At 44.1% G+C, this 231,480-nt stretch overlaps 1 protein-coding gene, 1 non-coding gene and 1 pseudogene across 2 annotated transcripts; 2 read left to right on the forward strand and 1 right to left on the reverse strand.

Annotated features, from left to right (window-relative positions):
• Nucleotides 1-34,425: 34,425 nt before the first annotated feature.
• Nucleotides 34,426-190,878, reverse strand: ATXN10 (ataxin 10). The gene is made up of 12 exons (XM_012757348.2): nucleotides 190,523-190,878; nucleotides 173,075-173,266; nucleotides 165,598-165,680; nucleotides 158,478-158,574; nucleotides 155,952-156,110; nucleotides 141,320-141,400; nucleotides 129,068-129,233; nucleotides 119,325-119,433; nucleotides 117,687-117,856; nucleotides 68,443-68,506; nucleotides 35,255-35,442; nucleotides 34,426-34,746 (listed from the first exon to the last, which is right to left on the reverse strand). Exons 1-12 carry the CDS (start codon nucleotides 190,636-190,638, stop codon nucleotides 34,744-34,746), a joined length of 1,428 nt encoding a protein of 475 aa, XP_012612802.2. The 5' UTR covers nucleotides 190,639-190,878; the 3' UTR covers nucleotides 34,426-34,743.
• Nucleotides 119,906-120,012, forward strand: LOC142873501 (U6 spliceosomal RNA). The gene has a single exon (XR_012921523.1). It is a non-coding gene; the product is annotated as a U6 spliceosomal RNA (small nuclear RNA).
• On the forward strand, nucleotides 190,835-194,591 carry LOC142873429 (protein XNDC1N-like; annotated as a pseudogene).
• Nucleotides 194,592-231,480: the final 36,889 nt, after the last annotated feature.

Consider the following 231,480-nt stretch of genomic DNA (forward strand, 5'->3'; position numbering starts at 1 on the left):
CAGCCTTTGACGGTCTGGATCCTCCAGGGACCTGGCGTGGGGACCGCAGGGCAGCCTCAGTGCGTCACCGCAGGGCCCAGACGCGCCGCAGGGACCCAGCAGACATCTCCGGAGGGCTGGCAACAGGCCCCGGGGCCAGCTGGGGCCAGGGATCCCAAGGCGACCCGACCCTACACTTAGGGAGCTCGGGCCGGTGGGAGACATGGAAGCGTTCCCTGTGTGGCGGCTGTGGGGCCCCAGCCTTGAAGGGTGGCTAGCCACAGGCTTGCTGGACTGGGTGCAGTCAGGGAGGGCTTCATGGAGGAGGAAGTGTCGAGGGGAATGTGTAGAACATACCGGCCTGGCTGACAGAGAGGGGGAAGAGCTGCCGGAAGCAGGACCAGCATGTGCAAAGGGACATGGTGTCTGTGTGTGGGACCCAGTGAGCCGTGCTGGGAGGTGGCAGGAAGGAGGTGGAGGTCTGATGGGCAGGGCCAGGGGACACACCTGAGCCAGGGCGCAGGCCACCTGAGGCAGGTGGGCTCCGGAGTCCCTCCATGTCCTCCCTTGCCCCAGCACCCGACGGGGAGGGTCTGGGCAGCACGTGGCCACCAGGGGCCCCTCCGAGGGTGGCACGGGCAGGCGTGTGGGTCCCTGCATGTAGGGGGGTTGCCCTGGACGAGGGTCAGCAGGGCCCCGCGCCGGGCAGCGTGCTGGGGCACTCTGCCTCTGGCATACAGAGCAGGTGGCAGCGCTGGGCTCCTGGGGGTGGCACTGCGGAAGTCTCGGGCTGGGACCCGCTGCGGCGGGCCTGCGTGCCCAGCCTGCCTGCCCGAAGCCACCTAGGAATGGCGTCTGTGTCGCAGATGCTGAGTGCAGAGGGAGCAGAGAGCCCTCCCATGTGTTTGGAGAGAGCAAGCGAGCGGCCCCGGAACGCTCGGTCACTGCTGGTCACCACTGGTCCTCGGCCTTTGTTCTTCCCGGGCTGTGGGTGCTGGGGTCCGGGCGTCACGTGATGTCACGCCAGTCAGCGGAATCTGATTCTGCTGCCACGGCAGGTCCTGTTCAGACTGGGGGGGGGGGTTCCGGTTCAGATACGGCCCCTCCCTGTTTCCCAGCCATGAAGGCCCTGAGCATGGGGGAGGGGGGCGTGCAGGCAGGGCACCCCTATGGTGGTGGCAGTGGTGAGCGTGGGACAGCTGTGGCCGAGAGGCAGGCAGGGGGCAGTGGGGACGGTCTGGACAGAGGGGACACCCTGAAGACGAGGGGGAGCAGAGGGGACACACGGAGGGGAGGGCACGTCCCTGGGCTGTGTGCTCCGGGGTCCAGAAGTCCTAGTCACTGGGGAAGGGCGGGGTCCCTGTAGGCGGGGTGGGGGCGTCTTGGCCAAGTCTGCAGGCCCCATGGCGGTGGCTGGTGTGCTCGTCCCAAGCAGGACCCCACCTGCTGCTGGTCCCAGGTGACTCTCCCGTCCCGCTCTGTCGGCTCCCACGGGGCCCCCCCCCTGCAGGATGCTGTGCGGGGCAGAGGCCAGTGGCTGGGTCCGGCAAGCCTGGGGGATGGACGGATGGTGCTTGGACCAACCTCAAATGAGGCACAGGATTGGGGTGAATGGGGAAACTGAGGCACAGTCACTTAGGGGAGGGGCAGCCACATGCAGGTGGTGGGAGTAAGGCCGCAGGGGAGCCCACACCAACGCGGCCCAGGCTGGGCTCCCAGCTGGGTTCTTGGCACTAAATCACCTTTCTAGAAATTTGCTGAAATCTCTACTGTCCAAATATAGCGCCCCCTAATCAAAGAAAACATGCACCAACGAGGGAAGCCAGTGAGGGCCCGTCCTGGTCACCTGCCCCTGGCCCCAGCCCCGTCCTCCCCACTGCCCTGCCCACTGTCTGGGCCGGCTCTCCAGGCCGTCCACAGCAGGGAGCATACGGCCACCTCCTAGCTGCCTCTCGGGGACAGCCCTGCGCTGGGGGAGGCTCGGCCTTGGGCCTCCCTCTCCTCTGGGTCCCCTGCCCCGGGCCCCCCTCCTTAGGCCCCAGCAACCCCCCCCCCGTCCTCCCGCTCCAGACACCCCTCCCCCCACCTCACTGCCACTCCCTCGCTGAGTGGTCACCAGGGCTGGGGGCTGGCCGTCACACAGGGTCACACACAAGTGACACCTTCAAGGGCTGGCACTCACCCCAGGTCCTCCAGATCAGGGGTGCCCTCGACCCGCACCACGAGGCCCCGAATGATACGAGGGTGGGAGCACCCCACGAGCTGCAAGGGCTTGTGGGTAAAACTTGCCTGCTTTCCTTGGGTACCTGCAGCGCCCACTGCCCGCGGGCACAGCTGACCGAGGCACGGGGCCCTTCCCTGCTGCCCTCGAACACAGCACGCCGACCCTCCCCTGCTGCTCCTGCGGCAGGCGCCTTCCACCGTGTCCCCATGGGGACCCTGAGCTCTCTCTCAGGCTTAGCTCGGGCCAAGGTGTCCCCAAGCCCTCCCAGCCCCTGGCCGCGGCCAGCACCAGCACCTGTTCCCGCTGTCCGCGGCGTGGGCGTCCGGACGGCTCTCTCCTCCACGCTCACGAGGACACAGCCCTGCTTCGCCTGCGTCCCGATCTGGCCCCACGGCCCAGTGTTGGGCGGAGACCAGGCTGCACTCTGGGGAGCCGCTGCACCCCGGCCCGGGGCTGGAGGGGCATTGGCGCTGGGAGTTCACCTCTGGAGCGGACTCCGACGGGTTAGCCCCGGCTGTGGGGGAGCGGTGGGGAGGCCGCGCTCTGCGTGGCCTTGAGTGAGGCCTCCAAGCTTGGAATTATGGTTCTCAAACATGCACTTACTTGGGTTTGCTTTGAAAAGGTTAGGATTTAAGTATCACCCGGTAACACACACATGCCCGGCGACATCTGAAATTACAGAGCGGCCCGTGCCCACGGCTCGGCGAGGAAGTGCCCGCCGTGGCTGGGCCGCTCCGCCCGGGGAGGACAGGCCCGGGGGAGCCACGCACCCAGGCCACTGCGGGGGTGCTCTCGTGTGTCACTCACCAGGGCAAAGGAGGGTCTTCAGGGCACTCTGAGGACAGGAGGGGGTTTCTTATCCTCTCTGTGCCTCAGTTTCTCAGCTGCGAATGGGGGCAGGGCTGTTGCAAGGCGCAGAGAGAGCGAGTGTGAAGAACCTACTCTCCGGCCGGCCCGCGGCGCACAGCGGCAGGAGCTCTGGGAGCGAGGAGCGGGGACGCCCAGGCGGCGGACCCGGGCGGGGCGCTCGAGGCCGTGCCCACGTGCAGCTCACCTCCCGAGCCTCAGCACCCTCATCCATAAAATGGAAATAAACGAGAAGACGCCCGGTGGACTGCTGTGGGCCGGGCACTGCCACCACTGCGCCCAGGAAGCACGCCACCACCGCGGAGCGCTTGGCTGGGTGGGCCAGAAGCTCGCACTCTCTGCGGGCTGCCCAGAGCCACCAGGCGGTCAAGTTTAAGCAGAGGCCGCCCTCGCTTCACTGGCTTTGGCGCAAAAAACCCAAAACCCAAACAAAACACAGCAGCAGCCTCCCACAAGTGCCTTTGTGTCTGCAGAACCTCCGACTTCCCGCTTGGGGACATCTGCGGCCGCCCAGGCAGGGGACAGGCGAGAACAAGGGCGATGCTCTGAATAGACATTCATGCCCCGTCTGCATTCATCAGGGCTCCCGTCCCTGGGGGCTTCCCTCGGGCCCTGCCCCCAGCCCCCGGGCTGCCCCAGCATTCTCTCCCCAGGGTGGTCCCCAGACCTCCCTTCCCGCGCCTGCCACTGCCCCGGAGGCTGCCCAGGGGGCCTGGGGGTATTGTCCTGGGGACACCTGCCCTGTGCCGCTGGCCACAGGCACCCGGGGTCACGACTGCTCGGGCTGTTCACACGGGCCTGAAAGGGCCCCTCCATCTGCGCGGCGCCCCGCCCTCCCCGGCCGCCCGGAGCTGCAGGGGGAGGGGCCCAGCCCGGCCGAACAGTATTTTTTCTGTTCTCTCCTGCACAAATGGAATTCAATTAGCAACGAGAGACCCGAGCTCGGCCAAATCACGCTTAAAAAAGTCCTGCAGGAGAGAAACATCTTCCCACATCCTGCGCAGATCGATGGGAATCCGTGGTTCCCGAGCATCTCTTCCTTCCTCCCGGACGCCTGGGGTGCAGCCCGATTTCCCCTCCCACACCAAAGGGGGGCCGGGGCGACAGGGGCCCCTGGGGAATGCAAATGGGGTCACTCCAGCCCCCTGACCCCCTGCCTGCCCCACAAACCGTGATGGGAAAGCCAAAGTGTCCCAGAGAGGCAGGCGGCCAGCAAACCAGGCCAACTCTGCTGCCCGGCAGACCCTGGGCAGCGCGAGGCGGGGTCACCGGGCTCTGCTCCGCCCCCACAGCCCCGGTGCCCTGGGCCGGATGCCTCCTCTGCTCTTGCCCGGGGACTGACCGCTGCCCAGAGCTGCCAGTAGCAGCCCCTGGGTAGCCTGGGGCTTGGACACAGGGAGGTCACCGCAGGTGGCTGGGGGCAGGGCCGGCTGGGGGCGGTGGGGCCTGCCTCCCCCACAGCCGCTATCACCAGCCCCCTGCCGGCTGTCTCCAGAGTCCCAAGGAGCTGTCACTCCCAAGCCGTCACTGCAGGGTTGGCAGGCAGTCCACCCCTCTGTGCAGCTACACCTGTTCCCTGACTCACGGTGGCTGCCCCCACCCCGAGGAAACCACCGGGAGACTTCCAGGAGCCTGTCCTGGCCACTAAGCACCCCCCTCTCCAACTCCCGGAGTACCCTTCCTCGGACGACTGAGGATTTGTCAAACGTCCGGTCTCCAACTGTCTGCAGAGACCTCCTCTGCCCGCAGGGACCTCCTCTACCCGCAGGGACCTCCTCTGCCCGCAGGGAGAGATCTCCTCTGCCCGCAGAGCCAGGCTCTTAGGACACCACTGTGAACGCAGAGGAGAAACCTGGTAGGCTTAAAAAATGAAAGCGCACGCGGCTGACCCTGGGCCGAGGCAGATGCTGCGGCAGCTCTGTGCCGTGGGAAGGTCACAGAGCGGTGTCCAGGGCACGGGGCTCTGGTCACAGCCCCCCCAGGCTCAGCGTGATCCGTGCCAATCCCTGCCGCCGAGTTTCCCCATCTGGGAAATGGGCCAGCTGGGCCCAGGACCCGACGCGTTTGAGATCCAAGGGTCTTTGACTCTAAAGTGGTGTCTGTTTGTCACCCTCCAGATGACAGGAAGGAAGGGAGAAAGGAGGAATGTGCCAGCTGTGGGGACACACAGCCCCTGTCTGCCCTGCTGGTGGCAGTGATGGCCCAGCTGCCGTCTGCTCTGGGCCTGCCTGGGCACGCGCCCTTTCTCCTGCCGCAGGGCCCTAGCCCACCTCCCAGCCCACCTCCCAGCCCACCTCCCAGCCCCTCTGCTCTCTCTGCCTCTGGCAGTGCCGGGGCCTGAGCCCCCACCCCAAGACCCCTCCGCGCAGACAGCACTCCCCTGCCTGCACCCGTGTGGGCACGCCAGCCCCTGCCCTAGAGCAGCCCCGTGTTCTGGGCTGGATGGAGAGTGTCCCCACACAGGGACCCCTCCCTGTGCCTCTGTCGTGGCACCGACCGGCGCCTGTGTGCTGCAACGTGTCCACGGAGACGCTGGGTGCCCGCGGGCAGGCGGGCAGCATCCTCTTGGGGCGGGCAGGGGCTGGGGGCAGCCGTGAGGGCGCCTGAGCCCCGTGCTGCTGGCTCAGCCAGACCGCGCTGCCTGCGGGGGAGAACCTTCCGGACTCTGGCAGCGGCAGCCTGGGCTTCGCTCCGGATGCTCTGAGCTAACGGAGCCTTTTCAGCTCCTCAGAAGAGACTTGGCCGCAGGTGACTTTCGCAGACTGCCGAGGCGCTAATGAGTGCTAATTATAATCTGGGGGCCTTGCCAAGGCAATCTGTCCCACTGGGGGCGGGGTGCGACTTTGCGCTGGCGTGGAGGACTCGCTGTTAGGCGCGTCTCTGTTCAAACGCGTTGTTCCACACATTCCGAGGGGAGAAGAGACGGATTCGCGCCTCTGAGAGACGGGGAGGACAGCGCGGCCGGCCAGCGAGGCTGCCTTGTTTGGCTGCAAAGGCAGCGATGGGGCCCAGCAGGGTTGCCATGGAGACACTTTCTGATTGGAAGGGGACTCTGGCAGGGTGTGAAGGACAGAAGGCGGCACCTGGGTCCTCCCTACCTTGCCCCTCCCCGCTTCTGCCTGGACCCCCCCAGGGCAGGGCAGCTGAGCACCCGCCCGGCCCCGCAGGGGCTGGTCTCTGGCAGGTGGGGACAGCTGGGCAGGGCTCTGGCTGCACGGTGGCTGCCATTAGCTCCAGTCACCTTGTCCTGAGCTCCCGGTGGGTGCCGGCCCCTGCAATGGGTGGCTGGCGTGTGCGTCCCATTCAGCCTTCAGTGCGCCCTTGGAGGTCAGCACTGTCATCTCGACTGGACAGATACAGAAACTGAGGCTCAGAGACGTCACAGAAACGTGCACGGGCGGGAAGAGGCAGAGCTCATAACGATCCAGGGTAAGGGGCTCATGCACGTGGCCCCAGCCCAGAGATGTGTTGGGCACGTGGTGACCAGAGGCCAATACCCAAATCACGCTGGGGACGGTCAGCGGTGCCCTCCGTCCTCAGCCCCCTTCCCCGAGGCCGGATTTCTTGGTGCACTGCGGTCCAGTTCCTGCCTCCACTCCGCGAGTGGGACACTGAGGGTCAGCCCCGGGGAGAAGCCACCTCTGCTGCCCAGCCTGTCGGTGGGAGCCACCAGGGACCCCCCATTCCACCTCCCGCCTGGGCGCCGGGGCACCTGCTCCCGAGAAGCCTTCCCGCTCGGCACCGGGAGCCCACGATGACCGGGGACGGGCCTGTGTTCCGGGCGATGACATATCGGCCTTCCTCATTAGCCCCCAAGAAGGCCTGGAGGATTTTGTTGTTAAAAACGGATAATCTGGCACTCTGGGAGGCCGAGGCGGGCGGATTGCTTGAGGTCAGGAGTTTGAAACCAGCCTGAGCAAGAGCGAGACCCCCGTCTCTATTAAAAATAGAAAGAAATTAATTGGCCAACTAAAAACATATATAGGAAAAATTAGCCGGGCGTGGTGGCATGCCTGTAGTTCCAGCTACTCGGGAGGCTGAGGCAGGAGGATCGCTTGAGCCCAGGAGTGTGAGGTTGCTGTGAGCTAGGCTGACGCCACGGCACTCACTCTAGCCTGGGCAACAAAGCGAGACTCTGTCTCAAAACAAACAAACAAACAAACGGATAATCTGGGATTTCTGCCGGCAAAGCGCCGAAGCTGCCCGGTGCCGGGGCGCAGAGGGATGCGTGGGCGGAGTGGCAGAAGCGGGGCCTGTCTGCCTGGAGCGGCCACAGCCTGGGAAGGGGAGACCAGGCGCTGGCGTCCTCCCCACGCCTGACACCCACGGGCGTGGGTGACACGTGCTCACCCATCGTGTCGGAGTCGGGGTCCTGAGGGGGCTGGGGCCCGAGCAGGCGCACAAAGGGCACGCAGCCAAGGCCAGCCACGTCCTGGGGCCAGGCGTCACTCTGGGGCTTGCACCCCGTCACTGTGCTCTGAAGTCACCCGGCTGCCTGGTTTGTGACGCGCCTGCCGTCTGGGTCCCCACCGGGAATTCCAGGGCCTTCCCCCCCTGACATCCCGCTTCGAGGCTGCCGCATGAGGCCGGCGCACGGGAGCTCGGTGAGCACTGGGCAGGGGGCAGTCCTAGGGACTCCTGTACGCCTGGGAGTGCAGTGCAGCCGCCACCTCCTCAAGACGAACCCAGGAAGCGTCCGTCTGGGCCTGGTCCAGAGCCCTCTCTGCCGGGTCACCGAGCCCTGCTTGCGGGGCTGCTCAGAGCCTCTGCCGGGGTCTTCGCCCATCACGGCAGGCACACGCACCCTCCCGCCCGGCGCTGGGTCCCCACGGAGCAGGGCCACAGCCTGGCAGAGCACAGCCCTGAGGTCCCTCTCTGCCCCCGTGTGTGGGCTCAGCAGCCACAGGCCGACCCTCCCGGGGTCAGGGAGGAGGATTCCGCCCTACAAATCCCCAGCTGAGGCCAATTTGGAAAAGGAAGAAAAGGGCCAGAGCCTCCGGGTTCTGACTCCGACTCTGGGTCAGCCGTCGTGTGTCGGCACCTCCCAGGCGCCGCGAGCCTGGGCTGGAAGGGGCCTCGCTGCTGGGACGCTGCTCTTGCTCTCTTAAACAGCAGCTGTGCCGGGCTATAATCGCTGCGCCATTAGCTGCGCATGTTTAAAGGGGACAGTTTGACAAGTTTTGACATATGTATGCATCTGTGAAACCACCGCCACGAAATCGAGATAATGAACAAATCCATTATCCCCAAAAGTGCCTCTTGGTAAATAATCCCTCCTTCCTTCCCTCCTGCCCCCGCCCGCCCAAGGAGACCGCTGATGTGCTTTCTGCCACTGCAAATCGGTTTGTATTTCCTAGAATTTCATGTAAATGGGATCGGATTGTCCGAGTCCCTACACTCAGTGTGACTATTTCCAGACTCACCCGGGAGGCGGTGGGGGTGGGGGGGGAGGGAGGGGGACGGGAGGGGGGCACCCGTGGCGCAGTCCCTTTCAACCTCGGAGCGCGTGGCTGCCCCACAGCGGGTCTTTCCGCCCACGTGGAGGACGGAGACTCAGGATGTGTCTGTCTTCGGCTACAAATAAAGCTGCTGCGAATACTCGTGTCTCTGTGCAGACAGCCGCTCTCAGGTCTCTTGCGAAAATTCGGGGCGGAACGACTGTGATCGTATGCTGGGTGTGTGTTCAACTTTTAAAGAGATTGCCCAACTGTTTTCCAAAGTGGTTGCACTATTGCACACTCGTGCCCACCAGCAGTGGTTGAGTTTCACTTTCTCCCCACCCTTGACGGTAAGTACTTGGTAAATACTTGTTGGTCTTCCTGGTTTTAGCCGCTCAAACGGATGTTCAGAGAATCTCACTGCGGTTTAATTTGCATTTCTCCAAGGACTAATGATACTGAGCGCCCCTCCATGTGCTTATTTATTCTTCACATATCTTCTTGGGTGAAATGTTCAAATCTTAGTCCGTTTAAAAAATTGGGTTGTGTGTTTTCGTATTGTTGGATTTTGAGGATTCTTCACATATTGTGGATTTAAGTCCTTTAGCAGATATGTGCTTTAAAATCACTCTTACCCAGTCTGCGGCTTGTCTTTTTATTCTTCTTACCAATGACTTTTAGAGAGCAGAAATGTTTACTTTTGATGAAGTCCAGTTTATCCAATTTTTCTTCCTTTATGAATCATGCCTTTGGTGTCATATCTAGAAAAAATATTTGTCTAATGGAAGATCACAAAGGTCTTTTAGAGTTTTACGATTTACGCTTAGGTCTAGGGTCCATTTTTGAGTTAATTTTTGTATATGGGGCCAGGTATGTATGGAAGTTTGCTCTTCAGTTTTTTGTTTTTATTTTTACATGCAAATATTCAAATGTTCCAGCACCATTTATTAAAAGTATCATCTACTATCATTTGGATTGCCTTTGCACATCATCAGAAATAAGTTGCCCGTATAAGTGTGGGTCTATTTCTGCACTGTCTTCCTTGTTCCACCATACCAGTATAGCTGTCTTCACATCAACACCACACTCTCTTGATCGCAACTGCTTTATAATAGGTCTTAAAGTCATACAGTGTTAGTCTTCCAACTTTGTTCTTCTTTTTCAAGATTTCTTGGCTGTTCGAGGGCCCTTGCAGTTCCACATGATTTGAGGATTGGCCTTTTCATTTCTGCAAAAAAAGCTGTTGGAATCTTGGTAGGGATTGCATTGAATCTGTAGATTGCTTTGGGTAGTATTGCCATTTTAACAATATTAACTCCTTTAATCCATGAACATGAGATATCTTTCTATTTATTTAAGTCTTCTTTTCAGTTCTCTTTTAAGAAGATCTAAATAATTTAAAAACTTCACATATTTACCCATGGAGGTACCATTTTCAGCATTCTTCGTTCCTTTGTGTAGATCTATATTTCCATCTGGTATTATTTTTCCTTTGCATAAAGGATTTTCTTTAACATTTCTTAGAGAACAGATATGTTCTTGATAAACTTCCCCCTGCTTTTGTTAGTTCGAAAACGTCATTATTTTTTTATTTTTTATTTATTTTTAAGACAGAGTCTCAACTTTGTTGCCCAGGCTAGAGTGAGTGCTGTGGCGTCAGCCTAGCCCACAGCAACCTCAAACTCCTGGGCTCAAGCGATCCTCCTGCCTCAGCCTCCCTAGTAGCTGGGACTACAGGCATGCACCACCATGCCCGGCTAATTTTTTCTATATATATTAGTTGGCCAATTAATTTCTTTTTATTTTTAGTAGAGACGGGGTCTCGCTCTTGCTCAGGCTGGTTTTGAACTCCTGACCTTGAGCAATCCGCCCGCCTCAGCCTCCTGGAGTGCTAGGATTACAGGCGTGAGCCACCTCGCCCGGCCAAAAATGTCATTATTTAACTTCTGCTTTTGAAAGACATTTCACTGAGAATGTTTTTGTTAAAAACATCTTTTGAAATCCACTTTTGCTTTTAGTATGGGTGTTGGCTGATAGTTTCCCCCATATTCTAAAGTGTTACTTCATTGTCTTCCCACTTATGTTGTAAGATTTCTGATAAGAAATCTGCTGCCATTCTTACTTTCTTCCTATGTAATATGCCTTTTTGTTTTCCCCTTTGGCTGCTTTTGAGATTTTCCCTGTCACTGTTTTTGAGCAACTTTATTATGGTGTACCTTGGTATTTTCCTCATGCTTCTTGTGTTTGGAGTTTGTTGAGCTCTCAGATCTGTGGGTTTATAGCTTTCATTGTTTCGGACAAATTTTGTTCATTGTTTCTTCAAGTAGTTTTTCAGGTCCCTAACTCCTCTCCCTCAGGTACTCCAATTACAAATATATAAGGTTGCTTGAAGTTGATTGATAGCTCACTGATATTCTCTATTTTGTGGGATTCTTTTTCCTCTGTGTCCCATTGTGGGTAGTTTCTATGGCTATGTCTTCAAGTTCACTAATCTTTTTTTTTCTGCAATGTCTAATTTTCTCTTATTCCATCCAATGTATTTTTCATCTCATGCATCATAGTTTTCAATGAAGTTCGATTTGGGTATTTTTTTTTTTAAATCGTCCATGTCTCTACTTTATTATTTGAACTTGTGGGATATAATTATGATAACTATTTTAATGTTCTTCTTTGCTAGGTCTAACATCCGTTTTAATTCTGGGTCAGTTTTGATTATTTACTCATTATGGAAATGTTAATAATGTTTCCTGCTACTTTGTGGGCTTCATAATCTGATAAGACACTTGACATTTGTTAAATTTTACCTTGTTGTATACTGGATATTTCTGCTTTCTAGTGAGTGCTACTGAAGTTTGTCCTGGGGTGCAGGTAAGTTACTTGGAATCGGTTTCACTCTCCTGGGTCTCGCTTTTAAGCCACATCAGGCAGGTCTAAGTACTCAGCTTAGGGCTAATCGTTCTCTACTACCGAAGCACGATCTTTCTGCCTTAACACCCTCCCCCACCAACTCACACACCAAATGTCCCCCCAGAATGAAGAACTTTTCCAGTCTGGCTGGTGGGAGCAGACATAATTCCCGGGCCTGTGCAAACATTGTTCCCTTTAATCCTTTAGGATGAGTCTCTGCACAGGCCTCAGGTAGTTTCCTCACACACACGCTGTGGTCTGTACTCTGGGGGCACTTGTGGGGGACCCTCTGCACATATTTAGGTCTTCTGTGTAGCTTCTTTTCTGTGACACTCTGTCCAGTGAGCTCTAGTTGCTCTGGTCTTCCTGGACTCTCAGCCCTGCCTCTGCACGGGAGTCCTCTGGGCTCTGCCCGGCTCCCTGCTCCCTGCACCATGGCCGGGGACTCTCTCAAGGCAGCTGGGGCCACTGGAGGGCTCGTCTTGCTTGTTTCCTGTTTCCCAGGAATCACTGCATTTTGTTGTCTGGTGTCCAATGTCTTGAAAACCACTATTGCGTATATTCTGTCAGATCGTTTCGGTTGTTTCAGGTGGGAGTAAAAATAGCCTGTTCCTCCATCTTGGCCAGAAGCAGAAGCACTCCTTGCTTTCTTTTCTTTTATAAAATTTCTTTTTGAGACAAGATCTCACTCTGCTGCCCAGGCTGGAGTGCAGTGGCGTCATCATATGTCACTGCAGCCTCAAACTCCTGGGCTCGAGCGATCCTCCTGCCTCAGCCTCCCGAGTAGCTGGGATGACAGGCATGCGCCACCATGCCTGGGCACTCCCTCTTTATAAGTCAGGTGTTGGCCACCTGCTAGCTGCAGGGTGTGTGATCCCCTGCAAAGGGAGACAAAACGCCAGCGTCCCCCGACTCCAGGTCCCCCCACAACCTCTGCAGGATGATGGCTGGTGGTGGTGGTGTTGGTGGGAACCACAGGTGGCAGTTTTGACAGAAAGAGGGGCTGAAACTTGACTTGACCCAAAGAACTGGGTGTGGACAGGGCAGGGCACGTGGACAGAGTGAAGTGATCCAGAAACAGCTCCTGGTAGGGCCTGCAGGGCTCTGTTCACGCCGAAAGTGCCTGGTGCTCACGACTTAGTCGTGCCAAGGCTGAGACAGCCGGAAGCCCTCGGTCACAGTCAGATGGCTGTCCAGGGAGCAGTTTCCCCTGAATTGGAGAAACAGGCAAGTGCCCCAGGAAGAGCGGTCCAAGGTACAACAGCAGGAAGAGTGAGAACCCATTTGCTCAGGCAGGGGCAACATGAAATAACAGCCTGTTGAGGGCTTGTTGTAATTCAGGCGTTGTCAAGCCGAGCTGGGATTATGGTAACTACAGCCATGGTCGTTACCATCCACCCTGGTCTTTGAGAGCATTTCCCACTGGTTGCCTTGTTGGTCCACACAGTGACCAGTAGGGTCACTTTTGTCCTTCCACTTGGAGGAGGCGGTTACTGAGGCCAGTACTTGCCCGGGGAGGTGGAGTCTCGCCCACCGCATCCCAGTATGGCCCTGTGGTGCCAACGCTGCTCGTGGAACCAGTAGCAGCAGGTGGGGCAAAGCTCAGAACCTCTCCGGGCCAGGCCCTCCGGCCTGTGAAATAAGACGCCACCGCAAGTTCCCGACAGGACAGGCCCCGCAGGGCTCAGGCTGAAGCCGGGCTGCAATGAGTCGCTAGCAAAGCCAAGGCCCCCTGGTCCCCTAACCAGCGCAGGGCCTGCGTGTGAGCGTGTGTGTGCGTGCGTGGGTGCGTGCACGCGTGGGCAGGAGCGTGTGTGGCGGCAGGACTCCCAGAGGCCTGCGTCCGAGGCCGGGCCTGGGCCTGCCGGATCTCACCAGCTCCACAGCTGTCACGAGAATGTGGCAGCCGGGGCTGAGCCGGCTTTGATGCTGACCTCTGACCGTCCAGGGCGCTGGGGTCAGGACCACCCGCCGAGTGGGAGCCGAGGCTGCACGGTGCTCTGGGACTGGGGGAGCGTGCGACTGGGACAACTCCCTGATGGGACTCCTGCTGCCCAGGAAGGGGCCGAGGCCTTCCGTGTGCCGCTCGCCCAGCAGGTGTTGGCTGTGCACCTGCGGCGCCACGGCCGCCCTGGGCACGGGACGCGGTGGTGAGCAGAGGTCAACAGCCTGTCCTTGTGAGCCAGACAGCACACGAGACAGACACCGGCCGGCCAGATGGTGGCCAGTATGGGACAGCACAAAGCAGGGAAGAGGGGAACAGGGCCACGGCGGAAGGAGGTTGCGGTTGCAGTTCCACTGAGAGAGCGACATTTGGGCAGGGACTGGAAGAGGGGAGGGAGTGAGCCTGCAGGCACCTGAGGGAAGGTGTCTGGGCAGAGGGAGCATGGGGGGCAGAGGGAGCACGGGGTGCAGAGGGCCCGAGGCAGGACAGAGCCCGGCTTGAGTGCGGAGCCCCAAGGGCCGTGGCCTGTGGCGGAGGACAGTCGCTGGAGGGTTCCGGCAGGTGAATGACATGATTTGACAGGTCAATCAGGAAAGGGGATGATGGGTGGAGACTGCGGTGGCCACACTGTAGGCAGGGAGCCCAGAGAAGGCACGATTATGACAGTTCTGAAGAGGGAAGCCAGTTTGTGGTGGCCCAGCCAGGGAGGTGGCAGGAAGTGGCTAGATTTGGCCAGATTTGGGACGTACCTGGAAGGCAGAGCCACAGGATTTGCTGGCAGATGAAATGTGGGGTTTGAGAGAAAGGGGTGTCAGGGATGACCTGGAGATTTGGGGTGGGCAACTGGAAGGATGGAGCTTGCAGACTCAGCGGGTGCCAGGTGCCTGCCAGTGCCGCCCATCGCAGGGCCAAGTGGGGTTGGGAACAGGAGTCGGGGGCTCGGGCAGCACCCAGGCTGCGGATACGCAGGGTCCCCGGAGAACTGCCGGTGTTTACAGTTGGAATCGGATAGATTTCCAGCGTGCATGTGGCCGGAGAGAGAGAATCCGCCAACTCCACCCTGGAGACCTGCAGGGCTTCCCCGAGGCAGAGGGGCAGTGGCAGGAGCACCACAGGGGTGTGGGGGGGAGGGAGAGCGACGTGGAGGATGCGGGGCAGCAGTGGGGCGGGAGAAGGGGGATGACCACGGGGACCTGCTTTCCAAAGCTGCAGGGAAATGAGACGGGAGCTGTCAGGAAGGGGTCTGAGCAGGGGCAGACGCAGGGGCAGCAGCAGCCCTCAGGTGCCTGGGGCCGGGCGGGCTGGGCCGGGGTGCTGGTGCTGGCGACGGTGCGGTGGGGCCCAGGGCATCAAGGGGGGCATGGGCATGGGGGTGTGGTCCTGCCCAGGACCGTGTGGGGGGTGGAGGGACTGTGCAGAGGCAGGGCTGTGCCAGGCTGCCTGCACCAGCGTCTTGGGGTCACTCTCTGGGCCTCCTCCCCCCCCACCTCGTAAATGGAAACAAGACTCGCCCAGCCCCCTCGGCTGCCAGGGGTGGTGTGCGCAGGTGGGGCGGCGGGCAGCCCTCACTGCCGTCTGCGGGGAGGGGCGCAGGGGAGCTGAGAGCCCGGGCAGCCAGGACACCCGCGCTGGCGTGGGGAGATCTCCGAGGGCGAGTCTGTGGGAGGAGACGGCTCGGGACGGGCGGCGTCCTCCTCTCTCCGGCCAGGCCACCCCCAGAGGGCAGTGCAGGATCACCTCTGGCCACACCAGCCTCCCCACCGCGGGAGCCGGTGTCTGGACGGCACTCCACCCTGGGGCCTCGGCCTGCTCTCACGGCCCTGCACAGGCGCACGCTCCCCCCCCCCTCCTGGCAGGTCATCGCCCCCCTTTACAGAACAGGAACCGGAGCCAGAGAGGGCAGCACCTTGCCCAGGGCCACACAGCAGGACGTGAGGACGTGACCCCACTCTGCCGTAGGGAGCCCGGCTGACATGCGAACAGGGTCCCCCAATCCTACCCCACTCCCCGCTTCCTTCAGGGCCCTGTGGCAATCTGCAGTCTTGTCCCTTGTTTGTTCCTCCAGCGGAGCGGGCAGCTGGCCTGGCACAAGCTGGCACTCAGCAACCACTGTGCTGGCCCACGGGCCACGCCCCGGACTGCTGACCTGCCGCGATCACAGGTCCGCAGGGAGAGGTGAGAGTCACCCTCGGCCTCCCCTCAGCCCACCTGGGGCCCTGTCCCTCCCGGCACAGGCACACAGGGCCGGAAGGTTCCAGGGTGACTCTGTAGGAGCTCAGTCCTCCCCCACTTTCTAGCCACAGCACGTGCTCCCTGGAGCACGGCCCTGACAGAGGAGTGGGAGGGGGCTGGGGGTCCCTCGGGAATGTGTGGTCCCCTCGCTCCCCAGGACCCGCCCGCTCCTCGGTGGGAGCTGGGTGTGCTCAGAGAGAGCCAGGGACCCCTCAGCCCGAGAAGGGGGCGGGGAGGGGGAGGGCGGGGAGGGCGAGGCGGGAGGAGCCGGGCTGAGCAGGGAGGCGCAGCCCCACTGCTGCGAGCGGGTTTGTTATTTACAGCTTATTAATTGCCAGGAACAGATTGCAGCTGGAAACCCTCCGAGTGCCAGCTGAATGCCTCCGAGAAAAGCCCGTCCGCGCAGGACGCCGGGAACAAAGACTGCACAGAAACATCTCCCGAGGTGTGGGATCTCGGCGGCTCAGGGACCGCACAACCAGACGGCCGGGTTGTGAAACCTGCGTGCCTGATTAGGTCATTTCGCCGTCTCTTGTGCTGGGTGGCAGTGGAATGTCGACTCACCGAGCGTGAGTCATCCGCGGCAGCACCTCGGAAAATACCCAAGTCACCCCAATTATAGCATTATCAATTGCTGCCATCGCTCACAACCCAACCCAGTGAAACTGGAGAAAATGCCAGCCGGGCCGGGCCGGGCCGGGAGGAAGCCAGCTCTTGGCACAGGCTGCCTGCCTGGCAGCGGGCTCTGTGGCCATGCCAAGCCACAAGCCCTGTGTGGTCGATGCGTGCGGAGGTGTCGGCCCCATTTCACAGTCATGGAAACTGAGGCCCACCAGGGCTAAGATCTCTCCTGCAGCCCAAATCCACGGCACAGGAGCTGGGGAGAAAATGGCTGCCTGGAAGAAGCTGAGCTTCCGAGGGCCGGGAGGCAAGCGGGTGTTGGGGGGCGGGTCTCACTGTGCCTCCCCGACCCCTGGAACAGTGAGCACTCGAGGGGCACCTGCATGGGTTGTCTCATCCGCTCAGCGAAGCAGGTGCCATATGCCTGTTCTACAGAGGATGGAACTGAGTTTCAAGAATGTGTCACTTGCTCAGGGCTTCTCGGTTCATGAGTGGCAGTTCTGGGTTAGAACCAATCCCCGTCACATGACTCCAAATGCACGCTCCTGCCACGGGGACTCGCCACCTCCCTGTCCCTGCCTGCGGTTGAACACTCGGACCGAAGGCGCCCACGGTGCGTGTGTGCACACAGCCCGTGCCCATCAGCAGGGACCTGCGCCGGCCGCCTGTCCCCGACCGCTCGCGGGCAGCCTGGCCCCAGGGGCAGCCCAGCCTCACGGAGCGGGAGGCCTGCTCCAGCCGGCCCACCCACGAGCCAGCGGCTCTCCGTGCTCTTAATCAGTAAGATATGTTTCTGGAATAAAAACCACATCAGCATTTTTATTTTCAAGTTCAGACAAGGTTTTTTTTTTTTTTTCCCTTCCCACTTTTCCCTTCGCAGGGGTGAGGCTAATCCTCTTGCCTTGATTGACAAGCCTGTAGACCCAACTGTACATTTAAAGCAGCAAGAAATCAATGACAACAGCACAGGGACCGCCTCTCTTCTTCCTTGAGTTTTTCAGATTTCAGTAATGCCACAACCTGTAATCACCAATGCAAAAATTTAAAAGGACACCGCACTGTGGCTGGGCTCCTCTGCCGGAGTGGCGGCTCTGGCCCCGCCTTTGTCCAAGGTACCGATTCCCTCTGCACTCCCCGAGATCTGCCTCGGCCGGGGCCACAGGTAGACGCTCCGGCCTGGGAGTGGGGACCATGGGACAGTAAGATGAAGAAATAATAACAAGCAGAGATGAACGGGGCCGAGGCGGGCGTGGTGGGGGTGAGGAGAGGGTGAGCCGGAGGCTCCAGGGAAGCCACTTGGGGACAGGGCAAAGAGCCCCTCTCGAGTGGGTGGCTTCACCATGGTTACAGAGTAAACCCCGGAATCTCCTTCCCCTTCCTCGAGTTTTCGGAGTGTATTCAAATTAAAAGTCCCTGCTCCTGGAGTTAACTTGACTGCTCTGTAATGACAGGTGGGGCTGGGGTGGGGGAGGCGCAGGCGCAGGCCGGGCGCTGGTTCAGAAGAGCGCGGAGAAGAACCGTTTCAGCAGAGCCCAGGGCTGAGTCAGCTGAGCGGTGAAGGAAGACAGCGACAGGCGGAGCTGACAGCACGCCTAACTTCCCGGGGCGAAACCCAGAGAGGCCCAGGGAGGCGGGTCCCGCTGGCGCTCTGAACAGGGAGCTGTGCACGGCGGGGCCGTGCCAGGCAGTGCTGCTGCTGGACACCGGGCTGCCCTCTGGACGTCAATGACGCCCCTAGCGAGGGTGACCACTGGCCCTCCCACACGCTCCCCAGTGCCCCCTGGTGGGGGTGGGCAGTACTGCCACCAGGGCGCCTGGGGTCGCTAACGCGGAGGGACGCCTGTGCAGGTCCACGTGTGAGGGGTGCAGGGTGGGGAGGGGTGGTGTCAAGGAAGAGGGTGGCATGAGGTAGGCGGCAGCCGGATCGTAAGTGAGCGGAGTGCCACGCCGGGGATTGGCCACCAAAGCGTGTTGGGTGGGCAGGTGCGTGACTGATCCGTGCTCTAGCGGGATCAGTCCTGCTGCCGGCGAGTCACCCGTCAGAGGGAGAGATCGAAGGCAGAGGCCTGGAATTTTTTTCGTGGGAAGATTGATCAGTGTTTCAATTTCTTTAGTAGGTATAGGGCTATTTGGATTTTCTATTTCTTCTCGTATCCATTTTAATAATTCAGGTCTTTCACAGAAATGACTCAATTTCATCTAAGTTGTCGAATATTTTGGGATGAAGTTGTTCACGATGCTCCCGTATCTTCCCGTTAATGTTTGTGGGATCTGTAGTGATGTCCTGCCTTTCGCAGCTGGCACGGACCATCTGTGAGCTGTTTCCTAAGCGGTCTAGCTGGAGAGTCATAGCCTTATTGAACTTTGCAGAGAACCAGCTTTGGTTTCATTGATTTTCCCTGCTGTTTGCTTATTTGCTATTTCATTGATTTCTGCTTCTGTTTGTATCGTTTCCTTCCTTTCACTTATTTTGTGCTTCATTTGCTCTTCTTTTTCTAGCTTCTGATGGTGGAAACTTAGATCACTGGTTTTAAATCTCTTTTCTAACACTGCATTTTAAAGCTCTAAATTTCCTTTAAGCACTGTATCTCAAAAATTTTCACACATTGTCTTTTCCTTATTATTCAGATTAAGACAGTTTCAATTTGCTAGGTAATATATTCTTTGACCCACAGGTTAATTATAAGAGTGTTTTTTGTTTGGTTGTTTTTTTTGGTTTTCTGGGTTTTTTTGGAGAGAGAGTCTTGCTCTGTCACCCAGGGTAGAGAGCAGAGCTGTGATCACAGCTCACAGCAACCTCAAACTCCTGGGCTCAAGTGATCCTCCTGCCTCAGCCTCCCGAGAGCTGGGACTACAGGTGCACATCACTGCGCCCTGCTGATTTTTCTATTTTTAGTAAAGACACGGTCTCACTCTTGCTCAGGCTGGTCTCGAGCTCCTGGGTGAGCAGAGTGCCAGCCATGGGTCCCTTCCCTGGTGACCAGCTGCAGCCAACCTCTCTTCATCCTGCGCCTTCCCCCCCCCCCCCAAGGCTCACCTGTGTCAGTGCTCCACACAGAAGACCCCAGCACACCCACCACCCCACGGTCCTCACAGGCTCTATGAGGTTGTGAGGGTTCATTTCATGTGTCAACGTGAGCAGGCCATGGGGTGCCCAGCTATTTGGCCAAACGTCCTTCTGTGTCTGGGAGGGTGTTTCTGGATGAGCCCGACACTGAGATTGGTGGATTGCGCTAGCCGGGTGCCCTCCCCAGGGTGGCTTTTCCTGCCTTCAGACTTGAGCTGAAAGGTTGGCTCTCCCTGGGCCTGGTGTCGTGGGCTCTCTGGGGTCTCCAGCTCGGCGACTGCAGCACCACGTCCTTAGAATAAACCTCTCTCCACATGCGCATGTCCTGCTGGCTCTGCTTCCCTGGGGAACCCCGGATAAGGCAGATCTCGGCACCAACGGCTAGGAGCAGAGTCCTCAGGACGGGGGCTGGGGACTGGGCCCGGGGCTGCTGGCGCGGGCTCTGCTCTGACTGAAGGTGCTCCTGGCTCGTTTTCAGGAGTAAAGGGAGCACTGACGCCCCACGGGGGCCTCGCCACGGAGACACGCAGCATACCACCAGTGGACGTGCTAAGCAACCGCTGTACGTGACGCCTCCAAACACTTCTCCCACATTAACACAGTGTGATGGGCCGGCTGCTCCTCAGTCACTGGACAACGCAGGGGGGGAAGGGGTGAGCTCCGGACCCCAGTTCCCCCCGGCTCTGACACTGAGGTCGCTGAGATGTGGAAGATCAAAAGCAGACGCTCCTCCTGTGACGGCTGAATTTCAGTGCAAATCTAACTCCCGGCCTCACAGGGTTCCCACTGAGAGTGACGGCCTTGGTTGGGAGGGCCGGATCCTGAAAGCTGGGATGGGACGCCTGGGAACTGTCCCAGGGAAGCTGGGGACACGGATCCCTCAATTCCGGTGAGTCGTCTTTGCCAGTGGAAGTGGCCCCTCCACCCTGTCCGGGGGGCTCCCCTGCAGCGCCAGACCCATCCAATGCGCCCCGCCCCCGGCAGCTGCCAGGCGAGACACTGACGGTTCTTCCCTGGACCCACCCGCCACCCTCTCTGCTCTGACTCTCACTAGACTCAAGTCTCAGCAGGCCCCAAAGGTGAGGTGCAAAGTGTGACCCAGGAGGAGGTGTGCCACATTCCAGAAGAATTACTCGATTTTGCAGATCTATCTAGACAGACATCTGGGGACTGTGCGAGGGAATGGACGCTAAGGGCGTGCGGCAGTGGGAGGAACACAAAGTTGGATCAGGCAGAATTTAGGGACATGAGCCCACGAAGCAGATCCGACATTTAATTTTACCGCCCGGGGTTAGGAAGGGCTCTTGCAGTCTGGTTGGATGGTCGGATGAAACGTGGACCGAAAAAGGCCCTCGGTGAGGGCGTCGGCGATGCTGGCCCTGCCTCGGTCCCGCGGTGTCAGAGCCGGGAACTCCGAGCCGCAGCTCATGCGTCCCTCCCCACGTCGTCCAGGGTCCTGAGGAGCCGCTGGCCCACCGCACTGCCTGTTAATCTGAGGAAGAGTCAAAAAGGGTCAGGGAGATGGAGGCGAGAGTGGATTTGTCACTTAAGGTCCAGAAGACACGCCTTGCACCACGACAGTGAGACACACACTTTGCGGGGAGCCCTGGGTCCCTGCGCAGCTCTGGGACGCTCTTCCCTGTGGGCGGGCCTGACACGGGGCACTGTGGCCACTGAACTGGGAAACCCAAATGCAGTGGGAGTACCTGGGTCTCAGGGTGGCAGGGGCCACGTGGTGGCCCTCAGCAGCCAAAGGCAAGGTGGGCGTGGTTACTGCAAGGGACAGTGGTGCCACAACAGCCCTCAGAGTAGTCTGACTCATGCAGATCGGCGACACGGGCTAGTTGATCGTGCTGCTACCGGAAGTGAAGTAGACAGGGAAGGGTCCCACATTCTCACGACGTCTGGGCAAACGGAAACATTCTCGGTCAAGTGAACAAAAGTCTAATCTGAATCACAGAAACAGAGGGTCATGTCCCAAGACCCCCACACCTCAGCCAGTTTACAGGCCCAGCCCCTTTGAGCGAAGGGGACCCAGTACCCAACCAAAACGCAGACAGTCGTCACTACTCCCAGCGTTCCCCAGAGAGACCTGCCAGAGCCTTTCACCGGGACAACTGCATGGAGGAAAAGGAAATAATTTGACTTCTTGTGGCCTGTGGACACCGGCTCTGAACTAATTCCAAAGACCCCGAGAGTCACTGTGGTGACTAGTCAGAGCAGGGTGCTTAGGGAGTCAGGGGATCAGTGGACTTAAGCTCAGGTCTGCCTCACGGTGGCCCAGTGGGTCCCTGACCCCACCCCGTGGTTACTTCCCTAGTTCCACATGCGTAATTGGAGTGGACACACTGGGCAGCTGGCGGGATCCCCACGCCGGCCCGCTGACCCGTGGGGTGAGGGCGGTTACGGTGGACAGGCCCAGGGGAAGCCACTGAGCTGCCTCTACCCGGGACCACCTTCCACAGTGAGCCAGAGGGACGCTGCATCCTGGGCAGCCTCAGAGGTCGGGAACAGCACCGAGGGTCGAAGGATGCAGCGGGCGACTCCCTCCTCATCCCCATTCAACTTACCCTCTGTGCTGTGCCCAAACCAGAAGATCTTAGAAAGTGGCAGTGGATTATCACAAGCTGCTGTGCCAGGTGTGGCAGGTTAACACTGCTGGTGTGCGCCGCGGCCCCGCAGGTGTTTTCCGTCCTCCATACCTGTTAGTAAAACCCCCAGCAGGCCCGACGGTGCCCGAGGTGTCCGTGGCAGAGAGAGCTGTGTGAGCCCTCGGCAGCCCCCGCAGGGAGTCGCAGCGGAGGCCCTAGGATGTGGGCACCACCCCAGCACCTTCCACAGGCAACCGTGCTGCTTTTCAGAACTTGCTTTGGCCTGCGGCTGGTCTCGGCAGACACTGAAAGCAGAGGTCACAGGTCTCCCAGTGACTCCGCACCCTGAGCCGCCCATCACGAACCGGGTGTTCTCTGACCCACCAAGACACAAAGTCGGGTGTGACTCACCCTGGCGTCAGACAGACGTTGTGCACACATGGTCCGGGCTGAGCAGACCCGGAAGGCACGAATTACACAAAGAAGTGGCCCAAATGCTTGTGGTCCCCACTGCTGCTGCTATGCCACCTGCTCTCCCCCGCTGCACCTGTGGGACCACAACTCTGGCATCACGGGGAGCTCCCTGGGATCAGCTGGCAGAGGAGGACACGGGCCTACCTACAAATGGCTCTGCGTGGTATGCAGGCACCACCTGAGATTGGACAGCTGCTGCATGACAGCCCCTCTCTGGGACATCCCTAAAGAATGCTGGTGATGGGAAACCCTCCGCCGAGCGGGCAGAACTCCGGGGAGTGCACCTGGCTGCTCATCTGGCTCGGAAGGAGAGGCGGTGCATGCGCATTTGTACACGGGTCCAGGGGTGTGGTCTATACGGTTTGGCTGGATGGTCATGGACTTGGAAAGAACGTGACTGAAAACTGGTGGCAAGGAAATGTGGGGAAGAGGTGTGTAGACAGACTTCTCTGAATAGGGAGAAACGTGAAGGTATTTCTGTTCCGTGGGCATGCCCACCACACGGTGACCTCAGGGGAGGGGACTTTAATAAGCAGGTGGATGGGATGACCGGTTCTGTGGATACCGCTCGGCCACCTGTCATCGCCCAGTGGGCTCAGGAGCTAAGTGGCCGTGGTGGCAGGAACAGACCCAGTAACATGGACGCCCACTCTCCAAGGCCGACCAGGTCACAGCCACCACTGAGTGCCTATGTGCGAGCACCAGAAACCACCACTGAGCCCTCAATGCAGCACCATTCCCCAGGGGACTGGTCCGCTCTCTGGTGGCAGGGCGATGACACTGGACTGCTGCCACTGTGGAAGGCAGTGTTGTCTTTCCTGGCTATGAACGCGCTTTCCCTACATGCAACATGGTAGCAGAAAGTAGCTATGACCACATGACCAGTTACAAACAAGGACTGTGACTGTTGTGTTTCTTCCCTATTTTATCCTTCTGGATGTGCACATAGACTGCACAGCAAGTATCTTCATTTTCTTTCCTCTTTAGTCCCTTACCACGCAACGTGACACATATTGACTTTGTATCACGGTGCTGAAGTATTGCTGATTTTATATCATAGCACTTAAGTTACAGGATACCAAGAAGAGGAAACACTTAAGGACTTCACCTCATCTCTGGGTGAAGGGGTTAGTGTGTTTTTGGTTGTGCTCAGGATGTTTGTGTCACGGTAGGCAGAATTACGGCCCTGTTATTGTCTTCACTTGGAGACTGAGTACGGTTTACAGAGATGCGCGTGGGCGCCAAGTGGATGAAGGGTGGACTTGTGACGCTCATTTTAACCTGTTGATTTGACTGGACCACAGGATGCCCAGATATCTGGTTAAACATTATTATTATTATTTTTGAGACAGAGTCTCACTTTGTTGCCCAGGCTAGAGTGAGTGCCGTGGCGTCAGCCTAGCTCACAGCAACCTCAATCTCCTGGGCTCAAGCCATCCTCCTGCCTCAGCCTCCCGAGTATCTGGGACTACAGGCATGCGCCACCACGCCCAGCTAATTTTTTGTATATATATTTTTAGTTGGTCGATTAATTTCATTCTATTTTTAGTAGAGATGGGGGTCTCGCTCTTGCTCAGGCTGGTTTCGAACTCCTGGCCTCGAGCGATCTGCCCACCTCGGCCTCCCAGGGTGCTAGGATTACAGGCGTGAGCCACCGCGCTGATTAAACATTATTTCTGGGTGTGTCTATGAGGGTGTTTCCAGAATAGCTCAGCATTTGGGCTAAGCAAAGCTGGCCCTTCCCAAAGTGGGCGGGCATCCTCCAAATGGCTGAGGGTCTAAACAGAACCAGAAGGCAGAGGAGGTTGAATTCTCTCTGCCTGACTGCCTGAGCTGCCGGACCTCCACCGCTGGCAGCCTGGAACGTACGCTGCTGGTTTCCCTGGGTCTTCAGCTTGAAGACAGCAGACTGTGGGACCTCTCAGCCACCATCATCATGTGAGCCAATTCCCCAGTGTGTATATGTATGTTTCTCTGGCGAATTCTACTTTTTTTCACTCTCTTAATGGGGACTCTCTTAATCTTTGATGAAGTCAATTTTACGAAGTTTTGCATCACACTTAGGAAATCTTACCTCTATGTTAAGTTGTGATACTCTACTTTCTAGACGTTTTAGCTTTTTGCTTTTCATAGATCTATATTATCTATTAGGAGTTGTTATTTTTATATGGTGTAAGGTAGGTGCCAAGTTTCCTTCCCCTCGCCCCTCAGTATTCACCGTCCCAGAATGACTTGTTGAAAGACCACATTGTACCCACCCCCCACCCCAAATGCTCTGCAGTAGCACCTTTTAAAATATATTGTCCCCACATGAGGGTCTATTTCTGGATACTATTTTGTGGTCTATTTATCTATCCTGGGGCTAATATTTTTTTTTTTTTTGGAGTCAGAGTCTCACTCTGTCGCACGGGCTGGAGTGCCATGGCATCTGCATAGCTCACAGCAACCTCAAACTCCTGGGCTCAAGTGATCTTCCTGCCTCAGCCTCCCGAGTAGCTGGGACTACAGGCATGCGCCAACATGCCCGGCTAATTTTTTCTATGTATTTTTAGTTGACCAATTAATTTCTTTCTATTTTTGGTAGAGATGAAGTCTTGCTCTTGCTCAGGCTGGCTTCGAACTCCTGACCTTGAGTGATCTGCCCGTCTCGGCCCCCTGAGTGCTAGGATTATAGGCGTGAGCCACCACACCTGGCCTAGTATACCATTTTAACCAATCTTGCTTTTATTAAATAATAATTTTAGTATTTAATAGAGCAAGTTCTGCATCCAGCTCTTCTTTCAGAGTGTCTTGGCTATCTTGTGTTTTGTTTCATTTTTGGCTTTATTTTTTAGCATTTCTTTATATATTTTAGAATTTATTTGAAAATTTTATTTTTTAACTTTGTTGCTAGTATATAGAAATTCAATGAACCTTTGTATATTAACCTTGTATCTAGCAACCTTGCTGTATTCATTTATTCATGCTATCTTTTGCAGACTTTTTCACATTACCTAAACAATTCTATTTGTCTGTTTTAGCTCTTTTCCAATCATTACCCCTGCACCTATCTTTTCTTTCCTGTATTTCAATGGCTGTATCACCTTTTTAATATAATGATAAATATCAGTGGTGAACTGTGATTAACCTTTGCCTTGGTTTTAATATCAAAAAGGAAAATTTTCAACATTTCTTCATCAAGTCTGTTGTTTGCTGTGGGAGTTTTTGTAGATGCTCTTTATCAGAATAAGGAACTTGCTCTCCATTCCTAAATTTGCTAAAAGTCTCATTCTGTTGCCTGGGCTGGAGTGCAGTGGTGTGATCACAGCTCACTGTAACCCTGGACTCCTGGGCTCATGTGATCCTCCCACCTCAGCCTCCTGAGTTCTGAGTAGCTGGGATTACAGGTGTTCACCACTATGCCCAGCTAATTTTTAAAATTTTTTGTAGACATGGGGTCTAACTATATTGTTCAGGCCAGTTTTAACTCCTGGCCTTACACAATCCTCCTGCCTTGGCCTCCCAAAGTGCTGAGATTACATGAGCCATTGTGCCTGGCCTCTTTTTAAAAAATTAACACAGTTGGATGTTGAATTTTATTATGCTTTTCCCCTACATTAGATGACATGATTTTAATTTGTTAATATGGTGAAGTTTACTAACTGCTTTTTAAAAATGTTATATCAAACTTACATCCCTAATTATATATAGGTTGTTAGTACTGTGTTTAGGGTCTGTGAATTTATGTTCACATATGGGATTGGCTTTAACTTTTCCTTTTTTCTAATAAATTTTCCAGGTTTTTGACATCAAAGCTATGCTGGCCTCATAAAGTGAATTGTTTAGGTTCCCTCTTTTCCTAGAAGAGTTAGTATGTAATAAGCAACACTTCTTCCTAAAATGTTGGTAGAATTTGTTGCTGATGCTACTTGGGCCCAGAGTTTTCTCTGTGGAAGTTTTAAACATTAAATATTTAAAATAATTATTAGCTATTTGGTTTCATTTGTCTGTTTTGCTTTTGTTTTTCAAAAAGGAATTTGTCCATGTCATCTAAAAATTCAAATTTATTAGCATAAAATACAGTATTCTCTTGTGGACTTTTATTGTTCACAAGGTCTATTGAGATAATAATTTTTCTGGTGTTTTTTTCTTGACTGTCCTTACCACAGCTTTATCAATTTTAAACATTTTTCAGAGAACCAACTCTTGGCTTTACACTGTGTTGTATGTTTTTTTGAGACAGAGTCTTACTATGTTGTCTAAGCTGAACTCCTGGACTCAAACAATTTTCTCTTAACTTCAGCCTCACCAGGCACAGCTATATATCCTCTTTTTCTATCAGTTCTGTTGGATTAGGGCTCACTCTATTTTAACTTAACACATTAGCTGCCATGTGAGTTGTATTTAACTCATGCCAGTTTGGAGCTTGGGGCCTTGTGAAGCATATGTAACTCACATGTCTCTTTACCTTGGGAGCCACTTGAACTATTTTTCAAGTTGCATATAACTCAAGCACAGAAAACAATAAAAAAATAACAAATCTTTCATTAAATTAGAAAAGATTGTTTTGTTTTTAAAGTTTTTATTGTACCTTCCTAATAAAACACTGTAGCACCAAGGAAAAGTTTTTGGTCTAGTGTGGCAGGCAGTGTGTTAATTACCTCTTTAAATACCCTGTCTCCAAATACAGTCACATTCAGAGGTTCTGGGGGTTAGGACTTCAACACATGAATTTGGGGGGGAGGGAACAATTCAGCCATAACACCCACCAAAATGTTCTTTTGCTTATAAACACGCTTTTCTTGAATTGCTCTAAAGAATGTTTGTCACCAAAAGAGGTGAAAATCATATTTTTACCCCAAAGCCTGCCAAAATTGTAAACATGTTTACCCTGTTGTGATAAGCATATGTTGTTTGTGAGAGGTTGTGTGTGCTGAGATAAACATACAGTTACTTCGCCCAAAAGGGAGAGATACCTGCTGTACCCCTAAGCCGGGAGTAACTTTCCTAGCCTACAATGCAATGCAGGAGGCGGGCGTGGGTGTGGCCAACCAGAGCGGTGCATCTGTGTGCTGACAGGATGGGAAACACACTAAGGGGACACCCTGTTAGTGCCACAGCTCAGACTGTCAGACCACAGGGAGGGTCAGCTGAGCGCCAGGACCACTCGAGTGTCTTGAGGTGCGCCGAGCTTGAAGAAAGAGCGCTCTGTGTGACCACACGTTCACTCCAACCTCTTGTGCAGACTGGGGCAAGACGTTGTTAAGAGGTGGTCACTAGACACACTGGCTGGGGCAAGAATCTGCAAGCTGATGGCTAAGGCACAGAGAGAGACTGACCTGTCCCTGGAAGTGCAGCCCTCCCCTTTGCCTCTTCAGTGAGTGCTCGGCTTGCTGCAGGAAATAAAAGAATCACCTGTCTGGGCTAAGTGCTGCTCATGTGAATTTTCTTTCCATATTGCTTTCTTGGTAACATTCCAAACCCAAGGATTAGTTGTGACTTTCAGGTATTGTTACTAAAAATGAAGACCCCCATTTTTTTCTCTTCTCAGACTCTAAACAGGGACATTAGACCTTTCCTCTGTGTCCCATGTTTCTTACCCTATCTTCTATATTTTTCATCATTTGTTCTCTTAATGGCTCCTTTTGGATATTTTTGATTGGCCTACCTTCCATTTACTATTTATCTCTTTTGTGGCTAAACTTATCTATTGATTTCTTAATTTTGGTCACATTTTTTTTGGTTCAAGAATTTTCATTCGATCCCTTCTTTTGCTGACATCTGATATTTTCATACTTAACAAAGTTATTTTAAATTTCTGCCCAATAACTCCTCTAGTTTGAGTCCCTCTGTGTTTGTCTCTATTAGCTATGGTTTTTTTTGAGGCACAGTCTCACTCTGTCACCCTGGCTAGAGTGCCATGGCATCATCATAGCTCACTGTAACCTCACACTCCCGGGCTTTAGTGATCCTCCTGCCTCAGTCTCCTGAGTAGCTGGGACTACAGGCACGTGCTAATTAGCCACGCCTGGCTAATTTTTCTACTTTTTGTAGAGATGGGGTCTCGCTCTTGCTCAGGCTGATCTCGAGCTCCTGCCCTTGAGCGATCCTCCTTGCCTTGGCCTCCCAGAGTGCTAAGATTACACTAGCTGGGCATGAGCTACCATGCTTGGCCTAGTTAAGGTTTTTTTTGACTTTCATATCATCTTATCATCACCTCATATTTTTGATCAAGTGCTAGAAAACATATGAAAGATTATGCAAATAATTTAAGACTGAGGATTATGTTAGCTTTTCCAGAGAGGATCTGTGCTGTCAGGGTCAGCAGTGCTGCAGGATGCAGGTGTGCCATCAGCATCAGATGTCACAGCATACCAGGGTCGCCGCAATTCAACCAAAACCATGAGACACAGAGTGCAGTCCCTGGGAGGGGTTTGCTCGTCTTCGTTTGACTCGGCCCTTCAGGTGCCAACCCAATGAATGGGGGTTTACAGCCAACACCCCCATCACCTTGGCGCCCCGGAGCCCTGGTGAGCATCACACTGCCTCTTAGTATCTCTGCCTCACCCTCTGAAATGAAAAATACTCCCAGAGGAAGCGGCAGCCCAAACACGAGGTCTATGCTCCTGGGCCTCTGTCCGCGCCCAGCCCTGGCCTGCAACTCCTCACTGTGTCTTGCTAGCTCCCCAGCACCTTCAAACAGTAGTTTTTTTTAAACAATTTTGGCCTCTTTTTAGTTATCTTCAGGGAAGTTTGGTCAGAACTACCCAGTCAACAACCACTGGACTAGGAAGTGCCCTTTCTTTTCTCGTATAAATACTTCTCTGGGAAAATCCCTGACCTCCCACAGTGTGCAACCTGGAATGCAGATACAGCTTTATGCACCGAGGTGTTCGCCGCAGCACTCACATGAGGGGACACTTGAGCCCAGGACTTCGAGGCTGCAGTGAGCTACGACCGCGCCACGGCCCTCCAGCCTCGGCAACAGGGCAAGACTCTGTCTCTTAAAAAAAAAAGATAATGATGAGAAGCAGAAAGCAAAGTGTCTAATAAGAAGGGGATGGTTAAGTCCATTATGGCACATTTTGATGATAAAGCCATTCAAATTTTTCTGAGGAATTTTCAAATATATGGCATCATCTCATGCTATAACGTGTTAAGCGTGTGCTTAGCCTTGGGCCGTATGTTTGCGCTGGGCTCTCTTTGCGGCTTTGACTACACTCCATCCTAGGCGATTCACTTATTTCCACGGCTTCTGATCACCTAAGTGTAAAGTCAGTGACTCCAAATCCACGTCTCCAGTGCGCACTGTCTGCTGAGCACTAGTCCTATATGCACAAGGACTTACCAAACCATCTCCACATGCACACCCCCAAAGCATCTCACACTCGATTCGCCTGAAATAGAACTCTGGATCCTGCCTGCCTCAAACAAGACGCGCACAAGAACTTCACACTAGACTGTCCCACCTCCTCGAGTATCCAGCCACCACCTGGCGGTTCAACACCTCAGGAGCCACCTCACCCACTCCGTTTGCCCCACCCTGACGCCCGGTGGGAAATCCTATGGGCTCTGCCCCCAGCACACACATCGGATTCCGATCTCCCCTACATTTCCACTGCTTCCACGCCGTCTAAATCGCCATGGCAACGGCCCCACACACTATTGCTCCACTTTCACTCTTTCTTCTTTCTAGTTCATTTTCCACCCACCACTAAGACTGGTCATTTAAAACTGTAAGTTAAATCTTCTCATTCCTCTGCTAAAAATGGCTCCATGGCTTCCCCATGCACTTCATGTAAACTTCAAGTTTTGGCTTTGACGACCCCGCGTGACCCGACTCCTGCTTACCTCTCTGACCCAGCATCGCGCCATCCTCCCCCTGGCCACCAGGTTCTGGCCCCACTGGCCACCTCCTGGTAGATGACGGGTGGCCAGTTTCTAGGCCTCTGTATTTGTTGCTCCCACATCCTGAAAGCTCTTCCTCAGTGCTCTGCATGGCTGGCACCTTTCCAACCTTCTGGCCCTGCTCAGATGTGGCTATCTCAGAAAGGACATGCTGGTTACCATCAACTTGTTTTTCTTCAAGGCATTGACTTCAATGTGCAATGCTCTTGTTTTATGTATTTGTTTACTTAACTTTCTGTAATGCCCATCAGAAGGTAAGCTCAAAAGAGCAGAGCCCATGTCTGTCTTGTATACTGCTGTATTGCCAGTGCATGGTACAGTGCCTGAGGGGGAAACTTAGGCTCAGAATGGTTAAGCGACTTGCTGAAAGTCATAGAGCTTGCAAGCAGTGGAGTTGAGATTTGAACTCAGGTTTTTCTAACTCCAAGTCCATGTTCTTCCCTTATAGCTCCCCTTGCTCTATGTCTAGAGCCACAGTCCAGGCATTTCTGCTACATTTATTTTCCATGCTTCTGGAAAAAGCAGCCATATTTTTTCCCTCATTCATCCCCTTCCAGTTAACTACAGCAATTAATCACTAAGCATTCACTCTGTGTGACCTTGGCATTAATCTCGCTGTGACTCAACTTCCTCATCCATATAATGAGATTGATAGTAGAACTGGGTACTTTACACATAACCAATTGTTTTGACTCTCGTACACTCCTATGATGCAGGTGGTATTATGAGCCCCATTTTCAGGGGGCTGAAGATGAGAAAAAGGAGGCACCAAGCTGCGGAATCTGCCAAAGGTTAGGCAGGTGGAGAGCAGGGGCTGGAACCCAAGAACTCCAGCCTCCGAGTCCATGCTCTTGGCCAGCACACTTTACAAAGTGGTGGCAAAAATTATATATATCCATATTATAAAATGTTATTTAAGTTCTTGCTTAAATGTAAAATAAACACAAAATTTTGTGAGTAAATGAAGAATGTTGTTTAAATATTATATTGTTTATTCTTTCTGAAGAAGAATGGGCTATAAAAATATTGTTTAAGCAAAAAGAAATATTTAATATAATGTTTCTAATTTAAGGTTTTAATTAAGCAAGAATAAATAATTATGGAAAATTTTCAAAAAGTCATTTCCATTGACAGAAATGTCTCTAGTTGTGATGAGGAAAGTCTGATGAGTGAGTTAACACTGTAACCACTATGTTTACAGAAAAGGCTTAGCTTAAGAATTCATATATATTATAGATGGTAAATCAAATTCATATTGTGAAATATGTAATATTTTGACCTTAAATCCAAGTAAATATATAAAAATGTGTGGTGAAGAGAAAAACAAATATTATGTCATACAAACATGTGGAAAAAAATCTGAATTTTGAAAACAAGGGTTTTAACTGATTTTTTGTACACAGGCCCATGTAGCAGAAATGATCAGAACCTTGGACAGCAACAAGAGGCCTTTCCCTCAAAGGGCTGGTTTTGTTTCAGATCTTAGACGTTAATGTCCTTCCTCAATGTCTCTGCATTTTAAAATTCTGCTAAATCCTGCTGCTTCACATGTAAAATCTGTTTCCTTTATATGTATAACTTACTGATGATGGACTATATATATTTCTAAAAAGTTTTCCTCTTGCAAAGATTGGAATTTTTGTTGTAACATCTTTTTTTGTTCATTCAAAGCTAGAAATAAAGGATAAACATAATTTAAATGACATTTAAATGCCAGGTATTATTATCGGAGAAGCACATGAATGACTTCAAAGAGAATGGACATAGATACACACATATAAAACATTACTTTTTTTATACTTACTAACTGGTAGCCTGAATCACCTCAATCATTTTCTATATCTCATTTTGCAAAACAATATGTCTTAGTAGTTTTGAAAGCCCTGTGGTTAGATTTTGAAGTTACTGAACAAAAAGATGCATCTCAATATTACCTTCTAAAAACAAAACCATGAGCTATATTAACATGGACAAATCGTAACAGTGTATGTAGTACAGCTGTCCCTTGGTATCTGCAGGGGATTGGTTCTAAGATCCCCCCAAAGATACCCAAATCCACAAATGTGTAAGTGCCTTACATACAACAGTGTAGTATTTGCATATAAACTATGCATGTCTTCTTGTATGTGTAAATCATCTCTAGTTACTTACAATACTTAATACAATATAAATACCATGTAAATAGTTGTTATACTGTATTTTTTATTTGTATTACTTTTTGTTGTTGTTTTGTTACTTTTTATTGCTTTTTATTTTCCCAAATATTTTTGATCTGAGGTTGGTTCAATCTGTGGATGCGAAACCTGTGGATAAAGTGGGCTGATTCTATTGAAATTGTGAAAATAAGTATTTTTGAAATCTTCACATCAAGGTATTAAAAAAATCATCATTCTACAAATACTTGGACCCATCAAGCAGAGAAGCCATTCCCCTCTATCTGCTAAAATGGAGCAGACTAAAGGCTTTGGCAAGCTGCTCTTGAAAGTAATAATATGGTCACAAAACTTGGTGTGACCATTCTGTCTCTTTACAAATTTCGTAAGCTGGCCTGCTTTTTTTCTTCCTTCTAAATGACTGATTGAGGTGGTGATTAATCCGCTATAGCATGTAAAACAAGGTTCTCAGGAGCTCCAAGTCCACTGGTAGAGGACAGGGAAGCTGTTGTGCTCAAGAATTAATCTATGCGAGGGAATCAAAAACAGGCACAATGCAGTCATCAGCATGTTTTCACTGTGCAGGCCCCATGTTTCCTATTTAGAAAACACATAACCATTACCCATTCTGTATTCTCACAAGGCTCCCTTTTATTTATTTGTGTTTGTTATTATATGGCTCATACCGACATGTTTGTGTGATTCCACTGGTGTGCATACATCTATTGAGAAAGGAAAAAAGAAGTGTCTATTGCAAACTAGTTAAAAGGGAAAAGGGACTCCCACTGTTTCTTTCCTTTGGCCAGGCTTCTATTTAGAGAACAGAGCTTTAACTCTTTATTCACCAAAAGAGAATGACTCTTTTGTGTATTTTAAATTTTGCAATGGCTTCTTCACTGAGGGAATGTCATAAATGAGAGAAAAAATGTTATTCCTAGATTGACACAATCTTAGAAGCTGATGTGTCTTCAGAGTTATATAGAGTACATTAGATAGCATAGGAGAAAGCTTTTATTTCATTCTCAACATGCTTAAGCTGTTTTTACAAAGCAACTTAAGTATGGTACAAACAACTTAGAAGCACTTTAGTTTGCAGCAATCAATATTATTGTAAAACGTTTGGTTGGGTCTTTATTGTTTTTATTTTGGAAGGTTCAATATGAATTGTGCAAGGTCTGTAGGTAATTTAGTAACATGGTTGTTCAAGAAGATAATATGTTTTAAGCATTCACCAGATGACCTCCCACTAGAGTTTTTGTCAGTTATATAAATGATCTGGGTGTCTACAAAGAGGTTAGTGCTCGCCGAATACAGTCCTACCTCTGATACAAGTAGACAGACAGAGAGAGAGATAGGTGGATGTCAAAAATACTCTTGTTCCCCCAAACTACTCCTGAAATTCCAGTAAAGGCACAGCTAAAACTGTGTGGCGCCTTTATGAGACCAGTGCTTTTTTAAGATATGAATGTATCTTTCATGCTGCCCACAGAGCAGAACATAAAACATTCCTTCTTGCACTCTTATAATTTTGACTCAAACAGTACAAAAGCAATTTATGTAACCAAAACATTTGTACCCCCCCAAAATTCTGAAATAAAATTAAAACAAACAAACAAACATCCTTTCCTGCATTACATACACATGAAGGTGGGTAAGATGCAGAACTTGCCTTTGCATGAAATGGAGCCGAGAAGTCTGCTTCTGGGACGATCTGGAACCAGAAGAGTTAAACACCCACCCCCCACGTTCTCTTACCAGTCTCACTCCCTGCTACATTCCAAAGGGACAGGGCTCAGTGACAACACAGCCCAGTACCTAAAATGAAGAGGGAGGGTTCTCGAATTAATTAACTGGAAATGAGTCTTGTCAATGTTTTGGAAAGGCAGAAGGGATGAAAAGAGATTGCTAGAATTAATCACAGTGAGAAACTACTTCAGCGGCCTGCCAGAGTTCAGAAAACCCAGTGAGAAGAGGAAAATAAAAGGAAAGACGCTGACTTGCCATCTGAAGGGACAAACAGAATCCAAGCAAACATCCAAGTCTTTGCCAAATGAGGGATGTGCCCTCAAAGAGGAGGATTTATTATTTGCTGTCACAGTGAGTACAATCTATTTCTTAAATGCATATTCTACCCAGGGGGAACAAAGGCAAACTAGACAGTTACATTTAAAGCAAAGAAACAAGAGAAAACTGAGGTGCTTTCACTTTGAGCTTATACACACATAACTCTAGTATCTAAAAGATTCTTATGTTCCCGAGTACTTATAAATCCTTAAACACTTGCAAGTTCACATACTGCAGAAGATGAAAAATCCATGAAACAGATGCCAAGTATTCAGGTATGGGGATGGAGTTCATTCACTAAGAAGAAAAAAGAAACAAAATCACAGATATAACAAATATATTTACAAGATATAACAAGAGTATTTACAAGAATCATCAGAGGAAGGGGAAAGAAAAACCCCAGAGTTTTGGTCAATCATCCCAAATAACATGGAGAAACCAGAAAGAACTCACTCATTATTATTCAAGAAGTTTTCTATTCTTTTATTGTAGTGAACATTAGCTATCTTTTAAAGAAAATCTAATTCCTGTGAGTAGCTTACTTTTAGACCATGAATAAATTTTGTTTTTCATATTTCTCCCCCAGAATGAGTTTGAGATTTTCTCTTAAAAAAAAATGGCAGTATAAAGGCTGAAGAAAATATTGTTTGCAACTATATTTAGGGCTTTCTTTGGTAAACCATCTTAGAGGCCAAAATCCTCCCGTCCGTGTTCTTATAAACCTCATCACGCCCACGGTAAGGAGCAAGCAGCCACAGCTTTCCCCAAACTGAGAGAGAAGGACAGCTCACGGGAGGGTACTTACCGGCTGAGGTGTGCCACTAGTAGATTTCAGAATCAGCTTTTCACCCCTCTTTTCGACTTCAAAACCTATTTTTTTAAGTAGGGACGCATCTGCCAGGCCCTGGTCCTCCATCTTTGCAATAAAATCTTGGTTCTCACTGTTGTCCTCTGTGAGGTTCCGGATGGCATACACCACCCACTGGGTCAGAACTGGAGCCAGAGTGAAGGAATCTGCTGACATACTGTTTTATAATCTGTTTTATAACTTCACAGGAGCACTGAGTGAGAAGCAGTAGAGGAGCACAGAAACACTGAAAATCTTGAGAATATATCTATGAACATGCATCCAAAGTGCCAACGAATTAAAAAGATGTAATACACACATGTGCAAGTATGTCCAGCACGTGTATGTGATGTCTAACAATTGGCACCCAGAGGTACTTACTCAGAATGAATGAGTTTTAGAGTAGCTAAACTGAAGTTTATGAACACAAAAACACACGCACACACCCCTTTGCTGGATGACTGTGTTGCCGAGTCACCGCGGAAAGCGTAAGAGGAACACTAAAGCATCAGTCGCAGAGATGTCAGGCTGGAGTCTGGCAGGAAAATCATCCTGTTTAACTAGAGCCCAGTTATAAATAAGAATCGTTTCCTAGGAGTCACCACGGCATGTCCCCGCTCAGCAGGCTAAAGACGAAGCGAGAAGGCCTCTGAAGGACTTGCCGAGTTTATTCTGAATACTTGGGCACTCAAGGCACCTGGCCCTCCTGCCTGGCCATGCCCACCACTCAGTGTCCAGCACGCCAGACTGAGACAACTCACGAGGACTGGGATGGCATTGCTGCGTTATTGACTGAAGCACGTGATTTAATCGCCAGAGCGGCGTACACCTCATGCAAGCACTACATTGCTATCATACTCAGTTCTATGAAGGACTGTACAAAAACTGTGGTAGGTCACAGGTCTTTAGTGGTTGGATCTAGGGACATGTAAGAGACCGCTGAGGACTGGCCTTGTCCCTGTGGGCCTGGCACCCCGGTCCAGAAAGAACAAAGAACCTAGGGTGGAGTAAATACTTTTCTAAAGAAAGAGGTCTCCCTGCCCATGAGTAGATGGAGACCCCGAGAACAACAAGCCCTTGCACAGGATGATCGGCAGGTGTTTCCCATTCCAGTATGTTTCAAAAAGAAAGAAAGAAAGAAAGAAGAGTAAAAAAAAAAAATGAACCTGTCCATCAAAGTCAGATGATTGAAACGTAGAAGCACGGGCAGTGGCATGTTCAGGAGGTGTTTTTCAGGCTTCAAAAGGCTGCTCCATCCCAGTCCCTCCGACACACACCCAGTCGGCTGGCGATCCTGATAGTCCTCCCCGGTGAGCCAGGCGTTTTGCTTCCCTGGTCACCACATTAAGCCCCTGGCCCGCCCCTCCCAGCTCCTCCACGTCAGGGGCTATGGGTCTCGTATCTCTGGGGCCCCGGGACTACACATAGACCTGGCACACAGAAGGGCACCGACCAACGTCTGCTGAGTGGGCGGCCTGCTGGCCTCAGGAGGCTCACTGTCGAAACCGCCTATGGGGGTGACGGGCCTTTTCCGGATAGCACAGAACGAGGCCTGTAATTAGTCACCCACCTCTGGTGAGGAAAATGCTCTCATTTTGTCATTGATTCGCCATCCATTCACGCTAAAGTCAAGGTCCTCCACAAAGCTCTGTTTCTTTTCTGGAGCCAGAATCTGTGCAAATACTCAAACACATACAACCTAGATCTGAGTTTCCCCCTTTCCTACAATCACTGAACCCCCACACCACGCCAGTATAGAAAATAAAAATAGCGATCTCAGGTATCAAGCACTTCCAACGTTATTAGTGAATTTCTGAACAATGAACTATTTGCTGCAACTAATATTTCACACCCAGGATGACACTATCATTATACAAATTCATTTCCCATTTTTTATAGAAAAACAGGAGGCAGTGATTATGAGAACTGACTGAGGAGCAAGAAAAGGTATAAGACTGGAGTATTTCAGTTCATATGCATAATAACACTCTAATGGCAGAATACTTTTCTTCTTTCTGCAAACTTCCTGGTTATTCACTTAAGTATAATGGAAAGTAGGAAAACTGAAATTCCCATGAATGCATTGAGAGCTCCTGAAATTGGAGGGTTGGTTGGCTCAGTCATGGAGGAATCGATGCCAGCACCATCACTGCCAGTTGCAAACACAGACTCTCTAAAGGAAGGCACCGTCACCAAACAGCCCCTGCCAACCTCTGCCAGTGTCCTCCCCTCACAGGCTCACTGGGCCTCGCCTCCTGTCTCCACACGCCTGTGGGTCCCGGAGCTGGGAGGTGCTTCCTTTGCTGCGGCTGCCTTCCTCATAGGGCATACTCAGTCTTCAGGACTCGGCTAAGTGTCAGCTCCTCCTGAAAGACTTTCCTCACTGTCCTCGCTACTTCCTGACACAGCTTACGTTAGGTGCGCCCGCTGTGATTCCAAACCGTTTTCTCACCCGCACTTTGTCACTGTTCTCAGCACACTGTGCCACATTCCTCTGTGTGTGCGTCTGTGAGCTCGTGAAGGGCAAGAGCCGCATCTAAGTCACTTCTGTGTCCCCAGCACCCAGGCTAGTTCCTGGCACAAAGTGGATGTTTAATACGTGTGTATGGAAGCTGTGTGAGCTACGATTATGTGTTGCGTCTCTGTCTGCCTGGACGTGCTGTGAGCTCCGACCTCGCAGGGGCGAGAGTACCTCTGCTCCCCTCGGCGCGGCCGTGGCACTGCGGCGACCCTCGCAGGCTGTGTGTCCCTGACTCAGGGCTTTGCGTGATTTGAGAGACTAGACGAAAGTAAAGCAACATAAATGCAAGCCAAGCAAGGAAGCCGGACTGTGTGAATAAAAGGTCCATAACAACAGAATGCCAGAAGTTCCAAGTGGACGGAGGAGTGGATTTTAGCCATGTTTGTCTTAGAATGACAGGCAACTTTTCTATTACATTTTGTGAAAATATTGTTAGCAATTCACTCTTAAAATGTTTGGTGGCTAATTTCTGTCCACGACGCCCACTCCACACGCAAGGAACAGGCCCATAGAAAGCCGGGGCTGAAGAGGAGCCCGCAGGCGAGGGCGCGGCTCTGGCTGCGGTGTGGTCCCGCCCCAGCCCGGGCGCAGGCACACAAGCTGCTGCGGGACAAAATACAACAGTCAGACTCCACAGCAGCAGGCTCTTGGCACAGCCACTGAACTGGCGACCTGACAGAAGCGGCGCTGAAGCTCAAAGCAGAAAAGGCATTTTTGTCTTCTCCCAAAACTAGTGTTCCAAGCGCAGAAAGATGTGAAAGTCGGGTGGGGGCTGGGAGGAAGCGCGGCTACAAGACCACTTAGAAGCCAGCTCCTTTCTAGTGCCTCAAAAATCAGGAATAACAAACAAATGAACAACAGCAAAAGCCTCAAAACTCTTCACTTAAATGTATTATTTAACACTCTTATATGTCATAAGGGAAATTCACCTTTCTTTCCTAAGGAGGACTTCAGGAAGTTAGAACCCTCTTTGCTGCCACACATTCTTCTAAAACGGACGTGAGAAGTCTGCTCTACTCCCTACGTGAGCACCAACATTTTGGGGTTTGTGTTGTCTATAAATCAAATACCACAAGCCTCCTTTGAGCTGTTCCTATTTCCAACGAGAACATTTTAGCACTAGTATCTAGGGTTTTGGACTTAAGAATAGTTACAAAATCAATTTTTTGTAGTTGTTCCTTTCACAAAATTTGAGTTGAAAAGAGAAACATTGTAAAATACAGCCTGAAGAACCGTGTCTAATCCGCAGCCCTGGGTCATGAATATGTATGACGCTCCTTTTTAGTGTGCAGCTGCGCAGACCTAGACAGTCTGAAGTGTCACGAGCGAGATTAAAGCCAGTCTGAGTTAATATTCACATTGCCCTCTTGTTCCCTCTCTAAAGAGACAGAGAGAAAGAAAGAGTGGGGGAGAAAATTAAACATCTTCTAAAGTCTCTAATCCCACCAACATTTGAAGTGCTTTATTGTATGCTTAGCTTTGGAAAGAGAGCTTCTAACGTTTCCATGGCTACTACAAATAGAGGGCGTGAGCCCGTTTGTTGCAACACTGCCTTAAAAGAACCCTGCACTGAGCACTGGAGTGCAGACTCAGCAGGGCCAGCCAGCTCTTCTGCAGGGCACTGGTGTCCCGACCAGGCCACCAAGACCACCCTGGCAATAAAGCACCTTGAATTGCTGAGTTGTGGAGTCAGCAACTGGGGCTCAGCCGCTTACTACAGGGCCTTGTACCCCCATGGTGACAAGGTATTAACAGGGAAGAAAAATGTAGGCTGGTAAATGGCACGGTACAGAAAAAAATCCATGACAAGGATATTACTGACTGGCAGATTTACGTGCCAAACTCATTTGTGAAGTACAGTCAGACAGGTTGAAACGCTGAACCTGGACTCGTCTGATGAGAGAGGCCATGTCACTAAAGGCATGCTCTCCAGCCATGCAAGCCAGTGGCACGTCAAGTCCTGCAGGACACTGAAACACAGGCCATGACCACAGGGACTTTGTTCTGGTCATCGCTCTGTGTCCAGACGACTGCTGGGAACAGGGGTCAGCAAATTATGGCCTGTGCTTTTGTAGGACAGCAAACTAAAAATAGTTTTAATATATTTAAATGGTTGGGGAAAAAAAATGGAAAGAACAATCAATACTTAAAATTCGTGACACATGAAAATTGTTTTAAATTCAGATTTCAGTATCTGTAAATAAAGTCCTGCTGGCACACGGCCATACCCATCGCTCACCCCTGGGCTGCTTTGCACTCACGGCAGGGCTGGGGAGTCGCCGGAGGCAGTGTGGCTCCCAAGCCAGAAATGTCTGCCATGGGGCACTTCACAGACAAGCTTTGCCAACCTCTGGCCTAGAACAGGGAAGGCACCAATAAATATTTGTTGCATGAATGCGTAAGTAAACTTTAAAAAAGTTACCAGCATCCAAAAAAGATATATTATTTATATTAAAACAATTTAAATGCATACAAAGGTTTATACTGACTTTTCAGGAGATACATACACTTTATATATATCTACATTTAATTTTTGCTTCAAGAATATATGCTTAAAAACTTTTAGACAACAAACCCATGAAGGCAATAGGTCTGTGTACTGCCTGGCTCTCCAAAGTGCACCAGTAGGAGGGCAGGGAGCGCACTAGAAACCTTTTGCAACGCCGGCCGGCCTCTGAGAACAGGATGGTCTATATGGGGCAACCCTACACCATGAGGCTTTTATAATACTGTGTACTTCTCTGCCATGTTATAAAAAGATGTTCCTAAAGATGAGAATGCTTAATAAATACCCTGCCAGTATCTTCTCAGACCATGGTAAAACTGCAGAATTTTTTACAATGCAAAATAGAAGTTCAGTTTTAAAATTATTCTGAAAATGCTTTACATTGCCAAACACCTGAAAATCTGAAAGTGCCAATGTCTGTCAGCCAAGGAAGACAAATAGCAAGAGTGTGGCCCTGAAAGGGTGGCCCTGCTGCAGAGGGACCCTGTCGCACCCCAGCACACGCCCCACCCGGCAGCCCCAGGCCCTGCTCTCCAGGACTCTCGCACTGGGACAGGGAGAAAGGCACTTCCCCAAGTGCCACCGGGCCGAGGGCCTCTCACGGGGCTTGTGCTGAGGATGTGCCCCCAGCTCGGGGGGCTACAGGGCAGGAAGATGGGTGGGGCAGGGGGACGGGGACAGACAAGGTAGAGGTCCTGGGCAGAGAAATATATCTGAAATATACTGTTACTCTTCCCAAGTGCCACAAGGTTTCCACATAGATAAGCTCTCCTTGCTTTCACTGTCAAGTTCATGTGACTTCCATCTTCATCTATTATAATTCTCTTTTGTTCTCAATTCTCATTTACATCACTCAGTTCTACTACACACTCTTCTCATTCAGAGAATTAAAGTGGAGTCTTTATCGTGCAGATTCCACACAGGGTCTCCACGCACAGTGCTGGAACCCAGCATGTGTGTAACACCCACCACACACCACCCATGTGGCTCCCTCTTCCTTCTCCAAACTGTCGGTCTATCTGGTATCTAATTTCCCTCCGAGTTTTTGGATTTTAATATGAGGGAACATCTGTGCTTCAAGTGTTTCTGTGCAGTGCTGTGTGTACTGTTTGGTTTTGTAGCCTATTATGCCTTAATAGCATTTAAAAATGAAAACTAAAATCATGAGTATGTGTACTCTCTAATTTACCAATTAATGGCTAATTGCTAATTACTGAAAGCGAAAAAGAAAAACAGAAAAAGATAGGGAAATAAATAATTGCCAGGTTTGTAAAGGATAGGTCATAAACTGAAGAATACAGAACGACACTTGCATTTAATATATGCTACCAGAAGGAGCAAAGCGCTCCCGTCTTTACCAGGGAAAGGCCTTCTCAGGCCCGCCGCCTCGCTGACAGCTGAGACCGCTTCTCTGGCCTCCTCGCCGCCAGCGAAACACAACACTAGAGGAAGTGGCACAAAGGACCCATAAGACACTGCTGAATTTTGGCACAAACACTTCACGTACCCATTGACTACAGCAATTTTACCTCTGTGAGCAACCCAAATCAGCACTTCCTTAAAGATTTTGAAATGAAGGCCATATCCACTGCCCTTGGTATGCACAATGTACCTTCCATAAATTGACCTTTTACTGGGAGAGGTGAGACCCTCCAGCCTTCAGGAGCATCTTTTCTGCGCCCGACCCTCCACGGCACAGAACCTCCACTTCCTCTGCAGCATCACAGGGGCCCAGGCAACACCCCCTCCCCCGCCCCCGCCCCCCCGCCTGGGCTCGTTCTCTCTGGCCATCCCCAGTCTCGGATGTACAAACATTCAAGTCCACGATGGGCAGAGCAGGCCACGTGAGCCCATCCATTTGGCAGTGAAGTCATGCTAAGATGACAGTCCCTTGCTTCCCGCCAGACACAGTCATCACACACGCTGCCCACTCCAAATGCTTCTGTGGCCGAGCGAGGGCTGCGCTCGCAGGTACCTCACATGCATGGGGTCGGTGGTGAAGGATCCTGCGGTACTGAAACTAATTTTGTACATGACATGCTCTGGAATCATTTTGCTAACCACTTCAAAGCAGAGCGTGGCACGGAGCCGTCAGTCTGGCATCCCTGTCACACACAGGTTTCAGGGTCAGAAACCAATTCCACTTCTAACTTAAACCACACGAAAGGGTTTGAGGCATGAAATAATTCCATTTGTTTGGGGCAGTGCCCCAATGTCACTTCTGATTCTCTAGAGGAGCCGCTGTATGTACCATGGTTGGCAGAGTGTGTGGCGCCCAACCAACAGGGCACAAATAACTGCTCTAGAGCTTGGGGGAGGGGGAGGGGGAAGGGGACCCTACCTTTCTCATGCCACTTTTCCCGCTCTATTGTCACCGTGCACTTTCTCTGCACCATGTGCTGAGTCCCGTCTAGCTGCAGTCGTAGCTCCTGGCACAGGCAGCAGGAGTGTTTTAGATGTGCGCCCCTCGGTGCCTGGCTTCGGTCCACTTCTGAGGGGTGACTCCCCAGTTCTGCCAGATCCGTGCTGTGGGTGAGGTGCTACTTATAATAAATGCACACAGGTACACAGCTCTGTATGCTGTCAGTCTTCACACTGCAGGGGATGATTTGAGGGGAAAGCATTCTGGGGACAATAAGCTTCTGAAAACAGTGCCCAGGGCCTCCATACACATCTAGGGTCAAGGCCACTGGTGTCCTGATGACAGGAATTTGAGTGGAAGCACAGCAGAAATACGAGCAAGCGCCTACCTCACCTGCCATGTAAAGAGGAAGCTTATCCAGTGCTGGGGTACCTTTGGGATCAAGGAGTCAGCAGGTGACAAGCTGGCTCAGCTGCATTTCTGCTAATGGAGCACACTGCCTCTCCCCGTGTAAGCAGAGCTTTGCAGATCTAAGTGTCTCTCACATAAGCCAAAATTGAAAACGGGGTTGTCAGTTTACTTGCATAAAATAACACCACCAGTAAAACTAATAATAAAAATAAAAGCAGCAGTTGTCACATCCCAACACATAGTATGTGGCAGGGGCTGTTCTAAGCACCTACGGAAAAGTATTCAATCCTCACACAAACTCTAAGTGTTCAATGTCACTGTCCTCATATTATGGATGAGAAAAGTAAGACACACAGAGGCTAAGGAACTTGCCCAAAGTCACACATCTTGAAGTGGCCAGCCAGGTTTGGGTACAGGCAGCCTGGCTCCAGCCCCTGCTCTCTAACCACGACCCTGCACTGCCGTCAAGCACTCTTCACAAACCACAGCCAGTCAAGAGTGAGTTCCCCCTCCCAGTCATTCTGAGTGCGAGCTTCTGAGCTAGGCCTCCACACCAATAAATGCAACAGGATGTTTTATGATACCTGAAATATGTCCTTTTCTCTTCAAAGACATCCCAAAGGATAAAACAAATTTGCAGGAACCAGTTAGAGTGACAATCTCTGCAAAGTACCTTTGGAACTAGCTAAATGGAATCAAATGAAAACTTGGAGTCAAAAAAGTAAGTAAACCCACCAAAATTATAGGACATTAGGGTTGGTCTAGCACCAGTGATATTTCAAAATCAATAAAAAATGGCCAAGGGTCAAAAATAGTTCTAAGCTACAAAGCATTACAGGCAGAACAGAAACAGTGCGGAGGTTCTGGCAGGTTTTGGACTAGACGAGACACAGGAGGCACCCGAGAGTCAGGCAGCGTTCTTATACTGTACCTGCCAGGTGACTGAGCATCTGGTACAACTGTCCTTGACCCAAAAGTCACTCTGCTCTACAGGTCACAGTGGCCATCCTGACTTGCCTCTTCACCCCACCCCTTCCTCTCTCAGCAGCTCCCAGGAAGTCAGCAGTCAAGAGCCCGGTAAGCCTGTGGGTTTGAATGGCTCAGACGCGCAGGTAACCTGTGTTTCCCAGGACTCTCCACTATGCTACCAAGTAAACACAGGAGAGGCACTTCTCATGTGGCGCTGTCTGCTTCCACTTCTATTAGTAACATGGGACTCACAAGTTGCAGCAGTGTAACTGGTTTCCTTCAACATAGAGACATATAGGTCTAGCTTATCCTCACCAGGGGAGGAATACTACTCTGTCCATCTTAAAGTCAGCACAACCTCCAGCAGAAATTTATAATCTGCGAATAACTTCATCATTAATTGGAAATAAAAACCAGTGACACTTTATAGACTATTTAAACATCAAACTGGTCATGGTGGTGATATTAAGTTCTAAAATTCTTCCTTGACATGTGTCACTCTTTTAAAAATTTCTAAAGTAAAGGATATTTCACTTTTGGGGGAAAATTCATACAATTACAAAAACATAATACCTTAACAGTTTTCCTCTTCTCTATAAATAACATGCCTCTTGATACTTATATTGGAATTAGAGCAAGGGACTTAGACATAACTAAAAACTCAAACTGTTAATCACATATCTGAATGTCTCTCAAGAATTTAATCACATCACATTCATTTAACAACCATGAAGGCAACATGCTCAATACCGGTACAACAATGAACGGATGGTCAGGGTCCCTGCCCACATGGCATTTGCATTCTAGTGTGGAGGCTGGCCCCAAACCCCAAGCAAAACCTGTTGAGGGCAATACAATAAAGCCAAGTCCAAGAGGATAATGCCTTGGAGAAGGGTGGTTAGAGAAGACCTCTCCAAGGAACAACACTGGGGCTGAAATCTAAAGGACAGAAAGAAACCAGTCCCTGGAGAGCTGGGGGAGACAGCTGCAGACAGGGCCATGAACCATGCAAAAGCCTCAATGTGGGCAAAAGGATGAGGAAAAATCGGTATGGCTGGGGTAGATGAGTGAGGGAGAGTGGTATGAAGTGAGGCAGAGGTAGGTTGAAGATAGATCTTTCAGGGATTTTTAGGCTACAGGGATGAGTTTGTATTTTATTCTAACACTACGAGAACCCATGGAAAGAGCTTATGTAGAAAAGTAAGGAGTTCGTAATGGCAACAATAAGATTTTGGAATAAGACAGACGTGGGTTTAATTCCAGCTCTGCCATTTTACAAACTGTATGGCTTTGGGCACTTATACAACTTCACCAAGGCAGTTTTTACACTTGTGAACTTGGACAGGTCATAGGTTAGGATGACATGGCACACAGCATACCTGATGTACCCGAGAGCCAGGGTGCGATCCCGCTCCAGGACAGTCAAAATTTTGACCACTCTTAAGTAGTTCTTCTAAGGAGGCTGACATGTCTTTTTGTGACTGTCAAATTTAACTAAGCATAATGTTCACCCATGTTGTAGCATGTGTCAGAATTTTCTTCTTTTTTAGAGCTGAGTAATATTTCATTGTACAGTTAAGACCACATTTGTCTATCCATTCTTCCTTTGATGGACACTTGGGTGGCTTCCACATCTTAACTATCTTGAGTAATGCGGCCATGGACATGGGTGTACAAATATCTCGTTGAGACCCTGCTTTCAATTCTTTGGGGGTATATATGCAGAAGTAGAATTGCTAAATCATCCAGTAATTCTATTTTTCACTTGAGAATTACCAAACTGTTTCCCACAATGGCTGCACAATGTTGCCTTCCCATCAGCAGTGCACAGGAATTTCAATTTCTCCACATCCTAGCCAAGACTTGTTATTTTATTTTTATGATAGTAGCCATACTGATGGATGTGAAATGGTACCTTATTGTAGTTTGCATTTGCATTTTCCTCATGATTAATGATGTTTAGCATCTTTTCACATGATTATTGGCCATTTATACATCTTTTTTGGGGAAATGTCTGTTCAGTCCTTTGCCCATTTTAAAATTAGGTTGTTTTATTATTGATGAGTTTTAGGAGTACACAATACATTCTGAAAATTAATTCCTTATCAAATAAGTGATTTACAAATTATTTTCTCCCATTCTTTGGATTGCATTTTTGCTCAGTTTATAGTGTCTTTTGATGTACGAAAATTAAGAATTTTCATTCAGCCAATTTGCCTATTTTTTCTTTTATTCAACACTATGCCTTTGGTGTCAAAGTCAAATCTCTGACAAATCCCACGTCATGAAGTTTCTGCCCTGTTTCCTTCTCAGAGCCTTAACATTGATCTTTGATCATTTTGAGTTGATTTTTCTATATGACATTAGGTAAGGGTCCAGATCCATTTTTTGCGTGTAGATATCTAGTTTCTCTAGCACCATCTGTTGAAAAGACTGTCCTTACCCATTGAATGGTGTTGGGAGTCTTGTAAAAAATCATTTCACCACATTCGTGAAGTTTATTTCTGGGTTCTCTATTCAATTCCATTGGACTATATGTCTGTCTTTATGCCATTACCACAGTTTCGATTACTGTAGCTTTGAAGTTAGTTTTGAAATCAATAAGTATGAGTCTTCTAGCTCGTTCCCTTTATTTTGTAATGCTCAATGTTTATTTTTTAAATTTAGTTTTTACTTGTATATATTCATGGGGTACAAGTGCAATTCTACTACATTGATATACTGCACTGCAGTGCAGTCACAGCCTTCAGCGCGTCCATCACTGGAGCAACACACATCTAGCAACCTCCCATTGTCCTTGTTCTTCCAATCCTCCCACCTCTACGACTCTCCACTGTCCATCATTCCACACTCTGCTTCCATGTGTACACACCATTTACCTCCCACTTTTAAGTGAGAAAATACAGAATTTGTCTTCCTGTGTCTGTTTTTATATATTGTTTTGGCCATTTGATGTCCCTTAAGATTTGATAGGAATTTTAGAGTGAGATTCTCTATTTCTGCAAAAACCATAATTGGGATGTTGACACGGATTGCATACCATCTGTAGATCACTTTGGATAGTACTGACATCTTAATATTGTCTTATCCATGAACATGGAATGTGTTTCCATTTATTTATGTCTTCTTTAATTTCTTTCAGCAATATTCTGTAGTTTTCATTCTGAGTCTTTCACTTTCTTAAGTCAGTTAATTCCTAAGTATTTTATTCTTTCTGATGCTATCGTAATTGGAATTGTTTTTGATTTCCATTTTGGATTGTTCATTATTAGCATATGGAACATAACTGATTTTTGTGTGTTGCTGAATTCATTTATTAGAAATATTTAGTTCCAGCAGTTTTTTTGTTATTGTGGGATCTTTAAGATTTTCTACATATAAGATCATATCATCTGTGAACAGAGACAATTTTACTCATTATTTTCTAATTTGGACGCCTTTTCTTTTTTTTGCATAATTGATTTGGCTAGAACTTCTAGTACTATATTGAATAGAAGTGGTGAAACCTGGCATCCTTGCCTTGCTCCTGATCTTAGAGGAAAAGCTGTCTGTCTTTCACCATTAGTATAATTTGGATGTTGATTTCTCATATATGGCATTTATTATGTTGAGGTAGTTTCATTGTATTCTTTGTTGGCTGTTTTTATCATGAAAAGTATTGAGTATTGTCAAATGCTTTTTCTACATCACTTTATATTTTTCCTTCATTCTATTAATGTGGTGTATTACAGTAATCAATTTCAGTATGTTGAACCATCCTTGCATTCCAGGAATAAATCCTACTTGCTCATGGTGTATAATGCTGCTGCATTTTATATGCTGCTGAATTCATTTTGCTAGCACTTTGTTGAGGATTTCTGTATCAATGTTCATAACGAACACTGGCCTGTAGTTTACTTTTTTTGCTGGGTTTTTGTATGGCTTCCCTATCAGGCTAATGCTGGTCTCATAGAATGAGTTAACAAGTGTTGCTTCCTCTTCAATTTTTTAAAAAAGTTTGAGAAGGATTGGTATTAGTTCTTTTCTAAATGGCTGGTAGAATTCAGCAGTGAAGGCATCAGGCTTAGAGCTTTTCTTTGTTAGAAGATTTTGATTAGTGATTCAATCTCCTTACTTGTTATAGGTCTATTCAGATTTTATATTTCTTTGCATTTAGTCTTGGTAGTTTTTGAGTTTCTAGGAATTTGTCCACTTCACCTAGGTTATCCAGTATGTTGGTGTACAATTGTTTATAATACTCTTATAATCCTTTTTATTTCTGTAGAATCAGTACTAATGTCCCCACTTACATTTCTGACTTTAGTAATTTGAGTCTTCTTGTTTATTAGCCTATCTAGCTAATAGCTGGTCAATTTATAAGTTGATCTTTTAAAAGAACCAACTTTTGGTTGCATAATTTTCTCTATTATTTTCTATTCCCTATTTTGTTATGCCTCTGCTTTAATCTTTATTATTATCTTCAGGTTTAGTTTGTTCTTCTTTTTACAGTTTCTTGAGATTTTTCTTGCTTTAATATAAGCACCTACAGCTATAAATTTCCCCCTTATCACTACTTTTGCTGTGTTCTGTAAATTTTGATTTGTTGTGTTTTCACTTTCATTAGTCTCTAAGTGTTTTTAAATTTTCCTCATGATTTCTTCTTCAATCTATTAGTTAAGAATATGTTCTTTAATTTCCACAAATTTGTGCATTTTCCAGTTTTACTTCTGTTTCTGATTTCTAACTTCACCCCATTGTGGTTAGAGAAGACATTTAGTATGATATCTATCTTTTAGAATCTACTGAGAGTCTGTGGACTGACATACGGTCCACACTAGAAAATGTTCCATGGGTACTTGAGAACAATGTGTATACTGCTGTTGTTGGGTAGAATGTTTTATATATGCTTATTAGATCTAATATGTTTATTGTGTTGATTAAGTCCTCTGTTACCTTATATTCTGTCTGGTATTTTTATCTATTATTGCGGGTATTGAAGTCTCCAATTATTATTGTAGAACTGCTATTTCTCTTCCTTCAGTTTTTGCTTCATATATTTTGGTCTGTTATTGGTCGGTGTAAATATACTTGCTATATCTTTTTGCTGTACTGAACCTTTTATTAATATATACTGTCCTTTGTGTCTTGTAAACTTTTTTGATATAAAGTCTATTTTGTAAAATATTAGCAACCTCTGCTCTCTTTTGCTTACTATTTGCTTGTTCTATCTTTTCCATCCTTTCATTTTCAACCTATTTGTGCCTTGGGATCTAAATTGAGTTTGTTGTAGACAGGATATAAATTGGATCATGCGTTTTTATCCACTGTGCTAATCTCTCTTATTACAGAGTTTAATCTTTATTTATTTATTTGAGACAGGCTGCTGTTCTGTTGCTTGTCTAGAATGCAGTGACATCACCACAGTTCACTGCAACCTCAAACTCCTGGGCTCTAGTGATCCTCCTGCCTCAGCCTCCTGAGGAGCTGGAACTACAGGTACACACCACCACTGTTGGATAATTTTTTCCCCATTTTTTTTGTAGAGACAGGTCTCACTCTTGCTTAGGTGTCTCAAATTCATTGCCTCAAGCTAACCTTCTGTCTCAGCTTCCCATAGTGCTAGGATTACAAGTATGAGGCACCTGGTGGGAGGGTCCATTTACATTTAAAGTAATTACTGATAAGAAAGGATGTACTTATGTCATTTTGCTATTTGTTTTCTGTATGCCTCATAGCTTTCTCTGACCCTCATTTCTTGCATTATCATCTTCTTCTGTGTTTAGTTGACTTTTTCTAGTAAAATGTTTTAAATTAGTTTTGTGTATACTCTATAGTTTTTTGCATGTGTGTGGTTATAATGGGGATTACATTTAATATCCCCAAGTCATAACACTCTAATTCAAATTTATACCAGTTTAATTTCAGTAACATATAAAAACTCTGATCCTTTACAGTTCTGTCCCCACCCCTTTTGGTTGTCACAATATTCTTATACACTCAGTGCCCCTAAAACGTAAACTGGTAATTCTTTTAAATGCATTAGTCTCTTAAATTATGTATAAAGCAAAACATGGAGTTACAAACTAGCTTGTACAATTGCTTGTGTATTTACGTTATGTACTTGTATTTATTGATATCTTTATTTCTTCATACAGATTCAATTTATTATCCAGTGTCCTCTCATTTCACCTTGCAGGATTACTTTGAGGATTTCTTGCAGGGCAGGTCTAGTGGTAACAAACTCCATCAGCTTTTGTTTATATGGAATGCCTTAATTTGTCCCTCACATTTGAAGGACAATTTGGACAGAGCATTCTTAGTTGACAGTTTTTTCTTTTAGCACTTTGAACATTATCAGCCCAGTGTCTTCTGGCCTCCAAAATTTCTGATGAGAAATCTGCTGATAATCTTATTGATGGATGATCCTTTGTATGTGATAGGTTGCTTGTCTTTTGCTTTTTAAGATTCTCTGTCTTTGTCTTTCAAGCCTGATTCTAATGTATTGGGGTGGGTCTCTTTGATTTCATCTTACTTTGAGTTCATTGAGCTTCCTGGATGTTTATACTTACTTCTGTCATCAAATTTGGGAAGTTTTCAGCTGTTATTTCTTCAAACATTGACCCTGCCCCTTTCTATCTCTTTTCTTCCTGGTCTGGTCTCCACCATGCATATGTTGGTCAGCTTGATGGTATCTCACATATGCCTCAAGCTCTGTTCACTTTTCTTCAATATTTTTTCTTTCTGTTCCTCAGACTCAAGAATTCCCATTGGCCTATCTTAAAGCTCATTGATTCTTTCTTCTGTCTGCTCAAATCTGTCTTTTAATTTCTCTAGTAAATTTATTTCAGATATTATACTTTTTTACTCCAGAACTTCTCTTTGATTTCTTTTTAGATTTTCTGTCTCTTTAGTAATACTTCATTTTGTCCATATGCTGTTTTCTTGATTTTCTACACATGTTCCTTTAGTTCTCTGAGCATCTTTAGGATACTATTTAAAAAGTCTTAGTATAATAGCTACCCCATCAGGTCTTTTCCAAGAACAGTTTCTGTTTATTTTTTTTTCCTTTGAATGGGCTGTGCTTTCCTGTTTCTTTGAATGCCTTGTGATTTTTTTTTTTTGTAGAAAATTGGAAATTTCAATCTAATAATGTGGTAACTCTGGAATTCAGATGCTAAGCCCTTCCTCACTATTTATTCTTATTGTTTATTTTTTTCTGGATTATTGTGTACCATCTCTGCACCAAGGATCCATCTGAGGTGTAAATTTTGGATCTTCTCAGGTCTTTTCTGAGCCTGTGCCTTTCTTGGGCATCCATGGTCACTTTCTAATTTTCCCTGTATATGTAGTAGTTTCTGAATATCCCAATCTTTAATGTTTGGCTCCCAAAAAGGGAAAAAGAGAAAAATAACGAGGGTGGGGAGGATGCTGGCCCTTTAAATTCCCAGGAGGTCACTTCAGCCAGAGGCGGAAGGAGTGCAGTAATGGGGGTAGGTGCAACAACCACTGCCTCCACCCCTTTGTCTGCACCTGTGATCAAAAGCTGGAACCAGTGATCAGGGCACAGATCCCACCTGTCTAGAGGACAGGGTCCTTTGTGCTCACCCTACCTGGCTCCTACAAGCTATTTACGAGATGTTCTAGGAAGACGTGTACAGCTGTCTGCCACAGGGCTGGGGATGGGGGATGGATAGTTGCTACTGTACAAAGGGCTAAAATTGACCAAATTAACTGCACTTTACTGTTCAAGCTTCCCCTCAAAGTTATAATCCTTTAATAAAAAGAGTTCCAAAATGGTTATATCAAGACAGATCCAGTGCAACTGTTGTTAGTGGGAAGACAGATTCTTGGTCTTCCTCCACCACCTTCCCTGAATCCTCTCCCACACAGATGTGTTATTATTGTTATTTTATAAGGTATTTATCTTGAAGTCAACAAAGATAGGCTATAGATTTGGGGTTCCAGAAAAAGCTAGATCACATCACCTGTCCATAAATTAAAACCCTTCATCTATCAGCCCAGTTACCAACACCAATTTGTTTGGTAGCTGCACCCATACCACCCAAGGAGAGGTGACATGTTTAATGCATTATGTAAGTCACTGTTCCCAACTAACATCTGATGCTACATGCAGATCTCATTCAATATGACATGATTTCTTAGAGTTTCCTCACTTTCCTTTTACCTATTTTCAACTAAGGGACAGAAAGGAAAGGCAACTGCTACGGAGGGAACAGGATGGTGTAAATGTAAATACTCATCTGTTTACTCAGTAAGTATCGACTCAGTGGGATTCGACAGCAAACCAAGTAGATATGGTTCCAACCTTCATGGCACATTTGAAAGACAGACAAACACATAATTACAAACTGCTGTAAGTTACAGGATAAATTGGAAAGATAAAAAAGGGGGCCTTATCTGAGTTGGAATCATGGACGATTTCTCTTAAAAAACATTTAAATCAAACACAAAGGCCGAGCAGAAGCTGGCCGTGTGTAGAAAGGGGGAAACTCCAGTCAGAGAAGTATGTACAAGTTAGGGGTCAGGTTGGCAGCCTGGAGAAGAGGGAGGCCATCGTACTGGAGGGGAAAACAGGAAGGGCTAACACTCAGCAGGACAGAGCATGGGGAAGGCATAAGAAGAGAACTTAATGCATGCCCTCTCTGTGCCAAGGACTACAAACAAACAAACAAACAAATAAACAAGGCAAATTAGACGTGGTCTGCCGTCAGAGAGTTCTCAAAAAAGTACAAGTGACAGACCCTGTGATGAGCTGCTGGGGGCACAAAGACCCCCAGGTGAGCTGAGTGCTTGCCCCCAAGCCTGGCATATGGTGTGCCCACCCCCACCACACTGAAGCCTCCATGAGAGCAGAGATGGGGTCTCTTTTTTGGTCACCACTGTATCCTCAGCAGCTAGAACAGTGCACAGCACATGACATAACAGGTAATAAATACCTGAATAGATGAATGAAGGGAATGATAAAGACACAGAATCCAGCAACACAGAACCAGGGTCACAGCTGAAAGGTTGGTTAATGTTTGATATTCGTTCTACCAGATAACCAGATTACAAAGTCACAGTAATTAAGAAAGCATAGTATCAGTGCAGGGACAGAGAAAAGATCAGCACACTGAACAGGGAACAGGGAGTCAAAAAGAGAACCACGCCTGTAGGGCAATGATTTATGACAAGGTGGCCCTGCAGATTCGTGAGTGAAGGAAGGTTTCTTAAATATGGGTCAACTGCATAACCAAAAGGGAGAAGTAAAAACAAACAAAAAAAAAACCAAACACTTGAGCCCCCACTGTATACTATAAATAAGAATTAAATTCTGATAGATTATAGATCTAAGTAGGAAAGGCAAAACTGCAAAGCTTTTAAATGAAAATACAGAAGAATACTTTTTTGTGACTTCAGGGTCTTCAATAAGACACAAAACCCACTAACCATACAGGGAACGACTGATAAATCTGACATTAAAATTAAGAACTTTTATTCATTAAAACACTATAAAAGCCAGAACAGAAGTCTGGTGTGGGGATTGACATTGAGGGAGAGGAGGCACAAAGGGACCTTCTAGGGAGATGGGAATGTTCTGTATTTCCATAAGGGTGATAGTTTCATGGATGTATCCATATGCTGACATGTACACTTAAAATTTTTGCACTTTACTCTATGTAAGTTATACCTCAATGCAATAATAATAAAAAGATGCCATAAGGATCAGAGAACAAACCTGTGATAAAGCAAAAATACCATAAGGAAAGTAAAAACTAACAAGCCACAAGATGAGAGAGACTGTTTCAACACTGTTTGATTGTTCAAACAACTTAGAAAAAGTTGTTATTAGGAAAATATAGAAAAATTTATTAAGAATCAGCTTAAAAAACAGAAAACTCAAATATAGAGAAAAATCTGAACAGATTTTTCATGACACAGGAAATCCAAATGGCCCAAAACCACACAAATGTGTTTATTAATAGAGAAATTCAAATAAAATCATGACGTATACTCATCGAAATGGCAAAAGCTAAAATGTCTGAATGCATCAAGTGTTGGCAAGAACGTAGAGTGAACTTTCATATGCTGCTGATAGAAAACTGGTACAACCACTTACAAAGAGTTTGGTTTCATCTCTAATAAAGTTGAAGATATATAAACCCTAAAACCTAGAAATCCTATGCATAGAAAAACACTCGTACATGTGTGTACCAGGATACAAGCACTGTACCAAAATGTTCATAGCAGTAATAACTGTAATAGCCCTAAAGTGGAAATAAGCCAAATGTCCACCAATAGAATGAAAAAATGTAAAATTTTCTTGCAATGAACTACTATACAACACACTACACAAAACAATTTGGGTGAGTCTAACAATCATGAATTTGAATGACAGGAAGCGAAAGAATGCGAGCCACTACCCCATTTATATGAATTTCAAAGACAGCCATGCTAATGGCCACTGTGTGGGCACACGCCAAGCTGACACTGATAACAGGCAGGGAAGCCCTGGTGCGGCCAGGCCCTGAAGGACAGACTCCTCAGGGGAGGCTGGCAGTGTTTTTCCTTCTCCATCTAGGTGTTGGTACATGGATGTTTGCTTTTTAATTATTTGCCAGTGCATGTATATATATATTGGCTTCACTTTTCAGCATTTATTTCCAAATAAATACAAGTTGTAAAACCATAGGATGATGACCAAACCGAGATCTGAAATGTGAGGGGGATTTGCCAAATGCCATCACAGGTTCCACCAGGTACACAGCACTGAGAAATAAAATACTGCTCCCATCCTCCAAAACTTTCCCTAATTCTGTAGGTTCCACTGTCACAGTGATTCACAAATGTCACCCAAGATGTGCAGCATGTCCCCAGCTCAGCACCTGGCTTACCATGAGGTCTTTTTTGCTGCACCAGAAACCCAAAAGGGGGAGAGGCAGGACTTTCACCATCATTTTCTTCTTGAAGACCCATCAGGATTTCCTGGTGCTTCCTAACTATGTCCAGAGGAAACACCTGAACAAGACCTGCACTAGTTTCTAAAAGTGATTTAGGAGAGAAACACAAAGAAAGTAGTTTTCATAATGAAATATTTTGGGTTCTCTCAAAACCTAGGAAAATGTTTTGACTTTTTAATGGTTTTTCCTATCTTTAGCCAGAAAGTACAGATCTCCATGTGAATTTGACAAAGTCATCATTCTGTGAGCTTCTATGAGAATGTAATATTAGGCCACTTTCCACAGATGAAGAATCTCTCATAAAAGTAAGGTTCGTCATACCGTGAGAAAAATCTCAAGTGCAAGGGTGGATACTGGTATGAACTTGATCCATCTTCTATTTTTGCTTCCACTGGCTTCTGTCCGCCAACAAGGCTCTGTCACAGCACGGGCCCTGCTTTCAGCTGTACTCAGTTAACTAAAGAAAAGGACTGTCCACTCCCCAAACAGCCTTTCCCGGCAGCTCACAAAACCCAGCTGCCATTGTTGGGATGGGAGTGGGCCAATTTTTCAGCCACAGCTGCGGCTCACAAGCCACACTGGCAACGCTGGCAGCCAGGGAGCGGACAGTCTTCGTCTCAGAGATTTTCAGACCAAAGAATGGTAAGAGTTGAAAAGGTGAGCAATCTGAAAGTTAATGGTGATCTCTCTCTCTCCAACTAGATTGTGATCAGGGGTTGCATCTTCCTTAATTCAGTGGCTCCAGGCTTAGCACATCAACAAGGAATTAACAAGAGCCCCAGAGATCTTCCTTCATAGAATCAAACATGCCCAGTAGATTTTTTTTTTTTTAAACATATTGGTTCTAGAAAATAACTGGTATGGAGAATACAACACCTCCTGCTAAGAATGATGATCTCAAAATAAAACAGCCAAGGAGTTATTATTCAACAATGCTGAATGTTTGCGGCAGACTAATGTTTGGCCAGACTCCTTGGTCACTGCTAAATTTGACTAGGGTCATTTTAGGCAAAAATCCTGACAGTTAAGCAGGGTTACCTGAGACATGTTTCTCTATGAAAACTTTCAGCTACCCAGTCTCTTAAGTGTCTTCCAAAATATATATTGTGTATGGTAATGGTATTTAAGTAAAGTAACTTTTAAAAGTTATTAACTTCCTAAACATATCCAAATGTCACTGCTGTTTTTAATAAAGAAAGCTAATATAAAAAGAAAAACTGGCAAATAACATTGTAGGAAAATATATACATGTAAATATCACAGTGAGAATAATGCTTACTAAGCACAGACCACGTGCAGGAGCTGCTCCTGCACTCCTAGGTGCAGCAGTCACACTTCCTTCCGTCCTAATTCCCAGCTCTTCTGAAGGCAAATCTTCGCCCTCGGCCCTGCTGTGATTACTGATCTGCCCAAATGACCAAGTCACATGTGATGGATATGCCAGAGATGCAGCTTGCCAAGGCCATGTGGGGACGGAGGTGAGATATAATCATCAAGCATTGAAAGAGCTTCCCTGTGACTGATAAATGTTGTGTTCAGTACGATTTTAAAAGTTCAAAGTGCTCTGTGCTGACACAGCCCCCTGGAATCAGAGTGCGCCTCCCAAGAGGCAGCATTGGAAGGAAACCACTGTGCATTGCAATATTAGGCTGGTATTTTAGGTTTACTCCTTTATGATTTAATCTATACATCAGATATAACATTTCTGAAATACAAAGTTAAAAATTATAAAAGCTCTCTTTCTCCACACCATGCTCCTCATACTACAGAGGAAGCAGGACAGCGCTCTGAAAGTGTACTGTTTGAGTAAACAATTTTGAAAAACAAGTATTTCATGCAGTTTCTTATAGTTTCTAAACCAAAAATACTTTCTTAGGCCAGTAAAACTTCCAACTGCTCTGGAAGACTATGAAGGTGAAAATATTTAGGCATGCATTTCCCACACGTTTCCCCTACAGGTCAGACTATACTGTCTTTAGGAATGAAAGGAGGCGGGCACCTGCGCAGAGATCAGACTGCATCGGCTACGGCACTCGGGCACTGGGAGCAGACCCTCAGGAATGGGAATTAAGACAATACATGCATAAAGTTTTAGGTCTGTTTTCAAACAAATTTTACACAGTGGCCCTTACAACTTTAATAGCAACCACTGAGAAGTAAATATGTGTCATCTTAGAGCTGGGCAGCTGAAGTGACAGCTTCCCACTGCCACTTTCACACAATTTCTTGTGCAAGGACAGTCGTGCCCTGGTTCCCACCCCAGGGGAGGGAGAGACAATCAGTCTTTGAAAAATCAAATTAAATCAATGGCCCAAATTAATTAATTTAACCATATTAAATCAAGCCACACCAAAAAGATTGTCTTTTTAAAGTAAAATAGCACTAATAGGTTGTCTTGTTTTTAATTAATGTCAGTTCAACAACTGAACAATGACTGTTTATCAGCTGCTTAATACTGAGAATGTAGAAATAAGCAGAAAACAGTCCTTCCCCTCCCAGAGGAAGAAAGACTAACTTCAGCAGGAAGATTTCCTAGCCATGCACTACAGCAAATACTGGCATGGGCAGCAGTAAAGCAGAGATGCATCACTTTGTGAGCATAGAATAAGCTCTGCTCTGGTACGGAAATGCGTTGGTATCTTTTACAAACCAAACCAAACCTAGCCAGCTGCGCCACCCTGAGACGTTTAAGGTGCTTCCCTGAGCTGCCTCTCTCTGGCCGCAGTCTGGCAGGCCCAGTTACAAGCTGGATTTTCCATGAAGAAGAGTACAGGATAGAATACGTTTCTATGTTTATTCTAAAACTCTCGCATTCTCAAAGATGTGGCACTATAGTAAAGAATTTCCCAAAATGAAGTCCCAAAATGCACAGGAAACTAAAGAAAATTCCATGAAGTTCTGCAGGAAAGACACCTGCTTAACACAGGCTTGCCCACATTTTCAAAAAAGAAGGCTTCTCTCATATATTACCTATTAAGACACTATAGAAAAACGTGCTTTGGAACACATTCTGGTAAAAATCCCTTGGGTCCAGGGGTTCAACATGTGGGATGCACCTAGGGTGCGAAAGCAAAATGTCACAGATCCCAACTGTGACACACCTTCCTAGAGGGAAAGGTGATATATCTTGGTATTACTGTGTGACGTGTTCATGGAGTGATAGAGCAACATAAGTGAAACACATAAGACCAAACTGAGGCACTAAGCCCACTTCAAGGGACCGCAGAAGAATTCCAAGAGAGAAGGCATACATGACTCCAGTCTTAAAGGCAGAAGGAGTAAGAAATGGGAGAGGTACCTGTTTCCCAAGAAGGCTCCCATCTTGGTGCTCAGAGATCTACTTTGATTATTTTCTAAGGTCAAAACAGGATAGTGAATTTTATTAAGTGGATACTATGTGCTAGATGCTCAGGAGAATTAACCCAAGACTTTGTATCCAACATAGCTATATACCCACCTGTCCCTCAAGAAAGTACACTTGAAAGAAAGACTGTGAGCAGATGGATGAAGGACCCACGTGGAAATCTAGACATTTGAACTAGGAGTAAAGCATAGGTCTTGGAGTCAGACAAACCTGGGTTGGTACCCTGGCCCTGGCACACATCAACTGGGAGAGCTTGGACCAGCTGTTTTAACTCTCAGAGTGTTAGTTTACTCATCTGTAAGATGGAAAAACATTTATTCTCAACAAAGAGAACTCTTATTAAAACTGTGCAAGTATGTAAAGGGTCTAGCACAGGATCTGGAATCCAGAAAGCACTCAATAAATGACTTAAAAATTTTAATATGAGGTGCAACAGAATGCACACACCTGCACTGTGTGTCTTGATGAGATTTTTCATAGGTATACATCCACATGACCCCACCCAGATGAAGATTTAAAACATGTCCAGCACCCCAAAAGGCCCCACATCCCCTCCCCTGTCAATATCCACCCTCCTACCCCAAGTGACACTATTCTGACTTCCGTTACCACAGATGAATTTTGCCTGCTCCTGAGCTTCATGTGAATGAATCATACAATATATGCTCTTTCTGGCTTCTTTTGTTCGATATTATGCTAATGAGATCTACCCACCTGTTACACACACTTCATTCTTTATACTGCCACATAGCATTCCTTGGCATGAACACACCACAATTTAAGTATGTTTTCCACTACTGATGAACATCCAGGCTATTTCCACTTTGGGGCTCTTGGGAATAATTACGCTATGAACATTCTTGTACACATCTTCTAACTGACACATGTATGCATTTCTCTTGGGGATAAACCTGGGGCAGAACTGCTGACTCACACAGTAGGTATATATTTAGCTGTCAGCAGACACTGCCAGTTTTCCAAGCCGTTATTCCACTCTACATTCCCATCAGCAATGTATTAAAGTTCAGGCTGCTCCATATCCTTGCCATCACTTGGTATTGACAGTGCTTTTAATAGCCATTTTGAAGGGATCTAGTGGTTACTTACTGGGGATTAAATTTGCATTTCCCTGATAACTAATGATGTTGAGCTCATCTCATATGTTTATTGGCCACTTGGGTTTCCTCTTTAGTGAAGTGGCATGCAAATCTTCTGTCCATTTTAATTTATTTTAGAGATAGGGTCTCACTCTGTCACCAAGGCTGGAGGGCTAGAGTATAGTGCCATAATCATAGATCACTGCAACCTCGAACTCCTGGGCTCAAGGGATCTCCCTGCCTCTGCCTCCCGAAGAGCTGGGACTACAGGCGCACACAAGCAGACCCTGCTAGTTTAAAAAATTTTTTTTGCAGAGACAGGGTCTTGCTACATTGCCCAAGCTGGTCTTGAACTTCTGGCCTCAAGTGATCCTTCTACCTTGGCTTCCAAAACTGCTGTGATTACAGGTGTAAGCCACCATGCCAAACCAATTTTTAAAAACTAAATTGTTTATCTTGTTTTGTCTAAGTCCTTAATATATCATGAGTCTTTTTATCAGATATATTTAATGTAAGTATCTTTTCAAAGTCTTTCTCTTATAGTCAGTGCATTTTGGTTAGACTTTTTGAGTCTTATTTAGGAAATCTTAGCTCAGCCCAAGATAATAACCATATTCTCCTATGATTATTCTAGAAGCTCTTTTGTTTTACTCTGCACCATTAAGGTCTATAATTCACCTTGAATTAACATTTCTGAATGGTGTGAAGTAGAGGCTGTAGTTTAGTTTCTTCCCATTATGGATATTAAATTGGTCCAACACCATTTATGGGAAAGATCGTCCTTTTCTCACTGAACTGCAGTGGGGTCTTTGTCAAGTCTGTGTGTGAATCTGTTTCTGGACTCTCTGTGGATTTTTATTTTTTTAAGAGACAAGAGCCTTGCTCTGTCACCCAGGCTAGAGTGCAGCGGCACAATTATAGTTCACTGTAACCTTGAACTCCTGGGCTCGAGCAATCCTCGTGCCTTGGCCTCCCAAAGTGCTGGGATTACATGAGCCACCACACCTGGCTGTTCTATGATACTATTTGAGTTTGACCACTAACCCACAGTACAATCACATAAGACAATTTCCCTTTTTCAAAGGAATTAATAGCTATAATAGGATACCTGTACAAGAACACCTATTTGTTGAGAAACTATATGCTGGGCACTCATAAACATGATGACATTTCACATTAGGGGGTAGGTCCCATTGTATAGACAAAGCAGCTAAAACTCACAGAGGTTAAGTGTCGTGCTCAGAAATCAAGAAGTGGAAGAACTTGGATTTAGGACTGCCTGGCCCCAGGGCTGATGCCTTTGCACTGTGTTGTGCTTCCTCAACATAGGACTACTGGGAAAAATACTGCTTGCTTATTATTCCTATAAACTCTTACATTTCTGTATGCATGGGAATTTTATTTTCTTACAAATAAGGTCTGTCAATATCACAGAGAGAGAAAGTGAGAAGAAATGAAGGAAGAAGAAAAGAAAGAAAAAAGAAAAATCAAAACAATCAAATTTGGGCTCTTATTCTATCCTGTCCCCACTCCCTCCCCTCAATAAAAACAATATGAAAAAAAAAAAACCCACATCAAGAATGACCAATCAAAACATAGATCAAAAAAGAATGAAAGAAAAACACTTCAAATAAAGTTCAGCTGTTTCTATTTGGAAATAACAACAAAAAAATCCCACTTGCCACAACAAACTGACAAATAAGAAATTGACTCTGTGGTAGTGGAGTTGGAATTTTCCAGTGGCATCAACTACTGTGTCATTACTGTGGGTGACCCAGAAATGAGTGAACAGCTGGGCGCTCGCTGGGCTCATGTCTCTGAGGCATCAACAGCAAGGGAGTCCCTCAGAGGTAGCTCCTCTCCCAGCTGGCGCCTTGTTCCTGCAATGGGAATAGGAAGCCTCCCAGTCTCATCCCTACTTTAGGGTAGTTCTCGGCTCTGGTCTACTCTAATAGGCCTGCCTGACATTCCTAATCCCCAGGCTGGCAGAGAAAGTGGAAGTCTTCCACACAGTCCTGTCTACAGATTTTCCACGGGGAACAAGCTGCTATCTGAAGGTACCGCAGGGCCCTTCCATGGAGGACGTCCATGGATAGGGCAGTTTATCCAGAATGAATTGAAAACGGTGGTGCTGTTATTAACTGATATTCAACATCACCACTGATTCCTAGTCCACACCCAAAATATCTATGGCTCTGCCAAACCAAGAATATTTAATTCACCAAAGAATCAAAGGGAAAAATGTCTTTTGTGCTTAGAACTCTCCCCGCCAAACAATAAACACACACACACACACACACACACACACACACACACACACACACACACACACACACACACACACACATATATGCACAAAGTTCACCAAGCTCCTGTTTGTTCATCTATTTGTTCTTCTTTTTGCCTATTCAGCTATCCAACTAAGACATATTTATTATGTACAAGACAGTGGTATATTATATTGAGGAAAAGGCCAGAAAAAAATGGGTCCTTGCACTCAAGGGACTTGGTCTACAGGGTAATCAAGACACAGACACACAAATATTTACAAACTGTGCTAAGCTGAAGGAACAGAGGAGGTTCTAGCAGGGACAATCTAACCCAGGCTGGACTCAAGGGAAGGCTCCCTGAGAAAAAGGCTCATGCCGCTGGGCTGAGCCAGAGGGCAACTCAGCCAGGGAGAGGAGTTCAGGCAGAGATTTGCACAGATGACTGCCCTGACATGAGAACTTAGACCCACCAGAGAAACAAAAAAGTAGGTGTACCTAAGGACTGCTGAAGGAGGGGGAGAATGGCACAGGATACAATAGAAGAGGAGCTTCTAGGATGCAACTGACTTTGGATTTATTCTAAGAACAATGGACAGACCTGGAGGTGCTATGAACAGGACGTGTTTATGAGAGGTGGTATGAGCAGTGGGTAGAGTCACGACAGAGAGGAATGACTCTATTTTGGCTTAAAAGATCATCAAACTGAATGCATAAGGAATCAAAAATCACCTGGACATGGCAAGAACAGAAACTAAAAGATGAGTCACAAAGATACTGCCCAAGTTCAGGCCAGAAATGACAAAGTCTGGACTGGATGATGGCACTGGGGACGGAGGGAAGTGGAGGGACCCAGGATATGATCTGAGGAGGAATCAATAAGACGTGGCAACACTTTAGATGCAGGAGAATGAAAAAGGAAGAACATCATGAGCAACTCCAGGTTTTTGACCTGAGCAACTGCATGGACGGAGATGTCCCCTCACTGACTGAGAAAGAGGGGACAGTTTTGAGGAAGGATATTAATAGTTTAACTGTGAACATGCTAAACTGGGAATGTCAGTAAGACAGCCAAACAAATTATTAAGTAGGGTGTGGCACATCCAAGTCTGGGACTCAGAGAGAGGTTCATTCTTGAGTTTGGAATCCACAGGTAACCAGGCAGCATTTAAAACTATGAGAATACTCAGAACAGAACTCTGCATCGCCACCAGCCTGGGCCAGGCCGCCATCACCTCTCACCTCTCACGTGGATGACTGCCACAGCCTCCCGAGGTCCCTTGCCATTCCATGGACCCAGAAGAATGTCTGGGATATAAATGGGGCTCAATAAACATTAAATGAGTAAAGGAATAAATGGGTGGGATTACTTAGGGAGATAACGTAGAGTAAGGAGAGAGCCTGCAGGCTCTGGAAAGCCCAGGAGCACTTCAACACTCCTGGATAGAAGAGAAAGCAACAAGGAGGAGCCAGAGATATTAAAAAAACCAAGAGAAGATAGTATCATCAAAGCCAAGAAAAAAGGAATATGTTAGGGAGGAAGTGATTATTCTTAAAAAGATTAAATCTTATAAAATCTTACAGTTTTAACAATATGAGAACTGTAAAGTATTCATTGATTTTGGCCATACGGTGGCAATGGGTGACCATGAACAAATGATGAAGCTTATGAACACACTGCTTTACCTCCACTCTGTTTTGAAGCCGCACTAGATTTTTTTAAAAGGCACAAATCCAAAAGAGCAAAAAGAATTTCAGAAGCTAAAAGGCAGATAGACAATAAGTAACAGACAGGGCTGTGGCTTATGGTTGTGAAAGGGCCTCTAGCAACTAACCAAGAAGCCCAAGAAAGCTGAGCTTACACCAGCAGTGAGAAAAACAGAGAAGCACTATTTATAGAGCCCTCCCAAAGCTCAGGTCCTGGTGATCACTTGTTCCTCTTTAATGGGAGATGAAGGTGAAAATTAGAAGAGTTGTTTGTGAATTTAAGAAGCAGCTGGACCCCAGTGCCTTTCCTTTTTCTCAACAGAAGATTGGAAAATTCATTAATTTGATGAAGATGTAAAACAGAGACTCTCTGGCAAGCATGATATACCAGTTGAGGGTAGAAAAAGTGGGATTAAGTGAAAGTATACATATTAAAATGTTGAGATCTTGTAGCTATCCCAACAAAATGTTGGCAATCAGGCATATGCTCTTTAGGAGGAGCTTAGAAAAATGGAACCTAAAGAAAAACATTTTCAAACAAACTCAGATGGACCCACATTGAAGGAAATTCTAAAAGAAGGACTTCAGGCAGAAGAAAAATGTTCCCAGATAGACAGAGATATAAACACTGAAGGGCAGTGAAAGTAATAAATATGTGCACAGAGCTAAATGAACACTGACTACATAGAACAATGTTTTATAGGGCTTGAAAGATAGAATTACAATATACAACAAGAGCATATAAGTTTGGAGATGTTAAATGGTTCTGTACTATCTGGAAAGAAGGGTAAAAATTTGCAACATATGAGACTTTGCCTAGTTAAGGATCCATGTTGCAATTTCTCAGGGAAGCATTAAGAGAATAGAAAGAGAATGAAGAATTTTTTTTTTTTTTTTAGACAGAGTCTCACTTTGTTGCCCAGGCTAGAGTGCCGTGGTGTCAGTCTAGCTCACAGCAACCTCAAACTCCTGGGCTCAAGCAATCCTTCTGCCTCAGCCTCCCAAGTAGCTGGGACTACAGGCATGCGCCACCATGCCCGGCTAATTTATTTTTTCCATATATATTAGTTGGCCAATTAATTTCTTTCTATTTATAGTAGAGACGGGGTCTCACTCTTGCTCAGGCTGGTTTTGAACTCCTGATCTCAAGCAATCCACCCGCCTTGGCCTCCCAAAGTGCTAGGATTACAGGCATGAGCCACTGCGCCCGGCCCAAGAATGAAGAATTTTTAAATTAGGAAAGGGCAAAAATTGGACTATTAAAAATAATCCAAAAGAAAGAAAGAAAGAAAAAGAAGTGAAGATAAGAAGAACAAATAAAGAAGCTTAAGCATAATTATACCAGTAATTACACTAAATGTAAATGGGCTAAATGCAATAGCTAAAAGGCAAAGACTGTTGAACTAGATTTAAGAAAAAAGAACTATAATCATGCATTGCTTAAGGATACGGATATGTTCTGAGAAATGCATCACTGGGCAATTTCATCACTGTGCAAACATCATAGAGTGTACTTACATAAACCTAGATGGTATACAGCTAACTATACACCTAGGCTATATGGCATAGTCTATTGCTCCTAGACTATAAAACTGAACAGCATATTACTGTACTGAATACTGTAGACAACTGTAACACAAACGTCATATTTGTGTATCTAAATATATCTAAACATATAAAAGGTACACTAAAAATACAATATTATAATCTTAAGGGACCACAGTTGTATACGTGGTCTGTCATTGACTAAAATGTCATTATGTGGTACATGACTGTATATGCTGTTTACAAGAAACATATCTCATATAGAAAGGATGAAAATAGAAGGAATGAAAAGGTTATACCACGTAAATTCCAACCCAAAGCAAAGTAGGATAGCTACATTAATATTAGACAAAAAAACAGTTTTAGAGATAAAAAAGATCACTTCGTATTGATAACAGGGCTATTTCTCAGGACCTGTTATACACCTTTACATAAAAATACTGCCTCAATACATATAAAGGGGAAATTTGAATAACTAAAAAGAAAATTAGACAAATCCATAATCATAGGCTGACATTTTTTACAACCTCTCTTGGTAATGGATAAATCAAAGACAAAACTATCAGTAAAAATATAAAAGTTTTAAATACCACCATTTAAAACTTGATCTAATGTACATATATAAATTAGTGCACCCTACTACTGGAGAACAGATGCACTATTCATGCACACATAGACCATTTGCAAATACTGACCATATACTGCATCACAGAGCAAGTCTCAATACATTTCACAGGACAGAGGATATTAAGCACGGGTTCTCTATTCATAAATGCATTTATAATAGAAATCAATCCAAAAGATAATTAGAAAATTCTTTGTTTAGAAATTTAAAAAATCATTTCAAAATAATCCAGGGGTCAAAAAAGAAATCATACTAGAAATTAGAAAACACTTTTAAATGAATGGTAACAAAAGAATACATCTAAAAATCCATGGTGTAGAGCTAAAGAAGTACATAGAAAAGAATAAAAGTGAAAATTAATAAGCCTAAATAAATGGAGACATATACCACCATTTTTATGGGTGGAAGATTCAGTATTGTATGTCAATCCTCATCAAATTCATTTTAGTCAATGCAATTTCAATGAATAACTCAGTATGTAGTGGGTTTTAAATTGTTTTTGTTGGTGGTAATTTTGTGTGTGTGTGTGTGTGTATAGCTTTATGTATGTGTGTGCGTGCATGTGAGTGTGAATGTGTAAAATTTGACTAACTGCTTCTAAAACAGCCTGGAAGGAGTGTTGGTGTGGTTTTATCTATGAAGTAAGGTAAACTCTGTAATCTGTAATATGTCTCTATTTGCTTTGGTGCTAGGATAGCCAGATTTTAATTTATGGCCCACGTGTAAACACTGAGTCTCTCTAGGCTGTCATGCTTCCTTATTTCTGACCATTCAACTATCATTCCTTCCTTTGCTCTGATATTTTAGTATGTATCTCACATCTTATTATACATATTTTATATGTCTTTAAAATCTGGTAGGCTTAATAAATAAAATTCCAAAGAATTACTGAATATATGTAACACTAAACATATTTGTAATATTTTATCTTTTCTTAAGGATTCAGAGATCCAGGGATCCTGCAGTACCCCATTAACTGTCCTTATAAAAGCCAGTTATTTATACAGATATTCATATATATTTTTAAATTTATAATTCTGAATAATTTCTCCACTACATGAATATGTTTATATGGTTTCTTTGTATGTGCTGTCTCCTCTCAGTGACTCGTAAGGAGGGCGTATCAGGAAATGGCTAAGAATCAGGTACTCACAAGTTTAAATTCTGGTTCTGACCTTTGGACAAGTGAGAGACTCAGTGTACTTCCTCATCTACAACATGGGGAGGATTATGATAGTATCTGCTTCACGGTATTGTCAGGATTGAATAAGGTAATGAGTATACACATATAAGGACCGAATGAATGTTTCGTGAAAGAAGTGAGTATCTGGCAAGGAGGATACGGAATGGAAGATGCTGGGAGAATCAACAGCCCCTAGCTTAGACCTACAATGGGCTTGTGTGCTACAGTGTTCTGTGTTTTGGTCTGCCCTTAAAAGCCAAAGACTGGAGATGAAAACCTTCTTCACTAGAAGGTCAATTCAGGGAACATAAAAGTAAACTGTGGGTGACTGTCTTTTTTCATAATAAATCATTTTTTAATAAGGAAATATGAGATCTGCGATTGCACCTGAACATTCTTGTACTGCTTTCCTGTGACTGGCAGCTCTCTGCTTTTCTTTTCTCCTCCCTTTTTGGGGGGGCTAAAAAATGTCTAAACTCTTGAGTAAGCACAGCCTGCAGTGACTGATGGTGCAATGGAGTGATGTGACTTTGTTTTACCTGGAAGAGAGTCTTCTGAGTCTATTTGGTCTTTTTCTGACAGATCTTATAAACTACTATACTCTTTAATCTATTGCTAATCAGGCAGACAATAGTATCTTTAGCACAGTAAGCATTTCTCAGTCTATTCACTTTGAAACATATGATTTTCACCAGCTCCTTTTCTCTTCTTGGCAGAAGCCATAGACAGGGATTTTATTTTTAAAATGCCCCTTCCCAGTCTCTTCAGACCCAGGCTGAGCTCCCCACTGCCTCTTACAGGATACATTCCTCAAGTCCTTATGGTGGCCTGTTCCACCCCTCCCCTGAAGGCAATGGGCACAGAGACATGCAGTGACCAGGGCAAGAGATAGGGCCCAGTCTGGCTCTCACCAGGGAAGTTCTTGAAATTAAATAATAAGTTTTATCTCAAACTAACTAGGCTATATCTGGTCCCTGGTTACTCACCACTGTATTAGACCAGATTGGTACAGTATGACTGCTTGGTAAAATGGTAGGAAAGAAGCAAGGTCCTTGCAGAATACCCTCCAGCAAGGATGGCCAACCCAAGTAAGGACAGAGCTCCCAGCTTCAGCAGAGGGCTGCAGGAGCTGCAGGACAGAACCTGTGAAAAATGAGAATGCAATGCCCACTGAAATACTTCTCTCCATGGCTAGGGAGCCAAAGTGCTCATGTTTCTATGTTGCCAAACTGTTATTAAAACGCTTTTTCTAAAGGACCAGATACTCAGAATCGATACAGCAAAAAAATGCAAAATTTTTCATTTTTACTCCAAGGACCACATATACACTTTGGGAAGGTGACACTGGTGACATGCAGCACAGGTGCCTTGGATGAGCCATTTCTGTCTCAGAGTTTTAAAGTACTATTTAGTAAGTAGCATTCTGGTTTGAAACGTTCTACTCACCTTGAAAATTCTAGCTTACTATACTGCAAAGGCTGCTGAAGTGCTATTCTAGCACCATGACTTTAAGAAAAGGGTTTGGCTTTTAGAAACAAGCAAACAAGCAAGGCAGCCAGTTACATACTGAACGAACATCAGGAAAGGGACTTGGTACACTAAGGTCCCTGGTTGTGAACTAATGTGTGGTGGTCCACATGCAAGGATACAGGGGTTACTGTCATCGATGTTGCAGCTGTCCAAGATCAAAGGAATGCCGTCCAGCTCATTTACCTAGAGAGAAAGAAGATCAATTTACACACTGGAAACTGCTTGGTTAGGGTCAGAGATATACGGATGACTTGTTTCTCCTTTTTGATTTTCTTATTCAATGTTACTGTTATAATATTGTTTGTACAATTACCTGAAATACTTCTATCAATGCAGAAATATGTAAACAAAAAGTGTTATTTTCTTTTCTTTTCACCCTTCATCAAAAATGCTGGGGCAACTGGGTAGCCACATAAAAAAGGATAAAAGTAGATCACTAACTAACATAACTCACCAGGATAAACTTCAAGCACTATGATCGTGCCACTGTACCTCAGAGAGAGACCCTGTCTCTTAAAAAAAAAAAAACAAACAAACAAAAAACCAGAAATTGGATGCGTTGGGGTACAGAGCACAATTTTATCTGGGGGTTTAGGAAGGACCCAAAGAAGTGATGATGGTCAACAAATATTTACTGTGTCCCTACTATATATTTTATATATCTTTAATACAAAAAGAACCTGTAAAAACTAAAACACCACCAATTATCCAATAAAAAATGGACGAGATATATGAACAGAAAATGGCACAGAGAAAGACATGCAGACAAACTGTAAAGACATGAGAATGTGCTCTGCCGTGCCTGTAACAGAAAGGCAAATTTTAATTACACACAGCATTTCTCACTTGCCAGACTAACAAATAACCAAGTACGACAACGGATGCGATCAGTGAGGCCACAGGCAAACAGGTGCTTTCACGTACTGCGATCCAATGATAAACGGGCCAGCCCTGTGGGAGTGACCTGGGCAGCCTGCAGCAAGAGCACAGTGTACCCAGTAAGCCCTTTTCTAGGACTAAGATCAAAAACTACCACGTGAGATTACATTTGGCACAAGGTTATTCACTGCAGTACAGCTTAATTTTTAAATAACTGTTTTACTGAGATACAATTCACATACCACAAAATTCACACCTTTAAAGAATACAATTCAGTAGTTTTTAGTGCATTCACAGAGTTGTGTGACCACCATCACTACCTAAATTTTTAACATTTTCATCACCCTCAAAATAAACTCCATTAGCAGTCACTCCTCATTCTCCACTACCCCCAGTCTTTGTCAACTACAAATCCACTTCTGTCTCTATGGATTTGCCCGTTCTGGACATTTCACATAAATGGAATCATACAATATGTGACCTTTTGTATCTGGCTCTGTTACTTAGCATAATGTTCTCTAGGATCATCCGCGTTGTAGCATGTGTTAGTACTTCATTCCTTTTTGTGGCTAAATAATAAATAGTCCATTGTGTAGACAGACCACATTTTATTTTTCCATTCATCCACTGATGCACATTTGAGTTGTTTACACTTTTGGCTATTATAATAATGCTGCTATGAATATGCATGTACATGTTTTTGAGTGGATATATGTATTTACTTTTCTTGGTTGTACTCCTAGGAGTTGAATTGCTGGATCGTATGGTAACTCTATACTTAATATCTGAGGAACTTGCCGGACTGTTTTCAAAGGGGCTGCAGCATTTTACATCCTCATCAGTACTCCATGAGTGTTCCAGCTTCTCCATAGTCTCACCAACACTTTGTACCGTCTGTCTTTTTTATTTAGCTATCCTTTTGGAAGTGAAATGGTATGTCATGGTGGTTTCAATGTGGAACTGGTAACTAACGATGTTGACTGCACCACAATCTATGACAACAAAGATCTTGGAAGCAAGTGCAATATGCACCAACAGGGACTGTCTGAATAACTGTGGTGCAGACACAACAGACTGCTGCCCAGCTGTGGAAATGCAGGGGCTCACGGACTGTTGTGGGGAGACCACCAGGATAGAGCAAGCACAGCACTGAAGAGGCTAATATGAGAATTTTTTGTGTGATAAAGAAAGAGAAATATACTTTTTTTTATATTCTGAAAAAGAAACAATGAAGAGATAAACCAAAAACGGATAATGGTCATTCACAAGGTGAGGAAGAGAATGGGCGAAGGAAGCAGGACTGGGGACTCTGTGAATGTACTTGTTCCTATTGTATAATTCTGAATCTGGAATTCTAAGTGTTTTATATATTTCTTAAAAATTAAATTTAAAGTTATGAAAACTGAAACAAACAGAAACGAATTAATCTAGTGGCACATAAAATTATTTTATGGAATTAAAACAATCTTTTAGCTTTACATCCCTAGTGAGATATATAACCTAAGATCATGGAGAACCACATGGGAATCATTGACTGCATTCAACTATCTAAACATTAGTAATAATACTACTATTGTTATTTTAAACCATTATTTATACATTATGTTTGTCTACTGGAAAGGCCTAGAAGCACAGACAACCCAGTGGCCAAGAGCACTCTTAACACTCTTAACTATTCTAAATACCGTGTCCCACTGAAGAAACCAGATCTCCGGTTGATTTTGATGCACAAACTTGCTAAGAGTCACTGTTACTGATGATCCTTCATTTCACAAAGGCCAGGAAGAAGAGAATAAATTAGTTGGTAATCATCTAATTTCTATAATTTTTTCCAGGCATTTGAGTGGGACAAGAAATGAACTACCACTTAGTAGACACCTAAGCATACACTAGGCAATCATGGATACTTGAATGATTTCATTTAGTTCTGAAACATCAGGGTAAGTATTATTGATTCTCCTTCACAGATAACGACAGTAAGGCTCAGAAATTACCCTCTCCACGGTCAATTATCCAGTAAGTGCTATTAAAGGTAAAGCCTGGAGACCACTGTCAGTATGTAGGAACAGACACTGAGCAGAGAAAAACTACTGGCAGTTTGACAGCTATGCTATGTTGAATCTTATAATAAAATTTGGGCTTGAATTTTCTGTGTCTTTTTAAAATTTATTTTTCTAGTAATTCACTTTAGACTATATTTCATAAAAATACCGGTCTAGGATAGTTTGAGGGAAAGACAACTCACTGTTCACCACAGATAGTTTGAGGAGCACTGGCATGGAGGGTGAGACCATTACAGAGGGTGGTCCTGGAGGGGACCATGTGTCTGAGAAGCACAGAGGGAAGTTTCATGTCCAAGCTGACATGGCCCTGCCTGAGACTGTATCCAAAGCTTCCCAGTGCGGCCCGCAAATCCCACTCCTGCTCCATAAGCTGCCGCACATCTGCCAGCAGGACGGGGTGCTTGCAAGCAAGCCTCTGGATGTGGAAGAAGAGCTGAGCAAGGGCATGTGCCTTGCTGCCGACGTTGGGGTAAAGATAAGGCGAGCTCCAGAAAAGGAGCAAGGACCTGTGGCTGGCGCAGAGAAGAAAGAATACCCACTGATCCTCGCCAGCTCTCTGTGACCGTGCCACCTGAACCTTTCTGGAACATGGGAGGGCTTCATGGTTTGGTTTAACTAGGACATGTAGCATGGGGCTCACAGGGAAGGCCTCCCCAAAGAAGTGACATTTCACTTAACAGGAGAAGAAAGAACAGGAACTACCTAAGACAGAGGTCTGTGGGGAATGTTTTGGGGGGGGGGGGGAGAACGTATGCGAGAGCTGGGACAGAAGGGAACCGGAAGTGTTCATAGGAACTGGAAGCAGCACAACCAGGGACTAAGTGTGAGCACCACAGAGCCAGACTACTGGATCGAAGCCTGTTATGAGCCCTGTGGCCTTGGGCAAGCCATGGAACCACCAAGATTTAGTTTCTTCTTCTGTAAAATGGGGGTGATAGGGTCTATCTCAAAGGGTGACTGAGAGCATAGGCTGTATCACTACATGTGCTCAGCACACAGAAAATGCTCAGTAAAGAGCACTGTAGTGATGGCAGTAGTTGGTGACATTTGTGCTGTCAGCTGGAAGAAGTTCAGGTGGCTGGAGCCAGGCATTAGGTGTGAGGAAACCCCCTCTGGTTTCCTAACTAACTTCCACAGAGCTGAATTTATACTTCCACTCTGAATTAGGCAAACCTATAAATTTATGTTCAAAACCAGGTTTTTTAATAAGTGAGAAATAAAAGTATTTAGCATTTATTATTCAACACAAGGAAAACATCTCACTTTCTAACAAAATAAAGTAGAATTCTGAGTTATGCTAAATGGGTAAGATCTTCTTTGAAGGAAATGAAATCACATGCTAAAAACAGAAATTTAAGCAGACAACGAGGGTGAATTAAAGAGTTCTTAAAAATCATGGGTGATTTGTGGGTGAACTGAGGGTATGCGTCCCTGGATAAATATTTCCCAGTCACACAGCTGCATGATAGATGAGAAACTTTTATAGAAATTCACGAAATGCTTCTAATATAAATGACATATTCCAGACAAGGACAACAGTGGCATTAAGACAAATACATTAATGGTATACTTGAGAATGAACACAGGTTAAGGTCATAGGGAAAAGCAGACACCAGTGCAATCCCTTCCCAAGAGGTGACTGACAACACAATCTTGTTATTACAAAGTTCAAGTTTATTGCTGCAGCTACATGTGTCGAGCTAATGTCTGAGGGAGGGGAGAACAATTAAGAAATTAACAAGTTCCTTCTGTTAGCACTTCATAAAACAAGGAAGTTGTTTGTTTCTCCTAACATGTTGGGAATTGATTCTAGACCCGTAATAAATGAGTCACAAGTTGTGGTTGTACTGAGGAGCCAAGCTCAGTCAATGCTTTCACATGGTAGTGCAGACAATAAGCCAGGCCTAAACAAACTAACATTTAGCCTCTGGAAATAAAGTGTAAACAGAGGACAACTAACCAATTTGCTAACTGTTCCTTCCCACATTGGCCAATAATGTCAGAGAATGCACTCTGCAAAGTGTGCAGACCCAACTCTAATAATATCTAAGCTCCTTTGGGAAAACAGGTTGGCAGAAAACAGAACTTCAATTATTCTGGCTGCTCTCACATTGAATGATAAATTAAAAAATATAAAAACCCAAAGAAAAGCAAGAGCACAATACAAAGGTGGATCCGAATCTCGTATTTAAATACATGTCATGATATTTGGTAAAATGTGTTCATAACATAGTTGCTCACAACAAATAGGCAATGGCCAGGCACAGTGGCTCACACCTTTAAACCCAGCCGTTTGGAAGGCTGGCATGGGAGGATGGCTTAAAGTCAGGAGTTTGAGAAAAGCCTGGGCAACAAAGTGAAATCCCATCTTTATCAAAAATTAAAAACAAACAAACAAACAAACAAAACCCCAGAGATACAAAGATCACCAGAGTCTTCGTGCCAAAGTGAATAAATGGCCAATGTGGCTGGGGCACTGCTCCAACAGTTTGCATCTAGAGAAGTCACCATCCGGGGGCAAGCTGACAGCCAACTCAGAAAGCTCAAAGCCTAGCGGTGTCTACCGGCTGAGTGACCTTGGGGAGGCTTCCGAACTTCTTTAAGTCTAGATTTTCTTATACATGGAACGGGGGCCATACCCAGCCGCCAGGGCTACGGTGAGGACTACCTGAGAAAGCATTCAGCATGGTGCCCAGCACATCATGAGAATATAAGAAATGGCAGCAATTTGTAGTATCATTTCCACTTGGTTCTGAGATTCTACAGGTTTCCTTTACTGTCCACACTTGAAAAGAGCTGGTGACAGTAACCGTTTACCAGCCACTAGTCCTTCAGCCAAGTTCGAACATAGAAAGATTTACTTCTACAATCATAAGAAATTTGGTAGATTATGGGTTACTCTAAATTAGTGCCATGCAGTTCCCAACTATCTCACGAGCTGGGTGTACCCCTGCGTTACTGACATCCATCTATCTATACTCTTCTGCTGGCTTTTGCCTCACACAGCAATTCTGGGTATCACAAAAATATAGTCCCACTGATCTTTGTGAGGCATTTATTTTCATGGTGTTTTGTGCAGCTTAGCACTGGGCATTTCATGACTGAGCTGCTGCTTCTGGCCCTGATATCAGAGGAACAATGAACCTTTTGACTCAAGCAGCAGCAAGGAAGCAGGTGGCCGCACACTGTGATACTCTCCGAAGATAGAACTCAGAGCAAAAGTCTAGGCCAGTGCCTCTCAACCTCGGCTGCACATCAGAAACACTGGGGGGAGGTTTTAACAAGTGCCAACGCTCTGGTCCCTACCCTAGAACAAACGAATCCGAGCCTCTGAGTGTCAGTGTCTTCGACACACTCGCCAGGTGACTCTAATATGCAGCCGAAGTGAGAACTCCTGATCTACCCAAAGCCAAAGAGCCCCACTGATCCAACACCTGCAACCTGCTGCAAACCCCAGAAGAAACTCCTGAAACCTAACAAACTTCCCCCCACACTGTTCCCATTTGGTGCTTTGTTTTCTTTACTTCATTGCACTTCATTGAGATGCAATTTACAGATAGTAAACTGCAACTGCACCTGTACAGCCACAGACAAATCAAGATACAGAACATCTCCACCCCCCCAAAAAGTTCCTTGTGCACCTCTGCAATCGCTGCAGATCATCCCCCCTCAGCCTTAGGCAAACTGTTTTCTGTCACTATAGGCATATTTTGTCTGTTCTATAATACAAGTGGGATCATATAAAACATCTTTTTAAGGTTTTTGAGATTCATCATGTTGTTACATGTATTGGTAATTTGTCCATGAACAGTGTTTTCATTTTTCTACCTAAGAGTAGAATTGCTGGGTCATGTGTTAAGTGTATTTCGACTTTATAAGAACTGCCAAACTGTTTTCTCAAGTGGTTGTACCATTGTATATTCCCTTCAACAACATATCTGAGTTACACCAGAGCCGTACCAACATTTGATATTGTCAGATTTTTTAGGTGGCACACCACATTGTGGTCTTAATTTGTATTTCCCTGATGACTAATGATGTGAAGCATCTTTTCAGGTGTTTATGGGCCATTTCTATATCATCTTTAGTGAACTGTTGTTCAAATATTTTGCCCATTAATTGGGTTGCTGCCATCTTATTACGTTATAAGAGGTTCTTCACATATTTTGCATAAGTCTTGTGACAGATATATGTATCACAAATATTTTCTCCTAAACCTGGTTTGCCTTTTCGTTTTCTTAGTAGTGTGTTCCAAAGAGCATAATTTTTAAATTTACATAAGGAGAAATTTATTAAGTTCTTTTGTGGTTAGTATTTTTTGTATCCTAACAGATTCTGGCCTACCCAACATATCCACAATGTTTTCTTGTATCAGTTTTATAGTTCTGGCTTTTATATTTCCATTTTAAATCAAGTTTTGTTTGGTGTAGGAGTCAAGGTTCTTTTCTTTCCCCATGAGGATACAAAATTGTTCTAGTACTATTTGTTAAAAAGAATATCCTTTATAAGCAATTGCAGAAAATGCAAAAGACTTGGCTGGAATATCAAGAGAATGGATTTGGGTGGAACTGAAAACAATTCTTGTTGGCAACCATGTAAGTCATTTGATTCACCTTATCTATGATCTTTTTTTATTTTTATTTTTTTTTACATTTAAGTAGCTCTGGGGTTGAGGTTCACCTTATCTACGATCTTGATGTGGTTCCTCACATAGATCTACCTGCTAAGGCAAGTTTAGAAGAACTTAACAAAGTCAGTAAAAATGGCGAAGGCTTTTCATCAAATGTTGAAGGTTTTTCACTCTTCTGGCTTTAGTATTCAAAGTACAAGATGATGTCACAAAATTAGATTTGAGGTTAAAGATTTCAAAAGAAGAGAATAACAACCTTGGCTTATTTATAGTTAAATACAGGAAAGATTTAATTAAAGCAGCATAGTTCAGAACCACTGAAATCCTATCAAGACTTTCTTATAGATTCCAGGGGACCTGATGCGACCACTTGTGTCCGTGAACTGCTGAAGAACCAAGGAGCACACTGTCCCCTAGAGGAAGGGCAGCAGTGGTCCATGTCTCCATTGCCTGTATGTGACCATGACATCACAAAAGTGAGCATTTCTTCAGGAGAAGAAAACTGGGGCTCTATTACAACAGTTGTGAGAATAGTGTGGAAAAAAGTGGTTACCAAATGGAAAAGGCAAACGTTACGTTATGTGAAGATGATCTAAAACTGAAGAGAGCTGCCTTCCCTCTTAGTGAGATACAGGAAGCTGCAGCAGAATAAAAACCAGCTTAGGGACCTCTTTAGAAGTATAAAGGCATTATTTTGTGAAATATAATTATATTTCAGGCACTAAAGTGAAGTCTACCTCCTCTTAGTCTGATTTATATCATTGAACCTTATAATTCTTTTGGAATAGTTCCTACTGAGAAAAGTACAGTGGCTTCTCTTATTTTAATCTGTGTAGACATTTTTTAAATTTTGTTTTTGCAAAGGAATAGTATGAAGATTGATCTTAAAAAGAAGTAACTATCTTAAAGAAAAAAAATGTTATTAATGTTTGCAATTGAAATGACCTTTTATACAACGATTATTTAGGATGTGTCAGTTGTTATCTGAATTCCACAATAAACTTATGCCTGAAAAGAAAATAAGAACATTTTTTAAAAGAATAATGTTTAAAGATACAAAATGACCAAGACTCACTGACAAAAAACAGTCAAAGACACAAATAGCTCTCTGAGTCCTACCCAATTTTCAAGGGATAGAACTTCTCCTTTGTATGCAAGTTATTCCAAAACAACAGAAATGGAAGGAAAGCTTCCCAAGTCATTTTATTAGGCTAATGTAATTTTGTTCCAAAACTAGGAAAAGACAGACCAGTATAAGAGAATTATAGGCCTTTTTAACTTATGAACATAGAACCTTCTCCCTCCAAAATCCTAGAAATAATATTAGAGTAAATTAAACATGCTATAAAAATACATCATAATCAGGCACAGCTTTTAAAAAATGTTAAGAACAGATAAATGTGGATCAGAAAATCTACAATGAAATTATCCTCATTAATGACCTTACGATTATCTCAACCATCACAGAAAAAGCACCTGTTTATGTTTAGCCCCTATTTATGTCTTTTTTAAATTCTCAGAAAACTAGAGAACTTCTTAACTTTAAAAAAGGCTAGGTGTCAGAAACGTATAGTAAATATCATAGGTAACAAAAAGTTTAGATGGATACTAACATCAGGAAAAACATAAGGATATTGTTTCCTGGCACTGATAGAGAAAATAAATTCAATGAAATACTATAATTTTTTAAAAGTCTGTGTTTAGAACATTCTCTTTCTAGAAATGAAAGATGCTCGAGAAATCAAGGAGGAACTAGAGTGATGTGAAAAGTATTTCAGTCTTACTGTCAGAAACAATGGAAGAATGAAAACAAATGAAAGCAATAAGACTGATTTAGCTTTTAAAAAAAGCTATTTTTGGCCGGGCGCTGTGGCTCACGCCTGTAATCCTAGCTCTTGGGAGGCCGAGGCGGGCGGATTGCTCAAGGTCAGGAGTTCAAAACCAGCCTGAGCGAGACCCCGTCTCTACTATAAATAGAAAGAAATTAATTGGCCAACTGATATATATATATATATATAAAATTAGCCGGGCATGGTGGCGCATGCCTGTAGTCCCAGCTACCCGGGAGGCTGAGGCAGAAGGATCACTCGAGCCCAGGAGTTTGAGGTTGCTGTGAGCCAGGCTGACGCCACGGCACTCACTCTAGCCCGGGCAACAAAGCGAGACTCTGTCTCAAAAAAAAAAAAAAAAAAAAAAAAAAAGCTATTTTTTTAGACGCAAAAGGTGAAATCTGGGGATGGACTACACAGACATAAAATGGGAAATTAAGATCTAGAAGGTCTCTTTGATAAAAAGATATAAAGGGAAATGAAAATGCACCTAGTTCTAACTGTTCTTAAAGTGAATTTTAGAACGGCAGATGTTTTAGTGGTTATTAGAACAGAAACTGTGATTGGGCCCTACAAAATCGAGGAAAGGAAGGATCCAACTGTCAGAGATGAACTGAAATCCTAGTGAAGCAGACCTAAAGATGTTCTCTGCCACTCTTCTTTCCTCAGCACAGACTTTCTACTATGGGCCACTATTTGGTGAGAAATACTTTACGCTGGTTTCTGGGGACATATTTTTTGCTTTGGGTAACTATTAGAAGACTGGGAATTGGCTTGTTTTCTAACTTTGGTGTGTGGGGGCCGGTGTTTTGATAATCCTGTGCCCTGTTGATTTTTTTCATTTTAAGAAGTGAGGCATATCAGAGATTTGATATGTGTTTCTGAAAGAATCACACACATTGCACCAAGCTACAGTGGTTAGAAGAATCCTGACCCTACACAGGCATTAAGAGCCCCTCTAGCTAGTACTGTGCAGAGTAAGAAATCAGGAAGAATACATTTTGAACTTTAATTTCTTTGAATATGCACAGGCAAGAGAATTTGACTTTAATGTCTTTGGATTTTAATTTAAAATGATATGTAATCTTTGGATTTTAATGTCTCCCTGGGAATTTGATAATGAGATAGAATTAATATTCAAATATGGTGTGTCTCTTATGGGCATTATATTATTACAATGAATTTAGGCCTTTCACTGGAGTATCTTAATATGGAATGAATTTTCTGCCTTGAGGTCAAAGTGATTTTGGAGTTAATTAGATTCATGTGTTACTCTGACCCACTTAAGAGTCTTGGGGTGGGGGGATAAAATCTCCACTCCCCACAGGTGGTCCAGGAGAAAGAAAAGGAGTGTCAGTGACACTGACAGAGTAGCCTCACAGAGGTGGGAGCAAGATGGTCCTGACCAACTGAGCTTCTCTCCAAAGGAGAGACATTCTTCCACACCCCTAGATGATCGAAGGTAAAGCCCAATGCATGAGACCACACCAGCACTAGGCATACTAGATGACTTAGAAGATTCTTCCTCTCTTCTTTATGTTGTGGAGAGAGCTGCATTAACATAATATCCTTTGGTTTCTCTAGGCCTTTCACTGGCCCCTTCCCAGGGTGGTGACAATCAGATCTCTCAGTGGATCTGGTGTGTGATGTCCATGGTATATACAGTGGTTATCTGTTTGCTTGTCTAACTCTGTCATCAGACTCTGGGGCTTTTAATTAAAAGAACCATGTTTCATCCTTGCATCCCTGGCCTTGACCTTAGATGCTCAACAATGATTTGCTGAAAAAAATATGTGTATGTGATAGAGGCCAACATCTCATGACCGTTCCCCACCATACATCCACTCCACCTTCCCATCCACACAAGCTCCAATTAAGAAACTCAACAACAGATATGTACTGAATGAAATTTAGTGGAGGTGGGGACTGTGGGGTAAATAAATAAAAATACATTTACAGATTACAATAATTCCTATGAAAGAAATAAATAGGATAATCTACTACTAGACAGTGGCCAGAGAGACTCTATTTCAGACAGGTGGTCAGGTGAGACTTTTCTATAAAATGGGGACATATGAACTGAGACCTGAACAAGGAGAAAGATCAAACCTTGAAAATGGGTCAGACACTTCTGGACCTCAGGGCAAGAGCATTTAAGATGGAGGGACCCAGAGGCATAAGACTCTGAATGGGAAAGAGCTGAGCGCCCGAGAGTTACAGACACACACCAGCATGCCCTGCGTGTGGGAGCCCCAGGGAATGGGAAGAGATGCCCTGGAGAGGGAAAGAGGAGCCCAGTCCTCTGGAGTAGTGTTTGAGGGACCAGCGGCATAAGTGTCACTAGGAACTTTTCCTTTTGATAGGAAAATTCTTGGACACCCCCCGCAAGTCCTTCAGAATCAGAAACTCTGGAGAGGTTAAGGCCTAGCAGACAGTTTTTTTAACAAGCCTTTCAGATAAGTATGATGCACCTTAAATTTTAAGAAGTACTGATACAGAGCAGTGGTTCTCAACCCTAACTGTAAATCTGAATTTCCTGGGGAACTTTTCTAACTACCCACGTCCTGGCCCCGCCTCACACCAACTTCACCTGCACTCTGGGGGTGATGGGCCTGGCACACACGTACACTTTAAAGCTCCCTAGGTGATTCAGTTGTACAGCAGGGTAGAATGTGAAGTCTTGGAGATTAGGAAAATAATTTAGATTTTTTTTCCTAAATGTAAAATGAGCCACTTGAAGATTTAATGCTGGTGAAAGAAAAAATTCAACTGGGATTTTCAGAAAGACGCCCCTGATTGCTAAAGAACTGAGTGCAAAGAAGCAAGAGTGGCACCAGGACCTGTGGATGTTGAAATGAAAAGTGACGCAGGCCTGGACGCTGTTGCAGCAGTGTGGGAACACTCCAGGGTCTGACCTCTTCCTTCAGGAGCCAACCTCCAACCCCGAAATGGGGGCAGGTTCTATCCACAAACAGTCTCAGTGTTTTCTGTCTTTTTTTTCAATGCATATATATTATACACTTACACTTAAATGGAGATCATCTTTATATATACAGTACTTTACATCTTTTCATGTAATAAAAATTCATTGAAAATGAAATTTTCACATCTTCATAGTGTATACTATTCTATCACTACAATCTACCATAATTTACTGAATATTTCCCTTTTCAAGATCATTACTAAATTTTCACTACAATGTAATGAATATCTGTATGTATAATTTTTTCTACCTTATCACTTATTATTTCCTTTGGAGAAATTCCCAAAAGAATTATTGTACAAAAAAAATACACATCTTTAAATCACTTAGAGACACACTATGAAACTGTCCTCCAAAAAGGCTCTCCCAATTTATACTACCCTGTAACTGCCCACTTCACTTTATCCATAGTGAAAGTACAGATTTTTTTTAATAGGTAAAAATGTTATTTGGAGGCTTTACTCTGCCTTTTTATTATTATTGTTGTTAAAAAGGCTGAGCATTTTCCATCTGCCTAGTTTTATAAATTAAGATTTGAGGAGACAAAAGCCTTTAACATTCAAAGTTTTACTGAGCATCTGAAATGTGCCACAGCGTCACACTTGCAGTGGGTTCTGAAATCTGAGGAAGGAGGAACCTACGGTCCTTCCAGCCGGGAAGAGATGCGCAGGCAGAAATGAGAGTCCACAGTGGGATAAGCCGGCGCCCAGCTTCTCACGTGAGAGCCGCGGCCCAGCAGAGAGCCTCGGAGGCTGCGCAGACGCGCCCAGAGACTGCACACCATAAGCTCACCTTGCTCCCCAAGACACCTCAAAAAAGAAAAGAATTCAGAGAGGAGAATGATTCTGCAATTCCACAGTAAACGTCAACGGAGTAAAGCAGTAGTGTTCTGAAAGCTACTGTGGCAAAACAAAGATGCCTTTCAAGAATAGTAACAGCTTAGGCTCTTAAAGGACCCATAAGTATAAAGAAAACAATGTGATTAATAAAAATATTTCCTAAGTTCAACTACCAAATTCCAGGAAGATCAACAACTAACTTTCTTTACTGAACATATGCATGGAAATCTAGGGCAATTTTTTTCATGAATTCTTCACCTAGGAGATAAAAATCTTTGCTTAAATCATGAATGAAATTAGCTGGCTTTTAAGAAGTAACTATGTTTCTGATTGTAAGACTAAAAGTATTTGGTGAATGAATGTTAAATCATTGTATAGCTACAAAATTTGTCTGCTTTGTCCGATTACAAAACAAGCAGAAACTGTCAGAAAGGTATTTTCAACTGATATGGAATGCAAAACATCTTCCCGTGTTTAGTCCAGGAGAATGTGGTTCGGAGGCTGCCAAGCACGCCCCACACCCTCCTGCAGGATGGGGCATTCCCTCTGCACAGCGCCACCTCTGGTTCCTCGCCTCTCAGCTTCCTCAGACTTCCATGGAACCAGGGGCAATGGCAAGAAAGCAGGAGCAGGACCTGGGAGCACCAACTCAAGCCTGACACTGCCACTTGCTCCGCCGCGTGAACTTTGGAGAGTCACCCTGGCCTCACATGAAAAACAGGCCAAAAACCTCTACTGCAATCAGAGGGTGTCACTTTAGTAAATGGTAAGAAAACAGAAAGTCTTGCACAATACCTGGCTTCTAGAAACTGCTCAATAAAATGGGAGATATTAATATAATCTTTTTTATTTATCCTTCTACTTAAGGCATTTTGTTGCATTCTTTCTAAAGAACATTAAACAACCAGAATCATAAGAAAAAAGTATAAGCATAGTGTTAGTTTTCCATTACTGTCATTTAAGACAATTTAATTAAGCAAGACGTCAAAAGCTGACCAGTGAAGTATTTAAAGAGCTAGATGAAAGACCTCCACTTTTAAGGAGAAGCAGGAGAAAATATGAATCAAAAAGTGACTTTATGATGTATCTCAAGAATGGAAAAACAAGCACCACATGTACTCACCAGCAAATTGGTATTAACTGATCAACACTTAAGTGGACATATAGGAAACATTTATCAGGTGTTGGGCAAGGGGGGGGCATGGGCAATATACGTAACCTTAACATTTGTACCCTCATAATATGCTGAAATTAAAAAAAAAAGTGACTTTATCTTTAATGTACTTGAGTGCACATCACTTAAAACTCCACTCCACTTAGTAGCCTCCTTAAAGTACCACAGGTATGACTTTAGAAAGCAGCAATAGCAGAAAGGGATGGGTAACCCATGGCAGCGGTAGGGAAAACAAAGCAGCTCTGAAAAGCTGTTGCAGCACATCTGTGCTAACATGCACAGCTACGTTTAGAACAACAACAACAAAAAAAACCCAGACAGCAAGTTTTTAAAAATATGCATTCCACCTCTGCTACTTGGGGTGCAGTTCCCACCCATCATGCATCATCTACAATGTCACACTTCAATGCCTGAACAAACAGGATTCTGTCCTGAACACATTTGGTCTTTAATTTTTAACCGACAGACAGAATCTCAACTGCTCGCTGTATTATCATGAGCTCGTTGCCATTAATAAATTAAGCCCTGGAAACCATTGCTCAACTTGCCCATGTGGCTTAGAAAGTAAAAAAATAAAAAATCTTGCTGGGAGCTTGAGTCTCCAGCCTAAGATGGGAATCTGCCACCCATCAGCCCTTGGAATAACTCTCTCAAATGTGTATGAACAGCCATGAGGTCTGTTTGGGCCCTGCTCTAAGCCGTGCGTCCTCTGGGCACAGGGAGGGATAAGGCCAACAGGTGAGCTGAGGGGAAACCAACCTCTTGTCCCTTCTTCCCTGCCTGCCACCTGCACATCCTGACAGCCTAGCACAGAGCAAGAAGACACATTTCAGAAACTGTTAGCTCTGCTTGGAAACGGGAAATAGGAGAGGGAAAGGAAACATATACCAAGTATTTTTTTATATGACAAATATTTACATGCAAATATTGGGTACTCATAATGGTTTTGTAAGGTAGGAATTAGTATTCCTATTTGATAAAGAAAATGAGATTTATAAGGGTTAACTTGTTCACAGTCATAGAACTTAGTGAGTGACAAAGCCAAGGTCTGTGTAATGCAAAAGTATGTATTTAAAAAAAATTGTACCACACAAATTACAGGCAAATATTTCTAGTTTTCAGAAAAGAGAGAATGGCTGAAATAATATTAAATGTGCTGGAAAACCTGAAAGTGTACAGTTCAGAGTGCTCAGGATTAAGAAGTGCAAGGAGAGCCAATGAGACAGACCTGGCCAGGAGCATCAGGGATGATGGGGTGAGTGTGTCACCAGCCTTAGCAGAGCCGAGATGAGACTACTAGTGCCAAACTCTTACCACCATGCCCAGTATGAGAGAAGTCTGGCCATGTCTCCCATGCCCTCAGGAATATCCCCATCAGCATGACACAAAACTAGCACAACACAAAACGAGCACAACACAAAATGACAGCAGCACTTTCACCTTTCTCCAAGACCCATTTCTCTGTGTGCTAACACCTGGAAACTGGAAATTCTTTTAATCGATTACTATTTATTACTTTGACAAACACCTAAAAGGTAGCTTCTCTGTGACAGACCTTGTACTGGGGACCACAGGGCAAATCAGACACAGGTATTGCTCTTCGCCAGCATCAGGACGGGGGGACAGGACAAGAGAAGGCCCTGCAGATGAGCAAACAGCACCAGCAACACCCAGCGCTGGAGGAAAACACAAAGCACGCGGGAGCATGGAGGAACACCTAACCCGGCCAGGGCAGGTCCGATCATGGGGGGCCTTGAAGGCCGAGCCCTGAGGCTTCAACTCTGTCCTGAAGGCAGCGGAAAGATTTCACAGAGACTTGTGTTTCAGGGAGAACAGGTGCAGTAAGCAATACCCCCTTATCCAAAGTTTCACTTTCTGTAGTTTCAGTTACCTAGTCAACTGCAATCAGAAAACATTAAAGGGAAAATTCCAGAAATAAACAATTCGTAAGTTTTAAATCAGGCACTGTTCTGAGTAGTGTGATACAATCTTGTGCCGTCCTGCCTCAGACATGAACTCATCCTTTGTCCAGCACATCCATGCTACGTGTGCCCTGCCCGTCAGTCACTTTGGAGCCATCCTCGTTACCAGATCAACTGGGCATTGCAGTGCTTGTGTTCAAGTAACCCTTATTTCACATAATGATGGCCTCAAAGCACAAGAGTTGTGATGCTGACAATTTGAATATTCCAGAGAGAAGACTTAAAGTGCTTCCTTTAAGCAAAAAATGTCAAAGTTCTTGACTTAATTAGGAAAGAAAAAACATCATATGGCTGGGTGTGGTGGCTCAGTCTGTAATCTTGGCACTCTGGGAGGCCGAGGTGGACGCATTGCTCGAGGGCAGGAGTTCGAAACCAGCCTGAGCAAGAGTGGGAACCCATCTCTACTATAAATAGAAAGAAATTAATTGGCCAACTAATATATATAGAAAAAATTAGCTGGGCATGGTGGCGCATGCCTGTAGTCCCAGGTGCTTGGGAGGCTGAGGCAGGAGGACTGCCTGAGCCCAGGAGTTTGAGGTTTCTGTGAGCTAGGCTGACGCCATGGCACTCACTCTAGCCTGGGCAACAAAGTGAGACTCTGTCTCAAAAAACAAAACAACAACAACAAAAAAACATCATATGCTGAGGTTGCTAAGATCTACAGTAAGAACAACTCTTCTATCCGTGCAGCTGTGAGCAGTATAATTGTTTTGCTTTATTATTGTTGTTAATCTCTTACTGTGCCTAATCTATAAGTTAAACTTTATCATAGGTATGTACGTACAGGAAAAAACATAAGTGTATATATAGGGTTAGGTCCTATCCTCGGTTTCAGTTATCCACCAGTGGTCTTGGAACATATACCCTGTCGATAAGTGGGGGCTACTTATACATTTTACTTCAAAATTTAGCTGACTGTAGTAAAGTGCACAAATCTTAAATGTAGAGCTTGCATGAGTTTTATCTACGTATATACGTGTGTAACCACCACCCGTATCAAGACAGAACTTTCTAGCACCCAGAGGCTCCCAATTGTCCCCTTCCAGTTGATAACCCCTCACAGTAACTAGTCTTCCAACCTTTGTCACCTTAGACTACTTTTGCCACTTCTGGAATTCTGATAAATGGAGGCATGCAATAGACACTCTCTTGTGCCTGTTTTCCTTCAAACATGTTGCTGCACGTCACAGAGCTCGCTGCGTCACTGCTGTGTGTTATTCTACTGTATGAATATACCATAATGCTCTTATCCATTCCAATTTGGGGAATAAGACTGCTAGGACCATTTGTGTACATGAAACAACATATTTAGCAAAAATATTATCATTTTTATACTATTATTGAACATGCTGGTTGATGTAACCTGGACTAAGACAAGGGAAACAGGTCTTAGTCATTAAGAATAAAAGACTAATGAGAGATCCTTTCTTGATTTATAGGATGGATAGGTTAATGGGATCATGGAAATTTCCAGAGAGCTGAGTCGTTTACTATTCATAAGCTACACCAAGGAAATGTGACCCAGTCTTGGCCCTTTCTGAATCTCTAGGTTTGTTTTTTGCCAAATTGGAGAAAGTATTCCTTTGAGCACTTTTTCAGCCCCACTCTCTTCCTCTCCTGGGACTTCAATGACAGAATGTCAGACCTTTTATTAGAGTCCCACATGTCCCTGAGGTTCAGTTGATTTTTTTTTTCCAGTCTACTTTCTTTCTGTTGTTCAGAATGGACAATTTTAATCCATCTTCAAGTTCACTGATTTTTTTTTTCTTCTGTCCTCTCCATTCTACTATTGAGCCCACTCACTGAGGTTTGTATTTTTATTTCAGGTTAATATATTTGTATTGTCCTGAAATTTATATTTGTCTTTTCTTTATATCTTCTACTTCTTTGCTGAGAATTTTTCATTGTTTACAGTGGGATTATAATTCCTCACTGAAGTATTTTTAGGGTGACTGCTTTGAAATCCTTGTCGGATTATTCTGGCATCTGTGTCATCTCGGCATTGGCTTATGTTGATTGCCTTTTCTTATTCAAGTTGAGATTTTCTTGGTTCTTGATATAACACATGATTTTTCATTGTACTCTAAACACTTCGGGTGCGGTGGTATGGAACTGTGGATCTTAAGTCAGTCTCCAATTTCGGCAGGACTCTGCTAACACTAGGACAGCCCGGGGGGCAGGGGGGCTCACTCCTTCACTGGGGTGAGGATCTACATCCCTCACTCGCCTTCTCTGACACCCAGGACAAGGTGGGTGCCTCACTACTGCTGAGCAGAGGTGGGCGCACAGGCTTCCCCAGGCAGCCTCCAGCCTTGTTACTGCCCAGTGCGGTCAAAAGCCTAGCTCCCCACTCCATCTTCTGTGACACCACCTAGCAGGGGCGAGGGGTGCCTTATTATAACCAGGCAAAGGTTCAGGTCTAAGCTCCCTACTCAGCCTGTGTTGATGGGCTGGGACCACGTTTCTTTGCATGGTGTTTGGCCAAAATGGGGTAGTAATCTGTCTACAAGTTTTCTGTCTTAATAAGCTGGCCCTTTTGAGGTCCTTTAGGGAGAAAGAGCAAGCTTTCCCAGTGGCTCATTGGCCTGCTACACCCACTGCTGTTGGGTGGGGTTGACAGCTTCTCTAACATCCAGTGTGAGAAGACACAGGGAATCCACACTGTGTCGTTCCTGAGTTCCAACACCCCTTGTCAGTCTGCCACCTTCTCTCTACCTTTCACATCTTTCCTTGACTGTCTCACATACGGTGACCAGGGTTTCTGGCTCTACTCAGCAGGAGGGCTGTGGAGAAATGCATCTATACCACCTCGACCAAAACCACAAGTCCAATTCCCAACACACTGTTTTTAAGGTGCCAAAGAACTTCCATTAGGATATAAAGAAAAAAGTTAATGATCCGGGTTTAGATTTCAGAAGAAAGATCAGGATGCATTTGTGCAAACAAACAGTGGTTGATATTTACGAAGCATTTCCCCTGCACTGTTCATCTACATGTTTTCTGCCCTAATCCTCCCCACGAGCCTCTGGGGTAGGACTTCCTGTTGTCCCATTATTTGCTCCACAGCAGGGCGGGCCTTGGACCTAGGTCTGCACCTGCCTCTAGAGCCAGAGCTCCCGAGCACCGCAGCGCGTGATGCCTTTCACCACGAGCCACACTCTGAAAGGAGCAACGAGGAGGCTTTTACTCATACTCAGCTCTCAGTCTTCAAAACATGAGACAAATAATCACTGCTTAAAATGATGCTGCCTGCCTTTTATCTATATAAGCCTTTTTATTTAGAATTTCATGAATGTGGAATACTGTAGATACTAAAAGTCATAGATAATATTAACCTTCTATGTTTAAGGACATTGATTCCTGATTGGTACAATTATCAGAGTATATTATACATTTCCACTTTACTTCTTTATCAACTAGTGATTTTTCAAAAACATATTACTAATTCCTAAATATCCTAAAAATGAAAGTTCCAGAAGAATGGCCTGTTTTCAAATAAAGTACAAATGATTTTTTCTTTGTACTTGCAAAAAGTGTGTATGAATTCATCTCTGCTAGATTCTAAACCATAAACTACAGATTTCACCCTTAGGTTTCTTGTCTGTATCCATGCAACGCAATCTAGAATCAGTCATTTCACAGCATCTGTACTTGTAGATCTAAACTTTCCCTATGGGGTTATGTGCCAAAGGGAGAGCTTTAGAGAAACAAGGATACTGTATTGACACCACAGAAAGATGACAGAGGTGCTGACTGAGGGCTGAAATCACCCCGTGGCTGCGCACTGCAAGGCAACCCTCGCAATGCATCAGATTTTTTATTTTTCCCACTTTCATCTTCTCCATCTGAACTGTCCTCTGTACCAAAAACAACTTGTCAACTTCACACTGCTCTCAGCTAGGACCTCAGTGGTGCTATTTTCTTCACTAAGTGGAGAATCATAATTTCATACAAGCTCTCTCTTTCTGTATTAGGCTAACTGTACCAGGTATACATACTCCTATTACTTCTACTTATTTATTCTTTCAATAAAAACCTTAAGAGTAATAAACATGGACTCATAAGGGTTCCAACCCTGAACTGAGGTTCTACTTTGTTTTAGACATTAACAACCCTACATTTAGCATAGTATTAATTGATAATAGCTAACATCCATTGAGCACATATTCTACTTATGACTGCCTATGACAAGGAACGTTCTAAATAAGCTTTTGCAAGTACTAATTCATCTAATCTTCCCTATGAGGTATATGCAATTATTATCCTCATAGAATGTAAGTTTCACTGGAATACAAACTTCATAAGGGCCAGTATTTGTGTCTATTTTGTTCACTGCTGTATTTCTTGAGCCTGGAACAGTGCCTGGCACATAGTAAACACATAATATGTATTCATTGAATAAACAGATAAGTGACATTAATAGAGGAAAAATTAAGGTGCAAAGAGGTTACAGAACACGATCAATGTCATACAGCTATTGCATAACAGAGCTGGGAATCGAGCTGCTGTTTTTTATTGCATTAAGTCAGGGGCCAGCAAATTTTTCTGTTAAGGGCTAGAAAATAAATAGTTTATACATTACATGCCATATGGTCTCCGTTGTGACTACTCAACTGTGCTGCTATAGTATGAGAACAGCCACAGACAATACTAAAGATTGGACACAGCTGTGTCCCAATAAAACTTTACAAAAACTGGCCCATAGGCCATATTCTGCCAGCCCCGGAATTAAATCCTCATAATAATCAAGCTCTTTTCATTATACCACATGGTCTCTATGGAAAGACTTGCAGATCTACTATGCAAACATAATTTGCTTTTGCATTTTTATGGCATAAAGCAGAATCTCAATTCTTTTTTGCACCTTGAAATCACAGCCCTGACTTCAGCAGGTTGCAAGAGCTTAAGTGCACAGGCAGGTGTGGAGGGGTGTGTGCAAGTGCACAGACATGGTTAATCCAAAGTCTGTTTTCACAAGAAAATCTGACCTTACATTAAGCACCGTGATCTGAAAACAATGCAAAGACTCCATTTGGAAGACAGGCAGGGCACAGGATTGGGCATTTCTGTTCTCATAAGGAAAACAGCCTAACCAAAACTAAACACTAACCTGGTTAAACGTGAGGCTGAACATAGCTGAATGCATTAATCATCAGACAGGACAATAAAGGAAAATATGCAAGGTCTCTCCCAACTGTTTACCACTTGTATTTTTCTTGGAACAGAAATACATTTTATATATTATATGAACCTGTAAAAAACACATACCTGGTAAAATATTTGAACACATACTCAGTATCAAGAGTCCTGAAACATGAAATATTCCATCATCATAAAAGAATTTTGGGTTCACAAAGGTTTAAACACCCACCCGACTCCAGCTATGGTAACAACTACATAACAAAAACCAAACAGCACTTTATGCTAACTGGATAATCTTGGTAATTATTCAGTAAGTAACAAAGTATGACAAGCCTCTCTTTAAGGCTGATCTATCTCAGTAAGTAAGCTATCACTTAGGAGTGATATGGTAAAGTATGAACAGTAAAACTCAAATCAATTATTTTTCAAAATATAAAAGTAGCTTTCTGGTTTATTTAAAATTATTGCTCATATACATATAAAGTCATTCGGTTTCAAGGTTGCCCATTAGCAAATTACATAAATATTATTTGGCTCAAAAGTTCAACTCAATACAGCTACCAAGAAATTATGTGCAAAAATAATGTGTAGAATTAAAAAACTGAGAAAAGTATAGTTCCTCCCATCAAGAAACTTAAAAATTCACATTTGCCTTAGAATCACTGGCAAAAACCCTATTTAATTAAAATATGAATGCTTAAAAGAATAGTAGCAGCAGCAGTTAGTATTTTTAGGTGACTATCATACACTAAGCATCATTTGATGTACTTTTACGTATATTTAATGCTCGTGGCAACCCTGGCAAGACATAACACATGCATTATTTTTCCCTATTTTCTCTATTGAGAAAACTAGGGCTTGACTACTCCTGCCCCAAATCACACAGAGAGTGGGCACCTGAGCCATGTGGGATTTAGGACCAGGTTTGTCTGGCCTTCAAGTCCAAGCTTTCCTTTCATATCATAGTTTAAGTCCCTTAAAGCAGGATTCTAACTTTGAAGTAAAAAAAATAGGTCTGATGGAGTTCATCGACCTCTGAAAATCATATGAAAAACTGTGTATGGCTGTGAGTATGTGGACTTTTCTGAGGGAAAAATTTTAAAGGATAAAAAATGAAGGCAGGTTAGACAAAATACACACATCATGCATCATATTTGCAAAATATAATCATCTTTGCTTAAAATACTTTCTTCAGTAATGTACATATGAAAGTACTTTATAGAATGGAAAGTGCTATAAAAAGATAAGTTATTATTAACAAACAAATCAATGGGTGATTTCAAATTAACATCAAACATGGTCCACACTAAGTTTTAGACAGAAAAATGGAAATAATCATTGCAGCCTTACAATAGGTGTTTTATACTTCTGCAAAATACTACCTTTGTGTTTACCCATAGGCTTACATATTGTCATCCTGATTATAAGGACACGAAAACTAAAGTTCAGGAAGATCATGCAACATGCTCAAGGGCGATGGTGCACAGCCTGGCTGTCTGAGTCAGGCCCCTCAAGCAGACGGGTCAGGTAAAGGCCAGCCCAGGACAGAGCACGCAGCTGCTGCGGGGCCTGGACATCGGTGCCTGCAGTGACTCCACGTCATCTCCTAGAGCTGCCCGTTGTGAGGGGCTAAATGACATAACATATTAAAGGCTATATGTAGAAGGATTTATTATTGGTGCTACTATGCTAAATAAACGGAAGATCCAGGTCACATCATAAGGCACTAATGAGGAGACAAGGCCTGGTGCAGGGGCTCACACCTGTAATTCCAGTACTTTCTTGGAGGCTGAGGTAGGAGAATCGCTTGAGCCCAGGAGTTCAAGGTTACAGTGAACTGTTATCGAGCCACTGCACTCCAGCCTAGGTGACAGACAGAGACCCTGTCTCTAAAAAAAAAGGAACAGCAAAATCCTTAAGCATGTAAATTACCCACATGCTGTGTTTCTCTAAACCTCCCTCAATAACAATAGTGGAAGTCATATTTTTATTATAAATAGACACACTAAGGAAAAAAGTGTTATTACACAGACTAAAATTGCCAAAGCCACCTTTAGCAGTTACCTAATTCTAACCATATTTTCCAACATTAACTATATTTTAATAAAATTGAAACACTATAGAATAATTATTTCCAAATAGGATTCAATAAGCAAATAAGTAAATGTTTGAATAAAGACAGCTAAATATGGACCAAATATAAACTTTCAGGAAGCACACACCCCTTCTACAAACCCTCATAATGTTTGTGTCTTCCAACTTCAGTCTTAATTTCTTAAAAAATCTCTATCGAGCCACTGAACAGGAGCGCCTCAGCTAACAGGCCCCACTGAGGTCCAGAATGTGAGCACGTGGACAGGGACACACAGCCCCACGCTTAGAACCAGTGAGCTGGGGATCTCATGGCCTCCTGCTATGTCGCGGTCCTGCATTCCTTTGCGTGCACACACCTTTCTCCAGCCCACCCCACCCAACCCCCTCCCTTTCCTAGGGCCAGTGTTTCTCAAAGAAAGCCCCAAACCAGAATTCCCACCTCTGAAAATGGTCGTGTCCTGAGATCTGCAGGGTCAATAAGTGCTTCTGGTGATACGGCACTGAAGTTTTATAAACTACCAAAAGAAGGAGTGGGAAGAGAGGGAAAAAAAGCAAGAAACATACTCGAATACAGTGTTTTCTCCACCCCCACCTCCATTTTGTAAAAACCATTCACATGTCATTTTTCCTTTTCGGGAACTTGACTTGGGAGGCTTCCTAGAATCAGGATCCTTTGCCGTACAACACTGGTCAGGACTGGAGACAGTGGTGTTGGGAGGACATCTGGAATTTCACAGTATTCATCTTCTCCTTCAACAAAATAGCTGTTCTCTTCTTCCTCTAAGACAGCTTTGGTTCCCACAGTAAGGGACAGGAGGCCCTGGGCACCCTCCCGCAGAACTGCGTGCTCTCACGCTGTCTCTGTACTGTCTTCCTCTAAAACTGCAATGCGCTGGAAGAGAAAGGCAGGTGTCCCAGACAGGTGCAGCACCTGCTCTCTCCCGGCTGGACAAACGGCTGTGATAAACAGTCACAGAGTTATGGAGGCCAAAGACTCCCCTGAGAGGAATGCCAAGTGGGAGGCAGGTGGCCTGCCATGTTCACCAAGGCAGTGCCTGTGGCGAGGGCCACCCCTGCACCACCGCAGGGCTTCCCAGAGCACTGGTGAGCTGGAATGGAACAGTCGGAGCTAGAGTGCATGGTACAGAACGAACGGTCCTTTCTATCCCAAAGACCTGAAGATGCTCTGTTGCTATGCTTTCACATTTCTTCACAATTCAATCTACAGGCCGTTCTCTCTATCCAGAAAGGACTGAAATGGAAACTCTTAACCCTTTGCACTCGCTTGCTTTTTTCTTGATTCCTTTATTCTACTCGGGATTTGATTTTTTAAATACCCCAGATTTTACAAAGCTCGGCAATAGAATAAAAAACTGGAGTTTCTTTTCATACAAACTTATTTATTTGGATTTTTTTATATTTCAAATTATTGATACATTCAAAGAGTAATTTTAATCTCTATAATTTTCGCTAACTGTGTCGAGTCACACTCGACATCCAAGTACAAAGGGTTAAGTTATTATTTCAGAATAGGAGATCTTTACATAATGCCTGTGTGTAAACCTATTTTTCTCTTGTTCTTCCAATGGTTGAGTCTTTAAAAAAAAAATTAAGTCATTTCTTTCGGGTTTTTTTTTCCTTGTGATTATTTTTAATTTTCTCTTCAATTTAAAAAATTATTCATTCAGGCTGGGCGTGGTGGCTCACGCCGGTAATCCTAGCTCTCTGGGAGGCTGAGGGGGGAGGATTGTTCAAGGTCAGGAGTTCGAAACCAACCTGAGCAACAGCGAGACCCCGTCTCTACTATAAATAGAAAGAAAGTAATTGGTCAACTAATATATATAGAAAAAATTAGCCAGGCATGGTGGCGAATGCCTGTAGTCCCAGCTACTTGGGAGGCTGAGGCAACACAATTGCTTGAGCCCAGGAGTTTGAGGTTGCTGTGAGCTAGGCTGACACCATGGTGTTCACTCTAGCCTGGTCAACAAAGTGAGACTCTGTCTCATAAAAAAAACAAATTCTTCATTCAGTGAAAAGTGAGATCTGTTCTCATTTAGCCCCCACAAAGGATAGGGAAGGTACAGACACCACAGCATCATCAAAAAAGGCTGAGAAGGAGAGAAGGGAGGGAAGAGAAGAAGGAAGCCCAGTTAAAAAATGGGCAAAAGACTGAAAGAGACATTTTACCAAAGAAGATATAAGGATGGCAAATTAAGCACATGAAAAAATGTGCTTAATTCACTAATACCATTAGTCATTAGGGAAATAAAAAACCTAACAAAATAAGATACTACTACATACCTTTTAGAATGGTTAAATTAAAAAATACTGACAGTACTAAGTGCTGACAAAGGTGTGGGGAAACTGGAACTCTAATACATTGCTGGTGGAAATGCAAAACGGTACAGCCACTCTGGAAAATGGTTTGCAGCTTCCTATATTAATTATGAAATAATCCGTCTTTTCCCCCAGTGATCTGAGATGCCACCTTTCTCATACACTAAATTTTCAGAAACATTTGAATCTCTTTCTGGATTTTTCTATCGTGTCCCATTAGACTTCTGTCTCTTCATGTACCAACGCCAGGCTGTCTTTAACAGAGAGAGCTACATAATGCACTTTGACATCTGGTAGAACTAGCTGTTGGGGGAATTTTCTAGCTATTATTGTTCATTTATTCATCTAAATAAACTTAAAATCAAGTCACCTTGAGCTGAAAAACACACACACACACACCCCTGAGAATATTACTGAGATCATATTAAATCTATAAATTAATGTTGAGGAGGAATGCCATTTGCATGAAATTGAGTCTTTCTATCCAAGCTCACGTGTGAATAGGGACAATTTTCATGTAGGCTGGTCCCCTTTCAGTAGTATCTTTATGAGAACAGCCAGAGTAAGATTTGCAATTTGTTAGAAAATAATTTATGCTTGAGGAGTGGTTTATGACATAGAAGGGCTTTTAAAACATTTGCACTGAAGCCTGAGCAGCCAACAACAGGGAATGTAGGTAATGCCAAGGTGCGGGCGGAGGTGGAAAGCAAATCCAGCACGTCCAAACAGTCAATCCCAGCATGATCCTCTAGAGCAACTTCTTGCAACTAGGAATTAGTTTAGAGGCGTTAAAATCTTGGAAGATAAACTTGTGTACTGGTGAATTATTCCTCTCTCCCTAACTACTGGCAACGTTCGGATTTATTACAAAGCCTGCCAAGTCTCCACAGTGCTTGTCTCCCTCCCGTCAGCTTTCAGACTTGTCTTACTGCTGGCTGCATTGCTGCATCTTCCTTGACGGTCTGTTACAACCTCCCGCTCTTTATCATCCCTGCACTAAGTCAAATATTTCCTCCTGCCACTGCTCTGGGAAGAAGTGCGTTCCAGCACTGGCCGGCGAGGAGAGGGTAATCTCCTTGGATCCCAGCACTGTTTCTACGGGGGTGTGATTCACACTGCTTTCCCACCAGCATGTTTCTCTAAACACATTCATCAGAATTCCTGAAGGGATTTTTATCATTTACAAAATAGAAAGTTTATCACATGATCCTTTAAATTGCAGAAAATAAGATTACTGGAACAATGGTTGTTGGGAATTAACTGATGGACAGACGAACAGCAAACACTAAAGATGTAAGGCAGTTCAGACAGACGAGAGTCCCCAGGCCACTAGGAGATGGTGCTGACATCCTCGCTGTTTGAATGGGAATTCCGTGGAATGTGTATGGAGAGAAGTGCTCGTGATTTTCAGTAACCTCACAGAGTACTAAATGTCTATGTGGCTGAGGAATCATGTTGTCTGTCCCATCCGCACAGTCTCACTTTACACAGTTCTGAATAAATTCCTTGGTTGCTTAAAGCTTGCTTAGCTCATCTTCACCAAAGCACGTCAGAGTCTGATACCAAAAAATAGAAAACTCTATCTGAGCTTAAATCTACCTGGAACGTCAACAAAACTGCCACAGGTAGAAGACAAAAGACAAAGGATTGTAGTGGATTTTGAAGTCTGAAGAGACAGGGCCAAACAAACCTGGATTAGTGAGATGCACAGTAGATGTCTTCTGAGAGTTGAGTCTCAAAGTTTGCAGGTTACGCGGGAGGGGAGGGAAGCCGTAACCTTTGGTAGGAGAGAAGTCTTGCTGAGGGAAACCCTGCGCCAGGCCCTACCACGTGCCCTGGGTGTACCCCAGCAGCTGAGCAGAAGTGTGGCATGAGAGGGGACACTCAGACATCCGAAAGCACTGGGTGATGGTGCTGACCTGGGGGGCAGGGCGTGGCCCTATAGGCAAGGAACCCCTCAGATGTTGAGGGGAAGAGAAGACGACTCCTGCAGAGAACTTGAATTTAGAAAGAAAGCAATCTCCTGAAGTCAGGGCCAGATGGCTTTAGTGGTGAAGCAGATGCTCTAAGGAAAGCGAGAGATGCAGCCCACCTGTGGACGGCGAGGGTTCCAGCAAGCGCCCAGGATCAAAGCCTGTAGCCCGGCACTGGAAAGGCCCAAGAGAAAATGGTTGGCAGGTTTGGGGATGGAATTCATGGGGCAGGCATTACACTTTTCTTCAGGACATGCAACAGCCAGGGACAAGCGGCAAAGGGGCCTGGAGAGCACGGGGAGGCAAGGGCAAAGGGCCCCACGCAGCTTCCGAGAGCTCTTGCTTACCCGCCCACTTGCCCAGCGCATGGAAGCCCACCCACGGCCAGCACTGCTCCCGGCACTGGCACAGTGAAGACACAATGGCCCGTGCCCACCCTCCTTGTGCTTACATTCTAGGAATGTGAGGAGCAGAACCAACCACAAATATGCACATGCCACATGCACATAAATGCACAGTTGGGCAGGGGCAGCGGCAGGGGCAGTGCAGGTTGCAGAGGAGGCAGGAGCTGAGCCTGGGGAAAGGAGAGCCAAAGGCGCAGGGGAGAGGTGGGGACAGGAAAGGCCTCTGAAGAGGGCAGCAAACACCTGAAGGATAGGAGGGCCTGGCCACATGATTCAGAATCCGTGGAAAGAAGAGTGAGCACAGAGGCCACAACGGGAGTAGCCAGCGTGAGAAGAGCAGCATGGTGGGCGAGGGGAGTCCAAAGTCCTCAGCTTCTCACTCCCCCATAACCTTGACCAACCTTAATTCCCATCCAGCCGTATTCCCCAGGAGCCCTCCAAACAATCTCCTCCAGCCAGTTCCCTCCTTTTCTCCTCCAAAATAGCCAGGCTCATCCTTACCACTGCTCTCTCCCCAGTGTGAATCTAATCCTCCACTACCTTCCTGCCCCCGGAATACCTGCCCAAGGTAACCTTCCCCCAGCAGAGAGTCAGTCACCAGTGTGCAGGATGGGGGGGGGGGGGCGGTGTGTGCTCAGGGAATGATGGCCACAGGAAGGGCTCCTTCCTAGGCCTCCTTCCAGACTAAAAGGCTGTAGCCAGTCTCCTGTTCCAGGAAAAGGGACAGTGCTGTTATTAGTGCAGGAGGGGCCATGGCCTACAAAGCACTTCTTAAACTTTCCTGTATATTCAAATCCCCTGGGGGTCATCTGATTCAGAGGTCTGGAGTGGGGACTGGGATTCTGCATTTCAGGCAAGCCCCCTGGGGATGCCTCTGTGGTTGGTCCAAGGTCCACAGTCTGGATAGTGAAGGGCTACAATAGGGATGGGAACGGACCCAAAGGAAGCCATGCAATTATTCTCACTTAGCATTTGGAACCAAGACATAAAGGGAAGACATCTGGCAGTGGCAGGCTCCAAAGCAGAAAAGTAAGGCTGCATGAAGAGCCAGCCAGTGGCCACGCAGGGCCATGAGCAAAATGAGAAGTAAATCTGAAGAGACAGGAGAGAGAGGAAGAAGCCAGGTGGCCTCTGAGGGACCATGGGACAGCCCCCAGAGGCCCAGGAAGCTCTTCAGTTCCTGCTGTAGGATTCCATGTTCTCACTGTGGCCTTAAAATACACACTCCGTCTTCTGCCCACTCTTTAATGGGGTTGTTTTTTTCTTGCTGATTTGCTTGAATTCTTTACTGGCCTTTTATTGGATGTATAGCTTGTGAATATTTTCTCCCATTCTGTAGGTTGTCTATTTGCTCTGTTGATTATTTTCTGAGCTGTGCAGAAGCTTTTTTAACTTAATCAAGTCCCATTTATTTATTTTTATTGTTGCTGTCATTGCCATTGGGTCTTTTTCATAAATTCTTTTCCTAGGCCACTATCTAGAAGAATTTTTCCTACATTTTCTTTTAGAATTCTTACGGTTTTGTCCTTACACTTAATATTATGTTTTATGATTTTTTGTTGTTCAGCTCACTTAAACCATAAAGTAAAGTAAACACATGTCCAAATAGGAAATTTTTAAAAAATCAGAAAAACTTGGGAGTCAGAAGACTCTTAAAGGATTACCTGGCCCATTCAACTGCTCCAGGAAGGACGACACCTCTTCATCCCAGACAGATGTGAGTTTTTAAAAAGCCAGATTATACTTTAATCCATTTAAGTATAGTTTCAACCTGACTGCACTTAAATCAGCCTCTTCTGTTTTATCCAACAATTTTAAGATATTTTTACCACAACAGCCTAATTTTTTGCACTTTAATTAAAGGCTATTTAGACAAGCAATCAACTTTTGTTATTCCCTGGGGTTTAGCTTAAAATGGATTTTTATGTAACTATTAACAGTGACTAGGCAGAAACCAGGAAGAGGTGAGTGATAGGAAAGTAAAGAGCAGAGGCTCGTATAAATGTTCCTGTCACTGTAGTGATAGGGTTCAAAAATGGAAAATACATACTTTTTAAAAAAATGGAAAATAGGTAACTATTTTCTAGCACAAACTAGATTATAAGCTACATTTAATTTTTATCCTTTTTCAAGAAATTTATACCTATTATACTTTATTACAATGTAATCAATTATCATTTTTTGTACCTAGTCTCTAATAAAGGTTAGTGTGAACTGAAAATTAAGTAAATATAGTATAACATAAGAGCCTAGGGGCCAGGCACGGTGGCTCACGCCTGTAAATCCTAGCACTCTGGGAGGCTGAGGGGGGCGGATTGCTCGAGGTCAGGAGTTCAAAACCAGCCTGAGCAAGAGTGAGACCCCGTCTCTACTATAAATAGAAAGAAATTAATTGGCCAACTAATATATAGAGGACAAATTAGCCGGGCATGGTGGCTCATGCCTGTAGTCCCAGCTACTTGGGAGGCTGAGGCAGGAGGATTGCTTGAGCCCAGGAGTTTGAGGTTGCTGTGAGCTAGGCTGACGCCACGGCACTCACTCTAGCCTGGTCAACAAAGTGAGACTCTGTCTCAAAAAAAAAAAAAAAAAGCTTAGAAAAGTTTAACTACAATAACAATAAGTGTATTTCATTCATTCATTTGTTTATCTCTAAAAATTTAGAGAGCACTTTTCCATGTTTTGACCCTTCTGAATCCAGTGACTAGAACATTTTCCACAAGCTCGGCACCACGCCAGGCCTTGAAGGGAGTGAGAGGTACACAGACATTGGGAGCAGTAAGCGCTGGGCTGCAGCATAGCAGCAGGTGTATCTGCTCCGCTCAAAGTCACCAGCATAAAGCCCTAAAATATGAGGTAGTCCTTGAAAATGTAAGGCAACAAAGAAAAGCCAACTGCTTAGCCTAAAGGATCACAGTAATGAAATACAATAGGCCCACCAAATTCTTCTCTCAAATCTGCCCCCTTACTCGGGGCTGATGTTATCACCACACCCTGACCAGGCCTCAGTCTCCAGCAGGGACTTTCATCTGCTTCTGTCCCCTGGGGGCCTCTTCTCCACTCCAATCTGCATGATGCTCTGTCAGTTAGGAAAGGTGAGCATATTCAGCAATAACAAGCTGCAAAACTCTTAAGTGGCTTAAAATAGCAGTTTGCTTCCTGCTCACACCATTTAATAGTTATATGGTCTTGGGCACATTACTTAAACTCTCCGGCCCTCAGTGTCCTCATCTGCAAAATGGGAAGAATAACATTATCATTAAATGAGGTAAGAGATAAGTACTCAGGATGGAGCCAAGCACTTAGTAAGCACTCAATCTTTACTGCTGTTGTTGCTCTTGACCCCCCTGAATCTTGATCAGATGCCGTAGTGCTCACTCACTTTCCTTCCCAGCTCTGACTACATCAGGCCATCTAACCGTCTGTCTCCCACAGGAGATCACGAACTACCTGAGAGTAAGGACTGCACTGAACTCAATTTTTGAATCACAGAGCTTAATAGAGAGTCTGGTTCATGGCAGGCACTCTGTAAATGCTCACTAAAGGAAACAATGTTAAATAATAATTCCTGTTGCTGGAATAAACCTCACATGTGCTGGGCATACACAGGAGTACTATGTTAATGAGGACACACTCACAGATACATCTGGCCTGCAGGAAACATGACCACAGGCACACAATGAAGGTCAGGAACGTCATCTGTAGATGGGGAGGACACAGGGCTTTAAGGTCCCTGAACCAAGCTATGACATGAGCTAAGACCACCAAGATATGGGCTACTGCTCCCAGGAAAGTCTCAGCAAAAGAATGAAGACATTCCACCCTGTGGAAGGAATGCACTTCAAGGTTCCTCTGTTCCTCCTTCCTCACTTGGGGCCATTATTCCATTGCCCCATGCTGCCCCAGCACACAGAAGCCAGCAGCAGCACGGTGAAATTTTCTGAAGGGATAGATGGGTTCTCTGTATCTTCACTAGGGTGACAGGTAGACAGGGACAGACATTTGTCAAACCTTATGGAGCCATTCATGTAAAATCTCTGTTTTATTGTATATAAATTAAAAAAAGAGAGAAGCAATAGGGGACACTGTGGACTGTCACGAGTGCCTTTCAGTTCTTTAGCTCATAATGGCAACTGAGGTGTGACATGTCCCCCCCTCCCCCGCCTCGCCCCGAACCACAGCCTGAAACGTGGGGGTGGGAGGAGGAACAGATGAACAGTCAGGTGAACTGGACTCTGCTGACATCATCAAATACTTCTCGTCCTCCTGCAGGGTCAGCTTCCTTGGAATCCTTTCTTCAAGAAGAGTGGGGTTGGACAGCTAGCTCTATCATCTTTTGCTCTTTAGCATCTTCCTCTAGGCTTTGAGTTGCTTAAGGCTGAGAACGTTTTCTCTCCCTGCCTGTTCTCCAGCACCTTGCATAATGCTTGGCACACAGTATGCTCTTCATAAATATCTGTTGCTCTGGCAGTATGTTTTTAAAGTTATCTTCAAAGATATGAGATATCCTGCCTTTAAATAAGAATGGTACTTCTAAGTAAGAATAATGTCTAAATTACATTAACTCTTGGTAACTCTAAAGATTTAAATCTCTTCTTTTTTGGATATGTATGAATCTTACTGTCATGATTTATAAGTCCATAGAAGCCATATATTTACTGGGCAGAACAAACAGTAAGCCTGGAATGCATAACACAGCTCCAGAATTCTTGCTATAAAGATTACTGATGCCTCAGGCTTTTAAAAAACGAGATGTCACATGAAACTGTACATCAGGAGCTTGCCCTAAAGATAAAAACATTACATACTGCTCTATCAATTCCACTTTAAATTACAGCTCCTGGCACTGTGTTGTGACCGTGCACATGCACGCGTGCATGCGCAAGCACATGGGCCGGTGTGTTTAAATGAACACCTGGCAACCTACAAACAACATCTCAAAGACAACTGTCAGAGCATGAAACATTGCACTAACCAGGAACTGCCAAGGCTGTGGATGAGCACAATAACACAACAAAAGCAACCTTGAAATTAAGTGTGATATGACTTAGGAAACTTCAGCTTTTACAGATCAATAATTGGGATCTAATGTTTTAAACCAAAAATAATGATGTATTTATTTTCTTCTAGTGCAACACTAAAGGGGGTAGATCTCAAGCTATGAATATGTAATTTCCTAAAAGTAAAACTGTTTTTTCTGAGTCTTTATAAAGATTCTAAATATCTAAAAAGCCTGCAGTAAGTAACACTGACAGTGCTCTGTGTCAGTCTGCTGTGGACCTACCTGTGCTTTCCACAGAGGTTCAGGAAACCCTCGCCCACAACCCCGCCAGGGAGACTGTGGCCCCCTTCACAGGTGAAGGAGGTTAGCAGGATGGACAGCTCTGAGCCCAAGGTCAGACAGGAGCACCAGGAGTTCAGGACCATGGGGCTGACTCAAGGCAGGCTGGGGACGCAGAACCAGGTGTGCCCTCACTACTGTGCAGGGCTTCATGACACCACTGTTCTGGTAACAAATAGCTTCAAATAGCTTCTACTATATGTATTTGGAAACATCAACCTTAGTCTGAATTTGTGTGTCTCATCACAAAGGGTAACTTTGTTTTCTTCTCTTTTATAAATTTCAAAAAAATTAATAAACAGTATACACAGAAGTCTAATAAATGCCAATTTAATAAATGTAGGCTTAATGAGCATGACTATTTGGAGAAAGTATATCAGAGTTTATCTTTCTAATAAGGCCAAATTGAGTAACAGAAAACAAAACATCAATTAATTTATATAAGAATTCTAATCACAATTTTGATTCAATAATTCAATTTCAAAACAATTTGACTTATAAAGTCGGTATATGAAAAATTCCTTGAATTCTATGTATATGTGAATTTTTTTAATCCTGTCCATATCTACTAACACTGTACTAATGTCCTGTCTTCCAAAATTGCTATAAATGTTTTTTCAAGATTAAAAACAAGTCTATAGTAAAGAGAATATAGAAAGTGCTGATTTTTTCTCCCTCCAAAGTGCTGAAGGAAACATCCACTCCTCCCTTTGTTTGGAACACATTCTCCAGGGCCTCAAGGGGGAAGCAGAAATTCTGAATTCTGGCCAGGGCTCCCACCTCTGAGCTGCCGCTGGAGTTGCAGAACACGGGCAGCCCTTGGCCAGGGGCAGAGGGTACGACACTCTCATCTAACATCTTCACAATCAGCTGGTACTGCCCCTCTTTGCACTGGAGTCGGAGACATTTTTGTTTTGTTTTGAGTGGGGTTAGAGGAGGGGAAGGAAGGTGCAGGTGAAATTCCAGCGGCTGACCACCTCTCCTCTCCTTGCTCCCTGCAGTGGGGTTTCTCACGTCAACGCGCCCCCCGCCCACTGCTGCTCAGACTCCCTGCCTCTCCCACACTCCGGCCCCAGGCTGGCTGCCCAGGAGCTGCAGGTGCAGACCAAAGTCATTCCTGGCCACAACCTGCTTGAGAAAACCTCAGACACTGTCCTCTCAGTTCTCCTGTTCCTCAACTTCCACCCTCTGGGATTGAAAAGATAAAAACTAAATCCCCTCATACCCCCAATGCTGCCATGGCAGTGACTCAATTTAAAAGTGTCCTCTTGGATTTTTCCAGTGGATAAATACAACATTGTCACTAAAACATATCAAGTAAATAGTGATGAGTCATTCCCAGAGAAATTAGTCTCACATTAAACCAATTATTTAAATGTCTGAGGGTAACATGAGCTAAGTACAGCTTATAGAAGGATTTGTAACATAAGATGTACAATAATACAAAAAGTTCAACATGAAAAGGACAATCTCATCACCCCCACAACACACACGCACACAGCACAGAGGAAAATGTGGAGAGGCCGCTTCAGCCGGCAGGGGCAAGGTTTCCTGTAATTCTCAGCAGATGGGCCTGAAATGCTGCCTAAGGACCTCCTCAGAAAATTCAGTCAAATAAAAACTGAAAATATCCTTTAAGAAGTTCAACATAGTTATTTCACTACTTTCTTTTCATGCAATATTTTGTTTTTCTTAAATGATCAAAGAACACCTATACAACTCTGCTTATTTAAATACACAAGTTAGTTCACAAAACTTTTTTTAATAAACATATCTTTTTGGAAACATCAGTCTTTCAAGGCTGTACACAGAATACTAACTTCTTAAAAATAGTCTAGATAAACAAAGAGAATCCTATTTTAAACTTAATTTACAAAAATCATCTTTACTCCTACATCTAGAAGATTGATACTAGACATTCTGTATGCACTTGCAAAATACAAATCTAATCTGAGATCACAGCATAGAAAACTTATAAAAATCGTAGCTGTGACTATCGATATTCCCCGTGGACAACTCCCAACAGAGATTCTGCCAGCACCAAGTCTGTGCCAAACACAGAGGAAGGAGGAGCATCCGAGAAGCTGTGCAGAGGTTCAGGGCACGGGTCTAGGGCCAGGGTGCCTGGGTTCTCATGTAGCTCCATCACTGAGTGGCTGTGTGTGACTTTGGGCAAGTTATTTAATCCCAATGTGCCTCAGTTCACAAATTTGTAAGATGGCGTTACTATTATGTGCTCTGGAAAATATTGTGAGGAATGCACTGACGCATGTAAGGGCTCAGAGAGAGCCTGACACACTAGAGCACTATGAAATGCTTGCCTGTACCACTGTGATTGCTATTGTTATTCATTATGAAAGTATTTACTCTGCAGGGTCTCAAATAAGGTTCAATATTTTATTTTCCAATCTAAATAAGTAACCAAGTTAATAATACCTTTCCCTCAAAAGACATGTAGATACTTCCAAATGTAACCAATTACTACTATTAGTAGCATGAAGAGCTACTATTTACATGAAGTAAGGCACTGATTAGAGTGACTGACCCTAGAATTCAGGCACGGCTGGAAGCAAAGGAAGCAGAGCCTGGGAGGCAGTGAGGAAGGAGGTAGACGCATCCTCCATTCCACTTTGGTCTCTTCTACCCATCAGATCAGAATGTGCACTCAGGAAAAGACCAGAAATACATTCACACAAATAGGTAAAAGAAACACGAAGGCTTAAAACATTTCCCCTCCAAGATGTGTTTGCTTTTAAACAGAGAGCTGAAATGAAAGGCTAATAGTGGAATTCTCAGCATGATGAAAACATCGGGAAGACAGAGGGTCGTGGAGAAATGAGGCTACACCTTTACCCATTAGAATGGGTACCTCTGTGCAGTCTTTGTAAGAACTTCAGCACACGACGTCCTGAAATGGAGCTGGGGTATGGAAGGAGATCTGCTTTGAGGTCTACACATGGCCTGCAAACGACCCCAGGTGGTATTTCTTTCTAGTGCCCTGGCACCCAGCTTTCCTGAGCACCAGGTTGCTGGCTCGTGAGACGAGACACAGCCAGGCAGTCCTGTGTGTCAAGGGACAGTCTGGCAGCCCATGGGTGGAGGAGGAACTGGCAAGGACCAAAGGCTTCTCACACTCTTGGTACCCTTCATGGATGCTGCCTGCTCAAGAGCCTGTCGGGGGCCATGGGGAGGGCACCACGACTGCCGAGTGGCACCAAGGGGGCCTTCCCTGCACACTGAACTTAGAGAGGCAGGACGAGACTGCAGAACACAAGCTGAGGAGTGGGATGGGATCTAACCACACGTCTGCAGTACACACAGGAGGCACTCATGAAAGGGAGCTGTTAATGTTATCCTCAATGATCATTTAATCCTCATAACAAACGTGTGAGGGAAGTAAAATTATCTCCATTTCACAGATGACTAAAGTGAGACTCAGCAGTTAGGCAATGTGTAAAAAGCTGCCTAGTTAGTAAGCAAAAAACCCTGGCATTTAAACTGGCTTTTTCCCCCAAAGCAAACTTTTCCCGTGCACCACGCTGAAGGTAAGAGTGCAAAGGTGCTAGAAGCAGGCAGTGGGAAAAGGTTCCCACAGGCTTGTCTCTCAGCAGCTCCTGCTTGGCTGGCAGGACTCACATGTGTAGGGCTCCGGGGACCCGGGTCCCACCCTGCCACTGGAGGGCATTTGTACTGTTCTGACAGGCCAGAAACAGAAAGCCAGGAGATAGACAGGAGCGAAGGCATCCAAGATCCAACCAGGAGAGGATCCCTATGAACAGGGCACAGGCAAGCACTGAGGGAGTGCACACGAGGGCAGTGACCAGGGAAAACTCCACCCACTAGTTTTATTCTACTTATCAGGCTTTGGTTTGCCCAGATACCCAAGTGCGGGGCCAGGGAGGGCCATCTCCACAAGCAGGTCCTGGGTCCCAATTAACACCATCAGTGTGGTCCCAGACTCCCAAGCAAAGAAAGCATATTAACATAGAAACTGGTAAGAGGTGGGTAGACCCTCCAGGACCCCAGCTGGTAGCAAGAGCATACTACTCTGTGAACAAATTCACAGTTGGGGACCATTGGGGCTTCCAAGAGAAAACATTATCTTCACAGAAGATGAGCTAGAGCTAAAAACACAAAAATCATTGGGAGAAGGAAACAGAGAGAGAGAGAGCACAAATGAGAAAAACTATACCCTCCAAGGACTAGAAATAAAAACAATCTCCAAGAGAAAATAAGTATTAATATGTCTGAAATGACTAAGACAAATACATACAGACAGCACAATGAAAGAGTAAGTGGAACTGAAAAACAACCCAAAATAATTTTCAGAAGTGAAAGCTACAATAAGGAATCCACGAACTAAGCCTGCCCTTGGGTTCCTACAGGTGAGAGCCAAACCCACAGGGCCATGTGAGTGTGCACTCCTCCCCATCGCTCCCCTACCCTCACCCCTCGAGGCCCAGTGAGTCCCACGGCCAGCAGGCTGCCCCACACACCTGCTCACAGGTGCTCTCCCACTCCTCTACCTGCCCAACTCTTTCACATTCACCCTTCAAGGCCTCAATCCAGGAGGTTCTTCCTGAAGCTCCAAGTGGAGCCGTTTATGCCAAGCACTGAGAGCACTTCTACCCCTGGCTCTCAATACTTCACACACCATTTACTCTGCGACATTAAAAGGATATATTTTTGCATCTGTCTCCCCCTCTACACTGTGAATTCCTCGAGAGAGCACTAGGCCAAATTCATTTCTGCATTCCCACTGTCTAGAATCTGGCTGGTACACAGCATATGGCAAATTATATACTTGTTGAACTGAATCAAAAGCTCTAACCACTATTCCAAAATAGCATGTTCATTACTATTTGGAGTAAAAAATATTCCTGACTTTAACTATAACATAGCAGTAGGTTTAAATGTGAACTAAAACCCACAGCTTGAGACTAAATATCATTTTTATTCCATTAGAATATGATAGGTATGAAATTAAACTTTACCAGAATAAGATAGGCAGTTGGCTCTTAAAAGATGGGGCCTGGAGGGTCTGATAATGACTTCAAGTGCTGCTGAAAAAAGTCTTTTATAGGAACATAACTTTGATCCTCTTAATTTTCAGTAGTTGCCAGGAGGAAAAAAAAAAAAAAAACTAAATATGCTAAAGATCAAAACTGTTTTAGATGTGGGACAGACAATTCCATTTTTATTTTATTTTTTTTATAAAAAGAGAGAGCTGCTCTCCCACATTTGAAATAAGAGCACTTTTCTAATTTAACCAAAGAAATGAAGCCTGAGGAGATATAGAGAAATTTCACAATGTCAAAAGCACTCATTTTCATTAGACTGAGATATGTAATAGAAGTCTTAAATACTCATGCACTCAGTAAAAGCTAATGTACCCAAACCAGAACACCTGACAATAGAAAGTAAATTCAAATTCCTATTCCTTTGAAGGGGAAAAAAAGAAAGCTCAACACAGTGAAAGAAAAACCTTTATATTTTCTTTTGTCTGTCTATCTCTCTCTCTCCCCCACATACCCATACTACTCTCATCCCAGCTATTAATTCAGTTAGCAAAATTCTCCAGATCATATACTAACATTTCACTTTTTAAAATCATTCAATTAAAAGTGTAATAGAAATTGTCCTTGTTAAAGCCTCCCCCTCTTGGCCAAGAAAGGGCTAAGTATAGACTATGAAAATAGAGCAAAGAAAGAATTACTGCAGTCACTAATGAACTGCACAAACTCTTACAGAGAAAAACAGGGACTCTAACATGTGCCCTTTCCTTTTCTAGTAGCATCTTACTGTTATTGTTAAAGTAATTCATGTCTACTGTAATAATCACAAAAAGTATACAGAAAAAACCAACCCTTAGTCCTCTCAGAGATTATTATTATTAATATTGTAATATATTTCTTCCAGATCATTTTTTCACGCACATATATATTTGTGTGCCTTAAATATACATATAACATAGATATAAAATATACAAAAGTAGGGGCTAATCAGATATAGATAGGGCTGTCTGCTGCTTTGAGGAACACTTACCATGACACCATGAGCACTGTAACAATATGGTAAATACTCTCAGAAGACAATTTTTATTAGATGCATATCGCATTACCATAATTTATTAAAACATTTGCCAATGATAGAAAAGCACACTGTCCTTACCATCAGTAATGCTGAAATAAGCATAACTGTAAATATGTCTGATCCTAAATGCCTATTATATGTCTTACATTTGTTATCTAATTTACTCCTCACAATTCTATGCCACAAATACTAACATACTTACCCATGTTTGCTTGGGTAAATTGAGTCACAGAGAGACTAAATAGCTTACTCAAGGTTACTCTGCTATTATTGTTTAGCAGAACCTGGGTTTAACCCTAGGAAAGCTGGCTCCGCAGCCAGAGTTCCTCATTGATCTGTAGTCAAATCTGTGACAACCTGCACTGTTTCTAATCCATAGAATACTCTGGCTTACTCTGAAAAATCAAATAAATATTATCCTAGTTTTCCATGGTTCCATTTTAAACATTTTATTCTTTAATCGATGCAAAATTGATTTTTGTTACAAAAACAAGCTTAGCTTATGCCCAGTAGTTAACCAGTTATTCATGATTCATCTTTCCTTTTCTCTCTAAGTTACTAGGTTATCCTTATTACATGGTAACTGTTTATAACTTCTTAGGGGGTCTGTTTCCAAAGTATACATTCTCCTCAACTAACCTATATACTTCTGTACATTGTTTTGATTATCTTAGGTCTAAAGTATATTTCAGTATTGTTAAGAAAATTCCTCAATTATTTTCATTTTGTTGTCAAAATTTTGTTTTTTGTTTCCTCAGTGGGATTTTAATTGGCCCAGTAATAAAAATGAATTTTAAAGCAACTAATACCTCTAAATTATTCCATATTTCCATCTACTAGTAAGGCACATCTCTCATTTTATATAACTGGCTTCCCTCTCATCTAAGTCTCAGATATTTCTTGTTACAGATACTATGAAAAGGTTTTCCTGTTATACACAAATCCATTTAAAAGCACTGCCTACTATATGGCATAGTAAAGAAAATGGACAGCAGTTAAGAAAAGTGGATTCTAGGCTTCTACAAACTCCTGAGTCATCAGGGCAATGTCCTCCTTTCTCTATCTACAGTATGGGGTAAATTATGCTTCTCAGAAAAATTCATGTCCCTGAAATACAGTCCTCTACACTAATCTCAAAGACACCATATTCTCTAAAACAGTTCAGACCACAATGAAAAAAGTTCAGCAAGAATTGAGAAATATGATCATTGTCAAGAACTACTGTTAAGGCCACATGTGCTGTTTTACAATAAAGTGTCCATCCTGAGGATTCACACAAATTTGGTGACAGGTTTCAAAGGATGAGTTGCAAACATCTCTTGATGTGGAAGCAGTGGAGTACAGTGGAAAAAGTCTGGACCCTGGAGTTAGAATTCTACCTGCTATCGCCCCAAGCAAGTAACTTAACTACTCTTCGCTTGATTCATCAGTAAAATGGAGATAATCTCCAACTGTCCATTAATGTCATTACACTGTGCACCAGGTGTCAGGACAGGTGTTAAGCCAGACACAGTGTGTCCGCCTTCGAGGTGCTTACAGCCTAGTGAGGAGTGGTGGTGGGAATTCCGCAAGGAACACAGGTGAAGTCCTGGAGCCTGGTTAGTCTGCAACAGTAGTAATAATAGCACATCGCTATGCTGTACTTATAATATTAGTGCAATTCTTCCTTGTAAATAATGTTATACATTTTCTGCAAAAGAATAAACTGGCTACAAGACATACATAGAAAAGGAATTTTTGGAATCAAATGGTAGAACATCCTTTATGTCTTTAAAAGGAAAAAAAAAGATTCACAGCTGCAACAAACTACACCACGATAGGTGTCCTCTAGATAGGAATTTTAATTTCATCTACTGTAACAGGAACTATAAGTTCAGGAAAATAATGGTGACAGCTTGATTTATGAATTTTGACATATTTCTTGAACCAGGATTACATTACAAAGAAGTGGAATTCTAAGCAAGCCAGATCTTGCCTATACATTCAATCTTTGAATCAATAAACTGAGATTCTGTGCAACTTGCTTCTGACAAAGGAAAAACACACAGGCCAACTGAGATAAGACATACACCCATAATCTAAAAGTTCCTTAACATACTCTCAGAATTGAGCTAGAACAGATTTTGGTCTCCACACAGAAAACACTTTAGCTCTTTACTAGATAACAACAAAAAGGAAATTCAATGCAGAAAACATGTGTAGTCAAAATGACAAGAAAACAAATTATTCTCATCCTAAAGAAAGTTCCCACATTTGCATTCACTTTACTCCCTCAAAAAAATTTCATCTATTAGAAAAGTAATGTACACAGAATGCAGAATCTGAAGATTACTTGAAACTTGGTAAATACCTATGAAATATCTACAAATTTCTATTTAAGTACACACAAAGGGGAGACACTGAAATGAACGAGACCTACCCCTTTACAGAGGACTGGTGGGGGTGGGGTAGGGGAGGACTGGGGAGTATGGAGTAGAAGGAATTTCCACACTGACCCAAGAAGGCCAGGTTAAGGTTTCTTGGGAAAGGAGTGACAGTTGAGGAAGTCCACACAGTGCTAGTATAAGTTGAAAATACAGAAACTGGCCCTGAGAGAGGACAGAGCACCAAGGGCGTGCAGCCCCCGCCTATTTTACATTGCTCAGAGAACACTAACACGTGAGTGTTTTTTTATTTCTCCACAATCACTCAATCAACTACCCCCTCAACCGACAAGCCAGTCAGTGTCCACGTACAAAACAGGAGGTAACACTCGCTAAGAGCAACAGCCTAAAGAAAATAATTAGGAAATAGCCACAGATTTTTTTTTTCAGTTTCATGATTTAATAAGCAAATATGCTGCTTGAAAACACATCGGATATGGCCGGTGGCTCACGCCTGTAATCCTAGCACTCTGGGAGGCCGAGGCGGGCAGATTGCTCGAGGTCAGGAGTTCAGAACCAGCCTGAGCAAGAGCAAGACCCCATCTCTACTATAAATAGAAAGAAATTAACTGGCCAACTAATATAGATAGAACAGATTAGCCATGCATGGTGGCACATGCCTGTAGTCCCAGCTACTCAAGAGGCTGAGGCAGCACGACCACTTGAGCCCAGGAGTTTGAGGTTGCTGTGAGCTAGGCTGACGCCATGGCACTCACTCTACCCTGTGCAACAAAGTGAGACTCTGTCTCAAGAAAGAAAAGAAAGAAAAGGGAAGGACGGAGGGAGGGAGGGAGGGAGGGAGGGAGGGAGGGAGGGAGGGAGGGAGGGAGGGAGGAAGGAAGGAAGGAAGGAAGGGAGGGAGGAAGGAAGGAAGGAAGGAAGGAAGGAAGGAAGGAAGGAAGGAAGGAAGGAAGATATTGGATAGGAGGAAACCATAAAGAAGGAGCTAACAGTTTGTGGGCTCTTGGCTCTTTATATCTAGATGTGAAAAGCTGAAAGGCAGCCTGCCCCCTCAAAAAATAAACACTAAAAGATGACCAAATTATGAATGTTTAACAATTGTAAATTTAGTATAAATTTTTATTTAAGATTAATGAAAAAGGTTCATTCAGATTTACAAAGCCTAAATCTGGGATTTAGAAAACAATTTTTAATTACTGACAAATATTACACAATATAGATTTTCTTATAATCTAAAATATACATAATTTAGATAAGTCAAATAAAAATATGGCAAACAACAGTAAGTTATAATATAGTCAAATGTATCCTAAACATACTTTCAAAAATAATTACAGAACCCAGAATTTAGAGAAACATTAATTCTCCTTTGAAAACTTATTTTATTTTTACTAGTCTTTGTTCGCAAATATAGTCAAGAAATTTCATAGAATTTAGACTCCTTGAATAGAACTGTGTCTTCCTTGCTTTACAACTTCAGAACTTACAACTGTGTTTGATATGTAGTAGACATTCAACAAATATTTTAAAAATAACTTCTCATTCAAGAACAATTTATTAAATGCCTACCATGTGCCAGGTACAATTTAGATATTGGAATAACACAATGAGCAAAACAAACTTAATAAAAAATATATTACAAAAATGTTTTATGTATTAAATGAAACCTACCTTCATAATTGAGAATTAGAGGGACCAAATGAGGTTTATTGTCTTTCCATGTTGAACTTTTCCATACAATAAAGACTGGTTTTTAAAATGAAGTTATACTTGTAATGAAAGCTTTATCTGCACATGTATTTGAACACTTGGGGCCATCGAGCACGTCTGCCTGCTGGGAATTTTTTACCTCAGGGAGGAGATGGAGAAAGAGGAAACTGAATGGCATTTCCATAAAACTTTGGCAGAATGGACTCAATGACCAAACAGGCAACGGCCCATCTCAATCAATACAATTTCTCGGGGGAGAAAAGAAGGTGGATAAACTAGATCACATGCCTGTCTGTTCTGAAAAAGGCAGTTAGCTTTTATGGAATAAAAAACATGTTTGGTTTTTCTTCTAATAAAGACTCACTTAAAGAGGTTATAACAATAGTAAAGAAAAGAAGAATGGGGAAGAAAAACGTAAACCACACATTCCTTATTCTAACAAAGAGGCAGCCAAAGATGCTTTCGTCATGTTTACAGCATTAAGATCCCTGTGCTTCCTACAATAGAAACCAAAACAGAATCCACATTTAGGTCCACAAAGGTTTAGAAGTAAACTAATCACTACAGCTGTAGCAAGGAAATACTATGCAAGTTGAGCACAATAACAAGGTAAGAATAGAAGTCAGTACGAATTTAAGAACACCTCTCTACCATGACTCGGGAAAGGAAGTCTAGCGATGCATTTACAATTCAGGAAACACTACAACCCATCATGTGCATAGACTTAAGAGTTCAAGCCTCATGGGAAGACTGAGTAACATATATGTCTGAGCTGATTTTCACTCTGAGGCCAGACACCCTGACTCTCTTTAATCTTGCCCAAAGACACCGAATATCAAAGGCAGATGATCACCCTTCCTATCAATACTGTGCTCCTGGCACAGCCAGCCCAGAGGACCCCATTACTCACCTGTTCTTCTCTGACAGGCCTCATCACACGTACTTTCATTACAGCTACTTGGGTACATGCATTATCCCCCCTTCAAAAGTGACTGTCTTAAGTTTTCATTCAGCTGAATTAAATCACACTTCGTCTCTCTGGGCCTTGGTTTCTTCATTTAGAAAATGATGATGATATAATATCTTTTCAATCTTTTTCAGAGAGAGGTCAAAAAGGCTCCAAGGAACTAATGCAGATGAAAAGAACTCTACAAAATGGAAAGGGCCAAGTGCAAGGGGTGCCACCCAGCGGCTGGGCTCCACACTCATTGCAATGAATAAAGTTACACAGACAACACAGAGACCCAGGTGGGATTAAAAGGCTCTGGTCAAACTTCAGAGAATCAGGCAGCACACAAAAACAGGAAGACTTGTGTCATGAATAATTTGGAGATCTGGGTTCAAAGATGAAAGGATGGTCCCCAGGTACTCCTAGAAGGAAAGCATCTCAGGAGGCGATGTCTCACCTCTCTCATCCTTCAAACGATCCCCAAGGCTGGAAACATTCACACTGGATGAATGGGTGAATCAGAAACAGAGAAGTCCCCAGAGCACCAGACTTGAACTAGGAGGGTAACAGGGCCTGGCCAGCCTAGGAAACCCACATTCACCAGCCTCCAGAATTTACGGCCTTAAATCCTTCAAGAAGCCTATTTTAAACTTTCTCCTTCAAATTCTTCAAAAGCTCTCAAATGAGAGGCACTGTAGTATAGGGGAGTGAGCAAAGGCCTGGGAACTCACAAACAAATCCAAATTCTACTCTGGGCTCTGCCACACACTAACTGGACGGCCTCTCCGTAAAATGTGGTTAGCGGAACCTGCTTTGCAAGGCTGATGGAGAGATTATAGTTGATGTAATTCACTAAGCACAATGCTGGGACATAGTAGATATTAAAAAAATAAATCCTAAGTCTCATTTTCCTTCTGGGTGAAGGATGAAACCCAAATTAAACTAGACAATACAAAATTCCCAATTCAGATTCTCAGTCTTGGAGCAGAGACGAAGCCAAATTTCCCCGTAGGCCCCAGTCTGGGTAGGAGTGGGACAACCCATCCAGACAACACAATGAGGATTAATGGTCCAATGATAAAGATGTGCTACATAAGCATTCATTTCCCCAAAACTATAATCAAAGTCACCTGAGTGATAGTGAACTCCATCCTTTGAGGCAATAATAATGAGCAAGGCAAAGGATTTGGCTGCAAGAAGAAAGAAGGTTCTAGCAAATCTAGAATAAGATTTTGGTGTTGTATCAGAGTCTTTGATAAGAGGGAAAAAAATCCCTGAGGTAATGCTTTCAGGTTCAGGCCTTTTGTTGACACAGGTAAGAAACTGGGAGAAACAGAGGCATTTGAGTTGATATTCAAAGAATGAACTCCTTCATACCCTCTTGAGTGTTTGTTCAGAAATCAGCAGTGCTATTAGCAACAGCCCAAGCGACAGAGCATACCCCGACTTCCTGTGCTCCCCAGTGACCTCCACACAGCAGCACTTGGGCACACTCCGTATTTACTCATGGTGCAATCTGATCCTGACTTCAGTGAGGTATTTCACAAGCCTTTTAAGGGTTACTACATTTTGTTCCTATAAGAGGCCAATCCAAATTAGCAACAAAAGAATAAACACAAAAAAAGCCACCTCTTTTGTGCTCAAGAAGGCAGTCTTGGTCATTAAAAAGGTAAAGTGTTTCATTGTCAACTTTCTTTTACAAAAATCAGTCCAGTAATTTTCCAAGGGGGAATTGGTAGTCTTACACTCATACCTGCTTGAAGATGAGGAGGAGTGCTAAAATGATGCACAAATATAACAAAAGTACAAGTTATCTGGCGTTTAGTTCTTTGCCCTGTCTCATAGGAATTATTGCAGTTATCAATTTCTACATAACAAATTACCCCAAAATTTAGCATCTTATAATGTCCACTTTATTTTCAATCTTCTTCCCCCTCTGTTTTTCAGACTAGATGATTTCTACTGATATACCTTCAAACATGCTGGCTCTTTCTCCCATCATCTTTCTTGATTTGTTAAACACATTCACAGTTAATTTTTTTTAACTTTAGATACTGTATTTTCCAGTTCTAGAATTTCCATTTGGTTCTTTTTAATAGTTGCTATTTCTCTGCTGAGATATCCTATCTTTTCATTTATGAAGCGTATTTTCCTATACATCCTTGAGTATAGCTACATTTGTTACTTTAAAATCCTTGTCTGGCGGGGCGTGGTGGCTCACGCCTGTAATCCTAGCTCTCTGGGAGGCCGAGGCGGGCGGATTGCTTGAGGTCAGGAGTTCGAAACTAGCCTGAGCAAGAGCAAGACCCCGTCTCTACTATAAATAGAAAGAAATTAATTGGCCAACTAATATATACAAAAAATTAGCCGGGCATGGTGGTGCATGCCTGTAGTCCCAGCTACTGGGGAGGCTGAGGCAGGAGGATCCCTTGAGCCCAGGAGTTTGAGGTTGCTGTGAGCCAGGCTGATGCCACGGCACTCACTCTAGCCTGGGCAACAAAGTGAGACTCTGTCTCAAAAAAAAAAAAAAAAAAAAAAAAAAAAATCCTTGTCTGCTAAACCCAACATCTGTGTCATCTCAAAGTCAGTCTCCAGAGATTACCTTTTCTTTTGAGAACAGGTCACATTTTCCTGTATGTCAAGCCATTTTGGATTGTATCCCAGACATTGTGAATGGTATGACTGTGGAAACTCTGGATTCTATTATATTCCTCTAAAGATTGTTGATATTAATATTTTGGCATAGGCAATTATCTCAGGTGAACTTGAACTACAAACTCTAGGGTGGCAGCTCAAATCTCAGTACAATTGTTTCATCCTTAGCTTAGCTGCTTGGAGCCTGGCCCGTACACGTGTGGCTCAGGCATTAGTGGGATTTAGGTAGTTGCTAAATTTGGGGCTTGTATTCTCCTTTCTGGGATTGCCCTGGTCACTTTTCAATGGCTATAGTGGCCCCTAAACTATTCTTTGATTCATCAAGCTAGAAAGACTTTAGATTTTCTATCAGGGTTTTTGCTGCCCTACATGGCACACTATGCCATTCCTTTCTCCCAAGTGTCAATTTGTCCGCAGAATCTGCCTATTTGTGTCAAATTTGAGTGTCTTCACATAGCTGTCTTTTGTCCAGTTTATAACTGCTATGTGCAGGAGCACCAGCCCAATAGTAGCTTACTAGGCTATTAATAGGGGCAGGACATATGCAACTTTTTTTTTTTTCAGTTTTTCACTTTTTCTCACAATACTATGGGTCATGAATGCATAAAGGGTGTTGCTGGGCAGGGTGTCTCTGATCTATGTGGCATCAGCTGAGCAAGTAAGAAACTGAGGTTGGTTCCACTACTAAGATAGTTTCTTATGCACACTTGCGCACTTTCTGTGCACACTCCTTGACTAGTCTCTTTCTCTCTCTTCACTGCATCTCATCAACCAGGGCCTCTCCATGTGGACTCAGCAACTCAGAGCAAGGTGATCTCAGGGAATTCGCATTTCATATATGGTGAATGACTTCTAAAGAGCTGGAAATAGAATCTACCAGACCAGTTAAAGGCTCTGCCAGAAATGGTACAGGATCACTGCTGCCAAATTTTATTGTTCAAAGCAGCCATAGGGCCTGCCCAAATTCAAGGGATGGAGAAATAGACACTAACACTTGATGGGGGAGTGCCAAAGTCACATTGCAGAAATACAGGTAAAATGACAGATATTTTTTTGTCATCTTAGGAAAATATAATCTGCCACAGATATTATACACTTAATATTTAATGAAGCAAAATGAACAGCACACAAAGTAAAACTCCAGGAAGACACAGGAGGGCTACTTCAGTGTGAGGCATGTGGTCCAGTTCTCCCGCCATCTTTTTATACCACTCTCTCACATTCTCAACATAATGACCTCTAAGCTGTTCAGCACAAAGAAGTTTCAAAAAGCAGCCTACCAACTTTCCAAAGACTTAATACTTACATTGCATGTCTATTTCAAAACTTATAAGAAAAGGCTTATGCAATTATCATCCATAAACGCAGGATATAGATGTAAGTTAAGGCTTTTTGTTTGTTTCTTCTTAAGATAATGGTCAATATAACGTATTTATTAAAAATACATATTTATTAAACTACTGTGTGCTAGGAAGTTTTCTTGGTTCTCTAAATATATGTTTTTATTGACTGCTCTCTACATGATATAGGAGTGTGTTTAAATGTACAGGCTTAGTACAAACATTGACAAGTTACAAGAAAGCAGACTGGCTCAAACACAACTAAGGACAAAGACAACACAAAACTACAAAAACACAAACTCTTATACAAACAAATATAACATTATTTTTATGTTTATCTGTGGGGAAAATATATATATAACATATGAAATAAATACAAAACATATTTCATATGTATATTTTTAAATATATTACATATATAATACATATATATATATATATCTTCTTCAAGCTATTTCTAAGCACCTCAAGCTTTCGCTTCAAAAAATAAATATATTCTAAATTCTAAATACTACATTCTAAATGTAGCCATGTATGTATGATACACACTAAGAAATAAACTTACCTTGTCTTGGTTATCTTTATTCTTGTAACACAGATTTCCAAGCAGGCGAATGAGATGAGACTTGAACCCCTCGGCCATATTTGAGATGTCCCCTTCTGCTCTCATGCAAGCAGAGGCACTGAAGATGTTTGTGGTATCTTTTCCAGCTACATGAATCAATCGTAAAACGTCTATAACAAAAAGAGTAAGTTTCATTTTCTATAGAAAAATACTTTTTAGTATTTTGTACTCGTTTTCTATAGATAAATCTAATTTATTTTAATAGATTAAAACAAAATAAAGGTAGAGTACCAAAAGGTTTCTTTAAATAATGATTAGAAGGCTCTTCTGCCTTTGCTTTAACTGTTTTGGACTCCAGTTTGGGGCAGATAAGCCATAAAAATGACCTGACTTGGAATTTCTATTTATCCTCAAAGAAAATTTAGCTAAAAATTTTCTAGTACCTTTCTTACACAAATGTTTCCAACCTCAATTTCTTCATGAAAGAATTCATCTGATAACTACAGTCACCTAAGTCTAAAATACAATACCTACCTAACAATGACTCATATGATGACAGAAACCAAGAAGAGTGCTTTTATATTCCTCACTGGGCAGATAATCAGAAGGTCATGTGTGTTCTCCATAGATCTGTTTTAGCTATACTCAGAAGAAACAGCTTCCCATTGTTAAATTCTATGAATATCTCAAAGCAGTCTATGAAAACAGAAGATCTTCTAGGAACTGTATTTTAGTGTTTCCACAGCATTTCATTTAACTCTCTCAACAAACATATTACAGGAAGATATCACTTTCCTAATTTTATAATGAAGAAATAAGGCTCAGAGAAGTTGGTAACTAGGCAGAGTTGGAATGGCAACCCACATTTAGCCTGGCTCCAAACTTACGCTCTTTCCACAAAGCGTTTTTTTGTTACTTATCACTAAAAGCACTGTATTCAAAATAAAACACTGATAAGAAATTCTAAGTATCTTCTTCTACAGCTCACTACTAGCTCATATATACATCTAGATACGAAGTCATCTTCCTCAATATATGAGTCTCCAAAGAATAATCTTTGTAAAGAAAAAAATAATAAATAGTGAATAGCAGTAACTAAGCACGGCTATCCATAAGGAATAGGTTCTACTCGAATCATTTTGCTAACAGCTTTTTGCAAGGTTGGTAATACTTTAAACAATGGCTTCTTGTTTAAAACAGTTTTCTTACAAGAATTGAATACATAATATGCGTAAGGCACTATTCTATGTGCTCAATAAATGTAACCGGGATAAATTTACTGATACATTTTGTAAAGCTACAGTAATACAAAATCATCACCATCATCTCGCAACTACTACTGATGAAAACATCTACCACGTGCACCCTGCACAACAGGCATGATTATCCTCCTCTCACAGAGAAGGAATGCTGAGTTAAACAGAAAGGAGGTGGCAGAACTACGACATGGACTCAAGTTTGGCCCCAAAGCCTGAACCACACCACCATGATTCCTCTCAAGAAAAAATACTCAAAAAAAATCTCCAAAATACATCGCACACTGAAAATTAAGGATTTGTGTTTGGGTTTTATAGTACAGTATGACAAGCCAAAGATTTCTTAACTAAAAATACTATATGTATGTGATATTTCACTCACCAATCACTCTTTCCAGCAAGCCAGGAAAAACTTGTAGATAGCCAAGCAGCTCAGTATTAGCTGTCATTTCACACAGTACGTCAAGAAGCCTAATTGTAGCCAGTACCTCCTAAAAAGAAAACAAAATATAGTTTTTAAGTATATTCGAGGTTAAATGATTTAACTGTTATAAATAACTGTAAGAGAACAAAATATTTCAATAAATATAAAGAGTCAGTGCTTATACTATGTCTAAAGAGAGAAACACAACTATGAAGAACAAAAGTATTAAATATTTACATGAATAATCACTTTCACCAACAGCAGACATTTGCCATCAAGAATGTAAGATTATGTGTCATTATGTATCTGCTTGGAGCAAAGAGTCAGAAAAGTTCTTATTCAAGCAAATATACCTTCCAACAGTGGAATAAATGTTCAAAATTACTAGCTAGATACATAACATTTATGCAAATACTTTCTTTTTAAAGCATTCCCAGCATGCAAGTTCCACTTTAAAGATCCAAATATCCTATAAAATACATTAATTTCTTGTCCACAGAAATACTGTAAAATGCTGTGGTTTAAAGAACTCTGGTTTTGTGCTCGCTTCGGCAGCACATATACTAAAATTGGAACGATACAGAGAAGATTAGCATGGCCCCTGCGCAAGGATGACACGCAAATTCGTGAAGCGTTCCATATTTAAAAAAAAAAAAAAAAAAAAAAATAAAGAACTCTGGTTTTAAGAACTTGTATTATTTCTGGGTAAATACAAACAATATACAATATCTTGGTAGATTGTTAACATAATGTTACTTGAAAATGTTAATTCACTAGCTACTAAGTAATTTATTACCAAATAGACTGCATGACCAAAAAACTACCAAGCACCAGCCGGGTGCCGTGACTCATGCCTGTAATCCTAGCACTCTGGGAGGCCAAGGCAGGCAGATCGCTCGAGGTCAGGAGTTCAAAACCAGCCTGAGCAAGAGGGAGACCCCATCTCTACTAAAAATAGAAAGAAATTAATTGGCCAACTAAAAATATACAGAAAAAATTAGCCAGGCATGGTGGCACATGCCTGTAGTCTCAGCTACTCGGGAGGCTGAGACAGAAGGATTCCCTGAGCCCAGGAGTTTGAGGTTGTTGTGAGCTAGGCTGACACCACAGCACTCTAGCCCAAGCAAAGAGTAAGACTTTGTCTCAAAAACAAAAACACTACAAAGCAAAAACTGCATGGCATTAGGTAGTCTATATAAGATTTTAAATGCAATTTTTATACAGATTTTGAACCATTTTTAAAGTACCAATTATTTGGCAAAATGTGGTAAAGGCTATAAATTTAGGTCATAAAGATAACATTTCTCAAAAGAAAGATAAATTACTTCCTTATGTTAATTCTAAATGTGTATTTATTGTGCTCTCGTTAGGGGATTTAAAGATAATATATTAATATAGCATTCTGAAATCTCAAAATAAATAGCAAGAAACAATATACAATGCCTTATATCTTGAATTTTATAACAGAGCCTTAACTTGCTAAAGAGTTAGGGGGAAAAATATCTGGATTAGAAGTCTGAAATTAGTACCATGTTTAAAAGAGTCTTGAGTGAATCCATTAATTTTACAGAGCTTCAGCATCCTCGTTTGTGAAAGGGGTAGGTAGATTGCTCAGATTGTTATCTTTCGATACCATTTATCCTTCAAGAAGTGGCTGATTAACTCTAGGTCTGGGCAGAGAATGTGTTATACAGGGTAACCCTGCACACTGTCATACCAGATAGCAAGGAAGCTATTAAAGACTACCAAGGGCATGTCAGAAGGAATCAGAAACAACTTGAGGAGGCTCCTGCTGCCAGTGATGACACATTAGGACATTAGGAAAAATAACAACTGTAACAGATTGAAAATAAGCCAAATGGTTTTAAAGCTACAACTTCATAATGATAATTAAACAAAACAAAACAACTCACTGGTCATCTCTGGATGATGCCACAAAATCAACTCGTTACTTTTAAGATTGATAATGAAGCGGAGGAAAAACCAAGCGTTTACCCTGCCTTTCTCAATCCAAATGTACCTTCTATAACCTAATAATTTAGATTAGGGAAAAATTATCTTAAAAAGAGTCCTGCTAATAAATGAAAAATGAATGATAGAGTTAAAAGACATCCATTTTGCAAACCCTAAAGAATTGATGGGTCTAGGTAAGCATTAGTGACAGCTAATATCACATAGAGATAATCAAGTACCATGTGCCTTGATGAACGTAAGTTATCACCAACAACGAGACGTTACTGTATGCATGCACACGCACACACACACACACACACACACAAACTCAAAAAAAAATAAACAAAAAAACTACCTCAAATCTAAATATGTCTCTAGAACTAATTATCAATCAGAAGAAATGCAAGGGAAAGAAGAATACGTTAAATGCCACCATAGAGTCACACTCATCAAAATCTGAACAGTAGAAAGTTCTACAGGAAAAACAACAGTTTCTTCAACAACTACCAAACAGGGTTGAAAAAAGAAGAGGAGGAGGAGAAAAGGAAACCTGTGTATTAATGGACAGTGAAGACATATCAGCTAATTGCAAGGTGTGGCCCTGATTTGTATCCTGATTCAACAAAATAAACTTGGAAAAAATCATTAGACAAGAAGGAAAATTGGAATACTATTCAGTTGATATTAAAATTTTATTGTTGGCCGGGCACAGTGGCTCACGCCTGTAATCCTAGCACTCTGGGAGGCCAAGGCGGGAGGATCACTAGAGGTCAGGAGCTCAAAACCAGCCTGAGTGAGACCCCGTTCTCTACTAAAAATAGAAAGAAATTAATTGACCAACTAAAAATATATATACAAAAAATTAGCCGGGCATGATGGCACATGCCTGTAGTCCCAGCTACTCGGGAGGCTGAGGCAGTAGGATCACTTGAGCCCAGGAGATTGAGGTTGCTGTGAGCTAGGCTGATGCCACGGCACTCACTCTAACCTGGGCAACAAAGTGAGACTCTGTCTCAAAAAAATAAAATAAAATAAAATTTTATTGTTGATTTTTTAGATGTGCTCAGTGAATTGTACTTGTGTCTGAAGACTCATCTTTTACAATAACTGATGAAACATGTTTTAGCTCTGTTTCAGGCCACAGCAACTGGCATGAGAATGAGTGGAGCTATAGATGAAATGAGAATGGTAACGAGCTGGTAACTGCTGACGCTAGGCAACGGCACATGGAGTTTCAGTATGTTTTCTTCTCTTTAGTCTATGTTTGAATTTTTTCATAATAAAAAGACAGACATAAAATCAGAGGGCTGAAAGAGATCATCTGGAAGTTTCCTTCTAACTTCTAAATTCTATTATATTAACTCAAATAAACCCAAAAGAAAATTAATCTATCCCCACCTAACACATCTCCAATTTTAATCATTAAAAATCTTTTATTAATAAAGTATTTTGAATGAGAATCTGGAAATTAGTAATGAAAGAATAGCCAGGAAATTACTCTCTTAAAAGATAAGAGTAATATGTAAAATGTCCTTTCAGATATTTAAAAGTATTATAAAACTATATTCATTAAATGAGGCCCTAGGGCAAAAAAAGAAAAAAAAGACATAGGCAAATCAAAGGAACATTGTGAAAGATTTTGAAGTGAGCATAAATTTGAAAAAAAGGATTAGTCTTCTGTTTAGCTCACCTGTACTGGTTAACTCTACCCTTTAGTGTCTTTGAGCTTGTTGTGGCCCGTTTACAGGATGGAGGATGAACACAGAACACAAAACACAAATGCAGAACACAAAGAAAAACACAGACACCCATACAGACAGTTGACTCGAGTAGTAATACACTGGGTCAGTTTTATTTTTATACTCTAAAAGATTAAAGTTAGTTCCTTGTACATAACCACCCAGGTGTGGCAGCAATAGCCATAAATTCCGGAATGTGTAGCCTTAAGGAAGCAGATATCCCAACTGAGAATTTCCAGGTGGTTGCTCTAGGCACTAGGCATAGATCACGGACCGAGATTAGCAAGGATGGGCAAGGCAAGCCACAGGGGGCATTTCTCATCCCCAGCTTCTCTTAGGGTGACCCCTAAGATCTTTGGCTGAACCTCGGCAGCTGCGCCTGGCTTAGGTCGCCCCTCCCTTGAGGGGTCTTACCCGTCACTGACTAACTAGCCATCTTATGGGGTGTTTATCATGTAGCCTCCAGAACCCCAAGGCCGTGGGGCGGAGCAGCTCTTGCTTACTTGCAACTCAGGTCCTCTGTTATGCCTCTAGGCAACAACCTTGTTTATCACAAGGACCTTGTCCGGACCACATTACTTTCAAATACTCTGGGCAGAACACGTACATTACTCACTAACTTTAATTCTTAAACTAGGAAAATATATGTCAGTCCCCTACAGAGCTATATTATAATTTTATAAGTTATAGAAAACTGATATTAATTAAAATAATTCTTTTCCATTAATATAAAAATTAGTTGTATCTGGCTGGAATACAATTAATTATTGCCTTGAACACAGACCAGCTTTGGCATTTATTTGTCCTTTCATTTCAGCATTCCTCTACTGCATATAAACACATGCTTCTTTGAATTCTCCTTTCTCCAGTTAACATCTTATTGGTTCCCTCTGTAAAAGATGAAAGTCCAGAAATAAATCCAAATATATGTAAGAATTTAGTAAATGATATGGGGTGGCATTAAAATTAGTGGAAAGGATGAGATTATTATTATTCACTAAATGGTACTGATACAATAATTAACGTTTAGGGAACATTAGCTATGAACCAGTCAGCATACCAAATGCCTATATTAAAATAAAATCCATTTTACATGTAAAGAAAACAGGCACAGAGACGATAAGTAACAAGATCATACACTAGTAATAGGAGAAATCAAAATCCAAACCTGGTCAGTCTCACATCAAAGACTACATAATCTTGAATAGTCACAAGACATAAATAATTCATGTGAATCCATAACTCTCTCCTTATGTGAAAATAAATTCTAGATTAACAAAACTGTGGACTAAGTACTGAAACAACTAGACTATGTGAATGCATATTTCCACAATCTAAGTGGAGAAGTTTACCAAACAGGTAAACAAAATTTAGGAGCCAGAAGGATAAAATTTATTAAGTCTAACTAGATAAAAAATAAACCAAAAACTTCTAAAGGGCTAAGAATACCATAAATAAATTCAAATAAATATTTATGTTAAAAATGTTTATTGTATGACAGAATTATGACTAATTTTCTGCAAATGGTTTATAATAAATGCAATTAAAAAGGCAACCTAAGGCTGGGCAGGGTGGCTCACACCTGAAATCCTAGCACTTTGGGAGGATAAGAAGCAAGGATCTCTTGGGGCCAGGAGTTCAAGAACAGACTGAGCACCAAAGTGAGACCCTTGCTTTATAAAAAAATTAAAAAATTAGCCAGGTGTGGTGGTACCCACCTGCAGTCCCACCTACTCAGGAGGCTGAGGCAGGAGGATCACCTGAGCCCAGGAGTTCATAGCTACAGTGAGCTATGATGACGCTACTGCACTCTAGCCTGGGCAATAGAGAGCAACCTTGTCTCAAAAAAAAAAAAAAGAGGTAACCTAACTTACAAACTTGCAAAATAAATGTGCATATTGGTTGCCGAAAAACCTTAACTAGAAATAATAACTAAATAAGATTTGCAAAGGTCAACCCATAGATTCTTTTGCTGCCCTGGTATGCCATTTGGAAATATCTCTAAAAATCTTAAATACACATACTCTCTGACTCAGAAATTCAACTTCCAGGAATTTATAATCCCAGATATACCTGTCCAAAATTTGTCCAAGGATGTTCACTATAGCATTATTTGTGAAGGTTTAAAAAAAAACTGAAAGCAACTAAAATATCTATAGGAAACAAAAAAATTGTGATACATCTATATAGTGAAATATTATTCAACTATTAAAGAGCATTAATTTAGATGTGTTAAAGTAAAAAGATGTACAAATTATATCATAAGTGAAAAAAAGTAAGTTGAAGTGTATAATATTTTGAAAAATAGAAACTAAAAACATATAGGTCTCTATATTAAAAAACTTAAGGAAAGAAAACAAAAGAAGTATATGCAGATAGATGTATAGAAAAGATGGGGGCTGAGTAAAAATGGGGAAAACTTCTTTATGTTTCATTAACGTCAGCTTAAATAATCTTTCTTACAACAAAGCAAATATTATTCATATAGTACAAAAATTTAAGCCCTTATCAATAAGTGGAATGAAAGAACATCTTTTTACTTATTCCACAAATATGTATTAAACACTTAACTGTACAATGGATATCACAGTATTACTTAAGATGGGGTTGCAAGGAACAAAACAGAATGAAAAACGTACAACCTGAGGACACTTCTCATAATATATGGGTATCAGAAAATATAAAGCTTTAAAAAATGCTTTTTAAGGGCCAGGCATGGTGGCTCATGCCTATAATCCTAGCACTCTGTGAGGCCAAGGTGGGAGGATAGGATAGCTTGAACTCAGTATAGTTTGAGACCAGCCTGAGCAAGAGCAAGATTGCATCTCTACTAAATACAGAAAAATTAGCCAGGCACAGTGGTGTGTGGCTGTAGTCCCTGCTACTTGGGAAGGTGAGGCAATAGGATGGCTTGAGCCCAGGAGTTTGAGGTTGCTGTGAGCTATGATGACACCACTGCACTCCAGCCAGGCAATAGACTGAGACTCTGTCTCCAAAAAAAAAATGCTTTTTAAAGTTTTCAGTGCAAAGGCAAGGCTCACTACAACCGAACAAGATTTAGTAAACTGAATCTTAACTCTTAAACATGCTAGAACTAACAAAATATATCAAAAACTGGAAACAAATATATAAAATATATCAAAAGAAAGGAATAAGTACATTAATATGAGAATCTAAGACTATTTAATAAAGGAACGCATGTATGAAACCTCGGGATTTTAAAGCTAATCAATTACATGAATTAAAAAATGCTATAAATAAGACTTTTCATTTTCACTTTTCATTCACAGCATTATGAGAAATTTATTAAATATCTTGTCCTAAAAAGATCACAAATGAATAAATACAGTGGGGTTTGATAGTCAACTGGATGGGGGGAGGGAGAGGAAAGCCCTGACTTGCAGCACTTGTTGATTTCCATGGTATAACTACTTCTGCCATGGATGATTTGAAGTTACCAACAGTTTAACAACCAGCTCACAAATTTCAAAATATTTAATTATCAACTCTCAGAAGTTGGTACACACCAGTTCCAGTACAGCACTGGGTACATGGGATATTTAAATACTGATGTAAGGGGTCTTCTTTTTTTTAAAAAGTATAACATATATGCATTAATATGCATAAATCATGAGTACTTAGAACAATAAATTTCCAAAAGTGAACTACTTTGGCTTTTCAAAAGGAAACTGCCTACAATTTTCTATTCCATTAGTATATAATAATTCTTCCCACTTTAGAGAAAAAAGTTTGAAGGAAAAATATAAATTTTCCTAAAATGAAAAGTTATACCAGGTAATTTATTATAATACTAAAATCACTTATAGTTTAAACATAAGTACCTCAAAAAGTTTAAAGCTATGAAAAGTTTAAAGCTTTTCTCTGTTTCCAAAATAATTAATTTTTAAAATTTTTTTTAAAGCACAACTCACTGCTCCTCCTGCTGGAAGCAAAGGCAAATCTATCTCCAGAAAGGAAAGGCAAGCCTTTCCCTTGTCCATGCAGAAAATGAGAACTGAAACATTGGTGTGATCAGTGAGACTCACCATGGTCTATATGACACAGCACAGAAAATCAATAGCAAAGTGGGCTCAAAGAAAAATATATTCACGGCCAGGCGCGGTGGCTCACGCCTGTAATCCTAGCACTCTGGGAGGCCGAGGCGGCCGGACTGCTCGAGGTCAGGAGTTCGAAACCAGCCTGAGCAAGAGCGAGACTCCATCTCTACTATAAATAGAAAGAAATTAATTGGCCAACTAATATATATACAAAAAATTAGCTGGGCATGGTGGTACATGCCTGTAGTACTAGCTACTTGGGAGTCTGAGGCAAAAGGAGTCCTTGAGCCCAGGAGTTTGAGGTTGCTGTGAGCCAGGCTGATGCCACAGCACTCACTCTAGCCTGGGCAACAAAGCGAGACTCTGTCTCAAAAAAAAAAAAAAAAAAAAAAAAAAATATATATATATATATATATATATATACAAAAAAGGAAATACATTCTCATGGTAAAGCAGTCACAATCATGAGCCGCATTTACAGCAGAAGTTACCAATTTCACACATCACTCTCCAGCAAACACCACGGCTCAGCACCATGTCCCCTGGCCCCCATCTGCAGACAGTGGACGAGTCTGCACTCTGGATTCCAGCCCCTCCCACCTAGTCTCACCTATTTGCCATCCATTATTCCCTCTCCACCTGGTCATTCCTATCAGCATACACGGGACCCTCTTATCTTTTTTAAAAAATGTGGTTAAATCAACTTTACTGAGGCATAATTTTCACACAGTAACATACATCTACCTTGAGTGCACAGTACAGAGCGGTGCAGAGTTATACAGCTATGTGTAACATTTCTATTCTCAGAAAGGGCCCTCGTGTCCCTCTGCAATTAATTCCACTCCTTCACTTCCAGCCCCCGGTGACATCTGATCTGTTTTCTGTCATTATCGGTAAGCTACGCCTGCTACAGAATCTCACAGAAACCATAGGGTATGTTCACTAGTCTAACTCCTCACCCTCAGAAGTTTTGAGATTCACTCCTGTTATTGTATCAGAAGTACATTCCTTTTCACTTCTGAGTAGTAATCCAGAGAAAGGATAATTCTAACTTTAAGACAGATGGAAAGAAGAAGGAATAGATAAAAATAGAGAGAAATTCTGAAGTGAGGAGGAGGGCAATGAAATCACTACAAGCCAGCTTCCATACCCTTAGAAGAGACAAGACTGAATGACCTAGGCTTAGGGAGAGTAGTTAATCAGGATGATATATGATTAGGAATCTCCCATAATGTATGGAAGAAACAAACTTTCTAGAAGGCAATTTGGAAATGTGTATCAAAGGCTTTAAAAATGTGATTTACTTATACCCAGCAATACATTTCTAAGATTATGTCCTGGGTTGATAGCTACGGAAATGTGTAACGATGAAACTATAAAAATATATATTATAGCACTATTTATAAGTACAACCACCACCTAAATGTCCCAACTACAGGGAGTTGGACAAATAAATGGTAAATTCTTTACTTGGAATGTTACACTGACATTTTTAAAAGATATTCATAATACATTATTTATTCATTCAGTAAATATTTGCTAAGCGTCTACAATGTATATAGCTTCTGAACATTTAACATGCAAAAACTTCAGCCTTCATGGAGCTTACATTAATAAAAAATAAAAACTTACAAACAGATGGCACAGAATGACGCCACATGAAATGTGCATGTATGATATATGTACATGTCTACATATGCATGCACATATTTTGATGTTATCTGCCTGAAAAAATATATTAACTAGAATTTGTTTAAGAAGTCATTGACTCTGGATAGTGGGAATAAGGGCATTATTTTCCCTTATCTAAATTTTCTAATTATTCTAATATAAGGCTACATTACTTATGCAATATTTTTAAAAGCTTTTAGAAAAGAATTCTCAGAGGACTTGGCCAAGTTAAAAAATCTGCCTATTCTCCCTAACCTGGACTCAGGCAATGTCTCCTTACCTCATCCTCAGCATGCTGGTCAGAGGTCAGCTTGAGCACAATCTTGCACTGATCCACAAAGCTGCTCGCCATCAACTCGGCGTGGCACAGAAACACAGGAATGTCATCCTTGGTCAGAGGCTCATCACCCACTATCTTGGTTATTATTATGTCTAACAAGGTAACCCTGTAAAACAAAAGATTACTACATGAATGTCTAGTACTTAAATTGTACATGCTGAAAATAGTTACAGAGACATCTTCAAGGCAAAATTTTTATTTTAAATTCCTTACCTTGTTTATAATATCTAGCTAGGAAGACACTTTTATGAATAAAGCTAATTTTCATCAATTACCTGTTTTTAAAAATCTTGGTTTCTTTGATATGACTCAGCTACGGAAACAAGTATTATCTAACGTACCTTTTATAGCCATCACTTTCAGCATTGAAATAATTCCAGAAATGCTATCAGTTTACGTTTTACAAAGACATCTACAATAACAATAGCAAAGTGAAGTGGGCTAACAGTTTTTCACTACTTACTATTGAGCTAAGCACTTTATACACATTATCTCATTTAATCCTCACAAAAACTCCATGAGCCTGGCACTGTCATAAGTCTCACATCAAGACAAGTAAATAAGGCTCAGCGAGGTTAACTAACATGTTCAATGTCACACAACCACTGAGACTTTAAGCCAGGACTCAACCTCTGTCCCGGGGCCATGTGCTTTACTCATTTTATTGTCTTTCTTGTGAAGCTTGTCTTTTTTCTTTGTTTAATTGTTTTAGTTTATAAAAACATAAATCTGAAGATCAAGCCTATGACATTTTTTATACCAATATTTAAATTATCAAGTAAATATTTCAATTTAACAATCTCCTTTTCCTAGGTAATACGAATCACACAGGGCAATCTATACAGCATAGATCAAGTAGGACATTTGCTCAAAATCACACTTTGATTTCGGATTATATATAAAATTCTCATTTTTATATAAGGGTATGACTATCTAAAGGGTAAGAGTATCTAAAATGTTATTATCAAATAGAAAGAAATACACTTAAATTAGGCAAGGAGTACTTCACACCAAAAAAAAAAAAAAAACAAAAACACCTGAGTTGTTTAAAAAACAAAATTTTATCAAGTGTTTCCTCTATTGTGGTGAAATGACAGGAAAAATCGTCAGTCTGGAAAAATCTGGAAAAATCTATAGACCTTGGCAATTTTCAAAACTCTTAAATCCTCAGATTTCTTGTGGCAATTATTAATCCAAACTAAAATAACTAATCCTCTTAGTTGAGCGCAGTATTAGGATATTTCTGCTTTCCCTTATTCATATATAATCTTTAAAAATGAATGAAGTTCTCTCAGGGCATAATGCCAGGCTTTCCACTTTCCCCAAAGCAGGATGACTCTCCAGGAATGTTAGGAGGGCGGTCACCTATTCCATATGGCCCAAATGTCTGTTTTAAAAATATTCCTTTTAAATTGGACTAGACAATGTAGCAGTTATTGCTACATATGAGAAGTCATGACCCTAGCTTCAGGGAATTTAGCACCTTGTTGGCTATCACTCAAATATTTAATAGGTAATATAATAGAAGATAATTTTATTAAATCACAGGTGTCCACAGAGAGTTGTACAGAGAAATGAGAAAGAAAACAGATGGGTTATAACTGGAGAAAAGGACCAAACAATAAGGCAGATCTTGAATTGGGGGTAGCTCCTGAATGGGCAGTCATGTGAGGGCAGGACAGGAAGGGCAGGCCCCATGGTGGTGGTAAAGTTTTTTGGCAGTAAAAACAGTAACAAGAAGCCCCTGGAAGTCTAGACAGACAACATGAAGGGAGATTTGCAAGTGCAAAAAAGGAAAGGTAAAAGCAAATTTTACTTCTTTACACACTGACAGAGGCAATCCTCCCCTGGGACTTCTCTCTGGCTCAGTGGATGAGCCCCTATGTGCTGTTATATGATTGTGAGAGATCTAAGGACATAGGTACTGAGTGATTTTAGAGGAAAAAAAATCAGTAATGGATTTTTTTAATAGCCACAGGGTCTTACTCTGTGCCCTAGGCTAGAGTACAGTGGCATGATCATAGCTCACTGCAACCTCTAACTCTCAGACTCAAGTGATCCTCCTGCCTCGGCCTCCCAAGTAGCTAGGACCTCAGGTGCATGCCACCACACCTGGCTAATTCTTCTTGTTTTTGTAGAGATGATGTCACGAACTCAAGGACTCAAGTGTTTCTCCCATCTCAGCCTCCCAAAGTGCTAGGATTACAGAAACACATCTTTAAAACAAGAAATGCAAACTAAGTTTGAGTATCACCTGAGAATAGACTACACTTCCTTAAATGATCCTACTTAACATTAAGTCATCTGCCAACTGAAACTTTCAACGGCTCCCTCTGTTAACGAGTGGGTCTAAAAGCTCTTTAGTCTGGTATAGGGGCTCTCCCAACCAGAGTCCTCAACTAACTCGCCAACTACCTCTATTTCCAGCCACCACCAAAAACCATCATAATAATTCAAGTAGGAAACTAGGAAACTTTTCTTCAAAATCATTTATTTTAATTATGCATTACATTTGCCATCCCCACTTCTTTGCCAGAAACTATGTACTGAAATACCCTGCATAGTTAGGGAAATTGGGATATAATGTTAAATGTTGTACTTCTTCCAGCTGGGGAAACTGCCATACTAAATAATTCCTTGAAAACATAACAGAGGCTGAGCACGGTGGCTCACACCTGTAATCCTAGCACTCTGGGAGGCTGAGGCAGGAGGATCGCTCAAGGTCAAGAGTTCAAAACCAGCCTGAGTAAGAGCAAGACCCTGTCTCTACTAAAAATGGAAAGAAATTAATTGGCTAACTAAAAATATATAGAGAAAAAAATTAGCCAGGCATGGTGGTGCATGCCTGTAGTCCCAGCTACTTGGGAGGCTGAGGCAGTAGAATTGCCTGAGCTCAGGAGTTTGAGGTTGCTGTTAGCTAGGCTGACACCACGGCACTGTAGCCCAGGCAACAGAGTGAGACTCTGTCTCAAAAAAAAAAAAAAAAAAACTTAACAGAATACAAGTGGTCTAACAAACGCTCTTTACTGATTTATTCACTCAGGTATGAAGGATGCAAAAGCAAGAAAGACCCATCTGAGGGGTTAGGGACTAGCTGTCTAGAATTATTACAGGTAAGTATGAAAGCCTTGCTTCCCTTAACGCAGAAACCACCACTCAGGGCTGTTTCATGCTCCCCAGACACAGCCCATCCCTCAATTCAGAGCCAAGCTTCCATAATTTTGCCTCTCAACCACTGACTGTCATTAGCATTCTATTTCTAATTCACTGCAGATACAATATGTGCATACTCTGCCTCAAAATTACATTTCCTATTTTATATATTTTTTAAAAATTAACATACATATGAAGGATTTTAGGGGAAAACTATAGCAAAAGTCTGTATTTTAAAGTTAGGCTTAAACTGATGAGGGCTACAGTTTTAAAAGCCATACTTGTAATATCCTGAAATGGGTTTTATGAGAACAATAAGGGTTAGGGGAAGAGTTTTATGAGCATTCTAGAACAGAAAATAAAATTTTGTAATTCTAGAAATAAAATATCTGTAATTCAAATTCAAGGACTGGTATCTCCAATAAATTTTGAATTTATGTTTTAATTAATTCACATGTACAATGTGTTGCATGGAATGATGCAAAGGCTGAAAATTTTATTAATCCTGGACAGCAAGCTACCCAAGATCCAGACAGTCTGCTGCTACAGAATGAATCTCATTAATCCCTTACACATAAGAAGTCAGTGAGGTGCAGGGAAAGGACCATTGGTTTTCACATCAGACAGACTGAGTTCAACTACTACCCCAGCACCTCTATAACCCAAAGCAACTACCTTAACCCATAAAGCTTAAGACCTCCAACTTAGAAAATGCCAAGAATAATATCTATTTCCTAGAGTGTCTGTAAGGTTTAACTGACAATGGGATATGTTGTCTTCTATACTTAAGAGTGATGCTACCTGGAGGAAAAAGTCAAGGTCATTACAACAGCAGCAGCTGTAGTTATAGTAACAGTATGAAAGCAGAAATAGCAACAGCTCACTTTTAACTGAATGATAATTGCATGCCAGGCACAGAGAGCTTTATATATATTCCAATTAATTATCTCAATTTCATGAAGCAGCTACTACTATTATTATCCCCATTTTACAGATGAAACAGTGTTCCAGAAAGGTTAGGTAACCTGCCCAAAGTAGTGAGTGGCTCAACCAGCATTTACACTTAACTACTTATGCTGTACATATCGATTATAAACCTGAAAACTATGCAAGCTGTTTACCAAGAGCAGCTAGTTCAATATGTTATATTCACTCCAATTCACTGGAAGGAGGATCAGAAAAGTATATAAATGTAGGCTCTCATTTTTACTGAATCACACAACAGTAATTGATTTTGAGTCTGCATCCAGTTTTCCTCACCAAGTAATCTGCCCAAATAGGATACCAGTCTCTGGGTGAAGGAGTCAACTAATTTTGACAACAATTAAAGTAACTGGCCAAGCCCAATGGCTCATATCTGTAATCCCAGCACTTTGGGAGGCCAAGGCAGAAGGATTCCTTGAGGCCAAGAGTTTGAGAACATCCTGGGCAGCATATAAAGACTTCATTTCTACAAAGCTTTTTAAAAAAATTAACCAGTGTCTTGCAGGAACTGAATTAAAAAAAAAAAAAAATTTAGCCAGGCATGGTGGTCCGCACCTATAGTTCCAGCTATTTGGGAGGCTGAGGCAGGGGATTGCTTGAATCTAGGAGTTGGAGGCTGCACTCCAGCCTGAGCAACGTACCAAGACCCTATCTTAAAAAAAGAAAAAAAAGAAAAAAGAACTAGCACAAGAAAAAAACTTTAGCATTTCCATAGCAATGTTGTTCATGTATACACCCATGCATGGTTATTACGCACGCTTGCTCAGGGCAGGGACTGCTATCTCACTGTTCACCATTATGCCCCAGTGCACCAGCAGTAGGTACTTCATGAATACAGTATTTGTTTTACTGACTGATCCTCAAACATTTTTAAATCTAATAACCCGTAACCCAATCAGATATTCTAATTCAGTAAGTTGGAGCCACAGCCTGGGCATCTGTATGTTTTTTTAAAACTCCTCAGGTGGTTCTGATGTGTGTTCTCAACTGAGAAACACCATGTGTCACCAAGGTTCTCTAGTGAAAGCCCCCATCTGTACCCCAGAACACAACAAATGTTTTCAGGGACTTACTGTCTTCTCGGTTCTCCCAAGGAATCTAGATGCATTGGAGAGAAGTTTATTCATTACATATCCTTGTTGAGAAAACCTCTAATCCTTTCAATGCTATTGATCTGCCAAAGACTCTGAACATAGAATATACTTGCTAGTGCCCAAATGGAGTCAACAGGGACCCCAAAAGCTACTTCACCCCAGAACTGAGTGTTTCTGCTAAGACACCCAGCCTGCTCCTCCCTACTGCCCTCCCATCTCAGAACTAAACTCAAAAAGATCTTTATCCAACCACTGAGGTCAGTCACCAAAGATCTGAGAGCTCCCAGCCTATCCTCCCACCCAAGACTCTAACTCCCACATGGCTCTGTGAGAACTGAGGGACTTCACCCAATGAGTCCCCTCTCGGCTTGACAAACTTCACCAGCTGGCACAGTTTATATCTTACTTCTTTGTTTGTGTCACTCACCACTAGAACATATGCTGCAGGAGGGGAGGGAGCGTCATCTGATGTATTGAGTAGGCACTCAATAAACATCTGTTGAATGAACCAAAACCCTTTTTCCAGAACAAAGCCCAACCTTGACCATCCTGCTCAGGGCTCTCTCCCACTGCTCTCTTCTGAGTATCTTTTATTCCAATCCAACTGGAATTTTCTTTCTTTTTATCTTTTTTTTTTTTTTTGAGACAGAATCTTGGTCTGTTGCCTGTGCTACAATGCCGTGGTGTCACCTTAGCTCACAGCAACCTCAAACTCCGGAGCTCAGACGATCCTCAGCCTCCCCAGCAGCTGGAACTATAGGCATGTGCCACCACACCCGGCAAATTTTTCTATTTTTAGTTGCCCAGCTAATTTTTTTTTTCCATTTTTTTTAGTAGAGATGGAGTCTTGCTTTTGCTCAAACTGGTCTCGAGTTCCTGAGCTCAAGCAATCCCCCCACCTCAGCCTCCCAGGGTGCTAGGATTACAGCCACTGCACCCAGCCACCAACTGGAATTTTCGATGTTCCCCAAAACACATTCAAAGATTCCTTCATCTGTGCCTGTCTGCATCATTCTTACAATTAGAAAATGCCCACACTCTCTTCTTAACATATACCTGGCAAAATCCACCTATCCTTCAGGGTCATCAAATGCTACCACTTCCATAAAGTTTTTTCTTACTACAAAGACCCTAAGTAATGTCTCCCTCTTCCCTCCCATCTCAAGTTCCTCAAGTACTGTGCTTGTTCCCTTCCTGAGACATCTACCTAATGTGTCTTGTACTACAGTTAAGGTGTGTTTATTTTACCTCTCTACCAGGGTTCTCTAGTGAAGTTCACATGAAGGCTGTAAGGTCCTTGAGGGTAGGCACCGTGTCCAATTAACTTTGGCATCTCCCTGAAGAACACAGGAGAGTGCCTTGTTCACAGTAGGCAGTCAGAAATTACTTTTGAAATGAAACAAATAAAGAAACTAAAACCGCAGAGGGGTAAAAGAGTCTGTAGCCTTTCCTTTCCCCCTGTGTAAAGCACCATGTCTGTCTGTACTTAGGCCCCATTTTCTTTAATTCTAAGTGGTCAAATATATAAAAAAATTTTGCTAGTATAATCAAATTGCTTCCATGTGTGTATATGTGCAATTTAGAGGACAAAAGAAACAAAAGTACAAATCTTGAGCCAGAATATTTCCAGTTGCCATTTTTCGAAAAAAAGTGAAGCCAGAAATCAGGCTAAGGCAATATACCATGTGAAATAAGAATTACAAAGACCCACCTCCAATAAAATCTATCTCCTATGAAATTGAGGGATTGGGTCATCATTCATCTCCTCATTCACTTATTGAACTAACATTTATTGGCTGATCATGACATCCAAAACATGCCTGAGATGACATCAACATTAGAGAAATATACTGATTGATGGACACTCAGAAGAAATAAACAACCATATGAAAAAGAATGATCATCCCTTTTCTTAAAGGCAATTAATTTTATGTCCTCATACTGCATACAGTTGGGTGCTACAAAGCTTTTATATACACCACAAAGATCATCTTGCTGTGATGCAGTTCAGCTGCAGGAGGCACCTTGTTGTAGTTACCAGCAAAGCCTGGAGCCAGACAACAGCCAGATAAATCCTGGCTCTGCCACCGACTAGCTGTGTGAGCCCAGGCAAGCCATGGACCCTCTGTTCCTCACTGTACAGATCTACAACGTAGGGACAATAGGATGGATCTTCTAGGGTTGATGTGGTGATTAAGTTAAATAAAATGCTTAGAGAAGTCCTAGACTTACATAACAAGAGCTTTCTACAAGTCACTTTAAGGAAAAAATTTAAATGTTTTCGCTGATAATGTACTCACAGTAAAAGTAATTAATACCCTTAGCACAAAATGTACAAAAGATGGAGCCGGTTCTTAAAGTGACACTTTTTAGATTTAGAATATGGCCAATTAAATGTCAAATTTCTAACTTACCACATATTCACATATAAAATAAGCATTTTGAAAAGAGCAAGGTCTTATCCTAGAATACCACCTTAACATCCCATTATGCCTACAGGGCTGTAACTTAATATTTGGTGACATTTGGAGGTGGCAGACCCTCCCTACTTTTCATCCTGAAAATGGCCCTGCTGTGGCTCCTTGGAGTTCTGACCTCTGCTGGCACTCGGGCGCAAGCAGAATGCACAGACAGAAGCATCTTTCGCTGCCCCCCAAAATACTAGAGACTGTAAAATTATTTTTGACTTACATAATTACTCCAAAATGACAAGAGTACTAGCACCTACATGACAACATGATGCTACAAAAAAGCAGGATCCCTTTCTTACATACTAGTGTGTTGGGCAACTTTGATGTTCTCAGCGTTTAGCATATTATAGAAACTCAATGAATGTAAAATCAATTAAAAATTAAAGGATGAAGCTCTACAGGAACAAATAATCCAGCAACAGCATGCTTTAGTTTAATATTCTCAAAGATTTTTTAATCAATAAAAAAGTTTGTATCACACATCTCCAATATATGTGATTTACAGATAACCTACTACTATCAAACTAGATATTAAATACCAACAAAGTTTAATTACTTTCTGATTTTTTTTAGGCAACAAATAAATAGAAATAGATATTCTAATATTTTCTTACATATACCCCACTCTGGAGACTGTTACTCTGTGGACAACTATAACACTATAATATGATGGCTACTTACCACACAAAGGGCAGAGAATTAAATATGGGGGTGGCAGCACTGCTGAGCAACTCTGCCCATTCCATAAACAAGAAGAGAGACTCAGGAGAGTGACTGGAGACATTTCCTCATGTCCTGCCCTTACCCTGACAGCTCTATATAGGCACATTTCCAGGGTGTCAGTGGTACAGAGATTTCCATACCACTATTTGATACCTTTTCCTCTGGAACACAAATGAAACAAGGAAGAAGAGCTAAGTATGACCAAGTTGATGGTTACAGTTAAGAAGTAACGGCCTGAAATGAAAGAACAAAGCTGCAGGACTCCCACTTCCTGATTTCAAAACTTACTGAAAAGCTATAGTAATCAAAACAGTGCGGCACTGGCATAAACACAGACACATGGATCAATGTAAAAAAATAGAAAGCTCAGAAATACACTCTCACATATATGGTCAAATGATTCTGACAAGGGTGCCAAGACCATTCAACTGGAAAAGGACAGTCTTTTCAACAAATGGCACTAGCAATAATAGACATCTTCATGCAAGAAAATGAAGCTGGACTCTTATCTAACACCATATACAAAACTCAAAATGGACCAAAGATCTAAATCTAATACCTAAAACAATAAAAATTATAGAAGAAAACAGGACAAAAGCCTCAAAACATTGGATTTGGCAATGATTTCTTTGATACGACACCAAAGGCAAAGATAACAAAAGAAAAAAACAGACAAATTAGACTTCATGAACATGTGGACATGTGATGGACTTCATCCATCAAAAGACGGTATCAGCAGAGTTAAAAGAAAACCCACAGAATGGGAGAACATACTTGCAAATCATATATCTGGTAAAGGACTGATATCCAGAATATACAGAGAACTCCTAAAACTCAAACAAAATAAATAACCTGATTCAAAACTGGGCAAAGGGCTTTGCTATGGTTTGAATGTTTCTTCCCTCTGAAACTCAGGTTGAAATTTAACTGCCATTGTAAAAGTATTAAGAGGTAGCGCCTTTAAGAAATTACTAGGTCATGGGGCTCCAACATGAATGGATTAATTCCATTATCTCAGGAGTGGGTTGTTATTATGTCAACCTGGCCCCTGCTTTCTCTTCTACTGCATGCACCTGCGTGCCCCCTCACCTGCTACCATGGGATTACACAGCAGGAGGGCCTTCACCAGATGCTGGCACCATGCTCTGGGACTTTTCAGTCTGCAGAATTGTGAGAAATAAATTTCTTTTCCTTATAAATTACCCAGTCTCAGGTATTCTGTTATCATAGCAGAAAATGAACTAAGATACTGGCTGCACTATTTTATATCCCCATGAACAGAGCACATGGGTTCCAATTTCTCCACATTCTTGCCAAAACTTGTTATTGTCTGTTCTTTGATAGCTGTCATCCTAATGGGTGTGAGTGGTATCTAATTGTAGTTTGTTGTTTAATGGGTACAGAGTTTCAGATCTGTGAGATGAAAAAGTTCTTGCAACTTTTTGATTAGCTGCAAGACAATGTGAACATACTTAACACTAGTGAACTGTACACTTAAAAATGGTTACAATGGTATTTATCACATGTGTTTTACCACAAGTTTTTTAAGAAAGCTATTGTCAAAGTCTAGTAAAAGATGCCATAAGGCACCTAACACTCTGGGAGGCTGAAGCAGAAGGATCACTTGAGGTCAGAAGTTTGAGACCAGCCTGAGCAAGAACGAAACCCCATCTCTACAAAAAGAAAACTTAGCTGGGTGTAGTGTCGCCCGCCTGTAGTCCCAGCTACCCAGGAGGCTGAGGCAAGAGGGTCACTTGAGCCTAGGAGTTCGAAGCTGCAGTGAGCTATGATAGTGCCACTGTACTCCAGCCAGGGTGACAGAGAGTCTGTCTCAAAAAAAAAAGATGCCATAAAGGTAAACTGGGGCTGTGACAAAATCGAGATAAATTCATAAGATACTGGGATGGTACACCTGATAACATTCATTGACCAGTATGAACTGGTAAGATGAGGGGGAGGGGCAGAAAGAAAACTTGAGGTTTCCAACTCAGTAAATTATATTATATCCTCCAGTCTATTAGATGCACATTTTATTGAAGAGTAAGAAAATTCATTAATTCACTCATGCTTTCATTGAAAAACCTTTTTATTTTCCTTTTTCATTTTGAGTGCCTGCTACATGCCAAGCGCTGACTAGAAATGTGGAATGGAGAACAAAAAGGATGAAAGCCTTGCCCTCAGGGCACTGACAGTCTACTGGAAGCATGCTACAAAACAAGCAGGTGTGTAACGTGATCCCATGTAATCTACACAATGTGATGAAAGGATAGCACTTCTTTGGAAGAAAAACTTATAATAGTGAGGTAATGGATCAGTTTAAAATAGATCAGTTAGTAGGAATATGGCAAATATAAACTTGAATATTAAAATACAATTAACTGTGCATTCTCTTTGTATTCAGGTGCTCCTTACTGTAAAGCAATTACTAATTTTTAACACTGTTCATCTTCTTTTTTGTAGGTCAAAAAAGTACAAATAATTCTTTTTCTTCAATAGAGGTATACATATGGGGGGAGCCTTAAAATTGGATTTATAAATCTGGTACTTAAACCGACTAAAAGCATGAACTTTTCCTTTTTGTTAAAGATATTAAAGAAGAAAAATAAACGACTTAAAAGACTACAAAGGACACATAAAGGTCAACTGTTGAAATCTAAATATGTAGCAAGAATTCCAAAACCATTACAATTATACAACTTGTGACTACAATCAAAAGATTAACATTTTTTAAGTTTTTGATCATGAGATCTATAATTTCTGAATAAATTTTGCTATTTTCCTAAGGCAAGACTTCTAATAAGGTTAGAAAAAATACATGCTATTGCGATGTAAAGTGTACTGCAAATTATTTTATTCCAACTTCTTACTTTACAGGTCAATAAACTGAATCCAAACAAGGTGAAAAGACCTGGCTATGATCACATAAAGAATAAGGTCTCAGCCGGGCGCGGTGGCTCACGCCTGTAATCCTAGCACTCTGGGAGGCCGAGGCGGGCGGATTGCTCAAGGTCAGGAGTTCAAAACCAACCTGAGCGAGACCCCGTCTCTACCATAAAAATAGAAAGAAATTAATTGGCCAACTAATATATATATATATAAAAATCAGCCGGGCATGGTGGCTTGTGCCTGTAGTCCCAGCTACTCGGGAGGCTGAGGCAGGAGGATCACTTGAGCCCAGGAGTTTGAGGTTGCTGTGAGCTAGGCTGACGCCACGGCACTCACTCTAGCCTAGGCAAGAAAGCGAGACTCTGTCTCAAAAAAAAAAAAAAAAAAAAAAAAAGAATAAGGTCTCAGCACTCCTAGGTTATTGCTCTTCCTACTATAATAACTGTGAGATAATAGACAGGTATCAATTTTCTTTTAGTCTGAATTACCTATCAGAAACTACGAACCTAAAAGAGTATATCCCAAATAATCATACCACTGATGTGACAAACAAGCACATTCAAACATACAGCTGTAGTATACAGTTGCATAAATTACTGTTATTAAAATCCAGGCACATGCATAACATTTTGTTCTTAATTTTTCCTTAATATGCGTTTACTAAATAATAGCACCAACCTAGTTTCTACAGCCCTACATAAATCACTGCCTGTTGTGGCCAAGCTGTAATGTTAACCAACCAATTTAAAACCATTACCGACACAGAAACATGTATTTAGAGATCCTGTGCCAACTAAGAAACCACACAGTGTTCAGTCATGTGCACAGGATGCTCTCTATGGAATGCTAAATACTCCAAACCGCACTGGCTTGGGGGTTACCTTTCTTGATTGCTCAGCTTGGCATACATGGCTTCTACCAACTCCGGGCTTTTCAGAAAATGGTCTGTAATAATCAAGAACCTAAGAAGAAAAAGAGGGAAAGTATGATTACTAGAAACACATTAAAACAGACATGACTTTATCTACTTTATAGGCATACGTTATACATACAAGCATTTCATTTTAGTGAACTTTTAATTTGTTGTAATCTTAAATGTTTTAAGAGGGTCATATACTATTTTTCTCTTAAACATAGCTAAAAGGAAGAAAAAAACTCAAAATATTTTTCTCCCATTTTATTTACAAAAAATTTATTGAAATAATTTAAATTAATAGAACAGGAAGAAAGGGCCTATTACAACTTTTATATAAGGTGAGAAAGGAAATTCTTCACTATAGCCTCATACTTTTATTTAAACATATGCCAACAACGCAGAGATGAATACTAACTTGATTATCCACTCTTTAAGGTTCTCAAGTTACCAAGAAAACATCCTCATTGTCAAGCAATGCATTCATCTAAACTCAGAGATCAACTTATGGAAACCCTGAGGCAAAGATTATAGGCATATTTCTTCAAAGTACCACTGTGACAACGAAAAAGATTGAATAGCATTATTAATTAATTCTGAATTATATCTACCATAGGGCTTCTGAGGGAAAATTTTAAGAACTATGGAATATATTATTTATGACCAGGTCATAGTATTAAGAGTTGACTATAAGCATTAAATATATTGACAGAGTTTATTTAATCACTTGTTAATGAAATAATACAATAAAAGTATACCTTTCAGTGTGATAATGAAATGATGTATGTTAACTACCATAACACATTGCCACTTCACATAAAAGCAAAATCTAAATACATATTCTATTTCTTCTACAGCATTTAAAATAGAAGATTAACACTTTGATGTGAAATATTTCTAATAATAACAGATAATATTGAAAATTCTCAAACAACATTCATATTAATGTAGGCAGGTCATCAAGCTGCAATAATAGAAATGCATGCATTTCAAGCTGGGTATACAAACAAAATTGGGATCCTAAAGATACTTGGAATAACTCAGCTACTTGGAACCCAAAACATTTATAAGAACATTCATTCAAAAATGCAATACTTCAAGTTACAAGCCATATTTCTAAACATATTCTCCAAACAGTAAAGACCTATACACAGTTAGTTACAGAGGAACATGTTATGGGCAACAGACACCCATCATGGGTTACAGAAACAAGTGTATTTAACCAGCAGGTTGTGGGGGGGTTAGAGAGGGAAAAATGGACAGAGGGCAAGAAAATGAAAGAGGTTATAGGAAATGTTTTGTAAACACATCAGAGAAACATTTAGTTTGTAAAAATAAAAAAACTATAAATGTAATACTTTCCTATTGTCAACAGGCTTCCCACGGGAGACCTGTTTTTTCTGTCACTACTTTCTGCCTCTAGTGTTAGAGCTGACCCACCCCAGTCAACGTCAGGGGCAGAATCCCCAGTTTAACCATGAAATTCCTCATTTAAATGTGATTACAGAAAAGCTAATGTTCATAAATCACACTGTTGATGCCAAAGCAATGACCATATTTTTATATTTTCCACACTGACTAAAAACATAAAACTTGCATGAAAGTTTCTCTTCTCATCTCTTTCTCTCAAATCTCATTCATTACTGATTTTAAAGCATGTGGACAGTATCTTCATCATGATATTGATACTCCACATAAAAGGTGGCAAAAGCCATCTACATATGCATCCGAGTGCACATGTAAACACACACGAAAGATGAACACTTCACTGGTAAACAGAGATACTCCTCCAGTCAAGGATTCAAGGAAATTTTTTTAAATGAAAATTATCCATATCCATATAGGTACACAAAGGCAAAGCTATACTCATAACATGAATAAAATAGAATTCATTGACTGCAAAAATCTAGAAAACTGATTATACAAAGCATTTGATTTAAATGTGCTCTAGAAAATAAATACGACTCCCCTGCTTGGTTGTGAGATCTGGGAAAATCTAACCCATAGTTGCTTAACATGGCAATTTGGACAAAGCTTACAAAGCTGCTGTAGAAAATAACTTTCTTTCCCCTGTTAAATAACATTTTCAATTGCTTAAATGTAGCATTACAAAAATAGATAACTAAAATATCAGTCTGCTGATTCAATGGCAATGCTTTCTCTAACTAGAAAAAAGTTATAATAAGAAAAAAAAAATAGGATTTCCTGAATGCCACATGTGCAAAGCACTGGGAGAAATGCTGTTAGACACATGTGCATCTTAGCCTCCCTTTCTTAATGCCATACTTTCAGACAGGCAATAGTTGCAAAGGTTAAGAACACAAATTTTGGTCTCCGAAAAAGCCAGGCTTGAGCCTCAGCCTTAGCACTCACTGGCAGTGACACTGGATAGGGCATCTAATCTCTCAGCATCACTGAGTTCTGCTTTTCTCACTTACAGTAATAATGTATCAGAATTCAACTCCAACAAAAATAAGAGAAATTAAACAATATTAACTTCTCAAGCAGTAGCAAATGATGAAAAGGATCCATTCATTCACCAAACATGTACTGAGTTCTGTGGATGTCTGCTACTTCCTTTTCCTGTCCCGTGTCCCCCTTTCCTTCTTTGGATAACAAGAATTCTTTCCATTCAAGAATTAGCCCAAACCTGCCAGCCTGGGCTGTCAGTTACACAGACCCAACAGCCCCACCACAGGCGTGAGACGTCTGTGTGAACCCCCACAAAGATGTGTCAGAGGTGACCCCACACCTCTGGAAACAGGACTGGTCCGGGAATGGTACTGTGACCCAGAAAGGGCCACTTGCACACCTTGCAAATATCCATCTGGTTATTACCTCTTTGTTTTTAATTCCCAACTTTTTCAATACATTTCCTAGTCAATGTTTATAGAAGAAAAATGTTTTATTTCTATCCTAAAGTACTCCATACATTTCACACACATGCAAAAAGACGCATACACACACACAAAACCACAGTTGCACTCCATATATAACTGGCAGAAAGTCAGAACAGTGTACAGATATTTTGAGAAGTACTTCTGGGATAATGGTGACATAAAGAATCTCCATCTTTGTGTACACAAAGCCAACTGTTTGTTGACAACTATATAAATTCTATGGTAATCAGAAAGAAATGCATTAAGCAGTGCGCATCCAAACATAATAGTCTATTACATATACAGGTGGTTTGCCATGTTTGGCTATATTTTTTAGTTTAAACCTTTTTATTTTGAGATAATTATAGATTCACATGCAGTTTTAAATATGAGATTTCATGTACCCTTACCCAGCTCCTCCAACTTATAAAACTATCGCAGCCCAGATACTGACACTGATATAATCCATAGATCTTACTCAGATTTCCCCACTGTTACTTGCACTTGTGAATTTCTGTGGGTATGGTGTGTCCTCACAGGTGGGTTCACATGTCCACAATCACGTTAAGACACACAGCAGCTCCATCACCACAAGAACCCCCTAGTAGCACTTTTACAGCAACACCGACCTGTTTGCAGGTTCCTCGATCCCTGGAAACCACAACTCTGTTCGACATTTCTATTATTTTATCATTTTAAGAATATTACATAAATGGAATAATACATTATTTAACCTTTTGGGATTGTTTTTGTTTTTTTTTTTTTTACTCAGCATAATTACTGTCAGATTCTCCCAAGTACAGCTGACACCAATAGTCTAATCCCTTTTATTGCTGGGTAGCATTCCAGTTTGCGTTCTATTTTAAGAAACTGACTGGGGTTTTGGGTGGACATGTAACATTTTATAATGTTCATATTTTGAAAAAGGAAACAGGCTCTCAGTCACATTTCTGCACAGAATGTCTGATTTTCAGGAATAGATTACTGATGCTAAGTGAAGAAGCCTGTGTAGAGCCCCAGAGACAGTGATATGGACCCTCTGGGGGTCTCACTCCAAAGGCCCTGAGAACCAGACAAGCCTGAGGTGACTGAAGTCCAAGGTTGCCACCAATCCCCTGACTCATTCAACAAATACTACCTACCAAGGACTGTTTTATGAAGGAGGGTGGCAAACTTTCCCATAAAGGGCCAGACAATAAATATTTTAGGATTTACAGGCCAAAGGGTCTCTGTCACTACTGAGCTCTGCCACTGACGCATGAAAGCAGCCACAGACAATGCATAAATAAATAAGCATGGCTGTGTTCCAATAAAACTTTATAAACAGGCCAGGTGCAGTGGTTCACACCTATAATCCTAGCACTCTGGGAGGCCAAGGCAGTAGGATCACTTGAGTTCAGGAGTTCAAGACCAGCCTGAGCAAGAGGGAGTTAGCCAGGCATCATGGCATCTGCCTGTAGTCCCAGTTACTCAGGAGGTTGAGGCAGAAGGATCACTTTAGCCCCAAAGAGCTAAAGGTTGTAGTGAGCTATGATGATACCCCTGCACTCTAACTGGGACAACAGAGCAAGACTCTATCTCCAAAAAAAATAAATTAAAAAAAATTTTTTAATGCTCTAAAGAGCTAAGAAAGTGGAATGCACAGCTATTGTGAGTGAACAGAAGAGGGTCAACAGATTCAGACTGCAAGAGGAAGGACAATTATGTTTATCTTCCTAATATCTTTATATATAAGCTGATAATAAAATATATATACATAAGGCAAGAAACAACCTTACAGAAAAGAAGATATTAGTCTGAGAAGGAAACTTTGTCACACAAATAAATCAAGCAGATAACCCAAATATGAACAAAAAATACTGCTTTAGTCCCAACTATAACTTGATTTTTGTAGTGAAACTGGGTAGAAGTTTAAAAGATTGATAAAAGTTTATACCAAAAGAGGCTAAACCTGAAAGAGTTCATGCCTCACCTTTGCAGACCTCCCCCTGAAAATGCATAAGTTTTACAATATGTAACACGGAAAAAAAAAAGAGAGAGACAGAGAGAGAGAGACAGAGAGACAGAGACAGAGACAGAGACAGAGACACCTTCAAGGTCAGCATCACTTACAATCCTGTCTCTGCTATATATATACTACATGTGTGACCTTGGTCAAACTGACGTACCCTGCTTAACTCTCATCTGAATGTGGTGGCAAAATACAATTTACAGGACATAAAAATGAGATTACACACACAAAGCACCCATCACATCACAGGGTAGTCCTACCTTTTCCTCTACTGTATAATTCTGCACTGACTGACCTAACTGACCAGTGCACATTTACTACACTTTCAGATTTAGATGAACTCAAAATAGAACTCTTGGATTCATCTAGGGTTATCTAAGAGCATGAAAACATCTTTCACACCTACAAACAAAAGAAACAAACATTTTTAGAAAGACATTTTCCCAATAATTCAAACCAAGCAGTGCCAAAAACTCTCTCGCCTACACTTTCCTGTGTCTCTAGTATATCCAAACAAAAAGACCCAAAGTTATTGGAATCTTACATTTGCCCTTTTATAAGAAAAAAGCAGATGAAGAAAAGATAATATACTCATGAATTTTAAGACTGTGTTTGTTTTGCACTCTTTCTCAGCTATTTCATGATACAGAGGAGAGAGGGCAGAATGTGGTTTTCCTCCAATTTCCAGGGATGGGTTCATATTTAACAGAAAAAGTAAGAATTTTTTTTCTTAGAGTCTCTAATTCCAGCACTTTGGGAGGCCTAGGTGGGAAAACTACTTAAGCCCAGGAGTTCAAGACCAGCCTGGGCAACACGGCAAGACACTATCTCTACAAAAAATAGAAAATTTAGCTGGGCCAGCTGGTGTGTGCCTGTAGTCCCAGCTACCCAGAAGGCTGAGGTAGGAGGATCACTTGAGCCCATGAGTTTGAGGATGCAGTGAGTTATGATGATGGCACTGTACTCTAGTCCAGGCAACAGAGAGAGACGCTGTCTCAATTAAAAACAAAACAAAATAAAATAAAATGACCACAATAGGATGAAATTAGAAATCCATAAGAAAAGGAAATGTAGGAAATACATGAATATATGGAAATTAAAGAACAAACTCCTAAATAACCAGTGGCTCAGAGAAGAAATCATAAGGGAAATTAGAATATAATTTGAGATAAAGGAAAATGAAAGCACAACATAGCAAAATTTATGGGTTTCTGAACTATGTACTAAAGCAGTTTCTACCAGGAAATTTACAGATGTAAATGGCCTACATAAAAGAGAAGATCTCATATCAATAACCTAAACTTCCATCTTAAGAAACTAGAAAAAGAAGAGCAAACTAAACCCAAAGCAAGCAAAAGAAAGGATATAATAAATATCACAGCAGAAATAAATGAAATAGAGAATATAAAAACAACAGACAAAAATCAACAATACCAAAACTGGTTCTTTGAAAAGAGCAAAAACTCTGGCAAACCTTTAGCTATAATGACCAAGAAAAAAGAGAAGACTCAAATTACCAAAATTAGGAACAACGGGAAATTCCTACCAACCTTACATAAGTAAAAAAGATTATAAGGGAATACTATAAACAACTGTGTGCCAACAAATTAGATAGCCTAGACCAAGCGTCTTCAAACTATGGCCCGTGGGCCACATGCAGGAGTTTTTGCCTGTTTGTTTTTTTAACTTCAAAATAAGACGTGTAGTATGCATAGGAATTTGTTCATAGGTTTTTTTTTTTTAACTATAGTCTGGCCCTCCAACGGTCTGAGGGACAGTGAACTGGTCCCCTGTTTAAAAATTTGAGGACCCCTGGCCTAGACCAAAGGGACAAATTCTTAGAAAGATACAAATTACCAAAACAGACTCAAGAAGATAATCTGGGCTGAGAGAGGTGGCTCACACCTGTAATCCTAGCACTCTGGGAGGATCACTTGAACTCAGGAGTTCAAGACCAGCCTGAGCAAGAGTGAGACCCCCATCTCTACTAAAAATAGAAAAAATTAGCCAGGCATGGTGGCTCACATCTATTGTCCCAGCTACTAAGGAGGCTGAGGCAGGAGGATTGTTTGAGCCCAGGAGTTTGAGGCTGCTGTGAGCTAGACTGATACCACTGCACTCTAGCCTCCTGGGCAACAGTGTGAGACTCTGTCTCAAAAAAAAAAAAAAAAAAAAGACAATCTGAATATACCTATCACAAGTAGAGATTGAATTAATAAGCAAAAACTTCCCACAATGAAAAGTTCCAGATTAGATTGTTTCAATGGTGAAGTTTACCAAATATGTAAAGATTAACACCAATCCTTTACAAACTTCCCCCCAAAAAAACCCCAAAATAAAAAAAAACTCATTCTGTAAAGACAGTATTAACCTGATACTAAAATCAGAAAAAGAAATCACAAAAAGAAAACCATAAACCAATATGCCTTATCAATATAGATGTAAAAATCCCGACCAAAATATAAACAAATCGAATCTAGCAACATATGAAAAGGATTACATACCATGAGTAAGTAGGATTTATTTCAGGAATGCAAAGCTGATATAAAGTATAAAAATTAATCAATGTTAGACAACATACTAACAGACTAAAAAACAAAACCATATATATGATCATCTCAATAGGAAAAGAAAATGAATGATAAAATATTAGAGCCTTTCATAATAAAAAAACATTCAGGCTGGGAGGATCAAGATGGTGGACGAGAAACACCGCCAGAAAGAGTGTCTCTGCAGAAAAGACAGATTCTAGCAGAAATTAGAAAAAAGAAGCAAGAAGGCGAGCATACAGCAGATGAGGGCCGGAAGGAGGGGTACCTGAGACCCCGGGAGACTCCACGGGAGGAGGCTGCGGAGGAGAACTGGAAGCTGAGACCTCCAGAGCAGCCCGGAGACCAGCGGGAAGGGTAGGTGGATAAATCACCTTTCCCCTCCCTTGCATTTGGGACTGCAGGTGGGCTCCCCAGCGGGTGGAGAGACCTGCGGACACCAGCCCAGAGACGGCTGCCACCAGCTAGCGGTGAGCCTGTAGCGGACACGGCACCAGACTCCCAAATCCCTTGGGGCACCTCCATGTGCACAGACCTGAGCCGCGAGGCAGGCGCCATATTGCCTCCTCCTCCCCTCCGCCGACCCTACCTGCGGCTGCCCAGAGAGACAATACAGCCACCAGCCGGAGGCACCTGCAGGGAACGGGACACCTTCCCTTTTGGGACCCTACAGCTGACTAAGGGGAACTCAAGACTGTGAGTTCCCTACCCGCCAGCCCTCCCAGGTGCTGCTGGCACAGTGTTCCCAGGAGAACGGTGCCGACTCAGAGGCTAAGAGACACAGACACAGCTTTGGCTCCCTGTGGGTGAATTGGGACCGGAACTCCTCTCCCTGGTGGGGATACAGTTTGAACTCTGGGACCCAGAGATCGGACCTGCAGACCAGATCCCCTGCACCGAGGTCTAGCATTGCCCGGGGCACAGAAGGGATATTTGTGAACAGCCTGCTGAGGTGTGTGTGCCTCCAGGGGCAGATCAGCGTCCTAGAGGGCAACCCTCCCACCAAAGGGAGGCCGTGCGCCCAGCCCAGGCAGCGTTTCTGCGCAGGGAACCTCCCCAAAGGCATCACAATCCGGGGAGGCCTGGTGGCATGTGGTCTGGCCTGCTGGCAGAGGCCCAGGAGTAGCTGCGGAGTTGGGGAGGGTGGAAAGAAGCGAGGCCTGCAGGTCTCAGACAGCCCCACACCCCAAGCAGACTTTCTGGCTGAGCGGGACCATTCCAGCCCTGCCCTGACAGCTTTTCTGGAAGCAGAGAACAGAACTTTGACCCCTGCTAAGACATTGGTGGTGCCTGAGGGCAGGCTTACCCAACCCAGCTCCGCCCAGAACAAGAGCTGATAACAGGACACAAAAACAACAGCATATCCTGTTCCTCCAAGCAAGCGCCACCTACTGACAGGGACGGCATCCTGCACAGCCTTTTCACGGAACCCACTGACTCATTATACAGGGAGTGGTCGAATCTCACCCACAGACACCACCTAACGGTTCAGAAACTAAACAAGGCGTGTGAATATCCAAACAAAAACCTAAAGGAAAGAAACAACAACTGATCGACATGGGAAGAAATCAGCGAAGGAACTCAGGAAATATGAAGAACCAAACGGAAAACACACCCCAAAGAGGAGCACCAGCCCCCTAGAAACGGACACCAACCCAAATCAGGCAACCAAAATGACAGAAGAGGAATTTCGTATGTGGATCATAAGAACACTCACCGAGCTGCAACAACAACTCAATAACCAACACAAGAAACCACAAAAAGCCTCCAGGACCTAGAACAAAAGTTCACTAAAGAAATGGACACAATGAAGAAAAGTTTAACTGAACTCCTGGAAATGAATTATCATTTCAGGGAACTACAAAATACAGTGGAAAGTCTCAAGAACAGGGTAGATCAAACAGAAGAAAGAATCTCAGAGATTAAAGATAACACCCTCCAACTAAATAAAACCATCACAGAGATAGAGTAGAGAAACAAGAGAAAAGAGCAAAGCCTATAAGAGATGTGGGATTATGTGAAGAAACCTAATGTGAGGGTCATAGGGTTACCAGAAGGGGAAGAGGATGACACCCAAGGGTTGGACAAGCTATTTGAAGATATAATAGAGGAAAATTTCCCAGGCCTTGCTCAAAATCTGCATATACAAGTTCAAGAAGCTCAGAGGACCCCTGGGAGATTCAATGCAAACAGGAAGACGTCACAACATGCAGTCATCAGACTGACCAAAATATAAACTAAAGAGGCCCTTCTAAGAGCTGTAAGACGAAAGAAGCAAGTGACATACAAGGCAAAGCCAATTCGAATAACACCAGACTTCTCTAATGAGACTTTACAAGCAAGGAGAGACTGGGGCCCCATTCTCACTCTTCTGAAACAAAACAATGCCCACCCTAGAATCTTTTTCCCTGCAAAACTAAGCTTCATATATGAAGGAGAAATAAAGACACTCTCAGACAAGCAAAGTCTCAGAGAATTCACCAAGACCAGCCCTACAAGAAGTACTCAAAACAGTGTTACACACAGAACACCATAATAAAAACTCACGAATATAAAAACAACCAAAACCCAAAGATTAAAGGCCAGATAATACAATGGCTCAAGAGAGAAATCAAAGCAACAACATCCAACCCAACAGAATGAAGAGTAATCTACCTTACCTATCAGTTCTCTCAATAAATGTGAATGGCTTAAAGTCTCCACTCAAGAGACATAGGCTGGCTGAATGGATAAGAAAATACGGGCCAAGTATATGCTGTCTTCAGGAAACACATCTAACCTGCAAGGATGCATATAGACTAAAAGTAAAAGGGTAGAGATCAGTATTCTAGGCAAGTGGAAGTCAAAAGAAGGCTGGCATGGCAATTCTAATTTCAGATGATTTAGTTTTTAAACCAACAAAAGTAGTGAAAGACAAAGCAGATCATTATATAATGGTGAAGGGCACACTTCAACAAGAAGAGATAACAATTTTAAATATATATGCACCCAACTTAGGTGCACCCAGTTTCATAAAGCAAACCTTACTGGATCTAAGCAAATGGATTAATAGCAACTCCATAATCACCGGAGATTTCAACACCCCACTGACGGCACAACACAGATCCTCCAAACAGAAAATTAATAAAGAAATAATGGACTTAAACAAAACCTTGGAACAACTGGGTCTGACTGACATCTACAGGACATTCTACCCAAAATCCACTGAAAATACGTTCTTCTCATCAGCTCACAGGACATTCTCTAAGATTGACCATATCCTAGGACACAAAGTAAATCTCAAGAAATTTAAAAAAATAGAAATCACACCATGTACCTTCTCAGATCACAGTGGAATAAAAGTAGAAATCAACCCTAACAGAAACTCACATTTCTACACAAAAACGTGGAAATTAAACAACCTCCTACTAAATGATTATTTCATAAATGAAGAAATCAAGATGGAAATAAAAAAATTCTATACTCCTACACTGCTGGTGGGACTTCAAATTAGTTCAACCTCTGTGGAAAGCAATATGGAGATACCTTAAAGCGATACAAGTGAATCTACCATTTGATCCAGCAATCCCATTGCTGAGCATCTACCCAAAAGATCCAATGACACTCTACAAAAAAGACACCTGCACTCAAATGTTTATAGCAGCACAATTCATAATTGCAAGGCTGTGGAAACAGCCCAAGTGCCCATCAATCCAAGAATGGATTAATAAAATGTGGTATATGTATACCATGGAGTACTATTCAGCTCTAAGAAACAATGGTGATATAGCACATCTTATATTTTCCTGGTTAGAGCTGGAACCCATACTATTAAGTGAAGTTTCCCAAGAATGGAAAAACAAGCACCACATATACTCACCAGCAAATTGGTATTAACTGAACAGCACCTAAGTGGTCACATAGGTACTGCAATAATAGGGTATTGGGCAGGGGGGAGGGGGGCGGGTATATACATATATAATGAGTGAGATGTGCACCATCTGGGAGATGGTCATGCTGGAGACTCAGACTTGTGGGGGGAGGGGGGGAAATGGGCATTTATTGAAACCTTAAAATCTGTACCCCCATAATATGCCGAAATAAAATAAATAAATAAAAACATTCAACAAGTAGAAGGCAATAAATAAGCAGAAATAGAAAGAAAGGATTAAGTAGAAAGGAAAGTTCTTCATCCCAAGAAAAGATATCTACGAAACCCCCACAGCTACTATAACATCATAATCAATGGCAAAAAACTGAAAGCTTTTCCACTAAGATAACAAATAAAACAGGGATGTCTACTCAAAACTCTGTTGGAATTTCTAGTCAAGGCAATTAGGTAAGGAAAAGAAATAAAAGGCAATCCAATTGGAAAGAAAAGGTAAAACTATATCTATTTGCAAATGTCATGGTCCTATACAGAGGAAAAACCTTGAGAATCACAAAACAATCTAGTAAAACTATAAATGAGTTCAGCAAGAAAGATTGCGGGATATAAGATCAATATAAAAAAATCAATTCTAATTTTATAGACTAGTAATAACAATCCAAAAAGAATTTAAGAAAATAATTCCATTTGCAACAGCATCAAAAAGAATAAAGGCCGGGCGCTGTGGCTCACGCCTGTAATCCTAGCTCTTGGGAGGCCGAGGCGGGCGGATTGCTCAAGGTCAGGAGTTCGAAACCAGCCTGAGCAAGAGCGAGACCCCGTCTCTACTATAAAATAGAAAGAAATTAATTGGCCAACTGATATATATATAAAAAATTAGCCGGGCATGGTGGCGCATGCCTGTAGTCCCAGCTACTCGGGAGGCTGAGGCAGAAGGATCACTCGAGCCCAGGAGTTTGAGGTTGCTGTGAGCGAGGCTGACGCCACGGCACTCACTCTAGCCTGGGCAACAAAGCGAGACTCTGTCTCAAAAAAAAAAAAAAAAAAAAAAAAAAAAAATACTTAGACTAAATTTAAAGACATGCAAAACTTGTACACTAAGAACTATTAAACACTGAAGAAATTTTAAAAGACCTAAGTAAGTGAAAAAATATCCTTTATTCATGGACTGGAATTACGATGGCAATATTCCTGGAATTGAGCTACAGATTCATGCAACCTTTATCAAAACTCCAGCTATTTTTTTGAACAAATTGAAAAGTTGATCCAAAAATCAATATGGAAAAATAGGAGACCTAGAAAAAACAAAAAAATATTGAAAAAGAAGGGCAAAGTTAGAAGACTCACACTTCCTGATTTTAAAACTCACTTTAAAGTTACAATATTCAAGACAGTGTAATATTGGTGTAAGATAGAAAGTGGACTGAAAAAAAGAAAAAAACTGAATGGAGCCTCAGGAACCTGTGAAACAACAACAAAAGACTCATATCTGATCTTCTGAGTACAGGGGAACTATTCTACCACCGTGCCCTGGTGATCCCGCACCTATCCACACAGGCCGCAGCTTAAACAGCAGTGAATGTGAGTCTTAGCTAAACACCTTATGACGTTCCTGGAACCTAGGAGGATGGGAGGGCTGTCTCCTTCTTGTCCTTCTGTCTCCTAAGGGAGGCTGTCCTGACACTGGTTCAGATGAAGTACTGTCCTAACAAGGTATGGAGCTTTCTGCCCTACCCTCCTCAGAATATAAAAGTGCTCCAAGCAATCAAGAAGTAGCTCCTCAGCAACAGGGTACCCCACAGTTCACACTCCAGTCATCCTGCCCTTGTGGTGTGTGGGCCAAGGGTCACAAGGAGCTGGGCCCTTTGGCTTCTTCTCTTCTCTATCCACCTAAATAACAAACTGTCTAACCCTAAAAGTTGCTCGTTATACCTTGTATCTTTACAGGTCACATCAGTCAGGCTTCAGCTGTACTGTGCTTTGCACTGTGTGCACCTGACACGGAATCCCAGAAGGAGCAGAGAAAGAACATGGGCTTGAAAAAGTATTCAAACAAATAACAGCTAAAGACTTCCCCAGTTTGGCAAAAGATACACACATACAGATTCAAGAAGCTGAAGGGGCCAGGCGCAGTGGTTCACGCCTGTAATCCTAGCACTCTGGGAGGCCAAACCAGGAGGATCGCTTTATCTTAAGAGTCTGAGACCAGCCTGAGCAAGAGCGAGACCTCGTGTCTACTAAAAATAGAAAGAAATTAGCCAAACAACTAAAACAATTAGCTGGGCATGGTAGTGCCCTATTGTCCCAGCTACCCAAGAGGCTGAGACAGGAGGAGTGCTTCAGCCCAGGAGTTTGAGGTTGCTGTGGGCTAGGCTGATGCCACCGCACTCTAGCCCAGGCAAGAGAGACTCTGTCTCAAAAAAAAAGAAGCTAAAGGAAACCCAAAAGGGATAAACCCAAAGAAATCTATGCCAAGATATCATAATTAACTTCTGAAAAGACAAGAAAAACCTTAAAAGCAACCAGAGATAAATGATGCATTATGTAGAAGGGCAACAATATGAATGACAGCGAACAGGTGCCCACAAAACACACATCAACCTCAGATCTCATGAGCTACCCACCGCAGCCACCAACGGTACGATCCACACCGCAAAGGTCCTGGGCATTTCACGCTGTGTATCTCACATACCAAGAACGTCCTTGCCCCTCATCAACACTTTAAAAAATTCTCCTTCTCCTTAAAGGCCCAACTCAAACCCCACCTCACCTCTTTTACAAGTTCTCCAGGTTCTGCTCAAAACCTTTTCTAATTCATCTACATATGTTAAATTCTAACTTATTGTTTAATTATCATAATTTGAATTTTTACTTAAAACCTCTATAAGGAGGCCAGGCGCGGTGGCTCACGCCTGTAATCCTAGCTCTCTGGGAGGCAGAGGCGGGCGGATTGCTCGAGGTCAGGAGTTCGAGACCAGCCTGAGCAAGAGCGAGACTCCATCTCTACTAGAAATAGAAAGAAATTAATTAGCCAACTAATATATATAGAAAAAATTAGCTGGACATGGTGGCGCATGCCTGTAGTCCCAGCTACTCGGGAGGCTGAGGCAGGAGGATTGCTTGAGCCCAGGAGTTGGAGGTTGCTGTGAGCTAGACTGACGCCACGGCACTCACTCTAGCCTGGGCAACAAAGTGAGTCTCTGTCTCAAAAAAAAAAAAAAAAAAAAACCTCTACAAGGAAAATTATCTACCAGGATGTCCTTAAGCAATCAAATTTCTAACAAGATACTTACGGCCATTCTGATTCGGGGTGCTTTTGATGAGCAACTATGACATCAATTGCAATATTGAGGTTTTCTTCCAGTTCTTTAATTCTTTCAGGATTAAGAGATGTAAACAAAATCATTGAAGAGTAGGCAACAATTTTTTTGTCTGGATGATTTAAGCAGGACCTTCCAAATAAAGAAATGAGATTATTAGCCCAATTTAGCAACATGACAAAATATGATTATATAATACATAAATAACAATAATCCATGTGCAAATTCAGTACATAACGATATTTTTAAGGATTTGATGAAGAATCATAACACTCTGAAACAAGTTAATTATTTACTGCAAAAACAGCAAATATAAAATTAGTTACAATAAAAGTATCTAATGTTAAAGTTGTAGTTGACTTATGATCCAAAAGCAAATAACGCTTGATTAGAGAAAAAGATAAACATGATAAACATGGTAAAATAACGAGATAAGCATGACTGTATCTATAAAGCACAAAAATGTTTATCCTTCTAAGAAAGAAAAATTGACAGGCAAAAAACGACACCTCAATGACGATAGGCATTGCTTTAACAGTCATTAGGGACAGGATGTCTATAAGACAGACAGAAACAGAATTTGAAGCTAAGAGCCTCAGTATAACTCCTGGCTCATCTACCTATCACTTAGGCAACCTTAGGAAAGTCACAAATTTATTCACTGTCAATAATATCACGAGTATGCACTATGACAGGTTCTTTTTTCATTTAAACTTCGTAATATTCTTCTGAAAGAGTTATAATCCATCATCTATTACAGATAAATAATCTATTGACTTCACTTGCCTAATAGCATAAAGCCATACTTGACAAAACTGGAATTCAAATTTGGTTATATCTGTTTCATAAACATATAAAGACTGAAGTCATATAACCTCTTTCAATACGTTTGCTGATATAAAAAATGAAATATAACAAAATCTTCCCTGACTATCTCACAGGGCTTTTATAAGGGTCAAATGAGATAATAAAAAGTCACCATGTTAAGACTGTTGAGACTTCTTTGTACTTGGGCCTTTCCTCTATTTTTCCATTACACCCTAGATTTACCCTAATTATTAAAATGTACTTGCCTGGTCATTTATTTCCCCCATTGAAGCATGAAATCTTTGGGAATAATGACCACATCTAAGTTACCACATATTCCAATCATCTGGCTCAAAACTTGGTAGATATTAAATGCCCAAAATGTTTTAAAGAAGTAAATTCTCAAAAATAAGTAATCTCTATTTCTGTCATTTGAATCTCATAATTCTTTTCTTCCATCTAAGCTCAATTATCATTATTCACAAGGATATATACCTTCAACTCCAATTATTTGTAGGAATTTGAAAGACAGACTCAGCGAGCCAAAAGTGAATTAGAATTCATTTGCTCTTAACACCATACTTTACAGATGAGCCCAGAAAACCAATATAACCAGGGAAGGCAGCACAGAATTTAGGCAGTATGGTACTTAACAATGAGTATAGGCTTTAGATCCGTACAGCAGCACTGGGTTTACATTCCAGCTACGCCATTTACCAGTAATAAGTTTCAGGTGCCTCATCTGTCCAAATGGGGACAGTACCACTTACCCTGCAGGGCTTTGGTAAAACAGGGATAATATACAGAAAATGCCCAACTCAAGGTAGCTCAGCTGCTACCTTTGCTGCTTATACTGTTGGAAGTACTGGAGTCACCTCATTCACTGGCACCAAAGCCTACATCAGAAGCCAGGCCACCTGCTCCCAGACAGTGCCTTTCCTACTACGTATCCTGCCTTCTTAGCTGCTCACCTTTTACCTCCACGCTCAGTTTCTTATGAACTAACAGAACTGGTTTTAAAAAAGTAGATAACCAGAAAAAGCACCAGCATCCAATCCAGATAAACGGACTGGTTATCCACCTCTTACATTCATAAACCAACTGGTTATCCATTTCTTACATGATAAAGGGATTGGTTATTCACATCTTACATTGATAAATGAATTGGTTATCTACTTTTTACACTGATAAACCAGCTGGTTAACCACTTCTTACAATTCTCCATATCTACCAAAACATGTGGCATTGTGCTGACCATATAAGAAGTATTCAGTAAATAAAGGATTAATTCATTGCCCATACTTTGATGATTTATTTTTTTCTTATAAATTTCCATGTCCTTAACTATGTTACTTACTTTAACATGACTTTTATTTTCTTAAAAGTAAACTGACACACAATCCAAGGTACAAATTTGAAGCGTACATATACCTCAATGAATGTTAGATATGTACATACCCATTGGTCCCATGACCCAGATCAAGCTATAGAACATGTCCAGGGTCCAGGACCCAGGAGTTTCCCTCATGTCCTCTCCCAGGCAGTAACTACTCAACACCACCCACCAAGAACTACTACTATCCTGGACTCTGTATCCATAGGTTAGTTCTTCCTGCTTTTGGACTTCATATAAATGGAACGACATAACTACATCTTCTCAGAAGTTAGAAAAATTCTTATCAATATACTCACAGAAAGAGTTCTGGGAAGGCATGTAACCAAACAATAGATTGGGAATCTTCATTCCGTGAAGCAATGTTGCCTAAAAACTGTAGTCCACAACGAAAAGCTGAGGATATATAAAAGTAAGAAAAAAATACATACGATTAAACACAATGACTAAATAAACATATCTTAATAAGAAATATACCCCATGTTATTAAATAGGAATTTTCTGCTTTCTTCTTTTAAATATAAAGGTCTCTCTCCACAAACCTTTGGGAATAACATTAATATGCCTTACCAAAACAATATACTCTATACAAAATTAATTAACAACTTATAACAGATTATAAATGTAAACACAAATTACATCAAACATCATTGGAATATGAGCTCTAATTAAAAGACAGTGACACCTATTAGAATGGACTTTAAAAACTCTTAACTATATGCTATTTAAAACAGACATACCTAAAATATAAGGTTATTTCTATAATGAAATATGAAATAATGAAAGTTAAAGAATGGTAAAAAGATATAACAGACAAATACCAAAAAAAAGGAAGTCACAGACCACTTAAAATCAAACACAATAAACCTTAACACATAAAACATTATTAGAAATTTGATTTTAAAAATCATTACACAGAATTGGCCAGGTGCGGGTGGCTCATGTCTGTAATCCTAGCTCTCTGGGAGGCCGAGGGGGGAGGATTGCTCAAGGTCAGGAGTTCGAAACCAGCCTGAGCAAGAGCAAGACCCCATCTCTACTACAAATAGAAAGAAATTAATTGGCCAACTAATATATATAGAAAAAATTAGCCGGGCATGGTGGTGCATGCCTGTAGTCCCAGCTACCTGGGAGGCTGAGGCAGTAGGATTGCTTGAGCCCAGGAGTTTGAGGTTGCTATGAGCTAGGCTGACGCCATGGCACTCACTCTAGCCTGACGCCATGGCACTCACTCTAGCCTGGCCAACAAAGTGAGACTCTGTCTCAAAAAAAAAAAAAAAAAAATCATTACACAGAATAATTTAATTCACCAGAAAGCTACAGTAATAATTAAATGGACTATACCTAATAACATGGCCTCAAATACGTATATAAGAAAAACTGATAAAAGTATAGAAGAGAGGCACGGTGGCTCACACCTATAATCCTAGCACTCTGGGAGGCTGAGGTGGGAGAATTGCCTGAGCTCAGGAGTTCAAGACCAGCCTTAGCAAGAGTGAGACCCCGTCTCTATAAAAAATAGAAAAATTAGCCAGGTACGGTGGCATAAACCTGTAGTCCCAGCTACTCAGGAGACTGAGGCAAGAGGATTGCTTAGGCCCAGGAGTTTGAGGTTGCTGTGAGATACAATGATGCCACTGCACCCTAACCCAGGCAACAGAGCGAAACTGTGTCTCCAAAAAAAAAAAAGAATAGAGGAAAGAGAACAACCTACAACTAAGTAGAGTAATTAAAATATACTTTTCTCAACATAAATAAAATAAACCTTTCTCAGTAACTTACAGGACAAAAATATCCACATATTTAAAGATTTGAGTAAGATTTAATAACCTAGTTGACATATTTAAAATCGTTCACCAAATAAAACTGCAGAATATTAGCCAGTAATAAGGTAATAATAAAAGTGACAATTAACATTTGTCAAGGTGTACTATATGCTAGACACTGTGTTCTAACTGCATTAATTCATCTAATCCCCACGACAACCTTAAGAGGCAGGTATTTCTATCATCCCTATTTCACAATGACTAAACCAAAGCTCAGAAAGGTTAGATATTTGCCCAAGGTCGCAAAGCCTATAGGTGGTAGACTAGGAATGGCAAAAACAAGAGATGGCAGTTGACCCTGGGACAGGGATCAAAGCTAATCAAGGGGAAATAAAAACCAACAGGAGAGTTTGAGTTGAAATGGACACTTTTGCCCCAATTAAGGAAATTCCCACCAGGAAGCAAACAGAAAAACATTTTCAGGGGCAAACAGTCTACTGAAGTCCCTTAAGCTTTCCAGGTCTCTGCTTTCCAAGAAGAGAAGGGCTAGCCCAAGGATGTGGCCCCAGAGCTCCTGTCCTCTGTCCTTGCAGTTTCCTAGGATCTGAGCATTCCCTTTAAATCCTGTTGCCAGTTCAGGCTGCTCACTCTGATATTTTGGAGGAAGAGTAGTTACAAGGATTAAAAAGGATAAGTGCCTGCACTATTCACTTATTCATAGCAACTCAACGACTGGTTGTTCAGAGTTGCAAAATCATGGCCAAAAATCAAAACACTGAAACCTTAAAAGTATGCCAAGAAAAGAATGAGCCAAGAACCTCAAAGTTGAATTAAGTTAATATTGTAATCTAAAATAAAGAAGCCAGATACAAAAACTGCAAGTACACATACATGTGCATTTTTTTCAAAAATGACAAGAACAACAACAACAAAAAATCAATGTTTATCTTATGCATCCTGTATATACAGTGATGATTATCTTTCTTTTTTCTATTCTTCTAAGTTTATAAAAATTAGTCTCTAATGAACTTATATTAAATATTTATAATAGAAAAATATTAATCTTTTTTTCCAGGTAAGTCATAATTTAAAAAGATATTTAAATCTCTACCAAACAGTTTAGAATACTAATACTCAAATCTGTGTAAATTAAATTTTACGTGTAAAAAAAAGCCAACGGCAGAAGCTGGTCTGGAAACCAACTTACCCAACAATTTATCAGGCAACTAAAAATTAGTGCTCTGAATCAGAACATAATTCTGGAAAGGAAAAGGTTTAAAGATGTCCTAGACACAGGAAAGGAAAACTCCAGACAAGGACAAATGACAATTTACTTTTACCAAACAAGTTATCAACTAATCTTTATGTAAATATTGCAAATGTTACAAAGCCCCTCAAAAGTCCCAACACTATTTTTACAAATTAGGAAAGAATAAGAGCCAAAAACAACACCAATAATGCAATTAAAATAACTCATGCTTATGTTTACATAAAATTTCATGAGCATAATATATTCGTCACACCACTGTAATTATTCCCTGAAAATAATACTCTAAATATTATTTTGACAATGTAATTACAGTTCTTACCTCAAGAGTGGTAACAAAACACTGGCACAGATACCCTATGAAAAATCTACCTAGAATAAGATTCTCACAGAGAAAGAGTCAAAAGATAGTACAGGCACTTTATTAGGAACCAGAATACTTTTTAAAAGATTATTTGTATTAGGTTTGAATTAACACACTATAAAAAATGTTTTTAAGTTTCATTGTTGAATCCAAATTTCACTGTTGAATTTCAAATAAAATTCAGCAATTTCATTAGCTGCCTTTTTGAAGAAGGTTGTGAGAAAGATGACTTAACTTCCATTTTCCTACTTGTATCAATAATATCTTTCCAACCCTGTCACTAAACACAAGTCACCTACTTAAAACTGACACAAGTGAAAAGGAAGACCCATTAAACGGAGAGATGTTCCATCTTCAGGGACTAGAAGACTTAATATTGTTAAGTTGGCAACTCTCCCCAAATTGATCTATGGATCCAACATAATCCCTAGTATCCATAACATATAAATGACTTTTAAAACTCAACAACAAAAAGACAAATAACCCAATTAAAAACTGGGCAAAAGATTCGAATAGACATTTCTCAAAGAAGATGTACAAATGGCCAGTAAGTGTATCATCATTCAGGAAATGCAAATCAAAACCACAATGGAGTACCACCATTTCACACCCACCAGGATGACTATAATCCAAAAAAGAAAGTGTCAGCACGGATGCGGAGAAATTGGAACATTCATTCATACGCTGTTGATGAAAAAGTACAATGGTTCTGCTGTTATAGAAGTTTGGCAGTTCCTCAAATGTTAAGCACAGAGTTACCATATGACCCAGCAATTCCATTCCTAGGCACATACTTAAAAGAAAACAAGTATTCAAACAAATTCATGTACCCACATGTTCACAGCATTATTCTTAATAGCCAAAAGGTGGAAACAATCCAAATGTCTATCAACTGATGAACGGACAAACACAATGTGACATACCCATACAGTGGAATATTATTCAGCCACGAAAAGGAAAATGCTACAATGTGAATGAACCTGAAAAACATTATGATAAGTGAAAGAAGCCAGATACTTAAGGTCACATAATTCTGATTTCATTTATATAAAATATCCAGAGTAGGTAAATCCATATAGACAAAACACAAAATACTGATTGCCAGGAGGTACAGGGAAGGGGAACTAGCAACTGCTTAATGAGAACAGGGTATTCTTTTGGAGTGATGAAAATATTTTTAATTAGGTAGAGATGATGGTTCACCATACTGTGAATGTGCTAAATGCCACTCAACTGTTTACTTTAAAATGGTTAATTTTATGTTATATGAATCTCATATCAATAAAAACTTAAATTGATAATACTGTAACTATCTAAATTGTGAACTCAACACAGCTAACATGAAATAGGTCTATCAGGACCTACTCTCTCTGACTAGTGGCTGTCAGTGAATAACCAAGCCACCAAACAACCAGTTTACACTTCAGTGACAAACTGATCATAAAAGCAACTTCAGATATCTGCTCCTATAAGTTTTCCCTTCGGTCATCTACCTGCTTCTATGAAAATTAATCCTGAGAAGAAAGGATAAAATAATCTTTTATCACATATTGGAAAAACTAAGTGATTCTTTTTAGTAAATCTGGAATAGAGCAGAAAAAAATGAGTAGCAGACTGAGAGGACCTGGAGTCAGGGAAGATATCTTAAGACTGAAATTGGAGAGCGTGTCTATGCTGGTGAAAACGACAGAGTCTAGAGGAAAAGCAGGCTGCCTGGGAGCAAGGGCACAATTTCAGGAGAAAAGCACTGAGTGGGCGAGGGGGAGCGGGTGGCTGCACGCTAATAGTCATTTAATCACACCATTCGTGCAGCACTTCCCCTGTGTGTCTTTCTTTGGGAACACATCATTAAAAGAGATGCCTGCTCTGCCCACCACAGCGCGTCAGCTCTGCAGTGACACCCCGCCCGCCACGTCAGGATCCCGTTACACACGGAGCACATTCTGAACTTTCTTACTGAACTACCCATACCACACACGAACTTCAAAAATAGCTACCTTTGTCGAGTAGCAGAGCGAAACATGCACTGAAGCTACAAAAATACCTTTAAATATATGACATCTTAAAAACACTTCACAACTAAATCCTACATCCTATCAATTTTTTTAGAATATTTTAAAAGCTATTGCTGCTCAAAAAAATTTAAAGCACATACTTTGTAAATTCTTAGATGATGTAATTTTTTTTAAAACTACCATTTCCCAAAGGAAGATTTCTAAATCAAATACAAAGACCCAAGAATTTTTAGCAAATTGAGTTTTAAATGAAAACACTAAGAAATCATAGAACTGAATCAGAACTAAACTCAGTCCGGCAGCAGCACCTCTAATACACTAATTTGGCCTCCTTTACCTTTGTGCTTCAGTTTGTGTGTCTGTAAGAGCCTGTCACCTCTAGTTCAAGAGCAGCATGCATGTTCAAGAGCAGCATGCATGTTAACATTAACAAAGGAAAGGCTTGTGTTGCATAATAAGTATAGGCATCAGGGACTATATAAAAAATAATTTATAAGTTAAATCATATTTTAAATACAGCTGGAGAAATCTCAAAGGAAGTATTCATTAAATTATCTTATAAGGTAAATTAAAAGGTAAATTATGTTATTCTTCACTACTCAAAAATTTTTAAACCTATAATCTAGTACATCTAATTTATAAGCCTGGATATTTACATTAAGATTTTCTCATCAAATGACTTAGGTTTACCCATGAAATATTTCAATTCCTTAAACAAAAAGATCATATATTAAAATTCTATGGCTTTTTGAAAAACATTATATTAAGATAATAAGCTCTGTCCAAGGGAGAAGTACTGAGGTTACTAGTATAAAGACCAAAAACATTCAAATAAGTCTAGAAAAGCTTCCAGCTCTTCACACTAAGAGGCCTGGTGTTTCTCTTAATGCCGTATCAACAACCATAATAATCAGTGCTAACCTCCCTTTCGATCACACCAGATATGTGACTTAATAGATTTAACATCTGGCTCCCCTCACTGGAATGTGAGCTCCCTGAGGGCAGAGATTTTTGTCTGTTTTTGTCACTGTTCCAATCACACCCAAAACCTAAAATAGGCTTGTCACGGCCATAAATACTGAAAGATGGTGTATTGGTCTGCTCAGGCTATCACAACAAAGTACCACAGACCGGGTGGCTTAAACGACAGGCATTTATTTTCCCACAAGTCTGGAGACCAGAAGTCTGAAATCAAGGTGTCAGCAGGGCTGGTTCCTTCTGAGGCCTCTCTCCTTGGCGAGTAGATGCCATCTTCTCCCTGTGTCGTGTTTCTTTATGCTGGGCGGGTCTGTGTCCTAATCTCATCTTCTTATAAGGATGTCAGTCATATACCCTCATTTTACCTTAATCACCTCTTTAAAGATCCTATCTCCAAATACAGTCACATTCTAGGTAGTGGGGGTTAGGACTTTGCTACGGTCTGAATGTTTGTGTCCCTCCAAAATTCTTATGTTGAGATCTAATCCCCAATGTGTTGGTTTTAGGAGGTGGGGCCTTTGGGAGGTGACAAGTTCATGAGGGTGGAGCCCATGTGAGTGGGATTAGTGCCCTTATAAAAGGGGCTGCAGGGAGGTTATGTGCCCCTTCTGCCTTCTGCCATGTAAGGACATCACAAGAGGCACCATCTATGAAGCAGAGAGCAGCCCTCACCAGACACCAAATCTGCTAGTGCTTTAATCTTGGACTTTTCAGACTCTGTGAGCAATAAATTTCTGTTACTTATAAATTACTAGTCTAAGGTATTTTGTTATAGCAACTAGAACAGATTAATATCAACTTCAACATACAAATCTGGGGGAACGAAATTCAGCTCACAACAAGAAAGGAAGGAAGTTGATGCAACTTTCTTTTATGATAATTCTTTAAAATTTCACTATTGAAGTTTCCTTATTTCCTTATCTCATGAAATATAGAACATGTGCTCCAATAAATGATGTCATACTCAAAGTATTGGTCTTAAATCCCTTTCAAAGATATAAATAATCCGTGAATCATATTGCATGTTACCTGTCAACAGGGATTCCTGTTCTACTCGCAGTTCACGAAACAGAAGAATCAAATCAACAGCAACTCCAATCGTATCCAAGTTCCTGTATCAGGTTTTTAAAAAAGACAAAATTAGACAAAAGCTTTTTCTTAGAAGTTCACTTCAAATGAAGATTCAATGCATGGTGCTGAGACTTGATTAACGGTTCCTGCAGAAGGCAGAATAATGGTCCTCCACAGATGTCCACATCCTAATCCCACGCTCTGTGAATATGTTACCTTGTATGGCAAAAGGGACTTTACAGACGAGACTAAATTAAGGATCTTTAGACAGGAAGATTATCCCAGATCACATGGGTGGGCCCAATGCAATGACAGGATCTTTATAAGAGAAACAGAGGGTCAAAGTTGGGGGAAAAGGCCACAGCCAAGGGATGCAGGCATAGAAGCTAGAAATGAAAAGAAAACTGATTGTCCAGTAGTGCCTCCAAAAAACCACAGCCATATTGATCCATTTTAAACTTTTGAATTTCAGAGCTACAAGATAACAAAAGTGTGTTCCTTTAAACCACAAAATTTTTGGTAATTTTCCACCACAGCAATTGGAAACTAATACAGATTTGGGCAGCTGAAGCAGGGTGCTGCTGTAACAAATACCTAAAAATGTGGAAGTGCCTTTGGAATTTGGCAATGAGCAGAAGCTGGAAGAACTTCGAGACATGTGATAGAAAAAGCCTATACTGCCTTGAACACTGAAAGCATGGCAGGTGAAGGCTTGGAAGGATATGAGGAGCATGTTATTAGAGACTGGAGGAAAGGCAATTCTTGCTACACAGAGGCAAGAGATTAGCTGAATTGTGTCCTACAGTTATGCGGAAAGCAAAACTTGTAAACAATGAACTTGGATATTTAGCTGAGCATATTTCCAAGCAAAATGTTCCAAGTGAGGTCAGGTTTCTTCTCACTGCCTATAGTAAAATGCAAAGGTAAGAAATAAATTAAGGGAAGAACTGTTAACTAAAAAGGAATCAAGTCTTGATGATTTGGGAAATTCTCAGCCTGTCCAAAAAGACTGCAAAAGATGCTAAACAAGGAGGTTCACTGTCAGAAAAGCTGCTCGAGAGAAAACCAAGGTTATGGCGCCACTACCTTTTGCTAGTATCTGGGAGAAATAAAAAGGTTAGAGTATTCAGTCACAGAGATCTCTCTGAAGAGATTAGGAACAGAGACAGGGTTATCTAAGAAAGCTCCATAGCAGACCCTCTTGTCTAATGGTGTGAATATCCGTGACATACATGGGAGACCCACATGGCTTTAAGAATGTTATACCAGAAGAGGCACTGCCAGCTTGGACTGAAATGCACAGAGAAAGGATAAAATGAAATAAGGCTGTCAGACTCCCAAAATTCTACAGGCAGGAAACATGCTGATAAAACTACTTAGTTGCAAATATGTGCTACCCTTCAACAAAAACGAAGCATGACTCTGAGGTAGAGTCAAGGGCTCAGAAGGCAGAGTCTCAAGCTACAAAAGATGCTTCCCAGGCCTTGAAACTTAACTGAGTTTTCCAGAGTAGATTTTGAAGCTGCTTGGAACCAGTAGCTCCTCTTTTCCTTTCATTTTCCCTGCTTTTGAAGGGGGATGTCTAAAACTGTAATCCTATGCCTGTTCAACTGTATCCTGTGTCTGTCTGTTTGGGGAGCAGAAAATTTGTTTTCTAGATTCACAGGTACACAGATGAGGAGGAACTTTGCTCCAAGATAGATCATACCCAGAGGTTCACATATATGTAATTGAGAGGATTTTGATGATGAGATTTGGGACTTTCTAGCTGATGAGACTTAGAAGGCATTCTGAACTTGAGTTGACGCTGTAAATAGTTGAGAAGCTGGGAAAGTTGGGATGGAGTAATGTATTCTGCACATGGGACAGACATGAATGTTTAGGGGCCAAAAGGTGGACCGCGTGAGGCAACAGAATGGTGCTCTCAAGATGTCCACATCCCAAACCCTGGAACCTATGAAAATATTACCTTATATGACAAAAGAGATGTGGTATAAGAAACACATATTTGGTCTTTGTCCCAGATTCCTAGCACAGAGTTCCTAAAACCCTTAGAAGTTCCTGAGTAATAGGTACATATTTTGCTATTCATAACAAGCCCCATTTGATCATATTTGATTTATTCTAATGATGTAACTCAGGGTGGGTCTCTAGATAGCTTCAGGATGGTGGCTGGTTGCCAGAAGAACCAACCATGTGATTAGAGGATTGAAAATTTCAGCCCTACCCCTGACCTCAGGGGAAGAGAGAAGGGCCATGATTGAGTTCAATTACCAATGGCCAATGATTTAATTGATCATGCCTGCTCATGAAACCTACATAAAATGCCTAAACAGTAGAGTCTGGAGAACTCTCAGGTTGGTGAACACAAAGTGCTCAAGGAATGACACACCCAGAAAGTGCATGGAAGCTAGCACCCTGCCCCCACCATACCTTGTCTTATGCATGTCTTCCATTTGGCTGTTTCTGTTTTGTGATTTGGTTGGTTTCATAAAACACCAACCAAAATTAAATTAAATGAGTAAATTAATGTGATTAAGTGATTAAATTAATGATTTTGATATGGGATTATCCTGCGTTTGCCGGGTGGGCCTAATGTAATCATAAGGGTCCTCATGAGAGGAATACGGGAGGGTCAGAGTCAGAAACAAATAGACTGTTAGATGCTATTCCAATGGGGGCCAGGCACAGTGGCTCATACCTGTAATCTCAGCACTTTGGGAAGCCAAGGCAGGAGGACAACTTGAAGCCAGGAGTTCAAGACTAGCCTGGGCAAGATGGAAAGACTCAGTCTCTACAAAAAATCTTTTAAAAAATTAACTAGTCGAGCCTGTACTTCCAGCTACTCAGGAGATTGAGGTGGGAGGATCGCTTGAGCCCAGGAGTTGGAGGCCACAGTGAGCTATGATCATACCGCTGCACTTCATCCTGGGTGACAGAATAAGACCCTGCCTCTTAAAAAAAAAAGTTTGTTTTAATAAATAAATATGGAGGATGGGGCCATGAAACAATGAATGCAGGCAGCTTCCATTATCTAGAAAAAGACAAGGGAATGGATTCTCCCCTAGAGCATCCAGAAGGAACCAGCCCTACGGATACTTTGACTTTCAGTCAGTGAGACTGATTTTGAACTTCTGACTTCTAGAACTGTAAGATAAAACATTTCTGTTGTTTTAAGCTACTAAATTCGTGGTAACTTGTTACAGCAACAACAGGAAACTAATACAGCTCCCTATCTTCTTCACTTCTCAACATGAACAAAAAGACACTCCTACGCAAAGACACACCTAAAGAATAAGTATCCTGTTCTCCCAGATTGGCACAGGGGATTGTGGGGGGCCAACTAGGAATAACATCTGAGAACTTTCAAAGAGCCAACCATGAAGATCCCAGAGTAGGACAATTCTCTTTCCCAAGTGTTGATGTTGCTGCTGACATTCAACAATTCTTGCTCAGTGCTGCACTCACTGATAGGACCACGCCACAGCTCTCAGAAATGCAGTCCCCAGCAAACTCGTTGAGGACCTTTGCCTGGGCAGTGGGCCTCCAAGGTTAAATGTGATATGATCTGCATCACTGGCACCTGGGAACAGTGTAAAGGAGTATGCAGGTCCAACCCTAAGTGCATATGCAGTGCCTCACTTTATGAAGTAGATGAATTCGAACAAAGGTTCTATAGTTTTAAAGCTGGAATTGAACATATTCTCTTCCCCAACCCTCGACCTCTACACCACCCCTCCCTTCAGGAAATGCACTTGGAAGCAGGTAAGATAACGATGTAATTAAGAGTCTACAGCTAAATTTGGGGCGAAAACAGGCAAGTTAAACACACCCCTGCCTTTGCAAGGCTCACAGGTGGGAAGATGGGAACAGACCTCCCCACCCCCTCTCCATCACCTTCCTCGGAAAGCCCTGCCAAGGTAATTTCCCATATGGCTACTTATCCCACTGGGCAACAAACTACTTGAGACCAGGGACTATGATCCCTTATTGTAATGGAAACATCTACCCAGTTTCAGGCACATAAAGATTGCATTAAATATTTTTTGAATGAACATATATTTTGAGACTAGCTAGCTCCCTTCTCCTTTGAGCAATAAGGGAACTGAAATCTCCCCTAGAAAAGGGTGAATGATTTCCTCTGGGTCATGCTACTGAGCATGAGGAATACAGTTTACCCATCTAACACTTATTTATTGAACACACATTCAGTGCCAGGCACCATTTGAGATTCTGGGGATACAGCAGAGAACAAAACAGACCAAATGTCAAGTCTGAGTAGAGCGCTGGCTATATGACATACAAGTCTGGAATTCAGGCCAAAAGTCAGGGCTACAGATAACATTAGGAATCTGCAATCTGTATCTAATATTTTTAGCCACAGAAATGGATGAAACCATCCAGGAAGAAAATGTAGATAAAGAGGGGGGAGGTCCAAAGACTGAGGCTTGTGTCATGTTAACATTTAGAAGATGTGTAGATGAAAATCCAGCAAAGGAAACTGAGAAAGAATAGCCAGACGGGCAGGAGGAGAACTAAGAGTAGTGAGGTCCCAAATAACTGAGTGAGGGACGTCCTTCCAAGAAGGAATTATCAACCACATAAATGCTGCTGTTAGTTTTGGTAAAATGAACACTCCACACTGACCACAGGATTTGGCAACTCAGAGGTCACTGGTGACACCAACAAGAGCCATTTTGATGATATGTTAAGTTAAAAGATTGATTGAAGTGAGTTTAAAAAGAAGGGGAAGTGGAGACAGGGAGTATAGAGAAAAAAAAAAAAACATAAGAACCTGATCTGAATGGATCAAATCCCAGAAACCTGTGTCAAGGCCCAGTTTTACTGGAAGGAGTTTCCAAATGCCCAGGTTTGGCGTGCACACGGCCAGGTGCTCTCTCCCTACCCCTGGGCCAGGTGCCCAGAGAGCACTGCTCCTTCTCTCTTCACCCATGCATAAGACAGGTGAGAATAGTGGCTCAGTACCTGCTCCCCAGAAAAGAAGAGGTCATCCCACCTCTCTTCCTGCTCTTGCTTCCATATAAACCAGGCAAATGGGCCAGCTGCCTGTTTCTATATGGCCAATGTGCTAAGAATGATTTTCACTTTTTTAAATGGTTAAGGGAAAAAACAAAAGGAGAATACAATTTTATGATATGTGAAAACTTTATAAAATTCAAATTTCAATCTTCATAAAGGCAAGTTTTAGTGGAACCCAGCCAGGCTCGCTCATTCATTCACACACTGTCTATGGCTGTTTTCGCACTACAACGGGAGAGTTGAGAAATCTGACAGAGTTCACAAAGTCTAAACTATTATCCGACTCTCTGCAGAAAAAGTATAGCAACTCCTGCAATAGGGGTCACATTTACATGCAGATCTAACTGCTTGGAACAGTTTTCTTTGAGCACCTCATGACATTTCGTAAGACTCAGATTGCTTGCTTTGCTGTATTATACCTCATTCCACATATCCGTTGCAAAAACAATTCCAGTCCACGTAAAGTGCAACATTCAGACAAAAGATGTAACAAGATTTAGACCTTAATAGCATCACACCTTTTGAATAACTCTTTAATAAATTAAAATAAAACACCAGAAAAATATGTATTGGTTGTAATCCAAATATTGACTGGCTCAGAAAGGCTGGTCACAAAGTCCTTACTGTAATCTTTGTTGTATTTCTGACTAAAAAATTCTTTTCTGGATGCTATTGGCCTAAGTGGTTGGAATTTCCCTTTGAAAATCAATAGCAAATAATAATATAATGCTAGAAGGTAAGAGGCAGATACACTAACACCCTTAGCTGTTCATTTTCATTTCAGCCCAACCATAAGTTACATGCAATAAAAACACAATCATTACCAAGTACAGCACACCCCTTGCTTTGATGGCCCTGACAAAAGACCACTGAAATTTTATTTGCCATACTATTTATCTTTGCAACGTCTGAATTTTTGTAGTTTGCATGTATCACTTGTCCTACGTCATATGGCTGCATAAGGGATGGAGCAATTGTCGCAACAGGGCCAGTATGTAGGATTCGGGACAGTCAAGGGAGCCTCAGCTTTAGAGTCAGATGTTTAAAGGCAGAGAGGATATTCCCAGGCTCTCTCACTTACTCAATGTGTGACTTTTCGACAAGTTATTTAACCTCTCCAAGTCACAGTTTCTTCTTCTGTAAAAATGGAAAAATAGTACCACACTATTTCTTGGGTTTGTTCTAAAGATTAAACAAGATACTGCAAGTAAAGCACCAGGACGAAAGCACCAGTGCTGAGGGCAGGCTCATCAAATGCTCACTCCCTCCCATCCAAGGCTAGAAAAATTCCAAATTCGCAGCCACAGTCAATAGTCTGTTCTAAGGCTCTCCTTTCCCCCACACTACAGCACCTCCCTGCCTGAAAAAGGACAAAGAAAAAAAGCCTCTAGCCAGAGGCTTCTAGCATATAACCAGTTATGTTTTAAAATGTTCACTATTATTATCAAGATTATATTTTTTTCTATCCATTTATCTGCAAATGGATGGCAGGTTTGGTTTAGCATTGAAGTTAAAGGACTTTAGCTTTTCCCCCCTCTCCTTTGATCTTAAAGATCTCATTAATCATATCAAAGCCTCAGGTATAACAGCACCTAGGCAAAGGGAGTCCCTCAAGTGGCTTCTGCATCAACCCAACTTCACTGATCACAGCAGTGACAGGGAGGCCTGGAGGCTCTGTCTGTCTGTATTTAAGTCCAGGAAAGAAAGGCGAGCATCCTATTTGTGGCTTTTGACTTCATTCAAGCAAAAATTTTTAATAAAAAGCAGACTCCATAAAATCAAGGAGGAAAGATGCTCAATTTTGGGAGGAGATAGTAACATGTACAAGCAAAGAACAGCACTGGGCTATGCCTGCTCGCATTTTAACTATGTGTACAAATGTGCACACTATAAAATAGATGGAAGTAGAGCTTAGAACTTTACAAAGTCTTAAGGATAGACAGGTTCACAGAAATTTAAAAAACATGCTTCTTGTTCAAAGTAAACACAATGGTAATGAATTAAAACATTACAACTGAGAAAAATGAGGTCAAGAACTGCATATGAACTTAAGCAGGCATACTCTAGGAACAAGAAATCAAGACCAAGTTCAAGTCACTGTGCAGAACCAAATACCTCAAAACATGTTATCAATACAAGTAAGAAATCTAATCCCTAATGTTAAACACACTTTATTACAGGTCGTACCATTACATATGGTCTAAGAGATTCCACTGGTAAGAAGACCTGCAGAGGACTTCTCCCCTGTGGATGTCAAGGACAATCTTGCAGTAACAGCAGGTGACAGTATAATGCCAAAACAATTTCTAACAGATAAACCAGTATGAAAGAACTAGCATGCACATATACAAGGAAATATAATCAAAGGTTCGTGTATAACCACAAGGAATACTACCTGATTGAATTTTGGTTTGCAGAACACTCTATACACGCGTTGCGGAGACACCTGAAGCATTCTGTTATCAACTGCAGACTGGAAGCCAGATTCTCCACTTGGGACGGATCTCTGCAGGCCAGCTCAACAGCAAGGGACGATTTCTTTAAGATATCCAGGACTCTTTGGAAGATAGTCCTGGGTGCTGTTTCTCTGAAAGAGGATAAAATTGTTACAAACCAGGAAAAAAGAATCTAATTTCCAAATGTCCTATTCAGAAAATTGCTTTTACCTATTTGTGTGGAAAGGTAGGCTGGCCTTGTCTGTTCCAGCTCCTCAATTTACAGTACAAAATAAAAGAGCTACATATGTTGAGCACTTAGTATGTGTTGGGCACTGTTTGTGTCCCTTTCCATGTGTTAAATCATTTAATCTCTTCAATAACCTTATGAAGCCAACGCTGGCCTCTCCATTTTACACATGAGGTAAGTGACTTAGAGACAAGGTTTAAGTGACTTTCCTGCATCACTTAGCTAATCACCAGCAGAGCCATAATTCGAACTGACACATTCTAGCCCAAGTACTTCTGCTCCCCATGACAACCCAAATCCCAGTTTCAGTGACTGTTCATGCGTTTGGATCTGCCCTTAATCAGAACAGAATACCTGTACCTCATGTTCTGGACAGAACATAAACTGGTCCTCTGCCACCCACTACGTACCTAAGTTCAATTACGAGGAACAGTATTTACAAAGGACTGCTAGATGACCAGGGTACAACCCACTCTCTTAGACACCGTGAAGCCACAACACTCGAACCAAACTTCTATATATTCAACTACACAGATGAGAGGGAGGGAGGCAGGGGGGAAGAATGTAAAGTGTGCCAGCTCTTCCACCAGGAATGTGCGCCTGGGGAGAAAGATAAACCTGTGGCTGCCGCCTGTGGGCATCTCTGTCTCCACATGCCTCTCATGCCAGGAGTACTGCCTGCACTGGCTATCATTCCAGAGCTCTGAAGATAATTTTTTTGTGCAACATGGCATCTAAATGCAAGCCAAATTCCTCATTCCATAAATCCCATAAAGAAACAGCAATCTGTTTTAATGTTAGAAGAAAAATTGCCACGCTGGAGACAATTTAAGAGATTCTCACAGATGATTCTGACCCATATGAATTTTCTCCTGCTGCTCTCAGAATTTATCCACAGTCTCACAGGGGACCGTGGGATCACAGTCTCCTGCCTTTCGTCCTTGGAGTGAGCCCGACCGGCAGGGAGCTGTGTGTGGACTCAACTACTGGGACTGAGCTGCTCGGGTGCTGCAGAGACAGACACTCCATGGATGTCCCCTGTCCCTCCCTGAGCTTCAGTACCATGACTCCTTGGACACCAAGTGGAGTGTTTTTATCTTATGATAGATTATAGAAATCACAGTATTTATTATGTTTTCCTCTCTGTCTGGGCCTTTAATAAATCTGGAGTCAAATTTATGACCCATGTTTAACAACAAGAATCCTTATTTTTTTCTCTCTGGCTGTTCCTTTCTTCCTAATTTCCTCCCTTATCTTTTTTTCTTAATTGTATTTCTTTTTTAAGGCACTTCAAATTTGGTTCTGGAAAGAGGTAGAATATAAATTAATCAACTAAACCACACATAAAGTAATTTGCTTGTATCTGCCCTAGTTGGCCCACTCCAAGCGTGGATCACAAACCTGCCCCTCACATGGGCACCACCTTCCCACTGTGAGTGGTCTTCCCCCACGTCAGCCCTTGAAATCTTTGGAATCAAACTATGGTACAGACTAAACACAATGGAAGAAGAACAATGCTGTTAGGAAAACTGGAAAACTGATACTCCAATCATAGAACAGTAAGTTCATGAACTATCTTATGAATAATTCCCAATGTTACATGTTAATTTGTCATGTGCACTATGCCTTTATACTTTTAACCAAATGAAAAATGTTTAACTGAGCTAAAGCCAACAAACAGATTTCTGAAATCCAAATAACTATTAATAGCTACTAAAGAGTAATCATGGCAGTTTCTATATTTGGCACACAGTAATTCACATTTGCCATGTAAAGACAAAATAATTTGGGATTGTGCTCACTGTCATTGCTCTCCCCAGACTGCACACCCATGGATTCCTGAAAACACCTAGCACCTGTAGAATGTCCTTCCCATACCATCCCCACCCAATTCTCTGCCTGGGAGAATCTTACATCGCTTTTCAAACCTTTTGAAAAAACTCACAGCGCTGGTGAAACTCCTCCGCTACTCCAGGCAAACTGGCTCCCATTGCTACGCTGCCCTGGAACTCTGTTCATAAGGCTGGAGTAATTTGTCCACACAGATAATATTTCCTTATCCTATCTCTCCAGCTAGACTCTAAGTCCCTGAATAATAGAGACTATATTTTTGTTTTCTATCTCTCTAGGGCCAAGAACTGCCTCTAATTCAATGTGTTCAAGTTCAAAACAGCGATGAGACTGTTTGCATGCTCTTGAGTGGCCTCTGCCTGCATCACAGCCTTGCTATGTAATTCCAGCACTTACTGAGCCTATGCTCAGAGCTAGGCACCAGGCCCCCTGTGAGCAGTGAAATCAGAGCTCTTTCAGGCAGCAACTGAAAGAAGGAAATACTGAGGCATCAGATCACTCTCCCCTTACCATTAAGAAATCCACATATTCTTGACTCAGAAACTTGGAAAATGGCATTTTAAGATGTGGATATAGGGCCGGGCGCGGTGGCTCACGCCTGTAATCCTAGCTCTCTGGGAGGCCGAGGCGGGCGGATTGCTCAAGGTCAGGAGTTCGAAACCAGCCTGAGCAAGAGTGAGACCCCGTCTCTACTATAAATAGAAAGAAATTAATTGGCCAACTAATATACATACAAAAAAATTAGCCGGGCATGGTGGCGAATGCCTGTAGTCCCAGCTACTTGGGAGGCTGAGGCAGGAGGATTGCTTGAGCCAGGAGTTTGAGGTTGCTGTGAGCTAGGCTGACGCCATGGCACTCACTCTAGCCTGGGCAACAAAGCAAGACTCTGTCTCAAAAAAAAAAAAAAAAAAAAGATGTGGATATAATGTACATACCTTTGACTGTTATTTAACAAACCTCTAATTTTTCCTTCCCCATTAAATGACACAAGCTTGTGGGATGAGATGGAGTTGTAACCTAATTAACTGTATTTTAAATTTCTTGACAGCAGAGAACATGTTTTAGATGTCTGCTTCCCTGTATAAAAGGTAGCAATAAAAAAAGAAAAAAACTCTTCCTCTAGAGCCACATAATAAATAGCTATAGATTTATTCCCCATAGTTTTACATAATACATTAACAATTTTCACCAGATGAGGACAAAGAAGCTTCTATTCAGTAACAGTAAATTCTATGAAAGCATTTAACTCTTATATACATCTTTACCTTCTCTGTAGCCTTGAAAGAAAACTATTTGGCATTACAGATCCAAAGCAGGTCTACTGTGCTCTGTCTGCAAAATCTATGTTGACTGTCAAGACGATGCAGCTAAAAATGTGTAATGATTAACGACAATGAAATACCTAGTAAAGATCAGTCAATCACTCTAATATTACAAATGTTATTAATAATAATAACTGCTGTCATTTCTGCTTTAACCAAACTAACAAAATATATTCACAAAGACTTTAAAAAGCTTAGCTACTTCATTCATGGAAGGCACAAAGTACTTACAAGGACAATTAAAATTCAACTGTTAGACATTCCTATTAGAAAGGAATGCATACCCTGAAGACAATATATAAATGAAATGTTACATTACAGGAAAAAAAAAATCCTTTGAATTATACAAAAGGTAGAATTTCATTTCCTTCAAGTTTGAACAGATCTGTAGGGTTTAATCTTGGCAAGTCTTGTTTGAGTGAAATTAAAGAAAACTACCTGTGATTATATGTAACAGGTTAGATAGGTCTAATATACTAAATGTACACACATTTTACAATTAATTCATCAAGTGGGAAAAGAAAACTACACGCGAGTCATTGTAATGCCACAACTAAGATTTTCATACTTGTTAAAAGATTTATTCTAATACTTTAGATTTAATTAAAAACTGGCATGAGTAGTTTAGTTTAACCACTGTCACTGAGAAAAACTATTAAAATATACACCAGTTCAGAGATTAAAATAACAATCGCTGGTTGTTATTTAAAACCATAAATCTTGCTTACTGATTTGACTGGGCAGGAATGAACAAAAACAGAAAATAAAAACATTTGTATCTCCTGCCACAAACAGCCTGGGGCAACATTTTGAGATCTGTGCAGAACTCAAATCTCTGCCTTTGTTACATTCTTCTCCACTCTTCTGTCACATCCACAATTCTGAAGCTGCTCCTGACAAACCCAGACCCATCCATTAGCAGGATTACAAACTTTCTCTGTAAAGGGTCAGAGAGTATGTTAAGCTCTGATGGTTAATCTCTGCTACACCTCTCCACTCTGCCCTTACAGCACAAAAGCAGCCACGGGCAACACCTCAAGGAGTCAACCTGGCCAGGTTCCAATGAAACTCAGTTATGAACACCAAAACTTAAAGTTCATATAATTTTCAAGTGTCATGAAGTTTTATTTCCCCAACCATTTAAAAACATAAAAACCATTCTTAACTTATGGGCCTTAAAAAAAAAAAAAAAAAACAGGGACTGGGCCAGATTTGACCATTGTTTTGCAACCCCTGCTTTAAAGAGTCCCAGACATCCCAGTTTATCCCCACAAACTACATGCCAGTCGTGGTGGCTCATGCCTGTAATCCTAGCACTTTGAGAGGCTGAGGTGGGATGATTGCTTGAGGACAGGAGTTTGAGACCAGCTAGAGCATGAGCAAGACCCCCATCTCTACAAAAAAAAAACTAGAAAAATAAGCCAGGCATGGTAGTACATGCCTGCAGTCCCAGCTGGTTGGGAGGCTGAGGCAAGAGGATCACTGAAGCCCAGGAGTTTGAGGTTGCTCTGAGCTATTATGACACCACTGCACTCTAGCCTGGGCGACAGACAAGACCCTATCTCAAAACAAAAACAGATGATTTCTCTTTCTCATTGTCCTCACATTAAAAATTCATCTGTCATCAGAATAAACAGAATCTCAAATACATTACACTAAATGAAAGCAGCTAAGAAAAGGTGAAATTGGCACAGAGATAGAAAATAAACCATTGGAATAGAACAGAGAGCCCAAGAACAGAACTATGCGTACATGGAAACTTGATAAACGACAGCGTTGGCATGAAAGACCTGGAGGGGAAGGATGGCCTGTGCTACAAAAAGTGCTGTAACAACTGTTATCCACATGGAAAAAAACTGAACTGGATCCTTACTTACAACCACACCGAAAAAGTAACTCCAGATGGATTTAGAAATATACAGAAGACAAAACTATAAAACTTTGAAAGAAATATATGGAGAATGTCTTTATAGTCTTAGGTAGAGAGTTTGCATATAACACATTATTTAAAACCTTATTTAAAAAGTGGTAATTGAGCACAGACCAAAGTTGAGGGACCCAATGATGCACCTTCCTGAGAGCAGAGCTAGGACAGGAGGCAAAGGTGTTGCGGCATGTCGGGCTGGCCTGGATAAAGCCCAGTGAGCCAAAAGAAGAAGAACGAGAGTCAGAAAGGGAAAAGGGGCCACGCTGCACAGGCACCACAGGCCACAGAGGACGTCAGCTTTTATCCTGATGTGAAGCCACGGCACGTTCTGAGCAGAGGGAGGACATCATGTGACTTACATTTTCGAAGGATCCCTTTGGCTGCTCTGTAAGGAGCTGATCACGGGGGAGAAAGAGAAGATACCAGGAGACCAATTAGAAGGCTCTCCTTAAAACAGAGAGGAAGCAGCAGATATGGAAAGCAGAGATCAGATCCTGCAGATGCTCTGAAGACAGAGCCAATAGGATTTGATGATAAATTGTTATGAGGGGTATATAAGAAACGGGAGTCAAGGATGACTCCAGAACTTTGAGGGAGAGGATTAGGAGTTTGGTTTGGGATCTGTTAAATTTGAGTTACCTATTAGAAATACAAGTGGAAATGTGGAGTAGGCAGATGAATATGTAAAGTCCAGCTAGAAAAACGCTTGGGCTGAATTTAGCTCAGCGGTTCCTTAGACAGTGTTTTAACAACCTCTGTGAGGAGAAAAATGCTACAGCAAATGAAAGGAAGTTAAGCCTAGTTAAGCCACAAGACTGAAAGAGAGTAGCATGGTGGTAAATACAGGTAGAAAAGAAAAGAGATCTGAGAACTGGGTTCTGGGATCTAGAAAGGAACATCACTTAAAGAAATGGAAGGAGAGGTTTTTCTTAAGATGGGAAAAATTAAAGGAAATCTATAAACTGATGAGAATAATCTAATAGGGTAAAACTGATTATTTGAAAAGGGGGAGGGAATTGCTGGAGAAATGCATGCAAAAGGGGGAATTCAGTGCGGACAAGGGAGAACCAGCATTCGTAGCAAGAGAAGGGAAGACATTGTGGGCACAGATACAAGGTGGCAGGTAGAGAGGGCGATGAGAGTTCCTGGAAATTATCCTCTGGTTATTGTGTCAGTAAAATAGAAAGCTGAGAATGAACATGAGGGAGAGGCAATGGAAATTTTATAAGAGTAAAGCTGGGCGCGGTGGCTCACACCTGTAATCCTAGCATTCTGGGAGGCCGAGGCAGGTGGATTGCTTGAGGTCAGGAGTTCGAAACCAGCCTGAGCAAGAGTGAAACCCCGTCTCTACTAAAAAATAGAAAGAAATTAGCCAGACAACTAATATATCTAGAAAAAATTAGCCGGGCATGGTGGCGCATGCCTGTAGTCCCAGCTACTGGGGAGGCTGAGGCAGGAGGATCGCTTGAGCCCAGGAGTTTGAGGTTGCTGTGAGCTAGGCTGCCGCCACGGCACTCACTCTCACCTGGGCAACAAAGCAAGACTCTGTCTCAAAAAAATAAAAATAAAAAGAGTAAAAGGCATGAAAGAATTGGCCAGGAAAGCAGGAGATTCAAAATACTTACTGAGGTCAGTGACCATCAGTGTAAAGTCAGACCAGTCGGCACAGCTGTGTGTTTTTCTCTAGCCTTGTTCAGCTACTTGGTACAGCACAAAGGAAACAGCAAGTTGTATTTAACCAGTAAAGAGAGGAGGCAAAAGAGGATGTACGCAAGGAAATGTTTTTATCACTGATCCACAGATCTAAGCTGGATTAAGAGAAGGTGAACATTAAGTAGGAGACTGAAGAACAAAGGGGCAGTAGCAGGATCAGCAGGCCACAGGTCCTGTGGGGCTGAAGACTTATTGCAGTAGGATCCCTAAAGAAAGGACAAAACAGGTAACCGGAGAGTGGGACCCGTTAAGTTCAGACTGCGGAGGGAATGCAGCCGTGGTGAAAGCAAGGTCTCAGTAAGTTCAGAGATGTGTGGGTCAAGCTCACCGAAGGAAAGAACATCAAGGAAATCAGAGGTCAGGGTAATGAAAGGATAATCTATGTAAACACTGAAATAACCAAGATTTAAGACAGAAAAAGTAACAGAGTTAACAGTGAACTAGGGCTAAACTCTTCAAAGGAATGTGGTAGAATCACCCACAGATCTCTTTAACTGCAAAAGTGATTAAACAAGTGGCACTCTGATGGCATGAGGGTGAAACCTGGAGGGGTGTATGTAGGGAAAAAGTCTGAGACAACAATGACAATCCAGGAAAATACCTACCACACCTCTGAGCCAGCAGTACATGCAATGCAGGAGAGAAAACAGTCCCCCACTAATAAGACCTTCTGGAAAGGCATGTCCTTAGAAGGGAGCCATATTTCGCTTAGATTAAGAAGATGAAAGGAATGTTCGGGAAACTTGAGAATCCAGGGAATTTTGCTGAGGGCACATGGGAAGGTTTTAAGAGCTGGGGAATCAGGAAAGGATTCGCGTACAGATTTAGGAGAATGAGAATCCAGGGAATGAGAGAAAACCTAGGAGAACTCCCCATATAAATCAGAAAACCAGCTTGTGAACTTCTAGCAAATCCCTATTGAGATTTTGGCATTGAATCCACAGGTCAACTTGGGAAGAACTGATGTCTCTATTATTGAGGTTTCCTATAATGTAATAGTGTATCTTACCATTTAAGTGTTCTTACATGTTTCTTAATAAGGCTTTATAATATGATGACGAAGATGATGACAACAATTGCAACTAACACCGAAACTGTGCCCATTATGTGCCAGATACTGTTCTAAGCACTACAAACTCCTCAATGACTATAATGAGAGTATCACTCACTTGCAAATCATCTCTTTAATTCTAATATAACCACCCTAAGCTTGTGGCCATCAGAGAGCCTAGCTCAGCTTGGTGATCGTCTGAGGGTTCCTTTGCTTTTGCGAGTCCTTGCCCGTAGTCCAATGACCAAGCCCTCAGGTCAAGTGACCACTACAAAAGACTGGAAGAATGAAAGAGCTGAGAAACTCTCCTCTGAGGATACTGGTGGTCACAATCCTAACCTTATTTATTTTGACTGGCTGGCTCAAACTCTTTCCTGTCTACTTCACGCACTTAAGATAATTGAATGTGAGAGGTGGCTCACACTGACCACTTCTGTATTTTGAAGTTGAGTCAGAACACCTTACCAAACGGTTCCATGTGGCATTCCAGCTCACGGAATAGGTAAAAATAAAGGAAATTGCCAACACACTCTAAAAAGTTCTTTTTATAGTGTAACTTAATTGATGTTCTCTCTCAAGAAAGTTGAGCTGAATCATGGTTGAGTCAAAACACCATATGGCACCCTTAACTAAGCTGATGACTCGTGTGGGGTTTTTTGTTTTTGGGGTTTTTGTGTGTGTTTGCTGGCCAGAGGCTCAGTAATGTTTGGGGGAAACTCATGTGTGTGTATACACAGATGGATATGTTTATTTTTTTACTTCTGTGGTATGTTGACCTCTAAAGTGCTTAATCTATTCGCTTTCTTTATGAAAGTTAGTCAACATATTTATTCAAGCACTTAACAATACCAAGTCTTCTTTTTACCCCTTGAAATCATAGTCATCTGTCTTCTGATGTTTTCTATACCCTCCTAGTCTTTCTTCTATGCTCTCATTTTATAGCTAATAATTCAAGAAAATTAAATATTCAAGGAAATAAAAACACTATTGAGTGTTCATTTTGTGCTAGTCTGAAAGTAGATACTAAGAATACAGATATAAATAAGCTCTGCTAGTGGGTTGGCAGGTAATTAAGGTAATACTTTGTGTGAAATTCTTTAAAAGAGGTGCTCACACAGTGCCAAGGGAACATGGGGCAGACGCACCTAGAGGTCAGAAATGGCTTTTAATAGGTGAAATTGTACTTAAATCTTAAGGGAAAATCAGGAGTGTATATATGAAGGCATAAGACATTTATATTTCCAAATTTAATATTACAGCACTTGAGCTATTCCTATGTTCCTAGTCCAAAGTAAGCTAAACATAGTTCACTTTACCATATCAACTATATGTTATAGTTGCAACATTAAGTACAGGGCTTGGCACATATCATATGTGGAGTGATGAAATGAATAAATAACATGGTAAACTGAATTAACAGCTTTTCAGTAATTTGAGTAATTATTATTGAGCGGCTCTCTGTCAGCACAAAGAAGTAACGATCTCATTGGAGCCAGTGGTTCGTCACTGCTCTATTCAGTTCAACATTTACTGAGTATCCAAAATGGGCCAGGCATCCTGCTAGAAGATACCATAGAGAAGACAGCCCTTGCCCTCAAGAAAGGAACTATCAAGTAAGGAAAAAGACATATAAAAGGATATTTCATTATAAAATGAAAAGAGCAGTGAGGGAAGAAAGTTCACACTTTAAACACCTTCCCTCCATTCCAAACAAAGCAATAATATGGGGGGTTTTATTATTATAATTGTATGCTTCACAACCTCACCAAAATTTGGTGCAGTCATTTTAATTTTAGCCATTCTAATGGGTATGCTGAAGTATCTTATATGGTTTTGTTTATAACCGCTCTATTGACATACAGGTTTCAAGTTATTATATGGTAATGGTATTCCCACAGCATACTGTTCATCCATTTGAAGTATACAACCCAGTGGATTTTCATATATTACATTGTTAATTTTAATTGCCGTAAAGTACATAAAACATGCCATTCTAACCACTGTTAAGTACACAATTCAGTGGCTTTAATTACATCCACAATGTTGTACAACTATCACCACTATTTCTATTTCCAAAACTTTTTAAATATCCAAATAGAAACTCCATAACCATCAAGCGGTAACTCCCCATTTCCCTTTTCCCTAAACCCCGGTAATCTCTAATCTACTTTCCATCTCTATGAATTTGTTTACTCTAGGTACTTCATAAAAGTGGAATCATACAAAATTTGTCCTTTTTCGTTTCCTTTGGGTATATAAATTGCTTGGTCATATTCTGTTTAGCTCTTGGAGGAACCACCAAACCTCTCTGGTAATCACAACATTTTACATTCCCACCAGCAATGGATGGGGGTTTCAATTTCTCCACATCCCCACCAGTACTTGTTCTTTTCCATTTTTTTGATAATAGCCTTTTAAAGTATCTCATTATGGTTTTAACTGCATTTCCCTGGTGACTAATGATGCTGAGCACTTTATCATATGTTTAATGGTCTTTATATATCCTTCTTTGAGAAACATAGAAGTTTTTTGCCATTTTCAATTGAGTTGTAGTAGTCTTTATTGACTTGTAGGAGTACTTTACATATTCTGAAAGAAGTCCTTTGTCAGATATATACATTCATTGCAAATACTTTCTCTAAGCCTGGGGCTTGCCTTTTCATTTTTTTAATGGTGTCTTTTGATGAGAAGTTTTTCATTTTGATGATCTAATTTGCTAAAGTCACTATTTTCCTTACATGGTTAGTGTTGTCTGTGTCCTAGATAAGAAATGTCTGCTACACCCAAGGCCACAAAGATATTCTCTCGTGTGTTCTTCTCAGCACTTTATAATTTTAGTTTTTACATTTAGGTCTATAATCCATATTGAAATAAATGTGAGATGTGAGTCAAGGTTCATCTTATTTCAATTAAATATGTAGTTATTTCTACCACCATTTCTTGAAAGAAAACATAAACATAAAAAGACAAAAAGTGACTATGGAAAGAGTTATCAGGTACATTCTTTAAAATAACTATAATTAATATGCTTAAGATAGAAGATAATATGATTTTTGACAGGGTACAGAAATCTATTTTTAAAAAGAATCTAACAGAAATTCTATAATACAATAACTGAAAAAGCAAATACTTGAAACTAAGAACACAATAGGTGACAGCAGATTAGATAAAGAAGAAAAGAGGATAGCAAACTGGAAGGCAGGGTAATAGAAAATTTTCAACCAGAAGCTTGGAGAGAAAAAAAGGATGGAAAATACAGAAAAGTGCCTATGAGACAATGAATATAGTGAAAGGTTTAACATACATGTAATTGGAGTTCCAGAATGAAAGGACAGAATGGAGAGAAGCAATATTTGAAGAAATAGCAGCTGACAATTTCTCAAACTATTCAAAAACATCAAATTCAAGAAGCATTATCTAAACAGGATAATTACAAAACAGCCAAACATATTTGCTTTCATAGGCCTTCCATTCCAGCAGAGTGAGAATAAATTAAAAACCACTATGAATAATTAAATCATACAGCATGTTAGAATATAACAAGTACCTTATAAAAAAACAAAAATAGAGCTTATAAAGTAAAGGGGTTTGGAAGTATGGAGGGAAGTGTGTACTGTACTATTAAATAGGATGTACAAAACCTTGAGATAAACAAAAAAAAAAAATTTTGACTACACAAAGATTAAACAGGATAAATAAGCCATACCGAGAAAAGCTAAAAAAATAAAAATAAAAAAATTACTGTCTACATGAGTAAGAAAAAGAGCAAGCAAATACAATGAGTAATAAGCCATACAAACAGCAGCAATGCCACAAGAAAGTGTCTACTATTTTCCACTCTATGCTAGATGACAGGGATACAGTGAATGTGATATGCTCACTTTATTCAAGAAGCTTATCAGATGGAGGAGCAATGAGCTATCAGTTTGAAATGAATTTACAGAACGTAGTATCCAGATGTTACATTATTTCAAGAATATTCAAGAGCCAGAACATAATCCTCCCTATAGAAAACAATAAATTCCAGAGCAGCATTACCCAACAGAACTTTCTGCCTGATGGAAATATTCTGTATCTGTGCAGTCACAATCACATGTATGTAGCCACTGAGCACTAAAAATATGGAACTGAATTATTAATTTTACTTATTTTCAATTAATTTAAATTTAAGTAGTCACATTTGGCTAGTAGTTACTTAATGAATAGCTCAGGTATAGAGTATAACAACTCATCTCGCTTGGCTCTACACTTTACTTGTGGGGCCTGGATAGGCTTAGGGATACTTCATAAAGGTAACTAATGGGTTAGAAAATGCAACCTCCAGGAGAAGACCAAAATAGAATTTTTAATGTCTTTATATCTTACTTTGTTCCAGAAAGAATTTAACATGACTTGCAAAGACTAACAGCAAGACAAATCATTGTTAAATAAATGTGAAATATATAGATATCTATACCAAGCAAAAGGTATAACACAAATGTAAAATAGGTGAGAAAAAAGAATTATCTTCCACAGAGAAGAAATAGCAGGGGAGTATTTTAATACTGACATTTTATGATCATAAGCAATCATCTAAATAATTTTTTATTTTTTTTGAGACAGGGTCTCACTCTATTGTCCAGGCTAGAATGCCGTGGTGTCAGCCTAGCTCACAGCAACCTCGAATTCCTGGGCTTGAGCAATCCTTCTGCCTCAGCCTCCCTAGTAGCTGGGACTACAGGCACGCACCACCATGCCTGGCTAATTGTTTCTATATATGTTTTTAGTTGGCCAATTAATTTATTTCTATTTTTAGTAGAGACGGGGTCTCGCTCTTGCTCAGGCTGGTTTCGAACTCCTGAGCTCAAACGATCCTCCTGCTTCAGCCTCCCAGATTGCTAGGATTACAGGCATGAGCCAGCACACCCAGCCCATCTAAAGAATTTTAGTGACTAAGAGACTCTTCATGTGGTTTACAGAATATGTTTAATACAGAGTATAGAGAATTTTGATTTACTGCTATACAGCAAATTATCTCAAACTTTAGCATTTAAAACAATAACATTTATGATCTCGCACAGGTCTGAAGATGAGAAATCTGGGAGTGGCTTAGGGTCTCATGCGGTTGCACACATGGCTGAGGTTGCACATACTGGGACCGAGAGAATCTGCTTCCAAGGTGGTTCTTCATGTGGTTGGCAAGAGGCCTCAGTTCCTCACCACACAGCTCTCTGCATATGGATGGGTGAGTGTCCTCATGACATGGCAGCTGGCTTTGTCAGAATGAGTGAACCACGAGAGTGCAAAGAGGAAACTGCAACTCAGACCTAATCTGAAAAGTTACACACTGTCACTTCTGCCATATTCTCATCTTCAGAAATAAGTCACTAAGTTCAGCCCACACTCAAGGGGGAAAGAATTAACCTCCTCCTCTTAAACGACAGAGTACCAAAGAATTTGTAGGCACATCTAAAATCACTACAATGGGATGTAAAAATTTCCTCTCACCTGAGCGTTGCTGAAAATTGTAATGAAATCCTGGGATCCCTTTCTCTGGAAACCCCCAAATTAAATAAATCATTATCTTCTTGAAATAGCTTCCAATGTCTTCCACAAGGCAGGAGATTAAACATAAACGGTTCTCAGTCACTAACAGCCCAGTTGTTTTTGAATAGCAGGTCCTAAACAAATAGCATCTACTATGCGTACACAGCACTGCGCTATACATATAAAATTACAGAACCTCACAATAATCCCACAAAGTAGCTATTATCAATCCCATGATCAAGATAAGAGACAAGACGTCTACAGAGACTAAGCAGGATTAATACACAGGTCTCCATGTTCCCGTTCCACTGCATGACGTTCCTATTACTCAGGCTACCACAGACAGAAGTTTGTTTTATAGCATTGAAAATCTCAGAAGAATTACAAAATAGATTATTTCTAACATTCTTCTTATCTTTTGGTGGAATGTTCCACTTTCCTCACTCTGTTTTTGCTTTGGTGTTTTCTATCTGCTACTCTGGGGACTCATTTTGTTCTGCTTTATGTATCATCCACCTCCTAGCACGTCAGCCCATCCTCTCCTGAGTCCGTGTGCATTCCCGTTCATGCCAGACAACAGCACTAGGCCCTCTCTTAAGAGGAGAAGCTACCCCTCCCCAGGACATATACTGGATCCCTGAGTGTCAGAACTGGAGGAATCCTCTCAGAGCAGCTGGAGTCTGGACCAAACCTCACAAGACCCCTAGTGATTTGCCCAAAGACACAGAGAAGCAGTGACAGATTCTAAGACCTATCCATATAATCCCTTACCGAGAGCTCTCCGCACCACCACACAACTACGTGTCTCATCATCGCAGGACCTTCACGTTAGTTCATCTTCCTGTTCTCCAAACTCTGCCTGGAAAAAGGACACAGCCCCAAAAGAACTCAGACCAAATCTAGGAAACAACCTCATTTTCTCATTCTCCCCCAACAATCCAACTGGTCCCTGAGTCCTCTCCATTCAACCTTATAAATATCTCTCAATATTTATTCTAATCATCCCTGTGGACAACATCCTAATTCAGGCACATTCCAACTGGTCCCTGAGTCCTCTCCATTCAACCTTATAAATATCTCTCAATATTTATTCTAATCATCCCCATGGACAACATCCTAATTCAGGCACATTTCTCTTTCGCTTGAGCTTCTGCAACAGGCTCCTCAAAGTTCTCCCTGCCTCTAGCTTCACTCTCTTTTATTCCACACAATGGCAGCCAGAGAGATCTGTCTACTATGCAGATCTTTTTTTTTTTTTTTTTTTTTTTGAGACAGAGTCTCGCTTTCTTGCCTAGGCTAGAGTGAGTGCCGTGGCGTCAGCCTAGCTCACAGCAACCTCAAACTCCTGGGCTCAAGCAATCCTCCTGCCTCAGCCTCCCGAGTAGCTGGGACTACAGGCACGAGCCACCATGCCCGGCTGATTTTTTTATATTATATATATTAGTTGGCCAATTAATTTCTTTCTATTTTTATGGTAGAGACGGGGTCTCACTCAGGCTGGTTTTGAACTCCTGACCTTGAGCAATCCGCCCGCCTCCCAGAGTGCTAGGATTACAGGCGTGAGCCACCGCGCCCGGCCTACTATGCAGATCTTATCATGCCACTCCCTTGATAAAAACTTTCAATGGCTCCCCCTAACTCCTCTCACAAAAGACCAAGAAGGGCCTCATAAACTAGCTCAGGGTCTTGGATTTTCTCCTACATGTTATATCAGAAAGGTACCAGAAACTTTACCTAATTCTCTCACTTGCTCGGCAAAATCAACATATAGCCCCTTTGCAGATACTATTCTTTCTAGTTAGTCCTCTCTTCTGAAACGCAAGCACCTGAAGTAATCTTAAAAAGCCTTTCCTGGCTCACCAATCCAACAGATTCATGTGCTCCCTCTGTGCCAACACCTCTTCTTGCCTAGACCTCCATTAGTATGTGTTTACATAGCAAATTCCCTGCTACGCTTGAATAAAGGATCATGTCATTCATCTTTGTAACCTCAGCTTCTAGCAAAGAACCTGTTTCATAGTAGGTGTTCAATAAATGGTTGATGACTGGATTACTCACTAGCAGGAGGGTCCATCCCCATACCAATATGCATAAGCATTAAATTAAATTAACATATTTCCCCAAACGCCCAAGTGCCCGGGGCTTTTAGCGTCCTTTCAGCAGCTCCACACTTCTACCATGATTGGAGGTCCAGGGCATGCTCAAATCAGGTGTCTAGTTTAAAAAGAGGACCTCTGATGATCATCTGGACCAACCCAAATCTACGTGCTCCTTATTACTATGCTCCCTTTGCTCTTCCTACATAACCCCATGTTTTATATTATTTTGGGTCCCTAGTATAGGACAGAGCAAGGACCTTTTATTTTCCTAACTCATTACCTAGCACAATACCCAATACATGACAGATCATCAATCAATGTGTTAAGTGATAGTAGTATCAGCTAATATTTATTTACTATGTATCATGTATGTCCTAAGGATCTAGATGCATTATCTCATTTAATCCTCATAACAATAACACCAGGGAGGTACTACCCTGATTCTCCGAAAATAAGACCTACCCATAAAATAAACCCTAGCAGGATTTCTATGCATTTGCGTAATAGAAGCCCTCCCTGGAAAAGAAGACCTAGTGATGCGCATGGCTACGCACCAAATCTGCACAATCCATGCATTTCATCTGGAAGTGGTAAAGAAGATGAGCAGCCCTTCTCATCTGCCCCATGAGAGCTCTACTGCTCAACATGAGAGATTGAGGCCAATGATTCTAAAGGAAACAGAGTCGCAAGAAATTCAGGATGGAATTCAGGGTTTAGAAAGTTATGATGATGTTCCAGAAGAAGATGACTTAACTATATTTGAATAAAGAATACACTATTGTACCGTACTTTAAAAAAATAACACATCCCCTGAAAATAAGCCCTAGGGTGTCTTCTTGAGGAAAAATAAATATAAGACCCTGTCTTATTTTCAGGGAAACACGGTATTAATATTCAACATTATTCGCATTAAACAGATGAGCAAACTGAGGCCCAGAGAATACAACAAAATCAAACAAGCACTGAGTGAAGGCTTCAAATACTGTATATTCTCACACACTTTAATTTATTCCTGTGTACAACGCAGCAATGAAGTTATTATCTTTTATTCCCATATTAGTCGAGAAATCTAAGGCGTGGCTAAAGTGCACAATAACACGCAGCTTTAAGTCCAGGAACCAAATCCAGGTCTGTCAAGACTTCTGGGCACCTTGTGTTTTACCCGGCTACCTTGCCCCTCAGTGGCAGAATCAAGATGTGGCCTCTCCTGACAGTGCTCTTCCACACTGCACAGAAGGCCGCGAGCCTGGGCCCCACGGCCAGGCAGAGCGGAGTGCCACCGCAACCGCGCGCCCGGAACACCCGCACGCTCCCAACTCCCACGCCCGCAACGTGCGCCTCCCGCCGGGGGAATACGCGTCCGTGCCGCTCGCAGCCGGGGCCTGGAGCGGCACCTCGCAGGACAGGGCCCAGGCGTGTGCTGAGCTAACAAAACCTGCTCGCGCGCGCGGCCAAGGGCTCCCGGGTCACGGCTCCGCACCTGGGAGGGCGGCCGGGGAGCAAGCGTCCCCGCGGGGGCGAGGCGCGCGGCCCGGGGGGCGCCGGCGCCGCCAGCGCAGGCCTCGGCCTCCGCGCGTTCAGCTAGCGGGGGGCGGCGCGCTGGGCCCCGGCCGGGCGCCGGCGTGGGGGTCCGGGCCTCCCTCCCCAGCCCGGGGCAGCCCCCCGTTACCGATTCCGCTGCTCTTTGAAGAGCGCCGTGAGCGCGCGCAGGGCCTCCAGGTCCTGGATGGGCGCCGGCATCATGACACCCGAGAGCCGGGAGGGAGGCAGCCTGGGCGCCGCCATCTTGCCGCTCGCAGCGCCGCCGAGCCGGGCGAGCAGGAGGCGGAGGAGGAGGGGAGAGGAGGAAAACGAGGAACGGCAGGAGGACTGCGCGCCCCGCACTGCCCCGACCGCCGCCGCCGCCGCCGGCACTGCCCCGAGGCTTCGCCGCCGCCGGGCCGCAGAGCGCTAGGCAGAGCCCGGGCTCGCCTCAGGCGGGATGAGGGGGACGACGCGGCGGAGGAGGGGGCGCCACCGGAAGTCCCGCCTGAGAGGAGGGGGCGCCGGCCGGAAGTTCTGTGTGCAGGGGCCGGGGGGTGGGGGAGATACTCGGGGTGTTTGAGGGGTGTCTGGGACCAGGACTCCCTTCCGAGGGGAGAGGTTGCCGGGCGTGGGGACGGGGGGCGCAAGAGGGTCTTCGTTTCTGGAGGGGAAACGGGGTTCAACTGAAGAGAAGGGGTCCACCTATGGGAAGGGGCTCGCGGACGGAGGTTCTCCCCCGCCAGGAGATGCCCGGCCGAGGGACCCCCGCTCCCCAGAGGAGTTACAGGCGGAGGGACCCCCGCTCCCCAGAGGAGTTACAGGCGGAGGGGGCTGTTCACGTAGGTTGATCGACGCCCCCACCCCGGCCCGCTGGCCGCTGGAGTCCCAGAGCCTGCGAGCTCGTCCGCAGTACCTACTGACTGTGCACCGACCGATCGATCGATCCCGGATCACTCACCAGGCGCTCAGCACAGGGTGAGAATGCAATTCGAAGTCAAGAAGCTAAATTCTACCGCAGTAGGGTCAGAAGTGTTTTTTCCTAAGGGAAATGAATCGGACAAGGCTTCTCTGACTGGTGTTAATAACTCACATATTTTATTTCCCACTGCCCTTTATTACCTTGTGTATGCCTTTCAACAAGAATTGTGGCCAAGCCTCGTGCTGAGTGCCAGAGGTAGATAGATAAGGTTCCTCCAAACCTGAAAGGACTCAAAAGACTGTTGAGAGGGAGAGAGGCAAACAGTTGAGTACAGTTGTTGACTGCTACGATAGAGGACGGTACAAACTGCCTTGGTACCGCTTAAAATACGTACTTGCACACACACACCCGCTACATTCCTATTGAAAAGTAGGGGTGTGTTTATAATGGGCCACTTTTGACATTCTTTGCCAACTAATATTTAAAGATGACAATAAGCACCTCCAGAGTATGCAGGAGAAATGAACCCTGCACAAGCAAGTTACCTGATGTTGTCATTCATTTTTACCCACATAATTGACTACACATTCATTCATTCCACAAATTTTTCTGTGTGCTATGTGCCAGGCATTAGATCACCTTGCGATGCTCAAGACAGTTCAAAAAGTTTAACAATCTTTAGGCTAGCAAGGCAAAATATCCCGATTTTTTTCCTGGAGCAGGGGGCTAGTAAAATATACTTATGATGCATCAAGATCCTGACCCTTAGTTTTCTTATTCTCAATTGTAAAACAAAAGTAATTACTCTGAATCTTCCAGAAAACATTCCCCATAATATTCAAATTTCTTGCCTGGAATACTGCAATATACTCCCATTGCAATGTTTCGCAAGAGACAATATTTTAATTGTCTGTTCACCTCTGCTCTTGCTTCCCTACATTCTAGAGCCTTTAAAACTATGAATCAACATTTCACTCTGCCCAGAACCCTCGAATGGATTTCCATTTCACTCAGAGTAAAAGCCACAGTTCTTCCTCAGAAAACACCCTAAATGGTCTGCTTCCTCCCCCACCCGGCTCTGATTCTGTACTAGTGGCCTCCTCCCGGTTGTGCTCCCACCACACTGGCCTCTTTGTACTCTGTGGACCCAAAGGGAAGAAGCTGAGGCACAGTTAATATAGAGAGTTTATTTGGGCCAAAGTTGGAGACGGGGACACACTTCCAAGTTGCCTTGGAGAGTGCTCTGGAGAGCAAAAGAGAGGCTCAGAGATTTAAAAAAGAAAAAAGGATCAAGGTTGGCAGGAGAAAGGGTTTGTGGTCCACAGTCTGAAGCAATGGTGGCTCTTCCAGGTCCATGGTCCCAGAGGAATGTGAGGACTCTTTCTCTTCTGGAAGCTGACAGGATCGAAACATTGGCAGTGCCACAAAGTGGTGACAGAGAAATCTTGGGAGAAGGCATTTTTGCCTTGTACTTGGGACAGCATCTGGGCCCACTCTGGCTCCCATGAAGATCTGCCACGTGTTATCATTTGCCCCTCAGGATCTTAAGCATCTAGAACTTGCTGAACCCAGGCAATCAGAGGAGACCTCGGCTCAGCTGCCCTCGGGACAAGAGTGGGCCCCTGAAAGTGGACTGCAGAGGGCAGTGCCCTTCGTCTACATCCATGTGGGTAACGGTGGCTGTGCTGCTCCTGCAAATTGATGTGGGCCATTCTTCCTGGTCATCGGCCAGACCTCTCGTCACCCTGCTCCCTGCAACCGTGTTAATGTCCCTAACTGAGTCAAAGCAAGGGAAGAACTGCTCAGGGGTCCACATGTTTGAAGGTGATGATTTCCTGGCTCCAGCCTCAGGAGAGTCATGGGAATGACTTCGCCTGACCTGCTCCCAGCCCTTCACACATCAGCAGTCCCCTGGCCCTGCCTTTCTGCGAGTGCATTCCTCTCTGGACCCCTTAGATGACCCTGGGAGGAATCCCTCGGGCCCTGAGAGCTCTGGGCTGAGGCCAGGAGCCTGGTGCTCAGTCCCTGCTGGCTAATCCTTCCATCCAGAGCACGTTCTTCCCAGATCCTTAAACACTGAGGAAATTTCATCACAGCTGCAGCCAGGGGAGCTGGGGAGTTCAGCCCAAGGTGTTTTCCGCTGCCCGTGGGGCATCTCCGGCCAGTGTGGCAAGCCCAGAGAATAACCGTGGAGAACCAGGTCCCAGTCATCCCACGGCGCAGAGCCCAGAACAGAAGAGCAAATCTCTGGCAATGAGGTGGGCAGGAGGAAAGACAGAAAGTGCAGGAGCGAAGGCCATTGTTCGGCTCTAACTTCCAGCCAAACAGGAGGCCGGCAGCAAGGGCAGGGCAAGGAGAACGACACCAAGCCCAGGCCTAGAGCGGTAGTGGCTGGGATAGCAGACAGCACCCCATCTGCACAGGCTTCTTCAGTGTTGCGATTCCTCCCCACCTCACCCAGCTTCTCCCTTCATCACCGACTTCATCCCAGGCTAGATTGTTGGTGTCTCCCCAGAGCTCACCACCCATTTCCTGGGTCCCACCCGCCAGTTGCAGTTCTCAGCAAGAGAAGTAGAACATGCCAGCGTGTGTGGGGAGGTCCCTCAGGCATGAGCCAGGAGGTCCTGTGGTTTGGTGCCTGCCCTCCATGAATACGGTGGGGGAGTGGGTCTCTTGACAGCCAGTGGCTGAGGAGGCTGAGCCTCGCTGCCTCCTCCTTCCACTCATTCCCTCAGGACGCTGCCTGAGGGCACCTCCGCGCCCAGCCTCATTCCCGTGCCCAGTTGTCAAGGTTTTGGTGACCATGGCACCCCTTTCTCCCAAGGACAGCTCTGCTTTTTTTCCCCCTTGGAACTTCTGGGCCTTGGGACACCATTCAGAATGCCTCCCCCTCCGTGAATGATGCACATCCTCATGCCCATTTTCCTGAGAGGTAAACTGAGGCTCAGTGAAAAGAAACCCACTGCCTGACAGATAAGATGCTGTGGTGTGCTGGGAGTGTGAGAGTGGGCTTGGAGCACAAGATGGACATCCAGCATTCCATGAACCTAACTCTCAGTAGCCCTGGTGGGTTTCCACCCTGGTGTAACCGGGTCACAGTGCTGCTGTGTGACTCTAAGCAAGTTATCTTGGGGCCCAGAATTAACTGAGAGAGAAAATCCTCCATGCCCCACCCATGTGCAGAGCTATTACAGGAAATGGAGGGGCTCCTGCCTAAGGAACAGCTCTGGGCTTGGCGGTGGAACCTTGGGCAAACCCCACCTCCCCTCTGCCCCTTTCCCAGAATGTTTCATTGCGTGGCGCTGACACCAGTGCCGGTCCTGAGGGTACAGGGCAGACGGGGAGCAGCTGGTTCTGCAGAGGGAGGGCCCAGGGCGGGGTTTCGAAGGGGTAGGAGAGAGAATGCTGGCACTGTCAGGGGAGCAGACAGCAGGAACTCAGTCCTTCCGTCCCTGCCAGCACAGGGGGGTGTGGCCATGGACTCCCTTGTGGCAAGAGGCCATCTACTCCAGTACCCTGCCCCATCCTGGGCCCATTTCTAGCCATGAATAAAACAATAGATTGCCCCAGAGGGGCGGCAGGGGCAGCCCAGCTGCAAGGCAGGTGGCGGACACCACCGTGTGGGTGGGAGAAAGCCCCTGGAGCCCTGAGGCTGGGCCCAGAAGAGCAGAGCATGAGGAGGGGCTGGGCCTGGCAGGGAGAGGGACAAGGCAGCACTGACAGGGGATGTGCCCTCCAAAGCAGCCGGGGGCAAAGGGGGGCGTTGGTGGCAGAGGAGCATGTTGGGGTGCTGCTGGAGTCCTGGCCAGAGTGAGGGGCTTGGGGAAAGCCCAGTCCAAAGACCCTCCTGGGTGGACATGTCTGGACCTGCCCCCCAGAGAGGCTCTGGGACTTCGGGAAGGAGACACAGCTGGGAGAAGTCAGCCAGGTGGGAGCAGGGTGCTGGGCAGCCCCCGTGTGCCTGCATGTGGGGTGGACACCAGCGCAGCGCCGCCACCGGCTTTCCCCTGCCCTTTCTCATGATGCCCATTTGTGGGGTTCCAGTGAGGGTGGAAGTTGAGACGAGGAAGGGGCTCCCAGTCAGACCTAGTCCTGTCGTGTTCCTAACCTGAGAATCTACACGATAGATGGTGAATAAGACAAAAAAAAAAAGGAGAGAGGGCGACTATAACAGTTGTTCAGGAATACTCACTGGTTTACAGAGATCCCACTGGACAGTGACTAGCCATTCGCTGCTGAGCTACAGGGTGTGTGTCATTTCACGGCTACTTTGCGGATAGAGATTTTTGTCTCTTTTGTTTATTTTTGTATCTCTAGCCCAGCACCTAGGAAAAGACCTACTATGTGGTAATTGCTCAACAAGTATTAATGGAATTAATGAACAAAGAATATTTTTGATACATTTTCAGAAAGGAGAAAGGAAATAGCATGCTTCCAGAAGAAGTGCAACAATCCAAAGAGTGCAGGGAAGAGTGAGGTTGGAAAAAGAGGAAGAAAAACATATAAGGGCGAAGATTTAAAAAGAGAGAGATTAACAGGACAGACAAAAAGCATAGAAGTATATGTAAGAGAAACACGAGGAAATTAAATTGGTCGAACAGTAGGTGTTACTGACTGTCCGGAATAGAGGATTTCAACCTTGACAGAATTGACAGGACCAAGTTAATTTTTCACTCGGGCTAGGTGGCATTTTTAAACGTTGTATAACTGTTTGACTTGGGTGAACCAGAGGAACATGCCACGGTGTTAATGTATGTGAATAAAACTTCAGATGGAATTTGTGACATGAATGTTTGACCCAAGCCCACTGCAGAAGAACTGAATCAGCAGTGACTCAGTAATCCAAAGAGAAGTCAATAAAAATAAATAAGTAAAAAGACATAAAGGAAGAAAGAAAAGGAAGGCAGGAAGGAAGGGAGAGAGAAGGGAAAAAGGAAAATCAGAGGAGAAAGTAGGTGAGGTGCAGGCAAAAACAGACTTGGACCAAAGTGCACATGTTTTTGGCAAGGAAAAGAAAGAGGAAGTAAGTGAATACTGGTGAAGAGAAGGGAAAGTGAGTGACAGATAAGAAAATTCTTGCTGTGAATTTTCACCTCCTGCCAAAACTTGAAACTCCTCCACCTGAAACTTTCTTTTTGGCATCTCTGCCTCTGATTCCCTGGGTAGAAAATTTGTAGCCTATACCACCAACTCCACAAGACCGCGTGGGTGCATCAGGAGCAGCTCTGGTCGGTGTATGCCTGTCTTTTGGCACCGCCTGTCCACAGTCAGCCTGTGCCATAGGTGTGTGTTAGATACCTGTCTTCCTCGTCTGAGGTCCCCCAAGCCTGGGACTTTGTCTTCCTCATCCAGCCCTGTGCTTAAAAACAATGCTATAAATATTTGTTGACCTGAAAACTTCAGGGATTAAGAAAAAGGAGAAAAAAAATAATAGTAACAGAATAGTGTTAATGTTTGGAGCAGGGATTGGCAAACTATAACGTGTGAGCCAAATCTTTCCCACCACCTATTTTCATAAATAAAATTGTATTGGAAACTGTCACAGTCATTGATTTACATATTGGCTGTGGCTCCTTTGGCACAACAGCAGCAGAACTGAGTGGCTTTGATGGAGACTGTATAGCCTACAAAGCCTAAAATGTCAACTATTTGGTCCTTTATAGAAAAGGTTTGCCAAGCTCGTAGAGAACATGAGCTCCAGAGGCAGACAGGCCTGGATGATGTGAATCCCACTTTTATCTTTTATCACCTGAATGTGGACAAGCAGCCATCACTTTAAGCCTTTTTTTTTTTTAATTTGTGAAATGGAATAGTAACAGTACGTACTAATTGGGTTGTTGGGGGGATTCGATGAGATAGTTTATTCTAATCCAGGGTCTGTCTGAGCTAACTGAGTTCAGTAAGTGTTAACATTGGGCTATTGGTATAAAATTGAGTGAGTAGGAGGGATGCCAGGCAAGGAGGTTGAAAGCCATCGGGTGGTTGGCAAATTAGAAACAGCAGGAAATAGGTAGGAAATTGTCTGTAGGCTCAGGATAAAATTGGTAGTAAGAGACTGACAATAGCTTACTGGTATTTGACACAATTATTCTGATGTTACTAGTAATAGCTGCATTGTAGGGATCAATGATTTTTATATAACTTGTAAAGTTATTACCCTAATTCCTTATGATTGTCACCAATCCATTTAAAATTTTATTTTTCATGTTTCAATTTACCCAACATTTTTTGAGCATCTATCATGGAGTATATTAGAATCTAGTCTTCTGGTAATCTCAGGATAAGTTATTTAAAGCTATTCCCTGGATGAGAAAAATTAAAACCAAAAAAAAACCCTGAGTGAAATATTTCAAAAACCTCTTTGTCACCTAGTCCATCCAAGGAACCCAAACAATTGAACTGGGATTTAGACAGACCCAGAATGGTGGCACACTTGGATATGCAGTGGGAGCAAACGAAAATCATCTTTGGAGGAAGGTGGCATGCTGGGCATCGAAGTATTCCTACAAATAATTCTTAAATATAGTGAACAACACAAAAACAACTAGGTCTACAAGGAAATAAGACATTATAAAAAGAACCAGCAAAAGCAACGTATAACAGAAACTGTCCCACAAAGACTTAATATATTGGAATGATCAAACATAGGCAATGAAACAACTGTTTACTGTGTTCAAAGAAATAAAACACAATTCAAAAGTCCAAGCAAAGAACTGAAATATAAACAGTGAAATAGTATATTTATAAAAAGAATAAGTGGAAGTTCTGGAACTGAAATGAAAACAGCATAATAAGAACGCAATAAATGGAATTGACAACAGGTTAGAGAGACCTAAAGAGAGAATAACTAAACTGGAAGATGGATCAGAAGAAATTATCCAGCATGAAGAAATAAAAACATAAAAAAATGTAGATGAGCTAAGAGACCCAGAGAATAGATGCGGAAAGTCTAACACATGTAACTGGAGTCTCAAAAGGAGAGAGAAATAGGACAGAAGCAATGGTTAGGATGACAGCTGAGAATTTGCCAAAACTGATGAAAGATTCCAAACCACAGATTCCAAAAGCTCGATGAATACAAAGCAGAATAAATGAAGAGAAATGTGCATATAGACACATCATAGTGGAATTGCAGAAAAGACAAAGGCAAACTCTGATAAGAAGCTACAGGAGGGAAAAAAAAGACAGTTTATTTTCAGAGGAATGAGAATTTGAGTGAGCTGCCTTCTCTACAGAAACACTGGAAACCAAAACAGTGGCGGCCTGCGTTCGGTGGGCAGAAGCACGTGCAACAGAAGGATGCTGGAGGGAGCACAGAAGCGTGTGAATTAGAGAGGGAAACAGTCCCAGGTGGAAGATGAGAGGTGCAGAAAGGAATGAGCAGTGGTGAGACGGGGAGATAGTCCGCTTCATCCAGGTGAACACCCAAAGCATGAAACAGTAATAAAGCAACCATGGCTCATAGGGTTTAGGATAAACAAGAAAGAAAACATTCATGACACGGCTCTGCTCCACACCATCACGACACCACCTGGGGACTTCCGCGCTCTGCTGCCCGCTAGTGCCCCGGGCCTCCCACGAGGCCATCTCTGCCGGCACTGCCCAGGCATGGCTCCTGCCTGAGGACTTCCTTCCTCTGCCTCACACTTCCCAGCAGCCAAGACCACAGAAGGTTCCAGGGTAGAAAAGGAGGGAAATCCATTGAGAGCCATCTGTAAAAGCCAGAACTGCTTTTTATGAAATGGGCTTTGTCAAGTCCGTCAGTGCCAAACACTAGTCGGATATTATTAATACTCCCCGTGCCCTCTCGGCCCGAACTTGGAATTCCGCTATCAGGATTGACAGTGTCAGGCAGTGACCTCCGTTACAAACATCTGGAAGAAAACTGTGGAGGGGAAACTTGCAAATGGCATCCAGAATGGGACTGTCATTGAACAGTGGCTCAGACCAGCACTGTTCAAAGTGGTGCATGGACCAGTTTATGACAGCTTTCCACGTCTGGGTGAGATGGACAAAAGAGAATCCAAAAACACACACGCCCCACAGTAAACAATCCTAAAACCCATACATACTACAAAAATGCAACCACCCAAAGGTATCTGAGAGCGAATGGAAGCAGATAGACACGTTCACTTGGAGCAAGGGAGTTACAAGTAAGGTCACAGCTCCATAGCTTTATCCGGGGACTGACTGTAGTGCACAGGTGTGCACAGCAGCAGTGGGGGGGGGGGCACATGTGCAAAATCCTACATTCTTTCTGGCCTGGGGAAACGTAAAAGTCAATGTATGAAAATATGAACACTGAAGAGAGTGGGTAAACGCCAAAAGAGAAGGTGCTATGGTTTGAATATTCATCCCCTCCAGAATTCGTGTTGAAATTTAATCCCCAATGTGGCAGTGTTGAGAGGTGGGGCCTTAAAGAGGCAATTGGGGCCGGGTGCGGTGGCTCACGCCTGTAATCCTAGCACTCTGGGAGGCCGAGGCGGGCGGATTGCTCGAGGTCAGGAGTTTGAAACCACCCTGAGCAAGAACGAGACCCCGTCTCTACTATAAATAGAAAGAAATGAATTGGCCAACTAATATATATATATAAAATTAGCCGGGCGTGGTGGCGCATGCCTGTAGTCCCAGCTACTCGGGAGGCTGAGGCAGCAGGATTGCTTGAGCCCAGGAGTTTGAGGTTGCTGTGAGCTAGGCTGATGCCACGGCACTCACTCTAGCCTGGGGAACAAAGCGAGACTCTGTCTCAAAAAAAAAAAAAAAAGAGGCAATTGGCATAACCTTAACATTTGTACCCCCATTATATGCAGAAAGAAAGGAAAGAAAGAAAGAGAGAGAGAGAGAGAAAGGAAAGGAAAGGAAAGGAAGGAAAGGAAAGGAAAGGAAAGGAAAGGAAAGGAAAGGAAAGGAAAGGAAAGGAAAGGAAAGGAAAGGAAAGGAAAGGAAAGGAAGAAAAGAAAAGAAAAAGACAGGCAATTTGGTCATGAGGGTTCTGTCCTCATGAATGGATTAATCCATTCATGGATTAGTGGATTCATAGTTTAATGGGTTAATATGTTGTCTTGGGAGTAAGACTGGTGGCTTTATGAGAAGAGGAAGAGAGATCTGAGCTGGCACACTCAGCCCCCTCCCCATGTGACACCCAGCACTGCCTCTGCTCTACAGAGTCCCCACCAGCAAGGTGGCCCTCACTAGATGCGGCCCCTGGACCTTGGACTTCTCAGCCTCCATGATTGTAAGAGATAAATTGCTTTTCTTTATAAATTACCCAGTTTCAGGTATTCTGCTATAAGTAACAGAAAACAGAGTAAGACAGAATCCCCAAATGAGTTATATCTGTATCTCTAACTGCCACTACTGTGCGCACATGCGGGACAGACCCAAAGCAGCGCAACTAAAGACGAAAGCTCTGGAGCGAGACTGGAACTACCCCCGAAGCAGCAGTTTTCAGCCTAAGCCAACACGAGAAAATCGCCTGTAAAAACAAAAGAAACAAGGCTCAGCAGAGGAAAGAAACAGAATCCAGAATCCCTACAGCTTACTATTCATAGTATCAAGCTACAACCCAAACGTTACCTGAAATACAAGGAAACAAGAAAGTGGGACACATCCTCAAAAGAAAAGAAAATCAGTTGAATCCATCTATGAGATGAGCCAGACGTTAAGAGCCGACAGAGTTTTAAAGCAACTGTTATAACAAAACTCAATGAAGTAAAACAAAAAATGATGTCAATGAATAAAACCCTCAAGAGATAAATGGTAAACCTCAGCAGAAACATAGAAACAATGCAAAAGAACCAAATAGAAATTGCAACCCTCAAAAATACAATTTCTGAGCTTAAAAGTTCACACTTTTAGCCAGAAGGACACGAAAGAAGAAAGAACAAGTGAAATTGAACCACTGGATGGATGGATAGAAAATTTCCAAATATAAGAAAACAAAAAAAGAGAAAACATTCAAAAATAATGAACAGAAAAAAATCTCAGGGATGTTAGAGGATATCATATGTCCAAATATTAGTTTAATTGCAATACCAGAAGGATAAGAGAGAGAAAACAGGATTCTTTTTAAAAGTGTTTGAAGATATAATGGCCAAAATTTTCCATATTTGATGAAAAACAGAAACTTGCAAATATAAGATGCTAAACTAACACCAAGCAAAATAAGTATCAAGCCGGGCGCAGTGGCTCACACCTGTAATCCTAGCACTCTGGGAGGCCGAGGCGGGGGGGGGGGGGGGGGGATTGCTCAAGGTCAGGAGTTCGAAACCACCCTGAGCAAGAACGAGACCCCGTCTCTACTATAAATAGAAAGAAATTAATTGGCCAACTAATATATATAGAAAAAATTAGCCGGGCATGGTGGCGCATGCCTGTAGTCCCAGCTACTCGGGAGGCTGAGGCAGGAAGATTGCTTGAGCCCAGGAGTTTGAGGTTGCTGTGAGCTAGGCTGACGCCATGGCACTCTAGCCTGGGCAACAAAGCGAGACTCTGTCTCAAAAAAAAAAAAAAAAAAAAAATAGCATCAAGAAGGCTAGGCCAGAACACATCACACTGTTGAAAGCCAAAGAGAAAGAAAGCAAACATTGATAGAAACAAAAGAAAAATGACACAAGTAGGAAAACGATGATTTGATTCATGCCTGACTTCTTATCAGAAACCATGGAGCCCAGAAGACAGTAGAACATTTTTAAACTGCTGAGGGAAAAACACTATCAATCAGGAATTCTATCCTCAGGAAAAATACCAATGAAGAATGAAAACAGGCCGGACAGCTTGGTGGCTCACGCCTGTAATCCTAGCACTCCGGGAGGCTAATGAGGGAGGATGGCTTGAGCTCAGGATACTAGACCAGGAGACCAGCCTGAGCAACAGCGAGACCCTGTCTCTGCTAAAAATAGAAAAATTGGCCAGGCATGGTGGCGTGAGCCTGTAGTGGCAGCTACTGGGGAGGCTGAGGCATGAGGATCGCTCGAGCCCAGGAGTTTGTGGTTGCAGCGAGATATGGTGACACCACTGCACTCTACCCAGGGTGACAGAGAGAGACTCTGTGTCAAAAATAAAGAATGAAAACAAAATTAAGCCATTTTCAGATAAAATAAAACTAAGATATTTCCTCACCAACAGAACTGCTTTTATTAGAAATGCTAAAAGAACTTCAGGCTGAAGGAAATGATATCAGATGGAAACTCAAATCCTCAGAAAAATTGATATCTGGGTAAATGCAAATGATCTTGTTTTTCCAACTTGCCTTTTCCTCTTGTTTTATAAACCATATGATGGTCATAGCAAAAATTATAACATTTTTTCTTGTGAAGTTTATAATGTATTGCATGTAACCACAAGAACATAAGGAACAGAGGAGACAGTGACCTCTAAGGTCACTGTATATTGTATTCTGCAGGCAACCATTAGGAAAACACAAAAAAAGTATAGCTAAGATGCTAATGGGAAAATCAAAATGGAATTCTAAAAAACATCCAAATGAGAAAATAAAAAAGGGAAGGAGGAACAGAGAGGAGAAAAAACAGGGAAGACAAACAGAAAACAAAAATAAAATCATAGACCAAGCTTAATCATATCAATAATTACAATAAAGGATAATAGAATAAACACTCCATGTAAAGGTTAGAGATTGTCAGAATGGATTTTTTAAAAAGACAACTGTATAAAGATGGGGGGGGGGCAATCACAATTTCTGTCCATCCCAGAAATGTCTCATAGGGCATTTGAAATTGCTTTTACTCAAGTCAATTATTTACTAAAGGTAGTGCCCTCCCCGTTAAAATTAGGACTTTGCTAAAATTGGAAGGGTAACTAACCTACCAGGATCCATTCCAGGGAATACCTTACAGCAGTGGCTGTTGAACTTGAGTGTGCATTGGACGCACCTGGAGGTCTTTTCAAACTACAAATGGCTAGGCCCACCCGCACCCCACCCCCAGAGTTTCCGATTCTGTAAGTTTAGGGTGGAGCCTGAGAATTTGCATTTCTAACAAGTTCTCAGGAGATGCTCCTGTGCTGGACCACATTTGGAGACTTCCTGTGTTATCATCGGTGAAGCCACCAGGAGCGAGCCAGAGGCATGGAAGGATAGGAGAGCACACAGTTGGGTGAGGACCAGGAGGTCTTCGTGGACTGTCTACGGCTGAAGGCTCAAAAAAAAAAAAAAATCATTATAGTTTCCCTGCCAGACCAGCCAGGTGCACATCTCAGGGCTGAGGAGGTGAAGACGCAAGACAATAACTGAAACAGCTGTTTGTAGGGTAGGCTCAAGAAGGTCACCACATTGGTCCCACGTGGAGCTGGGTTTGGTCATTGCTACGGATGCATATTTAGTCTTTTCATTGCAAATTTGCTTCCACTGTTGGGGAAAGGTCCTTACCTCCATCCTCTTAACTTCAAAATGGAAATGACTGATCTTTTTGAGTGGTATAAATAATTGAAACTTGAGGGAAAATGCTATCAGAAATACATACAATAAAAATAAGTTAAAGTTAAAAATATATATGTAAAATAAATGCATGGCTCAAAAATGAAAAAAAAAAGGACACAGATAAGTTTAAGTTTCATAGATGAAGAAAGATAAACCATTCAAATAATTTTTTCAGGCTGTGTGTTGTGGCTCCATTACTATGAGATAAAATAGACTTCAAAACAGAGTTTTACCAAGGACACCTCATAATGACGAAAGAACACATTCATCAGGAAGATACAATAATCATAAATATATATTTATCCAATAATAAAGTTTCAAATACATAAAGCAAAAATTGATAGAATTAAAGGGAAATAGACAATTCTACAATCATAATTACAAATTTTAATATTCTCTTTCAGCAATGGCTGAAACAACCAGACAAAAATTAGCAAAGACATAGACTATCTGAACAATACTATCAGCCTGCTTTATTTAATTAACAACTCAATACCCCACAATGACAGAATCACATTCTTTTCAAGTGCACATAGATAGAACATATTCTAGGCTGTAAATAATACAATACTTTAAAATATTAAATGTCATCTTAAAATTTATGGGATAAAGTTAAAGCAATGTTCAGAGGGAAAGGTATAGTTTTAAATGCCTACATTGAAAATGAACAAAGATCTCAAATCCATTATCTAAAATTCTACCTTAAGATACTAGAAAAAGACAAGCAAGTTAAACCCAAAGCAAGCAGTGCAAAGGAAATAATAAAGAGAAGAAATAAAAATAGAAAAATAATGTATCATATCAAGGAAGCCAAAAGCTGGTTCTTTGAAAGAGTAACAAAACTGATAAGCTTCTAGCCAGACTGATTAATAAGAGGAAGACACAAATGTTCACTGTCAGAAATAAAAGAGGAGACATTAGTACTGAGTCTAAAGACATAAAAGAATAATAACAGCATATCATGAACAACTTTATTGGCAGTAACCATGACAACCTATATGAAATGGACAAATTCCTTAAAAGACACAAATTACTAAAACTCACCCAAGTAAATATATAAAACGTGAACAGTCCAATATCAATTAAATAAATTGAATTTACAAATAACAATCTCCCCATAAAACAAACTCCAGACTGACATGGCTTCACTGATAAATATTATCATGCATTTAGGAAAAAATAACATCAACCCTACACAAACTCTTTCAGAAAATAGAGAGGTAACACTTCCCAACTTATTTTATGAGACTACTGTTACTGTAATTCCAAAACCAAACACCTCACGTGAAAAAAGAACTATAGACCAATAATCCTTGTGATCATAGACACAAAAATCCTTAACAAAATATTAGCAAATCGAATCAAACCGTATATAAAAATGACAGCATATCAGGACCAATTGGGGCATATCTTGGGAATACAAGATTAGTTTAACATTCAAAAATCATGTGATTTACCATATTAATAGAATAAAAGAGAAAAGACATATGACCATTTCAATAGATAAAGGAAAAAGCATTTGATAAACTTCAATACCCTCTCAACAAAAAACTCTCAGAAACCTAGAAATAGAAGGGAACTTTCAAAACCTGTTTAAAAGCTTCTGCAAAAACAAAACAAAACAAAACTTCCACCTAATATCATTCTCAATGGTGAAAAACTCAATGCTGCCATATAAGATCAGGAGCAAGGCAAGGGTGTCTGCCCTTGCTACGTCTATTTAATATTTTAAATGTCCTGGCCAAGACTAGAAAAAGAAATAAAAGACATACAAATTTAAAAAAAAGGAAAAGTTTGTGTAGACAGTTCTAATGATTCCAAAAAAATAATACTAGAACTAATAAGTGAACATAGTAGCAAGGTTGCAGGATATAGGATTAATATATGAAAATTGTATTTGTATGTCTATATACTAGCAAGGAACAATTACAGATTCAATTTAAAAATAACTTCACTTATTATAATATGAAAAAATACCTAGGAATATATCTAATGAAAGATGTGCAAGACCTGCACCATGAAAACCGCAAAACATTACAAAAGGAAGTTGAAAGAGACCTAAGTCAATGCAAAGATATGCCATGTCTGTGAATCGGAATACTCAATATCGTTAAGATGTCAGTTGATCTGTTGTGATTCAGTGTCATTCCAATTAAAGTTTTAACAGACTTTGTAAAAAGATTTTAGAAAAGCTCTTTATAAATTCATATGCAAAGGCACAGGACCCAGAATATCCAAAACAATTTTGAAAAAGGAGAATAAAGTTGAAGGCCTTAAACTATTTGATTTCAAGACTTACCATAAAACTACAGTCATCAAGACACTCAACGTACGACTAGGATCCCTGGGAGAACAGAAATATGGGAGGCAATCTTTATGACCCCCAGTCTTTCTGCCCAGACTCACTTCCCACATCACGGGGCAGAAGGCAGTCGCCCTGGACAGCAACACGGTCTCATTGAATTAAGGGGACAGAGATCACAGGTTGCAAAGCAAAGCGCCTGGAATTTCCGGAGGTGGGAGCTTCGCACAAGCGGGAACTCTAGAAATCAGATAGGAATTTGCCCGAGTCTCAGACTAAACATTAAACTATGCGTGCCCCAGCTGAGTGTCCATGGGGCTGTCAGGAGCTCCGGCCTTAGCAATCCTCAGCGCTCACACAGGGCTGGGAGGTGTTCAAGTTCTGACCAGTTGGAGTGGAGAGATACATACAACATGCATACACCTAAAAACGTCATGTTAAGGGGAAGAAATCAGACCAAAAAAAAAAAAAAAAAAAAGACTACCTATTGTATGACTACATTTATATGAAATTTCTACAAAAGGCAAAAGCTATAGAGACAGAAAGCAGGTCTGTGTTTGCCTGGGGCTGGGTGGGAACAGGGACAGATTGCAAGTGGATGCAAGTGGAAACATCGGGGCAATGGAAATGATCTAAACTGGAGTATTGTGTTGATCGCACCACTGAATACATTTACCAAAAGTCATCAAACTTCTAAGGAAAACAAGCTCCTGGTAGATATGGAGGCCCGATCATTACAGCAACTGATCACATGGCCGATACTGCCCGCCGGGGACTGGATTCCACCAGACCCTCCAAGACGCAGCTGCAATCCATTGTAAGATGGAAACGGCACGTCTCGCTGCACGCCGGCAAGGCCTGGCGGCGGGATTCAGCAGCACAAGCCGGTGGCCCAAACTCGCGTCATCCACCTCCGTGGCACTGGGACATGTCCTAAGTTCGAACTGCCTACAGCCACACGGGCGGGAAAGGCTATGGTCCCAGGAAGGAGGAGGAAGAGCAGGACGGGGTTGCGACCCCATATTAGATTCTGATGGCTGCTGTAACAAAGCATCACAAATTTCGTGGCTGAAAACAGCACAAATTTGGTATCTTACTGTTCTGGAGGTCAGAAGACTGAAACGGGTCTCACTGGGCTAAAATCAAGGCGTCCACAGGGCCGCATTCCTCCGGAGACGCTGGGGAGACAGTTTCCTCGCCTCTCCCGGCTTCCCAGGCCCTCTTCCTCCGCCCCAAGCCGGCCACGCGGGGTTGAAAGGTTGCCCCCTTCTCGCTCTGGCATCCTCTGGTCCCTGCTTCCATCGTCACCCCTGCCTCTGACAATGACTGTCCTCCCTCCCTCTTCCACTTACAGGGACCCCGTGATTACACTGGGCCCACCCGGATGCTTCAGGCTAGCCTCCCCTCTCTTGATCAGCTGATTAGCAACCCTCATTTCATCTGCAGCCTTGACTCCTCCCCACCATGTAATCCAACATATTCGCAGATCCAGCGATTAGGATGGGGACCTCTTTGGGGGGGCATTCTGCCCATCACACTTGGTTTGTGGGTGCAACCAAAAGAGGAATGTGGCCGCACTGCAGCCCCATGCAGGGGTGGCTTTGAGAGACTGCAGCGAGCAGACATCTCAGGCACAGAGCTGAGAGTGGAGCGCCTGGCCCCCTATTCCACGTGGAGAGAGAAGCGGCCCAAGGCTGGAGCATAAATAGACTCGTGCGCGGCGGCCAACAGCTAGCTCGGCCTGAGGCCTGGAAGGAGAGGCGCTGGGAGCCCGGCAACAAGAGCTGCGGAAGACGTGAATGAGCCAAGAGAACGGGCGACAGGAAAATAGATCCTTTGTATCATTTGTTAGCGCCCACCAGAGAGTACCCGACGCAGCAGAGGCAACCAAGTAGACAGAGCGACCGTAGCCAGCAGGCTTCGTCACCAGCCACCCTGGACCTGACACAACAGTCTCAGGAATCGATTGGCCACAGCGGCAGGCATTGAGGCCGGAACGGGCCCAACTCACGGACAGCCCCTCGCTAAAGCCTCGCCCCCCACGGCCACCCCCGGATGTTCCACTTCCCCCTCGGCCCCACCCTGCGCCCCTCACTCTCCACGTTAACCCCAAGAGCACATCCCAGTAAACCTCCTGCGCCCAAATCGCCATCCCACTCCCTAGGGAGCCCAGCCTGGGGCGAGATGCTCAACAACTTGAAGGGAATCGGACTGACCTGCCTCCGTGCGGGTCAAGGCTGTCTTTCTACCTGCGGTGGCGGAGGAACCCGGGAGAGACACCCACCCAAGGTTAATGATGCAAACCCTGGTCTCCTCTCGAAGGACCATTTCTTTCCCAGATGACTGATAAACCCCAGGAATGTGCCCCCCACCTCTCCACCTTTGGGCCTTGTTAGTTCGGTCCCGGAAGCGCAGCATGGGTCCCAGAGACCCTTGCTCACAGGGGGGGGTGCACCGCTGTGCTGATGCTGCGGCCTGCACACGCGTGGGCGGGTGCACGGCCCTTGAACAGGTGGAGGTGTCTCCTCTGGGGCGGGGACACAGCCAGTACGGACGGGAGGCTGTCAGCTTCCCCCTCCTGCTGGCCCCTAGCTAAGCCAGTCCGCTCCGCCTTCTGCATCATTGAGCTAACTCCCCGTCTTCCTTTGCAGGCAGCTACACGGTCTGTAATTATTTAACCGAGCCATTCATTTGTTTGTTGTCTGTCTGCCCTAAAAACGTATGTCTCACGGGGGGGAGGACCCTCGTCCATCTAGCTGACCATTCTACCCTCGGCTCCCAGCCCAGTGCCCGGCTCTGTGGACTTGGGGCACACGGGTGAAGCCCACGGCCTCCTTCCGCCACTTGCTAGCTGTGGAACCCCGGGCAGGTCACTCCGTCTCACTGAGTCTCAGGTGCCCTATCTGCAAAGGAGGATACAGGAGGGCCGGCACAAGGATGAACGAGGTGACACAGTCACGCGGCACTTCGCAGGCGCAGAGGCGTGGAAAATGCACTTCTAGGCGGGGGAGGAGCACAGGGCTACACGGGAGCACGGCACTGGTGGCCTGTGCTCCCGGTGTCCCTGGTGAACTGGCAGGCAGAGTCCTCGGCTGGGGGAAGACGCTCGGGTTTGGCACACACGCCGCCGGGAGGCGTGGAGGCGGGCTGGCGGCGGGCGCAGAGCAAGCAGCTGACTGCGGGCGCCATGGCGTTGCGGGCACCAAACATCCTCGGTGTGGGCCGTCTCCCGTGCCAGCGAGGGGGCTGGCGCAGGGGTGGAGGAGACAGGTGCAGTGCAGAGCCCGGCGGGGCCCTGCCGGATGAGCAGGGCGGAAGGACGCAGGGCCGAGGCGCTGAGGGCGCTGGCGGAGACGATGTCCTGTGCGGTCAGGGGCCTGGAGGCCAGCGGGCGGCCGGTGCCCACGGGAAAGCCGGGAGCCGGGAGGGATCAGGACGAGGTCAGGGCGTGGCGGCACGGAGGCGTGAGAGGCCGGGCGCCGCGGAAGCTGTGGTCAGGGAGTGGGATCCCGGCGCAGTTGGAGCCTCCGGGCGAGGACGGGGCCCAGGCGTGGGCGGCCGCGGCAGGGCGAGGTGAAGGCCACCGCCGGGAGGTGTGGGGAGGCCTCGCGTGCTCCCGGGCCCTGTCCGGCTCCGGATGACTCACAGATGTGTCCCCTGCCCCCCCCTTCCGCCCCTCTGCCTTGGGAGTGACCCTCGCCACCACTGAGCGCTGCTCAAACAGAACTTATTTTCTTTATCCCAAATCCTTCCCCTTTTTAACCACCCTATCATTGTCTTCCCAAGCCCCCAATTTTTATGTCATTCACTTCCTCCTCTCCTCTGCTGGTTTTGAACCCCCCCCCCTTTCCCAGGCTATTACGAATCCTCATGAATTATTTTGGCCATAACATTTCTAAGCTAAGGGCCCGTCTTTCGATATTCAGAGCCAAAATCCTCCCCAGGAACTGGCGTCAGGGGTCCGAGAGGCGGGCCGGGTCCACGGTGAGGGGCGTGCGAGGACGCAGGCCGGAAGGCGCCCTGAGAGGGCAGGAAGGACCCGGCTGGGTAGGCCGGCCGCTGTGTGGGTGCCTGACTTGTGCGGGGATGCTTTGCAAACGGTAACGTTTTAGCCTCAAGGAAGTTGGCGAAGGATCGTCCCAGCGTCTTGATGCATGCCCACCGCCCACATGGACCCCTCGGGGCCGGGGCCAAGCAGGAAACTCTGCCTTATGCTATTCATTCCTATCTCTCAGAGCCGTGGTGGCGGGGCCTTGTCAGCACAGACCTGTGGCTGAGACAGGAGCTCCAGAGCCAAGCTGCCTGTGTCCAAACCCCCCGCCTCCAACGCCACCGGCCACACGACCGACCTGGGCATGTTACGTAACCTTGACGTGACTCAGTTTCCAAATCTGAACTCTCACTGGGTCACTGTGAGCATTCCGAAGAGGCCATGGGAAGCTCACAGAGTAGAGCAGCACCTGGTGTCTGGTGAGCACTCGACACGTGGTAGCTCAGGCGTCCTCACGCTACGGCCTGTGGGCCACATGCAGGTGCTTTTGCCCGTTTGTGTTTTTTTACTTCAAAATAAGATATGTGCAGTGTGCATAGGAATTTGTTCATAGTTATTTTTATTTTTTTATTTTATTTATTTATTTTTGAGACAGAGTCTCACTTTGTTGCCCAGGCTAGAGTGAGTGCCGTGGCGTCAGCCTAGCTCACAGCAACCTCAAACTCCTGGGCTCAAGCGATCCTCCTGCCTCAGCCTCCCGAGTAGCTGGGACTACAGGCATGCGCCACCATGCCCGGCTAATTTTTTTCTATATATATGTTAGTTGGCCAATTAATTTCTTTCTATTTATAGTAGAGATGGGGTCTCGCTCTTGCTCAGGCTGGTTTCGAACTCCTGACCTTGAGCAATCTGCCCGCCTCGGCCCCTCAGAGTGCTAGGATTACAGGCGTGAGCCACCGTGCCCGGCCCATAGTTTTTTTTAAACTATAGTCCGGCCCTCCAACAGTCTGAGGGACAGTGAACTGGCCCCTGTTTAAAAAGTTTGAGGACCCCTGTTAGCTGTTACGATCATGCCTTTTACAAATTCACCCACCTCCTAGAAGTGTCCACACCCCGAAAACGCAGGACCCCGTCTGTCGTCTGCTCTCTCAGGATGGTCACACAACTCGACGGCCCGGACCGTAGCCTCTCAGGGGCAGACAGCCATCCCAGGGTGACCCCGCGCCCCTCCGGCCGGGCTTCCCAACTCTGCTTTCTGTTATAGCCGTTATTTTCGTGCCACACACAAACCCCACCCCCACAGTCAGCGCCGCCCAGGGAACAACGGTAAGTGACGGACGGTTTGGCCGTGTGTGCAGTCTAGGCTTCTGGGAGAGGCATGTCCGTGCAGCACCTGCGATGCCGGGAGTGGGACGTCTCGTCTCGCGCGGGGCGCGGGCACTCCTGGCCGCCCTGCTGCAGCCCCAGCCTCTCTCTGCCCACTGGTGCCTGTTTCTGCCCCCAGGGGTGGCGCACACCTTGCCCTGCACCGGGCGGCCCCCCCCCTGGGACCCGCCAAGACCCTCACCACAACGCAACTCGGATTTGCTGTCCCCAAAGCCAGGACCCCACACTCCACCCAAGTTCATCCTCTCCGCGGACACGCCCCTTCTTGCTTTCTTTACTCTCGTGAGGAGAGAGCTATTACTAGGTCTGAACGTATTTCCTTGCCTCAGTCATCTACGTTCAAAATGTTTCCGTGACATCAACCCCAAACACGCTACACTCTGCCCCCGTGTGCTCTAGGATGTGGCACAGGGAACGCAAAGGTGGGCGCTCTCGGGGCTCAGGGGCGGGAGGGTGAGGCAGATGTAAGAGGCAGATGTTCCCAGGCACGCAGCACTCCCGGGGGCCGTTCCCCAGCAATGCTATGGTGTCCTTGCCCAGAAGTCGCGCCCTTGTGCTGTGAGACCCTGGTGGGACATCACCAGCAAAAGGGGCCACCAGAGTGGGGGAAGCGTGTTGAGGCAGGGGCAGGGAGAGAAGAGGGTGGGCCGTTTAGCAGGAAGGCATAAATATCTGCCACGGAGAACTGCGAAATGTGCTGGAGGCAGAGGGGAGAAAAACGCACCAGCGCGAAGAAAGCCGCTCCCTGTCCGTCACCCGGGGGCAGCCATTTGAGACCACGGAGTGCCACCTGGTGGGCATTTGGGGGAGTGCCTCCCGCGGATGAGCTGGCCACCGGGCGGGCCCAGGTGGGCTCCCAGAGCTGGGGATGCTGAGTACAAGGAGAACCTGGGCAGGTGCTTCTCTCCCGGAGCTCACCTCGCTCCCATCTAGGAGGGAAGAGCCCTGTGTGAGGGCCCTGGACTTCGGTCCTGGCTCGGACACCATCTGGAAGACCTCAGTGTGTCAGGAAGTCGGGGGAGGGCTTCCCTCTCAGCTCCTTCTGTGGTTCTTTCCCTGCCCCTGAGGGTCCCCAGCCCACCGCACACGCCCTCTGCTCGCTGCTCGTCCCACCCGCCCTGGGGACCTGGCGTGGGCTCAGGGGAATGGCGAGGCGCACCTGCAAAGCCCTTTACAGCACTCCTAACAGAAGAATTCATTGGATCACGGAGGCCAAGCACTCCGCACAGGGCTTTGCTGGTCGTAAGTGCTCAAAGAACAGTCTGTCCATCTGTCCGAGGAAAGAGCCCTGGGTCTTGAGTCAGTATTCGAGCCTAGTCTGAACGTAAACACCTTGGGGGCTTAGGAACTGAGCAGTTCTAGAAAGGTCTCCCTGGTCTTCAGTCAAAATGCAGTTTTGGGGCAGGTGCGGTGAGTCATTCCTGTTATCTTAGCACTTTGGGAGGCCCAGGTGGGAGGATTGCTTGAGCTCAGGAGTTCAGGACCAGGCTGAGCAAGAGCAAGGACCCTGTCTCTATAAAAAAATAGAAAAATTAGCTGGGCATGGCGGCAGGTGCCTGTAGTCACAACCACTCGGGAGGCTGAAGCAAGAGGATCGCTTTTTGGCCCAGGAGTGTGAGGTTGCTGTGACCTATGATGACGCCACAGCACTCTAGCCCAGGTCACAGAGCAAGTCGCTATCTCCAAAAAAAAAAAAAAAAAGCAGTTTTGCCACATTTGTTCTTGTTTAGCCTTCTGAAGCAATTCAGAATAATCTTTGTTTTTCATGTGATGCCTACAAACAGCTTTCATATTCCCTGCAAAGATTGTCATTTTGAGCCCAACTTCCTGCATTCCTTACAGCAGTGCTTTTCGAAATGGTCCTCGGTTGAAAACACTCAGGATTCTGGTCCCTTCTGGGGCTACTCTTTATTTGTCAGATGTTTTTATCACCATGAGGCGTGAAACTCCAGACCAGCCCTCAGCAGCCCGGACGTCACGGATTCCAGACACCGGGTGTCGCTCGGTGGGGCCCGAAGATGACATCAGCCCTCTCAGCTGTCCTATGCGCGTACGGTCAGTGTGTCCCTCGTCAGTGTTCTGAACAAAGAGCTGAGACGCTCAGCTATGCACACAATTAAGTAAAAGACATATATCATCTAGAAAAACTAGTATTGTTCTCAAGCAAAAAAAAAAAAAATCAGGTAAAATGAACATTCCTATTGGATGAATTCAATTTTAAATTAACACTATTATATACCTTTTTTTTTTTTTTTTTTTTAACCTTTCCTCTTAACAAAGAAATGGCAAAGCCCTGCTCAAGCCCTCCGGAGCGGGCGGAACAAAGAGCAAAGCTGCTCGTCAAGTCCGATGTGAAAGGCCTGCTTCCAGCCCCCCAGTCATATCTTGGAAGGGAAGCTTTGTCCTGTTGACATTGGGGATCATTTTTCACAGGCTCAGGTTACCCCCTTGAAGATTTTTAGGAAGTTTCATGATATGGAGACATTGTTGAAAACTTGGCTGCTTGACTTCTGCTAAGCAATCAGACGCAGAGATCAAATCTGCCTCTGCCCACTTAGACGGCTCGGACCGCTCCTGGTTATCTCCGGGAAAATGAGTTTGCAACTTTAACTCCCACGTCTCAGAAGTCGGACGGCTTCCCCTGCTTTTTTCTGTGTGTGGTTTCACAAAGGGTCTGTCTCTGAGGAAGGCTGGCTGAAGGCGTAGATTGATCTCAAATATCTGACATTCTGCATTCATAAATATCAGAGCATTTAAGAAGCAACAAATTCTGTTTTTACTTTATAAACTGGAAGAAGAGGCGCTAGGAAATACAATTCCTTTCATCAAACCCTTACCCCTCTCCTTTACAATGTAAAATTCTAAAGTAAATTGTGGGTTATTCTTGCCTTGCCCTGAATTTTAAGTGTCTGAATGCTTAAAATACCATTAAAACATAGTGAAATGAAGCCCAGTTGGCCATGCTGCTCGTGGACTTCTGCACCTCTGTTTACATGCAAATGGAAACTTTTGAGCAGCATATTTTTATATGGGGGGGCCCCAGATATCGAGGAGGCCTCCTGTTTCCACGCTAGGTCTTCATTCCTGGGAAAAGGAGTGTCTAGCACATAGGGGTATATTATAAATCACATTTTTAGCGAGAATGACAGAGCTTCGTCACCCTTGCCCTAGGGAACCTGTCCAATCTGTCAGTTAAAATTCAGCCTTCTGATATGAAACGAGCCCATTCATGTTGTGCGAGGGCTAATTCCCCGTGGAAAGAATCTGCTCGGGAGCTGTCAACAACACCGGGAACGGCGGTGACAGAGGGTGGAATGTGGGGTCCCTGCGCAGAGAGCGTCGTGGCACTTCCTCAGTCTCCCACCCGCCCCTAAGTCACCCGTGCGGGGCCTTCTGCAGAGCCCCCCCGCCCCCGCCCCCGCCCTCCCACATGGGGATGAGCCTGAAAACCCAGGGCTCCGTGCAGGAGGGGAGGGTTGTACTCAGAATTATAACACAGATCGGGGCTGTTGCTTTTATGAACCAGATAATGGACGTGTCTAATCTAAAACCATAATCCAAAGAGAAAGCGTTTCATTGAAAGGAGAGGGTGGAGGCAGATCCATTTTTTCCACCTTTGGGTCTGGACAGGCCTTTCTGGGATAGGAGGAAGGGGATTTTGCTTGGATTTTGATTGTGAACCCGATTACTCGATGATTCTGCAATGTCCACAGCTCTGAGAACGTGGCTGTGGATAGGTTCACCGAGGGGCCTGGTAGACGGCAAACGCAAGGGGACACTGGGGAGCAAAGTGTGCAGCCGTGAGGCCCACGACTCCACACGCTTGTGTTCCCTCATTGCCCCGGGCAGATGGTTTCCACACCCGAACCCAGGGGGGTGCCCAGCCCCACCTGGCCGCGCCCCCCCAGGGCTCAGCGACGGTCACAGTGCACAGTGCGGCTGCCATGGGAACCAGCACCAGCCCTGGCCGTCTGCAGACCCCCTGCTGCAGAACCCCACGGTGGCAACACAGCCAGACGTGAGTCTTCTGGGGCCCCGCTCCGGACCTTCCCAGAGTCTGTGGGGTACGAGCCCGGGGTCTGCACTGAGCCGTTGTCTTGGGTGATTTGAGAGCCACCGAGCAGGCAGTGGTGGGAGGTCCAGCTGTGCCTTCCACGCCTCTGCTTCGTCTAGGGGTGGACGTCCCCATGGCCCCCGGCCCCCAGCCAGGCTCTCAGGGAGTGTCACACACGACCGTCCGCCCCTCTGCCCCTCCTGCGATGCTCTTCACACGCCAGCCTGACAAACCCCACAGACACCCCGTGGGGCTGCATCAAAGCTCCACCTGTGGGAGCCAGCACCCCAGGGCCACTGTGCCTCGTGTCCCCCCTGGCGCCAGCACGGAGTGTGCAGGGACACGTGCGTGCTGCTGAGCCAGGCTGTGGCTCCTTGGGCGCCCAGAGGGAGCCGCACAGGGCTTCGGAGGACCCTGGGCTGGGCCGCTGCAGCTTCTTCCTAGCTGTGTTTCTTCAGGTACATCAAACAACCTCTCTGAAACTTGACTGCCCATGTACAGCACTCGGGTAAAGGGGGCACCCCTCTGCCTCTTCTGGGGTACAAGGGGAGGATGCAGGTGACCCTCTCTCCTCTTCCTCCCCTGCCTGTGCTCCCATTTTAGCCCAGGAAGAGTATACATGTATATTCCAGCATTCAGTCCCAAGCTCTCGGCATGAATACTTGGTTGCCCTCAAAGCCGAGTGTGGCTGCCACAAACACAAAGTGCCCAGCTGACCCCACGGGCCACCTGCAGGCCCCCATTCTGGGACCCCTCCCCCAAGCTGCAAGACCTTTCCTTCCAAGGGGCCGTCAGGTGCGTGCCTGCGCCTCGAGCAGGAGCCCAGCGATGACGAGGGTCCCCCAGGCGCGGCCCTCCAACCACGGCTCCACGGCCCCTGCCTCCTGGGACACGGGGACTCTCTCGAAGCCCCACACCAGCTCCTGCGTGGAAGGAGGGCTGGGTGGGACCTGCCTGCAGAGGCCTTGGGCCCAGGTAATGAAGCTTCCCCGCCACCGGCTGGGAGCCCGGAGGACGGGATTATTCACCGGGAGGAGGAAGGAACAGGAACTCTCCTTGCTGCTGTCCCGGGACAAATGGCGCCCTGCACCCCCACACCTCCGAGGCTTTGCTCCTTTGGCTTCCAGAGCCTCTGCCAGGCTTCTTTTCACTCTTCAAGACCCTCCTTCAAAAGCCACCTCCTTCAGGGGGCTCTCCCAGGCCCTGCCCCCGCCTCACGCCCACCTGTGCCCAGGCACCACGGGCTCCCGCTCCCGCGGGCTGTGGCTCTACCTGCCTCCCCTCGTGATAGCACCTCCTGCATAAGCGGGGACCGAGCTTATGCAGCCAACAACCTGTCATTACGTCCAGGGCAGCGTCTCGCCGGGCGTCTGCCCCGGGCATCCCCGCATCCCGGCCTCCCTGCATCCCGGCATCCCTGCATCCGGGCATCCCTGCATCCCGGCATCCCAGCATCCCTGCATCCCTGCATCCCAGCATCCCTGCATCCAGGCATCCCTGCATCCCTGCATCCTGGCCTCCCTGCATCCCGGCCTCCCTGCATCCCTGCATCTCGGTATCCCTGCATCCCTGCATCCCGGCCTCCCTGCATCCCGGCCTCCCTGCATCCCGGCATCCCTGCATCCTGGGCATCCCTCCATCCCGGTCTCCCTGCATCCCTGCATCTCGGTATCCCTGCATCCCTGCATCCCGGCCTCCCTGCATCCCAGTCTCCCAAACTCCAGGCAAGCCCCCGGCGCAGAGGAGCCCAAGTGTGGGGCTGCCGGACAGTTTATCCTCCTCAGCCTAAACGAGGATGGATGGAGGAGGCCCGAGGCCCTTCCTCATTTAAAGTCCTGTGGCGGCTCCCAGGGCACCCGCGGTATCTACAGCAGGGGCCAGAAGCGGGCACGCGGCCAACCAAGCAGAGTCTCACCGGCTCCGCTTCCCTGCTTGGACCCTTGGCGGCAGGTGCAAAGCCGCGCTCTCAGCAGCCCTTCCAGGTAGGTGCTGTGCCCGTCCCCAGTATGTGGAGGAGGACATCAGGGCACAGAGAGGTTAAGCGACCGGCTCGGGTCACACAGCGAGGCAGGTGCAGCCCCAGGAGGCTTGCGGGGAGGGCAACATGCTGTGGGCCAGGCCTCTCTGCCACCTCAGGTGTGGCCTCGCAGGAGGCGGCCTGTCTCCGGCCTCACGATCCCTGGGTGGCAGTGGTCATGGCCGTGCTGCAGACCTGCAGTCCTGAGGGAAGGGGGAGGCCACAGGGAAGGGAAGGTTTCTGTGGAGGAGGTTTGGATCGATGAGGCAAAAAGGAGGCAAAAGGAAAAGGCAAAAAGGAGGCAAAAAGGAAAAACCCAGCCAGGACGGTTCTCCTCTTTCCAGCCTCGGAGGAGGTGCCCCCCAGGGCCAGTGGGCCCGGAGGAGAAAATTCCGAGTCACTACTCCGGCCTGAGCTAATGGGAGGCTGGGAGGCTCCTCCCTGTCCCCGCAGCAGCCTCCTCCGGGTGCCCTGGCCTTGCCCTCGGCCTGAGCCCCTGCCAGCTTTGCCTGCTAGCGGCCTGCACCTCTGGCCTTCCCTGCACCCCACACCACCCTGCTGCTGGCACCGCTCGGCGCGCCTCGGCCCTGCCCCTCCGCCGAGAAATACGACCACTGAAAGAGGAGCCCTCGACACAGACAAAATCGTGGTCGGAAGACGTGGCTCGGCCTCTATTCAAATCTGTTTGTCAAACCAAAATGTGCTTTGTGTTGAAGTCAAACTATCCTTAATGCATTTTCCATTCTCTGCAAAACCACAGCCATCAATTAAAAAAAAAAACAAAAAAAAAACCCAAAACCCCAAACATGAAGCACACTTCTTTTGCCTGGTCTACCATTTTCTTTGATCCATTAAAATCTGAGAGCGAGCCCCGGGTCCCCGCCGGAGCTCTGGGCACAGAGGGAATAATTGTCCGTGAAGTGGCCGTCCGAGTGTTTGCTTTGCGATGAAAGAAGACTTTTGAGAACTTGGAATAAAGAAGGAATATGTAAGTCTCTCCAGATCCCATCAATAATAATATTAATCAATTAATGATTTACTCACGTTCTATATGTCTATTTGCTTTGCCATTCATAAGCAGACATGGTTTCCTTAGCAACCTTGCCATCAGCCCGAACTCCGTCTCTCCGGGAACTAAAGGGCAGCTCTCAAGGAAGGGCACGCAGCTTCTCTTGCTTTCCCCAGTGTTTGCGAACGGGAAAATGATGAATTGACACGCTCTAAAAGAGCCATTTTTCTTTTCCTTCCCATTACCACTGAAATCTGACATTTGAAACACCTTCTGTGTCAACATCTAATTCCACCCCCTTCCTTCCCAACAATGCCTTCGGTCTTAACCAAATAACATTGCTTTCACCGAGGTGTGTCATTTATTTATATACGTGTATGTGCACACACGCACATGTGTAAATATGTATGCCATCAGCTCTTGCCGACAAACAAAAATGTTGATTTATTTTCTGAGTTGACTTTAAAAACCGTGGTAATCTCCCCACTCGTGGACAGGACCCCGCTGTAGACTCACTAAGAGCTCACACGGAGTGTTGGCCGATGAGGATGGAAAGTTCTGGATTTGCCAACTAAAAAGCCCACGGATCCACAATAGCTCGAAGGGCGGCAAATCAGATTTCCTCGGCACAAATGCTTGCGCAGGAATCTAGTCCGACAGACAAATCAGATGGCTGAGAATAGAATGGATGGAGACTAAGACTCACGTCCAACTCAGCAACGTGTTCTTTGATCCGCCATGGCTGCCGAGAAGAACATTCTCTTAGGGGAATTTTGCCATTTTCCTTTTGGGGGACAAAGCTATATATATATATATATATATATATATATAAAACCTGGAAGTCCTGGGAAGGGAAATTGACTTGCTGAGGAGAAACTAGAATGTTTTCCAACAAGCAGAAAACGAGGGAGTGAGACAAGTTTTCCCTCATAGCAGCGAACACCCTTTCCTTAGCCCGGGGCCCCCTTAGTGCGGCAGCTGCCTTACCGGGGGTGGGGGTGGGGGTGGGGGTGGGGGTGGGAGGGGGGAGGGGGGGGAAGCACTAGTCACAGTCAAGGTGAAACTCACTGTGGAGGGCAGCTGGAGGAAGGAGGCACTTCCTTATTCCTTCAACCAAAGGAGGTGTCCCCGCAGGGTGAGACACAGCCCCTGGCCTCAGCAGGTCCCCGGTCCCGTGGGGTGGGGACACTCAGATGGCGGGGAGATGGGATGCTGTGATAGATCCCTTTTGCTGTGTCCTGTCTCTCTGAAACTAACTGGAAATCTGACGTTTTCGGTTGGGAACGTTGGGCTCTCTGGAGTGGAACCGAGTTGGTCCGGGGCCAAAACCATGAGAAAGCACCAAAATTTTCCACTGTTTTTCACCAAACTGGCCTTGCTTGTCTAAACCTGACCCTTTTGTGAGCCCGGCTCGACCGGCATGTTGGAAGGGGAGCCTGAGACCACCCCGTCCTGTCTCCTGTACCTCAAGGTTTCCGGCAAAAATTGGACTGTCTCTTTTTATAAACCTTTCCCCAGACAGGACAGCCTCTCCGCAGCTCGGTGCCCGGCAGGTGAGCAGGGAATGACAGCTGGCTGGAGACGGGAGGGCCCAGGGTGCAGCCGTCACCTCTCCTTATAGAACATCACCCCGCCTCTCCCCACCTGACCTGCCAACCTCCACGCGAACCAGCACGGCGGGCGGGGCCCCCGGACCTGCAGCAGCTTCTCAACCCCGGGCCACTCTGCACAGACCACCCCGTCTCTGTGTCGTGTCTGAAAGACTCCAGTCCCGGTTCGTTTGAACATGTGCTAAGGGACTCAGAAAGAAGAGTGGAAAGCTTAAAATGCCCGGGTGAATGGAACATTCCCGGCTGCCGTCCATCTGACGGGGTCAAACTCACGTTCTTTTTTTTTTTTTTTTGAGACAGAGTCTGGCTTTGTTGCCCAGGCTAGAGTGAGTGCCGTGGCGTCAGCCCAGCTCACAGCAACCTCAAACTCCTGGGCTCAAGCAATCCTCCTGCCTCAGCCTCCCAAGTGGCTGGGACTACAGGCATGTGCCACCATGCCCGGCTAAGTTTTTCTATATATATTAGTTGGCCAATTAATTTCCTTCTACTTATAGTAGAGACGGGGTCTCGCTCTTGCTCAGGCTGGTTTTGAACTCCTGACCTGGAGCAATCCGCCAGCCTCGGCCTCCCAGAGTGCTAGGAATACAGGCGTGAGCCACCGCGCCCGGCCCTGAAACGTTCTATGATGCGCGGCTCACAGTGGCGAGGCGTGGAGACTCCTGGTCCTCCTCACCCGCCGAAGGCCACTCAGGGCTGGTCATCGTGGGCCCAACCGTGAATGTTCTGAGAGCGTAGCAGGGTCTGACTGGAGATGCCGGCTCAGCTCCTGCACCCCGTGCAAATCCCAAAGCCACCGAGGAAAAGTCACCTGTGGTGCTTTTTTGGGGGGAGCTTTTCTTTTGTTCTTAAAGACCCAGTTATGCTAACTTCGAGTGGACTTTTAAGAAAGGAAAGGCCTAATGTAAAGAAAGTGAGTGGGCCGGGCGCGGTGGCTCACACCTGTAATCCTAGCACTCTGGGAGGCTGAGGCGGGCGGATTGCTCGAGGTCAGGAGTTTGAAACCAGCCTGAGCAAGATTGAGAACCTGTCTCTACTATAAATAGAAACAAATTAATTGGCCAACTAATATATATAGAAAAAATTAGCCGGGCATGGTGGCGCATGCCTGTAGTCCCAGCTACTCAGGAGGCTGAGGCAGGAGGATCGCTTGAGCCCAGGAGTTGGAGGTTGCTGTGAGCTAGGCTGACACCATGGCACTCACTCTAGCCTGGGCAACAAAGTGAGACTGTCTCAAAAAAAAAAAAAAAAAAAGAAAGAAAGAAAGAAAGTGGGTGGTTTCAGAATGTAGTATCCTGATGGAAACCCACCTGAGAAGACATGTATTTTGAGACAGGGTCTCACTCTGTCACCCGAGCTAGAGTGCAGTGGCATCATTGTAGCTCACCACAACCTCAAGCGATCCTCCTGCCTCAGCCTCCTGAGTAGCTGGGACTACAGACATGTGCCACCATGCCCGGCCGATTTTTCTATTTTTTGTAAAGATGGGTTCTCACCATTGCTCAGGCTAGTCTCGAACTTCTGACCTCAAGTGATCCTCCCACGGTGGCCTCCCAAAGTGCTAGGATTACAGGTGTGAGCCCCTGTGCCTGGCCAGAAGATATATTTTTTAACCCTTTGCACTCGGATGTCGAGCGTGGCTCGACACGGTTAGCATCGGTAGCAGCTCACACCATGAAAAATTATAGAGATTAAAATTACTCTTTGAATGTATCAATAATTTGAAATATAAAAAAATCCAAATAAATAAGTTTGTATGAAAAGAAACTCCAGTATTTATTATTCTGGGGTATTTAAAAAATTAAATCCCAGGCCAGGCACGGTGGCTCAGGCCTGTAATCCTAGCCCTCTGGGAGGCCGAGGTGGGAGGATTGCTTGAGGTCAGGAGTTTGAAACCAGCCTGAGCAAGAGGGAGACCTCATCTCTACTATAAATAGAAACAAATTAATTGGTCACCTAAAAATATATAGAAAAAATTAGCCAGGCATGGTGGCGCATGCCTGTAGTCCCAGCTACTCGGGAGGCTGAGGCAGGAGGATCGCTTGAGCCCAGGAGTTTGAGGTTGCTGTGAGCTAGGCTGACGCCACGGCACTCACTCTAGCCTGGGCAACAGAGTGAGACTCTGTCTCAAAAAAAAATTAAATCCTGAGTAGAATAAAGGAATCGAGAAAGAAGCAAGCGAGTGCAAAGGGTTAAAGTATTCCCAGGCCCTAGAGCACAGGAGTGGAGGGCCATGATCCCCTGCCTCAATTTCTTCTTCTTCTGCTGCTGCTGCTACTCACATATGACCTCGGCTCCATTATACAACCACTCTGTGCCTCAGTTTCCCCACTGGCAATAGGAGGTGATGCAAAGAAACCCTAGCTCAGGTGGTAGCATCAGCATCGAATGTGCGCTACCCGTAAAGCACCTAGAAGTGCCCCTGCCCATGGCTCGCACCCTGCAAGGGCGCGAGCGGTGGTTGCTGGGGGGCTAAGCTGTGTCTTGAAGGAGTGCTTCCTGCAGGTGCTAAGGGCATAGGAACAAGGGCCCCCAAGGACACGGACCCCCTAGAGCAGGGGGGACTTACTCGATCCTCGCCCGCGGCTTATGGGGTAAAGATCATCCTGCCCTATACGCAGAGGAGGAAACCAGAGTCCAACAAGCCCCAGGGGTTTGTCCGGGACCACACAGCCAGTACATGGCAGAAACAGGAGCCTGACCCACGTCCCTGTGACTTCAAAGCATGCGTGACTATTTCTTCGCTTTAGCTCAGTGAACGCTAGGCTATGTCAGGACAGCGAAGACAAACATAAACGCTTTAAATGTGACCTCTTCTTCAAATGCCCAGCCTCCCCGAAGATGCGTTCAGCCAAGGACAGATGACACCAGTAACACCTTGAGACGCAGCTGGTTTGGGGGCCGTCGGAGCTTGTCGCCCTCTGGGGCAGTGATCAGCTGCTCCTCCGTCCCCGAGGTGTTTGCCGGCCTGGTCCCTCGTGTCTTGGTCTCCATGACTTGTATTTTCCAGGGTGGACCCTCAACTATACACTAAGGTCGCTTCTTCAGACGAAACAACAGGAGCACATTCTTGCTTATGTGGTTTGAAGTTAGGAAATAATCCCAGGCTACCTGCCGGTTAGGAAAATAAACGCTGGCACCCATTCCCGCCCCCTCGCCGCCCCTGCGGGAGCGATGCATGCTGCGGAGTGCAATATAGCTCGGGGGGTGAGGAATCACTTCAAGGGGGAGGGGTGAGCTAGAGGAAAAGGAGACAAGTTGCCTCTTGACTCACAGGAAAGGACAGATTGGGCACTCTGCCAGCGGGGGAGGGGCGAGCTGCTGCTGCAGGACCAGCCAACAGTTGCTGGGACCAGGAGGCAGGGCCCGGGAGTCCTGCTCCTGCCTCCAGGTGGAGTTCCCTTCTCCCCACATCTCTCTTGTTCTCTTCCTCTGCCTCCTTCTTTTGACAATATATTTATTCCTTTATTTCTTGCTCTGTGAATCACCGTAGGCAGGATCTCTCTCCTGCCTTCAGAATGTTCCTTTCTCAGAGTACCTGTTCTTGTTTTACGAATGCAGCATCTCCTCTAATCTCTCTAAGGATCCTGATTAAAGGTTTTTGGGGTGGTGGTTGTTTTTTTTTTTTTGTTTGTTTGTTTGAAGTTCTCACCCATTCCCTTAATTCTGTTACTTCAGGGACTCTTTTATCTGTTTGCCTTTTTTTTTTTTAAGAGACAGGGTCTTGCTTTGTTGCCCAGGCTGGAGTGCAGTGACAGGATCATAGCTCACTGTAACCTCTAACTCCTGGGCTCACGCCATCCTCCCATCTCAGCCTCCTAAGTAGCTGGGACTACAGGTGCAGCCAGCATGCTCAGCTAATTTTAAAGATTTTTTTGTAGAAATGGCGCCTCTCTATGCTGCCTAGCTGGTCTCGAACTCCTGGCCTCAAGCAATCTTCCTGCCTCAGCCTCCCAAAGTGCCAGGATTATAGGCATGAGCCACTGGCGCCCCTGGCCCTGTTTATTTACTTTGATCTCAAATGTCAGAGGGTTTCCTCAAAGTCTGATGCTCCTAGGGTGTCTCTCAACTTTCTAACGAGTCATTAATGATGCAGGCGGGCAGGGCTGCGTTGGTGGGTTTCAGTTTGGAGCAACCAGGTGGGTAGCAGCTCCCTAAACGCCAGAATACGGAATACGTTCGTCTTTAAGAAGAACGTTGTGGTTTTGGTGTGGGGCAGGTGTCTCTCCACCCGGGGCTCTCCAGGAGCGAGTGGCTGCCTGGTCTGGACACTGACACGCATAGTGAGCTTGGGCAAGTCCCAAACTCTTTCCAAGCCTCTGCTTTCTCCTCTGTAAGGAGGAGACGGTTCCAGCAGTTGCCGATGGCGGCCTGTTCCCTCTGGTCTGAGTGGCAGGGGCCTTCCACGGCCCAGCGCCATTCTCCTGGCCACCACCAAAGTGAAGGGGGACCTGCCAGGACCCATGAGACCCCTGGGCGCCCCGGGCCGGGTGTCGGCTTTTACTCAAGGCCCAGTTCTTCCTTCCCGGTTTCACTCTTTGACTGCCGCACGCATGCCCCCCCAGACTCCTTCCTGCGGGTCCTCCGGGGCAGACCAAGTGTTTGCTGTTCTCCCCTAATTGCAATTTACCTCATTTGCATGTGGCTTTTTCATTCTAATTCCCTGAACTCCCGAGGCAGGCTGCGTTGCCAGGGCAACGAGAGCTGAGCTAGGGGAGTCAAGCCCCCAGCCCCCTCCCTCGCTGTCAGGGAGACGTTGGCATTTCTTGGCCGCCTCCCCAGAAGGCAAATACTGCAGTTTCTCCTGCTCATTTTGTCTGTCCCCCCGCCCCCGCCCCCGCCCCCAGGTCCTGGTGGCTGACTCAGGTTGTGCGTCCCTTCTCTGACACAGTGAGCCCCGTTCTCACCCACATTACCCCCAGCTGGGCCACCTCTGGGGTTCTTGTGACGCTAAAAGAGACGATGAGCGTGCATCCCTTTATCTGCAGCAATGGTCACGACTGTCACCTGTCCTCATTGTCCAGCAGGTCGCTGGTCCCCTCAAGGGACTGAGTGGACATGTGAAAGGTATCTGTGACTCACTAGGCTTTGTGAATTCCACCCCTTCCTCCTGCTGCCTCCCAGGACGCCAGCGCTTTCTTCCCTCCGGCTTCCTCTCTTCGAAACAGTTCCAAATGGGAACCTCAGATGCATCTGATCCAACTATGGCAGGGGTCCTCAAACTTTTTAAACAGGGGGCCACTTCACTGTCCCTCAGACCGTTGGAGGGCCGGACTATAGTTTTAAAAAAACTATGAACAAATTCCTATGCACACTGCACGTATCTTATTTTGAAGTAAAAAAACAAACGGGCAAAAACACCCGCATGGGGCCCACGGGCCGTAGTTTGAGGACGCCTGAACTATGGCTTCACCCCAACCCTGGGCTCCCGACACTCTCTGCGGGAGGAACCGCGAAGGCAGGAGCTCACGGCCCACGCCCTGCGCCCGGTTCCCGGCTGGCGAGCACCGGCCAGGACTACACCTGGTCGTGACTTAGGAACAGCCCTCGCGCCATTTTGAGCCGCAACAAGCCCCCCGCTTTCCCCTGCAGTTATTAAGTGGCCCAAGTGGATTCGTTGTCCTCGCTGACCCTCAGAGGAAGCGTGGATGTGCCATGAGATCCACAGTGGGGACAGAGAGGATGACGCACGAGGGAGCGGCCGAGGTCAGTTGTGCGAAGGCCAGCTAGCGGGCCCGGGCCGGCGGGGTGAGGCGCGGCCCGCTGACAGCAGCCTGGCACACCCCCCGTATCTGCCTGGTCCCCGACTTCCAGGCAGGGAGGGGGCAGGGTGGGAAGGAAGGTCTTTACGGTCACAATTCAAGTGACATATTGAGGACCTACTCACATGATGACTGCTACCTTGAAGGGTCACACTTCAAAAAGCTGAACTCAACAGTTTAGGAGGGAATTTAAATAAGAAAGGGAGGATGGGAGGAAGGAAGGGAGGATGGGAGGAAGGAAGGGAGGGAGGACGGCAGGAAGGAAGGGAGGGAGGATGGCAGGAAGGAAGAGAGGGAGGACGGGAGGAAGGAAGGGAGGGAGGACGGCAGGAAGGAAGAGAGGGAGGGCGGGAGGAAGGAAGGGAGGGAGGACGGGAGGAAGGAAGGGAGGGAGGACGGCAGGAAGGAAGGGAGGGAGGACAGCAGGAAGGAAGGGAGGGAGGACGGCAGGAAGGAAGGGAGGGAGGACGGGAGGAAGGAAGAGAGGGAGGATGGGAGGAAGGAAGGGAGGGAGGACGGGAGGAAGGAAGGGAGGGAGGACGGCAGGAAGGAAGAGAGGGAGGACGGGAGGAAGGAAGGGAGGGAGGACAGCAGGAAGGAAGGGAGGGAGGACGGCAGGAAGGAAGGGAGGGAGGACGGGAGGAAGGAAGAGAGGGAGGACGGGAGGAAGGAAGGGAGGGAGGACAGCAGGAAGGAAGGGAGGGAGGACGGCAGGAAGGAAGGGAGGGAGGACGGGAGGAAGGAAGAGAGGGAGGATGGGAGGAAGGAAGGGAGGGAGGACGGCAGGAAGGAAGGGAGGGAGGACGGCAGGAAGGAAGGGAGGGAGGACGGCAGGAAGGAAGGGAGGGAGGACGGGAGGAAGGAAGAGAGGGAGGATGGGAGGAAGGAAGGGAGGGAGGACGGCAGGAAGGAAGGGAGGGAGGACGGGAGGAAGGAAGAGAGGGAGGATGGGAGGAAGGAAGGGAGGGAGGACGGGAGGAAGGAAGAGAGGGAGGATGGGAGGAAGGAAGAGAGGGAGGACGGCAGGAAGGAAGGGAGGGAGGATAGCAGGAAGGAAGGGAGGGAGGACAGCAGGAAGGAAAGGAGGGAGGACGGCAGGAAGGAAGGGAGGGAGGATAGCAGGAAGGAAGGGAGGGAGGACGGCAGGAAGGAAGGGAGGGAGGACGGGAAGAAAAGGAAACTGTCTCTTCATTCCAGCTCAGCTTCGTACCAGCTTTGGGACCTTGGTGAAGGGCCTGCACCACCCCCCACCCCCGCCCCTGCCGCCCCCGAGACGTCATTTTCTCACCTCTCAGGACCCAGGAGGTCCTCACGGAAACGATGCTTTAGCCCCATCCCATGGTTAACATGGAGATAGCGTGTAGTGACTGTAGCGACAGTTGCGGCCACAGGCAGAGACAGCGGCTCCCGTTTACTGAGCCCTGCGTAGGGTCGGGCCGGGCCCCGCCGTGTGCCATCCCCCATTCACATAACAGCCACGTGCAAGGCGCCGTTGCCACTTTAACCACCAGGAAGCAGACTCCGAGAGTTGACGTGACCTGGCCGGCCCACATGGCTGCCTGGACTCAGGCTCAGCTCGTCCCAGAGCCGTTTCCGCTCCGGGGAGTCGCCTGCCTGCAGCCCTTTGCAGACGCAGACGGGCAGTCTCCCTGAACACCTGTTGTGAGTTGGGCTCCGTGAGCCTCCAACAGCCGCGCCAGCATCACAGAAAAGGACTCTTTGAAGGATGCACAGAAGGGCACCCCTGGCGGGGCGGAGCGTGGCCCGGCTCTGCGGAACAGCACCAGATCCACAGCGCCGCTGCCCGCCGGGCTGTTTGTGCTTATTTTTGCTAAATGCATTGCTCCTGCCATGAAGCCTGATGGCTGAGCTCGGAGCAGCCACAACGCGATGGCCACAAATGTGCTCTGCTGAAGTGAGTTAGTTCACCCTCTAGTCTGCCTTGAGCGGCTCCGGGCACTGGAAGGCCAGCTCCAGCGGGCGGGGTGGGTCCGTCACTGCCGCGGCGTCCCCGCCGTTTAGGTCAGGAGTGCCTGGGTTTCTGGAAATGTGCCACTGAAGCCAGCATGCCTTTCTGCTGCGTTTCCGTTGATCTGCTGGGGCCCCTCTTCCTGGAGGCTGGGGGCTGGTTTGCTTTGTTTCGCACAGTCCCAGGGAAGGAATTCCAGGGCGAGACCCACCGGTGCAGGCAGAGCTCGGCGCCACTCCCGGCGCTGAGATGCCGCGGCCGCGCCGCAGACGAGACGGCCGTGCCAGGGCCGCCGGCGCGGAGAAGGCCCGCCGCGCAGCCTGACCCTGCGGGGCCCAGGGCGCTGGGCAGGGAACAGGACTTCCCAGCCTCACATTTCACGGTCTTAAGGGATTGTTTTCGGTGCCATTAGCGAGCGTGGGCTCTTTTGGTTTTGTTTTTCCCCTATGTATACTTCCTCCCTGGGTCGAGAGGCCTGCGCTGTGCCCAGACCTCGTCTTTCCAGAGGCGAGGACACAGCACCGGGGGCCCAGCGTCCCCAGCTGCCAAGCAGACACAGGCTCTGCCGCGCGGACCAGCTGGCGAGGGCGGACGTCGTCGCAGCGCCGTCTCGGAGTGGGTGCCGCGGCTCCCGTCGCCCTGGGCGCTGGGAAGCGCTGGGTGCTGGAAAAGGCCCGTTCCGAGGGCGGCCGCTGGGCCAGCGTGGGTCGGGCGTTCCCTGGGGTGAGACGAGGACAGCAGAACCCCCGCTCTGACGGAGCGGGAACCAGGGGTGCAGGCGCGGCTTGCTGCGGACACAGCAGGACAGAGGGTGGCCAAAGCAACCTCATACGAGCAGGGAGGTCTCCTCAGCTTCTCGAAAATGAGATGAGACCCACCCAGTCCGTACCTGGCACATAAATTCCCCAACTCTGGGACCCTCCGGACCTTTCCGCCTGCTGCCCACGCTCCCCCTCCCCCACCCCGTCTGACTTGAGAGAACGGATGGCAGGTGTGCAGGAGAGACGGGGGCGGGGCGGGAGGAGCAGCGTGGACACACCGCGTTCATACGGACGGGGCCAGGTGCCCGGCTGGGGCCGAGAGGACGGCCGGGAACACGTCGATGTGCCCGCGCCTTCAAGGACGGCAACATACGTGAATGACAAAGCTCATGTGATCACAAAGCATAGTAAGTTCTAGAAAGAAAAACATGAGCAGGAATCATAAAAGGTTATACAGGGGCCCTGATTTAAATTGGAGGGGTCAAAATGGACAACTATAAAAGGGACATGTCCACGAAGACCTGCAGGCATGGGAGTTGGCTGGGGAAGCGAGGACAAGCATATTAACGGAGGGAACGGCATCTAGAAGGACTCCAACGTGGGAGAGAGTTTGGAATGTTTTGGAAGCTAAAAAAGAGCTGACATAGCTGAAGTATGATGGGCAAGGGGGAGGGTGGCTTGATGCTGTTATTTCATATACAATAAATAGATGTGTTCTACTCCGTTTAATAAACCCGCCGTGTGGGGAGTGCTATTTTGGGAACTAAATACCTTATTTAGTTGAATCCGGGTGTAGCGGCACCTGCCTGTAGTCCCAGAGACTCAGGAGGCTGATGTGGGAGGATCATTTGAGCCAGGAGTTCAAGACTAGCCTGGGCAATAGAGCAAGACCCTGTCTCTCTAAACAACAACAACAACAAAAACACTAAAATACACTGTTTAGTTGAGACCAGCTTGGATTTGAACCCTGACCTGGCTCACACTTGCCTCAGAGGAGTTGAGTGGGAAAGGTCCTTGTTCCAAATATCCACCCCTCCCCTCGACTTGGGCCCCCCGTGTCCAGAATGAAAGGGGGTGTCTGGTGCTACATCGGCCTCTCTCTTGCTTTTCTTCTTAGCTTGCCCAGAGCCTGGGGGAGGAGGGAGGGTGTAATTTACCCGGACCCTTTTGGAGACCCCGCCACGAACACACCCAGAGGGTGCGTGGCCTGTCCCCGGCTGCTCCTCACTTGGGGGAGAAACCTCGCGAGAAGCTGGGAAGAAAGGTTGTTTCAAAGGACAGGCACAGGTGTTTTGGGGACTACGGAATGTGCTTGTTTGGGCAGCACGTACGCTGCAGCTGGAATGACACGTGGGAGACGGCGAGGCCCCCAAGGGTGACACGCAAATCGGTGAGGCATTTCTCGGTTTTTGTTTTTTTTTGGAATCCAGGAGACAATGGAATAACATCTCTAAATTACTGAAAGAAAAAAGCCAGACAAACCCTGCCAACCTTATATTCTTCAGAAACGAAGGCTGAACAAGTATCAAATATGTCTGCAAATAAAAGCGGAGGGGCCTCGGCACGGGCGGACCCACACTCCGGGCAACCCGGAGCGAGCTCTCCCGGCTGGAGGGGAGGGGCCGCGGCCCAGAGAGAGAGAGGTGGCAGCAAGCAGCGAAGAACCCAGGAAAGCGAAAGTATCAGGTAAATACGCAAACCTACCGACTATTTAAAGCAATAACAAGGGAGTCGATGCTGAAATGCACGCTATCAACGGCGCCAGGGCCGGGGAGGGTAATGGAGCCGTGGAGCGCTGGCCAGACAGGCCACCTGCCCGCCCCAGAGCAAGCCCCGGCGCGTTTCAAAGGCCTGAAACCGCACAACAGCGTGTTCTCTGGCCACAGTGCAATTACACAAGAAATTAATGACAGAAGGATCATTGGAAAATCCCCAAGTGTTTGGAAATTAAGCAACACACTTTGGAATAACCCGTGGGTCAGAGAAGAAATCACCATGGAAGCTAGAAAAAAATCTCAGAACCAAATGACAATGTATTGTCATTTAATGATAAATGTATTGAAACTTGTGGGACGCAGCTAAAGATGTGCTTAAGTGGAAATGTTTAGCTTTAAATGCATGTCTTAGAAAATAAGAAGACTGAAAATTGATGATCTAAGCTCCTGTCTCATGAAACTAGAAGGAAAAAAAAGTCCCAGTAAATTAAACCTAAAGAAAGTGGCAAGAATGAACTCAAGACAGGAGTAGAAATCAATGAACTAGAGGATGGATGAGCAACAGAGAAAATGAACGAAGCCAGATAGATATTTGAAAAGATTAATAAAATTGACAATTCCATCGATACTGACCAAGGAGGGGGGTGGACAAAAAACCCCATATTTTTTCATCCAAATATCAAAAATAAAAAGGGCTCATCACTACAGATCCTAATGACATTTTAAATATAACTAAAAGGCTAGCAGAAGTGGCTCACACCTGTAATCCTAGCACTCTGGGAGGTCGAGGCTGGAGGACTGCTTAAGCTCAGAAGTTGGAGACCAGTGTAAACGGGAGTGAGACCCCATCTCTACAAAAAATTAAAAAATTAGCTGGATGATGTGGCGCATGCCTGTAGCCCCAGCTACTCGGGAGGCTGAGGCAGGAGGATCTCTTGAGCCCAGGAGTTTGAGGTTGCTGTGACAGAGCAAGGCATTATCTCGAAAAAAAAAAAAAAAGGAACTAGAGGGTATTACAAACAACTCTATGCCAATAAAAGTGATAACCCGGATGAAATGAACACATTCTTTAAAAAACAATACTTCAGCAAAACTAATACAAGATTAAATAGAAAATGCAAAGAATCTATGCTGTTAAAAACAAATCTGTCATTTAAAGTCCAGACTCAAATGGA

This window comes from Microcebus murinus, chromosome 10, assembly GCF_040939455.1.
Source record: "Microcebus murinus isolate Inina chromosome 10, M.murinus_Inina_mat1.0, whole genome shotgun sequence".
Taxonomy (NCBI): Eukaryota; Metazoa; Chordata; class Mammalia; order Primates; family Cheirogaleidae; genus Microcebus; species Microcebus murinus.

Coding starts and splice junctions, on each gene's coding strand:
- ATXN10 (XM_012757348.2), bottom strand. CDS start 190,638: ATGGCGGCGCCCAGGCTGCCTCCCTCCCGGCTCTCGGGTGTCATGATG. Junction 173,267..190,522: donor TTCAAAGAGCAGCGGAATCG/GTAACGGGGGGC, acceptor ATCCTCTTTCAG/AGAAACAGCACCCAGGACTA. Junction 117,857..119,324: donor CTTGCTGGAAAGAGTGATTG/GTGAGTGAAATA, acceptor TTTTTGTTATAG/ACGTTTTACGATTGATTCAT.